Below are 288,358 nucleotides of genomic sequence, written 5' to 3' on the forward strand. Positions count from 1 at the left end.
TCCAAAAAGCTGTAGCACACACAGTAGTCACACCCTAGTAAACTGTCTCAGCAGTTGGGCTAAACCAGGTTGAGGGCAACCAACAGGCCTCAGGCCTGTTGGAGAATTAGGGGGATGTCTACCCCGGGCATATGAAGACTCCCCAGCAGAAAGGGTGGATGAGAACAATTTGTTCCAGTGACCATGAGGCTGAAGTAGGCATTGTGGAGAGCTTAGAGCTTGGTCGGACATTGAAGATGCCAAGGTCATCCACGGCATCCTAGGAAATTGCTAGTTGTCTTGACTTTCATCCTGTCACTGGACTTCAATGACTCAGAAGGGAGAGGCTGACAACTCTGTGCAACTCTGTTTTATTTAAACCCAATTGATGCTAAAGTCAAGATATCACCCATCATGCACTGTTTCATCCCAACATCATCGTATCATTGGTCCTCTTTGAAAATGAAGGACAAATAACAACCTGGCATATGATAAGCACTTACTAAATATTCATTTAATGATTAATTGTTAGATTCTGTCAAATTTAGATCTGACTAAAAAAATAAATGAGGGGGAGGGAGGTGAGTGTCATACTCAAAAATGTAATCCTAATTCTCTTGTTTTACCTGAACAATTAATGTAACAATATTAATTAAAAATGGATAATTAATACAATAATTTCATTAAATCAAGCAAACCAGGACAAACTGATTTCTCCAAGCAATATCTGACTCTAGTTGGATGCTACATGTAGTTTGTTGTGGCTGGCTTTAATTACAATACATTATAAACCAAATAGAATCTGGAGACAGAGTACAATCAGCTTGCCTAATTCCACCATTCTAGGAATCTCTCTTTTGCCACCCTTAGTCCAATTATGACATCAGCAAAGAGATGTGATGCTCACATTGAGGAACTAACCACCAATAAGCCCCTCACTAGACATGTGAAGAAAGGATTTCCTAAGGTCCTTCCTCATTTTGGTTTCCTACCAGGGTTCCCCAAGTTTGTCATGTAAGGCTTAGGAAATAAACAAGGACAGTGCTTTAGGGCTATACTTCCTCCAACCAAAAAATCTGTTATTGGATATGCTTTATAGGAAGTGAGAGTGCTAAACAAAACCAATGCAATTAGAAGGAAAGCAGAAAGTTGGGAAACAATTTTTACAGCAAGTGTCTCTGATATAGGCTTCATTTCTCAAATATATAGAGAACTGAGTAAGCTAATAAGAATTTAAGTCATTCTCCAACTGATAAATGGTCAAAGGATATGAATAGGCAGTTTTTTAAGAAATTAAAACTATCTATAGTCATATGAAAAAATGCTCTAGTCAATCATATTGGCTAATATGGCAGAAAAGGAATATGCTAAATATTAGAAGAGATGTGGGGAAATTGGGGCACTAATGCACTGTTGGTGGAGTTGTGAACTGAAACAGCCATTCTAGAGAGAGATTTGGATCTATGCCCAAAGGGCTATTAGTTTGTGTTCGTTCACCCTTTGATCCAGCAATACCATTACTAGGTCTGTATCCCAAAGAGATTAAAAGAAAAAAAGATAAAAGACCTATTTGTACAAAAATATTTTTGTGGTGGTAAACAATTGGAAATTGAGGGGGTGTCCAGCAATTGGGGGATGGTTGAACAAGTTGTGGTAAATGATTGTAATAAGATACTATTGTGCTATAAGAAATGATGAGCAGGATGTGCTCAGAAAAACCTGGAAAGACTTACATGAACTGATGCTGAGTAAAGTGAGCAGAAATAGGAGAACATTACACACAGTAACAGCAACATTATGTGATGATCAACTATGATAGACTTAGCTCTTCTTAGCAATACATTAATCCAAGACAATCCCAAAGGATTCATGATGAAAAATGCTATCCACTTCCAGAGAAAAAACTGATGGAGTCTGGATGCAGATCGAAGCATAGTATTTTTCACTTTATTTTTTGTGGGGTTTTTTTTTTTTGGTCTGCGTTTTCTTTTACAACATGATTAATAGGGAAATATGTTTTGCATGATTGTATACGTATAACCTATATCAAATTGCTTGTCTTCTCAATGATGGGGCAGGGGTGGGAGGAAGGGAGAAAATTTGAAACTCAAAATTTTGAAAAATGAATGCTAAAAATTTTTTTTACATGTAATTGGGGGAAATATTATTTAAAAAAGGAAGTGAGAGTGGTTCTTATCCATCCTAATCTAATTTACAATAAATAGGGCTTCTGGAGTGAAAGCATGCCCATGTATTTTTTGATTTGATCTGAAGATTCATAGGAAGCAAGAGTTAATACTCAAAGACCACAAGGGCCAGTGTGGCCTGTTTCATCTTCCCTGTTGGGCAATAGCATGTCCTAAAGGCAAAAGTCCATATTACAGAGAGACTACAGCCTCTTTTAGCTTAGGAGACTTAGGAGCCAGCTGCTGGATCTCCTACAAAGCATTTGTTGTGTGTGTGTCCTGGCTGGACCACACAGCTTGCTGTGTGTTAATGCTTTCCAGTCTCATGCAAATATAGGGAGTGCTCTCTTATTTTTATGCCTTTATTTTTACCCACTGTTCTTTCCTAATATTTAGCTCAAACTTACCCAACTCTAATGGCTCAAAAATGCCCATCATCATGATTAGGACTATACACAAGTGTTTATCAAGTTCAGAATTCCTGGGTTGTTCTTGGAGCTATTTACCAAGCCAAACTGTTGCTTATTTTAACTGGAGAGGAGATGGGAAAAGGGGAAGAGGGGAAGAAAGGGTAAAAGGAAGAGGAAATGGAGAAGGAAGGAGAATGGGGGAAAGGGAAGAGGAGTGGGGACAGAGAAGTATGCAAGGAAAAGGAAAGGGGAAGGGGGAGGAGAGGGGAGAGAAAGAAGTGAGGAAGAAAGAACGAACGGGGAGGGGAAAAGGAAAAAAGGAGAGGAAGAGAGGAGAAAGAGAAATAGAGAGCACAGGGGGAGGAGGAAAGAGGAAAGAGGGAGAAGGAGGAGAGGAAAGAGAAAGGAAGAGCAAGAAGAAGGAAGAAAGAAAGGAAGAGAGAGGGAAAGGGGAGATGGGGAACAGAATAGGTAAGGGGGTAGGAACAAGAAAAGGGAAAGGAAGGGAGAGAAGGGGAAGGTAGACAGGAAGAAAGGGAGGGTGGAAGGCAGGCGAAAGGGTGAGAAAAGAAGGGAGGAGGATGGGAAAAAGAGAGAAAGGGTAAAAAAGGATAAAAGAAGACAAGAGACCAAATTTCTCAAAGACAGTCTGGTTTTCAGGACAAACATTTTAGTCACCCTGACACCTGCCTCTCCCTGTGCTTTCACTGTCTGGGGGTGGCATCCCTGCTGTGCTATAGTGACTTTGAGAGGTATTAAAACTTCAATTTGCCCACAGTGTGGGGGTTTCTGGGAAAGATAGAAAGGTCAAGGAAAAATAACAATGAGAAGCATCTTTGGAGCATAGTAAAGTTTCCTTCAAAACTAGAGAAACAGTAGAGACACTTTGATATTCTGGTAGCTGGGAGCCCAGTCTTCGGTCGTTGCCTAGCAACATAAAGGCAAAGTGTTAATAAAGAACCATGAAGGCGAAAACTTACAATAAAAAGGCGGGCAGCGCTTCTAGACAGAGTGAGCAGATACCTCTATATCTCTGTTCATCAGTGCAGGGGGGCTCAGCGGAGAGGGGAGTATTTGGGGTTTCAAACACTTTGCAACCAACCCAGACTGTGCCCTGGGGAATGCAAATGGAGAAGCTGGTACATTAAGAAGATTTTGATTCTGTTATTAGTTCATTTGTTGGGCTGGGATAAAATAGTCAGCAGAACAAAGAGCGCTGCGAATTCCTTTGTTAGTTCTGCCTGATGAAGAAAGTGCACTAATATACATATATACATATGGATACAACACACACAAATACACACCCACAGGGCCATGGGTTTTAATTTAATCCATTCAGTGAACATTTCTTGAATGCTAATTATATGCCACAATGTGCTAGGTGCCGGTTCTCTTTTTTTCCCTATACACTATAAACTCAACTGAAAAATTAAGATTAATCTTCTCAGAGATAGTTTTTCTTTTAGAATTATATTTTAGAATTATATCTGTATGGACCTCATTCTGTAATCTCTCAAAGCTAACCACCATTTCCTTCCTCCCATTTTATGGAGGAGGAAACTAAGGCTTAGAGAGGCAACGTGCTCAAGGTAAGGGGCAGGACGATCTGATACTTTTTGCTCTTTCCATGACACCATGTTGCTTCTGATTTAAGTCACTTCTCACAGTGGGATACTTGAGTTCATTGTATTTAGAACTGGACAGGCCCTGAGAAGTCATCTGGTCCAATAATCTCCTTTTACAGAGCAGAAAACTGAGATCCAGAAGGGACCTGACTTGCCTGAGGCCACCCAGGGCGTAAGAAACAAAGCCTAGATTTGAAGGTAGGTGCTACAGTGTTAAATCCAATTTTCTTTCCAAGAAAAAAAGGATGAAGAAATAGCAGGAGGAAATAATTAACAGGAAAAGCCTCATATGGGATCTTATGCCTGATGACTTTTGGAAACTCCTAAACATGGAAACATTAAAAGGGATGAGTCAGTGGCATTTTAGACCCCTAACTAAAATTTTAGAAGTTTTATAACCCACCTAAAAATCTCAGATGAGCACCATAAAGCAAACCTTGGGGGACTCCCTGCCTTTCATGGGCTCCCAAGGACTATAGAAGATGCTTGGGTACTAGATAAGGTTACAGGTTGAATTATTATAGCCATGCAAGGGCCCACAGGATAGAAGGGAATCATACTGAGCTATAAAGCATATAATGACTCATGAAACAGTTTTTTAAAATTAAAAATATAACTAGAAAATATGATTCATTAGGATAATAAAGCTCATTGTGTTTAGCTGCAGCATCACTAAGGCAATGGCAAATGGGGAGGGGTTGACAAATGTTATGAGACTGGTAAAAATGTTTGAAGGCAGATTTTTAAAAACCCACTCAGAAGCTGCTATGTGCAAAGCTACATAATCGTGTGTCTAGACTATAGCTAGAAAGAAGGATTTATTGTAAACGTTAAAGTGTAATAAAAATGTAGGCTATTGTTTTTGAATGAGACTGAGATCTTGCAAAATTAGTTAATTAGCCATTCTCTAAATAATTCTTATGAGCAAACACTTGGCTTATGCTGTCCTGTGCCTGGATCTTTTGAGATCCGCTTAAATACGTAGGGTAATGTAATGCGAGATGATGGTCAGCAGGGGGCTCCAAAGCTTGCGTTGCAACCTGTGATGGCCCTGACCCTCATTTCTTTTCCAAGTTCTCTGCTTGCCAGGCTTCCAACCCATCAGTTCAATAGAGTACTTTTGAGGACCCTCTCTGACCCCAAATGCCATGAGAATGGTTAAACACTGCCCACAAATGTCAATGATAGAAGTAGGCAACGGAGTAGGGGAAAAAGGGAAGAAATAAAGAGTTGGTAGTGGGTAGGAGTTAAGTAGTCGGCCATTACCAGCCCCTGACTCAAGTATCCCACTGTGAGAAGTGACTTAAATCAGAAGCAACATGGTGTCATGGAAAGAGCAAAAAGTATCAGATCGTCCTGCCCCTTACCTTGAGCACGTTGCCTCTCTAAGCCTTAGTTTCCTCCTCCTTAAAAGGGGTCAATAATACCTACTCCACTCATCTCATGGGGTTCTTTTGAGGATCAAATGAAATTGTGTATGGGAAAGCACTTTGTAAGGTGCCATATAAATTAGGGCTTCATTATTATTATCCCTGTGATAAAGCAATAAAGCATTATTCCCAGAAAGGTGATCAAGAGAATTACTGAGAATCACTGAGTCACGTGCCTATTTTTACAACTATAAAAAATTTTCATGAGAATAGCTTACACATGCATCAAGAGCATCCGTGATGAAGATATGAGAAAAGAATGGAGGCTTTTCACAAATTATATTCTATAACAACTCAAATAGTTACAGTCATGCAATCAAAGTGTAGAGAATGCAAGATACCACTGTGCTTTTCGTTCATTGACTATTAAAAAAAACCAAACATTTGATTTGGTAGAGCCAAATTCCACCCTTTCTCTGTGGGGAGTCTTACCATTCCCACAGGGTCCTATTCAGTCCCTCATACTCACAATACTGTTTTGTGGTTTGGATTCCCTTCTGAAATGAAACACATTTGGAGTTACTAGCCAGGCAACCCCCAGATGTTCTAATGAGTCTCAGTTTCACCTGATATTTTTATACAGGCATACAGGCTTCAGGTCCTACCCTAAGGGCTTGGACTGCCTCAGGAGGAAACACACTGGGGATTGCTAAACAGACAAACTCTCTTATCTTTGGACCTGCACTATCTGATTAAGTCATGGTAATCACGAAAGACCAAGTTCCAGGTCTCTTGGTCTTCCATGTTACTGCTTAGCTTCTTGCTGCTCTTCCAGTTTGGGGAATCATTTGCATGGTTTTCTCTTTTTTGTTTGTTTGTTTGTTCTTTTTGGTTGGGCAATGGGGTTAAGTGACTTGCCCAGGGTCACGCAGCTAGTAAGCGTTTGTGTCTGAAGCCGGATTTGAACTCAGGACCTCCTGAATCCAGGGCCGGTGCTCTATCTACTGCACCACCTCGCTGCCCCTTGCATGGTTTTCTCTTTAAGGAGGACGCGCCTTCTCTCTTTAGAATGCTTCTTGTTGTTTGTGTCTGACTCTTTGTGACTCCACTTGGGATCATCTTGGCAAAGATGCTGGAGTGGTTTGCCATTTCCTTCTCCTGCTCATTGTACAGATGAGGAAACTGAAGCAAACAGGGTTAAATGACTTGCCCAGGGTAACACAGCTAGTAAGTGTCTGAGGTCACATTTGAACTCAGGTCCTCCTGACTCAAGGGCTGGCATTCTATCTACTTCACTACCTAGCTGCCCCTTTAGAAATCTAGGATTCTAGAACCCTTTCTACTTAGCCGTATGATTTTCTCCTCCTGGAGCTATGTGTTTAAGACTCTATACCTTTCCCAGCAATGTTATTGGTCAAGTGCAGAATAACAAAATCTATTGATAGACTTAACCCTTCTCAGCAATGCAAGGACTTAAGACATTTCCAAAGGCCTCGTGATGGAAAATGCTATCCACATCCAAAGAAAGAACTATGGAGTTTGAATGCAGATAGAAGCATACTATTTGCTACTTTTTTTTTTCTTCTGTGGTGTTTTGTTTCTTCTTTCTGGTGGTTTCTCCTATTAGTTCTAATTCTTACTTACAACATCACTAATATGAAAATATGTTTAATAGAAATGTATATGTATAGCCTAAAACAGATTGTGAGCCGTCTTGGGGAGGGAGGGGGAGAAAAATTTTAAGCTCAAAAGCATATGTAAGTGATGGCTGATAAATCAAAATAAATTAATTTTTAAAAATTGAGGACCACCCCCCAAAAAGAATAACAAAATCTAAAATTAGAATCTTGAGGAAGAAAGAATATATGCTTCTGTCACTGGGCTTTTTTTATGTAATAGTTTATTATTTGCCATTTTAAAAAAACCTTCAGTCCATTAAACTATATAAAATTAAATATGCAAAACTCAGAAAAACCAAAATATTTTAAAATGTTTTAAATGAGCAAATTATCTAAAATTTAATTATTCACCTCTTTGAATATTATATATGACAGCCAAACAATACTTAACTTTGTTAGTTTGGTGTAAACCTCCTAAAGCTTGATTCATTTTCATATACCAACTTTTATGTTACTTTCTGTTATTTACCTTTCAAAACTTTCCTCTTTATATAATTCCTCTCCATTACTGTAGCTTTCCAAGCAAAGTAAGCTGATCCAGATGGATCAGACTGAAATAAATAAGATTGTCCACCATTCCGAACAGAAATGAACAATGGTACTCTAAACTGCACCAACTGACTCTTTGCACTCCTGTGTGATCGAAGCTAAGCTCTGCTTCCATAGTGGGGAATGGGTTTATTCTATGACAAGCAGTGTTGATCATTTGGTTTCTGAGCTCTCTGAAAGAGCACTCTGCAGTCTGGGCCCATGTCCCTACGTACCATGCCTATGTGTTTGGTCTTTGGCTCCATCTTGTGTATTCCCAATTGATCATAAACAGAGTTCTATATGAATTTCTGTTTCTCTATCACCAGCACTGCACCATATCATTTGAAGTTCTGATTCCAATAGAAAGGATTCTTCCAAACATAGCAGCCAATTCACAAGTTTACCAGAAGGATTGAAGGTGGTTAACAAGAAAATACAGCCATGTTCTACCATCTTACCCCACTGTCTACCATTGCTTTTCTAAAACTGGGTCCAGGTTCTCCGAGTCTGGGAATTCACAGTCCAGGAACTCTCAATACTCCACCATTGTCTCTGATGTTGGCATCACTTAGGCTGACAGCAGGGATTTACAAGAGCCTGATTGTTATGTTTTCAGTATGAGCATTTACCCCTTTGAAACTAGCAAACTAAGGCTTGATTTATTGTTTTGTGATTGTCTAGACTTAAGAAAGTGATGGGGGGAAATATTAATAATGCAGATTAAACGGAAAAATGTGTCTCCCAGAAAGTAGGTGGTTAAAACACTGAACAGCACACTCCTGTTGGACAGGGTGGTGGTTGGTTAGTTCTTGGGGAGTTATACCAATTCACAGCAACCAAGTTCATTCACTTCTCTAGTCTCTGATCTGTGCTCAGAAAAAAAAGGGGGGAGGGCAAAAGGATGAATTTTCAATAAAGACTCCCTTTTATAGGTTCATCAAAAAGGGGCGGCTCATCTCAGAATGGTCTGAGTCAGCCAATTCATCCCTACCTGATGACATACTTCAAAGTTCCAAACCAAAGATCATTATCCAAAAGCTCACCAAACTGATTATAGAGCTCCCCTGGTCAACTCTCTATTCTTGTAAGGAAGAAAAATAGTTAAAACCAATGGAAAAAGACTTTATCTGGTAGCACATGCAACATTTCGTACCTGTAGTCACCTGTCTCTACTGAGAGGAAGGAGGCATGTTCCATCTTCTTTTGTCTAGAGCTAAGATTGATCATTACAATTTATCTGCCTTTGAGTGGACTTTGTATTTACATTACTGTGTTCGTTGTGTAACATATTATCCTAGTTTTGCCTCCTTTGCTGTACCTTAGCATAGAGGAAACTTTAAAATTTTTTAAATTAATTTTTTTTTTGTTTTGGGGGTTTTTTTTTGAGGCAATTGGGGTTAAGTGACTTGCCCAGGGTCATACAGCTAGTGAGTGTTATGTGTCAGAGGCCGGATTTGAAGTGAGGTCCTCCTGACTTCAGGTCTGGTGCTCTATCCACAGTGCCACCTAGCTGCCCCTAATTAAAATTTTTTAAAAAAATATTTTATTTCCCCTTCAGTTACATGTAAAGATAACTCTAAACATTTATTTGAAAAATTTTTTGAGTTCCAAATTTCCTTTCTCCCTCCCTCACTTCTTCTCTCCCCTGAGACAGTAAGCAATTTGATATGTTATACATGTTCAATCATACAAAATATATTACATTAGTCATGTTGTGAAATCAGAGATATATTTGAAAGGGTTACTTCTTCCTAGAAATACCACAGAAACACCCTATTGATTGAATTGAGGTGCCAAATATTTCCAATAGACATTTGCAAAGTTTTTGGGTCTTTTGGCATAAACTGCAGGGATGGGATTGAGTAGGAGAGATTTCATCAGAGAGAATGTAGGGATGTATGTCTTATTTCTGTCTTTGTATTCCAGATCACAAAAAAAAAACCAAACCCAAACCAACCCACACACTCCTGATGTTAAATCTCAAATATTTTATATGCTATTTCATACTGGTCAATAAAAGGCAATTTTTCTCTCGTTGTCCCTTGAAACTGGCTCAGGTATGATTGCAGGCTTAGACTAGAGCAGAGCTTTAGCCATTTGTGACTCTAAAGGGGCATTCATGGTGCCAGAAATGGCAGATGTAGCTTCCACAGTGTCCTTAGTCAAAGCCTCCAACTTATGTAGCTGCTCCTTGCCCCACCTCATACAGGAAGAGGGAGAATGGGGTGCTGTCCCTGGTACCTGTTTGTTATGCCTAGTTCTCAACATAACCTGAGGCTGCAGTCTCTGTTGTTGTTGCCCTTTTCACAGGTGTGACTTGATATGTCTCTGGAAGGTTTTGTTATTACAGGCTCACCTGTACTAGAAGACTGACCTACAGCAGCAACTGGGCAAGTGACAAGCATAGTCAGAACACACATTGATTCTGAGGGGAGGGGAAGCAAAGACCCAACACAAATTTCCCTGACTGCCTTCCTATCAATCAGTGTATGAAGAGAAACACAAAGAAACCTACCTATATCAGGGAACTTTTTTTGGAAACCCAAGCAATACAGCCATACCTTTACCATGTCCTTGAATCCTACTGAGGCCAAATCACTGTACCAAAATCATACCTGCCAAAACACTCCATTGTAGCAGTCAACCTAATAGCTAGAGGGAGCAGGCACCCCTTTCCCTCTTCCTTAAGCATCTCTAGTACATATCTTGCATCTTTACGCATAATGACTATATAATGTGACCTCGCTTTCCTAGGAAGGTACTCAGTAAGCTAGCTAGAGGTAGCCTTGAAATGATCTCTGATCTTGGTGTGGGCATTCCTCTTGCTACATTCTGTCAGAGACCTTACCCACATTCAATGGTTTCAACTACCATTTCTGTGATGATGATTATAAAGTCCACACTTCTAGGCCTGCTCAAATTCCCTTCTATTTCAAGATTTCAGTTTTACATTTTCATTGGCTTATAGAACACTTCTAGCTAATATCATGCCCTCACCTTAAGTTCAACATGTCTAAAACTGAAATCATTTCTGCCCCTAACTTTCAGCTATAAAATGAGAGAGATTAAGTGACCCTTAAAGTCTCTCACAGTAGAACTATATCTGTGATTTCCCTCCAAGAAAAAGGCTTTCCTTTCCACCTTTGCCATTTCTGTCCCTGGGGCTATTATTTTTCCTGTCTCTCAGAAACATTGGCATTGACATTGACTCTTCCTATTCCATTGTCCCACAAATACAAGGTGTTATCAAGTCCTGTCATTTACTCCTTCAAAATGTCTCTTAATTCTCCCCTTCTTCTCAAGTTGCCAACACCCTAGACTTGACCTTTATCACATCATTCCTGGGCTATCTCTAGCCTCTACCTTCTCCAATTCATTCTTTCTTGGTAGGAATGGACTTGATTTTTTTTTCCACTTTATTTACTTCAGTCAGATCTTTTGAAAAAAAAAAGTATTACTGACACTATTTTAAAAATTGGTCACTTCCCAGTGATTCCTTTCCCACCTCCTACCTCCAATAAAATCATCCCTCCTAACAAAAAAATGCAGTTAAGTAAAACAAGTGAATACATTGGCAATGCCTGAAAATGTATGCTTCATTCTGTGCCTATAGTCCACCACCTTTCTGCTGAGAGTTGGAATACATATTTCATTGCCAATCCTTTGAAGTCATTACTATTCACTGCATTGGCTGATCCATAATATAGTACTGACGGATGAATCTTCCTAAAACATCACTTTCAACGTTCCATTACCCTCAATGGGCACAGGAAGGACCAGATCACTTCTAAGGTCCTTTTAAGTTCTAAATCTATGATACTGCCAAATACTCAAATAGATCTTTGATTTCATTCTCTCCAGCAATGTAGATGACAATCTATCCATGTTTGCCTATGCTGTGAGACACTCCTCCATAAACTCCCAAAAGTTTGTCAGTGGGGGTTACCCCAATGTGATGAAGGCCTTCTTTAATTTCTTCCTACATTGCAAGAGTACCAACAAAAATCGGGTCATCCACTTGTCATCCCCTGCTCTTGCCACATGGCTTGCCTATATTCTTTTTCTGCTGCATAATTCTTTGATGACATCCTTTACCCTTGTTCCTGTTTGGAGTTCTTTGTTGGTCATACGTTGCAGCCTGCTCATATCCACCATGCACCATTCTTTGTCCTTTGTATGATGCTCATCTTTAACTTTTTGGAGGTAGTGCTATTCCCAATCTGGCTGCTTTTTAACAATAGCAATAAAGCTCTAATTTCCATCCTTATTGCTTCTATTAATTTTTTAATGAACTTTACCACTATATAGGTTCTTGCTCTTGTTCTGCTGCGGGACTGAGAACAGAGTCCTAGGTCCTCAGACATTTACTAGCTGTGTGACGTTGGACAAGTTACTTAACCACTGTTTGCCTCTGTTTCCTCAATTGTAAAATGAGTGTAATAATTTAACTCCCAGGGTTGTTGTGAAAATAAAATGAGATAATATTTGTAAAGTGCATAACACAGAGCCTGGAACATAGTAGGAACTTTCCAAAAGCTAGCTATTATTTCTGTGAGTTGCTACACTACCCTTCTCTTTTTACTCCACTTTCATTCAATATAGCCCACACCCTCCGTCACCTTCTGATGGCTACTCCTAGGTTCATGGCACTCAAGGAGTATCATCTATTTTAGTTCACATTTCATTTTCACATACTATCCCCAACCAAATCAGAATAAAGCATGTGACATCATAGTAAAATGAAAAATATTTACTTCAATCGGGATCCAAGATAAATAACAAGGAATTAAATCAGACAGCAAGTGCTTTCATTACCCATTTCCCAAATCTATCACCTCTTCTGCCTCCAGGGACTAGAGGCTATAAGTTCCTCCCCCTTCTATTCTTCCCATCTCCTCAGTGAAAAAGGAGAAAGACAAGTTTCATTAACGCACAGGTCTGCTACAGAGGTTAGTATCCACAGGTGACCTCATTTGGCCAATTCTTCTCTCTTGTCTCTGCTCCCTGTGCTGTGTTCACAGCATGTCACTGAAAGCTAGAAAATGAAAGGATAGTAGAGACTTGCTGATCAATCGAGTGCTTGATGTCTAGAAGGCACTGTTTCTGAACAGGAAGAAGTGGGGAGCATTGTTAAGGTCCTTGTTGCTATCTCTCAGGAACCAGAGGAGGGAAAGCCTCCTGCTGCCACTTTTACCAGGTACCCCAATCCCAGTATCATCTTGACACTCTGTTTTTAATCCTCTTTCCACCTCCAACCTCTAGCTCATGTATTTCCTATCTTTTGAGACACTCCTCCCTTGAGAAGCCTTCATGGAATTTTTAAAGACCAGGCACATTGAATTCATGCCTGTCCCATTAGAAACCATGTGAGGTTAATTAACCCTGTCACCTTCTGAGTTCACAGGCAGTCTTATGAGGGATCTAGCTCTTGAAGAGAACAGATCACTTATGACCCCCAGACACCCTTTTTATTTGTAACTCATTAGGGGTCCTTTGTACGAGAAGCCTTCCCCAACCCCTGTTAATTCAGGTGTCTCCTTCTATTATTTCCTATTTATTTTGTATATAGCTTACTTTGTATTAGTTTACATGTTGTCTCCTCCCTTGGATTATTGTAAGCTCCTTGAGGGTAGAGACTGTCTACCTGTTTTTGTATCCCCACTTAGCATAATGCCTGGCATATAGTAGATAGCTACTAAATGTTTATTGATTAATCAATTGATTTTGTTCTTCAATTACTTTTCAGTTCTTATTTGGTTTTTTTTTATGCAATTTTTTTCATGATGAGTTATTTCCTTTTCTTTTTCTTTTTTTCCTTTTTTTGTTGTTGCTGCTGTTCTTTTAAAATATCGTGGGGAACTTGACTTGGGTGCAACTTCACGCTCAGTCATTTTGCCAAATGCCCACATTACCTCCCCACCCCTATCTTACACTAAACTACTCATTATATATTTTTCATTACATTCAATCCAGTTTCCTCACTATCCTCTTCCCCAGTCTGCAGTCCCATTCTTGTCTCTATACTTTTGATGATTCTGTTTCCTTATTTGGGTACATTCTCACCACTAAATCCTATCCATACTTTCAAGCCTACCTACCTTCCTTAGGAAGTCTTCTTTGAACACTGCAGCATGAGATTCCACGATCCATCTAAAAGCTTAAGAATTTTGTTATCTTTGCTTGTCTTCTGCCTAAAACTATGGAGCTTCATCACCGTAGAACACAATAAGGTAGCCTCATCTTTGAAAGGAAAGGATTAAAAAATTCAATCTATTATACCCAAAAGAGATCAGAGAAAGAGGAAAAGAACCCACTTGTATATAAATGTGAATAGTAGTCCTTCTCTCAATGGCAGAGAATTAGAATAAATCAGTTGGAGGATGGATCAATGCAGTGGCCACCCCCTGATCAGAGTACTAATGTTAAAGAATGTACTCACTCCCTGACTGAGAGGTAATGGATTTGGGATAGAGAAAGAGAAATACATTTTTGGACATGGCCAATGCATGAGATTGTTTTGCTTGAATAAACATTTGTTATAATTTGTTTCCCCTTAATTTTTCAATTAGGTAGGGGGAGGTAGGATGGAAAGAAAATAAATACTTAATTGGAAAATAAGTAAATTAGCCACAGCCTGAAGAATTCTTATTGCATAGGGCATAGCTTGACTCTAGATACTTGAATCCTGAGAAGGAGGGTAGAGTCAAGGAAATCAGATTAGTATAACTGACAATTATATATTGAAAATGTGAATTAAAATTCTTATTCATCACTTCTTTTCATTTGGTTGAATTTCATTCCAGACCTTGTAATTTGTAAATTACCAGGACTAATTTATAAATTGTATTTTACCCCCATTACTTTGCTCCAGTCTTCACTTTACAGAAGGAACAGAGATGTTGTGGGTCTTTTATAATCACTCAGGGCCGATTCCAACACAGCACCAGAAGAAAGAGAGATGCTTCCCTGTCCGTTACCCATTTCCTCTGTAGCCAAGCAAGGGTATCTAAGCAACTGGAAGTTGTGATGGGTGCCAGCAGAAGGGATGAAGCATCTGCAGATTGGACTGAGGTACAGTCTAATTTCCCCTGTCAGATCATTGATAGAGACATTCAGAAAGACTGATCTGAACACTGACCCTTGTTGCTCCCTCCGAATTGGAGCTAACACTCTCATCACCCCCAACTCGTGGTCGGTCAGCAGGCTTTAAGCCCACATGACTGTGTTGTTGTTCAACTCAATTTAAAATAATTTGGCAAGTCAGATTTCATAAGCTGTGGTGATAACCACCCTTTTGTGTCCAAAAGCGGCTCCTGTGTAGGTGTAGCCCCCACTTTGAAAAATTACACAGTTGAACTCTTGTTCCCGCAGAGGATGGAAGGTCCACAAGAATTTGTGTTAGAAAACCAAAGTTGTTTCTTTTTTTAAAACCTAGAATGAGTTTTCAGAACAAAGTAAATCTGTTAAATGGAAGAGAAGCAACCTTCTACATCAAGTCTAAAAGGTGGACAAGCTCCAGTTTAGCTCTGCTGCTTCCTTTCTGGGTAAACTTGGGTAATAAGCTTTTCTCTCTGGTCCTGTTTCCTCATATGCAAAGCACAATTACATTAGGTGATCTTGAAGGTCCTTTCTATTCCAGCCCTCTATGGGTCTGATTTACTCCTCTATTTTATTCTTCTCTGGTTCCCCACAATCCCTTGCAAATATCAATATCAACAATAATGTTGTTTATAAGAATAATGTATATTTATGCAGTGCTTTTAAGGAGTAGCTGTTCAATGAATATTTGTTGACTGACTGACTGAATGATTATCCGGTACCGGGGTAAAGTAGTCCTTCCAGAATGAGTCACCTCTAGGTTTTCATCTGGATTATGTCAAATAAATTAAAGCCTCCTAATGAGTACACAGATTCATGCTAGCCTCAGAGAGCCCTCCTTCATGTTCTCCTTGTCATTTTTGTTTGCTTGCTTTCACATATGTGCTTTCACTAAGATCTGTCTTTTCTCCATAGGCAGCTTCTGCCCACCCATGGATTTATCCTTGCTCCAGGTCACTCCCTTTCAGCCACTGTACACAGAGGGTGGGGGGAATATATGAAATGCAGACCAGTGAGTGGGCTTTACTATCGTATTGCTGGTTGGTGTGATGTTTCTCAAAGTTAGAAAACTTAAATGAATGAATCTGACTCTGGATTTGGATTTTATGTGTTGGGTGAGATTCCCCAGTCTTTTAGCAGACAGGAAAAGACTTGTTTCCTTGGTGCAATGGATAGAACACTAGATTTGGGAGTCAGGAAGACCTGAATTCAAATCCTCCCTGAAATGCTTATTAGCTGTATGATTCTGGGCAAGTCACTTAATCAGTTTTCCCAATTGTAAAATGGGGATAATAATAGCACCTATCTCCCAGGGTTATTGTGAGGATGAAGTGAGATAATATTTGTGAGCCTTAATGTGCTACACAAATGCTAGCTCTTGCTATTTTTTTCCTAACTTGAAAAGGGGTATAAATGTATGACCTGAGTTCAACTGTGTTATTTATGGTAACAGCACTGGATTGGGAATCAGGAGACCTGAGTTCTCATTCTAGCATCTCCATTATCTAGCCATGTGACCTGGGACATATCATTTAACCTCAATTTCCTCATTTGTCCAATGGATTTATGAAATACCTGCTCATTCCCTCTCTTGTGATTGTTGTGAGAGTCAAATAAAATGATTTAAAAGTGCTTTGAGTAATTCTCTGATTCTGAGAATACTTAAAATCTCTTGGCTTTCTTTTGGCTGCTCACTTTAAGTACTGTTACATCTGTCTCCCATTAGCAAGGACAACTGAAATATTTGCTCCAAATGACTAATAATAAGAGAAATGCAATTCAAAACCACTATGAAGCTTTAGCTACTGCCCTGAATATTGGCAAAGATGAGAATAGCCAATGCTAGCAGGATTGTTGAAAGACAAGAACACTGTTGATGGAACTATGAATTATTCTGGGTTTTTTTTTGTTTGTTTTTGGCAAGGCAATCGGGGTTAAGTGACTTGCCCAGGGTCACACAGCTAGTAAGTGTCATGTGTCTGAGGCCGGATTTGAACTCAGGTCCTCCTGACTCCAAAGCTGGAGCTCTATCTACTGCACCACCTAGCTGCCCCACTATGCATTATTCTGGAAAGTATTTTGAAACTATGCTAAGAAATTGACTAAAAAATGTCCAAATCCTTGGACCCAGAAATTCCATTGCTAGGCATGTACCCCAAGGAGGTCAATGATTAAAAAAAAAGTTGACCCCATAACGACCAAAATGGTTATAGCAGCACTTTTGTAGTAGCAAAGAACCAGAAATAAAATAGAAGCCCATCAACTGGCAAAGAGGTAAATACATTGCAGTCCATGCAATTAATGGCATATTACTTCTCTGTAAGATTCGAAGAATACAAAGATGCATGGGAAGACATATAAATGCAAATTGAAGTAAGCAGAATCAAGAAAACAACATACATGTTAACTACAACAATGTAAATGGAAAGGACAGAAAACGAATTGAAACCCAATTCAGTGTAGTTATAATGACCAGCCTTGACCTCCAAAGAACAGATATGTGTGCACCACCCTCTTTCTTTTGCAGAGGTGAAGGATTATGGGTATAGATCATTGCACATGCTATTATGATTAGTTGATAAGTTGATTAATTTTGTCAAACTTTCCCCCCTTTTTTATTCTTTTTTTTTTTAAACTAGGGAGGACTCTCTGGAAGAGGGAGGGAAGAGGTATCTATTGGAAAACAGAAAAATAAAATATATCAATATAATATTTTTGAAAGTAAAAAACATCAAGAATTTAATTAATTTTGATGATACTTCCTAACTATGATTGTAGCCTGGGGGTATTTTAATCACAAAAGGTAAAAATTCTATAAATTATAATTTCATGAATTTCGTAACTTGGAGAAGTTATTGAGATATGGTCTACTATATTAACTCTACCCTGTAGGCAAGATCATACTTACGCCATCCCAATGGTAAAGAACAAAACTATTTATTTTAGATCAAGGAATCTGAAGGAAATGCCATAGCTATCCTTAGTAATTAATCTATAACAGCATTTAGCTACCCTCACTATCAGAAAATCCTTCTTTATTACTCCCCTGGAAAGCTGTGTTTCCTCCTGCCTTGTGCTCAATGAAGATGGCCACTTTCTTCTTTATTAAAGCTCTTTATATAACACTATAGCACTTCACAGTTTAAACATGTTCTCACACCCCATTATCTTATTTGAGTTTTGGAACAACCCTGTGAATACATAGGACAGAGGGTTTTTTTGTTTTGTTTTGTTTTTTTTAATTGGACCTGTGATTACCTATAGGGAACTTCCAGTAAGGACTTTTCTACCAAAGCAGATTAGAACCTCCTGTACAATTTATAGTATTAAAGATTTGCCTGGGGCACTTGTAAGTTGAGTGACTCAACCAAGTGACTCAGTAAGAATCAAAGGTAGGTTTTGAATCCAGGTCCTCCAGATTTTGAGGCTGGCTCTTTATATCTTGCTGTCTTTTTAGACAGACATTATTATGGTCAATTTATATACCAGGAGAAGCAAGTAGGTGGCACAATGCATAGAGTACTGGACTTGGAGTCAGGGAGACCTGAGTTTAAATCCATCCTCAAGTATTTATTAGCTGTGTGACCCTGGGCAAGTCACTTAACCCTGTTTGCCATGTGTAAAATGAGCCAGAGGAGGAAATGGTAAACTACTCCAGCAACTTTGCTAAGAAAATCCCGGCGGGGAGTGGGGGGGGGAGGGGGGAGGGCGGGTCACGAAAAATTGGACATGACTGAAATGACTGAACAACATGAGGAGAAATAGAGGTTTAGATAGGTTGACTGACTGAATTGGGAGGGTGTGTGTGTGTGTGTGTGTGTGTGTGTGTGTGTGTGTGTGTGTATAGCTTATTAGTTTATCCTACCATTTAGTAGCAAATGCTTCATAAAGGGGTGATTTTCGTGCCAAGTTAGAGACTGAACTAGAAAAATGAAAGGTAACACACACAAAAACCTTATGTATCTGGATGCAGGTTTATTGAGATGGAATTTTTGAGGTACAATTAGCTGACCCTTTGTCTCATTTCCAAAGTACAGCAAAGAAGGCTAAAGAAATGGGCTGGCATGCACTTCTAAGATGGGACAGGTTTTTCCAGGTCTGCACAGGTTTCTGGCTTTGGGCCAGATTGATTCTACCAGTGAAGGTGACAATAGCACTATGACAAAAGCAGTAGTCCAAAGCAGTAGCTCTGGACAAGCCCTGGCATGCTTTTATATAGAAAAGTTCCATTTACCCACATGGGCCATGATATTCCTATCAGTTATCCTACTTCTCTATCTTGTTTGAACTTTCTAGCACTTTAATTGATAGACAAGGTGTTAAAAATCTGGAAAATCCTCTGGTTTTTCTTAGTCTAAAATCTTGGCTATGTTCTTGTGATAATCTCTTTTCTGATCTGTGTAATATCCCCTTCTAGTCCCACTCTTCCAACTTGTATTCACATTTGTGAGTCCTCAGAGGGGTGACATAGTACTCCTACTCTCAGGATTGTAGGCAGGTAATCCTGAGAGGCTGGGTCTTCTAGTACTGTCTCTCAGGAGCTCTCAGAGGTGTTTCCCCATAAATAATTGATCAGTCAGACTTCATTAATTTCTAGAAGAGGGATTCTCTGAAAAGTATCCCTTTACATGGTGAAATTCAACAAAGGTAGACTGAGGCACATTCTATTCAAGCAAGATAACGGTTTATTAACAGGCTATGAAGCTATTAATAAAGGAGTCAATGGATTGCCTCAAACTCAGCCAAAAACCTTAAGATGAACACTTAACTCATTTTTATAAAGTTAGAACAAAAAACAGAACAGGGTAAATGACATCATGGGATTGAAGACTACATGATTAGTTACAAAGCTGAGGTGTGGGGGGCCAATATGATTGATTGGAAGTTGGGAGTAAGGGCTAGCAACAACCTCTTCCTTCCTCGTGACTAAGAAACATTGATTGTTTGAATCTACCTGCAAGGCCAAAGATATTGGGTCAGACCTCTTCGGATAGAAAACTAGACATCCTTGAAGGATAGCTTGGTGGTGTACAGATACTAGACCAGACTCCCCGGTGTCTACACACATCCCCCAAGGACAGCAGATTTTCTTCAGGCAAGAATAGAACAGCAATTAGCAAGAGAGCTGGATTTCCAAACTTAATTCATTACAGACCAGCTGAATTTCTGAGCTAAGTTCAGAGGCAAAGAACCATGACTCAGGCAGTTACAAAACAAAATCAATTACAGAGGAAAATCAAATACAAAATCAATGCTTCAAATACAAAAATCAATCCTTGCTTTTCTCAATACTAAAATCTATGTGGAGAGTGGATTTTATGTACAAAGTACAAAATAGTTTTTATGTACATTTTATGTACAAAGGTAGTGAGGCACAGAATAAGGAATATGTATGGCAAAGGGCTGCCTTACATTTGCTAGCAGAAGGGGGTCTTTTTACCCTCATCAGTCCTCATCAAAATCTCCTTAGGTATAGTTTCCTGCTGGATGGGCTTCAAGGATCCATGTCTCTACTGAGTTTATTAAGCCCACTTTCTTCCCTTAGGTGGTTATCAGTATGCATCTGTTTATCCTCACTATATCCTCACTGTGGCTCCTGATGCAGCCACTGGCAGCCAGCTTGCAGGTATCCTCAAACTTCTGGACTTTTTGAAGATCAGGAGGTACCCAGAGTACCCTTGGTCTAAAATCAGGAAAGAACAAGTCTACATGGCTATGCGCTCACAGCTTGCAGCAGGGTGGGAAGAAGAACATCAAGAACATCGCTATCCTCCATTTGACCCTAGTACACCTCAGGACTTCTTCACACTTTGGACCAAAAGCAAGTAGTGAAGGGCTAGGTTGCTTCTTTAGTTTACCCATAGAGTCCTAGCTCTGCAGCCAATCAGGGGACTTAATCCAGTGATGAATCCTACGTTTCTGGAAGCCAAGGCATTCCCCCATCCCCCACCCCCAGCTCCCATCTGGTCTACTGTAAGCAAGAAAATATTTACACAAGGAGCCAGAGGAGAGAGAGAAGATGGAAACAGGGTCCGTTACCCCCACTAACTCTTCCCTTCTATCTTGTCTCTTTTCTGGACTTTCCTTCCTCATATCTGGAAACTGTGAAGCTTGGAATCAATCAATAAACGTTCTTTAAATGCTTACTATGTGAGAGATTCTATGCTAAGCACTAGGAATACAAAAGAAAGGCAAAAATATGGCCCCTGCCCTCAAAAACCTTACATTCTAATGGTGAGAGACAGCATTCAAACAACTATTGTGCATACTATACATACAAGACATATAGAGTATAAATGGAAGGCAATTTCAGAGGGAAGAAGGTATAGGGGAAAGTTGGGGGCAGGTCAGAAAAGGCTTCTTGCAAAAGGTAGGATTTGAGCTGATTTCTGAAAGAAGCCAGGGAAGCTAAGATGCAGAGGGGAGGAGGCTTGGAAGATACCAATGCAAAGGTATGGAGAGAGAGCGAGGAACCCCAGCAAAGCCTGCATAGCCTGCATAGCCAGATCAGAGAGTGTACAGAAGGGGGCAAAGTGTAAAGATTACAAAAGTAGGATGGGGCTAGGTCATGAAGGACTTTATTTTTAAACTTCCAGAGCTAGTCTCACCCTTCTGCCAAATAGATTACTATCTATACGACTATAGCTCCTTATGAATTTAGATAAATGGCTTCATGGTATAGGAGTACAAGAGCCTAGATCCTCTTTAAATCAGCCCAGGGACTCCGCTTAGGAAAATTACAAAAGACGTAAGTGGAAACAAGGTGAGAAAAGTATTTTCAACTTCCATAGTACTCCTGATTGACAAGCATACCAACCTGGAAGCAAAGAAGAAAAGGGGTTGGATAATAATAATGATAATAATAATAGCATGCATTTATATATCACTTTAAGGTTTCCAAAGCACTTTACATACATCATCTTACTTGATCATTGTCATTATGTCAGATGGGGCTAGTGAAACTAGAGACCTAAGCCCTACTTCCCTCCCACCAGTAAACAAAATTACTGGATTCCCTATACTTATATTCCCATATATGCCTTCTAGTAGTATATTTTTGGCCACTTAACAGAAGAAAAAGTAGACCATTCATTCACAGCCAAAGGGATAGTAAGGAATAGCTGCTATGAACCAGGGCTTTGCAGTGAGCCAAGACTGTGTAAAAGCAGGTGGTTTCAGGATAGTTGGCTGACTCTGTCGATATCCCGTGCTGTGAGAAGCCTCTTCCCACCCCTCTACCCACTGGAAAGTAGCCCAGACAGGCCTGTCTTTTGTTCTGCCATCCTGTCCACAGCAGGATGCAGATGTATAACACACAGCATGTGCTATGGCTGTTGGACCTTTCTTGTATAGATCCTCTCAATAAGATTAACAGGAAACCTAACTAATTCCATTCTAGGGGCTGGCCAAGCCAATGGGGAAACCCATTCAATCCTTTTCACTATTTGAAACAAAATATCTTGGTTTAGAACAGATCATAGAAGTCTTCTGCTGTGAAGCCTACTCAACTCAGGAATTCAATTCAATTGAAAAATTCCACACACATACAGTGGATAGAGTGTGGGATTTGGGTCATTCCACTGATCAAAAAGCATTTATTAAGAGCTTTATTATGTGCCAGGCAATGTGCTAAGTGCTGGGGATGCAAAGAAAGACAAGCAAAAAATAATCCCTGACTTCAAGGAATACAATACCAATGGGGACATAATATGTGAATACTTCTTATGTGAGTATTTCACTTGCTGAAAAGACTGAGAAAAGGACATTTTATGTGAAATGCAGAGAAAAGCATCCCCTCTGGCAAAAATCCTCAGAGGACTTGAAAGAGTACAGTCCCTTAGATGGCAAAGGTACTACTAATAGTAGACATGGTGGCAGCACATGGTTTAATGAATTTAATGACAGAAGTGAAGATTTGGGGGTTTTCAACCTAAATTAGAAATAACTGTACTCATCAGGAGGCTCTGATTTGAGACAGAAGCCTAGATATCAGAAGCCAAAAGCTAGAAGGAAGTGCAGGAACCGAGAGGCAGATAGAAGCCAAGACTAAAGCTGACTAAAGGCTTTCATACAGGGAGTTGGTCTGATTGAAAGAAAGCTCAACTGTCTGAAAGAGGAAAGGAGAAGAGCTAGATGGTTCCAAAGGTTATCTTGCTCTTAGGCACCATCTACAGCTTGTGGGAGCTCTCTATGGTTTGAGAGGGTAAAACTTTTTTTTTTTGCTTTTTGGTGAATCAATCAGGGTTAAGTGATTTGCCCAGGGTCACACAGCTATTAAATCGGATTTGAACTCAGGTCCTCCTGACTCCAAGGCCAGAGCTCTATCCATTATGCAACCCAGCCACCCCAGTAAAACCTTTTAAAACCCAGAGAGAGAATTTAAATGGCTTTGCATATCTCAGAATGAAAGGGAATTGCTTATCTTTTCTTTACTTCTTTTCTTTATTTATTTATATTTTTTGGTGAGGCAATCAAAGTTAAGTGACTTTCCCAGGGTCACACAGCTAGTAAGTGTCAAGTGTGAGAATTGCTTTTCACTGAAAGAATGTCGTATTTCCTCAGGACCTAGCCAAGGGACTCAAAGGGAACTAGGCAGTTCTTCAGACTGGCAAGAAAGGAGGGAGGCTCATAAGATGAGCAAGTGATACTTGGTACAGAGTATTTCCTAAAGAGACCACTGATATCCAGGTTGCAGTGCAGAGTTGTGAGTTGCTCTCTGAGCTCATGGGTTTCCCTACCCATGTACTTCACTGCTAGGTTTCTGTAAGTGTGTGTCCACTCTCTCCCCACACCACTCTTCATAGATATTGCACAGTGCATAGACAAATGCACACTGCACAGATGGGAGAGCATGGCCTAGAGTGTGACTATTGCAATTTATTGGGGGTCTTTTTGTGCCTTCTGCTTTGGCAAATATTTCTTGTGTGCAGTTAACAGTATCACTGTGACTGGTTTGTGTAAATGAGAAGCATACTGGTTGGGGCTCAAGAGTTATAGTTGTGAATATAGACGTGTATTTCCCTTACACCAGGATTACCCTTAGAATTTAGGACAATGTGCCGCCACCAAGTCTGCTATTAGTACCTTTCCCATCTAAGGAACTGTTCTCTTTCAAGTCCTCTGAGAATTTTGCCTGAGGGGATGCTTTTCTCTGCATTTCACATAAGATATCCTTTCTTGGTCTTTTCAGCAAGTGAAATACCCACATAAGAAGTGGACTATAAATATTCACATATTATGTCCCCATTAGTATTTATATTCCTTGAAGTCAAAGATTATTTTTGCTTGTCTTTCTTTATATCCCCAGCACTTAGCACATTGCTTGGCACATAACTACACAATTGTGTAGTTGTAGAACAACTACAACTGTTGTAGTTGTATGGCTACCAGCAGTGATCTATGTTCCTATGTGCCAGTCAGTGTCAGGTTCTTAGTACATAAAGATAAAAAATAGCACAATCTCTGCTTCCAAGGAACAGTCTAATGGGGGGAGTGAGATACATGCTCAATAACTCTCACAGAAGTGAAAGAAGGATCGAGTAGATGTTCATCGGCTGGGGAATGGCTAGATGAATTTTGTAGATACATATAATGAGATACTATTGTGCTTTAAGAAACAATGAATGTGATGACTATGGACATAAGTGATGCAAAGTGAAAAAAGAATGAGTATAACAATATGCACTAGAACTATGGCCATTGAGTCATGTTTCTCTGTTAGATTCTTCCCCATTAGATTGTAAGCTCCTTGAGCGCCTAGGACAGCTCCTTTTATCTCCCTTTGGGTTTTCCTCAGTCTCAAGTGAGACCCACTTTCTTCGCTGAGGAACTTTGACAAACAGAATCTAGCAGCCATCTGGCACAGAGTCAGTACCTTCATAAACAGGCTTCAATTGTTTCAATTGTCATTCAAAAGCATCAATCCTTTGTTCTTTCCGGTCCTTTCTCAGTTGACATCATGAGTCTTTGGTCGCAAATAGCATCAGTAGCAATGTGGAAGGAAAAAAAACTACAAAGAAAGGTATTTCCAACTCACTTTCTTAAGGTTAAGGTTTTCTTAAGCTTCAGGTTTCTAGGATTCTAATTATGGGACTCGATGTAGGTGTTAGCAGTTGTGATATGAGTGGTAACTATTTGCTGTTACCAGGGTTTCTCTTCCTCATACTGCCTGGATTTCATGCTATTAGCAGAAATGAAGCTTTGATTTTGAATGGGGCTTCAAGACTTCTTAAAGCACCAGCTAAGCAAAGGAGGGCTTCTTTGAAGGTTTAGCATCATGTGATAGAAAAACATCCATCAGCTCTGGGTTGGCCTACTTATTAGACAATGGAACAAACATTGTGGAGAAAGCATTGAATTACTCTATTCTAGCTCTTCAATTGGGTTGGGTCTGGAGTGAGAACTGCCTGAGAGGTAACTCCTTAGTTTTAGGGCATTGCATATATCAGGGCAGGAGAAGTTTTGAGCCAAGGAGATTCTACAAAGCTTAGACTCAAGGGGATTTGCATCCTGTGCCTTAGTTTCTCATAGCTGGGACAGTTAATAGTTAGTGGTGTTGTTGAGTCGTTTCCATCGTGTCTGACTCTTTGAGACCCTGTTTGAGGTTTTCTTGGCAGAGATACTGGAGCATTTTGCGATTTCTTTCTCCAGCTCATTTTACAGATGAGGAAACTGAGGGCAACAGGGTTAAGTGATTTGCCCAGGGTCACATAGTAAGTGCCTGAGACTAGATTTGAACTCAAGAAGATGAGTCTTCCTGACTCCAGGCCCAGTACTCTATATGCTGCACAGCCTAGTTAGATTAATAGTCAATATACATTTATTAAATGCTACTATGTGCCAGGTACTGTGCTAAGTGCTTGGGATACAAATATGAAAAAAGAAAGATAATCTTTGTCCTCAAGGAGCTTATAATCTAATGGGGGAAGACAATGCACAGAAGGAAGCTGACAAGTTGGTGGAGGAGAAGGAGAAGGTACTTGACACAGGGGCAAGGTGGAGAAGTCAGTCAGAGAAATTCCAAGGTAGTGCAGCCAGGTGAGAGATGAGATGTCTGAGCTGAGCTTCTTCCTTAAATACAGGTTTGGAATGGATGGTTCCACCCTCCAATCAGAGAAGCCAAGGGTAGGGGTGAGATAGAATACCAAGACTGATGAGACATGTTCTGCTTAAAAACTTACAGTATTTCAGAAAAACCTGGATTTACGTGAACTGATGCTAAGTGAAGTGAGCAGAACCAAGAGAACATTGCACATAGTAACATCAACATGATGTTAGTCTATCAATTGTGATAGACTTAGCTCTTCTCAACAATGCAATGATCCAAGACAATTCCAAGGGACTTGTGATGGAAAATGCTAACCACATCCAGAGAAAGAACTATGGAGTCTGAATGCTGATTGAAGCATCCGATTTTCACTTTTTTGGTTTTTTCTTTCTTTCTTGTGGTTTTCCCTTTTGTTCTGAGTATTCTTTCACAAAATGACTAATGTGGAAATATATTTTTAACATGATTGTACATGTATAACCTATATCAGATTGCTTGCTGTCTTGCAGAGGGGGGAGGGAAGGGAGGGAGGCAGAAAAAAATTGGAGCTCAAAATCTTACAAAGATGAATGTTGAAAACTATCTTTACATGTAATTGGAAAAAATAAAATATTATTAAGTAAAAAAAAAAAGAATGTGATCTCCTTGAAAAAAAAAAGTAAATAAAAAACTTCCAGTGGAAGGAGATCTCCTGCCTCCCTAGTATTCCCTCATTAGATTGTAAGCTCCCTGACGACAAGGTCTTTTTTTTTTTGTATTTGTAACTTTTAGCACAGTGCCTGGCACATAGTACACACAACTGTCTAGACAGCATCTTTCTTTTTTGGACAGTTTTAAGTGTTAGGAAGATTCTCCTTCTATTGAATCAATTCAATTGAATTTGAAAAGCATTTTTCAAGTGCCTGTTATGTACCAAGTGCTGTGTTATGCACTAGAGATACAATGGTAAAAAATAAAAAATAAAAAAATTTTTTAAAGCTCCCAAATCTGCCTCTGTGCAAAAGCATCAAAATAGTCATGTTTCTTCTTCCTTTTTCCTTAGTAGTATGCACATTTTATTTTGTTTTTAAAATTAAATTAATTTTTGTCAACTATCAAAAATTTGCCTCTTTCTACCACCACTCCCCATTGAAAAAAGAAAAAAAAACCCTTTGTTAATGTATACTTAAGCAAAACACATTTTTGCCTTAGTTATGAAATTCAAAAAATATGTCTCAACCTGGCCTTGAGCTAAAAATCTTCATTGCATATTCTTTTGCTTTTGTTGGCCTTTGGGATTCACTGATTAATTTCTGTTAGACTAAGTTCATGCCTTCATTACTATGTTAACCAGATACTCTTTCCTTTTTTTTTTTTTTTTTATCAGACTGCTCTCGTAGTCAGCCCATGAGTTACAAACTTCAAATAGGGTCTACAGCAGGTGTGCTCTGGGGAAAGTACTCACGACACACTTTAAAATTTTTTTAAATTAATTAATTGATTTTTACTTTTCAACATTCACTTCCATAAGATTTTGAGTTCTTAATTTTCACCCCTCCCTTCCTTTCCCCCTCCCCAAGGTGGCATGTAATCTGATATAGGCTCTGCACATACATTCATATTAAACATATTTTCACCTTAGTCATGTTGTAAAGAAGAATTAGACCAATGACAGGAACCATGAGAAAGAAGAAACAAAAAAGAAGAGAGCAAATAGTATGCTTTGTTCTACATTCAGACTCGATAATTGTTTTTCTAGATGTGGATAGCATTTTCCATCATGAGTCTTTTGGAGTTTCTTAGATACTTGCATTGCTGAAAAGAACTAAATCTATCAAAGTTGGTCATTGCACAACATTGTGTTACTGTGTACAATGTTCTCCTGGTTCTACTTGCTTCATTCAGCATTAGTTCATATAAGTCTTTCCAGGTTTTTCTGAAGTTCACCTGCTCATTATTTCTTATACCACAATAGTATTCCAGTACGTTCATATACCACAACTTCTTCGGCCATTCCCCAATTGATGGGATCCCCTCAATTTCCAATTCTTGGCCACCACAAAAAGAGCTGCTATGAATATTTTTGCACATGTGGGTCCTTTTCCCATTTGGGATATAGACCTAGAAGTGGTATTGCTGGGTCAAAGGATATGCACATTTTAATAGCTCTTTGGGCATAGTTCCAAATTGGTCTCCAGAATGGTTGGATCAGTTCACAACTCCACCAACAGTGTATTAGTGTTCCAATTTTCCCACAGTTTCTCTAACATTTATGATTTTCCTGTTTTGTCATGTTAACCAATCTGATGGGTCTCACAACACACTTTTAAGTTAAATTGAATTGTTAACATTTTGTCCATTACTTTCTTAAGCCTAGACAATCTACAAAGCACTAAAATAAGCCCTGATGTGTAGCTTTGGCTGATTTCTGAGGTGTAAATGTTCACACTGAAGATTTAACAAACAGGCTGCAGGCCTCCAGCACATCCTTGGTCTAAGGCCAGAATTTGGAGACAGGGTTAGAAAATGGCCCAAGACACAACAATGAACATAAAATGGCCCTTTTAGGATTTAGCAGTTTACAGAAAGAACACACCCTAAGGGTCCAAATTGGTGGTGAGAGGACAGTGTCTCCCAAATCATTAAGGAACCAGGATGTGATACATATACAACACGTACATGCATACATACATGCATACATACATACATGGGCATAAACCTATATATCTGTGTATGTGTGTGTGCACGTACGTATACTTCATCAAGAACTATAATTTCATTGTGTAGAGAACTCCACATATTGGTAACTCCCTCCACCAATGCTGATCAGCTACCATTTTGTAACTTAGTTTTAGAGAGTTGCCTGAGCCTATGAGAGGTTAAGAGACTTGGCTAGGACCACACTGCTATTAGACGTCAGAGGCTAGAGCAGGGGTGGGGAACTTGTGGCCTCCAGGCCACACGTGGCTTTGTAGGTCTACAAGTGTGGCCCTTTGACTAAATCCAAATGTTCTGTGAAGTTATTTTCAGTTTTCTTTCGAAGCATGTTTCCATTTTAAGTTAAGCTGCCTTCTGGTCTGTAAATCATTACGGTATCTTATGAGTTTGGTTGGGTGTATTGGCCTCCAAAGCCCTACCACCTCTAGATGTTCTGAGATCAAGTCTCCAGATCTTTGAAGCTAAGGACCAGAACCTGACCCCAAGGGCGAAGTCAATTAGATTCAGACACTTTGTGAGTCTCAGCTTGAACAGTAGTGACAATTCCTCCTCTTTTAACATAATCTTTTTAGAAATTATTGTAAAAGATAAAAATGAACAATTTTGATGACATAGAATTGAAATTATTTGCCATAAATGGACTGGTGGTCTGGTGCATGCATTGAGTGCCTCAAACAGTGTCTCTCTATATGAAAGAGGCTTCCAGGAATGGAAGTGACTTGGAGAGACTTTTGCACACAGGATTGGCATTCTCTAACAATAACAATACGTTAAGGAGGAGGTTCATTGGCTAACTGTAGAGGCATTCAAAAAGGCATGCCAACTTTGGCCACTTCCTCTTGGCCTTACTTGGTGACTCCTTTGCTTGCAGAGTTCAACAACAATGCTGGGAGGTATTATTATCTCCATTTTACAGATGAGGAAACTGAGGCAAATAGTGGTTAAATGACTTGTCCAGGGTCCTAAATCTAGTAAGTGTCAGGATTTGAACCTGACTCCAGGTCCAGCACACATTCTCTCTCTCTCTCTCTCTCTCTCTCTCTCTCTGGAAATATTCATATCTGTTGTCTATCAAGTTCATAATTAAAAGAAAATTTGGGGAAAATTGGAAGAGCTGCAAACTATTTAAAAAAAAGTGTGTGTGGGGAAATGTCACATTTTAAATAGTCAGCCCATCTCCTAAGCAGTTTTTAACACAAAAGATTTCCTCTCTTCTCAGGATGACTTAATGCTAGACAGATTCGTCAAGTAATTCAGAAGTCCTTCAGCACCACTCACATAGGCAGATGCATCTTTCCTTACTGGCAGGAGTGTGCTGGGAAATGTTTGACTGGCTCTCCAAAGATAATTGATTCACTTTCAAGTTTCATCTGCCTTATCAACATTTTCTTTATCACTTTCTTAAGTCTAGACAAGAGATCCAGTAAGGTAGGACTTATGAGCTAAATCCGCCTGGTCCTATTTTTGTACGGCCCTATGAGCTAAAAATGGTTTTTACATTTTAAAATAAAGTTTTATTATATTTAAAAACATAAAAGCCATGCTTACATGGTGGCGGTCAAGCAGCAGTCCTGGTTTGTGAATCCTTGGCTTAGACAATCAACCAAACAAGAAATCAATCCCTGATTTGTAGCCCGATTTCCAAGGTGTAAATACTCACACAGGAAACTTAATATTCCGGTCCTTGCTTTTTGAGGCCATTTTCCATGATGACTTCCTCTTCTGCGAGCTTGTCTCTTTCAGTCCTTTAGAGCGGTCCTATTCTTCTCCCTGTGAGGCCAGAAAAGCATACTTTAATGTCTTTGATCTTGACTGGTTGAAGTATTGAATGTCCATCGGCCCAGGGATGAAACATTCCTCTTCCATCTCTTAAGGTTTCACTTTGTTCCCCATGGTGGAGCCTGGGATACACACAAGATAATGAAGGCTCTTTATTTGGAGAGCAACCATGTGTTTCTTTTTCTTTTTACATGTTTTCTTAATGCTTAAAAAAATCACTGTTTAAAAAAAATCACTGTTACTTTCCAGTCACTCCACAGAACCATCCCCTTAAGACCTCCCTTATAGTGAATAAATACAGTCATTCAAAACAAATCAACACATTGGCCACATCTGAAAACACAGACCTCAGTCCCATACTCCTTGTCTACCCCTTCTCTGCTAATTTTACTATTAGTTGTTCCCTGAAGTCATTACTGTCTAAGGACCATTTAACTCCCCCTCAGAATTCTCTGGTAGCCTGAGGGGATTATGGAGTCATTTTTCTGTGATCTACTTGAGCCCCTACTGATTAGGTTACTTCAATTTTTTAGGGGACTAGTGACTAGCATCCTATTCCATTTAACCACTCAACATTAGATTAGCTTTTATAAAGATGCATTTGCTTCAAAGATATTGCAAGAACAAATGAACAAATGCTGTCTCCTAACTTTGGGGACATAGGTTTTCCCTACACCATTCTGATCTTTGGGGAAGGAAGGAGGATTAGGCTCTGAGTTTAGCTCAGTCCCTACATAGCATTAGTCTCACCAAGTTTAAAATCAAAGCCCTACTAGGTTAATGGTCTCCTGCCCTTTGCTCTCTAGGTTTCACTGCTGGACTTGATGCAGCCCTTGGGCTGGATTCCCGAATTCCCAGATTCCTGTGGCTGGGTGAGAGATTCCCTCCCCACACCTAGAACAGAGAAGGATGAAGGAAAAGGTAAAAAATCCTAGGTCTATTTCTTGAGGCCACATTATTTAAAGGGATGGGATGGAGATAGGATGCCCTATTTACTTTGAAGATGCCCCTTCACTGCATCATGTCACTGGCTGGGAATGAAGGAGTCCTTCATCCTCAGACTCAAATACAAGAAAAGATTACATTACAATTATGTTCAACACAGTTTAGTGTTAAAGAAATTTAATATTTCCATGCTTTTTTGAGAGTTGGTAATCTATGCAGTCTCAATAGCAAGTTGTCAACTCTTTGGTATTATTATCATTAATAGCTAGCATTTATATAGAACTTTAAGATGTGCAAGTACTTTATAAGTATCTCCATTGGTCCTCACGTTCACTCTGGGAAGCAGGGACTATAATCCCCATTTTACAGATGAAGAAACTGAGGCAAATAGAAATTAAATGACTTACTCATGGTCACATAGCTAATGAGGGCAGATTTGAGCTCAGGTCTTCCTGATTTCATGTCCAATGCATTATCTATTGTACTACCTAGCTGCTTATATTAACCAGAATATTTCACTAAACAAAATATCTTGTTTTGTGATCACGCTTATAATCAAGTATTTAACAAAGTGCAATATGGGATTTTTCTTTTAAAATATTTATCTTACTTTTATTGATATCCTTTGTTTTTACACCACATTTATTTCTGAATATATCTCTGCTCTCCCTCTTTCAGAGAGCCATCCTTTGTTAACAAAGAAAAAAAAGGGTGAAAAAAAGCAATGTAGGAAAATGAAACTAACACATTGACCATGACAAATGGATTTTTACTTAGGCTTCCAATTAAACAAAAAAAGCTTAAGTCCTCCTTCAGGACTGTTCTCATTACAACAGAACATTTTGATGTTTAGGAAATTCCTTTTGAAAAGTCCTAAATTTTCAGAGTGAATGACTTGACAGAACCCACTTTAAATAAGAAAATAGAAACATTTTAAAAATCTAGATCTTTCCAACAAAGTTACAAGATAACACCTGCTGATTCTCTTCTAATTGGCTCTTAAAGACTTGTGTGGCTTGCTTATCTGTTGGAGATCTCATCTGTCTGCTATTGTGTTACTACTGGTGGGATCTGCCCCTGGGATAGAGATAAGAAGAAAAGAGGATGCCATTTATATTAAGAAAAGTAATGTAGAGGGGGAAAAAAGTGTCTTCTGTTTCCACCCCCGCTCCCCCGGAAATAATGAATAATATATCAATAAGGTTCAGACATCTGCTGAGGATTCATTTACAGAATCAAAACTTAATCATAGTGTCTTTCTCAAAGTCAGAGCATTCATTCCTAAAGAGAAGGATGTTGACTTTTGCAATAATCATCACTTCTGTTCTATGGATCTTGAAGGTTTACAAACCATTTTCATTATAATAACTCTGTGGTGGGTAGCAATGGGTATTCCCATTGCACAGATGAGGAAAGTGAGACTCAGAGCTAGAGAAGCCTGAATACCTCACTTTCTAGGGAGAGAACTCCCTTGCAAGTCATTAAATATTTGAAGGATTGCCAGAAGGGAAGAGGAATTAGCTTTGTTCTACCTTTTTTTTTTTTTAAACATTTAGAGGGATTTGCCTAGCTTGGGACCAGAGGGGAAAGGTGGGGAGGGCCTAAAACAGTGACATCATCTGAGGAAGCAGCAGCAGAGTTTATTCTCGATCTGGAGAGAGGCTTGAATTGATACTCCCAAAGAGTGGGAGGAGGGGGGTGGTGCTGAAGCTGGGGTAAGGGCAACGAGCCCAGGGGCCACTGACTCCCCTCTAGAGTTCACTCTTCCCCTGAGTTGATCAGAACCATCTCGACCTTATTTTTTTTTTTAATTTGAGGAAAGGAAGGGGAAAATGCTCTGATGTGGGTTTCCTCTCCCATTCTTTCTTTCCCTTTAAAAGTGTTTTTGAATTTATTAACTTTTTAAAAAAATTCCACAAAGTTGCAATAAGAACGGGATATACCCCTAAGAAGTGGTCAATCAGAACCTGGTATAAATACCCACACCTAGTACCTTCCTACTAGCCCCTCTTCTCTGGTACAGTATTCTCCTCCTATCCCCTTCCCCAGACATTAGTAATCTCTTTTAAATAAAGTCTTGATACAATCAGATATAAACGTTGTGCCTTTGAGGCACAGACACAGTGGGGAATGGGAAAGACCGACTTTCCTTATGTAGTGATGGCCTGTCCAGGCTGCAGAGAGGTCCGACTCGTAAGGTGGAGCTTTGTTCCACTTTGCAATTTGCCATCTCTCTTGGTGATGATGCTTCCCTCCAGTAGGAACAGCAGCCCTCCTTCTGAGCTGGACTTCCGAGCAACCCCTCTGCCTCCAAACCTTAGTTGGTTCATTTAGTTTTAGATTTCACAATGGTACAGAGCTGCCCAGATTGGCAAGTCAATCCTCACCTCCATTCTCTATGTGTAGCTGTTCTCAGACCCCTTAATTATGCTTCTCCTTAATGAATCATCCACCTGTACTGGCCAGTGTGGGCATCTTGCCATCTGTCTTGCTCAGAGTGCAAACCTTTTCACACTCTGTCCACTTCTTAGGAAATGAAAATCAAATCAATATTGCCTCTTTACTGGAAATGGTATGACAATTAGCCTTACCCACAATCCCTGTGACTGCCTAGAGACTAGTGGTCTCTGATATGGGCTGCCTACACCCTGGAGTATGTAAGTCAACCCATTTGGGTATTGAAAAGAAAACATTAAAACTTCTTTTTTAATAAAAAAAATTAAGCTTACTAATATTTATTATACAGATCTACAGTAAGGCCCTCATTCAGTCCAATCAAACCGTCTTTGTTGTTGTTTGTCCTTCATTCTTGAAAATGACCACAACATCAGGAAGGTGATGCCATGACTTGAAAGTGAATTGGATTTAAGTGAGGGAGGACTGAATAAAGCCACCAGCCTCACTTTCTCCTCTGCAGCCATCTAGGTCCAGTGGCAAGATATCAATCAGGATGACTGGAGATGGCCTCAGATGCAGTGGGAGACCTTGGCCTTTTTAAGTTAAGGTGTTTCCTAGGTCTCAGTTTGACTGAGGCAACACCCATTCAGACTGTCATTTGTTATCCTGTTATACTGAGAAATTAGTGAGTTAGACCCAGACTAATTTAAATTGTGGACTTTATTAGCACGGCTGCCAGGGTATTCACATCCAAATCAAGCAGCCCCCATCAGGGGTCGAGCTAGGGTTTACATAGGGAGTATACAGGACAGGTAGGGGGATGGATCGTTGAAGTCTGGCAAGAGAATGAGTTTTTTTGGTCTGGTCAAGGACACCCCTCTCCCTCTGTCTAGACATGATAATGCTCTGCAACAAAGGAAAAACTTTCTCACAATGGAGGCTTCCAGAGATATGATCTGAGGGCTGGGGCCTGAGCAGCCAGATAAGGGTCATGCTGAGGCCCATGCATGAATACTACTAGGCACAGTGTCCTTGGGCTGGGGAGTGGTTGTCAGAGATAGTGTTTCTGAGACTAGGGAGGCATTTTTGGGGCACCCCATCATTACAGGTCAGGGATCACACAAACCAGACCAGGTGTCCTGGTTTCTGGTATAAACATAATTATCTAAAGCCATTATATGGAAAGTTTTCTTATCCATTTGCATTGGAGGTATGGGCTGTGCTTAAGCTATGCAAGAGTTCATTTCACTATTGTTTAGATTTAGGAGGAAAGAGGTCTAGGGCAAGATTAAGCAGCAACTTCTGCTTTCCATGGCCTAAAGGGTCCTACTACCTAAATGGTAAAATAATGTTCTGTATTACAATCCTTGGGGAAGTCTGAGGGAAGAAGGGGAGGTCCATAATTTGAAGGGGCTGGCTCTTTTATTTGCTTTTGTGCATTGTGAGATATTGCAGTTTGTATCTGCCCAGCTGAGCAGATTTACAGATTATATCTAATTTTACCTTAATGAGCCCTCACAAAATGAACATGTGGCTTAAAAAGATTTCTGTGAAGAAATCACAGATTGGACATAATGCTAATAATTCAAGTACAGTAGAACAGGAAAATGGTGGAGCTGACTTTATCACCTACATTAAGAAGTTATAAAAAAAAAAGTGATGTTCTAAGCATATCTGATAGGAAGTCAGCCAAAAAATTCAAAATTATCTAGGAGGTTATGAAAATGTTCACTGTTAACAAAAGTGGATCTCAATCCACATTTATACCCATTCTTGTTAATAACGAATATCTGGGGGTTTTTTAGTTGCTTAAGTAATCTGTCTCCTGGAAGATTATGATAGGAGTTACCAGTTATGAGTTGCTGTGTCATACTTCACATCTTGGGTGTTTCTGAGTATTTCTCTCATAGCTTCTGGCGAGAGGTCATGAGGTAAGGGGTTCTAGGCATCCTTTCCCATCTCTGAGGTCAAGAAATGGGCCTGAAGCCTTGTTATTGTTCTTTTTTGTTCACTCTTTTCTTTTATAAGTGTAGGGAGGACAGTCTCCAATCATGAGAATCTGACAATTGGAATGAAGGCTGGGTTTTGCAGCATTGATATCCTGAGAGCAAGGAGGTATTTTTAGGAGTGACCTTTGAGACTCTGGCCCAGTGGAAGAAACCCTGAATTCACACTACAGATGGATGGGAACTTGGTGGGACCAATGCTATGTAGGAGCTGAAGTCATCTTCTACCTAAGAAAGTGAGGTGGTGAAAGGGAGAGTATGCCCCAGAGGGATTGGAGAAGATGTTTGTATGTTCATTCTTGCTTTATCTTTGAAGTATATCTTCCTTTAGAAAAGCTAATTGCTGCAGCTAAGTGGTTAAATGGAACTTGGTCAAAGGTGGTCAACAAATGGAGAACAGACACAGCCTCCAGCCTGTGTAGTCTCTGGCCAATGACAAAGAGGAGAAACGTACAAACTCCTCAGGGTACCCTGGAGCTCTGAGGGGAGAAGTAGCTTGCTTGGTTCTGGGAGAGAGATTTTGTTTAATTGTCAGGTTGTAAAGTTTGTTTTCGGGCAGTCAGTTCCCTGGGACAATAGAGACTTTGGAGGACTGAAGGTCAATGAAACTTGCATGTATCTTGGTGAGATGCATTACCCAGAGTTCCCCAGGTTTCTGGGCTTTTGGCATTGAGAAGCAGCCACATGGAAAGATAGGGAGGTAGAAGGAAATTGGGCCATATTCAGTTCATGATTCTCTCGCCAAACTTGGCAGGGAGCTGGGGGACTGGTGGACTGCCCTCCTAAAACTGAAGATAGGCAAAACAGGGGAGCTGAGTGAGGTCTTGGGACAGAGTGGGCATGAGATGAAGGTGCAGACAGCATGAGTTGAGTGGCCACAAAGCAGAGGTGCCAAGGGGCCAGCAGAGGAGCAGAGAACAGGGTAGGCAGAATGCACAGTCCTTTCTGACCCTCAGCTTATATGGGGAGCTGCCTGGTGAAGTTCCTACTACCTTACTGTTCCCTACTTTGACCGGTAGGGAAAAAAGGAAAAAATCTGTCACCCAAGCTACAGTTCAGCTTTAACATCTATCCATTTTTTTTTCCTGTGTTACTTGACACTCTTATTAAATGGCATGGCTTTTAACAGTGATTTTTCTAAGTTCCTGGTTTGAGTTAGCGAGAGAAAGGAAGCCAGACCACTTCTCCCCAGGGAGCAGAGATTTCTCTGGTGTTAATCTTCTCCCTGGTGTTAGTCCAGGTTGGAAATGGACTGATTGGAAAGAAGATTTCTGCATTGTGGCAATTTACCAGTTAGACTTTGAACATGGAGAGAAAGTTACTAAGGAGATTACCTCACCAAAAAAAAAAAGTCTATCAAGTCTGTTTGAATCTTGATTCTATCACTTTGCTTCTCTCCACAGCTATTTCCTGACATACAGTAAATGCCTAAGAAGTGCTTGCTGACTGATAATATAAATGTAAGCTTAAACAATGAACTGTGAGGTGTTAAATGCCGGTCCTTAAGTAACTAGAAATTGTTTTTAACACATTGCTCTAGCCAGTGGAGAGTAACAGATGATTCCAGGGACTCCTTGCCTTGAGGGAGTTACATTTGTTCAAGGAAGGCAAACTCAATTCCTGTCTGGTCTTGTTCTCCAAATGCTTGATGTAGAGGATCCAGTCTGGTGCCTTGGATCCTGTTGAACACCTGTCCTCCATGAAGGCAGCAGCTCCTCGCCGGATTGGTCCAGAGAACCTTGCTCTCTATTCTGTTCGTTTTGAAACTCCTGTTTGCTCCCAGCCCACATTAAGCCCCAGTCCTTCTTGGTTCCTGAGTCTGCTTGGCTACCTGAGTTCAGAGATCTGTCACTCCAGATGCCCTGATTATCTTTCCCCCATCTTCTGCGGCTACCACCACAACTGGAGCCCAGTCCTGCCACCTGATTCCTCTTTTTTTTTCTTAGCCTGCCCATTCACTATACACTCTAAAGGCATTTTCTGCAGATAATCCACAAAAGGCATTTGGTCTAATTAGATTAGTCCTGGATTAGATAAACTATCCGGGATGTGATAAAGTAGTAAAAACACTGCATTTGGAGAGGGAAGATACAGGACAGAATCCCAGTTCCTGCACTTATTACCTGAGAGGCCTTGGGCAAGTCATTTTCCCCATTTGCAAAAAGTAGGAGTGGGACTGGATGACCTCTTAGGTCTCTTCTGTCTCTTAAGTTTTGTGATCCTAAATAACAAGTAATAAAAATTGCAGATAAAACATTTTTTTGCACCATTATAGTACGTAGACTCAATCTTTACTCCTCTGCCCCTTTCTAAGCCTGGAGCCCATATGTCCTTCCTTTGCTTCTTTACAGCCTCTCACAGAGAGAATCCAAATCTCATTGCAGAGATCTGTCCCCTATCTTAGAGTATAATCCGTATGAGGATACCCTAAAGTAGGGCTTGAAGGTTGGTTTACAATCCTAGCTTTCTCTCTCAGCCAATGGAAAAGCTTCCTGACTTCAATGGGCTTTATCAACATTCAGAGGGTATTACTACACAACTAACATCTTCCTGACCCCCAAGCAAGGCAAAGATGAGGACCTACAAATTGGTAAAAGGTGTGTTCTCAGGGTCTCAGAAAGGTAAGGCAGCACCCCTGTGAAAGTCCCAAAGCCAAGACTGTATCATGTGAGGCTCCCTCCTACCACATACAGGCTGAATGGGCAACAGCCCCACACCCTATTAATTTTTAACAATGCCTTTGGGGGCTTACATTTCCCTTAAATATAGCTCAAGAAGGTGCTCTATAATTTATCGTTTTTAGCTCTGAGTTTATGGTATTGTCTCAGTGCTGTGAAAATCTAAATTGATCTTCATTCCTTCCTAGGAAGAAGCAGCCGAATTTATATCTCCCCACCTGACTGGTGCCACCTGAGTTCCAAACAGGTGCTTTTAATTAGCCACCCAAGGAAACAATGGTTACCGAGGCAACTCCAGCGTCGTCCTTGACTTCCAACAGAGATGCAGGCTCCCCCACCTCCTCTCTCCATACATAGTCTGAAGGAGCAGGAAGATGAGAAGAGGGGGGAAATACCCAAGTGCAACATTTTAATCGCCTTAACTACGTTGGCTCTGCTCTGAGTCAGTTGTGTTCCCAGAATCCTGGGCTTAGGGGAAACCATCTGCAGCCCCCGCCGTTGCTAGGCTGACTATTCAGGCTGTCCCACCTGTTCCCCGGCTCTGCATCCCTGGGGCTTGAATTGGTCCTGTTCTTCCCATACACCAGTCGCACATGGTCCTGCTGTCAGTCAGGAAAGAATGTGGACTCCTCGTGTCTGTGGGGTCCCTCCTTCCCAAGTGCCTCTGCAGCTACAGCCGCCACAATACCCCAGCCTCTTGAGTCATTGCCTGAGTTTCTTCCAACTCTCCTGGCTCTGACTTTACGTGGGGATCACGATTTAGCCTTTTGGACTCACTAAGATTTAGGGAAAACACAGAGTGCCGATTATTTAATGAGCATTTGTTAAACACCTTCTAAGTACTAGGTGGAGTGCTCTGGGGATACAATGTCAAAAATGGACAATCTCTGCCTTCAACTAGTTTACATATTCTTTAATCCAGAATTTCCGAGTTAGAAGGAATCTCTGTGTCCATTTGGTTCACTCAAAACCTGAACATAAATCCCAATATACTTGACAATCTTGACAAGTTGTCTCACTTTTGCTTGAAGACCTCCAGTGAAGGAGCCAGCCCTGGACCGCTGACCATGTTAGCATCCTAAGACATCAAGGACAAGCTCAGGGACCTCATCTCTTAGCCTCAGGACTTTGTCTCTTGTTAACTTCCAAATCTTAGATTGATCACTGAACAAAACAGATTCTTCTTCACCTTCTAGGTCTCCTTAGCTGGCTTGGTTCCCTGGGTTTAGAGTTCTGCCATCTTGTTCCTTAATTACCTTTCCCCTTTCTGCTGGATGCATCGTAACTGCACGGCCCCCAAAGTGAAAGCCTTTTCATCTCTGATGCCACACCCCTCACACTCCAAGAGAGCATTTAAAAACAACTTATTTCTTTTCATTTATTCCACTTTTCTTTTGCATGGCATTCCTCAAAACCTTTCTTCCTTACACTACTAAAGAAAATATTTGTTGATTGATTATTCAATGACATTGCATCCATTGTCTTGACCACACAGTTCAGTCCTTAATATGACTTGTCTTCTGATTTCTTCAAGGGTGTAAACCGAGTTGGAGAGGTGCTTACCCCAGCACCTAAATACAGTGCTAAGGCAACTAGAATAATAGACTTTTAGAACTGATGACGGGACTCATCAATAAATCCTTGTTGACTTGTTCTGATATTTTCATCATCAGCATGTTCCTTTCCACTTTTATACATACACAGTTTCTAGTAAAATCACACAGTGAGTCAGTTACTGAGCTAGGGGGTATGGGAATGTGAGTGGTCTAGAAGGAAATGATGCTGGCTTGAAAGGCTGGAGCAATACTGTGCCCTATTCAGAGTTGGCCTGGGAAAGCTACCTGGTAATTGGATGGCTATGGAGATAACCCCCTGTATAGGTTCTTCGAGGTAAAAGTTGGAGTAACATAATCCAACTAAGATCCCTTCCAGCTTTAAACCTATGATCCTATGATTTGATGGTGTCAGAGAGATTAGTATCCAGCTAGGGCATGCAGCAAGATAGGAATATGTTTTCTCCTTGAGCTATGAAGTCCTCACCTCAATTACTTTCCTACCTCATTAAGGATACCAAAGACAATATTTTAGCCTGCTTCCTTTTTCCATTTGCAATCCATAAAGGAGAAAAAGGCTTAAAGGCAATTTGTTTACAGACCATTAAAAACAGTTATTATGACTTTGCTGAGCTTCAGAGATCACCAATACAAAAGAACAAAATTGGTTTTCTTTTTCTTCTATTTATTTTCATTTTTATTGAATATAATTTTAGGGAATGACAGTTACTTTGTCAACACTGAACTTTCAAATTTCTCTCATGCCCAATGCTGATAGCAACCTCTGTATTTTGGTATTTTTTGCTAGGTAAAAGATCCTTTTAAAAGGATTAAATATAAAGGGACTAGTTTCTCTTCAGCAGTCCCACTGATTTCCTCTACTCTGATGTGACAGGTGATGCTAAGAAATCTTTACATTTCCCTTTATGAGAAATGAGATTACTCCCTTAGTCCTCCCCCATCTCATAGTAATTTCTAGAAATCTAGACTCCCACTTTTTGATCTCCAGCAGTCAGGGAAATATAAGCAGGGTAAAAGGGTTCTGGAACAGATAAGTGAGTCCCAGTGGAAGACAGCCTCAGCTTCATTGACAATACCTCTTAGTCACTCTTGTAATCCAGAAAACAGAATTATTTTTTTCCCCATTCACTGGATGGCTATTCTCTAGCCACACTCATTCCTCCTGACTGGTATTCCTTCCTTTCTTCTCTGCCTTTTCTTTGGAACTCCTTCTACAGGCTCCCCATATGTGGGATCACATATGGCTTCAAACCAGAAGTTTCCAGTTTCTAGCTAATTGGTTCCTCTCTGCCTGTGATCTCAAAGATATGAAACCAACTAGACTCACTTGGGCAGCACCTTACTCCTCCCTCCTGCCTATAAAATACCTGGCCCTCTTCAGCTTCCTGACCACTGAATGGAGTCCCAGGGAGAGCTGAGTGTAATGCCGGACAAGTCCTGGAGTTGATTGATTATTCAATGATGTTGTCTTGACCACACAGTTTAGTCCTTAATATGACTTGTCTTAGATAGTCTTCTGATTTCTTTAAGTGTGTAAACCAAGTTGGAGAGGTGCTTACTCCAGCAACTAAACACACTGCTAGGCAACTGGAATCATAGGGCTGAAAGACCATATTGGATTCTCCCCAACTTCTACAGCCTGAATGACATTGCTTCTGAGGCTTTGAGGACTCCCTGATTTTACTTCTTTCCTCTTCTTCCCTGGATTGTTGTGGTGACATCAACACTGACTCCAGTGTGACGAGAAGATAGGCTGGCCCCCCTAGGAGTATTTTCAGTTAAGTCCAGTGGCCTTCTTTTATAAGAGCAAATAAAAAAGCCCACTGCCTTCACCATTAAATGGCCATGAAAGTCTCCTATGAGGCCCCTTCCCTTTAATAATAATGTGCTACAGAGAGACTTCAGTAGAACTCAAATACAAGAGGTACAAAAAGATAGAGACATTAACATGGAAAAAGAAAGGCCTTCAGATGCAAAATGAATATTCCATAAATTAGAAAGGGTCAGTTGCCTTTGAACAGGCCAGAGATAATGAGCTTGCTTCTAGGTCAGAGGTTGTATTCCTACCTTCGTCCCTAGAACATCATTTACACAAGACCGTGACAGAGTCTGGGAAGTGGAACTTGCTGAATTGGGATAGATCATCATAAGCCAAGGAAGAATCCTTAGTTGTAGGAACTGACTGCAAAGTGGGAAGGATTGTCCAATCTCTCCAACTCCTGTCTGAAGGTGATAAATTTCATCAAGGCTCTGAGGAAATCAAAGAGGAGAGACTTCTGCCAGGGTCATTAAGCTAAGGATCTGAGCCTAGCTGAAAGAGGGATGGTAGCACTCCAGAACAGAAGAGCACCATAACCCTCCAAGTGAAGAGAGCCCAGTGGAGCCAATGGATAAAGGTGGTGAGAGCCTGTAACTGCCCCTCATGGATCTACCTATTTAATAGAGATGCTGCTTCCTGAGAAGAGCCCATGATTGAGCCGTCTGCCCAGACTAACCCAGCAACAACTGCCATGTTGTCACGCTCCAGCACCTTGTTTGTTCCTTTCTGAAAGCAGCTTCTCAGTGGCAAGTAGTCTAGCAACTGAGTGACTTGTCTAGCTCAGTCCAGCAATATCTGTGTCTAGTGGCCAAGCAAACTATTCAGTCTAGTTAGTCTAGCACCAGCTAAGCCTAGTGAGAAAGCAGGTCAGAAACTGATGAACCTACTTGACCCAGCCCAGGAGCAGATTCAACCATTCAGCCAAGATGCCATGCCCCTTGAGGACCAAGCATAGCTGAGCTACCCATCCATTGAAGATGTCAGCTGAATGGTGAAGCAACTCATCCCTTACTGACACTATGCCCCATAGAAAACTTGGAGAGGATCCTCCAAAAAGAAAATACATTAAAGCCCTGAAATTCCAAAGTAATGAGATGCCTTGGCCACATGTGTACCCAGTGGGTGCCTCGCTATTATTGTTCTTTTAAGTTTGTACCACACTCTTCCTCACTATTCCTACGTACTCAGTATATGTTTGTGGGTGACTGCACTCCTAGTTTTTTTGGGAAACACTTTGTAACTAGTGTTTTTTATTATTCTATTTGAGTAAATGCCTTTGTTAAAGAATTAATTGAGTCTACTGGCTGATTCTTAAAGGAAGTACCCCAATGGAAACTCAAGGGCTAGTCAGTGTTAATAGGTCAGCTACCCACACAGTTACCCTTAGAGCTGCCCTTCTGGGACTCAAATTGCCATTACCAGTCTGGGAGAGTGACCCTAGGGGGAGTATTTTGCCAGCAATACCATAAGAGTCATATTTCACCATTAAATAAGGCCATTTAAAATATCAAAGGCCAAGAACATGGCCAATCTACCATCACTGAAATAAGGGTGGCTGCCATACAATTCTTATGGGCTGGACTTATGTGTAGAATAGATATGTTTAGATACCTAAACAGACACTTTGTGATGTGTTGAAGGAAGGGGAACTATGAGCTGGTTGGATTGATGAGTGGCAGAGGCCATCCCAAATAATGGTGAAGGCTTTAAATGGCTTTATGGTGGGCAGTTCAATGTCTAAGAAATCTTAAGTTATAGAGAGGCATTTCTGCTACTGATGCAGTCAGATGACAGCATCTCTGGTAAGGAAGGAAGAGGAGATACATGTAGAGAGGTTAATTGATCACGTGTCAATTGGCAAAAATAGGTTGAGAATAGTCCATCAGGGTAAGGAGAACCTGATGCTCTTGCCTGCCCATGCCATCACCATAATGGTAGCTAAGGAGCCCAGGAGAGAAAACATGCAAAAAGCAGATTAACTGCACCACAAACACAATAGTCTAGAGTCTCATACAGGTGCAACAGGTATCATGGTGTACTGGAGAGAAGGCGGCTTTTGGAGTCAGGGAGAGGAGTTAAAATTCTGCCTCTGCCATATACTTGGGCAAATCTTAACCTCCCAGTGACTCAGGTAACTTTCCTTTTTTTGTGTATATGCTTTTTTTGGAGAGTATTTGATTTTTTTTCCAATTACATGTAAAGAGAATTTTTGAGATTCATTAAAAATTTCTTTGAGTTCCAAACTATCTTTCCCCTTCCCTCACCACCCTCTCTGTAGAATGGTAAGCAATTTAATATAGGTTATATATGTGCTATCATGTAAAACATATTTCCATATTAGTCATGTTGTGAAAGAGGAAACAGGCCAAAGGAAAAGAACCATTAAAAAAAATGAAGAAAGTAAAAATAGTATGCTTTGATTTGCATTCAGATTCCATCAGTTCTTTTTCTGGAGGTGGACAGCATTTTCTATCATGAGTCCTTTGGAATTGTCTTAGATTTTTGTATTGTTGAGAATAGCTAAGTCGTTCACACTTGATCATTGTATAGTATTATGGTTACTGTGTATAATATTCTCCTGGTTCTTCTCACTTCACTTTGCATCAGTTCATATAAGCCTTCTCAGGTTTTTCTGGAACCATCTTGTTCATCATTTCTTATAGCGTGATCGTATTCTATTACAATCATTCTACTATACACTTAAAAATGCTTTATTGATGCTTGTATTTTCATTTTTTCTGCCTCACTATCCTTAGGTCCCTTACTCCCCCCCCCCACTCTCTTGCTATCAATATAGTCAAGCAAAACAAACCCACACATTGGACATGTCTGAAAATGTGTATGCTATTCTTCACTTCTAGTCCAACTTCTTGTTAAGAAGTGGGAAGCATGTTTCATATTGGTCCTCTGAAGCAGGAGTGTCAAATCCAAATAGAATCAAACATAAGGATCCCGGTGGGCACACATTGACTTAGAAAACCATATATTAACATTATTTATGTTTTATTGTATTTTATTTTGTTGAACATTTCTTTTTAAAAAAAATTTATTAATTTATTTTGATTTATCAATAATCACTTCCATATGCTTTTGAGTTGAAAATTTTTCTCCCCCTTCCTCTCCCCCACCCTCCCCAAGACAGTGCACAATCTGATATAGGCTTTACATTTACACACCCATTAAACATATTTTCACATTAGTGAAGTTGTAAGTAAAAATTAAAACCAATAGAAGGAACCATCAGAAAGATGAAACAAAACTCAATAGAAGGTAAAAATAAGTGATAGAGATTCGATTTCCATAGTTCTTTCTTTGGATGTGGACAGCATTTTCCATCCCGAGGCCTCTGGAGATGTGTTAGATCCTCATAATGCTGAGAAAGGTTCAGTTTAACAATCTTAGTCATTCCATAACGTGGCTGTTATTGTGTACAAAGTCCTCTTGGTTCTGCTCACTTCACTTAGCATCAGACCATATAAGTCTTTCCTTTTCTGAAGTCGGCCTGTTCATTTCTTATAGCACAATAGTATTCCATTACATTCTTATACCACAAGTTGCTCAGCCATTCCCCAATTGATGGGCATCCTCTCAATTTCCAATTCTTTGCCACCACAAAAAGAGCTGCTATGAATGTTTTTGTACATGTGGGTCCTTTTCCCATTTGTTTGATCTCTTTGGGATATAGCCCTAGAAATGCTATTGCTGGATCAAAGGGTATGCACATTTTTGTAGCCCTTTGGGCATAGTTCCAAATTGTTCTCCAAAATGTTGGATCATTTCACAACTCCACCATTTGTTGAATATTTCCCAGTTACATTTTAATCTGGATTGTCTTACTCCGGAGTTCTGTGGTCTGTATGTGGCATGTTTGATACCTCTGCTTTGGAGTAACTGCTGGTTACTACATTGAAAACAGTCCTTAAGTTTTCCAGTTATTTTTCTTTACGCTGTTTTAGTCATATAAATTATTCTCCTGGCTTTGCTTACTTCACTCTAGGTCAGCTTGTATAATTTCTTCCAGGTTTTAAAAAAAAACCATCCCTTTTGTCATTTCTTATGATGCAATGATTCCCTTATATTTATACACCATAAATTGTTCAGCCATTTACCTAATTGACAGGCACCCCATTAGTTTCCAATTCTTTGCTACAAAAAAAATGCTATCTGTATTTTTTTACATATACTACTTTCCCCCCTACTTCTTTTAACTCTTTGGGGTGTGATTTTTTTGGGGAGGTGTCATTTTAAATTACTTTCCAAAATGGCCTTGTCAATTTATGATTTCATCAACAATGCCTGTACTCTCACATATCCTCCAACAACTGTTATTTTCATTTTTTGACATCCTTGCCAATCTGATGGGTATGACATGGAACTTTAAAATTATTTTAATTTTATTAAATACTTAATTATTTGTAGTTTTTTTCCCTCCTGGTTGTTAACTTGCTTTTCTTTTCTTTTTGAGAATTGCCTGTCTCTTCATATTCTTTGATCATTTATCTACTGGGGAAGTGACCCTGAGTTCTTGAAAGGGTATGCCAGTGAAGCATAGGGTCTAGTAGTCTTAACAAGCCAGAAAGCTTCTAGTGCAGACCTGGTAATAGACCAGGTTGTTCTTAACCTTTTTTTACATTCATGGATCCCTTTGGCAGCCTTGTAGAGCCTACGGACCCTTTCTCAGAATAATATTTTTCAAATATACAGAATAATATCATTTCAAAGAAAATCAACTACATTGAAAATATCAAAATAGCAAACAAACTCAAAAAACAAGTTCATGCACCTCAGGTTAAAAATTTCTGCAACAGACTGTATATTTGTCATCTGAGAACTAGCTTATCTCAAGTTCAGAGAGGTTCTTCAGAGGGTTAGCCTCTGTATTGTATCTCACGGGTTTATTTTCTGAGATTAGAAAGTTGATTCAGTTCTCTCACTATCCAGTAGCAAATGCCTTCTAAATGGATAACTACATATACATCAGAGAAACTGAGAACAATTCATAAATAAAGCTTATGTATCCTAGTGAGGTTTATGTTTCAAAAAAATATTCTGCCATTAAAAAGGTCTTTCTTAAGTTTAATAAGGCTTTGTAAAAAATAATTACAAGAAAAATGATCTATTAGCACACACACTGATTCCTTCCATGTTATCTTAAAATTTACTTTTAGATATGAATTCTCTGTAATCCCCCCCCCCCATTGAGAAAGCAAGAAAAACAAAACCTTTGGTGTAAACATTTATGGTCAAGCAAAAATTTCCACATTGGTCCTTATCAAAAAAAGAAAAATCATGCTTCAGCCTGCATTCAGAGTCCATCAGCTCTATATCAGGAGTTGGGTTCATCATGAGTCCTTTGGATTTGTTATGGATCATTAAATTGATCAGAATAGCTAAATCTGTCACAAATTGATTACTGTTACAATATTGCTGTCACTGTGTTCTGTTCACTTCACTTTGCATCAGTTCATACGACTTCCCTGGTTTCTCTGAAACTATCCCCTTTATCATTTCTTACAGTAGAATAGTATTACAACACATTCATATACCATAACTTGCTCAGCCATTCCCCAGCTGATGGGAATACCCTCAGTTTCTAATTCTTTGCCACCACAAAAAGAGCAGTTATAAATATTTTTGTACATATGGGCTATTTTCCTCTTTCTTTGATCTCTTTGCAGTACGGACCTACTAAGCCATCCCTAGTACACGTTGGTTATACTTCATCAGTTTTCTCCCTTCTTAGAGGTTCCAGGGCAATAATCAGGGGGAGATAATGTGTTATCTATTGTTTCCACTACGAAATCTCTGAGAATGCTACGGTGGTAGGAGAAAAAGAAAGGGCAGGAGAAAAATCTGGTTCACTACATGGCTAATTTTGCTAATTTATTATGCACTACATAGAAATGAGAGCTGAAATCCGTGAAACATTTTATCTCTGCATTTCCCAGAGTGCAGGGGCCTCATGCCTTATCTATATAATCATAGCTCACTGGGATTTTGATTAGTGGCTTTTTGGCTCAGGTAACATAAGAAAGTCATTGTCTGTCACCTGAATTTTTGAAAACACAGTTCTCCTAAGTCAGTCTGCAAACTTTAAGAACCGCCATATGAGTCCAGTAATCAGATTAAAACTGAGGCCTTTTGTTAGTGCAACTAAGGAGTGCGGTAGGTAGAGCGCTGTATCTGGATTCAGGAAGATCTGAGTTCAAACGCGATCTCAGACACTTGATAGCTGTATGAGCTGAGCAAGTCACTTAACCTTGTTTGTTTCAGCTGCTTCATCTGTAAGCTGAGCTGGAGAAGGAAATGGCAAACCACTGTAGTATCTTCGCCAAGAAAACCTCAAATGGGTTCATAAAAAACAGCAGGAGCAGCAGGAGTGACAATCACAAACAACTACAAGAGGCACAAGTCTTTTGTTCCACACTTCATATACTGGTGTACCTTGATTCAACTGGAAGGTCAGCAGGCACAGGAAGTCAGGAAAATGCTTCCATTAGAGTTACTATGTGCTGAGATATTTTCGGTCATAACAAGTTGTTATAAAAATGTCTAAAGCATTGAGGGCTTGCTTGACTAATGGAATCGGTGATATCTGAACTGGTGAAATCACAGGTCTTTTGAAACTGAGTAATATTTGTATATACAAAACCTTATAGAGTGTACACAACTCCCAGGCAATCAGAACATTTAGTAACTATCATATGGAACAGATTAAAACCAATGTTGAAGGGAAATATGGCTGTTGTCCCTTTTCTAGTCATTTTGATACTAAAATAGATTATTCCTTAAGGCTGTTTCTCTTGAGAGTGAAGATTACTGAGTAGCTCTGAAGCTCAGCAAATTATTTTTGGAGATTTATAAGTTATCTTGTTTGTAATTATATTTGTTAAATGCTTTAAAGTTTGCAAAACACCTTGCAAAGCATCTCATTTGAATGTTCTAACACTCCTGGGACAGGTTTCTAAGGATGAGGTAGGCACATAGATTATCATCCTCATTTTAAAGATGAAGAAACTGAGGTTAAGCTATTTGTCCACTGTCACATAGCCAGGTCTTCCTGACTCCAACACTCCATGCACTAAACATGGGCATCAAACATGGAAGCCCCTGGGCTACATGTGGCCCACAGCACTCGAGTGTGGCCTGAACCAGATTAAAAAGTAGTTCTTACCCAATTTTAATGTGCTGCTGTATTAATAAAAAAAGAAATGCATAAACATACGTCATAAACATATGACAATATGTGATCTGGAGGGATCCCTCTGTATCCCATTTCTATTTGAGGTTGACACTTCTACCCTACACTAAATGCTACTTTCTGAACCCTTTGCTTATGTATAGAGACTTGGGCAACCAGGGATAGGAGAGAAAGTGGAGATGGTTCTGTTTCATTCAAGAGTAGACACCATGGGAGGAAAAAAAGGGGAAAACACTGCTGTCTTGTTCTGAGGACCTTGTTTTGGTGTTTTTTAATGTGTTTTCTTTTACATTACTGTAGTCACTGTGTTAATTGTGTTTTCCTTTTTTTTTTTTTGCTTTTAGGCAATTGGGGGTAAGTGACTTGCCCAAGGTCACACAGCCAGTAAGTGTCAAGTGTTTGGTCTGAGGCCAGATTTGAACTCAGGTCCTCCTGACTTCGGGGCCGGTGCTCTATCCACTGCGCCACCTAGCTGCCCCCTTCCTTTCTTTTTTAAAATAAATTCCACTGATGCATTTTGTTCTTACATTATACTTATTTTTGGATATAACTCCCACCCTGATCTTGCAATCAAATCTTCCCTTTGAGTCCCATCTCTCTGGTAAGAGAAGGGAGGTATATTTCATTATGGTGCTTGGAGATCATTACTGGATTTTTCAATTACTCAGAATTTGCCTCTTTAAGAATTATTTTTTCATTTATGTTACTGTAGCCATTACATATATTGCTAGCTCACTTGGCATGTATTCATACAAATTTTCCATGTTTCTTCGAATTCATCATATGTCATTTCTTACTGCACAAGAATATTCCATTAGTCATATGCCATAACCACTCCCTACTTGAAGATAACCACTGTATTTCCAGACCTCTGTTATCACAAAAGGTTCTGCATTGTATTTTCTTAGGGTAAACCGTCAGGTTACATTTTTTTAAAGTATTTTTTTAAAAAAATGGAGTTACTACAGCTCTACAGCATTCCGTAATGATGGGATTTTACAAATTCTCCCCCATCTTTTACATTTCCTGCCTTCTTCCTCACCATAGTCCTCTTTTTATGAGACACGAGTCAACAAACCTTTTAAATGACTTTTTGTTCAGTCATTCAGTCCAACTCTTTGTGACCCTATTTAACCATAGCATGCTGCTACTATCCATGGGTTTTTCTTGAAAAAGATACTAGAGTGGGGTTTGCCATTTCCTCCTCCAGTGGATTAAGGCAAACAGTTGTGACGTGACCTGCCCAGGGTCACAAAGCTAGTATCTGAGGCTGGATTTAAACTCAGATCTTCCTGATTCCAGGCCCAGAGCTCTATCCACTGAGCTACCTGTGAGAACTTTATACCATATGCTTTTTTAAAACATGCTTCAGTTTTGGTAAAGTATTCTGATTTTATTTCTATTGAGTTAAAGAGAAACAATAGATAAGCAGTTCTTCATTTTTCTACTACTCAAAATAGAATGACCAGTACCCAAAAGGCAGTAATGTGAAATACTCTGGTACAAATTAAAATGACCTCTTTTATTGATAAATTTAAACCTAAAACATGATCACATTAAAAAACTTTAACAGATAACTTTGTTCTTCAGCATGTTTTAGAATAGAGAAATCTTGCTTTTTTGATTCAGGAGACTGTGGCTGCCTCCCTTTCCCGTGGTTATGCCCGTCACTTTGAATCAACTGTCCACTGTGGGCAGGTAAAAGCAAAGCTTTGTTCAACATGACATTTGCTATTAATTCAAGTCTTTCTATGGTATTAGAAAACCTTTCCTTATTTTACATTTTAAAGTCAATACTTGAAAATAAAACCAATTTTAAAGCAAAACAATCCCTTGCATTGGTTTATTACGAATTTCTTTTATAAATAACTTCCCTCCCCCAAACTTTAGAAACTTTATTCAAAAAACAAACAAAAAAGTGAAGCTGGAGGAATTAAAAAATGCCCGTCACTCTACTCTCTTAAGAGACTGTTCCAAGTTTTGAGGATAAATGTAGGGCTTGCTCAGGACAGTCACAAGCCCTACCCCCACCGGCTCCTTGCGGGCAGACAGACCAGGTCTTCCTAATCACTCTTATCCTCTCCTTGGTAATGTCTGTACTCTGGCTTCAGTTCCCAGGTGTTTTTGTGGGTCCCCTTAACATTGTAAATGCCTATTTCTCTCAAGATTTCCTTCAGGTATATCTAAAGAAGAAGAAGAAGAAAAAAAGAAACCACAACAGATTAGATTATAAAAGCAATCACTATACTTTGCTTAAAACACAATTATTTGTTTGCCAAAGCAGACTTCTGTGAAACAAAAATTACGACCTGACAAATGTCACACTCTCAGTGGGATTTCTTGACTACAGTTAAAGAATTCTGCTATGTTGGCTTCTGACACTATACTATTAGTCATATCACACATACAATTACCATGTATTTGAATTCACAAGAGGCTGGAAATCTATGCATGCCACCAAATTTAAAGCAGAGGTGATTTTTCTAGATGAAAATACAGGAATACCTAGCAAATTACTGGTGTTCAATGTTTATTATTATTATGATACCTCATTAATAACAGTAGTAGTAGTAATAATTCATCTCTGCCAACCCTGGGAGTAAATCATGGAGTTCTGCATGAAGTTACAATGCTGGAGGCTGTAGACTGGCCTCAACGGTCCAGGAGAGGGTGAGAAAGGATCATTACTATGGAGTAACCAGTTAGTACAGTGGTTATAGGTGCTGAGGAGGAAAAAATGCCAGAATCAGGAAATCTGGACCTCTAAGCTTGCCAGGCACAGGGGACTGCGTGGCTAGCTAATCACGTTCTCCATTACCCCTGGGTGATGGAAGAGACACTGGACAAGACTGCGAGGACATCAGGGAAAATTCAGTAGTGACAGTAAAGTGCTTCAAAACACACTGTAGTCTGCTCTGCATGGTCTGAAGGAGTTAATGTGTCAAGGGGGCATGCAGTGCTGTACAAATTCTTCCTCACCAACAGAAAAGTAAATGAGGTTACCTAAAAGGAGAAAAAAAGGACCCAAAGCCCTGGGATTATTCTACTATAGTGCACAACTCAATATTATGCTGCTCCAGTGTGTAAATAATTGCATCCCTGCCAACAGACTAGGAAAGGAGCCGCATGTTATAAGTTGACCAATGTTAATTTAATCACTTCCCCTTTAGGGGAAAATCAGTCATAATTTCTAGTTATTACTCCAAAATTCCACTGACCAGTTAGAAAGAGGAGCTCTGGCTTCTGGGGCCCTTGAGTGCTGTCTTTTTCTGACTTTTGGGACATCAAGGGAAAATACCAGGAACATCAACAAACCTCCCCTGCTGCTTTCTAAATGTTAATTTTTTGGGGGGTGAGATAGAGATGAGAGATAGAAAAATTCTTTTAGAAAACTGACCTTATTCTGATAGGAGAAGACTGAGCTTTTGAGAAAAATCACAGAAATTTTATAACTGGCTTTGCACTAATTGTGTGATGGATGAGTCAGCTGGTTTTGTGGAAGCTCAGTTCCGTCTTGGTTAAAGCAAAGCCTTTGGTCTAGATCAAGATTTTATAACCTGGGACCTGCAAACTTGGATAAAAAAACTGGTTTCCTTTGTAATTCTTTGCATTGTGTCTTATGCATTTAAAAACATTATTCTGAGAAGGGGCTGAGAAGGAAAAAGTTCTGACTCTCTGGGCTGAGGGATCTTCACAGACAGCCTCTTCTATCTCTGAAGCCCTAGGATTCTGAGTTCCCCGAGTCATTGCTTAGCTCACTGAGATACACAATCAAGGTATGAGACTCCACATTTAATGGGGAACGCTTTTAACTTGTCCTTCCCATAATTTGCAGCATCCCCATCAAAGGCTAACTGTTTTTTGAAAGCAAAACAAAACTGGTGGTTTAAAAGGCTCTTGGTCCTGTAAAGCACTCCCAGTCCAAGCCCAGCAGGTGGCAGCAGGGGATCAAATGAGCACTGGGGCTGTGGTCTCCCAGTGACCCCGCAACGCCCTCCCCAAACATCTGCTGGAGGGTCAACAAGGGACCTTTCTGAACGTGCACACATGCATGCTTCTCAACTGCTCCGATGACAAACATGTCAACTGCCTATTACTTCAACAAATTACATTTTTTAAAAGGCGTACACATCAAGAACTAATGGAAAAGGAATCATAAACACAAAAACTATGAGTTAGGCACAAATTATTTGCAGTCTAGGTATAAAATGACCAATATAGTGATTTATTGGGTCAGTTTCAGTGAGTTAACTAAATCCATGAAAAGTACCTGTAAAATAGTGGTTTGCCTCTTAGAAGCTGAAGGTCAAAAAAAAAGGGGGACTGAAAGAAGGTAAACTGAAAAGACCTCCCAGCATGGGGCTTCACTTCCAGCCCAAGGCTTCTTTGCTTAATAGCAGCAAATATAGTTCTGAGACACAAACTTGTTATAGAAAACACAAAGCTGGTGTGAGATATTAGCTGGTGAGAAATAGGCAAACACACACACACACACACACACACACACACACACACACACACACACACTAAGCCCCTTATACATCTGATATTCTGGGGGGAGGGGTTGTTTTTCTGTTATCTCTTCTCCCTCCCCCTTCTGCTTTGTTGGCTAGGTATAAGGATATAAGCAGCCCATGTTTCTTTCACATGAAGACAAGAGCAATGACAGCAAGTCAGTATAGCATGAACTTTGAATTCTTTCCCCTTTAATGGAGATTTGGAGGTTGCAATGAACCATTTATAAATTCTCTCACACTGACTCAACCTTTATTAAGCACCTACTAAGTGCTGAGCACTGTTAGATGCTGGGTGAGGTACAAAGTTCAGATAAACCAAGTCCCTAATATAAAACAAAACACAATGAGTGTGTAAGAAAGGTAAAAAGTGTTATAGGAAGTAACCTAACTGGAAGGCTGGGGAGAGTTGGGCTTTAAAGGACAGGTGGAGGGAAGTGAGAAAAGTTGAAGGGGAGGGCATTTCAGGCACTGGGAGACAATGTGAGGTACAGAGGTGGAAAAGCATAAGGTGTAGGGAAGGAGAAGTGCACAGAGCACAGTGTATGTAGAGAGGAATAATAATGAAGCAAGACAGGAAAGAGAGAGCAGCACCATGTTGGGGAAGACCTTGTAGGCTAAGAAGCTTGAATTTCACTTGCTAAGTAATGGGGAACTGCTAAAAGGCTCTGAGTAAGACTGACATACCCTGATTTGTGGGTAGGGAAGATAGGTCTGTCAGCACAGTGTAATATAGGTCATAAAGGGGGAAAAAATGGAGGTATGGAGAAATATTAGAAGGCTAATAAAATAATGTAAGCATAACAAAGTGCCACTTTTAGAGGACATCTCCTAGGAGTTCAGAAGTCAATGTCTGGACATGACAAACTGATTTCTATGCAAGGCTTATCTGTTTGTTCTCAAATCTATTAGCTGATGGGGAGCAGCTCTGCTCGACCCAAGTCAGTTAATCTGTCCATGGTTCCCCATTCAACATTTGTTAAAATGATGGGCCTAAATGATCTCTAAGGTCACTTCTAGCCCTAATATTCTATGACCTTGACCAGGTAATATAAACACTGAGGAAACAGGCAGAAGATGGGTTGAGGAAAAAAGTCATGTCTGGAGGCAGTACCCTAGGAACTCAAAGCACTCAAAGAAAGAGCCCCAGGCAGAGTTCATGTGCATGCAGTGATAAAGGAGACTGGGGGAAGGCTGGTTAGGCACAGCAGTTAAGAAGAGAATATTACAGTAATAGGACTGAGACCAGGTATGAGGAGAAGGAGCCAATGCTACCACCTCCTAGCTACTGGCTACGCAGAGCTCCCCAACACATTACTGATACCCTTGTAAGGCTGTGGTCCATAGGGTGAGGAATATACTGTGGTATTAATTCAGTTAATTCAGTCTTCCTGTATGTGACTAGGTTACTTTGGTACTAAGTCTGTAAATTATTCAGGTAGAAACTGCAGGCAACAGAAAAGGATATGAAGGAGACTTATAAAGCTCTAATAGGATCACAAACAAAAGTCTCTCTTTTTTTTTGTTACTGAGTCAAGCCAGTTCTTAAGGGATAACGATGCTGGATAAATGCCACTTAATTTTGGAGAGTGACCCTCCGACTGCATAAGGGCATGGTGATTATGTGTAGAGAGAACATTCAGGGTATTTAGTATAGGGAGTGAGGGCTCTTCCAAATTCTGAGTTCTGGAATCTATTTCTTCTGTTTTTCTGCCTTCTATTATATTTTTAAGAAAGAAATCTGCCCCTAAGTCAATCAACTTTATATCACAAAAGACTGGGGAGATTTCTCACTACAGACTGTGCTGCTCTGCAGTACAAGATCTGAAGCAATCACCTGGCTCAGGTCCAGCAACTCTTCCCCAAAGAGCTGTGTGGGAGTGTTTACAGCTAGACTGAATTCGGGAAAGAAAGCCCTACAGGTTCGTGGGAGAGAAAAGCAAGTCATGTGTGTGACCCCGATAGGCTAAAGGACTAGGAAACCACTGGCATTTGTGCAAGGAAAAAAAATTGTGGTTTCAAGGTAAAAATTTAGAGGTCCTCTACCCCAGCCATGACTCTCCATCCTACCTTTTCCCAAGCTTGAGCCAAGAGATGTAGAATCACACGGCAGAGCAGCCTACTGTTTCTGATTCTTCCTGTCCCTCCCCCACTGCTGCCATTTCTTGCAACCTTTCAACCATCCTTTTCTGTATGGATGTTCCAAACCAAATGATGGACTGATGTCTGGAAAGGATCTAGCCATATCTGTGGGAGGCTTTGCATAAGGAATATATTTGAGTTTGAAGAGGGTAATTAATATACCCCAGAGAATGAATTTACCTTTAAGTTGAAACCTAAGCTCTCATACTTCTTACATAAAGTAAAAATGCTATTCAACTTGGTTTTTATTCATAGATCTTACACCAATGTTTTTGCAAAGGTTACAGTTATATTAAAAAACATTTTTTGAATGATGTAGCCACCAATGAAAAGCAATCTATATTTTCTTTTTTTTCCTCTCAGGAAGCGAACTGTTAATAGCCAGAAAGCATGGATGTTTAGCTTGTTTCAATTCTGTTGCCCACACACAGTTAGCCCGGGCTGATGAATTCCAAAATAACACTTATCTTCCCAAACTGCATTTCCTGTACTGAGCTGAGGTCTCTGTTCCAACACAGGTGGCTGCTGCCTGGTTGTGGTTTTCATTTCCACAGTTACTTGTGGAAGAGATGAAGGATGATGACTGAGTTTGGTACTAAAGAACACGCAGCTACACATTCAATTCAATGTATGGGCCGCTTTGCAGATGTCCAATAAAATGGCAGCTGATAAGAATTCCAAATCGATGTAGCCTTCTTTATCGGATAGACCTGTGCTTCATAAAGCTAGACGAAGATTTAATAGTAAGAAAGGAAAATTTTAATGGTCAAAGTTCTTATAACTTTGAAAAAACTGTCAGGAGCATGATAATTTTTATTAACCATGTGAAACAAGGCAATAGGTATTATGTAAAAAGGAAGGGAGAATGGAGGTCACAGTGTCCTGTACCCAAACCACTCTAAATCTTTGACAAGCGGTCATCTAATCTCTACTGGAGACCGGAGTTAGTCTCACCACCTCCTGATACATCTCATTTTACTTTTGAACAGTTCTAATTATGCCCAACTAGCTCTCTTCTATAAAACCCAATATAACAGATAGGTGTATGAATGAATCATCAAGCCTAGGAAACACTTTTCCTTGTGTTCCCCCTGGGCCAGGTATAAAGTAATGAAATGAAGATGATTCTTGGGAAAAAGTAACAAGTACCAACCCCAATAGTTATATATGTGTAAACGATCCCCAAACCGTGTCACCCCATTTGTCCACTACCTTCAAGGAATGAGGTGTCGCATCTGTAAGCAGATTTTTCATATCCCAAATAACCGAAAATACGAACTTTAAAATTATTCCTTATTTTTGCATTTTTAAAACGTATCTGATATATATTACATCAATGCCTTGTTGGAGTACACTGAAAAGAAAGTCTATATGGTACAGGGGAAAGAGTGCTGGCCTCAGAGCTAAGGGGCCAAGGCTTCCATTCTGCTTCTGAAACCAACTGGCCATACAGAGCTCTACAAAATGTCAGGGACGATGATGACGCCGATTTCCCTTTTCTAACTTCAATCATCCCTTCTTTGATAATGCCCTTTTCTTTTTGAAGGCTGGATGCTAAAGTCTCAAGATTCTGTCCAGCTCTACAAGTCTATGACTGCTGTGACCGTATCAAAGTAAAGCTTCTTGCCAAAGTTCCACAACAAATTATAAGAAAGTCAAGAGTCCTCAGATTTCCTTATTCCCAGTGTGGAAACAGGTTTACCTGCCAAGGTCAAGTGCATTGGTTACTTTAAGCAAGATGAACTTTGACTTCTGTCTGACTCTGATGGACACCACATGCCATTTAATCTGCTCAATTCCTTTTCATGTTCTGAACTGTAGGCTTTAAGCTCTATCTCAAGGGGCAGCATCTCCTCTGTTCCAATCCAATTACCTAGCACAAAGCAGTATGTGCTGGGCACTGAGGACACAAAGATGAGATGAAAGGAACTCCCTGGAGTGATAAACATAGAAAGCAGTAGAGGAAAGCTGATTGGGGAAGAGATGGTACACATGCATAGGGGGTGGGAAATCATCTCCTCCAGCACTCATGACTTCAGGCTCCTGCTCCAGTCTTCCTCACATTGTGGACATTGTTAACTTCCATCCCAGTAGCTCCTCAAGATCCGAAATATGACCCACTTTAGTATGAATGTGTGTTTTGCACACAACTGTATTTACCCTCTGCTTAGCTGAGAATTCTGTTCAGTACTTTCTCAGTTTCTGCTGGGCCTTTTTCAGAGATTCATAGGAAATTATTTCACTCTCATCCCTTTCCCACTCCTGACTTCTAATTTCATACACTTTTGCCATAAATGATTTAGACTCATAACTTCACCATCTGAAAGCCTCCTTCCTTAGCTCGTTTTCAGGTTCAATCACACTTCAGAATTTGATAACCAAAGAAAATTCTAAATGACTGCTAGTCAGGATAGTGATCCTTTCACCCAATCAATAATCCAGACCCTGTATTCAGGATGCTCTTCATATAATTTTTATTCCAAAAACTTTTGCTACCTTGATTTGCTACTGAATATAAATGAGCTTTCTGTGATCTGGAGGTGAGTAGATTAAGTTACTCTAATCTGATTAACCTGGTACTTAAATACCTATGTACAAAACTGACCAGCGTGCTATAGATGTGGTTACGGGAAAGACACATCTGTATCATCTTCCCCTGCATAGGGGGAGCACCATTCTCATGGCATAACAACTTATTATAATAAAGAAACTAAAGAGGGTATTATCATCCCCATTCTTTTCGAATAATGCAAAATTAGAGAGATTAAGTGAAGTGTTCTAGGTCACACAGCTGATATTTTGCAGAGAGTGCCAGGCCTTGAGCCTGATTCTTCTGATCCCAAATCCACGGGTCTTTCTGGTCTATTTTACTGCTTAGGTGGCTTTGACAGTATCATATGGAGAATGCTTTAAATTTGGCTTAATGCAAATGATGGCTACAAACCAATAAGATGGGCCACAATTAAATAAATTCTGAATGTGTTACCTAGGAATAAATATATGAAGAATCAAAGGCAATGACGACAACAGATAAAGATTAAGATGACACAATTTTCTTTTTGAAAGCTGTGAAATGAATCCCAGCACCTCAGCACTCTGACAATCACATTAATGAAATAAAAAAAAAATCTTCCTTGCTCTTAGTTGAAGAAAATATATTGACATCACTGAAGCTGAAATTAAAAGGCAAGCTTAGAATCTCTGTAGGTGTATTTTGTATCAACAGACAAATTCACAACGAATTATGCAGCTTTTTCAATGAACGGAGAACTGTTCATATTAAAAAAGTCTGGGTTGAGGGAAGGGTTTAGTTTTGAGCACCTGTCAATGATAAGATTAATTCTTAGGCATCATTCTACTTAATCACTAAAACTAGTTGTATTTATTCATTTTTTAGTCAAAAGGAGACCTCCTTTCAAATCTAGCTTCCAATAACAAAATACTTAGCTTTGTTTTTCTAGTTAATTATTATTCATTGGGAAGGTCACTTTTAAAAAATATTTTATTCTTTCCCAATTATATGTAAAGGCAATTTTAAACACTAAAAAAATTTTTTTAGCTCCAAATTTTCTCTCTCCCTCCCTCAACACTTTTCTCTAAGACAATAAGCGATTTGATTTAGGTTATATATCTATCTATCTCCTTGTGTGTGCGCTCGTGTGTGTGTGTGTGTGTGTGTGTGTGTGTGTATATGTAGTATGTAATCATATAAAAGAGATTTCCATATTAGTCATGTTAGTAAAGAAACAGACCAAAAGAAACACACACACACGCACGCACGCACGCACGTACAATTGAAGGATAGCATTCTTCAAATTGCATTCAGGAAAGTTACACTTTTAAATAAAAAGCAGACTGCATTTATCCACGTACATAGGAAGCAGTGAGAGAAATAAAATTTCAGTCTTAGGAAGTCTGAGAAGGAAGGGCTATCAACTTATCAAAATCATCATATTACTTCCCTTCTCTGCACCCCCTTCCCCCACTTTTTACCTTTTAAGTTAAGCAAGAACGCCAGAATTGGCAAAATAAAATTTTGGCAAAAGGCAGGTTTTAAAAGGCTGAAGCTATTCCTTCCAATTGATTTAATTTTAGGAATTAAGCGTAAGATGGTGAGCTAGAAGATTAAAGTTATAACACTTACTAAGATCTGCAAAACCATGATATTGATTTTTCTGTAAAGCCTACTGAAAGGAAACATGCTCTTAAAGAGATGGAGTAGAATTTCAACTCACTTTGTCAAACACATGGGACACTTATTTCTGATACTATCTCCACGCCCCCAGTGGGATTATATTCAGTTTTGCTAGATAACTTTTTCTTAGCTGCAAACCTGGATCCTTTGTGCTCTGGAATACTGCATTCCAAGTTCTCTGCTCCTGTATAGTGGTGGCTGCTAAATTCTGTGTGATCTTGACTGTAGCTCCTCAGGATTTGAATTTTATTTCTTGCTGCTTGCAATATTTTTAATTTGATCTGGAAGCTATGGATTTTGGGTTTCTTTCAGGAGACGACCAATGGATTCTGTTTTCATTTTACCATCTAGTTCTAAGTGATCTGGACAGTATCAAGATTTTTTGAAATAGGATGTCTAGGCTGTTTTTTTGCTGATGGTATTCAGATAGTCTAATGATTCTTAATTTTTTTTCCTCTTCAACCTGTTTTCCAAGTCACTTGTTTTTACTATGAGATACCTCACATTTTTCCTCTATTTTTTCATTTTATTTTTAATATTTCTTGTTGCCTCAGGGAGTTACTGGCTTTTATTTGGTCATTTGAATTTTCAGGGAGCTTGTTGCTTGGGTAAGGTTTTGTATCTCTTATGCCAAGCTGCTAATACCCTTTCCAATTTTTCATTTCTTTTCCATTTTTTCTTCAAGTGCTCTCATTCTATTTACAAAAACATTAAAAAAAAACACCCAACAAAATTCTTGTTTTTTTTCTTCTAAGAGTTCCGGTTGAGTTCATGCCCAAGCTGTGTTTTTCTCTGAGGTATCACTTGCAGATGTTTTGGAGTCATTCTCTTCTGTGTTTGTGTCTTCAGAGTCCCTGCCATCACAACAGCTTGTTATGGTGGGCCTCTTTTCTGTCTGACCCGTCTGTCAGCCTACTACCTGACTCCAGACTTGATGCTAGGGCTCGGCTCTGCAGCACTTCTGGAGGGAAGGTCTGTACTGATCTTACTGCTGCTTTCTTGGGGCAATGAGTGTTGTATTATTCCAGGATCTCAGGGATAAGTTGGGGGCCTGCAAGCTTTCAGTGCTTCCAAAGCAGTCTGATCCAGGGAAAAATCTGACTGCTGCTCTCCTTGTCTGAGCTCTGCAAATTCCTGACCTGGGTTTGGGTCTAAGCAAGAAGGGGCTTCTGCTGGCCTTTGCCCCTCTCATCTAGCTGGAAAGCTCTGTTGGCTCAGAGCAGTAGAACTGTAGGATCCCTTTGGTCTGGGATTCCTGCCCTGGCTATTCCTCTGCAGGCCGGACTAGATGTCGGAAGTGAGACCCTGCTTTGGGCCTTAAGTCTGAGCCATACCACTGCTTCTCCATACACTACCCAGGGCCTCCCTCCTCAGGAAAGCTACTGCTGTGAGAGGGCCCCTTCTCACTCTGCCCCGGATCTGTGACCCAGGACTGGGCTGTAGGAAACAAAGCTGCCAGTTGGCACCTATCTCTGTTGCAGTGCCCTGGTGAGGTCTGTGGGTACTCCATATGGGTCTGAGACACCCTCTTGCCCCAGCACATGGCCTCTCCCTGGTTGCTAGGGTTCCACAACCTGCTTCTGGCCCTATGCTGTCTCCAGTGTCCAAAGACTGTCTCCTTATGCCTACACAAAGGATTCATTGTGATTTTTCTGACTTCCCCATTAGGATTTGGTCTGGTACATTTTATGTATTGTTAGGAAGAATCTGGAGAGAGCGCAGTATAATGCTTCCTATTTCTCTGCCATTTGGCTCTGCTCTTCACCTGGCAGTGTTACAAATGTAAAACTAATTTCAAATTTCACTTTATTCTGTGAATACTAAACTCTGTGCCAGTGGAAATTCTTCATTCCTCTTTTGCTCAGATCATCCTGGAAGATCCCTCCACCCTGTGGTCTCTTCTGTGATTAGTGAATTGCTCTCAGAGCCATCATTTTCAAAGGGTCCAGGCCAGTTATGTTCACTCCTTCATTTTTTCCCTCTGGACTTCAGTCTTGATTCTCCAGACTTTTTTCTCTACCATACCCCCATTGAAATAACTTTTCTCCCTATCCCTGCCTTTAGCTTTTATGCTTCCTTTTATTGCATTGTCCTCCCAATTCGAATATAAGCTTCTTGAGGATAAGGAATGTCTTTCTACTTGTATTTGTATTCCCAGTGCTTAGCACAGAACCTGACACAAAGCAAGTGCTTAACAAATGCTTGTTGACTTAAAAAAATAAGATAAGAAAATATAAGATCAAATAAGTTAAAGACAAAAATATCATCTTAATCAAAGCTGCCTGAGGAAGTTAGTAATCTACATATTTTTCTGGTTCTTCTGTCAAGCAGTAAATTTGATTTCCATAAGTTTTCACTAAACACTTATTAAGTAAGTGCTGAAGGGCACAAAATAAGAGTGACAACACACTGTACGCACTTAATAAAAAAAAGAAGTAAATACCAAGAGTGGTAACTGCTTTAAAAAAAAAAAGTCATGTGCACTGAAATGTTCAATAAATAGTTTAACACATCAGAAGAATATTTATTTCTATTTTAATTTTAATAGCTGGAATTTAAAAAGAACCAAGGTCCACAAGAACAGTTGAACCTCCACTATAAATCATTTCTCAGAAGTTTTAATTACTGCCTTATTTCTACTTTTACAATAAAAATCTAATAATTATCAATTAAGCATCATTAAGCATTTGTTTTCATGACAAGCTTCTCTGTATATCACTATCACCCATGCTTTCTCTCAGTTAACATTTTCTCTGAATTTCATATGTATGTTTACATTTCCTCCACTAAATTCTTATGTTCTACTGTGCTATGCAAGGGGCTCTGGGCATGCTTTGACAGGCCTCAGAAATCCTTTAAGGATGGTCCAGGATGGGCTAGGTATGCCTGCTCTCCAAAGAACAGCCAAAGTTAATTCAGAGATGCTCATCACCAGACTGGATAGAGGGATGACTGTCAGCTACAGAAATTTTTTTTTAAATTTCAAAAAACATTTATTAAATACCCACCATGTTTAGAGTATTTTGCTGAGCAACAGGGAAAATGCAAAGTTTAGATAAGATAGTCCTTGCTCTCATAAAGCTTACAGTTTAGCAGGGGATTAAAACATATATAACTACAAAAAACATTATGGGATACGTACATCAGAGAAGTAAAACTTAACGTGATATGAGGTCTTGCTTTGGTGTTTCTATGTGGTGGGAGAGTCATTATATTAACTAATGTTTAGGCAGGTGACAGCACATTTAAAGGAAAAACAATTTGATGGCCATGAAAATGCATTTTTGTGCTTGATATCTTTGTCTATCTTAGTTGTGTGAATCCTGCGTGCGACTGGATACAACAGTACCAGTGTGCACAACTGTAAAATTTCAGAATTGGAAGAGATGCCTGCAAGTCCAACCAATACTGGAAGGGAAGAGCATGCTTTCTGCAACATAACCAATAAATGGTCATCAAAACTTGGCTAGGGCTACAAATGCAAAAGCAAGATAGACCCTACTTCTAAAAACTGTGCACTTTACAAGGAGGATGCAACACCGTTTTTTTTTTAACTAAATAAAGGATAGTGGCCAAATAAATACACAGTAACTGGGCCATTAACAACGGGGGGGGGGGGGGGGCGGTGGATCAGGAGAGGCCTCTCTGAGGAGGTGGCACTTGAGCTGAGCCCTGAACGGTGGAGAGCTCAGGAAGACGAGCACCACAGACTCGGGGGATAGCCAGGGCAAAGGCACAGAAACGGAGCATTCTTCAGGGAACAACCAGCTGATCATTTTGGCTGGAGTGCAGAAGTCTAGTTAATTGCTGACTTTGCTTGCTTAGCAATAACACATGCAAGCACAGCCCACTGATTCAGAATTTTCCATTCAAGAGACATTTAGTAATGAATTGCCTCCTATGTGCTGGTTGTTTGGGATACAACGACATAAAGAAAATAGCACCTACCCTAAAGGAGTTTACATTTTTGGGGGATGGGTTCAGGGAGGGGGAAGCACGTAGGAAACAACATTTATGGAGAAAGGTAAATACAAGTTAATTTGAGGGGAGAAGGAGCCCTAACAACTAGAAGGATCAGAAAAGCTTCTTGAAGAACACAGCAGGTGGCCTGTGCCATAACTAGCAACAATGATTCTGAAAGACTGGAGGGGAGTAGGGAGTGCTTTACTAGCATGCATGAAGGAGGAACCGTGTGAAAGCAAGTCAAGGAATTCTTTATTATGTCATATAGTCATTCCTTTTCTTACTTTAGATGGAAATTCTTTTTTTTAACATGTGTTTTTAAAACTTCAGGTTCCAAATTTTCTCCCTTTCTCCCTCCTCGCCCACCCTCATTGACAAGGCAAGCAACTCAATACAGGTTAATGTGTAATTATGCAAAACACTTGTGAAAAACTAACTATATTTCCCTTCATCCTATCCTGTCCCCCATTTATTCTATTCTCTCTTTTGACCCTGTCCTTCCTTAGAAGTGTTTGCTTCTGCTTATTTCCTCCCCCAATCTATCCTCCCCTCTATCATATCCCTGCTCTCTTGTCCTCTTCCTCCTCTATTTTCCTGTAGAGTAAGACAGATTTTCATACCCAATTGAGGGTGTATGTTATTCCCTCCTTTAGCCAAATCCTATGAGAATAAGATTCACTCATTTCCTCTCACCTTCCCATGTTTCCCCTCCATTGTAAGAGCCTTTTCTTGTCTGTTTTATGTGAGATAATGTACCCCATTCTACCTCTACCTTTCTCCTTCTCCCAGTATAATACTCTCTCAACCCTCACTTTTATTCTCCAGATATGACCCCTTCATCTTCAACTCACCCTGTGCCCTCTATCTATCTATCTACTATCTATCTGTATAAATTTTCCCCTCCAACTACCCTAATACTGACAAAGGTCTCATGAGTTACAAATATCATCTTTCCATGCAGGAATGTAAACAGTCCAACCTTAATAAGTCTCTTATGATTTCTCTTTCCTGTTTACCTCTTCATGTTCCACCTGAGTCTTATATCTGAAAGTCAAATTTTCTATTCAGCTCTGGTCTTTTCATCAAGAATGCTTGAAAGTCCTCTATTTCACTGAACGACCATTTTTCCCCCTGAAGGATTATACTCAGTTTTGCTGGGTAGGTGATTCTTGGTTGTAATCCTATCTCCTTTGCCCTCCAAATATTATATCCCATGCCCTGTGGTCCCTTAATGTAGAAGCTGCTAAATCTTGTGTTATCCTGATAGTGTTTCCATAATACTTGAATTGTTTCTGGCTGCTCGCAATATTTTCTTCTTGACCTGGGAACTCTGGAATTTGGCTATCATATTCCTAGGAGTTTTCCTTTGGGGATCTCTTTCAGGAGGAGATCTGTGGATTCTTTCAATTTCTATTTTGCCCTCTGGTTCTAAAATATCAGTGCAGTTTTCCTTAATAATTTCTTGAAAGATGATGTCTATACTCTTTTTTTGATCATGGCTTTCAGATAGTCCAATCATTTTTAAGTTATCTCTCCTGGATCTATTTTCCAAGTCAGCTGTTTTTCCAATGAGATATTTCACATTGTTTTCTATTTTTTCATTCTTTTGGATTTGTTTTACAGTGTCTTTGATTTCTCATAAAGTCACCAGCTTCCCATTGCTCTATTCTAATTTTTAAGGAAGTATTTTCTTCAGTAATCTTTTGGACTTCCTTTTCTATTTGGCCAATTTTTCTTTCTAAGGCATTCTTCTCCTCATTGGCTTTTTGGACCTCTTTTACCATTTGAGTTAGGCTATTTTTTACAGTGTTATTTTCTTCAGTATTTTTTTGGGTCTCTTTAGCAAGCTGTTGACTTGTTTTTCATGATTTTCTTGTAGCATTCTCATTTCTCTTCCCAGTTTTTCCTCTACTTCTGTTACTTGTTTCTCAAAATCCTTTCTGAGCTCTTCCAAGGCCAGGGACTGATTCATATTTTTCTTGGAGGCTTTGGATGTGAGAGCTTTGGCTTTGTTGTCTTCTTCTGTTGATCTTCTTTGTTACCAAAAAGAGATTCTATTGTCTGACTTTTTTGCACTTTTGTTTGCTCATAATCCTAGCCAATTACTTCAGTTTTAAATTCTTTGTTAATGCAGGGGTCTGCTTCCAGTATGGAGAATGTACTGTCCCAAGCTTTGGGGGTTTTATACAGCTGTTTTCAGAGATACTTCTAGGGACCTGTAAATTTTCAGTTATTCCAAGGTGGTATGATAAGGGGCGAGGTGTTTACTCCTTTCCTGGCCTGTGCTCTGGTCTATGAGTGACCACAAGCATTCTTTCTGCCTTGGAACTGTGTGGAGGATTTTCTCTTCACCACCACTAGAAGCTTCACCACGCCAGCACTCCTCCTCGCCCCAGAATTGTAACCCAGATGCAAGCACAGGCAAAGCAAGAGATTCCTGCCTCAGCACTGGCAAAGAGATCCCTGCAATCCCCCTCTGATCAGCCACTGGATTCCCCCTCAGTCTGTGGGCCAGAAGCTGGGCTGCACTTGGGGACTGGGGCTGGGACTGAGCTTCTCTCTCGCTTACCACAGTCACAGACTTTTCCCACTGACCTAATCTGTCTTTGGCATTTGTGGGTTGAGAAGTCTAGAAATTGCCATAGCTGCCTGTGATTCAGTCCTCTGAGGCCTGCTCCAGGTTCACTGAAGCTTGTTTTGCCTCATGCCTATGCTGAACTGTGCTCCTCTCCCAGTCCAGTGCGATATACCTTTCCAATCAACCATCCAGGCTGTCTTGGGCTGGAAATTTATTTCACTCTGTCTTTTTGTGGGTTCTGCTGCTTCAGAATTTGTTTAGAGCCATTTTTTACAGGTATTTGGAGGGGTTTGGGGGAGAGCTCAAGCAAGTCACTGCTTTTACTCTTCTATCTTGGCTCTGTCTCAGCCAAAGAAATTCTTAAAGACTTTCCTCTAAGTCCTAGAAAAACCAAGCTCTATGCTAGTGGAAAAATCATCAGTTTTGATGAAATGGCAGACAACTGAAGTGCTAAAGCTTAGATTTCATCCATTTGTCAGAGACATCCCACATATTTTATTATCATTAATGTTTCTTCAGTCTGACACTTGTAATCAAGTCATGAATCTTGAGTTAACAAGGGAAGGGCACAAGATTTGGAGTCAGAGGACCTGAGCTTGAAGCTTTGCTCTGACATTACTTATGTCACTTTTGCAAAATTACTCTCCTTCTTTGTTCAGCCTCAGTTTCTCCAGCTATAAAATGAAAAGATGGACTAGATGACCTCTAAGGTGGCCCCTTGCTCTAAATCCTACGATCATCTGTCATAATACAAACAGGACCCTAATAAATAGATATGCTAGTTACACCTACAGAATAAAGACTAGTGATACTTCTTGGAAAGGCAATTTATCCTGTCCTTGCTATAGAAATGTCACATACAAAAATGAAATTATTCAAGTAAATCCTGGGTCATTGGATTTACCAAATCTTTAAATCTCTGCATGAGTGGTTTCTGAAAAACCAAAAAATTCACATTAGACGTTTGTTCCCAATACACAAATACTGAAGAAAATACAGGACTTCTTTTACCCACAGAATTTGTTTTAATTTATCTGGTACCATTTTTATGTTGCTGAATATAATTTTGGTGCTAGAAACCAATGGACTGGTTTTGTACTCTCTGGCAAAAGGAGAACAAAAAGTAAGAGGCAGATACTCTAGCAGTGAAAATGGGAAAGAGAAACTACAAGTCATATAGATTAAAGGAAGAAAAAAAGAGGGAACAAGAGAAAAGAAAGTGAAAATTGGGGGAGGAAAGCCTCAGAGTAAGTTTTAGAGAGTCAGACTATCCACTCTTTTAGAGCATAAGCTGAATGGACCAAGATAATGCTTAAATTAATGTTCAGGCACTGATGATAGTATTTAATGATAAATATAGTAATTAGAATAGCTTGCCTTAGCAAGAAATTTGTTATTCTTTCTGGGTCCCCAAACGCTATAACTCAAATGCTACAAATATTTAGTAAGCCTCTAGAGATATAGATATGTTTGCATTTGGATACATGCTGTCACCTCTGTCTCATGAACAAAAAGTGTTTATTATAGACTTCTCTGGAGAACAGTTTTGCTTTTAACCTTACTTTCATTTCTAAATATATTCCTTTCTCCTTCCCTACCTAGCGAGCCATGCCTAACAATGGATTTTTAAAAAAGAGGAAAAAAAGTCTTTCAGGAGAACTAACCAACACATAAAGCATGTCACTTAAAATGTAGTGTTATTTAAATTTATACTTCACCTAACTACACTTTCCATCAATCTGCCAGAAAGAGACTTCACTTTGGAGGTGAGAGTTACAAATATTGCCATATCTTACATCTTACTTTCCCCTCACAGGAAGTTACTCTTCTGCTTCAGTCTCACCCCCTTTCATCTGGACAACTGTAGTAGACTCCCAGCTGACAGGCTCTCTTATCTCAAACCATGTAGCTGCTAAATTAATTTTCCTAAGGCACAGATATGACAAATAATTCCCTGGTTCAAAAACTTTTGAGGGGAGTACCCCATTGCCGAAGATAAAATACAAATTCTATACTCTGTCATTTTCCCCTAGTCCCCCTTCGTGTTTTTTATGGTAGATACAAGCACGCCTGTTAGATGATCCCTAATTTTATGACATTCAATCCTGGTTCTGTATATCTGAACAGGCCCCCAAATGAACTCTCTGCCTGGAATGCATTTCCTTTTTAACTCTGCCTGTTGAAATATCCTTTTCTTCTTTGAAGTATCAGCTCAGGTGTCACCTTTTCCTTGAAACATTCCCTGATTCTCTCCTTCCTCCTCCCCAATAAAAGCAACCTCTCTTTTACCCTGTAACACTGCACCTTATAAAACATTTATTTATGTCTTTAAATATATAAAATTTATGTGAGTGTGAGCATATACATAGATGTCTCATCCACACCATGAATTATAACCTTCTTCAGGCCAGGAAACATTATTTTTCATCATTGTATTGTCAGTGCCTAGCACCACGACTTGTACCCATGATGCACAAAATTAAAATTACAACAACTGAGAAAAGGATAGCCAATTAGGGAAAATTCCCCCAATTTCTCTGTTGTGGTGGTGGCTGAAGGACAGATGGCATAGGCTTGACAAACTGAAAGACAACTAATTTCTGACAAGGTCATTAAGCACTGATAACAATAACAGCAGATAACCTTTATGCTTTGTGTGGAGTCAAAATAATCTCTATTGTGAAAATAGATGAACAGGGAAAGGATGCTGCCGGGGTTGTTTTTCAGTGACACCATTAATGATTTATCCTAGAAATGGGTGGTTCAAAGAACACTGGCAAATGACATAGTCATGTGGTAGAATTTTTCTTTTAGGTGGGGAGGGAGAGGGGCTTAAAATGGGCTTGCCTAGTCATTATTTAACAAGGAGCAACTAGCCACCTCTCCACATGGTTTAGATTCCCTGAGGATATGCTATATATTTTTCTACTTTGTAGATATAAAAAAAAGTAAGGAAAGAAAAGAAATAAGTTCAAGGCTGAAGATCAAAGTTGAAATGATGCCAAGGGATAAATATGGCTTCACTAGCATCCTGTCTGTGTAAGAGAATCTAAAGTTAAGAATTAAAAAAAGACTATTTCTCTTGTTTTTTTCCCCCCACTTAATAATACTTAATTTTTTTCCAATTACATGTAAAGATAATTTTCAACATTCACTTTCATAAGATTTGTGAATTAAAAGACTCTTAAAATGGTTTCTGTTGCATATGGAACACTGGACTCTGGTCATGTGCTAACTGCTTTATTAGCTCTGAATAACCCACTCAATATCCTCTGCCTAATAATTAAGTCATATATATCTGGACCCAAGGGAAAGAGACCTTATGTGAAGCTGGCTCTGGTGATGGTTTCTCAAATAAGACTTTCAGAACCAAAAAGGATATCTAAAATAGTGAAACTGAAAAGCAGATGGCAATACAAGAACACAGTTAGTAAAAAAAAAAAAGAATTGTTGATATCATACACCTTTTAGTGTGAAACATTACCAGAGGCAGAAATAACATAGGAGGCATGGAGATGCATGTTCAGGATGTCAGAAAATGCAACTTGTTGTAATCTAAGGCAAAGCTTTCCACAATGGGAGCAATATTTTACTTTTCCTGTAGGATTTACCTCAATAATTTGTAAAGTGAGTGGCTCTGTAGGATTAGATTATGGATGAATGATCAATCTTGCAGTCTACTCTAGACTTCAAACTTTCTCCTGTCTACTGATTCCTAATAGGGCAAGATCTCTAATAACGTGCTAAATCCAGATGTACAAATGCTGTGATTCAGTGATCAGAAAGCTAGACCCAGAAACAGGCTTGGGTTGAAATCTCTCCCCCAACCTCTGATGCATACTAGCTGTACAAGTAATCTCACATCTCAAAGCTCTAGATAATTATCTAAGACTCTAATCTGCAGAAAAGTGATGATGAGCATTGCTAGAGGGTTCTCTGTACCACTAAAATCACAGGCTAGGCCCCTATCTCCTATAAATGCTGGGATTTATTTTTTCAGGAAGTGGTAAACGGTCAGCATCCTTTGGACTCTAAGGGGGAAATCACTTCATGTTAGAAAGAAGCGCTGATACAGTTGGCTTTCTCAAATGAAGGTAACCATATGGCTCTCTAGCTCAGACAGGAAAGGGATGAATATGGGAGAATAAGTGAGAAAAATGTAGCAGACGAAGACAAAGCTTTAGAGAAAAGAGGGTGAGGGATGAAGAAAGGGAGGAAAAAAAAGAAGTGGAATAGTAAGGCAAAGATAGAAGGATGAGAAAGGAGACAGATGAATAACTTCCTCTCTTTCAGGTGGATTGTTCCCCACTTTCCTGGGACACCACTGTTAGCAGTACCAGAGCCACCATCAACATTCTCCGTATACCCATAATGTCCAGCTCGGGGGAACTGTGACCTAAAAATATAACTAAGTGTTTATAAGAAGCCTTGTTTCTTGAGGATTAGCAATTCAGGCATCACTACTACATTGTAAGGGTTCTTAACCTGGGGTCTAGAAATTTGTTTTTTAAAAATGTTTTGATAACTCTATGTCAATATAAATGATGTTTTTTTGTAATTCTGTACAGTTTATTTTACACATTTGAAACATTATTTTGAGAAGGGGTCCACAGGCTTCACTAGACTAGACAGCTAATTGGCTCCATGACACAAAAAGAGGTTAAGAATCCCTGATCTAAACATAGAGAATTGAAAGAAATGTTGGAAGTTCCTTTTCTACTTTTCTATGGAAAAGCTGTTTGCTATGTGTAACACCGCCTGAAGGTCTCACTGCTCATTCTTTAGTAATTCATTTTTTTAAACATTCCATGAGAACTTTTTTTGCCCAAATGCATAGCTTCATTTATTTATTTATTTATTTTTGGGTGAGGCAATTGAGGTTAAGTGACTTGCCCAGGGTCACACAGCTAGTAAGTGTCTGAGGTCACATTTGAACTCAGGTCCTCCTGACTCCTGGGTCAATGCTCTATCTACTGTGCCACCTAGCTACCCCCATCAAATGCATAGTTTTTGAAGTAGACTTTTTAATCTTACTACAAAGATTCAGTAACTTATAAGAAAAAAAGATCTTCTAATCAGTTATTCTATTTCAAATTCTCTTGCTCATTTAAGAAATGCTTCTTTAAGACTTTTTTTCTTTTTTATTCAAAAGTGTCTCAGAGGTCCCTTAGAATACCCTGTATTAAGGACAAGGTACACACACACTCAGGGAAACGCTGTCTGCAACCACTGCACACCAGCTCCACACAGACAGAATTGGGTTGGTGTGCGTAATTGGCTGCGGATTCCTTAAGACTTTGATGGGGAAAGGACTGCAAGCTATCAAGGTGCTTGGCATTACTGTAATGAATGGTTTTCTCTTTTCTTTGTATTTAAACACGAGAGATATTTAGGATCATTTTGGAACTCACTTATTTAAGGGCAACATGGTAAGGCGAAAAGAACACTAGACTTGGAATCACTGGAGTTGGCTTAAAGCCTGACTTTGGCACTAGATTCTATGTGACCTTGGGCAAGTCACAGAAGTGCTTTATCGGAGATTCACTGGAGGTGGAAGGGGCTTCAAGGCCATCCAGTCCAACTGTACCCAACAAAAATTCTCTCTACAACATGCCCAACAAGTGGTCCTCCAGCCTCTACTTGGAGACCTCTAGGGAAGGAGGTCAATCACAGAATCAGAGCTGGAAAGAATCTTGAGGGCTATCTGCTAATCTACTTGACAACTGTCATCTTGTCCCATCTCTAACTAAAGACCTCTAGTGAGGTGGAATCCACCATCTCTCAAGGCAGTCATTCTTCCTTCTGATAACTCTTCAGTAAGTTTTTCTGATATCTAACCTGTATTTGTCTCTTTGTAGCTGCCATTTATTGGCCAAACAGAACAAGTTTATTAGCCCCTCCTTCCTACGAGTGCCTGTCAAACACCTGAAGGCAGCTGTCATGTTCCACTTCTCTTTTCCAGGCTAAATACGCCCAGTTTCTCAACTTGATAAACTGACAGGAAGCCTACTATTTCTCCTGACGTCATTCATTCCATTTTTTTGGGTAGCCCTAATATTAGGAAGTTTTTCTTCACAGTAGTCTAAATTGCTTCCTCTTGAATTTCTACACACTGCTTCTACCTCTGTCCAAGCAGAAGAAATCTAATCCTTCCATATGACAATCCTTCAAATAATTAAAGAGTTTTTCACGCTTATTTCAAGATGTTGTCCTCCATTTCGACTTCTCTTTTCCAAACTAAAATACTTAGTTCCTTCAATAAGAATCTGAATAGGACATGATTTCAAAGTCCTTCTTGAGCTCAATCAACTTAAATAAGTTTTGTTTCCTCATCTTACAAATGAGGGCAATACCCATAGCACCTTCATGACCTACACATAAGGCGAATGTGATAATCAAATGAAACAGTGTACATAAAAAGTACTGCAAGTACTCATGTATCACAATTGTGACCCTTCTAGGCAAGTGAGATGCTCTGGAGACAGCTCTGAAAAAGCTTAGGAATGTGGTTTGAAAACAAAACATTACAAAACCCCACAACAACTTCACAAAGAAGATGTGGAAATTCAAATAAACAAACAAATAAATAAATAAAGTATAGGAATTTTAGTTATCTTATTAAATGTTCCCATAAAAAGCTTTCAGAATTTAAATTTTCTGTTATATAGTGGAGAAATTCATTATTCAGGAAATTGAAACGCTGAAATAATTAGCCAAAATGACAGGAAATAAAAAGCACATACAAAACAATTCTTTCCATGGTTAGGGAATCACCTTGAATGTAAATGCAAATCCATGCAGCATTGGTTACAAAAAAGAGCTACAGTATTGCACTTTAGAGAAAATGTAAGAGCTTTGTGCCTTTTAAAGAATGTAACCACAGCTCTAAATACACTACTCAAAAAGAGCAACAAGGTGAGGTACCTTTTGTTTGGAGGAGAACTCTGGAAGAGAGCAACAGGAAGAGAAAAAGACTGTGATGAACAGATACTGACAATGAAGGACTTATTACAAGTTAAACAGGGTTATTTTGGTTGGTTTGTTAATTTTGGGTGCTCACTAGAGTAAAGATAGAGAGAAAAACATCACTCACTTATGAGGAATTGATGATATTAAATATACTGGGGTTTAAAAAATGCTATTGATTTCATCTATAAAAGGACAACCGAATTGCTCTCCAAGCATTAGATGAATTCCTTTACAAATTTCTCTGAGTATTAAATGTAACAATAGATATGAGTGAGATTATTTGGTAACATCCAAAGATGCCAAGTTCTCCCATAATTATTACTTATAAAATGCTTAGCACAGTGCCTGGCACATAATAAGTGCTATATAAATGTTAGCTATTATTATTGCTTGCCCACATGAAAATAATACCAAATAGCTAGTGATTTAAAGTTTGGAAAGTAGTTTACAACCCTGTAAAGTAAGAGTTCTTACTATGCTCATTTTACAGATGAAGAAATTAATGCCAAGAGGAGAAGAAATTAATGCCAAGAAGAGATTAAGTGACTTGCTTGGGGTCCCACAACTAGGACGTGTCTGAGGCTAGATTTGAATTCAGGTCTTCCTGCCTCCAGTTCCAGTGTTCTCTCTCCCTTGTGCCACACTTAAATGCTTGATAATGTTTCGGAATAGGTCCCAGGAAGAAGATCAAGGGGAAAATACACATACCACAGGCTGCTTGGTGATGTCCACTAAGTCCTTAATGTTGTAATACTGGTGTTTTTCAAAAGCTGAAAACAGCATGTCCAAAACCTGTTGCTTATCTGCTCTAGCTCGCTTCCCATCTTCTTTCTTTTTCTTCTCATATTCAATCTGTTTAGAAAATGACACAAGTGAACACATACATTTGAGATACTATCTAAAAATACAAACAGTCATTTCAATTTTGTTGCTCATGAACGAGTTCTAGTGTCAGTAAAGAGCTGGCACATAGTAAAGGCCATTGAAAGGAAGAACTGGTAATAAGACGGCCTACAGAACACGAAAAGGATCCCTGGCCTTTCCACACTTTGAACTATACAGTTCCTCTACATGTATGATCACTTCCCCAGAGGTACCACTTTGGTTTGTCAGAAGGGAAGCAGAATGATTAAAATAGTTTCTTTTGATAGTGAAAAACTTAGATATGTCTTACAATTAGGGATTTCAAATTAGTGATAAAAATTTAACTTAAACCACTCCCTGAAGGATCTCACTTAAAACATTAATTAAATAAACATTTAAAATTCCCTTGACATAAGTTACAAAAAAATAATATAGGCATATATCAGGTAATGCTACCCTGACCAATGCTGTCTCAATAACATTATTAATACATAACCAAATTCTAATGTAAGAGATGAATCCCTGTTAATTGCAAAGTCATGGCTGTGTATCTTATGATGATGAGCCCCACAGATGTTAGTTCCTTTGAACCTCGGTCTATTCACTGTCACCATCTTTCTTACTGGATATGTATTGTTCCTACTGAAAAAATTTAGCTCCAACACAGGCCCTATCTTTTTGTAGTACCAAAGAATCCAAGTAGACCATGCCAGTATTTTTCTGCATTTATTTTTTCAACTAACAAAAATCTATCTAATTTTATTCAACTAACAAAAATTTATTTTCTTTACCTTCTACTCCCCCTTCTCCCCAAAGAAAAACATAATTTTTGCAACAATCAGTATTAATCCTGTTTGCTTGAAATGAGAGTTAAGTGACTTGACGGATAACTTTAACCAGAGAAATGAATTTGGATTTCTTAATATGAAGACTTGCTGACTTAGGGGAGCTTTAAACTGAAAACTAGGAAGAAAAAAATGTTCAATTAAAACTCATAGTTTTCAAAAGAAGAAATATTAGTGATAGAAATTGGCTTCATTTGTTTATACACCAATACACAAAGTACAGGTAATAATGTAAATGACACTTAGTAGCAGAGAATAAATAATACAACTACTAAAATGGAAGTGTATGACTTGCTCAAAAGAAATGGTTTTTAAAGAAGATGTGGGAGAATAGTGTAGGTTTTGTCTAAAAAGATACATTTGCATAAGGATCCATAAAAGCCATGAAGAGAATACTTGGGACAGGATAAAAAGAGAGAAAAAAGAAATGACACTGTTTGGTGAGCATAAAGCACACTACACTGTCAAATAGAAAACATGGAGGCATTGCGATAGAGGAGGGCAGAGTGCCAGCCTGCACCTGGGTTCGACAGCTAGATCTGATACTTTGTTGCTGACTGTGTGACCCAATTTCTTCATTTATAAAATAAAGTTAATATTTGTGTTACTACCCACCTCATGTAGTCTGTATAATTTTAAAGAAGTGAGCATACAGATGTGAATTTCTAATAAAATTCTGAAGACACTAATATGATCCCAATAAGAAAGAAAAGAAGGTGGATGTGTCTAAAGAGATCGATGTAGAAGCAAAGGAAAGGCAAATTAAGCAATCCAGATTTTAAACGCAGATTTGTAGAAGACAGAAGCAAAAAGAGAGAAAAGAGCATCAGGAGAGATTAGAGGTCGACAACAAACCCCAAAGACCAACAAGGGGACGTTTGTATGTGAGAGAGAGCTCTTACTAAGCATTTGGGGTATACGGGACAAAGAAAACAAATGACAGAGATAAAGAATTACTCGTCAACTCTCGGTACACTTTTGTTTTCTCCGACAAGGAGATGTGGATATACAGAACAAAAATGGTTAACAGGGAGCTGAAACCTGAGTTCAAGACACGGGGCCAGATGAACTATATCCTAAAGGCAAAATCCTGGCTTCTGTGACTGCTAAGCCCAACTGGTGACCTGACTTATAAAGACTGAAAGAGAGAGGTATTGTAAGCCTGATGTCCTATTTTCAAAAAGGGAAAGGGGTGGAGTCTGAAAACTATCGGCCAACAAGCTTGACTTTAATTGCTGGATTTCACAGAAAATCAGTGACAAAAAGGGACAGTTTATGAGTATTTAGAACAGAAAAGTAGTGATCACTAAAACAAATCATGCTACAATAATCTCATTTCTTTTTCTGACACCATTACTAAGCTTGCAGATTGGAGGAATGCTATAGCTAGAACTATACACCTAGGTTTCAACAAAACATTACACATTCTCTCTCCTGACAGTTTTGTGGAAAGGATAGATTATTGTAGGACTGTCGATTTAGAACTGGAAGGAACCTTGGAGCTACCAAGGCCAATATGGGGTCACAGACCTAGGAAATGTCTAAGGAAGGATTCAAACTCAGGCCACTCTTCCTGACTCCAAGCCCAGCCCTCTACCCACTGTACCACTTAGGTGGTGCTGCTGGTAGTAATTTAAGTGTGTCTGGAGCTAAAAAGCAATCATAAATATTCCTTGTAAACTTTGAGGGCATTCTTTAGAGTCCAAGGATTTCCTCTTGGTCCACTGGTATTTAACAGTTTTAGCACATGACTTGGTTGAGGGCATAGAAGAAATGCACAGAAGGAATGCTTGTCAAATTTACAGCTGATGTAAATTTCTCCTCATTGTGGCTCAAATTTCTGACCATCTCCACCTCAGCAGAAACTTGGACTCTACACCTATTCCCTGTGCTCTGATATGTCAGCTTTTTTGTCTTATCTTGCGTGGAAACTAGGTCACCATACAACTTCCTACAGTCTCTTCATCATGCTCCCAAGTGGGTACCCTCCGTGCTCTCTCAGCACCCTTTTCCATGTGGTCTTCCCAGAAAAGAGTGCTCGTGGTCACTCATAGACCAGAAAAGGAGTAAACACCTCACCCTTTATCATATCACCTTGGAAAAACTGAAAATCTAAGGCCCCTAGAAGTATTTCTGAAAACAGCTGCACAAAACCCCTGAAGCTTGGGACAGTACACTCTCCACACTGGAAGCAGATCCCTACCTTAACAAAGAGTTTAAAACTCAAGTAATTGGCTGGGATCATGAATAAACAAAGGTCTAAAAAAAGTCAGACCAAACAAAGAAAATCAAAACATACAACCAGAAGAAGACCACAAAGTCAAAGCTCCTATATCCATGTGGTCTTCCCCTATCAGAATGCAAAGTCTTTGAGGGTAATGACTGACTAATCTTGTTTGTATTTTTTTAAGTGAAGGCTGAGGTCACCTGAAGGAGGTTGTGTTAGAAAGAATTCTTATACTGGTATGTTGATGGTCTAGGTGTCCACTGAAGTGTCCTCTCATTCTGAGTGTGAATGTGTGTTTTACAGCCAAAGAAGGCACCCCCAGGCATGTATCCTAGAATTGATTTTTAAAAGTTTAGATAAGCATGACTAGAACCTTTAAGAAGGAAACTTGCTTGAAAAGGATGTACAATTCTTAAAACTTAAAAAAAATTATCTTAATACAGAAGAAAAGTGTGTGTGTGGGAGAAACTCAAGGATCTCTGACCTCAGATTTCAAAAGGTCATGTATAAAAGACAGCACATGTAGTAATAATATTGTTGAAGTGAAAATTCTAAATTTGAAAAAAAAAGATTTTTAAAAATGCTAATGACAATAAGAACGCATTTAAAGGTTTGTTTGGAATAAGAAGAGGAAGAAATAAATCCACTACTTGAGGTACTTAGTGCAATGTTCACATGTCCTAGAGAAAGAAGAACTATTAACTCCTACTTTGTTTCTGTCTCCTTAAGGAAAATAATCCTTATCTTAAAGTGGAAAGGGCAAACAAATTTGATTGGGGGTGTGAGGGGTTTGGAATTAAAGGCCATGGACAGCTAAGGAGATAAGAAGAATGAATTTAACTCCTTTAAATGAGTTCAAGCCTAAAGGTCCAGATGAATTACATGCCAGAGTACTGAAGGAAGATGCAAATATAATTTACTGACCTGCTTACCATCTGTAATCTGAGAAAATGAAGAGAACAGGAGATATAGTGGATAATTAGAGATGGAAATGTTCTTGGCAAGGTTTTGTTAAATTCAGGATTTGTAAAAATTTAAGTTCTTCTATTCAGCTGAAATTTGCCTCCTTATAACTTCCACTAATTAGTCTTAGGTCTACCCTGTGGAACTAGGTGAAATTAAGTCTTATTATTGTTCCACATAATAGTCTTTTCAATATTTTTGCCAAGGGGGGAAAAGGAAAGAATTAAAAAAAGGACAGGAATGTTATAAGGCGGCAGATGGGATAATAGTTGACAGAAAGAAAGCAGATCTGCTCAACTCTGATTTTTGCTTCTGTTTTCTCTGCCAAGGACAATCTTTATCTTTGGACTGAGGAGAGTAAGAAATAGTTAAGGGGACTAATAATTGATGCCCAAGACAAATAAAGAGAAAGTAAGAGAGAACTTATTGGTTCTGGAGGAGTCAAAGTTCTCAGGTTCAGCTCAAATATGTCAGGCACTGAAAGAGCTATCAAATATGATTGATGAAATACTATGAGTGATCACTGAAAAATAAATGGGAGCCCAGAAAAAAGAATGTGAGGCCAAGAAAAGAGAAAAAGCACAGCTCCAAGTATGAAAAGATAGGAGAGGAGTCAATGAACTGTAAGTGAAGTAGGGACAAAGCACACACAACAATAAATATGACACAGGATATGAGAAGCAAAAGAGAATGAAGTACTCAAGGAAAACTTCAGGAGGGAAGCAATATTTTCAGCTGGGAAGAACAGTGAAGGCTTTGGGGAGAGAAAGACAGACTCAAGAAAGTAAACAGACTCAAGAGGATAAGTCTGGAAAGGACTCTTGGAGCCAGTTCCCCCTTTATAGATTTGGGGGAACAAAGAAGATGACATCATGGAATTGAGGGCAACATGACTGGTTACACAGCTGAGGTGCAGAGAACAACAGGATTGGTTAGAAGTTTGGTAATAGGGGCTAGCAACCACCTCTCTTTTGTCATGAGACTAAGACGTTTTCTTGGTTTAAGTCCAGGTGTGAGATAGTGGTCCAGACTTTTGGACAGCAAACCAGATATCCTTGAATGACAGCTTGGTGGAGTAAAGGTAATGCCCTTTCTGTTCCAACATGTTCCCCAAGGTTAGCAAAATTCCTTGAGGCAAGAAAGATGGATTTTAAAACCTAACCCATTATAGGCTAGCTGAATTCTGAGCTAAGTTCAGAGACAAAGAACCAATTACCTAACAAAATCAATTACTTGTAAATAAGATCAGTTCATAAATGATACAGGATAAATTTTAATTTTCTCAAGCAGAAGGGGAAGCCTAATATGAGAAAGGGGCCTGCAGTAAATTGATGATGTGAGGGCAATGTAAGTTTGGAACAGCTCAATAAATAATATGATAGTGGGTTAGCAATGAATAAAAGGATGCTGTGCATCAGGGGGAACTCAGGTAAAGTTAGATAACATGGTTTGTAGTAAACACAGTCTGAATGGTTTATTAATAACCTTCAGCAGCATTCAATGCCTTGGAAGTAGTAGTAGTAGTAAGTAGTAGTAGTAGTAGTAGTAGTAGTAGTAGTAGTAGTAGCAACTAGCACTTAGCAGCACTTTAAGGCTTGCAAAAACATTTTAAATATATTAATTCACCAAGAAGCCTAACAGCCTTATGAATTAGCAGCACAGAATGCTAATAGTTAATGCACTCTCTCAGTACCCTCTTCTCTCCTCTCAGATTGCGCTTTGGGCACTCAGCAATTCCCTGTTGTAGACTCTGTTAGCACACCCTGCCCTCACCCCTCTATTCACTGGCAACAAACAACAGAATTCTACTTGGTACACCCACTTGTGGAGAAGGGAAAGGTGAAGGATGCCACGAGCACGCTTGGGGTGGCAGGGCTCAGTCATAGACATAAAGAACAGAAAGAACTGAAAAGATGCCAGCATGTGTGTGGGGCTGCACCATGCTGAAAGGAAAAGGGATTGATATCCAGTGGGGACCAGTCCTGTCTCCATACAGCAAGGACTAAGGCTAGTAAAAAGGGAATTCTTCAATGTGGGAGGAGGCTGAGACTGTTTTCATGTATAGTTCCTAAAAGACATGCCATCAACATGGGATGGAGTCAGAAACTGAGCAATGGGGGAACATAAAGAAAAGAAAACAGAAGGGGAAGGAAGGGGAGGGAAGTAAGTATCTACTGTGCTAAGTGTTTTACATTTACCTCATTTGAACCACCAAAGATCTCAGGAGGAAGAAAACTTAAAAATTCAGAGCACAAGCAGCTAAGTCAATAGAAGATATTAAAACAGAGAGGAAGATGACTAATAAGACATCTAAATGACAAGTGTCAGTAAATAAATACTGCAAAACAAAAGGAAACAATTAAACCATACGTAATAAAATAGACAATTCTCTCATTTCCCAACAGAACATGGAACCATAGCACGATATCTCTGAACGGTTCCAGAGAGAAATAAGAATCTTGAAAGAAGTTAAAAGGGAACAAACGGCAGAACTCATTGCTCGTTCAACAGAAACGAGTAGAACAGAAAAATTTTAATCCATGATGGTGAATCTATACAAAGAAGCAACAGAGATAATGAATGACTAGGATTAGAAATATGCCAAAATGACAGTTTAGAAGAGAAGCCAAAAGCAGTAAAATTTTTAAAAATCATGACTGCCACATAAGAATTACATCAATCTCAAAGACAGGATATGTAAAGACAACTTAAGCATCATAGATCTCCAGTATAACATTATAAACCAACAAACCTGAGCACCATAATGCAGGAACAAAAAAAGAGCTCAGAACCTGTGAGCACAGAAGACAAGGCACTAACTGAAAGAACCCACAGACTGGCTCTAGGAATGGAATGGGCAAGGTGGAAGGTCAAAAGACTGACCAGAGAGAGGAATTTTCTATTTTAAGACCTCAGAGGTAGAAAAACTTCGGGTGGTGTTTTACTCTTAACTTGTGACAACCCCTCTTAGTAGCTGAATGTAAAAACACAGTCACAAGTTATAGGGTTGTACTGATCACCTTTTTTAGCACCCTAGGGAACATGAGGCAGCAGGAATCAGTAGTGGGAAGCAAAGTGCCTCAATACTGGGGATTGGACGTATGAGAGAAGAAACAACCATGGAGAGGGCAGCAAAGGATACTGTAGCTTCAAGAGAAAGCCAGTCAGAGTCAGAAGATGTAAGGAATATAACAGAGTGAGAAAGAAAGTATAAGAGTGAGTTAAAAACAGAGCAGGATAGAGCTCCCGCCTTGGAGTCAGGAGGACCTGAGTTCAAATACATCCTCAGACACTTGACACTTACTAGCTGTTTGACCCTGGGCAAGTCACTTAACCCTGACTACTTCACCAAAAATAAAAATAAACAACAACAACAAACCACACACAAAACAAAACAAAAACAAAACAAACAAAACCAGAGAAGGAGATCCAGAAGTCATAGTGGAAGGAAGGGGAAGGATTAGAAATAGGCAGAAACATACATGTGGGGAAAGAGATTTTTGCTTAGGCAAATCAGAAGAACAAGAGGGATTTGGTAGCCATACGATAGGGTAAGTAATAAGCAAGAAAATGCAGGGTGAATAAATCAGTAAATAATGTTGATATGATGGTGCCTAGAGAGATTTTTATTAATGTCTGGGTGTAATGTACCTTTCATTATAAAACTGATTAAGTACATTTCTTTTAAAAAGCAATGAACTTATTTAGAAAATGCAAGTTAAAACATCTCTGTGGTTCTACCTCACAGCTATCAGACTGACAAAAATGACTGGAAAAAAACCAAACCCAAAAACTTTTTGGAGTGACTATGGGGAGACAGGCAGAGTGGTGCACTGCTGATGGAGTTGTTAACTGGTACAATCATTCTAGAAAGCAATTTGGAACTATTTCCCAAAAGACGTTGAATTTAGTGGTGCTGGTATTAGATCTTCACCCTAAAGAAATCAAAGAAAGAGCTCTTTTCTTGTTGTAGCCAAGGACCTAGAAACAAAGCTGGTGTCCATCAACTGGGGAATGGTTGAACAAAGGACGGTATGTGAATATAATGGAATATTATTGTGCTTTTATAAACACTGATGAAAAAGATGATTTCAGAGAAACCTGGGAAAACCTGCATGATTTACTGAAGAGTGAAGTGAGCAGAACTAGAACAATTTATAGAGTAACAACAATATTGTGAAGAAAAACAACACTGAAAGACTTAAGAACTCTGATCAATGCAATAAGCCAGGACTACCAGAGAATCAAAGATGAAACAATCCTTCCTGACAGAGGAGTGAGATGGACTCAAAGAGTCTGATGAGACATAAGTTTCTGGATATGGCCAAAGGGTAAATTTGTTTTGCTTGACTATGGATCATTTGTTACAAAGGTTGTATTTTTCTTTTTTCATTTGTAGAGGACAGTGGAATTAGTAATCATGTCACAAAAATATAGAAGAAAAAGAAAAATAGTTATTAAAGAATTTAAAAAGATACACAGAAGGGAACAGAAGTAAGTTCAGAAGGAAACATAAACAGGAGAACTTTGAATTTGTTGAATTTATTATGTACTTAAAAAAATAAACTGTATGTAATAGACATTTGTGATTTCACACCTAATTCTTTTTTTTCTTCTGTTTCCTATGTGGAGATGCTACTTCTTGGAGTGCTTAAGTTCAGGATAAATTTATAAATAAGTTTATAAAGATTTTAGAACTTTAAAAAAGCTATAAGGTTTCCCCCTCTGTATCAAAATCAATGCTGCCTATCTATGAACACCAGCTTAAGAAAGTTAAGCTACACCAGATTTCTAGTTATCATAAGGCATAAGAGACAAAAACAGGCTGGAATACAGAAAGAAATTCATAGAACTTACATTGTATTGATGATTAGCCACTGGTTTAAAATTGGTTGTAACAGCTTTCTCCAGCTGTTGGGATAATCTTACAGGTTTTGAAGATTCTTCTATCTGTAACCTGAAAAACGGAGGCACCATTGTATTAATGGCAAAATGCTGCCAGTTTATAAAATTACATCCATAATTCAGCTGATAACAATGACACCTTAATATCACAAGACAAACTCAAAGGTATGCCAGCTTCAAAACAAAATGTAATTTAGTACCTATGTGATGTAAGTCTAAAGTGATATTTGATTTTCATTTGTGGATAATGGAATTTCTCTCATTACTTCATGTAATTATATCTTGTAACTGTTGTTTAAGACTTAGAATGCAACAATTTTCAAAATCTTGACATTAAAAATTACCTTGATCAACAGACTCAAATCAATACATTTTTCTAAATATATTAGGCATAGTAGTATTTAATGGATACTCACTGAAGCTCTATATTTAAATTACTGAAGTTAGGAAGAGGGTAAGGTTTGGGGAGAAAGATAAGTTCAGTTTTGGACACGAGGAGTTAACATATGTGAGACATCCACTTTGAGATGTCCAACAGGTAACTGGTAATGTTTGACTGGAGATCAGGAGTCAGGTTAAGATGGACAAACGGATCTGAGAATCATCTGCATAGAGATGGTAACTGGATCTATGGCAGCTGATGAGAACACCAAGTGACACAGTAAAGAGGGCCCAGGACAGAATCCTCAGAGACACCCATGGCTAGAGGGCACGACTTGGATTCAGCAAAGGAGTCTGAGAAGGAGGAGTGAGACAGACAGGAGACCCAGAAGAGAGCAGAGAGTGTCAACAAGAGTAAACAACAGTGTCAAAGGCTGCAGAGCAATCAAGAAAGATGAATATTGATAAAAGACCATTAGATCTGGCAATTAAGAGACTATTGATAACTTTGGAGAAAGTAGTTTCAGTTGAATGATGAAGGTGGAAGTAGGATTATAGAGAGTCCAGAAAAGAGAGTAATAGACGCACTGATTACAGACAAATTTCTCAGAGAGTTTAGAAACAAAAGGGAGGAGAGGTACAGGACAACAGCTATTCAGGATGGGCTGAGCTAGTGAGGATTTAACTGAGGATGGGGGGAGACGTGGGCACATTTGTAGGAAGTCGTGAAGTTGCTAGTAGGCAGGGAGAGACTGAAGATGAGTAAGAGGGTACAGATGATAGAGGTGGTGACCTGCTGGAGGAAAGAGATACAATTACCAAGAATAAAACAATTCCTACTTGGAAGGAACTTGCATCCCATGGGAGTACATATAAAAATATAAACAACATAAATATAAAGTAAATAAATACAAATATGTACAAAGTAGTAAAATACGAGGAAGATGTGGAGGAGGGAACTAGTGTTTCGGATGATTAGGAAATGCTTCATGCGTAAGATGGTACTTGAATTCCCAGTGTCTTAAAGGAAGAAAGGAACTCTGAGGAGGAGGAAGATAGGAGAGTATTCTAAGCATTTGTGATGGCCAGAGCAAAAGCACAGTGACAGGAAATTTGAGTGTTGTGCATATGGAAAAGAGAGAAAACCAGTGTGGTTGGTTATGAGTCTGGAGGCATTGCAAAACTGAATCCGTGGCCCAAAAGCAAAAATTACGCATCTACAACACAAAAACAGTAAGATGAGATTCAGAGTGATGCAAATTATTCTAAAGTTATATGATCAAGATTGGAATCCAATCCATCCATATTTATTTGAGCACCTACTCTTGTGTAATACACAAGATGGTATTGTTGGGGGTACAAAATATAAGAGAGATCCTGTATTCAAGGAAAATAGGGCAGTATTAAGGAAAAGATTAGAAGTCAGAAGACCTGGGTTCAAGTCCTGCCTGCACTACTAAGTTGCTATATGACCTGGTAAAGTCAGCTTTTCTCTCTGGATTTCACTTAGTTTCCTCATCTGAATAAGAGATGATCTCGAGAGTCCCTTTTATCTCCAACAATCTATGAGTTTACAATCTAGAGAAATAAAACAAAAGAAAGAATTTGACTAATGGGTCATTAGAAAAGATATCACAAGGCAGTATTCGACAAAAGAACTATGTGGACAACTGATGTTAATTAAGTTCAGAGGACAGAGAGAAAGACTGGGGTGACCAAGAACTGGGATCTGGAATGAATCTGGAAGGATAGGTAAGATAGAGATAGGACAAGAAGAAGGGCAATGAGAAAGTCAGTCCAGTCAGAAGGAACGATAAGGAAAAAAAAATCCAGAATCAGGAAAGCACAAAGCATGTTTAGTAGGTAGTGAATAAATTTGTTTGGTTGGAGCAAGAAAAGATTTTTGTGTGGTTAAAACAGAATGAGTCCCCCAATTTTCCATTATAACTAAGTGCAAGAACACCCCAATTAATGGGAACTTTCAAGCAACTAGCATCATGAGAAACTTAGAAGTCCAAGTTCCAGAAGAATGTAATTAAGTAACAAATTTCTATGACATTTAATACTTATTAAAGTTTATTTTCAATCTTATAATTTTCATCATTAGGGATGGTTTTTAGAAAGCAAGTATACAAATATTTGAATGTTACCTATATATTAGTAAAGTGCTAAGTACTGCTAGGGAATATATGAAAGTACTCTATCGTCGACAAGACGACAATCTTTTGGGGAAACAAGTTATATACCGGAAATAATAATAAGATAATAGAATATACATATTGAAGGCTAAATCCTAGGGTACTGCTGTTTGGTAAACACAATAAGGAACACATTGGACTTGACAAATGATTGAATTTGGGAGAATATAAAGGGTGTCTGGTGCAATATAAATCACCTCCAAGGTTTTAAGACTGAGAGGAGGTAGAGGAGTACAGCTACCTATAGTCATGGGAAGTTAATGAATAGGAGATAAGGAAATATCTTTTGCTTATCAATAAACAAAAGATTTACTGAATACTGTGTGTGCTAGAAGTCAAAGCTGACACTACACAGCACAGTGTCTGACACATTAGGAAGTGCCTTGTTCACTGTTGACTGACAGGTTGTAAACTTGGGTGACTAAAAGTACCCTTGACAGAATATAGGTGTTCAGAAGATGGATGGGATTTAGAGGAACGATGATGAGTTTTGTTTTGGATATGTTAGGCTTTAGATGTTTAATAAACATTCAGTTCAAAAGTTCAGTGGGTAGTTGATGGTATGAGACTAGAGCTAAGAAGAACAAAATACCCCCCACACTCCCACATCTCCCTGTGAGTTATCTCTAGGCAGATGACAGATAATGACCCCTATAGTTCCCAAAGGTTTAATTAAGTGAGAAAGCGAAGAGAAAAAATGGAAGGGCGCCCAGGACATGGCCTGGGGGTATATTCACAGTTAGGGAGTGTGACACAAATGATGACTTGTGAAAGAAGATTGAGAAGGAATGGTCAGACAAGGTAGAGGAGTCAAGCATCCTGAAGGAAAGCAACTGTATCAAATAATACAGAGAAGTCAAAAAGTTTGAGGACTGAGAGAAGTTAATTAGATTTGGCAATTAAGGTATAATTAAAACTTGAGAGAGGGGGAAAGAGTTAAAAGATCAATGGAAGAATCATTTTCCAAATCATATCTACTGAACTGAGTCATCATGTAATCAAAAGAATCCTGAGAGGAGATGGTCCACTCAAGAACATACATGTTTTGAACTATGACTACTTTGGTAGCATGTTCTGACAACACATTTCTCAAAGTTCTTTCCCTAGGGACACTGTGACTCACTCTCTTCCCAATTCATCTTTCTCTTGAAGCCCCCTTCCCCTGATCTATCTTCTACTGTATCACAAAATCATCTTTCATGTTTCAAACAGCTCACTTTGCCATTCCTATCTTTGGGCCATCCAGTAGAGCCACATAGTTCCCTTTTCTCATAAGAAACTTTCTTTCAGATTTATTATGCAGTTTGGGCACTCTCTTTTGGGTTTCAGTATGTTTGGGTGTTTCATTACAAACATTAGCTTTATGTTTATCTTTCTTTGTATTTGCATTTATTATAGGTCGCTGCATTTTGATTTGTCTTTGGATTTTTTGATTCAGGTTTCTTTTAAAAATCTTAAACGCTGAAACAATTTTTGTCAGCAACTGCGGATATCTGTAATTTCTAATGCCATACAAAGTATGGTATCTTTTAAAATATATTATTGGCACAGTCTCCTGTCTCCAATTCTCTATTTGGGAAGGAAAGCCTAAAGAGAAACTTGGTCTTCCAATTATCCACTGAAAAAGTCAACTACTATTTCTCATGCTCCTTCCAAAAAGAGTATTCAATGGTTCAAAATTCAAAAGGTTAACTTGCAGAACTAAAACAGATTTTTTTTTAAAAGAAGAAAACCTTAAAATACTTTAACTTTGAATAATTTAACTTAAAAAGGGTTTTATTTAACACTACATAATTCATTCATTTAGCATTATCTCATGAAGTGTCAGAGCACATTTTCACAATTTTTTCTGTGGAACAACTACGCACTAATAATTAATGATAACTGACCTCCACATTTGGTCAAGGACAAATTAAAGTTTCTTTAGCACTATGCAAAGCAGCCTCATTTGGTAAACAGGACATAAATAAAATAATCCAAATGTACTAGGAAAGTTTGGCAACATGTATTGACTAAGAATTGCTTTGGGAGGGAATAACATACACATTCAATTGGGTATGGAAATCTGTCTTACCCTACAGGAAAATAGGGGGAGAAGGGGAGAAGAGAGCAGGGGGATGATAGAGAGGAGGGCAGATTGGGAAAGGGGGGTAATCAGAAGTAAATACTTCTGAGGAGGGACAGGGTCAAAAGAAAGAATAGAATAAATGGGAGGGCAGGATAGGATTAAGGGAAATAGAGTTAGTTTTTCACAACATGTCTACTATAGACGTGTTTTGCACAACTGCAACGTATACAACCTATATGGAGTTGCTTGCCTTTTCAATGAGGGTGGGTGGGGAGGGAGGAAGAGAGAAAATTTGAAACCTAAAGTTTTAAAAACATATGTTTAAAACAAATGTTTTCACACACTACTGGGAAATAAGAAATACAGGAAATGGGGTACAGAAGTCTATCCTGACCTACAGGAAAATAGAAGGGGAAGGGGATAAGAGAAGGGGAGAGAGATAGAAGAGAGGACAGACTAGGGGAAGGGATATTCAGAATGCATGCCATCTTAGGGTAGGGGGAGGGGGGAGATGGGGTGAAAATTTGGAATTCAAAAACTTGTGGAAGTGAATGTTGAAAGCTAAAAATAAATAAATTTATATTAAAAAAAATACAAAATACAAAAAAAAACCCCAAGAATTGTTTTGGGGGCAAGGAAAAATTAGACTACTTATAAAGATATGATGAACTCATCTAGCTTAAGTAAAAGGAGCTTGTCTCTGTGAGGAGGTACCCTGAATCATGAATTTTCTGAGTATAACCACTTAATCTAAACTCTATAAAAGTATGTAAATGGAAACATTTACTTAAACCTATAAGAAACACACTTAGAAGTGTTCATGTATGATGTCTTAATCACACCAGAGGGAGAGCTGAATTTATTTTATAACTCTGGATGGTACCCAGACTTAAAGGTCTATTAAGGAAGGTAGTGAAGACTAATTTTGTTGCCTGGTGCAGAGGTTTGAAGTTGAGTTAGGTCAGTCAAAAAGCAATTATGAAATCCTTACTATGTGAATGTCTTTGTGCTAAACTCTGGGAAACATGATCCCAAGGAGCTCATATTTTAATGGGGGAGACAACACGCAAACGTAAAATAATAGAAGAGCGGATCAGAGGTAATCTTAAGAGAGAAGGAAGTAGGAATGAGGAGGATGAGGAAAAGCCTTCTATAGAAGGTAGGATTTGAGCTGAATCTTCAAGAAGTCAGAAGGCAAAGCATGGGGGACAGTTAGTGAAAAGTCACAGAGAGTAAAGGTGGAATATAATGTGACAGAAAGAAGGCAGGTATTGAGATCAAGGAATTGGGCAACTAAAAAAAAATCTTGGAAAAACAACAAATTTTAAAATCTCATAAAAAAAAGGAATCCTGAAAATCAAAGAAGAAATTAACAAAATGAAAAAAAAAAAACAAAAAACCAAAAAAACCCACTGATATAATAAAACTTGAAGTGGATTTCCTGAGAAAAAATTGACCATTATTTAAAAAGAGGAAAACCAAACAGTATCAAAAATGAAAAAAGAGAATTCACAACAAATGCAGAAGTAAATGATATTATTAGACACTATTTTTGTCCAACTATATGCCAATAAAACTAAAACAAGGGAGGGGCGGGAGCCGCACAGCAGCTAGGTGGCTACAGTAGATACAGCAGGAGGACCTGAGTTCAAATATGGCCTCAGAGACATAACACTTACTAGCTGTGTGACCCTGGGCAAGTCACTTAACCCCACTGCCTAACCGATGCCCCCCCCAAAAGAACCCCCACACCGGGACTAGACGAAATTATAAGAGAATTTTATCACTCAAAGAATAATTAATTTCAAATTTATGCAAAATGTTTGTAAAAAACATGAAGTATCATTTTTAACTTGGAAACCTCTCTTGTACATACTCCCTCCTGCTTTCTCTCGCTGCCACTGTCCTGGTGCAAGTCCTTATTACCTCATGCCTGGACAATTACAATAGCTTGCTGGTAAGGCCTCCTTAACTCAACTCTCTCCCCACTCCCATCCATGCTCCACTCAGTTGTCAAATTCACATTCCTAAAGCATAGGTCTGAACAAGTCATCTCCCTGTATTCAATAAACTCCAGTAGCCCTCTATTTCTTCTTGGTTTAAATATGAAATCCTCTGTTTGGCTTTTAAAGTCCTTTATAACTTCGGCTCCTTTCTACCTTTTTTTTTCCTTTTTAAAAAAGTCTATTTTATTTTTAGATTCATTCTCTCTCACTTTCCCTTTCTCCCTACTAAGAAAACAAGAAAAATAAAACCCATTGTGATCAGGTATAGTAAATTTTTTTTTTCTGCATTGGCTATGATTTCCCCTAAAATGCCTCATTCTGCACTCTGAATACATCACCTCTCTATTTGGAAATGAGCAGCATATTTATAATTCTGTTGGATGGTAGTTGGTCATTGTGTTGAACAGAGTTTCTAAGTCTTAAGGTTTTCAAAGTTAATTGCCTTTACAATACTGTTGCTATTTTAAAAATTGTTTTCCTAGTTCTACTCACTTCACTTCATCAGTTTATACAAATGTTCCCAGGTTTCTCTGAAACCACTCCCTTCATTATTTTTTTAATTTAACTTTAAAAAATATTTTAACAAGAGAATACTATTCCATTATTTTCATAAACCATAACTTAATTCAACAATTTCCCAATTGATGGGCACCCCCTGCCTCAGTTTCCAATTCTGTGACACCACAAAAAGAGTTACTTTAAGTTAATTTTGTATATGGGTCGTTTTCCTTTTCCTTTGACTGCTTGGATATACATCTAGTACTGCCGAGTTAAAGAGTATACACTATTTAATACCTTTTTAGGCATAGTTCAAAATTTCTTTCCAAAATGGCTGGACCAGTTTATAGGTCTGAATTAGTGTATCTTGTTTTCCCAGAGCCTCTCCATCACTTGTCATTTTCCTTTTTCTTTTTTAAAGCAACTTTGCCAATCTGATAGCTGTGGGACAGCACCTTAGAGATGTTTTAATTTGTATTTCTCTAATTATTAGTGATTTAGAGCATTTTTTTATATGACTATTGATAGCTTGGATTTCTTCCTTTGAAAATTATCTGCTCATATCCTTTTGATGACTTATAATTTGGAGATCTTTATCAGAAGTTTGCTGAAAAGATTCTCTCTCAAATTCCCATTTCTCTTCTAATTTTTGTGGAATTTGTTTTGCTTATCAAACTTTTAAATTTTATGTGGTCCAAACTGCCCATTTTATTTCCTGTATCTCTTATTTGGTCATGAACTCTTCTCTCATCCACAGATACGAGAGGTAATTTTTTCTATTCTCCTCTAATTTGTTTATAGCACCCTTTGTGTCTTAATCATGTACCCATTTGGTACTTTTTTGGGTATACAGTAGGAAGTGTTGATCTATATCTAGTTTTAACCAGGCCACTTTCCCCAATACTTTTTGTCATATAGTGAGTTTTTGTCCCACTAGATGGGATCTTTGGGCTTATCAAATACTAAGCTACTATGCTCGTTTGCTTTGATATATTATATATCTAGTTTATTCCACTGGTCAACCTCTATGTCTTAGATAGTAACAAACTGTTTGGATGATTATGGTTTTGTAGTATAGCTTGAGATATGGTACTGCTATGCCTTCTCCCAACTTTGTTTTTTCATTAATTCCTTTGACATTCTTGACTTTTTTGTTCCTCCAGATGAATTTTGCTATTTTTCCCCTAGTTCTATAAAGTAATCCTTTGGTAGTTTGATTGATATGGCACTGAATAAGTAAATTAATTTAGACAGCATTGTCCCTTCTTGCCTTTGCAGTCTTCATATGCCTTAATCCTCTCCAGTCCTTTTCAGTCTAGTAACACACTGGTCTCCTTTCTGTGCCTTGCAAGACAATCAAACTTCTGACTCTGGGTATTTTCAATGGCTGATCCCCATGCCTGGAATTCTCTCCCATCCCCCCCCCCTTTCAAATCTCAGCAAAAGAACTACTTTCTGCAAGAAGTCTTCCCTAGTCTTTTTTGATATTAATGCCTTCCCCTGAGATCATCTCCAATTCATCCTGTATATGTCTTGTTTGTATGTTGTCCCTTCTTCCACATTAGACTGTGCTCTCCTTGAGAGCAGGACTGTTCTTTGCCTTTATTTATATCCTTAGTGCTTTCAGCACAGTGCCTGGCACATAACATGTACTTTGTAAGTGCTTGTTGACTTGACTTGCTAGCAATGTTAGTTATAGCAATAAGAAGAAGAAATTGAGGAAACAAGTATGGCAAAGAAGAAACAAAATTTTTGCTTTATGGAGAGGAAATGATGTGCTTAGGTAACTCTAGAAAGTCAATTAAAACAACTGAAACAATAACTTGGGTGAAGTTGTAGAATATAAAACAAATCTGCACATATCAGTTTTACCAACAACTCAGCAGGAAGAGAGAGAAATTCCATTTAAAATAACTACAGAATGTATAAAATACTTGGAAGTCTACCTACTAAGCCACACACAGAAACTATATGAATACATTATAAACTAATCTTTATGGTAATAAAGGAAGACAAATAATTGGAGAAATATTAATTGCTTGTGGATGGGTGGAAACAATATGATAAAAAGGACATTACCTAAGTTACTTTACTTATTCAGTATCAACCAATCAAACTATCAAGGGATTATTCCATAGCACTAGAAACAGTAACAAAATTCATCCATAAGAACAGAGTCAAGATTCTTAAAGGAAATAATGAAAAAAAGAGAGAAGGAAGGAAGTCTAGAAGTATCAAATCTCAAACTTTACTACAAGGCAGTAATGATCAAAGTATGGTTACTAGTTAAAAAGAAAGAGGCTGATCAGTGGGAAGATTACGTACACAACATACAGAAGCAAATGAACCTCAGAACTCAGTGTTCAATAAACTCAAAGACTTCAGCTACTGGGATAAGAACTCATTATTTTTAGTGACAAATAGTTTTTGTCCCTATCTGATAAAAACTGCTGGGAAAACTGGGCAGCAGTCTGTTAGAAATTAGATTCAGACCAACACCTCACACCTTATACCAATGTTAGATCTAGACGGATCCATGACCTAGATTTTTTTTAAAAAAAGGATAATATTATATGTAAAGAAATTATAAGGACAAGGCAGAAATTATATTTCATATTTACAGATAACAGAAGAGATTATGAACAAATTAAAGACCACAGAAGATAAAGACAAAATTTAAAAGTTTAGCACAAATAAATCCAGTACAGCTAAAATTAGAAGGGAAATAGTTAACTAGGCAAAAAAAACCAAACCTCTTTGCAGTAAGTTTCTCTGATGAAGTTTCACGTCCAAGAAACTGATTCAAATTTATAAGAATAAGAGCCATTTCCTAACTGTTAAATGGCCAAAGGATACAATACAGGCAGTTCTCAAAGGAAGAAATCTAAGCTATCTACAGCTATATTAAAAATGATAAAACCAAACCAAAAAACCAAACCTCTGAGTAGCTTTTTTTTTTTTTAAAAGAAAAATGAAAATTAAAGCAACCCTGAGGTTGCTTACACCTTATATTATAGACTGGCAAAGGCGACTAAAAAGGAAAATGAAAACTGTTGAGAGCAGCTGTGGAAAAATTGCACATCGATGCACTGCTAGTGGAGTCAAGACCTGGTCTAGCCATTCTGCAAAAGCAATGTGCAATTATGCCCCCAAAGTTACTAAACTGTGACCAGCAATTGATCCACCAATACCACTAATAGAACTATACCCTAAAGAGATCAAAGAAAGAGGAAATGACCCTATATGTACAAAAATATTTATAGGGGCTCTTTTTGTAGTGACAAAGAAGTGAAAACCATTGGAAATGGCTGAAAAAATTATGCTATATCCAAGTAATAGAATACTATTGTACCATATGAAATAATGAAAGAGATGATTTCAGAGAAACCTGTAAAGACTTGAATGATCTAATGCAGAGTAAAAAGACCAGAAACAAAACAGTTTATACTGTAACAACAATATTGTAAAAACAATTATGAAAGGCTTCAAAACTCTGATCAATGGAATGATCAACCATCGTTCAAGAGGCCTGATGATGAAGAATACTATTCATCTCCTAAGGTGAGGTGACGGACCGATATGCAGAATGAGATAACATGTTTTTGGACAGGGCCAATAGAGGAATTTATTTTGGATTACTATGTAATTTGTCAAAAGAGTTTTCTTTTTCTTTTTTCCTCCTACTTAGGAGGGAGGAAAAAAATGTTTAATAGTTGAGAAAAATAAATTAAAAGAAAAAAGGCAGAAGCTGCTATAAGTATATACAGGGAAATAAAATGTAAAAAGATGGACAATTTGGTTTTTTATTGCATTTTAATACTAGTAATAACTTACATTTAGATACTAATTTAAAGTCTGCACTGTGCTTTTCTCTCCATGCCATCCTGACAATTCTCCTATGCTCCAGCCTCCACCTCCCACCTAGAGTCCCAAGCTCCTGCTCTAGGACCCTGAATTTCAGATTCCCACACATTGACCATTATCCTGCCATCCTCATGCCACGTTCCTTGTGTATACTCTCTTGTCCTGTCCACCACTTTCCCAACATGTGCTATAAGGTGAGGCCCGTTAGACTAGGGGCTGTTTTGTTTACTTGTATTCAAAATCCTAATGTTTAGCACAGTGCCTGGAACGTGGTTAAGTGCTTAATAAATGCTTCTCCTTTTCTCATAACTCTGCCAGGGTATGCTTATTCCCATTTCACCGATGAAGAAACTGAACCTCAGAGTTAAGCAACTTGGTATGAGGTCACATTTCTGAATGATCTAATATACATTATATGCTTAAATGATAATTTGTTTTAAAGCTTTTTTGGTAGTATCAGCAGAACAATAACAGTCCATAACAGCTTCTATCAAGGATTCTGCCAATCTGGCAGAAATAGGGTAGCATAATAACACAACTACAGGAATAATCCATAAAGGCACTAAAAGAAATTACACTTTTCTGAGTCAAGTGCTAATGGCTTTGTAAGCATTATTTGTATATATTGCTAAGTCTGTTTGGCTAGAATCAGGAGTAAGCAGCACTCAGAAATGTAGGCATTGCTAATACTTGTTAAAAAAAAAATTATCACATCAGAACACCAAGACCTAGCCAGCTCAGGCATACATATCTAGGCATCTTGTCATCTACTCTTCCATCTCTCCTCCCCAAAGCACTTATTAATTTTACATGTTGTCTTCTCCCATTTAAATATAAACTCCTTGGGGGCAGGGATTATCTTACTTTTTGCTTGTACTTGTATTCCCAGCACTTAGAACAACTTTACAAGGAAAAAATAAAATAATCCCTGTCCAAAGGAGTTTATATTCAAATGGGGGAAGACAAAATTTAAAAGGGAGCTGAAAAGTGGTTAGGGGCACAAGGGAAGAAGGTGGCAATAAGGTGGAGACATTTTCTTGGGAGTCATGGTTTGGGCTGGATTTGAAATTAACATGGTTGGTGGGGGTACTTCCTCAAATAAAGGTTGCAAAAGAGGAACTAACCAACTGGAACAAGAAGCCATTGCTAAACGCCAAATCACAACAGCAGAGTAGAGTATAGAACCCAAGACCTTTGGCTTCAAACACAAGGACCCTTCCCGTTGGAGGCTGGATCTTCAGTCTCTTCCACGACAGGCAAACACAACCCAGCAGTTGTTCCACCCGGAGGGAGAGGCGTGTCACCAGCCGCAATCCTCAAATCAATATTACTGTGGCAACACAAAGGGCATAACTCATTGTGTGAGGACTCAGCTCAGAATCCCAGAGGTCCTAAGTCAAAGCTCCCTTTCCGGGTCACAGCTCCACACTCCCTCACACACAGTCCCTGTTTAACTCTACCCTTTCCTCCACCGTGTCTGGTGGAGCTGTGGCACTGTTTTTTTTTTAACAAAAAGTCCTTGAACAAGCCCTTCCACCTTCTTGAAATCTCAGAAATCTTAGTCCCCCGGAAGACACTGCATTCTCAGCCACCTTCTCCTGGACTGAATGGCACTTCTCATGCTTCTTCATACAAGCTGGGACAAGAGAGGGAGTAGACATGCCTCTTGCTCCTTGCTCCCATTTCAAGGTCACTTTCCTACCACCTCTGTGACCTCACCTCCTTTAAAGTCACTCGACCCACAAAATGAGTACATGATTTAGACATAAAGGGGGATACCATAAGCGAATTAGGAGGCCTGTCAGACCCTTGGAGAAGGGAAGAATTTGTGGCCAAACAATAGATAAGAGAACATTATGGAATGTAAAATGGATAATTTTGATTACATTAAATTGAATTACAGTAAATTAAAAAGGTTTTGCATAAGCAAAGCCAGTTCAACCAAGATTAGAGGTGTGAGAGATGGCCTAAAGTGCGGTTTCCTCAGGCCCAAGCCCTGAGCTGAGTTTCACCTTTCTCAAAAATCCACATCAGCAAGGCAGTTCCTGGTCACTCCCACTTCCTTGTACATGCATACATGTAGTTCCCAAACATGGTATGTTTGCTTCTTTTGGGTATTAGTTGCTGCGTTTAGATTGTACACCTTGAGTACCCAGCCAATGGGGGAAAGAGGCAAGAAAGTGGGAGGGGGCATGCATTCGGGCTATAAAACTTTGCTTCTCACAGTGAGCTGCTCACTCCCTGGCTGCCATTGCTTGAGCAGCCAGAAGGGCTGTGCGCTTTCTCATGAGAAAGAATAAAGACCTTTTCTGATCTCTGATTCAGACTCCAACTCTCGATTTCGGTGGTCACTGTTCCACAGAGAGGGGAAGCAGAAAGCTGGGAAACAATTTTTATAGCCAGCATCTCTGATAAAAATCTCATTTCTAAAATATATAGAAAATTAAGTTGAATATACAAGAATACAAGTCATTCCCCAACTGATAAATAGTCAAAATATGCAGTTTTCAGATGAAGAAATTACAGTGATCTATAGTCATGTAAAAATACTCTAGCACAGTGGATACAGCACTGTCCCTGGAGTCAGAACAACCTGAGTTCAAATCCGGCCTCAGACACTTGACAATTCCTAGCTGTGTGACCCTGGGCAAGTCACTTAACCTCAATTGCCTCACCAAAACAACAACAAAACAAAAAATACTCTAAATCACTACTGATTATAGAAATGCAAATTAAAACAACTCTGAGGCACTACCTCACACCTATCAGATTGGCTAACATGACAAAAAGGAAAAATGATGTGTTGGAGAAGATGTGGGAAAATCGGAACACTAAAGCATTGTTGGTGGAGTTGTGAACTGATCCAACCATTCTGGAGAGCAATTTGGAACTATGCCCAGAGGGCCACAAAACTATGCTTATACCTTTTGATCCAGCAACAGCACTACTAGGTCTGTATCCTAAAGAGATCATAAAAAATGGAAAAGGACCTGTTGTGGTCTGAGAGGTCAAGCACAAGCACCCAACCACCCCATCAGACCCACATGTACAAAGATATTTATAGCAGGTCTTTCTGTGATGGCCAAGAATTAGAAATTGAGGGGGATGCGGATCATTTGGGAAATGGTCGAACATGTGGTGGCATATGAATGTAATAGAATGCTACTGCTCTATAAGAAATGTTGAATGGGAGGATTTCAGAAAAACCTGGAAAGATTTAGATAAACTGATGCTGAATAAAGTGAGCAGAACCAAGAGAACACTGTACATAATAAAAGCAACACTGTGTGATGACCAATTTTGATAGACTTAGCTCTTCTCAGCAATACAATGATTTAAGACAATTCCAAAGACTCAGGATGGAAAATCCTTTCTACATCCAGAGAAAGAACTATGAAGTCTGAATGAAGATCAAAGTGTATTATTTTCTCTCTTTTTTTTCCTTTCTCATGTTTCTTTTCCTTTTGTTCTGATTCTTCCTTCACAACATGACTAATGTGGAAATATGTCTAACAGGACTGTACGTCTATAGCTCCTATATCAGACTGCATGCTATCTTGGGGAGAGAAGAAGAAAGGGGAGTAGAAAAAATTTGGAACTCAAAATTTTATAAAAATGAATGTTGAAAACTATCTTTACATGTAATTGGAAAAAATAAAATACTATTTAGTGGAGAAAAAAACAAAGAACAAAAAAAGACAAACAAAAAAAGGTCACTCAACCCAGAAGGATCGTACTGCCTAGATCTTGATGAATTCTACAGAACAGCTCCCGGATCATTCATTTTTCCATTTTCTCAATGTCTTCAGACCTGGTTCACGGTGTTTCTCTATAGCAATCTACCTTCATATTCAGAGATTTCAATTTACATGCTGATGTCCTCACAAATGGACTGGGAAGCAGTCCACAAAGCAACTCAATTTCTGTTATCTGCTCCATCCCTCCATCTCAGCCAAGGACGATCTCTTGATCTCATCATTATCCAAAGTGTTCACCCTCCCCTATCCATAACACTGACCTTTCCAGCCAGGACTTCTCTCTATTCTTATTCTTTTTGAAATCTCCTGTCACTCCTCAGCCCACCACTTCCCTACATCATCACTTCTGCTCTGCTGTTTCTTCCCTCCAACATCTCAACTTTTAAACCAGTCCAGTTTTCTAATGTTGTTGGCCCTTAAATCCCTTGCTCTAGTATTCTGTTGCCAACTCCAATTCTCTTTCCAACTCCTCAACCATTCCCTGTTATTTTTCTCATCTTCAATCTCTCTTTATACAATGGATTCTTCCTTGCGCCAATAAATATGTCCAAGTTTCCCTCAGATAAACCTTTGCTTCAACTTGCCATTCTCAAGATAAGTTTGTATATCTCTTCTTCCTTTCTTAGGCGTACTCTGAGAAAAGACCAATCTACACTCCATTTCCTCACATTCCACTTACATTTTTTAAAAAAAGTCTTTAAAATAAACATTTTACTGATGGTTTTAAAAAAAATTGCTCAATTATATCCTTCCCTAACAGAACATTCCCTGTAAGACTAACGCACATTGTAAGAAAGTATTAACTAAGGAAAACAAATTGGCCACGTTTAACAAAAGTAGGCCCCATTCCTTGCCTAGAGTCTATCAATGCTCTGCTGTCCCATCCACTTCTTAATTCCTTGCAGTCCTCTTCAGACCCAGCACTGAATGAAAACTTATCTCTGAGATTATCAATAACCTCCTACCTCATAACTCCTAATCTAAGGTCCTTTCCACAGTCTTTATTCTACTTTGGCTTCTCTGCAATTTCTGTTAGTGTTGAACATGTCTAGTTTTGGTGATGGTTTCTTTAGATTGTTCTATTCTTTTCTTTAGATTCTTTAGGATCTGTTCCTTTTCAGTCTCGGATGCTAGATCATAGGATTATGGGTTTAAAGCTGGAGGAGAACTTGGAGTTTATCTGCTCTACTTCACTCATTTTACAAATGAGAATCCTGAGGATCATAAGGAAGCAGGACTGGAAACCAGATTCCATATTCAGTGCTCTTTCCACTCTATCTGCTATCTTTATCATTCTTCTTCCAGCCACTAAGAAGAAACATCCCTCAATGCTATGTCCTGGGTTCACTCTGTCTTCTCTACACTCTACTGATCACATCAATTCCCACGGGTTCAATTAGTAATCTCTATTCAAGTGATTCCCAAATCTATATATATACAGTCCAAATCCCTATCTTAATCTCTAGATCCACCTTATCAATTGTCTATAAGACTTCTCCACCTAGACGTCCCATAAGCATTTCAAAATTAAAATACACAAATCAGAGTTCAAACATCCCTTCTCCACACTTGGTTTCCATCGAAGGCACTATTATCCTTTTGGTCACCTTGATTCACAACCCTGAAGTGATCCTTGATTACTTCCTCTACTTTAACCCCCATATAAAATTAGTTGCCAAATCTTGTCACTCTCATCTCTTTTAGTATCTTTAGCATCTTCCACCCATATGGCATCTAACTTAGCTCGGCATCTGGCTCCCACCTACCTTTCTAGTCTTATTTTGTATATTGTCCTTCCAGTCATACTGGACTGCTAACTGCTCCCAAAGAGAGCTCTCCATTTTTAGCACTGTGCCTTTGCACAAATGGCTCCTCATGTGTAGGTTGATTTCATCCTTGCCTCTGCCTCTTAAGATTCTTAGCTTCCCTCCAACTATGGCTCCAGTGTCAACTCCTAGGGGAGCTCACCGTGGACTGCTCCCAGTTATGAGTAAATCTTTGCTCTAGCATCCCCTCCCCCTCCCCACCTTTCACATCACAGTCTCCCTGACAGCAGAGACTTGTTCATTTTTATTTTTCTATTCCCCAGTAGCCTAGCCTTATACACAGCAGAACCTTAATAAATATGTGTTAGAACCTAATCGAGTTGCAGTATGGACAATAGTAATTAGCAAAATATAAGAGGGAAGATTATGAAAATGTGAGATGAAAATGGTCAGGAGCTCCTGGTTCTCTTAGGAAGAATAAACAAAGACCAAGTACTTAAGCCTTTATAAAAATACATGATTTACACTCACAATTCAAACACTGAAACACAGCCAAGCAATTCTGGTGCCTCTTAAAGTTCATTAGCTGGAATTCAAACTGTATTTTAAACCTCTAAATTCTTTTGAGAAAATATATTAAACCTATATTATTATTATTACATTGATTAGCATAGTATAAAGGAAGGGGCTTTATTAGCTCTATAAGAACATACAAAGTGAGAGTGAAATCACTGGACTTTGTTTTCTTCTAGGCCTTTGTTGGAAACAACAGACACCCACACATTTGTGATAATTGTTAAGCAAACAGTAATTCAACAGAGACAAAATAGATGGCAATTAAAAATAAGCTAGCCTTCTTTCTGCAAGTGTCTTAATTTACTTCAAATTATTCTCTACCTCTTTCCTCATTTTCAGTTAAGCTTATGAAATCTATGGAACAAATATTTCCAAAGTAAGAAGCATAAATAAAAGTATAAAATAGTGTTGCAATTCAGCTTTCAAAAGTGAGTATTAATCCCTATCCTCTAATGAGTATTTTCCTAAAAATTTAATATCACTATGATATTTAATGTCACTTTATGAAGTTTGGATTTATAAGTCTAATGTGTAGAAAACTCTCTGAATTTCTTCCCATGTAGAATGTCTGCAATTTGTCTAAGCACCCACCAGGCAGAGGATAGTACCAGAGCTATGTGTAACTATGTGGTTATCCAAATCACAGCTTAACATACCTATTCAATGAATGATGCCTTGTCTGCAGACACAGTGTTATTGAAAGAGCTGAGCACATGAACCTAGGACTAGCACAAATATTTAAAAGAATGCTTAATAATTTCTTCCACTAACGCCCTATTCCAAAACCTCACCTTGGTACACAGGTGACCACAGGTTTTTGAAGCCAGTGGAGCAAAAACCTTGGCAGGTCCTACCAAGGTGGAATGGCTTCAAGTACAGGCCTATCTAAACAGTTAATCTCAGAGAGGGTCATCACCTGAAGCCTGGTTATCAAGGGATTTATTTTTAAAACCACAGCAACCTGAAGATTTTTTTTTTTTACTAATGAATTAGTGGGTTTCAATTTGTATTGGTAAAGGAAGTAAGTACATACACCAGTGAGATCACAAATCCCTGAAGTACTGAAATAGACTTAAAGAAATATCACACCCAAGGCAGAAGTAAGTGTCATGCTTTCTAACTGTTTAACTGCTCTCACCGCTTTGTTTCACCCTGGCTCTATTTCAGGACTGAATAAAACACTGACATCTTAGTCTCCCAAGCCCTTGTCCACTGTATGTCAAGTACTTTCAACCTTTTATCAGGTGTCAGAAGCTGTGCAGACTTTGTTTACTGCCATAACTGCTCTAACAGAACTGGCTCATTTATTGTTTTCTGCTTTTCCCAGGAAATATCCTGCACCTCAATCTCTTTCAGTGCTCAAGATACTCTGTATTTCCCATTTGGCAATCACTGAAAGTCACGTCAATGGAATGCCCTGTTTGCCACCATGACTTCTGTTATTTTTTCCCAACCAACACAAGGCTTTTCTTCCAACTTTTACTCTTTTAAATCTTTCTTCAGAGAAGTCAAAAGTGGTGTAATTCTAATGGCATAAAATATTTAAATTTACTCATCAAACACTTTTTCCTAGCAACGTTGAAACTGTTACACCCATGTTCTGACTCAGGTTGCTGGTTTCTGAAGAGAGTGTGTGCCCTTTTTCTAGAACATAGCACTTAAATATGATTAAACAGGCTATTACATAGCCTTTAAACAAGGTAACTTCAGCACAGTTACACAGACAACGGCATTGCCCTACAGACCCAGATGAATATTAATGAGGTTATCTGGTCCCAGCAGCCTAACTAGTAAGTCAGAGAGTGACACATTAAACTATCCTACTTTGCACACTGCTACCCCAAATTCTACCTGCCTCTTCCACCAAATTTCTGGTCACTGGTAATTTTAATGAAGGGGGCAGCCAAGGATAATCAGTTCAATTTTAGACACTGTGAATTAGAGTCAGGTTGGCCTAGTGGACATAGGACTGGGCTCAGAGAATCAGAACACTTGAGTTTAAATTCTGCCTTTGATACTTTCTAGCTGTGTGACTTTGGGAAGGTTACTGTGACTTTCCTGTGTCCTAGGCAACTCCCTAGGAATAATTTTTAGTGGAGACATTTCCTTTGTATCTACAATGAGAAAATCACTTATCCTTTGAGTATTCATGTACTTGAGTTTGAGGTAGTAACCCCAGGACAGCCTGGGTGACTTAGGAGAGAGCTGGTGACACATATTTGAGGGTAAGTAGTTTAGGGGTAATAGTGGAAGCCATGACAGGAGATAAGTTCTCTGAAGACAGACTGCTTAGTGTTGGGGGAGAAGTAAAGACTGAGTTAGGGAAGTAGAAGGAAAAGTGAGATGAGACTGCTACAGAAACAGACAAAACAGACTGCCCTCCAAAGGTTGTCCCTGGGTAACACTAGACTTAAAGTATTTTTGCCTCTTTGTCACTCAGTGTGCTCACCACTACTAAATAGTAAAGAACACAAATGACAAGAATTATATCTCCTAACCAGGAAGCTGTTTCTAATGCCTAGCCTAGTTTTTTCATTTTTCCTAATATCTTCCTCCCTAACTTCTTATCTCATTCTATGGCTGCTGACATAAATCCTTCCTCACATCTTCTTTTCATGATTAAATCTCAATTCTTATAACCTCTGTTATAATAACCTTTCCCAAATCTTAATGATGCCCAATAGATAATTCTTCCACTTAACTTACATATCAATTTAGGTCTGCAAAGTTACTACAAATGGCCAAATTAGATGGATTAATCTGGGCAGCATAAATAAATGGTAAAAAAGATACACAAGGTATTAACAATGATGTAAAGGATGCCTCAAACCACTAATAAGAGAAATATAAATTAAAACACCTCTGAGGTCCCATCTGATTGGTTGTGAGGACTGTGGGAGGTCAAGCACTCTAACATACCATTGGTGGGGTTGTGAATTTTCCAGAAGTTGAAAATATACGCTAAAAAGCCACGAGATTGCACATCCTGGTTCCAGTGATACCTCTATTAGGCATATACTCGAAAGAGGTCAAAGATGGCAGAAAGAGACAAACATATTTAAAGCAACATTTTGTTGCTGTTGTTGTAGCAAAGAATCGGAAACAAAGTAGGTACTCATCAGTTGAGGAATACTTGGACAAATTGTGGTATAGGAAAATGGAATTATTGTGTCATAAGAGATGACAAATATTAAGAATTTAAAGAAACTGGACACAGACCTGTATGAACTGATGCCGAGTGAAATATACTTATAGAGTTTAACTGTCCTCCTTCCCAGGGACACATAACTAATAAATGCCTATAGAAGGATATGAACTCAGGTCTTGATTCCAAGTCCAATGATCAATTCACGAGAGTTACAGAATGAGCGATACAATTCCAGACACAGTCAATGTATAGACTTGTTTTACTCGATTATACTTGTTATTTTTTTAAAAGGAGATTCTTTTGGGGGAATGGGATGTTACTTAGTGATGGAGATAAAAAAGTAATAAAAATATATATAGAAGAAAAAAGTTCATTTTTGTCACAAATGGCAAATTTGCTACTACTCTGCTAAATTTTTCAGCTTTAAACACACTATAAAGAAGCTCATTGTTACACAGTCTTTTTTGTTTCTTTGTATATTGAAATGTTTGTTTTTTCTGTTTTAACAGTTTACTATTTAGTTTTACATTATTACAATGGTTAGTTACCAGAAACTAATCCAATGCATTGTCTTATATATATATTTTTTGTTCTGTACATGAAACACATCAAATACAAGCATTTCAATAAACACAGAACAGGAAATGAATATAGTACAAGAAACTATGACTCTTATGCAGAGCTTGTAATTAAAAAAAATACTATAATTCATTCAACATATTAGTTGCAAAGCTGTCCTGCTGGTCAGTGACTCCAGAATCTTCTGTTCTTTGAATTTAAAAAATAAAATGCTACAATGGTCCTCTTTCGTTTCTTGGAATCTCTGTTGCTAGTCCACCTCTTCCCCTAATGTCACCCCTTCTCTCATGTACCAAATAAGTATAATGAAGCAAAATAATCCAAATATTGGCCATGTTTGAAAATATGTAGCTCAACATTCCCCTTGAGCCCCCCAATTTTTTTGTCAGTTGATAGGTAACATGCTTCAATTATCAGTCCTTTGGAGGTATGGTCATTATAACAATCAGAGTTCTAACGTCTTTGAAAGTTGTTTTTCTTTGCAAAGTGGTGGGTTTTGTATAATTGTTTTCTAGGTTCTGCTCATTTTAATCTGAATTATTATAACAGTTGGGTCACACTCAGCTGATTCGATGCACTGATTTTTGTCTTTAGTTCATGTCAGATATAATTTCTCATAGCACCTCAGCAAATGCAACATACGAAGTGATGGCTTCTCATTCCAGAGATCAGACTTTAACTTATTCTAAGGAGTTCATAGGCTTTACCAGATTGTCAAAAGGGTCTATGACACAAAAAGGTTTAACCATTAAAGAAAACCCCCTCATCTTAACCTTCGATGAATAGTAAAAGGAATCTGAAAAGCCCAAACAATTTGGTATAACTCCTAGGAAAGGGACTGAAAATTAAAAATCTCTTAAAAAAAAAAGGCCAATCTGAAGAACAATTTAGTATTTACATAGACAAAGGAGAAACACTTTCTCGTCCTTCCTATCTAATCAGAATAATTTGGCTCCACTTCAATGTCTCATTGATGTGGGCACTCCCCTTGACACTGAAGATTGCAATCATTGGATTAATTTCACAACTAAGTTAAAACAGAATTTGAAGGATCCTTTATAAAAACAGCCCTTTGACTGCCATACAAAGCGACTTCTTATAACTAAGTCTAGAAAGAACAGACTCAGTCTGTTAAATTACTGAAATGCCCACATTTGAACTGGGAATGGGAATATTTAAACAAGTACAGCTTTTGATAATTATTTAGTAGATGATTCAAATTTTAGAGCCAATTTTTTGAGTTGTGTTCATTCTTTGCTTATTTTGATCAAGGAATTTGGTTGATTTAAAATGCAATTCAGGCACCATCTTCTGGATGAAACCATTCTTGATCTCTCTAACTGCTACTGTCCTCCAACCCAAACTACCTTGTATTTAACTACTTTGCTTCTATTTATACTTACTATTCAGTTTATATTTATCCTGTATATATTTTTGTATGTATTTGTCTCTGCCATTAAGCTTCTTGGCAGTAGAAATTTCAGTCTCTGTACATGTATACCCAGCATTTCTTACAGTGTCTGACAGGAGACACTTAATAAATACTTGTATATTAATTAAAAAATGGAAGCCTTTCTTTGACAAAGCAAGAATTTCTTTTCTAAGTACCATTCATCTTCAGGTAAAACATATGAATGCCAATTATATTAGAATTATAAAACAGAAAAATATGCTCCCTTACATTTTGGGGTGATTAGTTCACATCTCTGATTCAGGAAATTTACTAGGTTTTTTAAAAATATGGGTGAAAATGATTCCAGATTTATGAAAAGACATTACCCAAATCAATTCTTCAAATATGATTTTTTCACCTACTTACAGGGGGCATGTGCACTTAATCTTTTAAAATTTTATTTATTTTATTATGAACGTAAGAAATAAAACAAGCATTTCTATAACAGAATAGGAAAAAATGATATTTACATTAAACTGTAAATCTATTAAGTACAATTTACTATTCCTTTAAAATATATAATAAAATTATGTAACTTTTTTCCTCCCCCCCTCTCCTCACTGCCACCCTAGAAATAGCTGCCATTGGACACAGATATGTATTTATATGTAAAGCCATCATATATATACTTCTATATATCAGTTCCTTTTCTGGATGTAAACAGTGTCTTCCTTCATATGTCCTTTGTAGTTAATTTGGGTATTTTTAATAGTCAAAATATCTTAGTTACTCAAAGTTGTTCCTAAAACAATATTGCTGTTACTATATAAAATGTTTTCTTGGTTCTGCTCATTTTGCTCTTCATTGTTTGGTGCAAGTCTGTCCGTGCTTTTCTAAGATGATTAAGCTCATCATATCTTATTACATATAATTTTTAAGAAGCGGATGAGTTAGTTCAGAACCTCTTCTTACACTGCAGAGTCACAGAACTGCCAGTGGTCTTAGGGCCATCTAGTCCAATCTGAGTCTCTAATGAGCTGTCATGGTAACATACCCTCCAATGGGTCACTGAGCCTTGGCCTCTTCAGTGTCTAGGAAGCCAACACTTTCCACTCACCCTATTCCCATTTAAGGTGAACTCCCATAGCTCAAGTCTTAACTGTTCTTTGCAATTGGCTGCTATTGTTTTTGCTCCAGTCCTCAGGAGCAACACCTCTTTTCTCCAAGACATGCCTTTAAATGCTCAAAGATATCTATCATGCCACTCCACTCCATCTTTTCTTCTTCAGGCACAGAATCAGTGACATGAAATCATTTTTCAGGCTGGGACATCACTGGTAAAACTGAAGTTAATCTCCCTCCATGGCTACTTTTACCTCTTTGCTCAGAATGGTGGGCTGGCGCTCGCCTTCCTCAGCATGGTGTCTTTTTATTTTCACGTTTCCTTAGTCACTGGAGTCACCTTTTTTTAAAATTCTCCAGTTCCACCATACCGTTGTTTTTGTATGACAGCCACTGTAGGTATGGCCCAGACCATAGTTCTGCACAAGAGGATTGTGTTTATTTTTGGTTTCCACTACTCTTACAACAACACCCAATGCTACTGTAACAGTATACTGTGCTGATAAAAACAACATCAGGAAAGAGTCTCCATCACCACTTTGGTGCCTCTTCTGTGGTGTGAAAGCTCAAAACTCAGTCTACAGTAAGGAGAACTACATTATGTTTCTGTAAATAGTATACCACAACAGTTCTAGGGAGGTATTTTTAAGTTCTTTGACAACGAGTGACAACAGAACTCTGCAATGGTTTAAGTGAAGTCTAGACACAGGCATTAAGGACAGAGGTCCCCCTTCTGTCCTACCATTCTGTGGTTTGGTAATCTTTAGTTGTTTGTACTTCTGGAAGTATGACAGAAATGTGATAGGCAGCAGTACGATATTCATGAACAAAGTTAGTATTTGTGGACATACAATGTAGTTTACACACCAATGCCACCATCATAGAGAACACCTAGAACACCTTTATACAGTTGTAAAGGAACTTATCAGAAATCACAAATTTAGAATGAGGAAGTCACGCACAGATCATCTGTCTTGTCCAAGTCCCTCATTATAAAGAGGAGAAAAATGTAGACCTGAGAGGGCCAGTGTAACCTGTCCAAGGGTGAATCTGAACCGCCAGCACTCTTCCTATACTACTGTCAAGTGTCAGAGGCAGAATCTGAACGCAGAGCATTCTACCTCCAAGTTCAGCACTTTACTATGCCATGTAACTATTGGGTAGTATAAATAAAGTATAATATAACAATTATATTAAATAGGCATTTTCTTTCAATTTGGCCAAAACTAAAATTGTTAATTAGCCATTAGCAAAGGAAGAGATTTTTTTTGGTTATCTCTAAATTTTCCTCAAAATGCTGAGGTAAAAAAATGCATTCATAGGTGCATGTCTAGTAGATACAATTAGAGTAAGGCCTTTCATCATTATGCCCTAAGCAAAGAAATACAATGATCCATGTGAGATAAACAATGAAAGAGGTTTGCCTAAGTAAAATGAAAAGTACCAGTCAACTGCTTTTTTCATTAAGGATTTTGTCTGTGTTAACAAAAACAAGGTTGAGTTTTGGTTTTGGTAGTTTGCAGCATGACACAGGTTTTACCTATGTGGATAAAATTCTAAACACTTTATTTTATAAAATGCCAGTAATTACCAAGAACACACGTTAATTTATTTTCATAAACAGCAAAAAATATAACCTTAGTAGCTGTGGTGATTGGGATAATGAGAACACTAATTATTTTCATTTTCAAAATTCCACCAGGTTACTTTGTACTATTTAGCACTTAGAATTTTGTCAATCACTGGACATTCATTAAGTACTGTATTATTTAAACATAAAATCTGCCCATAATGAAACTTCTGGTCAAATCTAATTTTTCAAAGTATTATACAATTGCTGGATTAATTCACGTAAACAACATGCTAGTTTTCCTTTTACGTAGTCCCTAAGGGTTATCTATTACAGAACGAATGTGATTCCATAAAACTAATGTAATTCCATAGACATTTCAAGTTTACAAGGTGGCTATTTTCCTCTTAAATGAGAGAAAGAAATCTGTTGGTACCAGGAGATTGAAACACATGATGAAAATGTTTTACTCTAGCTTTTGTACATGCCTCAAATATTCTCTATTGCATTACAAAATACAAGGAACAATGAAATAAAATCTGATTATGGAATTTTATAATATAAAGAAAATTCTGAAACATGGTTTACTTGCCATAAAGAAAACCTTTAAATTTTAGTCTGTATCTAAGATATGGGTGAAGAGAGGTTTCATTCTTCATAGATTAAGATTCTTAGTGTGCTATATTTTATTTGATTTTGTAGTTCTATTTATACTTATGTTTCATTTTACAAAGTCTTTACATTTTAGTATGTTGAATACATTTAATATCCTTGCACTACAGAATTATTTAAATTATTTGAACATTCATCAATCACCTACTATATCAGGAGTTCTTAACCTTTCTATGTCAAAGACCCGTTGGCAGTTTGGTGAAGCTTATGACCCCTTCTCAGAATAAAGTTTTTAAATGACCAAAATAAAATATATAGGTTTACAAAGGAAAACAAATTTTTACTGAAATACAGTTATCAAAATATTTTTAAAAACACATTCACAGATTCCAGGTGAAGATACACTGTACTATCTATAAGGCACTGAAGCAGCCTGTCTTTGCCCTCAAGGAGATTACAATCTAGCAGAAGAGGATAAGACATGTATACAAACGAAAATACTGAACTTAAGAATTTATGAATTTTAGATGAAGAAATTAAAGCCATCTATAGTCATATGAAAAAATGTTCTAAATCACTATTGATTAGAGAAATGCAAATCAAAACAATTCTGAGGTACCCATGTCATACTTATCAGGCTGGCCAACATGACAAAACAGGAAAGCGATAAATGTTGGAGAAGATGTAGGAAAGTTGGAACACTAATGCATTGTTGGTGGAGTTGTGAAATGATCCAATCATTCTGGTGTGCAATTTAGAACTATGCCCAAAGGGCTATAAAAATGTGCTTACCCTTTGACACAGCAATACTACTTCTAGGGCTATATTCCAAAGAGATCATAAAATGGGAAAAGGTCCCACATGTACAAAAATATTTATGGCAGCTCTTTTTGTGATGGCAAAGAATTGGAAATTGAGAGGATGCCCATCAACTGGGGAATGGCTGAACAAGTTGTGGCATATGAATGTAAGGGAATACTACTGTGCTATAAGAACTTCAGAAAAACCTAGAAAGACTTTCATGGATTGATGCTGAGTGAAGTGAGCAGAACCAGGAGAATGTTGTGCGATGACTAATGTTGATAGACATAGCCCTTCTCAGCAATGCAAGAATCTAAGGCATCTCTCCAAAGGTCTCATGATGGAAAATTCTATCCACATCCAAAGAAAGAACTATGGAGTTTGAATGCAGATCGAAGCATACTATTTGCTATTTTTTTCCTTCTGTTTTGTTTTGTTTTCTCTTTCTTGTGGTTCCTCCTATTGGTTATAATTCTTCCTTACAACATCACTAATGTGAAAATATGTTTAATAGGAATGTATATGTATAGCCTATATCAGATTGCGTGCCGTCTTGGGGAGGGAGGCAGGCAAGGAGGGAAGTGATTGTTGATAAATCAAAAGAAATTGAAAAAGAATTTATGAATTTTATTATAAATGCTGTTTTATAGGTTTTTAAAAAAATGATTAGCAAAAACAGATTTCATTCTGTTAGCATGGTTCATCCACACAAGTTCATAGGAATATGGGGGGCATGTTTCCCTCCAGCTCTATAAAGCAGAAATAAGGAGGACTTCAGCTTCTGACACACACTGCATATGATGGACTTGGACCAGTCAATTAAACTCTCACTGCTCTAGGCTATGAATTTTTTTTTTCTATTTCATTTAATTTTTTATTAACATTTTATTTTTTTTCCCTTCCAACTCCTTAGTTTAAAAGAAAAAAAGAAAAATAGAATTTAAATATTCAGAGTTAACAAATTTCTACCTTGTCCATACGAATGAAGTGAATTAGCATTTTTAACCAATTCTTATGTGCCAGGTTCTGTGCTAAGCACTGGGAATACAAAGAAACTTATGTCTCATCCTGCATCCTGAATCTATCCCCTCTGCCAGAAGTTGTTTTTCTTTATAATTACTGTGCATATTCTATAAAGTGTTTTTCTGGTTCTGCTCATTTTATTCTGTATAAGTTCATATAAGCATTCCCAGGCTTCTCTGAACCCATTCCTCTTGTCATTTCTTTGAAACAACAGCATCCCATTACATTCCCAAACCATACCTGGTTCAGTCTGGGCTCTGTGACTCTTAGTTGCCTAGTTGTATTGTTAGAGGGAATTTTCTCACCAAGAGGTTCCCCATATTAATAAAATTACAGGTCTAGTCCCTAACTCTATAATATGATAATCTTATATGTATTAATTACGGTAGGGGAAAGAATGTTTTTTAGTGCCAAGAACTGCACTAAGTGCTTTTTACAAATATCTCATTTGATCTTCACAAAGCCCTGTGAGGTACATGCAATTATTATCCCCATTTCACACTTGAGGAAACTGAGGTAGACAGAGGTTTAAGTGACTTGCCCAGGGTCACACAGCTATTAAGTGTTTAAGGCTGGATATAAACTCAGATCTTCCCGACTCCAGGCCCAGCACTCTATCCACTGTGCCCATCACTAGCCTGTTCCCTCAATACTGCAAATAAATGTTTAATAAATTAAAGAAAATACAGTCTTATTATACAAATCAATATAACCATTCACAATTCTTGAGGATAAGATTTGGGTCACTCCTTCATAAATGAATGTTGTTTTGAATTATCTACATATTGTCACTTGTATATGATGATTATGGAGATACTACTAGCTCAAAATCAGTAGGTCCTGTAGTTAGAGCCGCTTTTAATGACTGCAGGGATGACTTTTCTACCAAAATTTATTCAGCCTCTCTTACCATGTGTCTCCCCCAAACACCACCCCACCCCGTAGGTTGGCATCTCAAGACCAGCTGACTGGAGCTAGTGAAGTCCAGCCACAGAATCAAACAAAACCAACTCGATCCATATAGGAAATGAACACATAATCTTGGTCTCATTCACATGGCACTTTAGCCAACTGAGGCCACTTATCAGAGACTAAGTTATATAAATTATATGACATCAAAAACTGACACGATATCAATCAGAAATTCAGCTTCCATGAATATCCAGTCACTTATTTTTTCCAGTCATTACAAATCATTACAATGAATCACTGCATTTTTATATACAATACACTGACAGAATACAGATTACCAAGTAGAATTGGACTTCTTTGAATTTAAGTCTTACACTTAATGTGTTATAGAGAGGGGGTGTTGATTTCTACCAAATGAATATTATTTGGGTGTGATATGAAATGTGGCATCTTAATGTGAACCTTCATAGTTTCATAACAGATGGTACAGAAGCAACTTTTGTTACAATCTAGATTAGATCACATTTCTGAAATTATGTGTGCTACTGACATACACAGACTATACCATCTGCTTCTACTAATGCATGTAAGAGAATGCGTATTTTCTATAAATACATATTTATACTTTGTGCAATTAAAACTGTTTTAAGATGAAAACAGCTAAACATACAATTGGTTTAAATTACAACTAAGGAAACACAAAAGTGGGATGGGAAAGAAGGAAACAAAAAATAAGCATCTAAATAAGAGTAATTCAGTTGAAAATGACTGACTTAACAGTGATGAGATGATGATTAAAAACCAAGAAAGTTGCTAGGCTAAGAGGAAGTATTTTTACTTTTACCTCTTATTGGTCTGGACTGGTAAAAGGCAAGTGGACGAATGGCTGGAAGGAAATCTTCACAGTCAACATGACCAGGGTCGGTGAGCCCGGGCAAAGTCATGTGACCTCTTGGTGCCAAGCAACTCTCTAAGAAAGAATACACGCTGCAGAAGTGTGCTGGTCTGTACAAGTACAGAGAACTTCTTCACCGAAAATTCTCTATACCAAATGAAATCCCAGATCAAAACTATATTATTTACATTATTAACAAAAAGCACAAAATCATGAGGTGTATCAGTGAAGCTATTTTCAGAGTGAACAGGCTCAGGATCTAAGAAAAGCAAACACCAACAACCAAATTTCTTTGCCTATTAGAAATGTTTAAGCAAGGGAATTAGCTATATTCCCCGGTGACACATAGGAAGAAAGGAAGTTCAGCAGAGCTCCTGACTTGGAATTAGGAAGACCTGGACTGAAGTCATAGCTCTGACAGAGGCTAGTCGTGTGACCTCTCAGTTTGAAATCTGCTGATCTGAATCAATGGAGGGAGTTTCCACATTGGAGATTCCTGTACTGATGGGACTCACTGACCGTAAACAAAGACACAATAAACAATTCTCTACCCATAGGTTAGAAGACATAATTAAGCAGTAATACTCTACATAAAAGATTACACAAACATACAAATTATTTCTCCAAATTAAACCCTCCAATTATAGGACTGCTATTCTAACCTCCTGTAAAAGAACACAAAGTGGGCTAAACAATTTTTATGCAGCAAACATCATGCACTGCTTTATGAAGTGCATTTTGTCCTAATCCAAAACACTTGGTATAAATCAGAATCATTAGCTGCATAACATGTCAAACTGTAGGGAGCTGCAGAGACACACACTAATAACTAAGATGGTGTTACTATGGTGACTAAATAGATAGAGCAAATGGCTACTTCATTAGCGAGTCTATGAAACCTCAAATGGGGGGAGGAGTGGCAAAATCTACCAATGTGAAGTCACTGGCTACAGCTGGATATCTAGAGAATATCTGAACACAACAGTACAAGTGTTTTTAAAAAAAGTCTCTTGGAAATCTCTAAAAACTTCAAGGAGGTTCCATCTTTGGCTACTCCAAAGAAATCTCAGCAAGCTGGGGAAGAAGTTGGTAGGTTTGTGGAAGCCAGATAGCATTTAGGTAGCACTTTAAGGTCTGCAAAGTACTTTATAAACATTATTTCACTTTGTTCTCACAAAAACTCTGTCCATCATACAGATGAAGAAACCAAGGCAGACAGGGACTAAGCAACTTGACCAAGGTTGCATAGCTAGCATACAAGTTATTATTCCCACAATACAGTACAAATCCAGTATTTCAGTAAAAAAACATGAGCAACTGAACATTTTGTCTTGAGTAAATATGTTTTTCCTCCCCCACCCCAAAAGTAGGTACTAAACCCTCGTCTCCAAGCTCATAATGTTATATAATTAGAATACAAATGTAATGATAATTTCTCCTAAATTTTATGAGGTTAGAAAACAATGTAAATCATCCCTTTAAAAAATCTAGAAGAAAATGAAGCTCTGGCAAAATGTTACATACTGTGAGACACAATTAAAAGCTGTTCTAATCTAACTGTCCAACTTCCTCATGCAAAAATTAAGAAAAGGATGTGATAAAAAGGGAAAGTTTTTCCTCTCTTACTTCAAATCTTTATTCTCTGCAGGGGTGTATGGGCATTCAGGGAATACTAGTACCTCTGGGGTGATGGCTCCTGAGCCCTTTTCTGGGTTGTTTTCCACCTTTAGTATGTCAATCTGCCACCCAACTCTCACCTATAGTGGTTTCAAGAAATTATAGCATGCAGACTGGCCACGCCCTAATAAACCATCTTTGGCAGACAGGCTAACCCACATCGAGGGTAACTGACAGGCCTCAAACCCACTGGTGAGTTAGGGGGTGTGTACCCCAAGCATGTGAAGACTTGCCCTGGCAGAATGAGAAGATGGGAACAATTTGTTCCAATGCATCATGAAGACAGCAGAAGCAGGTGCTGTATCCCAGGTCATTACCAGTCATCTTGATTTCTGTCTTGCCACTGGACCCCAAAGACTCTAGAAGAATGAGGCCAATGACTTCACACAACTCTGCCTCACTTAAGTCCAAAAAGACATCAAAAGACATCACTTATGATGAAATCTTAATACGATGGTTAGGCACCAAATTTTTCAAAGAAATAATTAGCCAAAAAGGGGGTTGGTACAGAATACCTTATACTGAAGGGGGCTTAATAAAGATTTGTTTAATTGACTGATGTTTGGCATAAAGATCTGACAGCTAGGATTTACCTCAAGGAGTTCAGAGATGGAAAGAAAGGTCCAATATATACTATTTGTAGCTTCATTTTTTTTTAATAGTAGCGAAGAACAGCAAACAGATACCCAATGACTGGGAAATGGCTAAACAAACTGGGATATATGGATGTCATGGATTATTATAGTTCAAATCTCACCTCTGATGAAACTTCCTACTTTAAGCCAGACATGTCATCTCGGTGGGCCTCAGTTTTTTTATTTGTAAAATGAGTGAACTAAATTACATGGCTTCTGAAGTTCTTTCCAATTCTAGATATGTGATCCCATGCATATGAAGAATATATAGAGGCATGGGAAGATTTATATGGTCTGATGAAAAACGAAGTAAGTAGCATCAGAAAAACAACACACACAACAACCACCACAATGCAGACAGAAAGACAAACATTTACGAAAAACCCAAAACTTAATGCTCTATTATTATAATGACTATGCTTGACCCTGAAAAAGGGAAAGGTGGGAGATTATGGATATAGAACGTGGAAACTATGTAGGACTTGATTCATGTGTTAGCTGCTTCTGATGAGCTGCTTTTTTACTGTCTGTTATGGGGAATGTTATGTTTTACTGTCTGGATGGGAAAAAATGGGAGACACATTAAGAAATGATGATATAAAAACAAAAATAGCAATAAAAGGGGCAGCTAGGTGGCGTAGTGGATAGAGTACCGGCCCTGAAGTCAGGAGGACCTGAGTTCAAATCCAACCTCAGACCAAACACTTGACACTTACTAGCTGTGTGACCCTGGGCAAGTCACTTAACCCCAACTCTCTAAAAATTAAAAAAAAAAGATGGAACAAAAATAGCAATAAAAATGTATAAAATGTTGAACTGAGTAGAAAAACTTAGGACTGCAAAACAATACTTCTGAAATTTGCAATCAGTGAAATTTTGTACCCATTTTGAATTGTTTTGAAACCGGTTAACATTGGGGAATAAGTCACTAGCATTTGGGGTTTTTTGGGTCCTTTAAAAAATATAAAAATCTATTTCCACCTGTGAGTCTTATGCTTGATTCTTTATTTTGCTCTGGAACTTGAAATCTTCTCACAGAGCCAAACCAGTTACACATATTGAAGATAATTACCTTCTCTTCGATGAGAGGAGCTTAGGCATCCACAGAGATAAGTTATCACACTGACCTACGAGGGAGATTCTTATTCCTGTTTCCTAAGCACTGAGCACAGTCTTGTTTACTGACTTTACACAAATGTTATTAGTCCTACACCCCAAAGAGATCAAAGAATTGGAAACTGAGCAGAGCCCCATCAACAGACCCCAATCAAATGGTTGAACAAGTTATAGTATATGATTGTGATGGAATCCTATTGTGCTGAAGGACTGATGATGGGGACAGTTTCAGAAAAACCTGAGATCTATATAAACTGATGTAAAATAAAGTGAGCAGAACCAGGAGAACACTGTACAAAGTAACAGCAATATTGCAATAAGTAACTCTGAAAGACTTGGTAACTCTGATAACACAATGACCCATCCAACATATGATGAAACATGCTATTCATCCCCAGACAGGGTTACAGAATGAAGCATATTTTTCTCTATTTTTAATTTTTTTCTTGCTTTAAAAAAATATGACTAGTGCAGAAATTTTATTTTTGTACAACTATACACATTTGTGATGGGTTTTATTCTTCTTGCCTTCTCAACAGGTAAAGGAGAAGGAAGCAAAGTAGTAGAGAGAAAACTTAGAATTACAAATAGAATAAACTGAATTTTAAAAAGAATAATTCAATAAAAGGTGATAAAATTGGGCATTTGCCTTATGTGAGAATTATAGTATCCATTCAATTTATGAATTGGCAGAGGCAGGTAGGTGGCACAGTATACAGTGTATTTGGCCTGGAATTAGGAAGATATGAACTCAAATGTGGCCTTAGACACTTAATAGCTATGTGACCCTGGGCAAGTCACTGAACCTCTGCTTTGGATATCCCCAACTGTAAAATGGGGATAATAATAGCACCTGGCTCCCCTGATTGTTGAAGATACAATACTTGTAATATGATTAGCACAGTCCCTAGCACATAGCAGATGCTTAAGAAATGAATCCTTACTTCCTTCCTGACACAGACAACATCCAGCCCAATACATTCAGTCTTGCCTTAAGAGTTTACTATCCTAACTACATTACCAGCTTGAAAAACAGAATGAAGAAATGATAATCTAGTCTAACATATTACTTTATTACTGTGGTCTATATATTACTTTATAAGATTACAGGAGTGAGTTGGATTAGGAACTTAAAGAATTAATTCCTAGAACTCATTTTTTTCAGATAAAGATATTAAGGCCTAGAAAATTTAAGTGATTTATCTGAAGTAACAAATACATAGTTAACGCAAGAATTAGGATGTTAACCCTGGTCCTCTGAATCCAAATCCAGTTATCTTTCCACTACAAGATTACTTCTTTGAAAGGCATACTTTTGTCATACTCATGTTCACAATTTAATTACCTAATATGGCAAACATGGTTTTGGCAATTACTGTGTACCAGGAAGGTACTGTAGTAGCTTCTGGTAGAAGTACAATGAGGAAAAAGGAGACGGCTAAAAGATAAAAAAGACAGGATCCTTGCTTTCAAGGAGTATATAACCTAGTAGAAGGGCATCTTGGAATAGTAAAAGGAGCACAGGACTTGGAGGTAGAAAAATGACCATGGACAACTCACACGTTCCGAACCTCAGTTTCCACATCTATAAAATGGGAATGACAGTACTTGCACTACTTACCTTACAAGACTGTTGTCAGGAAAGCATTTTGTAATTTATAAGGCATTATTTAAATACATGTTATCATCAGGGAGAAACTAATCAAGTACACAAGTAACTATTACAAAGACAAAAATGAAGTACTATAAGGAAGGTATAAATTGACAGTAATGGGGATCCTTAGATACAGCTTATGAAAGACAAACTGATTTCAATGAATTAAGATAAAATAAAATGCGGATATAGTAAATGTCAAAATCATTTTGACAAGCTCTGGATTTGCATATACAATTTTAAAAAATTCATTTATTTTTGTTCCATGTGGAAATACTGTGAAAAGAACATTCCTCTGCACTGATATTTATTAACTATACATGGTTTGTAATCTCTTTTCCAGAACACAAAGTATAAAATGAAAAGAAAAAACACAGAACATAACATTCAGATTATCTACACACCTGAGCTCATATCCAAGGTAGATACTAACAACAGATCTCCAATTTTTCTACCAATCTCTATGTAATATTTTAGTATGTAGACTTCTTTTTCCATATCTGAATGTAATCATCATATTTTAAAAACACCTTTCTAGGTTTTTTTTTTCAGAATTCTGTCAAAGTAAACAATTAAGCAAATTCACTAGAAAACCTCTGTCATTTCTCTGTGCCACGTAGTGTGCAAAAACAGCCCCTGCTGCCAAGCAGCTCCTTTTCTAGTAAATAACTAGGTACATATGAAATGCATAGAGTGGTTAATCTGGTTTGACTCTGTGATGAAGACATGCTAGCTTTTGGTGATCACTATTTCCTATCTTAGAAAATCCCCATATAACCCATTTAATAATATACTCTAGAATTTTGCCAGGAATGGAAATCAAGTTCCCTAAAGTCTGCAGTGTAGACTCCCTTTCCTTTGTGAAAATCAGGATATCTGCCATTTCCGCCTTGAAGCATCTCTTTCACGGCCTAAGATATTTTGAACGTCACTTAGAGTGGCTCAGCAATCTTATCTGGCAGTTCCTAACAACCCTGGTATGCACTTTATGTGGGCCTAATTTCTTTCACAATCCTGGTATGTACTTCATAAGGCCCTAGTGGACTGGAACTTATTAAGGGTGACTAGGTTTGCTCCTATGATCTCTCTACTCACCTTGGGGTTCAACTCCCTAGAAGTCATATTTGTTTTGTTTTTTCCAGTGCAAAGATAATTGTCCTTGACAGAGAAAACAAGTAAAATAAAATGTAAGTTGAGCAGTTCTGCCTTCTCTCTATCATTCTATATCATCACTCATCCAACCCAAGCAATGAACTTATCACTTCTTTGATTTTCTTTTCCCCAGTACAAGCTAAAACAAAAAACACCCTTCTAAACATTCTGATTAATACATTAGCAAGAATCAGAAAATTTTTACTTTTATCCCTGATTCAACCTGAATTAAAGGCAGAGTGTTAAACTGTGGCAATCAACAATTTAGTAGAGATTACTAGGTATATATGACTTTCAGAGCACTTGAAAAATGAATCCTCAGGGAATTTAATTAATAATACTTTATTGCAAATTACATTTTTAGAAAGATGCTAAAACACATCCTACTTAGAACAAAAGAGATCAAATAACAGCCAGTTCTGAAGTGAGATTTGTTGTACATTGTCTACCATGTGACTTATTAATAAACACAGTGCTAATCTACTCACTAAGACATCAGAGCTAAGAACTAGAAAGTAAGCCTCCAAGAAGCCAAAAGAGATGCCAAAGTCCATGCCTAAAGGAAAGGAAACCCTGTGGGTCCTTAATGAGGGCCTAATTTTTAGGCATAATTCTAAGAAGTCTGATAACAAGCTTGGTGCTTTAGCTTACAAGCTAAGGACAGATTAGTAGAACAACAAAAGGGGGGTGAGAGGCTGCTACAGACAAGACAAACTGATTACCGTGAGAAGTAACAGGTGACAGTCACAGAAGACTCAGAAAAATTATGAAAACCAGATGGAAATCCAAAGTCAAAAGACCAATCATTAAATGTAAGAACAAACAGAACCCTGTATGGCTCTTCCATCTAGCCCAAAGTCCTCTGGAGCCTAAAGCTCAGAAGGGCTCACTTCCCACGGACAGCACTCAAAGCAGCAGCTACGGCTTCCTCCTCTATGGTCAGTGGTTTCCCACCATCCCAGGCTGACACAGTGATAGTTTTTGAGGGCATCAAGACTATGTTTTATTAAAGTACAAAAAGCAGTGAAGGATGACCTCAAGCCAAGACATAAACAGCTAGACTACATTCAGTTTTTATAAAATGAGAAGGAGGTATATAGAATACATTTTAGAAGGACTTCTAATTAGTTATGGTATTTAAAGGAGAAGGGAGGGGAGGAGCAAATCCTTGGCTCCTACAAAACCCAGCTATCTAAGCATGATTCACTCTCCAAGCGTTTTTCTTCAAAGTCACAATTCCATTATGTTATGCTCTGAAGCTTACTATGTGTTAAGATACTGAGCTAGGAACTGGGAATTCAGAAAAGGAAACAAAACAGGGCCTGGCCCAAGGCAGCTTACTGGGACAGTAAGTAAGGTCATACACAGAACTAGAGTGATAGTGGACTCAGAGGATTCAAAATCTTTCCTCTGATACCTACTACTTATGTGACCTAGGATAATTCATTTACCCTGGAACTCAGTTTTCTCATCTGGAAGAAAAAAAGGGCTGGACCAAATGATCTCTACTGTCCCTTCTAGTTCAAAGTCAGTGATCCAGTGATTATTTTTACAACATACCTCGCCTCCTACAAGCAAACTAGAGATTCGTCTGCTGATAGGACTATCCATTTTTTCACTCTGTATGTTTCTAAGGGAAAAAGTATACATTTACATATATCATATGCATAAGTCACTTGTGCTTTATGTAGAGGTTATTTTTAGAAATGACAAAGATTCTATTGATTTAAATATTACAGAGCTGGTATTCTATCAGTTTCAACTTAAAGGTCAATCTCTCTACAAAACAGAAGTATCTAAAGTTTATTTTACACAAAAGTACTCCTGAAATGCGCTAAAATGAGAATAAAAATAGAAGTACAAACTGTTAGTAATTTAATGAGCTACAATAAAATACCATATGGCTTTCATATTAATTATGCAAATTGAAAATTTTGTAGCTAAGATATTTTGCCATTTTTCCCCAAAAGAGAACTTATGGCACTGACATCATAGCTAGCAGTCACATATAGATTGAACTAGTAATTATTTCAACATACCTATACTCATTTTGATGGATAAGTAAAGAGTATATTTCATTAATGTAGCCATATTATTTTAGACTGTAAAATAAAAGAACCTTGCATAAGCTGGAAAAACTTGGTCTCTTCAGGCATTTTATGAAGCAGTGTCAGTAACTATCTGGCTTCACATTTTTAAAAGCTTTTTAAAGGCTCTAAGTCTTTCCTGGAGTAAGTCAAGAAACTGCGCACATTTTGAGCACTACAGATTCACTGTGCATAACTTCAGATATGTTCTGCTCAACCTATTTTCTTCTTTACTTTAATCAATTAATTTGACTCCTCAACTCCTTAGCGAGAGTTAACTCATCAACACCTTAACTTACAGCAACAACAACAACAACAAATCAATAAGGAAGACTTGCAAGACAATCAATTTACCGACAAAGAAAGAAACCATGGAAACTGCTAAATGATCAGCTAGAAGTCTAGTGGCCACTGCAGCAGGGGAAGAGAAGAGATTCTCTACTGCTGTCTTAAAGAACAGCCTCCCCTGCTCAGGTATCTTAGATGATTGATTTCCTTCACTTACAGGACAGGGTCTAACTGCTCTGTCATGTCCCTTCCACAAACCCTCTATTCCAAGCAGGCTTGCTTCCATATTTTTACTCATGTTATATTCTTCTCTTGAAACGTCATCCTTCATCTTTACATTCTATCCAAGTGCTATCATTCCCTTAAGGCTTACCCCAAGTCTTACATTTCAGCCTACACTGAGCTTTTCCTTCACTAATTTTTATAGAATTAAATGTCCGGACCACTTATTGGCACTAAATCATATTCTACTTTGTCATTTAACTTTTCCCATGAATGTGCTATATATTTCTAATTGTATGATAAGCTTCTTAAAGCCAGAGCCTGTATTATATACTTCTTATACAACAATATAAGCACTCAGTAAATAGTTGTTGAGTGAAAGAATTAAGGAAGATGCTTCAAAGCTATGGAATACTAGGAATCAACAAAACAGCAGACACATCACCTTGGCACGCAGCAGTGGGAAAAAGAAATGACTCATCTTAAGCCTCAGACAGCCTTCAGGGTGAAGCACAGGCACAAAATGAAGCTAATATCAAAATCCAAAAGACCATCCTGTACCATTGTCTGGCAGGGAAAGAAAGAAAGAAGTCTGGAATTTCTATTGGTTAAAGTCAATTAAGCCCTACTCACTTCGACCCTTTTCCACATTCCTACTATTTTTTCAGGTTGAAAATTTTTACCATGACATTTAAAGCTCTTGTTTAGGTAAATAAAAATAAGCAATTAAGTACAAAGTACAAACATGTTCCCCAGGCATTTGGGGGCCTTTGAAGGTACCAGAAAATCCAAATGCCATTACACATGGTAATTGTATTATTATTTGGGACATGCTGAAGATAAACGTATCTTAGTCATTAAAAATGAGACACTACTAGTAACCAAAAATAATTTATGTATGACTCAAATACCATTCCAAAGCAAGTTAAAATGGCAAACTCCATTTTAGACTGTCACCTCTCTTCTAGACTAAAATCTACAGTTTGCATCTTATACAGAGGTAGCATTCCAAGTATCTGTTTATAAGGCAGCATTCCAAGTATCTGTTTATAAGGCAGATGTTTAGAAGCAAAATATATGTTCCCATAGAAACAATGGTATAAATGGTGGTTACGTTTCATAAGCTAGACCTCCTAAAGCCAATTAAATCCAGAAAGTAATGTAAGGAAAAAAGAGAGAAGGCCTCTTACAATTTCTGAGTTAGGGATAAGCTCCAGGCAATATTCAAACAGCGAAGCTTCTTTCTAGAAGCCTTGGGTCTCCCTTTTCTAGCTCCACAGAAAGTCCCTCAATACCTCTGCCCTGTAGACTCCTAATACCTCTGGTTGCCCCAGGATATCTTAATATCCTAGCCAAAAATATGCTAACACCTCTAGGCCTTCTATTTTTAATATTATCTATTTCACTCTAATTAAACTTCCAATTTCTCAGCTAAGTTGGCGTCAGCTAAGCAATGAGGTAATCAAATAACTGAATTTATACTTATCAGTGAATTACTGATGTTCCTATAAGCTACCCAGAGGTATTTAAATTTTTTTTTTGCTTAGGCAATTGGGGTTAAGTGACTTGCCTAGAGTCACACAGCTAGTGAGTATCGTGTGTCTGAGGCCTGGATTTGAACTCAGGTCCTCAAGACTCCAAGGTTGGCGCACTATCCACTGTGCCACCTAGCTGCCCCCAGTATTCAAATTTTTTTAAGAGAACGTTTCACTCAAATGATTCTAATGCTGCTTATAAAGACCTATGTGAAGTAATAATAACTAACATTTATGCAGTGCTTTACAGTCTTACAAAGAGATCTCCATATATGATCTCATTTAATCCTTACAACAATCCTATCAGCTTAGGGCTGTTATGATTCCAGTTTCACAGAGAAGGAACCTGGCTCAGCGAGGTCAGATGTCTTATCCTGGCTTATACAGCAAGTATGTATCTAATTCAGAATCTAAACCTAGGTCTTCCTGATTCCAAGTCCAATGTTTTATCTACCAGACTAGGCTACAAGAATTATAAAATTTCCATTCCACAGATTAGGAAACAAAGGTTCATGGAGAATAATATGAGTTGACAATGATCACATGGCAAATATGTTTACCTTCCAGGACTTGCATCCAGGGTATTCTGACTCAAAATCCACTGTTCTTTCTAGTACAGTTTTAACAAAGGGAAAATGAAGCAGTATAATAAAGAAAGAAAAAAGAAAAAAAAAGCAGGGGAAGAAAGGAGACTGGGTCATCCTATGGCTACAGACAGGCCAGCTTTGCCTGAGAGTCTGCTCCCACAATGCTTCCCCTTCTAATGATCTGGAATGGAGATTTTCTGCAAGACCTCAGCTTGTATTCCCAAGGCTTCTGTGGCTGTAGGAATGAAAGTGGTGAAGGGGCAATTCTGTGGGGAGGGATCAGTAGGATGAATTTTACATTTATTCATTCGACAAATATTTACTGACTACCTATTATGTATAACACAGTGTATGAAAGGAGATAACAAAGAAATGATAAATACATTGGTACTGCCACTGCCTTTGTGAGGGAGAGAGATATGCATACAGAAAAAACCCCAAGACACGTTAGCTTATTAGAAGTCCATGAGGAAAACAGTGTGTCATGGAATCAGATGAGGGAAAAATCACTTCCAGTTAGGAAGATCAGGGATCAGGTGCAAGAATTATGGAGCTGTGTAAGTTAAGGATTACGTGTATTTTGTATTACAAAACTGGAATGAAAAATTATTCATAAATACACAAAACTTAGAATACAAAAATTCTTTTCTGGGAGTAAATCACGGACTTTCATCAACAGAATTAAACTCTAACAGGTCATTTATTAGTAATTGCTTTGGTGTTTCAATTACAATGTTAGTTGGTTTTCTTTTTTTTGGATTGTTTTTTAGGCAATTGGGGTTAAGCGACTTGCCCAGGGTTGCACAGCTAGTTAAGTGTTAAGTTTTTGGTCTGAGGCTGGATTTGAACTCAGGTCCTCCTGACTTCAGGGCCGGTGCACCACCTAGCTGCCCCAAGTTGTTAAAAATCATTTAGAAAAGTTTGGTTACTAGTTGGTTATCAGCTCATAGGTCTGGCCCTACAGTGAATGGTTTAACTTTAATTCGTTCCATAGTGACAGATTTCAGCAACACTGTTGTTAATAATGATGAGTTCCAAAGATAACGTATTCATCAGAGCCTTTAATATTAGAGATAGACTAAGAAGTCATAAGGAAGCATTCTGTACAATAAAGGTCTGTGATATGAAAATATCAAACAACAAATAAAACAATGTCAAAAGTACTGGAAATACATGGGAGTCTTGGAGAAATGTATGTCTTCAGAAGAACTAGAGATAAATACTATTCCTATGCCAGCAAGGATAACCAGGCTATCTCCTACTCAACCTATCCATGGAAACAGTGAGAGAGATTTTCTTTTTTGGTCATTCTCCAGTCATCCTTTAAAAGACAATAAGAATCATCTTCAGGGCTTGCTGACATGCAGTATGATTTTAGCTCCCCTATGCCCTCGTTCTTGGGGGGCTGGAAATTCCTTTAACTCAGCCTATTAATCATAGGAGCAAATTTTTGCTAAAAGAAGCAAAAAGCAAATCTCTGCTTCAGGCAGATTGAGATGCATTAATTTATACTGAAATGTATGCAGTCAACAAATAAGCATCAATAAATGATATCAGAATCTTTCCTGTTAGTTTAGAGGAAGTGAGAGAGTAAGAGGGCTCTGGGTTCCCAATGGGAGTAGTTGGGGAAGGAGGATGGAGGAGAGATGGAGATACCAAATGCAAATCTTCTTGACATTACAATTTTTGCCAAATGTCCTGATTACCAGCAACTATTCGTGGATAAATAAAATCTGGGAGGGAGGGTTTTTGTCCTGTACAGCTGGAAGTTTAACATGAACGAGGCTACTGAGTTTCCATAAGCCACACTGTTTTATGTGATTTTTTTTAGTCATAGTCAACTCTGACATACAGGTGCCTAGATAATTAATTCAAATCTAACTGTATGCTTAATATGAGGCGGCTGTCTTCTAAATGCTTGCCTTTTACTCAGTTCCTCTTATGAGAGTATACAGATGGATCAACATAAATCTATCACTATTAGGAAAAATCCTATAACTAAATAATGATCCGATAATACCTACTACATGTGAAAGGTGTTCAAGATAGCCTATATGAATGAGATTATTTCTTAAAGGGAATTTTTTTTGCGGGGAGAGGCCCTCATTATTTATCTGCTTCAAAATTACATCAGTTAACTGATCTCCAAGTTTTGACAACAATTCACAGCAATAATATTTGAATAATCTTACTTCCATAAGCATTTCCAGGGATCTCTTCTTAAATTATTCCTGTCCTCCTCAATCTAAAATGAACCAAACACTCCCTCTCCCGCTTAAATCTATAGCCTAATTTAGGTTGTTAAAACACTGAAGGAAAAAGAAGACATTAAGAAAATAAACACAAATACCTTTGGGATACCAGATCACAGAGCATGAATGAAAAGAAAATAAGTTCATAGAGTAAGTTTACACAGGCTAGTAAAGCTTCAACTACAGGTATTGTCCTCAGTTTTGAGAATCCTATCAAAGAAGAAATATTGGCAAAATGTGAAAGAAACAGGAAAGCTGCAACAAGTTTAGCAAGAATGGTTTCATATTTAGTAAAAGGATATTCACTAAAGGCACATAAAGCAAAAGAAGGCCAGAAACTTTCCTGCAGCTTATAAACTTTAAAGTAAATAGTCTGAAATCAAGATCTGTTTGTGAGCTATTTCTTTACGAAATGAGCAAGAGCCAGGAAAGGAAAAGAAACAGAAATCTAAAAACTATTTTAGCTGCTTGTTGATCTCTTTCCACTCATTTTTCTACCTTTTTGACACAGACACAAACTTTAAAAATGTAAAAACAATCTCAGGCTCTTGAAGAGGCAGCTAGGCACCCAGTCCAAACAAAAGGAGCGGACCTTGAATTCAAATTATGCCGCAGATATCTCCTAGCTGGGAGCCACAGTCACGTCACTTAAACTCCCCTGAGGCCTCTTGGGCACCAACGTCTAGTCTTCCGGCTCTAAAGCTAGGATCCCAAGAGCTTATGCATAAATGGGCCAAGATCTAGCCAGCCTCACCAACCAGCTGGCATTTACCAGGGATCTCCTCTCCTTTTGTGACTGCTTCACTCTTCACAAATCCTGTCTCTTCACTCCAAGGGATCCCTATATCCATTTCCACTTATCTATGTAAATTCTTTACTTCCTTCAGGGCTAAACTCTAAATCCATTTTCTCCCCCAAATTCCTCCTTGACTTATGTTCTACTAACAAAACTTACCCTCTTTCTTAACTCCTCTAATATTTAATGTATTGTACATTTATCTGGTATACCTACAGATAGAAGGCTGGCTCTCAAGTCAGAGGACCTGGGTTCACAATCCCACCTCTGATCCTTCACTAACTGTGGGGCCTTGGACAAATCACTTAATTGCCCTAAATCTCAGTTTTCTCATATATAAATGGAGAGGGATGTACTAAATGTTCCCTGAAGTCTCTCTGAGCTCCTAAATTATAAGACTATAAGCCTAGGTAACAGGGGACACACAAAGTTTCTGGAATACATACGAATACTTTCATAAACCGTAGAGAGCCATGGGAAAAATCATTACCCAGATACATGAATAATTCTCATTCCTTCTATTTTAAAATAAAAATATCACAGATAAAAAAAAGAAAATTATCTAACTAAAACTCCACTTTATTAGTCATTGCCATATGGGATAAAATGAAATATTACCAATTTGTTAAAATTCTTTTGAGGCTCAATAATGTTAAGAGATCTAGATTTAGGATGGGCAGAGCTCCTCTGGAGTACCGTGGAGGTATATGGACAAGAGTTATACAGTATGAGAAGGCATGGGTGGAATATATCTACCATGAAAACCCAATGGGATTACAGATCAGAACCTATAAATCCAAATATGTTAAGAAAAATCCCATGATTTACATGGTTAATATGGAAATGTTTTACATGACTTCACATGTATAATCGATATCAAATTGCTTGTCTTCTCAAGGAATGGGGAGGGGAGGGAGGGTAGTAGAGAATCTGTAACTCAAAATGTTAAAAAAAAAGGCTTATAAAAATTTTTTTTACACATAAATGGGAAATATTTAATGAAATAAATAAAAATAATTTTAAAAAATCTCATGTTTTAAAAAAGGACAATTACATTCCTTATACTTCCTGGGTTAAAAGCAAATTTTTTCCTTTGGTTTGGATATATGATTTCCTCAGTACAAGAAGCTTCAAAAGAGGAAACACACCTCATCAGTACCCTTTGCCCCTCTAACTGGAGCACTAGAGGGCACAGCAAAGAACTTCTAAACTCCTCATTCGAAGATGGCTCCCAGACCAACAACTCTTCATTTTCTACCAACCATACTCTCCTTGGATTAGGCTCCAACATGCCCCCTTGCCTCGTGCCTTCTTCTCCAGTCTCTCCACTCTTCCCTTCCTTTTGCATTCCTGTCTTTCCCTATTAGACTGTAAATTTCAAAGGCTGGGACTGTCTTTTTCATTACTTGTATCCCCAGTGCTTAGCATAGTACCTGCCACATCATAGACACACAGTAAGTGTTTAATGACTGTCCAACTACTTAGACTAGCAACTAGTCTTATTAAGTTGCCTGGGGCAATTAGAATTCAAGTGACTTGCCTAGAGTCACACAACTAGCAGGTAGCAGAAGGGGGATACCATCAGAATTATGAGAACTAAACATCTTTACATACTATTATTATAGATGAAGAAAAGAAAACATCTATGTGTTGTCAGCATTCAAAAAAGACAAAAGTTTTTATTTCAGAATCTTTGTTTAAAGCTATGATGATCAATTTTGCCAAAAATGAAACCAAGGTGTTTTTTTCCTTTCTTCAAGCCAGGTTCTCCTAAAGATATCTCCAAAGACACAATAAAATGCTAAGAAACTAAAAGTGTTACAGGTTGACCTTTCCCAAGAAAATAAACGCTCTATCACAATCTGTTTCTTACCGATCGATCTGTCTCATATGGGAAAAATAGCTTGATTTTTTTTTTGCTCCCTTCATGCTCTGTACCTATGGAAAAAGTCCTTCAACAGGATATTAAGGAATATAAGAAAAACAAAAACAATGGTTTTAAAAATTGTCTAGAAAAAATTAAGTGCAGAGGAATAAAACAAAATACATTTTTGAATCAACCTTTTATTTTTTTCCCTAACACTGTGATTTTCATAAAGGAAAATCAACAAAATCAGTTTATTCCATCAGCTTAACTAAGAAGGAAGGTGGGAGAGGGAATCCACAGAAAGAAAGGGTATTATTTACCTTATTGGTCTAAATATAGAACTTGTTTCTAAAATGAGAGGTATTTGAAAGAAAAAAAAATGAAAAAGTAAGTTGCATTTAGACAAATTTTGCCAGCCAAATTTTGGGAAACGTACGGTCTATAGTCAGACTATTATGGGAGATATATGGGAGATACAAAGAAATTTCTAGTTAGATCAATTTTCAGACCATCATCATTTGATATTTCACATAATTTTAATTTATAGCAATTCAAAACAAATTTCCATATAACAAGAAAAATCTTAATCAACAAGTATTTGTAAGTGCTTACCATGTGCCAGGCACTATACTGGGTTCTAAGGATACAAATTCAATCAATCAATAATCTTTATTAAGTGCCTACTATGTATCAATCACTGTGCTAAGGGCTGAGGATACAAAAAGTGGCAAAAGACAGTCCCTGTCTTCAAGGAGCTTACAGTCCAGTGGAGAGACAACATGCAAATAAACACATGTAAAACAAGCTATATCCAGGATAAACAGGAAATACTTAACAGAGAAGGAAGGCACTGGAATTAAGAGTGATTGGGAAAGCCTTCTGTAAAAAATGGGACTTCAGTTGAGACTTACAGGAAACCTGGGAGATCAGCAGGCATAGCAAAGAAGAGAGAGCATTCCAGGTATTGGGGAAATGCCCAAAGCAGAGAGATGAAGTATCTTGTTCATGGCATCCCTGGAAGGCTGATGTTGCCAGACCAAAGAGTATATATCAGAAAGCAAGGTGTAAGAAGACTAGAAAGGTAGAAGGGGGCTAGGTTATGAAGTGCTTGGTATTCCGAATGGAGGATTTTGTGTTTGCTCCTGGAGGTGATCGGGAGCCAGTGTAGTTTACTGAGTAGAAGAGAGTGACATGGTTGAACCTGTGCTTTAGGAATATCACTTTAGTGGCTGAATGGAGGACCGAATGAAGTCAGGAGAGACTTGAGGCAGGCAGACCTACCAGCAAGCTAAAGCAATAATCTAGGTATGAAATGATGAGGATCTGTACCAGGGTGGTGGCAGAGCTGGAGAAGAGAAGGAAACATAGGCCTTGGCAATAGTTTGGATATGGGTGGGTGGGGGCTGGGGTTGGGGAGCTTGAGGGACTAGGAGAATGGTGTTACCTTCTACCAGAATAAGGAAGTTGAGGAGAATCTAGGGGAAAAGATAATGACTTTTGTTTTGGACACATTGAGTTTAAGATGTCTACTGGAATCCAGTTCAAGATGTCTGAAAAGCAGTTGTTGATGAGAGACTTGTGGTCAGCAGGAAGGCTAGGGCAGGAAAGCTAGATTTGAGAATCACTGGCATAGAGAATGAAACAATTCCTAACCCTCTAGATGCTTACATTCTAATGGGGAAGACAAGCTCATACAAAAATATATAAAGAAAAAGTATCAAGTGAACAAACATATACAAAGCAATTGAGGAAGGAAGACACTAGCAGGAAAAGCTAATGGTGTTCGAGTTTAATCTTAAAGGAAAAGAGGGTTTTACAAGGCAGAGGCTAGGAAGGAGAACGTTCCAGGTATGGGGGTCAGCAAGGGAAAGGGGATGTAGATGTGGAAAGGAGTGCTGTATATTAAGAAGACAGAGAGCCAGTTTGGCAGAATTAGGGAAGCAGGGAGCCATGGCTAATGAGGCTGGAAAGTTAGGCTGGGGCAAAGTTGTGCTGGATTTTAAAACCAAGAAGAATTTGTATTTTATTCTAGAAGCAGGGGTTTTTACCTTTCTTTATGTCATGGCCCCTTCTCGGAAAAATGGTTTTAAATTAACAAAATACATAGGATTACAAAGGAAACCAAAGATTAGTAAAAGTAAAGATAAAAATTTTTCTGACAACCATGTTCACATGCCCTCTGAAATTTAGCCATGGACTTCAGATTAAGAACCCTTATGCTCAAGGTTATAGAAAGCCAATGGAATTGGCTGAGTAGGGACCACAGCTATTCCCTCTGTTCACGAAGGAAAGCATACCATTACCTGCGGGTACTCTGCCCAAAAGAATATAAATTTTGATTGCTGAAACATCACTAGGTATCTTGGGGTTTGCAGGCTACATTTCTTTTTTAAGGACCATGTCTTAAACTCCAATCACTTTGGTTCTCATTGAGTGGCCAACAACATGTGCCAGCCCAAACCTCATTCGGTCATTATCTGGCTTCCGATAGTTCAGAGTGAATGTAAACAGCAATTATTTTTGTTTTGGCCAGAAATCCTGAAGGTCTTCCCCTCCTGATGGGGTATACTTTGTGAAAACGACAAGGTCCTGGTCTCCTACAGTTTTCACTTTTCTTAAGAATGACGCGTTCACATCTGAACTTAGAACTTGAGAGATGGCCTGACCGAGGCAGAACGTAGACCTTTTTGCCGCTATCGCTCTGGATCCTTCTGTCTCCTAAGGAAGGCTAGAATGGCATTCTCTTTTTGGCGGCCACGTCACATGCTTAGTTCTATTCAAGTCTTCCTCTCAAGGGTCCAGGTCCTATAACCCCATCACTCCCAGACTGATTTTATTTTTTTGCCTAGGTAAAAGAGACCATTCTTTTTTTTTTTTGCCTCATTCTTATCTACCCTTAATCACTGAATGGGTACTGTCTCAGACAAACTGAGATGTGGGAAAGACCTTAGCTTAAAAAGGCCTGCATCTCCCACATATGGGCCATCTCCAGTCGTCCTGATCTATATCTCGCCACTGGACTCAGAGGGCTGTGGAAGAGAGAGATAGGCTGGTGACTTTGCACAGCCCTGCCTCACTTAAATCCAATCCACTTGCAAGTCACGACATCAACTTCCTGATGTCATGGTCCGCTTTGAGACTGAAGGACAAACAACAAACAACAATCATCCTCTCCTAGACATGTTCAAGCCGCGCAATGCTCTCCTTAAAATATGGCCTTCACAACTAAAATCAATATTTTTAAAATAGGGAAACTGAAGGCCAGAGTGATTCAATGCTTTAACCCAAGGTTACATCAAGCTCAGGTGTAACTTGGTCTAAAGACAGGTTTCTTGACTCCCAGACAAGTACTTGGTTGATGACTAGGCCATGATTCTTCCTCCAGGAAGTGCCTGGGGATTGTGTTACTGTCCCTATCTACAGAGACAGAGCGGGGCTGGACGTGAAAGGAGAAATCTGGGATTGAGTCCCACCCTTTATACTTCTGAGCTGTGTGTGATCATGACCAAATCACTTAACCTCCATATCAGTAAAACAAAGAGAGAGAGGGAGCTTGGTATAATGGATAGAAGGCTAGTCTTGGGGTACGGAAAACCAGAGTTCAGGTCCTGCCTCTGACACATGCTAGTGAGGTGGATCTGAGAAAGCCAATTAATCTCTTAGTGTCCCTCCCAGGAAACACTCTACAACACAGAAGAGTTGTCAGTTGGCATTAATGGACAGAGTTTCCACATTGGGAGTTTTCCACATGGTTGAAATTAAAAGTCCAGACCAATCACACAATGTTTTACAAACTTTAAAGCATTATATAAAAGTTACCTATTACTGGGATTGATACATGCCTTTGTGATTTTATGTCTGAAATTACTATAGGCTGGTCTCCCTGTTGGTAGGTAATCTTTCTCATACTACATAAAAGCTCCAAGAATAATTTTTCTAAAACAACTGCCTTATCTAGAAAATAGGGACCCGTCTACAGACTAGACAACTTACAGAAGTGTATTCTTGATGTAAGACCTATGAATAAAGTATGACAAAGTAATAAAATGAGAGCTAGAGACATATGCCTGAGAGAGCAGGGCCCATGGTTTAATCTGTCTTGGTTTCTCCCAACTCTCCACTACAGAGTTTAAACAGGTTGGACTCTAATTTCTGGCATTTGTAAGAATGTTTTCAAGTTTGCAAGACGCTTTACACAGCTTAGCTCACTGGACTCCAGCCTGACTCTTAATCCAGCAATTTTAATGTTACACCGAGTTGCCCCCAAACTACTGAATAATGGGTTGTTCGAGGTGGTATTTTTTAACAACACAATAGACTGCAAGCTACTGACAACTCTGGAGGGCATAATGTATTATAAATAATGAAAAATTAGTATAAGATGTTAGCATACTAATGCTATCTAATCACATAAGTACTTGCCACTGTTTTACTCTGAATCATGCTTATACACAGTTTCCCACAATTTGACTGTTGTTTTTAGCAGACCCATTTGAAAGGACTTCACATTTAAAACAATAAAAAATGCTCTAAAGAAAACTACTTCATACTAAAAATTAAAATGTTTCAAAATAAAATGAGCACATAAATGATTTCCAGTGTGCCAAAAACTTTGTTAATTTGCAAGAGCAACTGAATCTCACTGCTGTATCACCATCATGACACTTAGGCATTTCAGCTTTCTCTCAACACCAGACCAAGAAGTCACTTGATAGTCCTAGATACATAACTGATAATTAGAAGTCAGGAATTATAAACGAGACCAAGAACTTCCTTTCATTATTTGGTTATTTCCCACAGTCTCTTACTTCTTTTACTCCCCTCCCACTCAAATCATCTTTCATAGCCAGACGGCTTCAAAGTAGTTTGGAAAAACAAAATGAATGCTTCAGGTCACTTCATCTATCTGGAGAGTGCTAATAATTACTGCATAAAAAACATGCCTGAATAGTCAGAAGAATATATTCACAAAAACAGGCAGTTTTTGGGGGAGATTTCACAAAACCCTTAATACTTTTCTAGGAAAATAAGTAACAACTTTAAATATTCCATCCCTGGTGCTCTGAAATATTCAAGAAAGAGGTTAGTTTCTAGTCTTTAAAAAAAAAAAAAGGCTAACTCATTTCCGACAGTGACCATGAAACCAATTATTTCCTTATTATCGGAAGGACCTACTGTAAAGTATGCGGTAATGTGCAGTCAAACTGCATAAAATCCTCCTAATTGAGGAGTCTTCACTTTACTACAGTAAATATAAAAACCAGCAGTTTTTACACCAAATTTTTTTAAAGAGACAAAAGTTTAGAATTAACCCTTTGGTTCCAAGATGAGAATTTTCATGATACACAGTGCATTTTGCATTTACATAATTTTTTAAAAAATAATTGAAAAAAAAAACCCAACATGAAAGGCCTTCTTGGTTCCAGTGGGTTAAAAAGCTCTAGAAACAATGAGTCATGAAATTAAATGAAGTAGAATTACAGACTTAATGTTAAGACACTCTGGAAAGGTTGCTTAATAAGAATATTATATATAAGCTCTGTAGCAATGTGATTTCTTGTTTTTTTCCTTTTTTTTGATTTTTCTTTTGGTTTCTGTTCTTTTGCTGGAGCACTTCATCTACTGCTTTATTCTGTACCTATAAAGTAACATATAATCTCCACTGTTTATCTTAAATTTGTTATGAAATTGCCAATAATCGGATACATAATTTGTATCTGTATTTTATTTTATTGCTTCATGTCCTTGTAAGTCATTCATAATTGACAGATGATTGTGGCCCTTACCTAAGTATTTTTTCTAATAAAACAAAGCAAATTTAAAAAAAAGCCCTAAACTTTCCCTAGCAATATCCACACAACTTTTTCAAAAGAAAATTTTATTGCTATGTTTTGTTTTTACATCACCAGATTTACCCTTGTCTCTCTCTCTGCTCTTTGGCACAAAGCCATACCTCAAAATTGTAAAAGTGCTACCACAACTATTCTGGTGTAGCTGGAGTCTCTCTTCTTTTTCAGCAACTTCCATGGGGTAAAATCCCTACAGATGAGCCAAAGGTTACAGACATTTTCCACATTTTATTTGCGTAACTTCACACTGGCTTCCAGAATGGTTCTACTAATTTCTAGATCCACTAACAATTCATTAGTGTGTCTGTGCTTCCATGACTTCACCAACATTGCCTAGTCCTGTTTTTTGTCACTTTGCCAATTTCCTGGATGTGAGGATCTTCACAAGGACTTTTTATGTTTAATGTAAATTATTTCCTTTATTATTGTGAGTTACAGAAACCTGGCTATCAGCCACAGCTTCATATCACTTAAGAAAGGCTCAATAACGTTTGGTTTGGTTTTGTTCTCTAAAGACTAAAAGATGTTGAATTTTTTTTGAATGAGAAAGAAGGCATCCCAGAGATGGCAAAAGGCCCTACGGATGAATAGAAGACAATGAATTTCCTGTTACTGGTCAGCCAACTAGCCTTTATTAAATACCTACCACGTGCCAGACGTGAATCTTTAGAGAACCCCCAAATAAAATGAAGATGCTAGTACTTGGCCTATGCAAACAGTATAGTTCCAATTTCAATATTGCTTGCAAAAGGTAAGTCTTGAATCAATCAAATCCAAAAGCATTTACTAAGTGCCTTATATGTGCCAGACACTATGTAGGGAGTAGGGACCAAAAAACAAACAAACAAACAAAAAGGCAAACAGTCTCTGACCTCAAGAAACTGATTTTTATCCAGGGAAACAACATATACATAGGTAAGTAATAAAATATAAAAGCAAATTGCAAGAGATTAGGAACTTTAAATTGAGTTGGGATAAATCTCATTTCAGTAAAGTACATGCTCTGTAGATGTTTTTTATTTATATATGTTTATTGTGGTTTTAACTAGCATTTTTATTTATATTTGGAGTTAAGGGGGGAAATTACTGTCTATTGTAAAATCCAGTTTTTTCTCTTTCTTATAAAAGAATATTTAAGATAATTTCCCAGTAAAGAAAACGAGAGAAACTAAAAAAAAAATTATCGTACTCTCCCCTTGTAATTATGGAATTTCAGAGCTAAAAGAGACCCAAAAGATCATCTGGTTTAACTCCCACATTTTATGGCTAAAGTAGCTAGGGTTAAAAAACCCACAACAACATGACTTGCCTAAAGACACGTAACTCAAGTCAGTGGCAGAGACCTGGGAGCAGAACTCAAACCTTCTTTCTACTACCTGGCATGCACTCTAAAAACTATGACTCTAAATTATACAAAATTAAAATATACAGGTTTTTACATAAGCAGTAATAGACTTAAAAACGATGATCTACAATATGGCACAAGTCTTACTAAATACTTCTAGGGAACCAAGATACATATGGGTCACTTGGAAAAAAACGTGTCCAAACAAGTATAATCCTCGGATGTTCGGGCAGGACAGCAGTTCTGCAATGCCAAAGAAACTCTCATTTGCTTTTTAAAAAACAAATAAAGGCTTCAGGAAAAACAAATTCAAATAATTGTCAGCAAAGTTTTCATGGTTAAGTAGTACCTGGAATTCTAACATACATAAACACACACACGGATGTACATATACACATACCTGCCATATACAGAAAAATGTGCCAACATCTCAAAAAGTAAACATCATAGATTCATTTCAAAGGTAAAACTACTAACCTCTTCAATCTCATATAGTTTTCACTGGCAGCAGGTCTGCATTCAGCACGCTGTACCACTATTCCTTCCAATGAAAGTTTATCTTGAATGGAAAGAAAAATATGTTAAATCAATATATTTGAAGACATAATATTTACTATTTCCAGTGCTATCTTTTGAAATACTATGCAAGATTATACAATACAGCTAAAACTGGAAATGGAGTAGTGGAAACCAATTAATCTGCAAGTATTTATTAAGCACTTAGTACATGCTGGCCCCAATTCTAGGCACTGGGGAAAGACAAAACGAAGTAGTCACTGATCTCAAGGAGCTTAAATTGTATGGAGGCTACAGTATTACCTCTGCCACAAAGACTTTGGGCAGATAATGTAATTTTTTCTATGACTCAGTTTCCTCATCTATGAAATTAGGTGACTGGATTAAATGATCTCTAATGACTTTTCTAATTCTAATATTCTAGAAGTCTAAATCAATTTCTCTGTTCCTTACCTTTTCTGTATAATGTAGGCAGATGAAATTTAGCAAAACAGAAAAAACACTTTTAGGTTTAGAATCATAAGCCCTGGGTTCAAATCTTGTCTGGGCTTTTCTTACAGAGACTTTGTATGTAACCTTCTTTCTCAGTATCAGAGTCCTTGGCTTTAGAATAAGAGGGGTGGACAACATGATTTCTCAGATCCAAAAACCATGCCCAACATCGCTCTGGCAGTATAAAAGAAAAAATCCAAGGACTTTTACAACTTCCTTACAAAAATAAATAAGCAATTTTCTTATAAAAGAATACTGTAAAAGAAAGATCCCAAGAATCACGTATATGGCAGGTTTCTGTCATTAACTAGTCATGTTACTTTGGAAAAGTTAGTTCTCTTGGCCTCACAGCCATGATCATCTATCTATATAATTTAGAGGGTTCAAACAGATAAACCTTTACCTAGCATCTGAATCTTCCAGCCACAAGATATTGTGATTTTATATATTCCTTTTCACTTAACCACACTGGTCTTCCTCTAAAATTAAAGTTTTGCTGTTATTATTTGATTTTTTTGTTCGCATTTTCTCCCTCAGGCTCTTTACGGGCACAAGTCTATTACTATATTGTCTTTGTATAGTAACTTTAAAGGAAAGATTTGGAAAGATCACAAAACCCGATTTTGACTCTTGTTCTCCTTCCTCCCATCTGAGAGGTACTGTGCAAAAGACATTCACCACCTTCTCAGGAGTTAAATACTTTCCTGAATAGATAGAAAGATAGGAATGGATCCCCTTCCTTTTATCATAGCAGATTAAGTGGATTTCAATCTGGACCAAGGCAGCTAAAAACTACCCTACCAGGAAACCCACAACAAAATTCTTTTAAGAAGCTATGTGGAGCAACAGAATGGCCAAGGGCCGAGCTAAAGGACTGGACAACAGTTCTTGTGAAAAAGAACAGGGACTAGAGCTAAGCAGCCAAAAAGGTCTACCTTCTGCCTTGGTCTCTCAAGTTCTATGTTCAGATGTGAACACACCATTTTTAAGATGAAAACTGAAAGGGGCCAGGACTGACAATATCCTATGATAGTTCTGTTTGGTTATTTCGCTCTGTTGGTTGTTTGGCTACATCTAATGTTGTTGTTATTCTTCCTATAGGGCTAATTCTACTTCTCAGACTCTCCACTGATTTACTGAAATTTTCTACTTGCTTTTCTAAGCCATTGATTCTCATGTGTTTTCTTGTAGTTTTTCTTCAAGACACATTTCTGTTTGTAGGTGCCAAATTCTCCTTTTCATCTTTTGTTGATTTTCTCCACTATTCCAGAGGCTCTTACAACTGGACAATTATTTCTCCTGGGATCCTGTGTACGATTTCAGTCTTCTCTTTTTGTTTCCTCATTCCTTCAGCCACTTATTTTCCCTGGAGGGTTTTCCTGTGAGCCATTCTTTCTTTTCCTCTTTTTGTAGTGTCTTTTTACTTATTTGAAGGGTCGGAGCAAGTCTATTTTCTAGCAGTACTGGGGAGCTGGGTGCCAAAACTTCTTTGGAGCCCTAATCCACAGGAAGGATTCTGTGCCAGGTAGGGAGTGGGAGGGAGAACTGTTAAGGTCCTTTCCAGCTGTTAATATTTTTTGATTCAGTGACACTGAGTAGTAAGCACTGGAGCACGGGTTATAGAGTTTAGTGAATCTTGTACAATGCAAAGTGATTCAAATGGAGCACAGCTCAAGTAACACCTAGAAAGGTATTCATCTTCCTTGGCATGTAAGGAATGAGATCAAGTATGTTTGGAAGCTATAAGGCATCAGGAAGATGTAAAGCATGCTTCTTTATATAATCCTTTTGGATACAGGACATTTAGAGAACTGGCATTAGAACTTCAACTCAGTTCTACAGAACAGTAATTTGGATTACTGACTCTCCTGAGATGGGAAGCCACTACCTTCCTAACTGCCTGTTCCAAGTCACACCTTAACCTACCTTGCCTGGAAAAGAAGAAAGGGAATAAAACTTCCCCTCCCAGCAAGTGACATAAGGTAACTAAAACATTTATAGATTTTAAGTATTTGAAGATTTCTCCTCTATCTTAACCATCTTTCTGGCAATCTGCTTATTGTTCTGAAAGCAAGGTTTTTCATTATAATCCACTTGGCATCTGATCTTAAACAGATCACTCAAACTAGTAATGTATTTTTAAGAAACAGATTATCTCAACTAATATTTGTGAATAAACTTGTCTGTCTTCTACTTGATCTTTCCTTAATCTTCAACAGTTTATGGAATGATATAGCACATCAAGACTTTATTCACTCTAGCTCAGTGTTTGATTTGAGCTACATTTATCTCCTATGATAGACAGTCAACTCAATTATTTGTTCTAATGAAAGGGAGCACTGGCAAAAACAGAGCCCAAACTATGGTATATTTGGCACTGGAACATATTTTCTAATATGCACAAGCCAAACGTGTGTTTGTGTCTAAATCCTGAGAATTCACAACAATCAAATAAGGAAGCCATGCTCAGATTCAGGAGGTCTTAGAAAACTGACCATCTTCCTCAACTACTACCCACAGTGCAATTTCAGTGAACGGCAAAATAGACTTAAAAGGTATAAAATAGGCCATCTGGAAAAAGGTTAATGGAATTGGGGATTGTTTAGCCTAGAGGATACAATTCAGTTTTTAAAATTTGCTGAGTGTCTCTACTGTGCCCAATTCCCACAAAAAGGACAGGACACTAAAGAATTACAGGAGGGATCATGTACCACAACATAGTTGAAAAAAAAAAGACCAACACATTAATTAAAACAATTCTATACAGTGCATAGGTAAGTATTAAAATGTAAGATACAATCAAATGTGCCAAGGGTGTTAGGAAGAATGTAAATTTATTACTGCCCAAGTACATGATAGTTTTTATTAAGATGATGCTAACTGGTAGTTCTCTTATCAAGTTAAAATAAGCTTAAATTAAAAACTGGAGAGAAAACGCTGGAATGAGCTACCCAGGGAGCTAATGTAGTCTATCCTTAAGATTCTGTAAGAAAAGAAGCCATCAATCTTGGATGATTGAAAAAGGCGGTATCCCAAAGGATGAAACTGGATATACTCTCTGATTCTAAAAAATGAATTTTACAGACTATATTGAAAGGCTGTTAAAACAGGAGAAATTCTGGATACTTTTAACAAGTCATTTTTTTCCTTTCCCATTTTTAAAAACTGCTATAATTAAAATAGGTTAACTGCCCTTAATAATTAAATTAATACTTGCACTTTCAAATCAAATGGTTTACTTTTAAATACATAAATTTTTTTTTCTGATTCAGACCAATGACATCATAAGTTCTTCGATGGGCTTGAACTAGGAAGGAAACTCTATTTTGATAAGACCTGTCAGTGCTAGTACTCTGTTGGCAGACAAACTGACAACCCAGATTGCAGGGATTCTTTAAATTTAAAATATGATTCTCTGTCTCTCTCTTTCATTTTCTCTCCTCCTCCTTCCATCTCACTCATTCTTCCCCTCTTTCTCCCTTCCATTGTCTCCCTCCCTCTCTCCCTCCGCTAATCCCCTTTCTCTTGCACACACACATATCCAGAGTGGACAAAAATGTAGAATAAAATCTTTCCTATGCTAGGAACTTTTCTAGGCTAATAGTTTTGAGTGCTTTTCCCACATACTGAACTCCTTCTGTCACATTTTCTGTTGAATTTCTTAAAATGTTCCCCAGAGTAAAATTTTAGAAGACTTAGTTCAATCCTACACATTTAAATGTGTATTTATTCCTATTCTTATTCCTATTTAAAAGGAAGGCAATGTGACACAGTGAATGGAATCATTTGCTTGGAATCAGGGAGACCTGCATTCAAATCCTGCTTCAGAACTTAGTAGTTGAATGATCATAGGAAAGTCATTTAACCTCTCAAGGGCTTCTTCAGTTTCCTCATCTGTAAAATAAGGAAACCACTATTTATACTAACTATTGACTAGAGCTGTTGTGAGGTGACTTTGCAAACCTTAAAAGATTATTTAAATAGGAGTTTCTTTTATTACTATTATGAATATTATTCATCTAACTAGAATCATTCATGAATATGATAACTTCCTCTCCAGATTACTAGTGTTCCTTAGAAAGAATGAAGTTCTGTATATAGTTTCTGTAATAACTGGAATGTCTATATCAACTCAGAAAATTGGCATATATAGTTAGCTGGCATATTCTTTGTGAACTATAACAATATGATAAAACACCTAATACCTACAACACTTCTACTTTGTCATGGTTGGCATGCAGGTTATTCAAAGTTTATTTCTCAAAGCTGGGCAGCCGGATGATTGACTCTCTTCATATCAATGGATCCCAAAGTGTCAGTGAATACAATGGCTTTTTTATTTTGGTTATATACATAAAGAAGCCGAATCTGGGACAGAATCAAGTGCACTCTAATAGGAAGGAGTGGAGAAGGGCTTTAGAACATGTTTGGTGTTCATCTCAGTGTCCACAATCCTATGAACTGGAATTAAGCAGAAGTTTCACCAGTATTAGACAACTTAAATACCTGAATGAGAAAGAGAACTTGTAAGAAGACTTCTTGAAAGGGGGCAAATTGAGGGTGAGGGAAACATTTAATCACATCTGAAAGACAAAGCCCCAAATCTTGAAAAGTGACATGTATCATGTATAATTGATATCATATCACTTGCTTTCTCAATGGGCAGGGGATGGGCCAGAAGGAAGGAGATAATTTGGAACTCAGAATGCTAAAAATTAATTAATAAAAGTAAATTTTTTAAAATAAAGAAAGGTGACATGTATGAGAACCCAAGGAACAGACAAAAAGTAGCCTTGGATATCTGAGAAAATGAATTCTGTAAGTTTTTACAAGTTTATACTCAACAACAGATTTTCCAGATATAACAGGTCAAATGGGCCCTTCCTGTTTCTAATTAAGGAAAACATTTTTTGCACATTAAGTTAGACTCTGGTCAGCATAGTGAACATAAATCAATACAAGCTGGTAAGTTATATTTTAGGTACAGTCAAAGAATTATTTTTTCACCACACAGTTAAAAAACAATTGTAACAACTTACATTTATAAAACATCTAACAGTTTTACAAAACAGTTTCCTCACAACCACTCTCTGTGGTAAGAGACACAAATATTCTCATATCCATTTAAAGATGAGGAAACTGAGGTTCAAACAACTTAATCTGCCAAAGGTAACTCAGATGCTTTCTGAGGTGGAAAATGAATTAATCTCTTCTAAAGCCAAGTCAGATGCTTCTATCTCACTAACGGGGGAGGGAGGGAGTAGTTTCCAGGATACCAACTATATCTAGCACACCAACTATACAGCCGGTACTGTGTGAGATACTAAGGATACAAAGACCAAAAAACCAATTCGTGCTATCGAGGCATTGATGTGCTATTATGGGAGTCAACAGGTACGCAAATGTATCTATAAAATAAATGCAAAGGGGTGGAGGCAAGATGATGGGGTTAAAGTCACAACTGCTAAACCTCTCCCAAAACCTCTTCTACAAAATGAACAGAGAAAACACCAAGCCAAATTCTGAACAGGAAAACTAACAAAAAGTCACAGTAAGTCATTTTTCTAGCCCAGGGCAACTTTGGAAGACAAAGGGAGGTTTGTGTAGGCTGGGGTTGGGGTTGGCCAAGAGCCCTGTGCAGAGGAAGCTGCACCAGCTGTGCACTATGGTGGCGGAGCAGTGCCTGGGCCCATAAGGGGACAGAACATGTGGTCAACAAGAGACCCCAGGGGACCTCTGTGCTGTCTCTGGGCTTGGGATTGGATGCATTTCACAGCTCCTTCTCCCATTACCCAGTTCTGGATCACAGTTCCAGGATGAAGAGGAGTACAGGAGCCCTACCTGGGTAAGGACCAAAGCACAGACCAGGAGGGTAGAGATCATTCCTCTTCCCAGACCACACCACTCCGGAAGCACCAAAAACCTACAGGCCCCTGGGCCAAGCTGTGAAAGCAGAAGGATATAAAAGACAGAAGCTCCCTCCAGCCCTCAGAGGTGAGTAGAGCCCAACTCTAACATAAAGTCCAAAGTCAAGAAATGGGCTGGAAAATGAGCAAACAACAAAAATAGAATCTGACCATTAAATGGTTCTATGGTGACAGGGAAGCTCAAGGCACAAACTCAGAAGAGGACAATGACTTGAAAACATCTATGAGCAAAAGCTGGGAGATAAGGAAAGTATTAAGTAGCAGGGCATAACTGAGCTAAATACTAAAGGAAGCAAGGAATTCTCAAAAGCAGAGGTGAAGGGGTGCCTTCCAGGAATGGGGGAACAGCCTGGGAAAAGGCACAGAGGCAGGAGATGGAGCAGCCAAAAAGCTAGTTTGTTGGAAATGCAGAATGCAGGAAAGGGAGTAAAATATAATAAAGCTGAAAAGGTAGGTGGACTTTAAATAACAAACCAAGGAGTTTTTATTTATTGTAGAAGCAACAGGGAAGCACTAGAGTTTACCATCTAGAAGAGTGGCACAGTCAGGTTTATCCATTAGGCAACTACATGGAGAACACACTGCAGGGAAAGATAAAAGGCAAGATGAAGGGGAGGCTACTGCAATAGTGTGGGTGAGGAGGGCCTGAGGTAGGGTGGTGGCCACACGAAGAGACAGAGAAGGGAATGGATGTGAAAGACATGGAGGAGTGGAAATGACAAGATTAGGCAACTGAGTGGCCACATATGGTGATAGAGAGTGAGGAGGTAAGGCTAAGAGTGAAGTTACTGGAAGGACGATGGTGTTACCCTATAGGAATGGGGGGAAGAGCAGCGAATTTTGGGAAAAAGGTACTGAGTTCTGCTTTGGATGGTAAGAAAGAGATACCTAAGGGATATCCAATTTGAAATATCCAGCAGGCGGATAGAAATGTACAATGAGCTCAGAAAAGAGACCAGGGCTGCATATATTGATCTTGGAGACATTAAAAGAAAGGATAATTTAACTCATCGGAACTGATAAGACTGCCAGGTGGAGAGAGTGTGGAGAGTAAAGAGGAGAGGGCCTAGGACAAAGCCCTGGGGTATATCCACCTTTGGAGATATGACACAAATGCTGAAAGAGCACAAGAAACTGAGGAGTAGAGAAGCAAGAGACAAGTGTCACGAAAACCCAGAGAAAAGACAGCAAGCATCCAGTACGGAAGAGGAGGATAGTCAAGCAGGGTAGGGGAACCTGAGGCCTTGAGGCCATATATGGCCCTCTAGGTCTTCAAATGCAGCCTTCTGGCTGAATCCAAACTTCACAGAACAAATCCCCTTAATAAAAGAATTTGTTGTGTAAAACTTGGACTCAGTCAAAAGGCTGCACTCAAGGACCTAGAAGGCCACAGGCTCCTCTGAAAGAGTCTTAAATGCTGAAGAAGTAAAGGATGAGAATTTAGAAAAGGCCACCAGATTTGGCAATTAAGAAGTCACTGGTAACTTTGGAGAGAGCTATCTCAATTGAATGTTCAAATAAGAAGCCAAAATGCAAAGGAACTAAGAAGTGAGGAGAGGAAGAGAGGCAAGAAATGGTAGAGTTTTTCCCCCTAGGATTTTGGCTGTGAAAAGGAAGAGAGAGATATAAGGTGATAGCTTGAGGCTTGAGGAAATGGTAGGGTCTAAGTAGGAATTTTGCCAGGATGGTGAAAACTTTTTTGTTTGTAGGCAGAATGGAAACAGAGCATTCATGAGAATGAAAATCAGAGAGAGAGAGTGGGAAGTTGAGTATAAGGTTAGGTGCTAGAAAAGATGGGAAGGGATGGGCCCAAAGGTACATGCAGAGGGACTGATTGTGATTCAATGATCACCTCTTCCTCAGGGACTGGAGTACAGGCAGTGATGATAGAGGATTATATCTGAAGGTTCTGAAAAGCAGAGGAGAGAAGAGGGAGATCATGGAAAATGTAAAGTAGGAGTTAAGGTCATCAGCTGAAAGAGAGGGGGAAAGAGTGGTATGGGAGATCTGAAGAGAAAAAAAGGGTGTTTTAAAAACACGCTAAACATACTGAAATTGTTTTATATTGCAATCAAATTCAGTGATATAGGTGGAGATAAATACGGGCTCAACAGTACTTATTCTTTAAGTTCTACTATTTCTATAATGACCACTAGTCATTCCGTAAAACATTTTCTTTACATAAGTCCTTAATCTTCTTATTTGTTGTCGTTGAGTTGTTTCAGTCACGACCAACTCTTTGTGACCCCATTTGGGGTTTTCTTGGCAAACATACTAGAATGGTTTGCTATTTCCTTCTCCAGCTCATTTTACAGTTGAGGAAACAGAACCAGTAAGTGTCTGAGGTTGGGTACGAACTCAGGAAGATGTCTTCCTGACTCCAGGCCTGGCACTCTATACACTGTAACACCTTGCTGTCCCTTAATCTGAATATTTCCCTTACTGCAAACAGCAAACCCTAATAAATGTCTTTCCAAGTGAATTTGTTACCATCTCTGCTATATGTTTGGGTAGCTAGGTAGTACAGTGGATAAAGTGCAGGGCCTGGAGTCCGGAAGACTCATTTTCTTGAGTTCAAATCTGGCCTCAGATACTTAGTAGATGTGTAACACCTTGGGCAAGTCATTTAACTCCATTTGCTTCAGTTTCCTTACCTATAAAATAATCTAGAGAAGGAAATGGCAAAGTACTCCTTGCCAAGAAAACCCCAAATGGAGTCACAAAGGGACGGACATGACTGAAAACAACAACAAAAATCTCTCTATATGCTACAGAAAGGATCTTTTTATTGTATGATATTTGATGTCGCCACAAAGCTAAAATAGATCTGTTGAGTGCAATTAGTATCACTTAGCTTTTGGATGGTATGGATAGCTATTACGCATTTGTGCCTATTTTTCTGGCTGATACACCAAGCCTTCAAAAAGAATTTACTAAATGGCTACCAAGCATTCACAAGTACTTTTCAAATATTTTAAAAAACACATCCACAAAAGAAAAAATTATTATTCTACTTCAAAAAAATAAAACAAATAATAAGACTTCTAGAATAGAATGCCAGATTATGACTGCAATGTACCCCACCACTGCAAGCTAATTGCTTCAGTCAGGGGCTGAAGAGGAATACCTTCTGCAACAAATCAAAAAGAAGTTTTTGAGAAGGCAAAATTACTTATTAGAATTTAGCCCGTGACATTGAAACAAATAAAGAGAAGGGAAAAAATTAAGTAGCTCTATAAGTTTAGAAAACTGCTTTCATAAACAGCATTTATGAATCCTTCTTCCGACTAACTTCGGGATGTAGGCCATTTTTACAAATGAAGAAGCAAAGAGAAACTGACTTTAGTGCCCTCCAAATACCAAAGTCGTGGTTCTAACATCTTCAGGCCATCATATCATGTTGCTCATAAGATACCTCTGTCAGGGTATCTTTTTGTTTCTGTTTAGAAAAGAATACAGCATACCACAGGAATATCAAAGAGCAGGGCTTACACAAAAATAATGGGAAAAGTAGGCAGTACAAGGAGTTGGTCTACTTTGTTATGCAAACTAGTCTGAAGACAGGGATGTCAGAACACAGTGAGGAGGACGTCACAGCACCCACAGCACCAACTACTCTTATTCTGAAGTGGCTGAGCAACCCAGGCCTGGAGTTACGGTCTGTTCTCATCTATGCCCTCAACCTCTCTACTGCAAAGAAAGTTTCCACATCAGAAAAGGCGAGGAGAAAATGAAACACAAAGAAGCAAAAGGGGAATTCAACAGGAAGTGTTGAGATATACGTGTGTCTACACACATATAACACATATATGCATACATGCATGCATACATACATACATACAAGCAAAGCCTACTTCGTGTCAACCACCATACCCTCTAAGACTGTTATGGGACAAGGGCTGATGGCCACTGCAGAGGGAGCACTACTTTAGGTGAATGTTCAACAGTGCCTAGGCTTTTTCCTAAGAGCTACTTTTATTTTGTTCTTTTAAACAGACAATATAACTTTTGAAACACAAGGCAAATAAATCAATCTTTACAAAAAGTAGATGAGTTTATGTTGCTTAGTTTGGGGAACTGCTTTTCCCTCTTTTTAAAAATTGGACAGCTTGAGGGGGCAGGGATTACTGGGAAATAAAGATGATGCTAAAAGAAAAGAGAGCAACAAAAATTTAAGTTAAGAAAGTGAATGAGTTACAGTGACAATGACTAACATGGAGGGTAAAAGACTAGGAAAGCCATCTGAACATACACAGGACTTGAAGTGAACTTCGAATATGTACTTGTCATCTGTCATTTTATTTTTGTGAAATAAGTTTTCCACAACATAGTAATTAAGGGTTTATTTAAATTGTGCTGAAATTTTATCCCTGAAATAATTTCTCTTACTAATCCTTTCCTCATAATTTCTGTGAAACTGATCTCAAAATATTGATATAACAAATTCTTTAAGATCTTTCTAAGCAAAATACTCTTTTAATCCTCCTTCATAACAAGAAAACAATACATTTACAGACACTTTACAATTATTACAAAATAATTTTTTTCCTATTTTATCAGTATTAATTACTAATGATAAAATGGTATTAGACGAATCTTTCACAGGAAAAGTATTCAAACATTTACATCAGATTGGTTGAATGATATACAGAAGATATTTCATGTTGCTAGAGAAACAAATTATAAAATAAAGGTTATTGCATTAAGAGCTACCTAGTTCATTTTTTCAAATTATGCAAATATGTCAAATAAATGATTGCAAATAACCAAACTTGAAATCTTGGGCATAAAAACCCAAGAAAATACTCCTCCTTAGGTAAAAAGCTCAGCTTACTACACTACCCTGGAAAGCAAATTATATTTACTGTGACCCCAGAAAGAAAAAAAAAAGTTCATCTTTTCCCCCCAAGGGACTCAAACAGGTATTCATTCTCTGAAAGGGGAAAAAACAGGGGTTAGAGGTGCTTTCAATTTTTCCTGCTCTGCTAATATTTACTTTATGGAGAAAAAACTAGTTTATCATGTACCCTATCATTGTCTCATGCCAAGCTATTTCAACTTGCCACTCCTTGCTGTCACCTTGCTTTCTTCCCTTCCCCCTCCTCCACACTATCATCACTCTGGGTATATACAGCATGATGTTATATTCAAGCTACAGCACTCTGTGTCTTTGTCCAGTAAATGTTTATCCTTACTATTATACAGAATCCATAGGCAGGTTAAACAGAATCAAGGATAAATGATTATTGAATCTCTCTTCCCTTTCTGATTTTTATCTTAAAAATTTTTTAAAGTCCTTTACATCCAAAGATACTAAGAAATCATCTCTCTTGTCGAAGATACTGGAATCAGAATGTCACATCAAAACAAACTGAGCACTACACAATAAACAACAGGCGTAGCGCTCCTAATTTTCTTTAAGAAAAAAAAAAGACTGACACTATGCAGTATGTCATGTATAAAGCTTATAGATTACAAAGCTATCCACATATTTTTATTTCCATTTTCTTATTTATACATCCCTAAAATCTAAAAACTAAAACCAAAAATAACATTAATTTAATACCTATTTTCCAAAAGTGATAGTATATTAAACATTCTGAATGATTCAATGAGTTATGAAGATGAAACACTACTGGTTTGGTAACTTAAAAGGTATTTAGATACAAAAAGCAAATCTCATGTTTACTTGTATCATTAAAAAGAAAACGTGACCTGTTTGGTAGTAAGCACATAAAATATTCAGAATGATCTAACTTTCATCCCTGCAAAGAAAATGCTTTTGTAACCAATCTCTGCCCTATACAGTTAAATGCAAATTGTCTTTTTCAGTCTTACTCCTGAAACCTCCTGCATACATAGCTGATACGCCACCTACTGCAAAACGGAGCTGACAGCTCATGTGAGGTTGCCAGCATTTCCATTCCATCACCGAGCTGGAGCTGAATAAAGGCGTGTTTGTGTGGTGGTGGTGCTTTTTAAAAAGCTCTCTCTAAGCCAAGAACAAGAAGCTGCAGCGATTTTGAAAATGGAACGTAAAATAAACAGGAGAGAAAAAGAAAAAGACTATGAGGGGAAACACAACAGCCCTGAAGGTCCTGATCAAGGAAAGAGCTGCAAAACGCTGATGACTCTCAATGTTGGTGGCTATTTGTATATTACTCAAAAACAAACACTGGCCAAGTATCCAGATACTTTCCTTGAAGGTATAGTCAATGGAAAAATCCTTTGCCCCCTCGATGCTGATGGTCATTACTTCATAGACAGGGATGGACTCCTTTTTAGACATGTTCTGAACTTCTTACGGAATGGAGAACTTCTACTACCAGAAGGATTTCGAGAAAATCAACTCCTGGCCCAGGAGGCAGAATTCTTTCAGCTTAAAGGGCTGGCTGAAGAAGTGAAATCCAGGTGGGAGAAAGAACAGCTAACAGCCAGAGAGACTACTTTCTTAGAAATCACTGATAACCACGATCGCTCCCAAGGTTTGAGAATCTTTTGTAATGCTCCTGATTTCATAACAAAAATAAAATCTCGCATTGTATTGGTGTCTAAGAGCCGGCTGGATGGATTTCCAGAGGAGTTTTCTATATCTTCAAACATTATTCAATTTAAATACTTCATAAAGTCTGAAAATGGTACACGGCTTGTGCTAAAGGAAGACAATACCTTTGTCTGCACCCTGGAAACTCTGAAGTTTGAAGCTATCATGATGGCTTTAAAATGTGGCTTTAGACTGCTGACCAGTCTGGATTGCTCCAAAGGGTCAATTGTTCACAGTGATGCACTTCATTTTATCAAGTAATTACTTCTGCCACTAGACAAAGGCTACAAGCATGAAGCCAGTAAACCTTGTTAAAATACAGCATCCAGACATCACAAATAACATGCCTAACTAGCTCTGTACCCCAGAGCTCTGCTGCTAATGAATTACTGTGAGCTAATGGTATGTAAATTCTATCTATGACATCCATCTCTGGGTTATTTGTGCTGGACAGAATCCTGCACCTGAAACAGAAACAAACTATCTTCTAAATACTGTAAATAAATATTGATGTTTTTGTTATTTGTTTATTTTTTCCTTCAGGTGGTTTTCAACTGGAATCACAATATAAAAAAATGTCTTGGGCACTTGCACGATTAACATGCATGTACATTATTGCACTTTTATGATGATAAAAATATTTTAACAGAATACAAGACTTAAACTGCTTACAGAAAAATTACAAAGCAGCTGAACTGGAAAACATAAGCACTCAGCACAAAACAGACTTACAGATCAACTAAAACAGATTTCTAGTGCAACAAAATGAGACTGCAAGAGGGCATTAAAGATACTGATTTAAATTTTAATGGCAGGCAACAAAGAACATTTCACAGCTTCTTGTGAAACAAAACTGGAATTACAGCTGAATTGATAATTTGCTGAAAATTCCTAGAATACTGTGTTTGGTAACAATAAAAATATAAAAACAATGCTAGCTTCTTTTCTTGTATGCATGACTATAAGTAATAGCAGTAAAATGCCAAAATACCGATATTTAGTCACACTTAATGATTTCATGTAAAAATCTGTAACACGAAATAGCCAACTACCATGCCATAACAACACTGGATAGTCATGTAAGTTGCAAAATTAGCAAATTTGTTTTTTACAGATTGAAGTCCTACAGGTATGGAGAGCTTAAGTATTGATAGAGCTCTTATCATTAAAATCTTAAACAGCAGTTGTTTCAGATCCCTATTACCACAAAGAAAACAAAAAACCTGGACATTTTTGGAGATCAAAACACTAAATCATCATCATCATCATCATTTCTTCTTCTTGCAATGTAATTCAGTTACAAACACATGTGATATAGTTTTGACCCTAAAAAAATTTATGAGCTCTTAAGATTCACTGGGTTTTATTAAAATGGTAGGTTTTTTAAAATCTTTGTTAACGAATAAGACAAATGATTTCCAAGAAATCAAGAGTAACAGAAATAATTTAAAATTTTTTTCAAGTTTATGTCTAAATGAAATCCTGCATCTAAAAAATTAAAAAACGCTTTTCAAATGTATGTTTATTTCTTGTACAGGAGAGCTGAGTCACTTTTCTGATACTTTCACCACGAAAAATACTAATCTGCTAGAATTGCTCTTTTAATCTAAAAAAATTAAAAAGATTAAACATAAGTTTTAGTAATAATACATATGTACACAATATCCCTCAAGAAAATGTCTCAGATTATATTTTTAAATTTATATTTGTAAATTTTAGTTTCATATGCACAAAACTCATTAAATAGTAAATTTACTTTCAAAGGTACATATTTAATTGTCATAAACATCACACTCAATGCTGGGTACAGATTTAAGTTAAATGTGAGTATTGAAAGAAACCTTTCTTTATGTACCCCCTGAAAAAGCATTCTTTACAAAAGAAAAAAAATGAAACACCACAATTAGGGCAAAGTAATTTTAATAATCCACATTTTTAAATCCTCATGCTTATACTATCACATTATTTATTTAAAGCACATGGAAAAGGAAGGGAATATGCCATTCCCATTTCTCATAAAACATCAGGCAATCTTTAACATATTTTAATAATGTATGTTAAAAGTAAATATTATTTGACTTTTATATACTTGCCTGCTCTATGGGTTTATTTTTCCTTGAAATTTGGCCTTTGGTAATGCAAGAAATCTTAGTTATTTAATGTCACAGAAAAAATGGACCTTTAAAAGCAAAATTTCAGGTCAAATGATGAAAAATATTTTTGACATCTCTGTTTTTAAATGTGTTCACAAATCTTGGTATTGCTACAAACAGGCCATCCACAAACTTGATATTTTCCATGGGCATGGTAAAAGCTACATTTTCCTTGCTAAAGGAAATCGCAATCTTGGGAAACAGGACCATTTTAAAAGGAGGAAGACATCGGTCGAGGTGCCAGCTAGGGATGCCAACTGTCCTTTGAAAAGTTTGTGCCGGTCTCACAGATTTAGAACGGAAATGACATTTGAGACTGTCGAATCCAACCATCTCATTTACAGATGAGGAAACTGAGCTCAGAAAGATCACGCAACTTGCCCCAAATCAGAGAGGCCACAAATGGTAGAGGTGGGATTAGAAGCCAGGACAGCCGACTCCACATTTCATGTCCTTAAATAAAGACATTTTAAAAGCTAATCAAGTTTACTTTTTAAAATTATTAAATATTCCTTAAGTTTGGCTTAACACATATAGTTAAGTGTTTAAATATTGTGCTATGTAATACCTGAAAAAAAAAGACTACATTTTTCAACTTTATTATTACTTTCCACTAAAAAAATTCAAGAGGCTTTACAGAACACCAATTATGAGGCAGAATACCATAAAGCAGAGAATTTTTAAAATCTTTTTAATGTCATGGACTGCTTTGAAATCTGGTAAAGCCTATGGATTCCTTTTAAAAATGTTTTTAAGTACATAAAATAAAATTATAAAGTAAACCAACTATATTAAAATAGTCATCAAAACATTAAAAAAAATTCATAGACACCAGGTTAGAAATCCCTGCCATACAGCCACGGTATTTTTACCAGTGGTCACTCAGAAATCTCTTTCTCAATCTCCTACCTTCAAAAGAAGGAATCACTAGATGGAAATTAATGACACCATTAAAATGTTAACTCTTAATAAAGTTGCCCATTTTCAGTAACTGATCACCTCTTTAAAATCTAAATAAAATATGACTAATGTCACAACTCAGGCCAGGAAAGGAGAAAAGTACCATATTCCAAAGCCCTTAAACCAACTGTTACGCTGTTATTTCAATACTAAATTTATTACAGTCTCAATGAAATGACAGAATCCTTTAACAATGTTTAAGCTAAACACTAAAATGGAAGAAATAATGAAAACTTTTAAATTTGGTCTATCCCTATGATTACAACACAGGGAACTCCCTGATGCAGAAATTTCATCCACCCATCTAGATTTGGCAACCCAATCTTATGGAGTTGCCACGTATACAGTAGATGTAGGATTTGAACTTGGATCTTTCCATTTCCTTCTTCATATCCTACACCATGTTGCCTCTGACACTGAGAATAATGAAGTGAAATTTCTATTGCTGGTTATTTCTAAATGCTTCTTCCATTGAAAATATTACTTGATTTTAGAGATAGATGGAATCACACTGAATGGGGCATCCATTAGTCTCAATCAGATTCTCTCTTTTATATACTGCCCCTTCTCTTTCTCTTTTAGTTTTTATGTGCCTCATAACTACTTTGGGGTCTTTTTTTGCTACATTTCTTTATATAGACTCTTAAAAAATATAAGATATTTTCAATACATTCTTTTGTATCTAAGAGTAGGGCACGTACAGAAGAGAGGGTGGAGAATGGAACTGTCCACACTAGTGCCAAATCTAAAGAAATAAGAGATGAATACAGACAATAACCCTGAAGGACTAACTAAATGTGTTCTACTACCCAGATTCAGTCCCAAGTCACCAATCTGATCCACATGGATGAGCGGCATACTCATGAATGCTGGCTGAATAGGCACAGGGTATAGACTGTTAAAAAAAAAAAAGAAAGAGAAGGGAAAGGCAGCGTTGTTCGGTGGGGAGGGTGGTATGGGCAAGTCCTCTCTGGTTTTTACTCTAACATGTTTCCTTAACTGTCACATTTCTTACTGAAATATACTAACAAATATTTCCAGACTGTGCTAGAATAAATACGCGGGATATTTTCAATCTTTATACAACAAAGATAACTCACAGTTTAAAGAGCACTTCATATATTATAAAGTATTCTCACATTCTTGTCGTTGATCCTTATAATAATCTTATTAGGAAGCAAGGTAAGTAGTGTTATCTCCGTTTTACAAAAGAGGGGAACCAAGTTGTAGAGAGATGGAGTGACATTGCATGGTCACAAAGTAATCAATGACAGAATCCAGGGCTAGAACTCAGGCCTCCTGATGACCTTTGTGAAATGGAACTAAAGTTGTACTGTGTGTACTCTACAGCAACATTCCAAAGAGCAACGGAAAAAAGTGCTAACTACAGCTTTCAAAACACAAGGATGGATTCTACTGTACATGATTGGAATGGTAAGGATGATGGTATTATGTACAAGGTTGGGTCTTTTTTAGGGAGAGGAACACAATACAGTTACTAAAAACACATATTCAGTTCAATTCAACATTCAACAAGAAGGACCCCACGGAAAAGTTATCTGTTTTGTTACCCTAAAGCACAGCTGTGGTGTCTCACAAGCAAATGCATGTTCAAATGTGGCATCACATAAATTTGGAAAAAAATATATACACCAGGTTCTGAAAAATATTTTGTCCTTTGACTTCTGGGCATCATACTAAATCGATTGAGTAAGCATGCAATTTAGCTGTGCTAATTACTGAGAAGTCTCCTAATATTTGAGGCTATGGGTACCTGTGTATACTTGCGTATATGTATGTGATACATATGTACGTATATACCTTTTATACACATATGTAATACACTGTCAAGAGTGGCACATTAACTAAAATATGAAAACTGAGATAGCTATCTGTGAGATGCATTAGGATGCTAGATTGACATAAAAAATGTATTCTGGAAAAACTCCACATGTATAAGAATATGACGTATACTATTCAATATAATGTAGTAAATGTTCTTTTTAAAACAAGTCATAACTACTCTTTATCAGTAAAAGAACGATTGAAAAGCAGTCTTTGTTTCTCTGAAGATATCCACTCAAACACTACTATAATACTCTATTCAAATGTTAAGAACACATAAACACAAGTTGAGCTTGCTTCCTAGCATTGATGTATTCCTGAAAAGGTGTGGGCAAATAGAATTTTGGCAAATCAAATTACATTTTTAATACTGTAAGGGAATCTGGTCCCCCAACTTTTTTGGTATATTCATATTTTTATAAGTCAGGTTTGCTGTAAATGACACACACCTTTATATTCATGTGTATTCATATAGGATTTTCATTTACATAACCCTCTAGGCTGGACTGACACATCCTACTTGGCTCCTTACTTTATATACTGCTTATATATTTGATCTCTAGCCCATCAACCTAATTAATAAAAACAAAAACATATGTAATAATACATACATCTCTTAAGGCTTTCTACTTGGAAACTTATTATTATTATTATTACTAGTATTAATAATAATATTAGCATAATGGGCAGCTAGGTGGCACAGTGGATAGAGTGCTGGGCCTAAGGTCATGAAGACTCACTTTCCTGAGTTCAAATCTGGCCTCAGACATTTAGCTGTGTGACCCTAGGCAAATCACTTAACTCTATTAGCCTCAGCTCATCTGTAAAATGAGCTGGAGAAAGAAATGGCAAACCACTCCAGTATCTTTGCCAAGAAAATTTCAAATGGGAGTCATGAAGAGTCAAAATGACTGAAGAACAAATTATCATCATCATTATAGTAATATTAATTACTCACATTTAGAAAACAAATTGATGTTTACAAAGCACTTTCTTCACAACAACCATTTGAGTACAAATGTCAGCTTTATTTGTACAGATGAGAGGACAGAATTTCAAGCTAACTTCTTTGACCCAAAGTCATTGCAATAGTTGGGTAAGACATAGGTCTTCTGACTCTAATGCTCTTTCTACTATACTCCAATACTTTTCTACTATGACAAAATGCTGACGGACAAAAAGTGGATTTGAGAAAGACAAGTTAAACACACACATGTGCACACACACATTTTTCATTTATTTCAGTTACAAAATATCTAACATGAGCGTATTATTATCTTATTTTCTAGTTTCATATACATGAGATAAAAACCAAACAAAACAAACTGAAGCCCAGAGAAATTAACACATTTACTCAAGGTCACAAGTAAAAAAAGTAGTAAAATTAGAATTTGAACATAGCTCCTTCTGACTTCTCATTAGCACAGTAAAATCAGTGAATTGTGTTGTAAGGTTCTTAAGCATACTTTAGGAATGGACAACCATACCAGGATTTCAATGTCTTATTTAAATAGTTTAGAATTTAGCCATTCTTGCTAATGAAAAACAGAAATTTATAAAAGCAAAAAGAATTAGTTACATGGCTAAAAGATTCATGGTAGGAAAACATTATAAATCAAAGAATCTAAAGGTTATGAGCAGTAGACCTGGAGAAGGGGTAGGAAATCTGTGGCCATCTAGATCGTTGGATGCAGCCTTCTGAGTTCAAGTTTTACAGAACAAATGCTCTTATTAAGGGGATTTATTCTGTGAAGTTTGGATTCAGTCTAAGGGCCATACTGGAGGGCCTAGAGGGCCACATGTGGCCTTGAGGCCACAGGTTCTCCATCCCTGACCTGGAGGATGGAAGTACTGGACATTTTTACTATATCTCTAGTAATCATAACATTATATAACCAGGAAATAACACACAAAGGAACCTTGGATACCCAGATTTTTTTAAGAGTTGAAGCACCTGAATATATGAACATCCAGAATGTCGCAACAAAGCTGGGCTATCATTTTGGACCTAGGCTGCCTGGACCTTTTCTTCCCATCTTGTCTCATTCCCAATAAAATAGCTCATGTCATACAGAAAATTGGACCCAGGAAAATCTCAGATCAAGAGGGCCAGTGGGATGAGGTTCTCCAATGACTGTAAGCAAAGATATACAATTACAGTATTAAACAGAATTGTATTTGTAAAAGTCAGTTGATAATGGGCATGTAGAAGAAAATAATTAGCATGTCTAACAAGTTCATGTACATTTAGCAAATTAGTGGCTATAAGTAAACCCTGTTGGAGGGAAAGGAGTCATTACTATGAACTGATAATATAGGGATTCTCAACCTTGGTTTTGTCAAACTGCAAGATTTCTCTAATTATCTAAGAAGCATGTTTCAAAACAACATTCATTTTCATTCTTTAAATAATAAGAAGAGCAATGATGATAAACAAATACCTAATAACTTTATTTTTTTAACTGAAGGAGGTTGGGGGAGGAGGGGGAGGAATATTGGTTGGAGAACATGCGCATGAGGGTTCTCAACAAAGACTGAGAATCAATGATGACCTAAAGGTGTTCAATATTTTTTATAGACAGCTAATTAACCCCTAAAATGCCCTCATGAGATAGGTAAATGGCAAGGATTATTATTAACCCACTTCCCACAAGTTAATAATAACTTGTGGTTAACACAGGAAGCAAGTTTTGTTCAAATCCATATGATAGCAGCAGCATCATGACAGACTGTTACGTGGTGCAGTGGATAGAGCCCTGAGGCTGAAGTCAGGAAGACATGAGTTCAAATCCTTAGACGCTTATGTGCCACTTAACTTTTGTTTGCCTTATTTTTTCTCTACTACAAAATGGGAATAATAACAATACCTACTTTATTGCAGGGTTGTTGCGAGGATCAAATGAGGTAATATTTATGAAGTGCTTAGCACCTTGTCTGGCACAAATTCCCTTCCCATCTCCCCATTAGGCAAAACCAGTGTTAAAAGAACACAGCTCCTCTCATGTCCAGGTTTTCCTACACAGTCCCCTGCCTAACTTTTGCCAGCTAACTAATCACATCACGTAGGGGTTGACTGATAATATTTCAATAACACACAGCTTTAACAACATAAACTACAGCCACTGCTAATTTTTTTTTTAAGGCAGGCAAACTATCTCTAAATCATTAAATCATCTGGACACAAAAGAAACAAATGCTATTGGAAACAAAAGGTCTTTAAAACTATTAGTTGAGAAATGTTGACTATCCTTCATACAGTAAAATAATTACCTTGGTATCTTGCATGTTACCTTAGAAACCAGAAATCTCTTTGCTTCTAGGGTCAGCTACAAAGTATCACACAGCCCCACAGGTTTGACAGAGCAAGTTAAAGGCAATCTAAGGCACTCAGGTCCCATTAATTTTTTCCATCAAATATTTATTAAGCACTTACCAATTACCTAGCACCCTGCTTGGCATTACATGGGAGACATAAAGGTAGACATATCTACACATTCTGAATGAAGAAATACAGAATGATATGAAAATTATAGATGAATTTTTAATTAGGAAATTATTAAAAAGTTTACAAAGTAGAACATAAGAAAAATATCACATTAAAAAGTGATATCACAAGACACAAAACAACTGTTTACTTACAGGACTCCTAAGAGATTATAATAGTGTTACTTAATAATGGAAGAGAACTGTGAAAGAAGTATAAAAAGACTCATTTGCTCAAAAGTATGAAGATTGACTAAACAGCAATTTCTAGCATATAACCTGCTTGAAAAATACAGTAACGCCTACAAAACAAATATCTGTGGTTGGGCAGGGAAGTGGCTTTTCCAACAACTAATCCTCAAATATGATTTTCCATGCAGGTTTCACAGTACTGTACAGAAAGGCTAAGAATAAAGAGCACTTTGAAAGGAAGGGTTTCTTAACAGTTTATGCCTACTACATGCATAATTAGATCTAAGAACAGCCAGACTTTTTTGTGTTTTATTAAATATCATTATACTCAAGTAATATTTTACAGTAACCAAAGCAATAAAAAAGCTAAAAATAACTTTAACAAGTAAGATACAGTATAATGTTCTGAGCAGAATATCACTACTAAAACCAATAACAAATAATCCCTACTTTAAGGTTACAAAATGCTTTCTTCATAACAATCCTGTGGCAGGTAGGTAGTGAAACTATTAGCGAATTCATTTACAGATGGGGAAACTCAAACTCTGCAAGGTTAACAGATCTGCCCAGTCACAGAAGCAGTGACCACAGTGGTATAGAATAAAGGTCTTCATTAGTTCTAGTCCAGCAGCGATTCTATTTACTGAAGAATAACTGAATGAAACAATATGCACTAATTACTCAATTCTCCATGAAAGTATTGAACAGCAAAATAAATTCTAAAATGACAAACATTTAAAACTAAGATGTCAGCAGCAGCAGCAGTAGTAGTGCAATTATCTGAATAAAATTAATGGAAGATACACTGGGGAAAAGGCTATGAATCAGAGACTTAGAAGGAATAAATACAGAAGCCAAGAAAAGTGATTTTAAAAAGTTGTATAATTTTAACCACTAAATTTCAAGAATTTGCAATTCTTGAATGCAAGAATGAGCAATATTAATATAGATTGCTTAGCAGATATATGCAATTTCTTTCCTCCAATCTCTTTCCCCAAATGTGCTTTAAAATCAGGCATAAGCTACCTATTTAAAAAAAACACAGTAGGCTCTTACAAGGGTGGTTTACCAGAAGGAATACTAGACTCATACTCAGAAGAGCTGATTTTGAGGTCCACCTCTAACCCTTATGAGCTTTGGTGACTTTGGGCAAGTCATTTCCTTATCCATAAAATAAGAGGGTAAGACAACCCACCTATGGTACCGTAGAAAGAACAATTAATTTGAGTGCAAATCCCAGCCACAAGATATATTAGTTCATGTGACCACAGGTAAGACACTTAAGCTCTCTGAGCTATGGTTTCCTCATCAACAGTAAAATGGGGTAGATAATCCTTACCATGCCTCCCTCCCAGAGTACTGGGGAGGAAAACTTAAACACGCTATACTAACCTGAGCTAGTACTGATAACAGATGATCTGTTAAAATGTATGCTTTTGCAGGTAGGAATGGTTTCATTTCCTTATATTTGCATCCCCAGAGCATAGCACATAGTAAGACCTTAATAAATACTTGTTAGATCTCTACAGTTGTTTCTAGACCTAACATTCTATGATACTGAGGATAACTTGTAAGAAGACAATGAAGTCACACTGTGAGGTCAACTTGTAGGTATGAATTGCTTTAGATGTTCTGCCTACTACCTCTGAGAGAAGAAAGGAGAAAGAACACTTTTTCTTCTTCCTCAGTAGGAACTGGTGGCTCAGAGTGAGTGTAAATAGCAATTGTTTCTGTTCTGGCCAGAAACTCTGAGGGTCTTCCCCTCCCGGATTGATCCTTTTTGTGAAGGGAAACTAGGCCATCTTTTGCCTCAATTCTTACCCAGCCTTTAATCACTGAAAGGGTGTTGCCTCAGACAAACTGAGACCTGGGAAAAGACCTCAGCTTAAAAGGGCCAAGGTCTCCCACTGCAGCTGGGGCCATCACCAGTCATCCTAACCTATGTATGTCTTGCTACTGGACTCTGATGACTCTGGAGGAGAGAGTGAAGCTGATGAAGCTTTTACACAGCTCTGTTTCTCTTAAATCCAATTCACTTGCAAGTCAAGACATCGTCCCCCTGATGTCACTGTTCTTCTTTGAGAATGATGAACAAACAACAACGAACAACAAGATGAGACATTCAAAGAGAGGGCATGTTGACTATAAGATACATTTGCTGGTTCCAAAATTTTGGCATCACCTCAAAATGAATACACAATTCACTGATTCTAGCTACTACTGATTCATATTCACTTCTCAATCTCAACTGGAGACAATTAGTGGTTTTTCTAGAAGTTTATTCAAGTCGAAATAAGATTTTATAAAAATCTAATAGCTATACAATGATACTGAGTAACAAAAATAAGTTTAAGTAAGTCTCCCACTTCTAAATCTTTATGCTGGGAACCACTCTTCCTAGTAAGCCTGAGCCATCTTTAGCAACAGTGACTTTAAGAACCACAGGGATAGCAAAATGAGTATGATCCACATGCTGTTGCTGTCAAACACTGCCTGGTCACCTCCCACCAACACTGACAAACCTTTCTGAGTTAACTACTTCCCATCATAAAAGTGGGAAAGATCATGAATACAGTCATCCTCACAGCTGGATCCATCTCCAAAATCAGATTCAATTTCTACCCCCTTGAAATTACTCTCTCACACAGGTAGCAAGTGACAACTGAAATCTCTTAAAAGGAAAATGAAAGAGTCAGCACTGGTATACTAGACTACATTCTATAATAGTGGCAGTAATGAATGTTGCTTTGTGATCCTCTTAAGGCAAGAGATGCTAATGTATCAGCTCCTGACTTCTGAACTTTTCACTTTAGTAAAGTGAATAATCAACCAGTTAATTATAGCCACCTTCTGAAAGCTATAACATACAGTTTTCTCTCCTAAAAGAAGGATCTTTGAAATCTATCCTGCCCTACAGGAAAATAGAAGGGGAAGGGGATAAGAGAAGGAGGGTGAGATGGAAGGGAGGGCAGATTAGGTGAAGCAGTATACAGAATGCATGCCATCTTGGGATGGGGGAAGGATAAGATGGGGAGAAAATTTGTAACTCAAAATCTTGTGGAAGTGAATGTTGAAAACTAAAAATAAATTAAAAAAAAGAAAGGAAAATTAAAAAAAAAAGAATCTTTGGATTAGGAAGGGTAGAGCAAAAATGGTTAAAAGGGAATGGAAAGTGAGGACGAAGGCAAGCGTCATCTAGCTTCACTCAGTGATTTCAGGTCTCCAGGCCCAGATGAACTATACCTAGAATTTTAAAGAACTTACAAGTGTGACTACTGAACCACTGTCACTAATTTCTGAACAATCCTAGCCAGTGGGACAGGTACCTCAAGTCTGAAAAGGACAAATGTAACAATTTTTTAGCTTTTTAAAATTAAATTTTATCAATAAGAAAAAATTAGCCATCTCTCTCATACATACCCTTCCCCCTTCCTTGATAAAGAAAAACAAAACCTGTTACAAACATGAATAATCAAACAAAACAAATTTTTGCATTTGCCATGTCAAAAAAAAAATATCCCATTCTGTACTCTCTTTCACCCCTCTACCAGGAAGTGGATAGCACTGGTCCTCTGGAAGAGTTGGCTGGCCAGAGTTCTTATGTCTTTCAAAGTTGTTTGACTTTACAATATTGTTTTCTCTCTATAAACTGATCTCCTGGTTCACTTCATTCCTCTTCAGTTCATACAAGTCTTACTAAGTGCCTCTGGAAATTCATTTTTACAGCACAACAGTATTCCATCACATCTATATCATAACCTGTTTAGTCACTCCTTGATTAGTCAGTACCCTGTTTCTGATTCTTTGCCACTACAAAAAAAGTAACAATTTTTTAAAAGGTAAGAGGATGCAGTCTGCATCCTATATAATAAAGTCTTTAATTTCTATTCTTGATAAAAGTCTAGAGCAAATTAATAAGGGGATGGTTTGTGAACACTTCAAAGGCGAAGCAGTGATTATGAGAAGTTATCATGGCTTAACCTTGCCCAAGAACACTAATGAATTTTTGGTGGAGCTGTTAATTGGTCCAACCATTCTGGAAATCAATTTGGATTTATGTGAAGAGAGTAACTAAAATGTCCATACTATTTGACCTAGAGATTCCTCTGTTAGGTATATAGCCTAAGGAGGTAAATGACCAAAAACAACGACCCCACACATGCCAAAATATTTACAGCAGCCAAGAACTGGAAACAAAAATAGATGCCTTTTGATTGGGAAATTTCTAAATGAACTGTGATTCATAAATGTAATGGGATATTACTTGGTTATAAAATGACAGGATTTTAGGATGACTGCTCTACACCTGAATGACATCTAGTCAAATTCCCTCCTTGAGTTCAAATGACCTGCCCCAAATCACAGAGGTTAATGAATGATGAAAACAGAGAAGCGTGGGAATACCCATGAACTGATTCAAAGTGAAGGAAGCAGAATCAGGAAAACAATAAACACAAAACAACAACAATATAAATGAAAAGAACAGTAAGAACAACTGGAACTGAATTTTGAAATTATTATAACCAAGTCTGGCCTCAAAGACAAGCTATGGGAAGGTACCACCTCACACGTCTTGGGGGGGAATACTGTTATGGAACACTGGATATCATGTCAGACCTTCTCAATATATTTTAATTAGCTTTCCTCAACTTTTTCCCTCCTCTTTTTAAATTCTTTATTATAAGAATGTCTCTCTGGAAGAGGAAAAGGAATGCAATACACTGGGATAAGTAGATGATATAAAAACAAAAGCTATCAATAGCATTTTTTTAAAGGTCTAACCTAATATATTTTTTTTGATAGGGTAATAAGATAGGAAGTTCTCTCAAAAGCTATTAACAGAGTACACATTGATTTCAGTAAAACAAAGGAGTAGCCTGTCTCTTATATTATGGCTGCTTTAACATGGAAAGATAGATGCTCAGTGACAGTCAAGTCTGATGCAATCAGAACTAACTGCATGACCAGACAGAGAGTTGTATCCATGACTTCCTGTTTAGTGATATGTTCCCTGGGCCTCTGGTATTAACATTTTTATCAAGAATATTAGTAGATAATAGCAATAATAGCTAACATTTATATATTGCCCACAATGTGCCAGGCACTGTGCTAAGCACTTTACAAATATTATCTTATTTGATCCTCACAAAAAGCCTGCAAGATAGGTCACTGTTATTATCCCCATTTCACAGTTGAAGAATCAGGCAAACAGAGGTTAAGTGACTTCACCTGATCATCATAACTCTGTGAGACAGCTACCATTATTATCACCATTTTATAGATGAGGAAATTGAGGCTCACAGATATCTGTGATTTCTACAGAGTCACACAGCTAGTAAGTATCTGGGGCAGGATTTGTGCTAAAGTATTCCTTACTCCAAGTCCAGGTTCCACCTACTATTACACACTCCCTGTCTAATAACTGGCTTGAATGAAGGCATAGATGACATGTTCACCAAATCTGCAAATAACATCAAGTTAGGAGGGACAACTACCAGGCTGTATGACACAGCCTAGATCCAAAAATGTCTAAACAGTCAAATCAAACCATGTCAAATTTAACAGTGATATAAATGCAAGGTTCCCAAAATGAGTCTTGCCAATACAAGATGGGAAAGGTGTAGCTGAACAAGGGCATGTGTGGAGTTGTGGCTCCTAGTGGAATGTAGCTCCACGAGTCAACAGTGTGACAGGGAAGCCACCAAAAGGTGCTGTTATCTGTGGGGACAGTGAGAGACACAGTGTCTAAGAAAGAGCTAACAGTTCTGAGGCATTCTTTCCGAATCTGGTAAACACACTATAGGTGGGCTTTCTTCTCAATGTTATCTGTGGTACCTCTATTTTCACATTCCTCGACTCATCATTTATTTACCATTTCTTTTCATTCTTCTTGCTCTCACTTTTTCAAAAGTGAAAAAAAACCCCAAAATACTTATACCCACTTCCAAGAATTCTAACCATACTCTAGCCAAATAGGAAGCAAACTACTTTGTTCTAAGTAATTTTGTATGTGCATATATAAATGTGTACATGGTGAAAAGTAGAAAGCATTCTGGCTGTGTGACCATTGGAAAGATACTCAAATTCTCACCTTACCCATCCCACATGGAATACTCTCAGGCCATAAACTGCACAGCAGGTGTGTCATTCTGTAATGCCAGAGGGAGTTCTTCCCAACACTAATGAAAAGATACGTCTATAAATATTTTTTTAATTCAAAAATTACATATAAGCTTTCCCTGGCATTTCTAGATAGTGCTTTAGAGATTTCTAGGAAAAGGAAAATGCTCAAGAGACTTCTGGTTAAAATGATGATGTGAAACGTCATACTGGGTACCAGAAAGAATGATTAAAATAAAAATCACAAGATAAGTATATCTTGTGTAAGGTCTTTTGTCCAGTTCAGGACTGTACAGAAAGATAGCCAAACCAATAGTATCAGATCTCAATCTATCCTACAAATCAATCACCATCAAGAACAATGTGATACTGGTTAAAAAATAGAGGTTAATTAGTGAAACAAATTAAGTATACAACATATAGGAGCAAATAAATCTAGGAACCTAGCATTGATACGTCCTAAGACCCTAAGACTCTAATTACAGAGGTATGGACTCACTATTTAACAAAAACTTTTCGGGAAACTGGGCAGCAATATGGCAGAAATTAGGTTTAGGCCAACAGCTCATACCATATAGCTAATTTAGCTCCAAATGGATACATGACCTACATATAAAAGGTCATATTCTAACAAAGGAAGAAATTCCCTTTCAAACTGCCAGATAGGGCAAGCTTTCATGACGAAACAAAGGACAGAGAGGATCACAAAAGGTAAAAATGGGACAATTTTTGATTACATAAAATTTACAAGTTTTTGCATGAACAAAATCAATGTAGTTAAGATAAGGGAGCCAATTAATTGGGGAAAAAATCTTTGCAGCAAATTTCTCTGATAAAAGTCTCATTTTTGAGATATATAGAGAAAGGATATGAACAGACAGTTCTCAAAAAAAGTTATCCAAGCCAGTGTTGTCAAAGCCAAACAGAAATACCCACTGGCCACATACTGACTTAGAAAACCTCAAATTGAGCCTAGCTGTGTTTATTTTTATTTATATTTAAAAACATTTCCCAATTATATTTGAATCTGATTCAGGCTATAATCTAAACTATCAACAGCTATATTTTTTTAAATGCATCAAATCACTAATAATTGGACAATTGTAAATTAAAGTAACTCTGAGATTTCAACTCACACCCATAACACTGGTAAAGTTAACAAAAAGGGAAAGTGACAAATGTTGGAGGGAATATAGAAAACAGGCACATTAACACACTGCTGATAGAGCTAAATTGGGCTAGCCATTTTAGAAAGCAGTTTGGGACTATACTCCCAAAATTATCAAGCAATATCTCTGCTTGGCCTATACTCCAATGATAATAAAGGAAGAAGAAAAAGATAGTAGGCCTTTTTCTAGTGGAAAAGAACTGGAAACTAAGTGGTTGCTCTCAGTTGGGGAAGGGCTGAACAAATTAAGAGACATAAAGGTAACGAATACTACTGTCCTTTAAGAGATGACAACAGGGGTGGGTTCTGAGCACCCTGGAAAGATCAGCATGAACTGTTACCAAGTGAAGTCAGGAAAAAAACTCTTGCAATAATGACAACTTTGTAAAAACGAACAACTCTGAAAGACTTCAGGTCTCTGATCAGTGTAAACACATACTGCGATGTCATGGCTTACGCTCCCCCATCTCTTGACAGAGAGGCAATGGAACCAATGCAGAACGAAACATACACTTTGGAACAGGGAAAATCATTTTGCTTGATGATGCATATTTGTTACAAGGACTTTGTCTTTCTTTTTTTCTTTACAAGTGCGGATAGGAAGGAGGAGGGGGAAAGAGAGAAAACAAATGCTTGTTAATTAACAATAAATAATAACAACAAAATAAAATAAATAATAAATGAAATAAAAATAAAGTTTAAAACCCCCCAAATTAGTCCTGTTATTTTCACTTAGGCACCAGCAACTAAGGCACGTAGACAAAGGCTTCCCGGGAGGTGATTCCTAGTTGTAGACTGGCATTTGTATTTTTAAGGGAAGTTAAGACAATTTTTTTTAAACAAATAAGGGGCTTGGCTTTGCCCTTACTAACATACAATATCCGATTTGCTCAGTAGTATTTAGTCATACACCATCCAACTACCATTCTGCTGCAGAAGCTGAATATTCCACAGAGTACTGCACTACAGAAATACAACAAAAAATCAAAAGAGACTATCTGCCAAGAAGGGGGTAGCCTAAATTTCCAGATTATGTTCATGATGAGGAAAAACAACAATAACCACATACTAGGGAATATAAGTATAACTTTTACCTTAGTCAACCACAGAAGAAAAATGTAATGAAAATATGTTCTAAGCCAGTTATTACAACGAAATTGAGATACAACACGGTGGGAGGAAACCCCGGACAGATCCGCTGTGAGGATGGTGCACTTTCTCTCTTGTACTGTTCTTCTAATCTCCTGACTTTGCAAAAGTGTAACAATGATACACTGATACAGGGGTAGCTGCAGCAATAGTTGGTTATTGCCTTGGTGCCAGATGACCATAAGCCTGCTACGCTAACGAAGCAGGAGAGCTGAAGCATGTCTAACAGGCAAGAAAGCAAAGAGGGGAACTAGGAGGACCTCTTCTATGACACTGGCAAATTTCCCTCACGTTCTGGTACACGCAGAACTAGAGCAAGAGCCCAGGTGGAGCTCATTTACAATACGAAGATGAGGTGGATAATACAATACAACCTCTTCTATTCCCTTTTGGCTCTACTCCATCAGGACTTCACTACACTCAGAGCTAACACCGAGGCCACAAATAAACCAAGGAAAGCTGACTTTTAGGCTTGGCCTCTGCACCGAACATGCAATCACAAGATTTGTCTTTGCGCTCTAATTTTCCCACATTAAACTTAATAATAGTGTAGGGATAGGGATGAGAACTGCGATTTCACTGGTATAAGGAACTTCTTGATGAACAAACTTCCTCCACCAATGAAAGTCAGCACCTCTCTGAGAGCTGCTTACCCCACAGAGAAGTTCAGGGTCTTGCTCAGGCTCTCACAGCCAGGACGTGTCAGAAGCAGGACTAGAACATACACCTTCTGGTTCTGAGGCCAGCACTCTACAATATGCCTCTCCTAACTCAATGAAGATGATGATGATACTGAACATCTATATGGCACTGTACGGTCTGCAAATGTTTTACATATATTATCTCATTTGATCCTCAAAACAATCCTGAGAGGAAGGTTCTATTATTATTCTGATTTTACAGATGAGGAAACAAAGGCTGAGAGAAGTTACATGTCTTGGCTAGGTCACACAGTTGCTAAGTGTCTGAGGCTGGATTTGAACTCAGGCCTTCCTGATTCTAAGTCCTGCACTCTATCCCTTATACTAAAAAGCCACCCTCAACAAAAACTATCTCATTCTGTTTTGTACTTCACAGCCTCTCATACTAGAAAGGAAAACATTTTCCCCTCCCTCCCTTCCCCCCACAAGCACATCTATGGAAACTCTTTTCAGTTAGGTACCATCTCCTCAAGGAAGCCTTCCCCATTCTCCTTAGCAGGAAGTGATCCCTTCTTGCTCACTCTGTTTAAATTCTCTGATGCAACTATCAAATCCGAAGCTGCACTACAGCTATTGGCATATGTCTCCCTGTCTCCTTGAGGGCAGGCTGAGTTGGTTTTTCGTTTTTCTACCCTTGAGGTCTTGTCTGTAACAGAGATTTAACAGAATGTTTTTCTTTCCCCCATTAACTTGCTGCCCATTCTGTCCTAAAGCCTTAGCAGTACAAAGAGCAGGAGCAAGAGGCCAGCATTCTGGCTCCAGTTCTGCCACTTAACTTTGCCCAAAGTGTTGAGCCTCCTTGGGCTTGCTCTCTCACCTGTGAAATGAGTAGGAACATTTTATGACCAGGGCTTGCTGTCCTTCTAAGCACATGTTTGACGTCAATATCAACTGATCCCTAAGCTCTTCATACTAAGTACCTTATATGCTCATTAGCCTGTTGTTCTCCTTAAATCTACTACTTCCAGGGGCAGCTAGGTAGTGCAGTGGATAGAGCACTGGCCCTGGATTCAGGAGGACCCTGAGTTCAAATCGGCCTCAGACACATAACACTTAATAGCTGTGTGACCCTGGGCAAGTCACTTAACCCCACTGCCTAGCCCCCCCCAAAACCAAAAAACAAATAAATCTATTACTTCCAATCCTCCTCAATCTATCATTCCTAGTAGTCTGATTTCCCTTCCAGATACCTACAATTGTACAATAAAGCTACTCCCTCTGCACTTGCTATTTCCTTTATTACTGAAAAGCCTTCCCCTCCAACCTTTACCTAGTAACCATCAACAAACACACCCAATTCCTTCCCTGTAGGACTAAGCAACAATAGTTGAGAGTAACTCTCTTCTCTACTGATACTAGGCAACAAATTATTACGTTTTAAACAGCTGTTTCCAGCCACGATAAAAATTAGTGATTGTTAGTGATTCACTAACTTAGTGATTCATACCGGCAGCTAGGTGGCACAGTGGATAGAGTGCCAGGCCTGGAGTCAGGAAGACTCATCTTCCCGAGTTCAAATCTGACTTCAGACATGTATTAGATGTGTGACCCTGGGCAAGTCACTTCACCCTGTTTGCCTCAGTTTCCTCATCTGCAAAATGAGCTGGAGAAGGAAATGGCAAACCACTCCAGTATCTTGCCAAGAAAACCCCAATGGGGTCACAGACAGTCGGACGTGACTGAAATGACTCAATAACAATAAATTAATTCACACAGTGGCTGTGATTACCTCACTCATCAAAGAAGTACCCAAAGACAAGATGCAGCAGTCACACTCTTACACTGCTGGGCCTACACAGCAATGTTCTCTCCCCAGTCAAAATCTACAATTCTGTAGTAAGCCCCAGTGGGTTATCTTTTTACTACTTGACAGCAGTCAAAGGCGACGAGTTGAAATTGTTTGGAAAGCCTACCATAACCCGTTAATCAGATGCTTTGCGTATCACGAGCCTAAAATTTCTATTTAATTATGTGATTCAGAATACTAAGTATCTATTAGGAGGAATAGCACTCTGGGCATTTCTATACTGCCTTATTTAGTACAATACTACTTATTTCATATGGAGAGGGCTAAATGCTAGGTGATTCAATCTTTTTAAAAGGCAAATGGAGGTCATAAATGGATTTTACATTTGCAGTTCAACTCCAGAGAAAATAATGACCACATCCTAGAAAATCAACCTGCTGTAAAGAGTGGTTCCCCCAGAAATGGGGAGGGAGAGGGAAGAACAAGACAGAGGGAGAGAGGTGCGCCACAGGCTGGAAACTGACCACCTCCCAAGAACAACATACTATGGCACTGAGGGAAATCATTCTTTCTCAATAAAAGAGAGCTCAGAGTGAATGGCGCCTGCTGGCTTCCTTCTGTGCTGAAGGGCTTCACTCACCAGACTTGTAATCAGGTGTCAAACTTCCCAAACTTGCAAAGCAACAGAGAGGGAGAGAGAGAGAGAGGGAAGACTGAATGATGAGAGGGGTCTGGATCCCTGCCAACACCTGCCAATCTGTTAACCACAGAGGATTTGTATGCCTCGACACCAATAATGCCAAAATGAAGTCATAGGTCATGAAGAACTTCAGAGTGAACACATGTTGGTTCAACCACCTCTATCAAAATAAATATTTGATGAATACCCAGATAAACTAACATCCCAATTATATTACCACTCACCTATCATCCTAACCCTTAAGAATATTGGAATTACTGTAACTAAGCAAAAACAATGAATATTAAACTGGTCATCCTCAAAATGCTCCCTAATGATACATCAAAAATATGAGCTATATAGGAGATATTTTTCTGAAAATAAGACCATGTTAATTTATAACTAATGGCTAATTAAGACCAGGGAAAACTGGGGGTAGGAACCTGAGCATAGATTTAGAGCTGAAAGAGACCTTAGAATTAATCTATTACTGGTATTTAAAACTTTTGTGTCACGGACTCCTTTGGCAGTCTGGTGAAGCCTATGGACCCTTTGTTAGAATGTTTTTATATGCATAAGTTACAAAGGAAACTAACTATGCAGCTATCTAAATATTATTTTAAAAATTCACAGACCCCAAGTTAAGAATCCGTGATTTCTATATAAAATGATTCTTTATTTTATGCACGTATACTGAGACACAAAGAGGACAAGGCTAACACTTAATGCCTTTGGGCCCTCATTTCTTCATCTGTAAAATAAGGGCATTAGATTACATGACCCCTAAGGTCTCTTTCACCTCTAAATCTAGTATCCTGTTACAAGAGACAATAACCCTATTTCATATAGTTTAGTGGGTTTACAAGGCCAAAAAATCCTTCTCAGGTGGCCAAAACAGTAATAACAAGCCTCTACATATTTGGCTAGGTTAGTCCTCTGACAAGAGACAACTGGCCACATTACCAATTATCATACTTGAAGCCTTTTCAGCTAGGTAGAGCCTAACAGAAGACACAAATACTGCCAGCCTGGATGAAGCCTATTAATTATTGACATTTTACTGTGGCATTTTATTTTAATCAGCTTGTTCAATACACCTACATAAGTTATGTTCAAATGGTAGTTCTAGATCAAGAGGGTAAGAGGGAAAAGTAATTTGGAGCTCAAAATTCCTTATAAAGGATGATGAGGAATAATAACAACTGCCATGTCCATAGTAATTTAATGTAAACAAAGCATTTTCACAATCCTTTGAGGTAACAGAAGTATCATTTTCTCTGTTTCAAGAAAAAGAATCTAAGGTTAGTCACACAGTTGAGTGCTGGACTTGCATGCAGGCCCAGTGTTCTTTGCACTGCACTAAATGACCAGTGACTTCACTGTAAGTGGAGATGGCATGCTAAAGACTAACACTTTAGGGATCTCCTAAAGATATCCCTCTGCACTACAGAGGAGGTTCTAAGCAGTGCTAGATACTTGTCAAGATGAATGTCAATGGGGGAAAATCAGTGCTGCCCCAAGAGCCATTAAGAATAGTGATGAGGTTTTGTTTTGTTTCTTCTTTCTTGTGGTTCCTCCTATTGGTTCTAATTGTTCCTTACATCATGACTAACGTGAAAATATTTAATAGGAATGTTTATGTAGGAACTATGTCAGACTGCACACCATCTTGGGGAGGAAGTGTATGAAAAAAGCATGTGGAAGTGACTGTTGAAAGCCAAAAATAAATTAATAATTATAAAAATTTTAAAAAGAGAAGAATACTGTTGGGCCAACACACGCGAGGCATTTACTACCCCTTGGCTGCCTGATCTAAGCCTCAGGATCCACTGGCATGTCTGCAGCAATTTATAAGGAGGGACTAAAAAACTTGTTTGGAAATCTGCTTAGTCTCCTCTCCCCACTCCTGTCTCCCTCCAAAGGCAAATGGCCTGAATTTTCAAGACGCCACCATCAACAACATTCCCAAGAGTGAAAGAGCTGAAAGACAGTAACAAATGGGATAATATCTTGTTACTTTCTACCAAAGGAAAAGAACTTCATCAAATGTCTTTTGACCTACTTAATATGCACTTTCAATCTAGAATTCAGAATTTCCCTGAGGCTTTAAGTAGCAACACAATAAATTAAATATCATTCTTTGTTGTACAAATCTGACCACTCTGAGAAATTGTACTAAATCTGCTATTTAGTCAGTTATAGGTCAGCAATTTCTAAGTTTTATTCTATCAAACTCATTCCCTCTGGCCAGTAGGGTAAAAGAGATCCACAAAGGAAGAAGTCCAGTTTTATTTGATCTGTTTTACAAAGTTATACACAAGGACAAATAAGAAATCTCTAACAAGTTAATGTATAACTTCACTTACAAATTCCTACTAAGTTCTTCCAGATATACACTTATAGGCCCTAGCATATCTAAAGATGTACACAAAGAATTAAGGGCCTACATTTTGAGGTAATAAAGTTCTAGAATTAAAGCAACCAACATGAACCAGAGCCCCTACATCGAAACTATCATTGGCAATGTAAAGTTAAAGTCTACAGATAACAGAACTTTTTGAATAGTTTCATTAATATCTCCTACAAAACATAAAAAGAATTCAATGGTAAATAAGATAAGGTCCTCAAACATATTCTACTAGCATTAAAACTTATTCTAAGGGAGCCTCAAGGGGCTAAACTCAGATGAGGATGATATGGCAGCTGGAGATTGAAGAAGTTAGGGAGAAACAAAGGTACTAAAAGCAAAAGATAAGATTATATGGAATCAAAACATGCTTTCCAGTTTTATGGAATGCTAGTAGATATCTAAGGTCATCAAATAAACAAACCTGTAAAATGAAGAGGCAGGGGAACATGTAGCTAAAGATAATATAAACAGAATAGATTACATCTAAAAAGCTAACAAAAAGTATCTACGGTACAGTAAAAGATCAAGAATCTTTATCTTCTGGGGCCAATCAATTTATAAACTTTTGTCAATTCTGTAATGTACCACAGACTAGTTTATATACACTTAATTTCTTCTTATGTCTCTTCCTATCTGCACTGGTTTCCCTCTCTTCTCAAACTGGTCTCTGCCTCAATCATTGCTTCCCATCTCTCCCAGTCTCCTGCCCAAATAGCTCTGCCACCCTCCCAATCTAACCTATTACTATCCCTGTCTGACTTTCTATTCTACTACTCAATTAAACTGACTAGATTCACTTCCCTCCCCCTAACTACTAATGTCACTTAGCACCCTTGGTAGTTACTTCAGCTATTACCCATAGGATGTTTCTCTAACTTCTGTCCTTGGGTCTTTCAAGTATACAGATTTTGTGCTGAGAAAATAAGACTGTCTTTGTTTCCTGAAATAACTACTTCAAAGGCACAGAAGCTTTGTATTAGAATACTATTTACCCAGTAGGACAATGGTAAGAAAAATGTAATTCTCTGTGCACACAGCACTTTATTAGTTGGAAAAATGTCATTTATTGGGACCTTTATTTCATTTAAGATTAAAAAATTCTGAGGAAGGCAATTCAAATAAATTAAGTACTGCTTCATTGATTCCACTGACATTCACTTTCCACAAAACGTTTTGCTTTTTTCTAAATCTTTTTAGAAAAAGTGTTGAGATATGTAGAAGAAATTTAATTGGTGCCTAAATAAAAGCCTACTTGATGATGTCTCAGAAGGTAACCAAACTCCCCTACACACACACACACACACACACACCACCCCTGCCCAATCATGTGAATGGTACAAAAAGCATCAGAAAATAACATTTTATGATGTCCCATTTCCTGCGGCATATTTACCCAATAGGTAAATTTTCAGTGCCCTCCCTAGAAATAAGACATTAAGCATTTATGGTTGTTAACAAATCTAACTCATATACATTCAGCAAGCTGAAAAAAATCTGTCAGTTTCACTGCATATAACTGGAGCACTATAGACAATCCAATTTTTGAATCACTAATTTCACACACAAAACAATGGGAAAAACGAAACGCCTGAAAAGTCATCAACATAACTGATGGCAGCTTGGGGAAGAGTGTGTAGAAGGTGGGGGAGGAAGGGCAGTAAATCAGATAACAGTTCATGATTTATTCTAAATACACAAAAGCTTCTACAACAAGAATTTGGGTCTATGAATATCTTTACTGTGAAACAGGCCCAGGAGAACTCAACTTCTCTGATACAGAAAATGAGCTATTCGGAATCTATTCAATGAATGTTTATCAAGTGTCCAATATGTGTAAGAACCTGCGCTGTATGAACTGAGTAATATACAAATATGAATCAAACATAATCCCAGACCTCAGTGGAGGTCTCAGTGAAGTATATGATCTTTCAGGAAGGAATATATAACAAAAGATGTGAACAAAATTAAAAGCAGGGTATGCTTAACTTTAATAGCTTAAGTATTAATGTTAAGCTTTAATAGCTTAAAACTGTACTCAGTCTTTTGGAACACCTTTTGATGTGTAAAGAAAGACCCAAGAAAAATTATCTTCAAAGTATATGTGATTCCTTACTGTTAAGACACTAAAACATTCAGTAGCATAACATCCTTTTCCTCCCTATCCATTCAGTCCTCAAATCTTTGCAGTGTGGGCTGCTTGCCACACCACCAGTTTTTGAAACTGTTCTCTTTAACATTCATCCTTATATCTCAATCCAAGTAGATTTGTTCAGTTGTCATCCTCCTAGATCCCTGTGCTGCACAGGATGGAAATCCCAGGTCTACTATCTATGACCTTGGGCACATTTAACATCTTTGGGCCTGTTTCCTTGCATATAAAATGAGGAGGCTGGAAGAGATGAAATTTAAAACTCTAACTATTATGGTCTATCTGCCTACTCTTTCCTCTTGGTACTTGTAACCCTCTCTATCTTTGTGGTCCTCCCCCTTACTTGCAGACTATTCCTTCTAGGTCCTCTTAACTCTATCCATCCACCAAATGTGAGGATTTACCCAAAGATATATTCAAGGCTCTTTTCCCTCCACCATTCTCTCCTTGTTCACTATATATAATCCATTTTCATGGCTTTGAGTTATTACTCATCCTGGCAATTCCTAAGTCTTTATCTCTAGTCTGGACCTCTTCCCTGAGTTGCAAACCTGCATTTAGCCAAGCTAGATGTTTCCACTGGATGTGGCACATTAACACCCCAAACTCACAATAGCCAAAACCAAACTCATTCCTACCCCCCCCACTTCCTAATTCTCATTAACTGAGCCAGTTTCACAGCCATCCATGCTCAAAACCTTGTAGCTGTCTTTGATTCATTGTTTTAGGATATTTTCTTTCACTAAGTCTTCACTGACTTTAGTTTTAGGGCTGATTCAAAAATCACACTTCCTATTTGATGAATGTCTTGTCTTAGTCAAAGCACTCATACCCTTAAGTAACCCATTATTGGTGCTCTGTAGCAAAACTTAATATCATCTTAGTAATTTTGCACAGATTCCTAGTCATTTATTAAGCATTTATTAGGTGCCAAGCACCGTGTTTGGTTTTGCAGAACTGATTTTTTCCCTTTTTCTTTTCTATTCTTTTGTTTCAAGGGATGGCTTCTGGGGAAGAATAGATTTGGAATCAAAAGTGATGTGAAAACAAATGATATAATCTTTTAATTCTAACAGGAATTGTTTCACATAAAAAGAACCACATTCTCAATAGTGGTCTCCAATGATGCTGATCACAACCACTACTTTCTTGCCCAATATAATCCTTGTCCACATGGTCACATAATCCTCACTAATGGATCTAACAGATTTCTAGTCAGTTCCCTATAATGGATTTATATAGTTAGGCATACTCTAGATTTAGTTCTTTATTTTTTTAATAGATGTTACATTGTTGGATGCTCCCATATATTTTTCTTTTCTTTTTTTTTTAAAGGCAATTGGGGTTAAGTGACTTGCCCAGGGTCACACAGCTAGTAAGTGTCAAGTGTTTGGTCTGAGGACAGATTTGAACTCAGGTCCCCTGACTTCAGGGCTGGTGCTCTATCCACTGCGCCACCTAGCTGCCCCTCCCATATATTTTTAACATACATTTATGCCTCTCGGTATAATCTCTGATAATTATTATGTTTATTAAAAAAAAGTTTTCATTTCTTATTCAGTCCTATCCTTAGAAATGCTTTACTACAGACAGGGCAAGGTGACAGCCTCCTTTTGCAGATGAAACTGGGAAACAAGTGGCAATTAAAGAGGGATTTAATTTACCCAAGATTACAAAGTTAATGTTAGAACCGTATTAAAACTTAGTTTTTTCTTTTAAATTTAGTTTTTTCAATGAACAAAAATTTATTCTTTCCCAACCAGTTCCCCATAAAAAAGAACTTAGTTTTCTTAACTCTTAGCAGAAACGAGACCATACAGCAGACATGTATCCCTTGACCCTGACAATAATACTCTAAATCTGTATAGCACTTTACCGTGTACAAAGAGCTTGCAAATACATTACCACATCTGATTCCCACAACAACCCTGTGAAGTAGTTATTACTTTATGTAATAGATGTGTCCCTGGAAAACTGTATGTAAACCAAATTTTGTGAAATGAGTAATTTTTATGCACACGAAGAACTCCCTATTTCATGGAACTTTGATGACACCATTTGTAAAGTAAAGAGGCCTTTTGTAAAACAGATAATTCTTCGTTTGTTTTATAAAATTTGGCAAACTTTAAAGTGCCATATTAATGTCAACGTTTATTATTAAGTCTAGATATGGGGGTTTTCTTAGAAGTAGGTCACACCTATAACTTAAAACTAGACTAATTCTGACTAACTGGAACTTGCCCACTACAGCAAAGTAATGATAAACTTTAATCACAATATACAGTTTTAAAGAAATACAGCCAGCCATTACTTTCAAACATGTTCAAATATGAAACTAACAGGCTTAGCAAGTAGGAGATCAGTCTATTTAATGAATACAATCTATATTAATGAATACAAAACGTATCTGAAAGCCAGCCTAGCCTAGTGCATAGAGGACTGTTCTCAATCAGGATGCCTGAGGTTCAGGTCCTGCCCCTGACACATACTGGCTGTGTGATTACAGTTAAGCCAAGGCACTACACCTCTCAATGGCACAAGTAAGACTTTAAGTCGCAAAATAACTGCTGATCTGAATTTGTAGAGGGAGTCTCTTTATCAGATGTTCCCAATAAATTAATGAAATCACAGGTCTGAACCAAAAGAAAAAAGTCTTAGTTATTATTACACCCACTGTATATTCTGTCAGACTTCACTGATGTGTTTGGTTTCACAGAACTGATTTTTTCCCTTTTTCTTTTTTATTCTTTTGTTTCAAGGGATGGCTCTCTGGGTAAGGAATTGGGGAAGAATATATTTGGAAACAAAAGTGATATCAAAACAAATGATATAATCTTTTAATTCTAACAAGAATTTTTTCACATAAAAAGAACCACATTTTCAATAGTGATCTCCAATGATGCTGATCACAACCTCCACTTTCTTAGTCAATGTAATCCTTGTCCATACAGTCACATAATCCTCTTCAATGGAGCTAACCAATGTGCTGGAGACCTTCCTTTAGCTATTTTAGCATTCCATGAGTCCCAGTTCGATATGTGGATTGTCTATCTATTATTCCTCACTCTTGTGTATGACCAGTCCGCCTCCTTTTATGGTAAAACATGTTCTTGATAATCTTTTTATGCCACCTCTTTTACTCGAATCATTATTGGAAACATGACCTATGCTGTTCAGAGATCAGCAGTCACATATACAAACACTAGAAGAATATTAACAAGATGGCCTTTTTGTGCGACAGTGTAATTTCCCAAACACAACCAAGCAAACTCTCTCCTCCTCACATACAAGTCTAGACACTGCTTGCTGGCTATCTGTAGTGGACAAGCTCTATGTACTGATGTATTTACCTTAATGGACTACCTATTCATAGAGGTTAAGTGACTTACTCAAGGTCACACAGAGGGTAAATGTCTGAGGCCATATTTGAACTCAGGTCTTCCCAATTCCAGGACCAGTACTCTGTGCACTATGGTGCCACCTAGCAGCCTTGAACACAGGCCTTACACATACAAAGCATTTAGTAAATTTTTGTTAAACTGAATACAGTCTTTTGCTATGTTAAATGTGGATTAGTCTGGCTATTTCTCATTAGCAGTAAATTCAATGCAATATGCACAATTTTACAAAGCTTACAAAGCAGAGGAGGAATGGGCTCGATGTCACTGCCTTTGCATTTTGAACATTTAAATGCAAGAATCAGAAGCAGCATCCATTACCTTGGCATGTTGTCTCTTTTAACAGAGGAGGGGAAAATGGGTAAAGTACAAAGAAGACAGCGTCCAGGAGAAAGGGGGAAGAAGAGCAGAGGGCTCATCAAGGTCTCGGCGCTGCTGGTTTTGCGAAGTCAAAAAGCATCGCAATGAGAGCAGGCCTCCGAGGGATAACACAGGCTTTCCAACAAAGAGAGAAGATTTTGCTCGAATTTTTGCATGCAAGTCATCTCAAGCACTCTGGCTCATTATTAGGGCTTTGTGTCACTTCTGGCTATGCACCAGCTGCATCTGCCCTCATTTTTTGTGGGAAATTGTAAGTTATAATTTTGCTTGGGAAGCTAAAATTGTTCATTTTTCATTTTTTTTCCCCTCAATGATCCAATACGGGAGAAGGTTTTATTAACTTAAGAGGTACAATGACACACAATACTGTACCTTTTACTACTCATCATATTCTTAAGTGTGATTTAATTCAATGGTGGAGCCAATTTATTTTATGCAGCAATAGATTTCCAATTTTCTAAATCAAAACATGATTTTGTGGCTAAATTTTACTTTACCCACACACATACCTAATCAATATAGTTTACTTAGTACCAAATGTCATTTTAAGAATTCCATTGCCCTACAAATTAGCATTCACATATTTCTTAGAATACTCAATAGCTATTTAGTTTGAAAGGCACTCTATTCCTTCAAAGCACAGACATTATATATCTTGAATTTATTAATGTTTATTCATTCTGATTAAGCTGATTTTTACTCCTTACTTTCAGATTTTTTTTAAAGTAACCCTAAACTTTGCCACATTTCAAATCATCTATCATAAAAGAGCCAACCATAAAATGACTCCCTTTCAACAAGCACTGAATGAACCAAGTTTCAGTTGAATGCCTCAGTGCTGTTCCAGAAGTGATTTTCTAAACTTTCACTTTTCTTCCCATGACGAAATTTCTCAAAACATTTCAGCATAAAGATTATAATTACTTTGTGCTTTCCTGATAATACTAATGCCTTGATTAATGCTGCTCTTTTTCCCTTCATTCACTTATAACTTGTTTTTCACAGCCTGGAGGTTTAAAATGAAGCGGATTTCAAAATCAGAAGACCAAACACTTCAAATAGAAAACTAAAAACCAAGCCACTGTAAAAAAATGTTTCCAAATAACAAAGGATGTCCAGGGAAGAGAACAAGTTGTCTGTCCTGGCAAGCTTGCCTTTATGATTTTTTTAAAATTATGAATAACTTATCTATGCTATTACATCAGTGTGAATCAACCATCCTTCAATTTTATGTCGCACTATGCTGTGGACACTATAAATGAACCTTAAAGCAATTGGCAGATGAAACTTAAATAAAGGAGGTGGTAAAGGTAGAAAGAATGAAGACATTTTAGTCTAAACACAAGTCATTTTTCAAGTGCAGTAAAGCAGTCATGTTCAAAACACTTACCATTATTACTGCTCTCAGAATTTTCTTCAGGCTGGCCTTCTGTAGAACAAGAAAAATGTGCTTTTGTGATCGTGGTGAACAACAAAAATTATTTTAAAACTATAATATGACAAACAATGGCTACTGAAAAAAAAAGAAGGCATTAACTTAAAAGGGGATAAAACCTACATAGGTACACAACTTCAAAAGCCATCTTTCTAAAAGCTTCTATTTCTTCAGCCCTTAGCAGAACACAAAAAGAATAACTATGGGGAACAAAAAGTAGTGAGGCAAAGTACTGTGTGTGTGTGTGTGTGTGTGTGTCTTATTCCCTCTCTTCTTCCTCTTTCCTTCCTTCCTTCCCTCCCTCTTCCTCTATCCTTATCTCTTTCTTCCTCCCTCTTTTCCCTGCCCCCTTCTGTCTCTCTCTTCCCTAATTTTTATTAGGCTATTGTAGGAAACCAAATACTTTGTAATTAAAAAAAAAGGTTATAGTGCCCATAAAAGACATGATTTACAGAGAATAAAGTTTATACTGGACTGGGTTAATTCCAAGCTGGTTTCTTAAACTATAGTAGGAGATGAAGATTAGCAAAAACTGGGGGTGGGGGTGGGGGAGGAATGCCAGGAGAGACTGGGTACTCATGATTCACCCCTCATTGCTCAGCTTGGAATACTGTGAAAAATCAAAGAGTACATTTTGTAAAATTAATAACACAACAGTAATCAAGAGTGCCATATTTGAATGTAAAGAAGATCCTAGGATCACCTTCATGATAAGCTGAGGCACTATCATAAGACTTTAAATGCATATGTATTCACGATTTAAACAAAGGGTAGTTCTCTGTATTTTAACAAATTATTTTTATTGCACCTTCTTTTTCTTGGTAAAGGTTGATAGATGATATTAAAGGCTCTTGGTCTATTTGACAGAGAACTGAGCTTGCTTGGAAGTTGGGGTGAAACTGAGATTTCGTCTAAGCCCTTGCAATATGGTTTCAATGCGGATGATAAAGTGCTTAGTTCAGTTACATTGTCAACACTTACCTTTGGGAAGTGAAGGGACAGAATGTGACAGGGGAAAAGACCACTAATCAGTCATCACTTCCACTTCCCACCCACCCCAGTCGTGTCAAGTTCTGATGCTGTCAGGACACCAAAAGAGGGGAAATAAAAGCTAGCTATTATAAGACCTAATGAAATATCAATAGAGCCTCTTATGACTCCCTCAAAAAGAGAGTAATGTAATTCTGGTCCTTGAATTCAGCTTATTAAACCTTTTTTATTCTGCTGAGATACTAAAAGTTCCACTTTTACAAAGAGCGAATAAAATAATTCAGGGTTGTCCCTAAATAAAAGCCATCAGAGCATACAAGAGAAAGGTAAATTGCAAAGAACACTGGTTCCGGACTCAATTTGACTAATGGCTAGCCACTAGCTGCATCACTTCAGACAAATCCCTCACCCTCTCTGAGCCTTGGGTTCTTTATCCGTAAAACAGGCAAAAATTTTGCACTGCACACCTCATGGGATGGTTGTAAAGAAAATTATTCCTAAAGACTATAATATAAATATTTCATTTTTCTTAAATTGTGTAAAAGAGACATCAATTAAACTGTTCATTTTCTTTTCAAAATATGAAGTTCTATAGAAATAAAAAAGAGAAGAAATACTAAAATAAGCAAAACACTAGAGTTAGAGCTCAAATAGAATGCAAATGTCCAAACTCTGAACATCCTACTAAAAAGTAGACTAGATCCACACCATCTCTCACACTGTTCCCCTTTTTCTCACTCCTGAAACCCTGACTCTGGCTCAGGCCCTCACCCTCTCTTATCTGAACCAATGCAAAAGTCTCCTAAATGATCTCTCCCTCTATTCTCTTCCCTCTCTAATTCCTCTTCCACCTAGTCGCCAAGCAGATATTCCAAACCATATCTGAGCCACATTGTTATTCTCTCACCCTAATACAGCTTCAGTAGGCCTCTAGTGTCTATGGGATAAAATACAAATTCAAGCCTTAGCTGCCATTCAAAACTTGTCCCTAGACATGATGGAACAGGATATGATATGATATACCTGGGGGGGGGAGTGGCCCAAGGGTTCCCTCATGTCTGGAATGTCCTCCCTCCTCACAGAATCGTTGGTTTTCTTCAAAGCACAGCTCAGGTGACACCCCTTACTTGAATGAAGCCTGCCATGTTCTCTTCAGTTATTAGGAATCTCTCTCTCTTGAAATGACTTTGTATATAACTTGTATTTACTTACTTGTGCACATGCTGCATTCCCTCAGTAGAATGTAAACTCCTTGAGGGCAGTTATTATTTTGATATCGCCTTTGCATCCCCAGAGCCTAGCACAGTGCTGTGCACATAATAAACACTCTAAGTGTTTGCTGAATTAAACTGAATCATGTAGAATTTATAACTAGAAAAAGACTAAAGGGCAAAATATTACTAGTTAAATATTCAATAATAATAATTCAGGCTAATCATATACTTTAAGTCAAAGTCTATTCTATAAATTATTTTTAAAGAACATAAACTTTGGCTTATTTTCCTAAAAAGCTGAACTATTCAGGTGAAGGCATATTCTACTCAAAATTCCAAAGCATAGATTCGTAAACTTGGTTAATAGATTTGATAACTAAAATCCTAGAAAGACATCTACGACAGGCTACATAAATATATCTGTAAATGCCTTTTTTTACTTTCTGCAGTTACCAGGCAATAAAATTTTCACAGCAGAAAAATCACAGGCTAGACTCAAATGAATTCAGCATGGGATTCCAAATCTTATCTTAACAGTGTACCCTTATACTCCAATTTTTCTCCTGGACTACCGCATCTAGACTTATGTATGGAAAAATACAAACTACAGATACCCCTTCTGCAATATTTTCAGTTATGAAAAGGAGAAAAAAAATTCTACAGTTATTTCCCCCAGTTTGGGACTTGTTTTCTTGAGAGGTGAAAGGGTTTGTGGGCTGGCTGGTCAAAGAAGCAAACAGCCTGATGAATTCTGCCCTGAGAACTTGCCCGTAATCACAACATGATACGGCTCAGTTTGCTCTTCCCCAGATACACAAGATTATCATCACCTGCGGTGATTCAAGATGTTCACTGGTATGAACAGCAAAAGCCAAACCTTTCATTATTTCACATGTGTGCATACAGAGGCATTACAATATGCTGAGCATTTATGAAGGTGGGAGTTGGGGGATTAAAGGAGATAGCCACCAGAAGGAGGTGAATCAGGTCAAATGGGGAATTTCACTAAGCTGAAAAACTGGCAGGTGAATGATAGCTAGCAACTCTGGTTATTACCAACCCATGTTAACAATGAAGACTTATTTCCTTGTAAAATTAGTAACAATATTACTAAAGCTTCCAGTAAATAAAATGGTTAAAAGAAAATGTATGACTTGCTTATAGTAAAAAATGACAACCCACTGAAACAGACACAGAATAGAGTCTTGTCAGCAATGAAGTCAGTATAGTGTTAACAGGTTCAGAATTTCAGGAACACCTTTTTCATCAGCCATAGCCAAAGGAAAGGCATTCAAAGCATTAACAGCTTCTCTGGAAAGGCATAATGGATAGAGAGCTAGCCTTGAAGCAACAAAGACCTGGGTTCAAGTCCTGTCTCAGACACATACTGGCTGTGTAACCCTGGGTAAGTCACCTTTCAGTGCCCCAGGCAACATTCTGAGACCTTCAAATAGAGACAACTTGTCTCGCTACCTTTGGTAAAGAGAGTTTCCTCCTTCAGAGTTACATATAACACAGTCAACAAAAGCATTAAATTCTGATTTATGAGAATTTATACTGAAAATCAAAAATTACATTTTTCTCTGTATAGTATTAAAACTACTTATAAAACAGTAATAATTAAAAGATAAATTGGCTAAAATTTCAAATAACATAGCTGCATTGCAATTACTGAGGAAGCATGGCATAGTGGAGAGAGAACCAAAGCAGGAAAAGTTGGATTGTGTTCTCACTCATGACCTCTGCTGGGTGGGTGACTCTGCACAAGTCATGGAGCCATTCAGAACTCTAGGAAACCCTAAGATGCATCGCTATTGGCCAGCACTGACTGAGGTAGCTTCCTCATCTGGAAATTCCATGGACTAAGAATGTAACAGATCTAGTCCTTATCTCTTAGAGAACAAAGGTAATTAATATTTACAAGCAAAGATGGAGAGGAATAACAACTAAGTAGCAAACAGATGAGAGCTTAATTGTAAGAAGACAAGAGCTTAATGCTTCTCACTGAGACATGCCTCAACATAAATAACGTGCCAGAACTAAATACCACCCCCTCATTAAAAAGACATTTGCTTAAAATAACTAAGATTACTGTGAGAAACAGACATCCTTTTTCAATACATACCAATATTTTAAATGGAATGTTTTATTAGAGAATGATTAACACTGGAATATTATGGGTGATTGGACCTAGAATACTGAACTCTCAATCTTCAGAGAAACTACTGATAATTAATTTTGATTTTCAAAGAGTATTTCCATAGAAATAGAATTCAAACACAACTTACATCTACATATTTCTCAATAAATCTATAAATATACCAGTTTATGTATTAACACATAGACTATGTAGAAAGGTTTACTAAGCAACCATTAAAATAAAATTCTCATACATTTTGGCTTTAAAATGGCAGCTCTCTTTACACAGAGATTATGTTTTGCTGATATCTATGCAGTGACTAACAGAGTCTGATGGGAAATACTACTGAAGAGTTATTCTTATTATTTAAAACCAGAACAAAAAACATGTTTTATATATAGGGATTTAGCAAACTGTGCACTAAAATAAGAGGCCAAAAATGTAAAACTCAGCTTTGATTCTCACATGCATTTAATAACTCACATTCGTGTATTGATTTAAAGTTTACAAAGCACTTTATATACGTCTTCATTTAATCCTCATAACAACCCTGTGAGGGAGGTGCTCTTATCTCCATTTTAAAGATAAGGAAACAGAGGTTTGGAGACTGACCTACCCAGGGTCACAAAGTGTCTGAGGAAGTATGGCACAATCAAAGAACACTGGCATCAGAGTCAGAAATCCTGGGTTCAAATCCTGTCTCTATTTCTTCCCAGTGTCTGTAACCTTAGTCCAGTCACTTAACCTCCCTGGGTCTCGGCATCAACCTCTATAGAAGGAGGGCACTGGTCTCACTGGCCCCCAGGGCTGGTCAGTGCTCTATCACTAAGCTTAACTTAAATGTATGCTTCTGAGTGACTCAGAATCTCACCCAATGAAACTAATATTCAGAAATAATTTTGTCCAGCCTCATGTCCTGGAACATGGGTTAGATGGAGTGTGCTGTCTCAGAGGACTAAAAATCATTAGAAGAAAACAGTCAATTTCATTCAACACATACTTATTAACCACCTATTATCTATCCAGCTTTGTTCTAGGTACTATAATCAAATATAAGATACCTAATAAAAGATACAAGATGAAATATTAGATGCGCCTGAGTCCTGTCAAGAAGACAGGGCATACACTCAGGAAACAGGTAAAAATAAAAGGTAACAGATGATTAAGTAACCAAGTGAATAGGAGAGACATGAAAAGCTGTAAGGAATTCAGGAGAGATTTACATGGGTTCAAACCCCTGAGGAAGACTGTAAGGAGGATGTGGAATCTGAGCTTGACCTTGCTCCTACATCAACTTGGTTTCAATACGGAAAGTCTGGGCAGAAGGGGCAAGCCATGCTTGGCAAAATAAACAGTATAAGCCAAAAAGCAGATATTGTGGAATAAGTAGAATTGATAACAGGTGTCAGATAACATAGAGGACCCTAAAGGCCAGGCTGAGTAGTTAGAACTTCATCCTTGAAAAAAATGAGATCAAAGTGATGTTTTAAGAAGATCAACCTGCTGACAGCATCCAAATACAAAATATATTTCAAAAGTAAAAAATGACAGGATTTGGTAAACGACTAGATATAATGGCCAATGAAAAGAATCAAAGATGACTCCAAAGTTTCATGAGCAACTGAGAGGAGAAAGTGCCACTGACAGAAAGAGGGATGTTAGGGAGTGCACCATAATGGGTTCAGTTACAGAGGAATGAAAATTGAGGCGGACTGTAAGATACCAAATGGAAAACGTTCACTAGGGTGGTTAAGGATGAGGCTGTGAGAGCAAGGTTCCAGCTCTAGTCTGGTCTTGCACGTTAATAATCACCTCACATTTACACAGCACTTCAAGGTTTATAAACGGTATCCTATGAGCACTGTATGAAGATCTATACCGCTATCTTACAGATGAGGAAACATCATGTCTGTGTGCATGATTACACAACTCATAAGTGCCTAAAGCAGGATTAAACACTGGGCTGAACTCTCTCACTCGCGCTCTCTCTCTCTCTCAGAGAGAGAGAGAGAGAGAGAGAGAGAGAGAGAGAGAGAGAGATATAGATAACTAGATATAGATAGATACAGATATATACACATACATACACGTACACATAAGATATATGTATCCAAAGCTAAACTCAATACTTTTCCCCAGAGACAACCCCAAACTTCTCTGCTATGGTCAAGTGCACTGATCATCACCTTGGTAGGATGCTCAACTCACTTTTCACTCTTAGTTGCTGCACATATGTAAGCAGGTGCCAAATCTGATCATTTCTATCTCTATAACATCTCTTACATCTGTCTCCTCTCCACTTACACAATCACTCATACCCCCAATTCATGCCCTCATCAGCTCTCATCGAAACTACTGCAACAGCCTCCTAACAGTCTCCCTGCCTCAAGTCTCTCTCCTTGCTAATTCATCCATCAGAAAGAGGCCAAAGTGATTGTCCTGAAGTACAAACATGGCCTTGCCAATAGAATCTTCAGGAGCAAATATAAACTCTTCTTTCAGCATTTAAAGCCCTTATTAATCAGGCTTCAGCCTACCTTTCAAGCTTTACCCTTATGTTGCTCCCCTGCATGTACATGCAGGCCACCCAAAACCGGCCTTCTTGCCATCCCTATCTCCTATCGCTGTGCCTTTGTACTAGCTGTCCCTCATGCCTGGAATACACTCCTTACCTGCATCTCATATAATCTCTCTTTTACTTAAAGACACTGCTCAAGCCCCCACCTTCTACATGAAGTCTTTCCTGATTCCCTCAGCTAGTAGGGCCTTGCCCACTAAAATAATTTTGTATCTATTTTGTAAAAACCAAAATAGTATACACTGTCTTCCATATCTAGACTGTAAGTTCCTTGAGGGAAGAGACTATTTTCACTTTTGTGTACTGGTACCCCAAATACAGTTTCTGGCACAGAGCAGAGATGCTTAATTGTTGACTGACTGATTCAAGATCAAAGGAACAACCAAAGACAAAGGCAGAGTACCTGGGACATCATAAAGTTGAAAGAGGTCAATGAGAATGAGTACTGAGAAGGAGACACTGAATGGCCAGAAATATCCACTTCTAGAAAAAAACGCAGTGTAATACAGGCAGAAAACAGACTGCCAAGGATTAAAGAGAGGGGGTACAGATCACTCATTCTGCAAGTCTGGCAAGGAAAGGAGAGACAAAACCAGATGGTAAAGCTAGAAGAACTAATACAGTCAAGAGAAAGTTTTGCAAGAGTCTTGGGGAAGGGGGCAGTTAGGAGGTGCCATGAGGAAAGAGCCAATGGAGAAAGAGAAGCTCAAGTTGTCAAAGAGGGGAGAAGTTGCACACTGGAACAAGACCCCTCAGGAGATAAAAAGGGATAAAAATCTAGAGCATAAGACACAAACAAAAATATATGAAAAAAGTTACAGAACAATCAGTCTTTCTTGATTATATAATTCAGAAATAGCAATAAAATGAAAGGAAGAGAAACTGTAATTTGTTGTTGCAGAAAAAAACAAAACGCCAACCAGCCAGTGTTGATGATAGCCTAAGGTTCCTGCTGCTCCCTCAGTGCTCCAGTTCACCCCAACACATGTGGAGGAAACATTCCAATGCCTTACACTAATCTTCGCTCTATAACAATTTGATCTTTGGCCTAGTTGCTGAATCTGTCAACAAGGACATCACTAGTCTTGAGTTACACATTCTGTATCAGTAACAGTCTGTTCTAGGACAACTGGACAAAGATTTCCAAGCATTTGAAGAAGCTAGCAAAGGAACCATTAGATAACTGATGATGTGTTACATACAGGCAACTCAGATCTAGAAAGGTAATGCTCTTAGCCAAAGGGAACTAACCTTATAATACATGAAAAGATGTTCTTTCTCAACATTCCATAGCAGTCAACCACAGTAACCTATTCCAGACCTCAAATGGAACCTCTGAAGGGGTAAAGAAGTCCTTAAACATGAAGCATATGTGAAATGGGGATTCAATTTCAAAATTCTATTATGAAAAACACAATACCCTAGAAGTAGGATGATCCCCAGGAAAGAAAGTAAGCTCTGAAGTGGAAAGGATGTTATATTTCAAAAATTATCATCAGTGTTTTTAATAAGGCCTAGCACACAGTGGGTACTTAATGTTTTGCTGAATTTTGGTATGATAAAAAGTAGTCATATTTAAGTCATCTACTTGGTGAGGAAAGCATTTAGTAAAACAGTAGAATACTGAGTAAATTAGTTATTATCAGAAAGATGAAGCACAAAAAATGGTTACTGCACTTTCTGATAGGGGAAGCAGTACGATACAGTGCAAGGAGCTCTAGTATGAAAGGACCAGAGTTCAAATCTCACTTCTGGCACTTACTACTTGTGTGATCTTGGGCAAGTAAACAATGTCCCTCTGAAGCTCAGTTTCTTTACCTGTAAAATATGGAGATTCGACTAGATGGGCTGCTCTAGCATCCTATAACTTTCTTTATCCACTCAGAAAAGGTATGATTATAGAAGGAACTTAATGACTGCCCAAGGAATGAAATGGCAGGTACTCAACAATGTGAATGAAGTAATATCTAAAGACAAAGAAAAGATTAAAGACTTTCATTTCTGAATTGAGTGTATTAGAAGGAGCTGAACATATTAAAATTTAAGAACAATAACAGAGAAATAAGATCCAATAATCTAGGATCATAAGATGTAGAGTTAGAAGGTACTGGAGAAATTATCTAGTGAGATACCCTTATTTTTACTGATCAGGAAACTAAGGCCAGGAGGGATTGAGAATTTTGTCCAAAGTCACGCAAGTAAGTAGCATAGCTAGAATTCAAATCCTGGCCCTCTGATTCCATATCTTTCTATTTTATGCTAATTCTATATTAATGTTCCCACAGATCACCAAATTAAAAGCACTATAAGAACACGGCTGGCCACCTCCCAAACCAAAAATAGTCGCTGGGTCTCTTATGCCTACTATTCCTCTTCTTCTCATTTGCTAAAAGGGATGGTAGAAAGTGGAGAGAACTATAAAAGATTAGAAGTTCCAGCAAATATCAACATATATACAACCAGGATATATGCTTGTAAGAAGGATGAATTAAAGATATGCTACAGTCTATTCTATGTTAAAAGAAAATAACCAAATGGAAATCAGTCATGAGGTTAGTTGTTAAACCTTTACTCTTTGGGTTCCATGGTTACTCATGGTTACCTCTAGGTTTTGGGGAGGATGGGACTGAAGTAGGGAGAGATTAAGGTGGGGGAGAGGTGGTATGTAGGTTTTATTTTAAGTTGGAATAATAGGTTTTACATCTATTATTTTGGGTTTGGGATAAGAAAACTTAAGAAAATAAGTTTTTACAAAAGGGAAGTGCCAGAGATGAAAAGAAACAGATGGTAATCATCCACCATTATCCAGAAGCCGCTGAAACCATGAAAAATAAAAAGGATTCCCAAGGAAATACACAATACTAAAATAAAGAACAAAACCAAAATTCAGTCATTTCTTCATGGAAGAATGAAGCATAACCTCTATGAAAATGTTTCTAAAAATAAAGAAAAGGGTTATTTTGCTAATTCCATGGGAGGGAACATACAGGTAGAAGAAATAATGATAACTTGAAACAATAACTGAAAATAGAACTAGCCAAAAGTTTTCAGAAACTAAGAGCTAGAAATAATCAAAATGAATTCATAAAGTACTAATGAAAAGCATATGGATTTTTTAATTAAGGAGAATGAGATGCAAAAATTCAAGTCCACAGTAAGTATAGCTCTAAAAGGAAACCCAAAATAACAAAATTAGTTAATTAGAAAAATAAGTTAAATTTTTCCAAGTACAAATGCAAAAGAGAAGAGAAGGCACTATTAAATCAAGATGGAAAATATCAAACTCATTTAAGGTGTGTATTTTTCCTAGAATTTTTCATTTTGTAAAATGTGAATAGTTAAGGAGAAATCAATAAATGAATACAGTATTATACTTCAAAAAAAAAGGACAAATACACAAAATCATATCCATTTCACATGCATCTTAATTTTAAATCTCTTGTCCTTTTTGAAGTACAGGCAGAACTAAAGTAACACGGGCAGCTGAAAACAACATAAATGGCACGGAGACTCAGAAAATAAAGTCTTGTAACTATAAATGACAATTCCGGAATTTTTCTTTTTTCTCAAGAATTACAGACTTTAAAGTTTGAAGGAACTTTGAAATCATCTAATCTAATACTCTTATTTTATAAACTAGAAACCAGGGCACAGGAAGTAAATAAGAGGCAAACAAATTCAAAGCCAGACCCTCAGGCTCCAAATCCAATGCTCTGGTCATCATACCATGAAACCTTCAGTCAAGTCACTCAATATGCTCTTAAAGGAAAATAAAGTCTTTGGATTTTAAGGCATATGCACATGAAGAGGCATGCAGACATTATGTAATTTCATAAAATGAAATTTGCAGATTCAGATATATTTGACTCAAGCAACAAAAAAAATTATTAAAATAATTAAGAAAAATGGGAAATGATCAGGGGGCATTGTCCAACATTAATTTCGATTATAATACCTGTATTAGTAATTTGGAAGAGTGACTTGATAACTAATTAATGCAACAGAGGAATGGCAAATATTATTAAGGGAAGACATACCAGAAAACTTAGCTGGGTTAATTAAAAATAACTGAAATCCAATTTGGAAATATCAGAATAATAATCTAGAAGAGAAGTGATCATTTGGGCAAGGAAAACCAAGAACGCAGAAATATGAACAAAAGTGAGTGGGAAGAAAATTAGCACTGAGTCTGTATAATCACATCACCAAAAGCCAAGAACATATTGCTCATACTCCAGAACATAAATGACAGTTTGGATCTTTTTCTATCTCTCTGCCAAGACGATGCTGGGAACACCACACCCAATGCAAGGTACTGCAGGACCAAAAACATGAACACAAAATGTTCAGGACAGCAACAACAACTGAAAGGCAAGATGGAAGACTTCTTCTGAGAACAATACATGGTTTAACTTTCCATAATTCTTTTCTTATTTTATATAAACAGAACTAGACAGAACTGGAACTGACTGATGGCTGCAGGTTTTCTGTTTACATAAGTTGTTACAGACTCCTATCAGTTTCAACTCATGTATGAAACTTTTCATTATTAGGCCCCAGTATCCTACAGTCAACCTAATAATATATAAGGTATGAAGATTTAAAGAATCTTTTTCCAAACTCTCCACTGTCTCTCATCTTATGGTTTTCCCTTTTACATACCAAGACTCGACTACCTTTGCCCATTCATATCATAAATTTTTTCAAACCAATTATTTACCAGTCAACAAACATTTAAGTGCCTGCTATATACCAGGTACTGTTAGTTGCTAGGGGATACAAAGACAAAACTGAAACAGCCCTTGCCCTCATGGGGATTGTACTCTATAAAGAGAGACCACGTGTACGTATGTAAGTATATGCCAAATATGTAAAAGGTGAATACAAGATAAATTTAAGGGAAAAAATGTCAACAGCAAGATCTATCAGGTAAGGCCTGATATAGAAGGTGATGCTTGAGCTGAGCTCTAAGGGAAGTCAATAATCAAGAAACTTTTATTAAGAGCTTACTATGTGTCAGGCACTGTGCCAAGTGCTGGGTATACAAATTCAAAAAAAACACATCCCTGCCCCCAAGGAGCTTACAGTCTAATGAGGGAAGACAAAACACAAAAAGAAGTTGAAAGGGGTTGCAAGGTAGGTAAAGGCATTGTGGAGAAATCAGAGAAGTCTCAAGGTAGGACAGCCAGGTGAGAAATGAGCTATCTGAGCTGATCTCTCTCCTTAAATGGAAGTATGCAGTTCATGGCTCCACCCTCCAATGGGAGAGGAAGAGGGCAGGGCTGAGGGGGAGCACCAAGGCAGAAGGGATGAGGAGGATATCCCAATAATGGACTTCCTGGGGGGCAGGGTGGAGAAGCCAGACAGAGAAGTCCCCTAGTAGGGTAGCCAGGTAAGAAATCAGGAGAGGATTCTAAATGAGAAAGTTAGGGATTCAGAGACATAGAGTGGAGAAGAGACTGTATTCTAGGCATAGGAGACAGCCAGTATAGACACTGACAAGGGGATAGAATGTTGTGTGTGATCAAGAGCAAGAAAGCCATTTGGTTTGACCAAAGAGTATATGAAGCACAAACATACGCAATAAGCCTGGAAATACATGTTGAGACCAGGGTGAAGGGCTTTCAATGTCAAATAGAAGAACGTATATCTGATTTTGGAGGGAACACGAATTCCCTGGAGCTTACTGAGCAGAGACAAGACATGGTCAATCTTTTGCTTATGGAATACCACTTTGGCAACCGTGGACTGATAAAGGGGAGCCTCTTGAGCCATCTGCTCCATCTATTTCAAGTAAATTTCAAGCTGCGTCTCTGTAACTATGGCATAATCCCATGTACAATATGAAATGTTCACTTTTACACTTTCTGTCTGCTAAGAAATGGTACTATGAACACTTATATCACAACAATAAATAAGGCATTAAAGCTAATCATTACTTAGCACTACAACTCAGAAAAACTTACAACTTACCACACTGGTAAAAGTTATATCTCCCTCCCAAAAAATGACAATTTACTGAACTGATTTTAAACAGCTCATAGTAATTTATAGGCTATTAATTACTATAAGGATATGATTTTTTAAAGATGAAATTCTTTATGTCATATAAGAATTCATCACAACTCCCCACTATCTTGAAATTTTTGATAATGGGATGAAATCACAGATTTCACTTTTGGAAGATAAACAGATCACTTTTTCTAATTTATTATATGAAAGTGTGTTATGTTGTACTAGGTAGCACACACTCTACTTTCGCAGTAATGGTTTAAATTCATCATAGACAAGAAAGGTAGAAGACACTGAAAATGAACTTAAATTTATAGCAATAGCAGAAGATCTCCCTTTAACGCTTAGTATTCCAAAAACTCATGTATCTGAATCATAAAAGTAGCTATGTGGTTAATACATCATGTAACAAAGACTTCCTTTTCCCAGACAGCTTGGTCTTTCTTTGACAGGACTGGTTAAGATGGATTAGTACATAATAACAAAAATGTAACACTAGAACACTCCTTAAGTTTTAGCAATAATTGTTAACATTTAGCACTCTGTTGCTAAAAGAAAAACCAAAAAAACCCATCTATTCCTGATAAGAAAACACAAGGGATATGCTTTATATGTAGGCTGACCCTATTATAGCAGAATCCAAAGCACAAAGGTTTTTCTCAATCACCTTAGAAGATGCATTTTGTAGTTATGCTACTCTGTTTGTTCCATGTTTATGTCCAGAATACTAAAATATAAACCCCAATTCTTTCATGAATTTCTCTATACTCATTAGATTGTAAACTCCTCATTAGTTCAACATACTGAGCTCCTTGCAGGCAGGAGCTGTCATTGCCTCTTTTTGTCTCCCCAGCCCTTAGCACAGTGCCTGGATCACAGTAAGCACTTAATAAATGTTTACTGTTTGATGACAGATTCTATTATAACAAGAAAAGGCCAAACAAAGAATGGCATGAAAAAAATTGGTTGGTTGAATGTTAGGCCTTGATAATGTCCTTTTTAACAGATCACAGTGCCAAACTTATAAAGTTAACATTTTTAAGAGTAGCATTAATTTCAGTCTACCTTACCTGATGAGCTCTCTGTAAAGACTGTTAATGTCTGTCCTCCCACGCTTTGCAAGAGAAATGGATGTTCTCTGGGAGCACTGACAGAAGCAGGTTTTCCACCAATATCACGGATATTTGCAAGCTCCTCATTCAAAGTAAAAGATACCTAGCAGATAATTAACCAAAGTCTATTAATAACTTAACTTTTTACTATGAACTATCTATACTTAAATTTTAATTACATATTTCATTTTCCAAATTAGTGATCTTTTTAGAATTATATTGAAAACTCTCCAACAAACACATTATAAAACCAACTACAGTAAGAAGCTATCCTAATATGCAAAAATGATACAGCTAACCTATTAAGAAAAGGCTGAATTTCCAATATTTGTTGTTTTTGGTTTTTTTCCCCAGCCAAAGACAAGGTTTATTAAAGAGCCGCCATATTGGCCAGACTCTTAAGAAATCTGAATATTTGTGAGCTATTGGCTAGATTGTAAGAATCTGAACACCTTAATGGAGGCAAGATGAATCTTATATTCAGAAAGACTGTGGCAGGGATCCAGGAATGGTCAAGTAGTCTGGGGTGACTGGAGGAGGGGTCTAAGGATGATCTGGATGGGAGTAGCCAGTGAACAGAATGCCAGGGATCTGGACCATGTGGCCAAGGGACAATGGAGTTTAGATAGGATTAAGGTATACCCTCAATGTTAACAAAACATATGCTGACACTAAGAGTTTTTGATCCATATTAAATGTTCTGGACATAACTATATTTTAAGTTTTATTCAACCCCCACTAATAATTACTAAATAGATGGAATTCCCCTAAATATTTCTGTAAATATCAAATACTTGCCACAGGACTATAGGTTAGAACCGGGAGACTATTTTCTTTCAGAAGAATTCTCTCCTAGACTCTTCACCCAAATGAACATCACATTTTATATCAAAAGGATTTATAAATACTGGCTTTCTGATCTTCACTACACCCATGCTATCTGGAAGACTAGTATGAAATACTTACTGAGTACCTATGTGCTATACCATCATAGTGTTTAATATTACGGACAACAATTAAAGTCTGAAAAAACTAAACCAAATATTCTCTTCACTCTGACTTTAATACTACACAATCCACAGTGTCCAACCCAGAGAAGACAAATACAATACTAATAAAAAGAATGGACAACCAGGCAGTTGATCGAGCACAAAGTCAGGGAACATCATTGATGCTGACGACTTCTCCAGAATGAAAACCTTTCTTTACCCTATAATTACTACCATATAAGATAAATATTTTTTCATGTATTAAAAAGAATTAAAATTGCAAATATAAATCAACTTACCTCAGTCCTTCCTTGATTCCTGGAGAAGGGGAAAAAGAAGACATGTTTTAAAATAGGAAAAGTCTAAATTTTCTGGAACAATCTTCTACAAATTATGATAGTTTACATTTGAATAGCACTTTTCAATTCATTCTCCTACTCTGAAAAAAAATATACAAAAGCAACCCTACGTTCCTTTCCTTACCATACCAATAATATTATATTTGCTTGTTAGCCAAAGTCCAAAAACTCTTCAACATGTTTACATATAAGATGGAAATTATAGCCAGGTTTATTAGAAAGTAGGATGAGTAACCTCACACCCTATATCTTGTCAGGAGGTAATTTCTGCCTTGCCATTTCCTTCTCCAGCTCACTTTACAGATGAGGAATTGAGGCCAACAGGGTTAAGTGACTTGCCCAGGATCCCACAGCTAGTAAGTATCTGAGGCTAGATTCCAAGATTCCTGATTCCAAGCCCTGTGTTCTATCCACTGTGCCACATAGCTGCCCCAAAGCTGGATAGCATAAGGTTGGATAACAAATTTGTAATGTAGCTTGCTAATATAATTATGAGACTTCCTTCAATTTCACTGACTCAGGGAGGTAGGAGCTATTCACTTGTCAATGGTGCAGGCAATCTGTTCCTAATAGAATCTGACTACAAATCCTATCATTAAGATTTTAAATATCATATAGAGGCACTGAAGAACAAGTTAATGACTTTCTGGACTCTAGTTTAAAACTGTCCAACAACTTTTGGAACACCCTGTACAGTTAAGAGAAAGGCCATGAGATACAGAAAACAAAAATGAGGACTTAGGGACCTCCCAGATATGAGGAAGGGCAGGGACTATTGTGAAACTGAAATTTGTATGAATTTGTGATGCAGCCAAGATGATGGAAATTTTCTTTAACTTTCTCCAGTTCTGGCAACCCAGAAATAAGAGCAGAAACAGTTAATGACAGAGCTTACACAGGGTTGAGAATCAGTAAAAAATGATTAGCAGAAGGAAAAGAGCATGACATTTAAGGTGTTAAGGGGAACATTACAGGAATTACATACTGGGAGATCCAGGCAGTGTAGGGAGGAAATAGATAAAGAAATAGATAGCAATCTGTGGGAATTCATAGATGTGTAGTGGGCCTAGAAATCAAGATAAAGGCAAAGATGAATAGTAGGAGAATGAATGGGCCAGATGGAAAGATAAGCTGCTGTGGTCAAAGATGACATACAAAATGTTAAAAAGACACACAAAAGGGAATTATAAACATACCACCATTTGGCCAAAACTATATTAGAATTAGATTGAACTGGTGTCAAATGTAGTGATTTCCAAGCAGCTATGCCTGTTGAATATATGACTTCTACAATTTTGAGGCAAACAGCATGTTTTAAATAAAATAGAGCTTTATCTTCCTAAGAGAACAAGTCAAAATAATGAATAAAAATGAGCTATAAAACTTATATATAATCAAAGTTCGTTAATTCAATCTTATTTTTCCCCTAAGGAAATTTGGCATTTTTTTTTAATGGGGGACTCTTAGGCACACTCTTTTCTAAGGCTCATTATGGTAGAAAAGAGATCACTCAAACTGACTGAGCAATTGAGAAAGCAGCCTGTGGAATGAAGAAAAACCTTGTGAATTTAGATGTCACTGAATCTGTCCGAGTCCTTAGTGTGATCACCTGTAAATTAGGGGAATTGGGCTACATGATCGCTTCAGCACAAAAGTTCTATGAGTCTGTAATTTTATGATAACTTAGGTAAGGCCAGTTGGGGCAGCGAGGTGGTGCACTGGATAGAACACTGGGCATTGAGTCAGGAAGGCTGATCTCCTTGAGTTCAGACCTGGCCTCAGACACTTACTAGCTGTGTGACTGTGGGCAAATCACTCCAGTATCTTTGCCAAGAAAACCCCAAATTGGGTCACAAAGAGTCAGACATGAATGAAAACAACTGAACAAGTGAAGCCAAGATGATTTACCCTTCATATTATCTACAAATCAACATACAACATTTGTTAAGGGTATATTACGTACATGGCACTGTAAGAGAAGACAGGAATACAAAGAAACAAACCAGTTCCTTTCCCAAAGGAGTTTATATTCTATTAGGACGGCCAACAAAGTAGATCATACCTATAAAACAGTGCAGTGGAGAGAGTGCTGGGCCTAGAGTCCAAAAGACCTGAGGTTCAAATACAACCTCAGACACTTATTAGCTGTGTGACCCTGGGCAAGTCTCTCAACCTCTGTCTGCCTCAGCTTCCTCATCTATGAAATGTGGATAACAATAATACCTATTTCCTAGTTATGAGTATAGAATGATACAATATTTGTAAAGCAGTTTGCAAACCCTTAAAGTACTATTTAAATGTTAGCTATTATTCATGAAGAATGTGTTAGGAGCTCAATTTTTAAGGAAACTAGGTATTCTAAGAGATGGAAGCCAGAAGAGAGCACATCGTGGGCAAGGACAGCCTGTGAAAAAGCAGGGAGACAGGACATGGAGGGTTAATATGAGGAACAAGAAGGTCAGGATAGCTGAACCAAAAACTGCATGGAGGAGACATAAGGCTGGCAAGGTAAGCTGCAGTCAGGATATGAAGGACTTTAAATACCAAACAGAAGAGTTTGTATTTGAGTCCTTAAGGTAACAGGGAGCCACTAGAATTTACTGAAAATGGGAATAAAGAAAATGAATTAACAACAATTTAGTGGTTGCATACACTATAGCTATCTAACAATAAAATACTTTAAAACCCTTTATCAATCTTCTTAAGATGCTAGTTACAAGATTGGGGTTTTTTTTTGTTGTTTTTTTAAAGACAATTGGGATTAAGTGACTTAAGGGTCATACAGCTAGTAAGTGACAAGTGTTTGGTCTGAGGTCATATTTTAACTCAGATCCTCCCGACTTCAGGGCCGTTGCTCTGGCTACTGCACCACCTAGCTGCCCCCCAAGATTGGGTTTTTTGAAGGGAGATTATGGGACGAGAAGAGATTGGGTCCAACTCTATTCTTCCCTTTGCTCCCAATGGAAAATCTCCCTCTCCCAATGCAGACTGACACCTAATCTTCAATTCAGTCTTCAGAGTTGCTGAGGACACAGAGGAATAGAAGTGACTTTACCCAGGATCACAAAGAAGCGTGTTCAGGAGCAGGAAACCAAGCCCAGCCGTACTGCCTCTGAGGCAGGCTCACTGTCCACTAGGCTATGCAAACACTTTTTATCTTAAAGAGGTTCATCTTCTATTTGACAAGACTCTTAGTTTCAATGCCGTACATATTTTAAAATAATGGCTGGCTACAGTTCTTTAAAACTATATGGTGGTTAAAGCTTGTCACTATGCTAGTCTAGTAGGCTAGCTCCAGTTAGGGGAAGGGAACAAGCATTCATTCAACACCTACTGTACGCAAGGGACTGCGCTAAGTGCTTTATAAATATTATCTCATTTGTGCCTCATAATGACCCCTGGAGGTTAAGTGCTATTATTATCTCCATTTTAAAATTGAGGAAACTGAGGCAGACACAGGTTAAGCAATTTGTCCAGGGTCACACACCTAGTAAGTGTCTGAGGCCAAAGCTGAACTCAGGTCTTCCTGATTCAGGCCTAGCACTCTATCCACCGTGCCATCTTATAGGTATAACCCACTTCTAAGAAAACCAATACATGAAAAATCTGAGCTCGATAATAAACACTGATATTTACATAGCCCTTTAAAGTTTGCAAAAACTTTACGAAACAAAGGGAATCATTACCTACTTTACAAAAGCCCTCTTCACTTTATAAAAGGTAGCATAAGGGTGCTTTGAAATAAGGAGTGCTTCATGCGCATTAAAAGTATTCAGTTCACAACATTAGATTTACATACAGTTTTCCTGGGACACATCTATTACATAAAGTAATAACTATTACACAGGGCTGTTGTAGGAATAAAATGAGCTGAAATACTTGAAAGCTCTTTGGAATGGTAAAGTGCTATACAAATTTAATGTATTACTGTTGGTATAAAGTGAGGTGCAGTCTGCTGCGGGGCCTAGTTTGTGCTAGAGTTATGAAAACCAAGTTCTAATACAGTGCTATTATCACCGGGGCAAGTCATAAATTTTGTTTCCCAGTTTTATGTGCAAAAATAGCTGTTACCTCCCCTCATTTTCCTTAAAGGATTTCTAGGGAAAGGTCTAATAAAAGGAGAAATGAAAATGTTTTTGAAATAAACACAACTACTATCAAATGTTACCATCAGGCACATTAATGATCTCATTTGTTTACTATTAAACAGCCTTGTTAAAACGTCACTAAGAAATTATAGAATCTATTTAGAATCAAAACAAACAAAAGAAAGATCACACTATCAGGAGGCATAAATGTAGGTTTAAAATGCAAAAGAACATCCAACCATCAAAAAACCAACATAAGATATGTCAAGAACTAAACAGAGGATATGCCTAACCTATAAATCCGATACAAGGAACTGACCCATGTTAAAAAAATATCTCTGCAAAAGAACAAAGATGACCCCAAGCTTAGCAAATGAGCACCGAGTAATGGTGGGTGACTTAAGACAGCAAAGTATTTCTCAGACAACAAAGGTGATTTTGAATCACCACCAAAACTGAAAATAATGAAGACTTTATGAAAGAAATTATGCCACAATAACACAGATACCTTTCAATATCTGAGATTATTTACTCCCCTTCGATATGCTTTAATATTTGTTGCTGTTAGCCACAGGGTAGAAATGTCTTAGCAGCCTCTTGCACAGCCTTATTGCACAGAATCAAATGATCTCAGAGTTGGAAAAGCCTGACTCACAGGTAATCTAGTCCAATTTTTCATGGCTTTCCATTTATATTTCAATCTTGCAACAGTGTTTGCTGTATTACTGTGCTGTGCATTATTTATAAATGTATTTAAAATATGATTATAAATTCTTTTGTTTGTTTGTTTGTTTGTTTTTGGCTAGGCAATGGGGTTAAGTGACTTGCCCAGGGTCACACAGCTAGTAAGTGCTATGAGTCTGAGGCCACATTTGAACTCAGGTCCTCCTGAATCCAGGGCTGGTGCTCTATCCACTGCCCCACCTAGCTGCCCCATTATACATTTTTTTCAAACAATACCAAAATCCCATGTGAATCCACTTACTTTGCAATTCTCAGCTTTCCTACTTCTCCTCTTCCTGAAGCTTTGGCCCACTGCTGAGACAAGTACTTAGGAACCTAAAACAAAATATGAAACATACAAGCAATCAATAAAACTTATGATGTTAATTAAAGAAAAGATATTTGCATTTAAATTTCTTAGTACACAATTGCTGTTTATTGTCAATCATCAAGTATTTATCAAGGCTCTACTATATGCTCAACAATGTGGGGGGATGGATGCAATGATGACTATATTGGAATGAACAGATTTTCCCCAAAACTGAGACACACTACTTCACCAGGGAAACTTCTCTTTGAAAGCCTTGCCAAATGTACATGTTCTTTTTTTGAAATCTGTAATGTCCCAGATTGTACAGTCACCACATATATAAAAGTGTCCCTGACCTCAAAGACTAATACAACAGAACAATTTAATGCAAAACTATGTAGTTCTAATTATAAATGTAAAAGGAGTTTAGAGGAGGTTTCAGAAAGGAAGCAAAACTTGAGCTAGGCTTTAAAGGACGACACTTGAAAGAAGCCAGACTTGACTACTCAAATTCAAAAAGATTTTCCACAGATTGAGAGTAGCCCATCAATTACTGGCAAGTATGTCTTAATAAGTTACTTGGGGACAGGGAGCTTGTCTTTTCATTAGTACATATCTGAAGTCCCTAGCACAGGCAGTCCCCTCTTTAAAAAATATGTTCCTAGAGACCATCTCTGAAAAGTAGAAAACCACAAGGCAAAATCCTAACAGTGCATCTGCTGGAACAGTGAATGAGTGGGCAAAATTGGTGGGAAGAGTATTATAGGCTTTGAATGGGTAGCAGCAAACCTAGAAGCAATAAAAAGTGTTAACTACTTATATTCTGTCTTGTGCCCCAAAGTGCTCAATAAATACTCGGTCTGATTGCTCATGAAGGAGAAGGGATATGTTTAGTCTGTTTACTTAATCCCTGAACTCCAGCAAGCAAACCAAGAGCATTTATTTTGGGTTAACAAGATTCTAGCTGTTTTAAAGAACCTAATTTGACATTGTAAGCCTTCTGGTTAGAAATCAAGTTTAAAAAGGACAAAATAATGAAAGATAATGAACAGTAAACATTTCAGGACTGAGTTAAATTGCTAATGTTCATTTCCTAGGTACATCTATCTTCCCAGAAATCACCACCCCTTCACATGTGCATATGGTTTTGAGGTTTACCAAAGGTTCCCCTAGATGGAAACTACTGTTTAGGTTTAAGGTCTTTCCAATGTCTATGAGGAGACATTGCTTTTTTAATTTTCCTAACGTCTTGAGAAAAGCAGAATGGGGAGGTGTTGATGGCGGAATCCTAGCGTCAGAGAAGAAGCTTCCCATCACATTACCCTACACAGCTCGCCCCTTGAAATGCAAGAGTTGCACGGAGAGAGAGCTATAGCAACAATTGGCACTCATGACTTTGACTAACATTTTAGGGACCCTTGGTTTGAGATTTCATGGATTTAACTTCATAGCTCATGTATTGAAGGCAAGATTCACAAGCAAATTCAATGCAGTAGCAATAGAAATACAGATGATTTCCTCAACTGTGATAAGTGTTCTAAAAGTTCATTTATAAATTGGTTGTCTGGAATATGGAACCTGTTTTTGAAGAGAAACTATTTTATAAATAATGATTCCCAGGCTAGCTTACAAATGTCTGTTTAATACACAGTATGGTGGAAATTTCATCTGAAAGGTTTGCTTGCAATGAAAAACCATAGGAAAAAATGCTGTTTTAAATATATAGATATTTCAGCTACATTGTGCCCCTAAAGGGCTCTTGGAAATAGGACTCCAGCCTACCAGTGCACTCACAATAAGGTATAAAACATATCAGATCAGTCTTTGATTGGATAGGAGTCATACGGCTGCCTAAAAACGGACTAAGATGAAGTGGTATATAAGTAACTTATGATTCTAAATGGTGGTTCCTTCCAACACCCTCCTACCACCACCATCAACTATCTTCTCACAGTCGTATACTTTTTGTTTCCAGAGTTAGCTCCTCAAGATTGGAAGTGAAATGTAGCAAGAAGCAGATTAAGATGAGGAATACATGGAAAAAAGAATTCTCTAGGCTTCTCCAAGCCCAAGATGACACTCAGACTTCATCAATTCTCTCTCTTGAGGTAGACAGCATTTTTCATCATAAGTCTTTTGGAACTGTCTTGGATCACTATATTGATCAGAATAGCTAAGTTATTCACAGCTGATCATCATATTGTACAATATTCTCCTGGTTCTGCTCACTATACTTTGCATCAGTTCATATGTCTTCCCAGGTTTTCTGAAACCATCCAGTTCATCATTCTTTTATAGCACAATAGTATTCCATCACAATCCAGTAATCCATCACAATCATATACCACAATTTGTTCAGCCATTCCCTCAATTTCCAATTCTTTGCCACCACAAAAAGAGCTGCTATAAATCTTGCTGTTCATATAGGTACAATAAAATTTTCCAACTAGCTTTAAAAAAGGGGCAAGACATTAGCTTGTCTGATTAAAAAAAAACAACAGGAAATACTTCAATTTGTATAAAGCAAGCATGTTTGCTCTCAAACAAAAACAGGACCCTTTTAAAAGTCTGTGAATGTCATAATTGAAAGACACAGCATTTAAGTGTAGGAAAGGCTTCAGGTATGCTCCCGAATGATCTTTTGAAATTAAGCAATATACTTCATAAGCCATTTGAAACATGTTTATTAAGCTATTAACCTGTGCTGCAACAGAAAGGAAACCAGTGTACTCTAAGGACAGGAAAGTACCCAACATATTTCTTTTGCAACATCGCTAACATGGAAATGTTTTGCATGACTTCACATGTACAATCGAAATCAAATTGCGTGTCTTCTTAAGGAGAAGGCACAGGAAGAAAGGACAGAATTTGGAACTAAAATTTTAAAAAATGATTGTTAATTTTTTTTTTAAGTGTAACAGGACGAACACTAACTAACTCTTTTCTCTCTCCCTGGACCTCTCCTCTACGGTCCTATCCTATTCCCCAAATGCCTGCTAAACATTTCTACTTGGTTGTCCCCATCATCATCCCAAATTATGTATTTAAAAGAGTATTCATCTCCACTCCATTCCACCCCCACTTTGTGTATTATTTACTTGCCTATGAACAGTAGGGAGGAAGATGCAGAGTCCAATCCATGCCTGGTGAATTACAAATGTAGGCACAGAGAAGTGAGAGGGCAGAGCACTAACAGAGGAGGGAGAATTAGACAGTTTGACTGAAATGTAGAACACAGGAAAGGTCTATTATGATATTTATCTTACCTCCAGGCAGGTTGCTTGGAGCCAGATTTCAGAGTCTGAACCACAGACTTTATTTCCTTTCTTCCTTTATTATTTAACATTATTGTCTTCTTTTTAAATTCTGAGTTCCAAATTCTCCCCCTCTCTCATGCCTCTCATGCCTCCTTGACCCACTGAGAAAGCAAGCAGAATGCTATCAACTATACATCTGAAATCACACAAAACATATTTCCATAATAGCCATAGTTTAAAAAAAAAGCAAGAAAGTTATGCTTTAATTTGTACTCGGGGTTCATCAGTTCTCTTTCTGGAGGTGGATAATATTTTTTATCATGAATCCCTTGGAACTGTCTTGGATCACTGTACTGATCAAAGTAGCTAAGTCTCTTACAGTTAATCATCATTACAATATTGCTGTTACTGTGCACAATGACCTCCCTTGCCATGATAATCATATACCGCATCCCCTAATTTCCAATTTTTCACCACCACAAAAAGAGCTGCTATAAATATTTTTGTTCGTATAGGTTCTTTTCCTGCTCCTTTGATTTTTTTTGGAGTACAGACCTAGTAATGGTAATGCTGGGTCAAAGGGTATGCACAGTTTATAGCCTTTTGGGCAGAGTTCCAACTTGTTCTCCAGAATGATTAGACTAGTTCAGGAGTGAAGAATCTGCGTGACCTCAATGCTGCAGACTTCCCACCCCTGGACTAGTTCATAACTCTACCAGTAGTGTATTAATGTGCCTGTTTTCCTCAGATAGCTAGATTGTACAATGAGTCAGGAAGACCTGAGTTCAAATCAGGCCTCAGACACTAGCTGTGTGACCCAGGGAAAGTCACTTCACCTGTTTGCCTCAGTTTCCTCATCTGTAAAATGAGCTGGAGAAGGAAATGGCAAAGCACTTCATTATCTTTGCAAGAAAACCCCAAACTGGGTCACAAAGAGTTGGACATACCTGAAATGACTGAACGACAGCAACAAAACTTCCAACCCCTCCAGCATTTGTCATTTCTGCTAGGTGCGAGGCAGGAGCCCAGAGTTGTTTTAATTTCCATTTCTCCAAGCAATAGTGATTTAGAGTATTTTCTCATGACTATAGATAGCTTTAATTTCTTCATCTGAAAACTGCCTGTTCATATCCTTTGACTAAATGGTTATTTTTGTAAATCTGATTCAGTTCCCTATATATTTGAGAAATGAGGCCTTTATCAGAGAAATTTGATGTAAATTTTTTGTTACTTCACGATCTATGGCATCTTTTAGTTCCCCCGATTCTCTCTTTTAATTAGGTCTACTTTTGCTTTTGCTTTGTCTGAGATCAGGAATGCTACTCTGTCTTTTTTACTTCAGGTGAAGGATAATAGATTCTGCTCCAGCCCTTTATTTTAACTGTGTGTGTCCTGTTTCAAGGTCGTCTCTTATAAACAACACTGTTGAATTCTGGTTTCTAATCCATTCTGCTATCCACTTCTGTTTTATGAGTGCATTTACCCTGGTGTCAAAGACCTCTCCTGCCAACCTACTAAGTTGTCTTGGCTAGAAAGATATCTCACCCTGACCTTTTGTTGGCTCTGCCACCCCAAATTTTATCTGAGGCACTATTTTAAAATTCTTTGGAGGGGAATTTTGGGAAAGTTTATCTGGGTTGCTGCTTGTACTCCGCCATCTAGGCATTGCTCCCAACCCACAGACTTTGTCTCTTAGACAGTTTTTGGCAGATATAATAGGCCAACTCCTTAGGTTACTCTTCCTTTTTTCCTCGGCACCTGGCTCATCATCTTTCTTCCCCAACCCCTTCCCTTATACAAGGAATAGCTTCATTATTTATTATTTGTTAAGGCCATTTATTCTACTAGAATGGTGTCTAGCATATAATAAGCACTTAGGAAATTTTTGTGTGCATTTTTCTTATTATTTTGTCCCAAAGAAGTGATTTGAGGTTAGAGAATTTGCCCAAGGTATAAAGGTCTTGAACATTTTATCTTCAGCTCTTCTATATTTGACATACAGCTCTCTGAGCTATTACAATAAATGTTATTATACCCTCAAATTTCTACTATAATTCCTTTTTATTACCCCACAGTTCAGTTTTGCTCAGGGATCATACTTGAAGCTAGAAAGATTGTACAACACAAGGTAGCACTTCAGAGAGTATGAAATCAAAGCCATTAACAGTCATATGAAAAATACTCTAAATCACTAATAATTAGCAAAATGCAAATTAAAATAACTCTGAGATACTACCTCATACCCATCAGATTGGCTAAGATGACAGAAAAGGAAAACGACAAATGCTGGAGAAGATAGGAAAAATAAGGATACTAATACACTATTGGTGGAGTTGTGAACTGGTCCAACCATTCTGGAGAACAATCTGGAACTACGTCCAAAGACTATGAAACTGTGAATACTCTTTGACTTGGCAATACTGGCACTAAGTCTATACCAGAGATAAAAGAAAGAGGAAAAAGATCCACACGTACAAAAATATTTATAGCAGCTCTTCCTATGGTGGCAAAGAATTGGAAATTGAGGGGATGCCCATAAATTGGGAAATGGCTGAACAAGTTGTGGTATATGATTGTGACGTATGAAATGTTAAAGAGGTTGACTTCAAGAAAAACTTAGGAAGACTTGTATGAATTGAAGTGAAATAAGCAGAACCAGGAGAACAAGGTATACAGTAACAGCAATACTGTAATAATGTTTAACTGTGAAAGACTTAGCAACTTTTTTTTAGGCAGTTGGGGTTAAGTGACTTGCCCAGGGTCACACAGCTAGTAAGTGTCAAGTGTTCGGTCTGAGGCCACATTTGAACTCAGGTCCTTCTGACCTTCAGGGCAGGTGCTCTATCCATCGGGCCACCTAGCTGCCCCAAGACTTAGCACCTTTGATCAATACAATGATCCACAACAATTCCAAAGGATTCATGATGGAAAAATGCTATCTACCTTGAGAGACAGCTGATGAAGTGAGTGCATACTGCAACATTTTTTCCTCTTTATTTTTCTTGCTTCTCTTTATTCACAATATGGCTAATGTAGAAATATATTTTGCATGACTTTCTATGTGTAATGAGTATTGTATTTTTTGCCTTCTTGTAGGTGGGGGAGAAGGTGGAGGGAGGAAAAAATTTGGAACCTAAAAATTAAAAATTAAGTAAAAAAACCCCAACTTCATGGACTCCCTGAAATCTATCAATAGGCTCTGAGGTCTGTAAAAGAGTTTAAAAAAACATAATAGACACACAGACATGTCTTATTATTAGCATTTATTATCTTTCAATTTAAAACCATGCTCATTTTAACCTATGCAAATTCATCTATATCTCAGTTGGGTCAAAAGGGATCCGTACCAATGCAAAATCTGAAAAGGGACCATCACAGAGTTAAACTAAGTATTCACAAATTGAGGATACCCAGAAATCAGCATCTGAGTGTAAACTAGTAAAGCTGCAAAAGAAAACGCAGAGATGAGAAATAAAGTTTATAGATGAGACTGAAGTTTGACAGACATCCTAAAAAAAAAAACCCAAAACAGTCAAATCACAAACCTCCTGTTCTACCACATTCTCTCTCCTTCTGCTAAACTCAAGGCACTCATCACCCAAAATCAGAGGTTCTTGTGAGCTTGTTTTGTTAATATTGTAATAACTATATTTCAACATAATTGACCATTTGCAGTCCTACGTAGTTTATTTCACATATTGAAAAACATTATTCTCAAAACGAGACTGCCAGAGCGCGGAGAGTGGAAGGGATCCTATAATCCAAAAAAGCTGAGAACGCTTACCCTAGATAACAAACTTAACACTTCTTGCTTGGGCTACTTCAATAAGCTCCCATGTCCTGGCTTCGGGAACAAGAGACAACAACAATAGTGTTGTCCAAGAAAAAAAGCATTAATGAGACATAAAATATCAAGAGAGCAAAGGAAGATTCAGAGACACAAACACAAGGGCACCATGTTAAATGTACTGTATGCTTAGGGAAAAACCAAGCTATATATAATTTCCTTTTTCTGTTCTTTAACTATAGAAATTATGTTTGTTGATGGCTGTACAAGTTTATAATAAAACAATTAAATTAGAAAAATCAGACAATTGTGATCTTTACGGCAGATTAAAAAAAAGGAAGAAGTCAGCTGCTCCAATGTTCCCATTTTACAGATGAGGGAACTGAGGGTCAGAAAAGTTAAAATTCTTGGCCAAGATCACACCAGGACCACACACATCACTGATCTGGTTACAAATCTAAATCCAATACTCCTTTTACTGTACCACACTGTCCCTTGGGAATCCAGCACAAATGCAAAGTTCATTTGGCACTGAGGGCTCTTCACCATCAGGCTCCAGCTTGTCTATCCAAGTTTACAGCATCCCTCCTTCATGAACTCTCTGGCCTCTGGCTGTGCCTCACACAGGATACTCCATGTCCAGTCCCCTCTCCCTGCCTTTGCACAAGCTGCTCTCCTCTCTCTTTCCCTATTAGTTTCCTGAGAAGCTCATCCCAAGCTCCACCACCTCAACTGCTGCTGTCTCCCTGACCCAAACCAAAGCAAAACAGACCTCCGAACCCTCATTCACTTTGTATATATTTATATGCGCACATGCTACCTCCTCCAATAGTTACTGGCTCCTCGAAGGTAGGAGTTTCTTAGCAGACCCAGTACCGAGCAAGTAGTAGGCCTCACACAGTAGGTGCTTAATAAATGCTTGTTGGCTGAGTGCCTCATAAATGAAATGACTTGCATTTAGGAGCCCTGGGATCACTTCTGTGCTCTTACACAGACCAGTTGTGTAGCCCTCAATCAAATCACTTAACCTCTCTGGGCCTTAGTTTCCTCATCTGTAAAAAGGGAACAATGAGACTTCCACTATCTACTTAAACCGGTTGCAGCAGGGAAAGGGCTTTTTGAACTTTAAAGCACTATGTAAATTATTATCTTTACCTGGCAACCAAGCTCTTCTATTATTGTCTTTATTGCTATTTAGTTTTATTCAGTTTTTCATGTGTTGACTTGCCTCCCCAACCATACCACAAGCTTGTTACAGACAGGGAATGTAGCTTCTTTGTATCACTCAGTGCTTTGCATAGCAGGTATTCAATAATTATTTCAGATTTGATTCAATAGCTTTATGAAGTTGTCTTTAAACATGACCAGATCTGGCAAGATGAATTAGAGCAGGACATGCCATTATTGAGAATTTGATTAAATTCACAGAAAACTAATTATTACAAGTGGAATACAATATGAACAAATTAATAAATACACACCTCCTCCTTTGCCCAATGGCCTCTTATGTCCACCAGACCACTCACAGGGTCCATTTGAAATGTGACAATAAGAATGACACTCTGCCGCAAGAGGCCTAGAAATAAGTGGCTTGGCACTTAAGAGTGTTCAAAGTGTGCCTCCGATACATACTTTATGGATTAGGAAGTATCTTCTATGAAGTCTATTGGGGAAAATCAGCTGCTAGGGATTACCCTTCCACAATCACATCTATCAAAATCTGTCACCCATCCAAAGTAACGATCTCCCACCACTTTACCTAAGCCTGAAATGCTGTCCCTCCCTCTCTAAAGCTCAATTCCAACATCACCTCTTCCATGAAACTCACCCTGATCAATGTTTATCTTCTTCCCCTCCAACTTTAACCACTATTCTGTTCTGTCTCTCTACAACATGCTTACCTAATCTTTCCAGGAAGCTTAATTACCTTCTTCCCTTCTATCCTTAACCAATATTTTGTTGTTCAAGTCATTTCAGTCGTATCCAACTCTTTGTGACTCCATTTGGGGTTTTCTTGGCAAAGATACTGGAGCAGTTTGTATTTCCTTCTCCAGCTTATTTTATAGATGAGGAAACTGAGGCAAACAGGGTGAAGTGACTGCCCAGGGTCACATAGCTAAGTAAGTATCTGAGGCAGAATTTGAACTCCAGTCCTCCTGACTTCAGGCCCAGCGCTCTATCCATTGGCCACCTACCTGTCCCTCTGCCTCTCAACAATACATTTAACTAACCTTTCCATAAAGCTTAACCACTACCGTTCTGCCTCTCTCTCTAACTCTCTATTAACTTTTTGGCAGCTAGGTGGTGCAGTAGACAGAGTGCTAGGCCTGAAGCCAGAAAGACCTGAGTTCAAATGTGACCTCACACACTGGCTATGTGACTCTGAGCAAGTCACTTAACTCTGTTTCAGTTTCTTCATCTGTAAAATGAGCTGGAGGAGAAAATGGCAAAGCACTTTTCTTGGCCAAGAAAATGCCAAACAGGGTCACAAAGAGTTGGACATGACTGCAAAAGGTCTGAACAACTGAACCTCTAATTTTAACCAGTATTCTGTTCTGCCTCTCAACAATACACTTTTCTATGAAGTTTAATTATCTTCTTCCTTTTTATTCTTAACCAATATTTTGTTCCTGCATCTCAGTTATCTGTCCCTCTACCTGACTACGAACTCCAAGAAAGCAAAAGCGTTATCTTATCTAAACTGTACCCATGAGTACTTTAAAGATATATGCAGGATAAATACTGCTGTTGATCACCCTCTAAGTAGACGTGGGGATAACTTGGGGAAACTCAGAAAACCTGGGAGGCCCTGGACCAGAAGCACCAACCACCCGATGTCGGGAAGCCAGGGGCTCCCCGGGCCTTCTGCTCACCTCTGCTCCTGGGGGTTCCCTTAGCTCCCCAAGTGCTCAGGCTGCGGACCCTCCTACCTCTTTCCTCATCCTGAACGACTTGATGCTACGTCCTAGTTGGGGAACTGGATTTAAGTCATAAGCCTGGGCTCCAATACTGACTCGGACACTTGGCGTCTGTTGGATACCACCCCCACGCCTTGTCACTTTACCGCTCTGTGCCTCAGTTTCCTCCTCTGTAAAATGAAGGAGTCGCACTTCCACCTCTAAACGTATAAACCTTACAATCTGCACTTCTCTGGGGATGTGTTATATTTCCCCAAGGTACAGCGAGGGCAGGGAGGGTTGCCCCGTCTTCGTATTCCCACCCCGACAACCCCCCACCCCACCAAGTGCCCAGCGGGGAGTCTGGTATACAGTAAGTGTCTAATAAATGCTGTTAGAATAACCGTCTCGCCGTCCACGCGGGGCTAACTCCCTGCGGCTTGAGGGGCAAAGGCTGGATCACCGGGGATGGGGGACGACGGGACCCCCGGGGGGGGACTCGGAGGGGGCTGAGGGAGGGGCTCGCTCGGCCTTTACCTTCACAAGCCACACTCCCGTGTTTTGTTTGGCGCCGGTCAAGTCGAGCTCCCCGCGCTCGGCCATGGTGGAGAAGAGGGAGGTCCGGAGGTCGCGGCTCCGGCACCACCCGCGTCGCTCCAAGCCGGGAAGCCCCAAGCTTGGGGGTGGGGAACACGCCGCTCCCAGAGACCAGGAAGCCGCGCCTGCGCACTACATCTGTGCCCTACGGTGCCTCGTGGAGGACACATTTCCTTCGCTTACCTCCGGGAAGTGGGCGTGGTTTCTGAAGCACATGGCCTGGGGTGGGGCGGCGGGATAGGAAAGGATGCAGGCTCTTGCCTAGTTAGGCGTTTGAGAAGCACAAACCGGCCTGTTTAAAGAAGATGCGCGGGATGTAGATCCCTATGGTGCGGGCCAGGGTGGAGAGGTAGCTGTGGAAGACCTTGGAGAGAATGTTCTCCAACTCCCAGATGAGGAAACTGAGAACTCAGGTGACTTCGCCAAGGTCATGCGAAGCTGGGACTTGTATCCTGACTCCCAGTTCAGTAGATTTCCAATCAGACCACCCTTCCTTCTAGGAAATACAGAGCAGCCACAAATTCAGTCCTTTGACAGGCATTTTTTAGGCACCTACTGTGTGGTAAGCATTGGAAATAGACATACAAAAGCAATTTTAAAAATAAAACTAAAACAATAGTTCTTGCCTCAGATTGAAGGTCAGCTAGGAATTTGATTTGAACTAACATTCCTTTTCCTTCTTTTTTTGCATTCATTGTCATGGCATTAAGTTCTCAATTGCAAGTGACTTCAGAATCCAGACTGATGCCATTTCCCACACCCTGTCCTCAAACTTCTCACATTCTGTGACTATTATCTCCAACTTTAGCCACCCACTAATGGGTGATAAGCATCTATTATCACTCAAAACTGCTCCATCTCCAAGAATTAGAGCTCTGAAATTTTCCTCTCTATGAATGAATAAGTGAATGAAGGAATAAAAGAAAATGCATTTATTAAGCACTTACTGTATGCTAAGTTCTGGGGATACAAAAACAGGGAGACATTTCCTGCCCCCAAGGAGCTTATATTCTCATAGAAGGAAGTTATTTATATAGAGCTGAGTGGCCCTGAAAGGATGCTTTGATTTGGAAAGTTACTGGGATTGTGAGTGTTTAGCACATAGCAAGCACTTAATAAATGTTAATTGATGATTGACACTCCTTTTCCAGTAACAATTGATTTAATTATGGTTCCAGCTAAGTTAGGGAGGAGCCATTATGCAGCAGGGCATCTGGCAAGGCCCACTGATCTGGAGAGTACAGCAATAGGCAGGGTAGATGGTGGAAAATAGGCATGCTGGAATGTGAAATATCACTAAGTAGGGCTTGATAAAATGGGCCAGATGATACACTCAGTATGTGTGTGCTACATGTATTCAGAGCAGAGAGAATTATTCTTATTTTGATAAGTTTTGCAACCCATCCTAGGTTCGTACTTCTCATACTCCCTACATTTGTCATGATTCCCAACGTTTTTAGCACACACACACACACACACACACACACACACACCCTTCCCAGAGTACTTTGTATAGATCTTGTACTCACCTATCTGTGTATGTATTGTCTCCTTCAGTAGAATATAAGTCTTTGAGAACAGAGAAGGTTTCCATTTTTTTGTTTCCCCAATATTCAGCACAATAAATGGCACATAAGATCATGGAGAGAACACCAGAAGGGACCTCAGAAGCCATCTAAGCAAGCCCCCTTATTTTACATTTCAGGAAAATGAATCCTAGGAAGATTAAGTAACTTGCCTAAGGTTGTGCAGGTACTAAGCACAAGAGGTGAGATTTGAACCCAGATCCTCAGACACCAAAGCCAGTTCTCTTTGTGTTATATTACATTGCACTTAAGAAAACTTGCTGAATTGAATTAAAATAAACCAAATTAAATAGAAGGGACCTGAAATGAATTGACTGATGTTTTTAGGTCCTCTACCCTTTCCTCTTCTTCCAGTCCTTCATTCCTTCATTCCCTTTCTGACTTAATGTGTGTCTTGGGCCCCATGGTCCAAAGTTGCAATGATACTCATAGAGTCCTTTGCTCCCTTGTCTGTTTGATGCAACCACCTTACCAATTCTGGGAATACCCTACCATACACTTTCTCTGTTACTGTTTCTGCTCTGATGCTTGCTACTGTTAAACTTGGATCAATCCCTTAGCCATCTTGAACTTCACTTCCCTAATCTGTGAAATGAGAATTTTGGACTGGTTAGCCTTTGAAGTCTCTTTTGTGCATTATTTTGTCCAGATTTATAATACTATATTATCCCTGGAGAAAATCACAAATCCAGAACCACTGGCTGCAGTACAAATTGACATTATCTCACCTTAGGTGGGCCCGCTGAATGCTGGGCCCATAGCATTCCAACATATGCTGGATTCAAAGCATCATAGATATGGAGCTGGGAAGGACCGTAAAGGTCATTTAGTACAAACCCATAGAGGAGGAAAAAGGCCCAGAGAGGGGGCCTGATTTGCCCATAGTGACACAGGTAGTAGAGCCTACCTGCTTTGACTCCAAACTCAGTCATCTTTCTGGAGTCAAGCAACAGTATTTTTTTGAAGTGCTTAGTATGTGCTGGCACTTTGCTAAGTGATAGGGATACAAAGAAAAGCAAAAATAGTCCTATATCCTCTACCTACTTCATTCTGTGTTAATGACCTTAATTTCTACATTAAGATGATACTTAAAGCCGGGTACTACAGATTGTTGCTGTGTATATACATATATATATATATATATATATATATATATATATATATATATATATATATATGCAATACTAACAGAATTTTAGAACCAAAGATTTAGGTTAATAAGTCAAATATCAATGAACAATCTCAACGTAAGTGTTTCTTTATTCTTTTGTCTTTCTCTCATTCATTTTTAAGGAAGATGAAAATGAAAAATTGAGAAGAGGGATAGGAGATAGATATGTATATATGTAAAATCATTCTACATATGCTTCTGTTTATTTATTCTTTCTCTGGATGCAGATAACGTCTTTCTTCATATGTCCTTTGTAGTTAATGTGGGTATTTATAATAGTCAAAAGGACTGATTCGCTCAAAGTTATTCTTAAAACATTATTGCTGTCACTGTATACAACATTCTCTTGGTTCTGTCCATTTTGCTCTTCATGATTTTGTCCAAGTCTACCCATGTTTTTCTAAGATCATCGAGCTCATCACTTCTTATGCACAACAGTATTCTATCACAATCGCATACCACAACTTGTTCAGCCATTCGCCAATTGATGGGGATCCCCACAATTTCCATTTCTTTGCCACCATAAAGAGAGTTGCTATATTTTAGAACTTACAAGTTCTATTCCTTTTTCCCCTATCATCCTGGGAAACAGACCCAATAATAGTATTGCTGGGTCAAGGGGTATACACAGTTTTATAACTCTTTGGGCATAAATACAGATTGCTCTCCAAAATGGTTAAATTAGTTCACAGTTCCACCAACAGTGTATTAGTATCCCAATTTTTCCATATCCCCTCCAACATTTGTCATTTTCCCTTTCGATCATTTTAGCTAGTCTGATAGGTGTGAAATATCTTAAAGTTGTTTTAATTTGCATTTCTCTAATCAATAATGATTTAGAGCCTTTTTTCATATGGCTATATGTAGCTTTCTTTGTTGAAAAACTGACTGTTCATTTCCTTTGACTGCTTATCAGTTGGAATGACTCATATTCTTATAAATTTGATAAAGTTCTCTATATTTTTTGAGATACGTGACCTTTATCTGAGAAACTGTTTATAGATAATTTCCCCTAAATTTTCTGCTTTCTTTCCAATCTTGACTACATTGGTTTTATTTGTGCAAAACTTTTTTGATTAAATGTAATAAAAATTATCTATTTTACCTCTCACAATGCTCTCTATCTCTTGTTTACTCACAAATTCTCCTATCCATAAGTCTGATAGGTAATATGTTCCATGTTCTAATTTTTTAAAATAATATTTCTCTTTATATCTAGGTCATGTATCCATTTTGACCTTATCTTGGTAAATAGTATAAGATATTGGGTACATTTCCTTCGCTTAGCTTTTTAGTTTTCCCACCAATTTTTTTTTAACCAAATACTGGTTTTTTTTTTAATAACATGTAGCTTTGCAAATAAATATTTGGAAAATTCAACTAATATGGATTTGGCTTGTGGAAAACCTTCAATTTAAGAATAAACTTGAACTTGATTCTGTTGGTAGTGAGGAAGAAGTCATTGTGGTATAATGGAAAAAATGTTGGCTTTTGAGTCAAAGAACCTGAGTTCAAATTCTACCTCCTATCACTTACCACCTCAGGAAAGTCACTTAACCCCTCTGGGTCTCAATTTCCCCATCTGTACAATGAGAAGGATGGACTAGATGACCTTGAAGGAGCCCTTCCATCTATGACCCTATGAATCAAAAGTGACATAATCAAGAGCAAGCATTTATTAAACCTTTACTAGACCCCAGGCGCTGTGCTAAAGTGGGGATAAAATACAAACAAAAAGAAAGATAGCCCCTGTCCTCAAGGAGTTTATTGTGGTTGTTGCTGCTTTATGATGGGGAAAGAAAACATGTAAAAGGGAGATGAAAAGGGGAGGAGAAGGAAGGTATGAGAGGGCGTGGTGGCGAAAATGAAGGCTGGCTGGTCATGAGGAAAGCCCCTTTATAAACTGCAGTATATTCTAAAACAGGAGTTATATTTTAATGTTTTCTTGCCTTTCTTCTCATTTATTTTCAAGGGAAATTAAAAGAAAAAGATGAGGAAAAGAGAGTGAGATGGGGCTTATATTCAGGCAGTCATTAACATTTTGTTGAAAGGGCAACCCCTAAAACTAAGTCTCCACTTTCCATCTGTGGTTCTGCTTTGCTTGAGCTCCAGTAAACTTCCTTTTGTGTGTTGTCTTCCCCAGTTAGATTGTAAGCTCCTTGAGGGCAGGGACTGTCTTTTTCTTTTTTCTCATTTGTATCCCCAAGGCTTAGCATGGTTTCTGGCACATAGTAGATGCTTAATAGATGTTTATTGAATTGAATTGATTCATATAGTGCTTTGAAGTGTATAAAGTGCTTTCCCCTATCCAGAAATAGTTAGGTTGGACTATATCAAGCTGTGCTGGGCAACCTGAGACAGCGTGGTATAGTGGATAGAGTGTTGAACTTGAAGTCAGGAAGACCTGGATTCAAATCCTGCCTCTGACTCCTACTAGCTGAGTGATACTGGGCAAGTCACACAATCTGTCTGAGCCTCAGTTTCCTCAGCTGAAAAATAAAGGGGCAGGAACTTGTTGACCTCTATAGTCCCTGCTAGCTCTAAATTAGGGTATTATGATTTCCTTAGCTCTTGCTGAGCATGTTGGAAAGCAGCCAGAGAGTGAGAATTCTGTGTGTTAATCAAATGAGAAATGCTCACGTAGGGCATGGTACTATGTAATGCCTTGAAGACACAGCTGTTGGTGTGGGAAAGAATGAGAAAGCCCACAGCAAGAGCTTTCCAGCTGAATTTCCCCAGGTGCTTCTGGGGAAACTGGAGGATATAGCTAGCCACTCATAGCTAGGCATAAATTAATGTAGCCTGAATGCCAGGTCTTGCTTCTGACAGAAATGTTTATTTTTTTCCTATATTAATAAGTAATTATTTAATTACGACCAAAGCTTTTCCCTTTTTCTACTTCTTCATTCAGAAATCAACCAGTAAGGGAAATCTTGGGCAAGTTCAAAAAAATCCAGACCAAGAACTAATCAAAGACACTAAAGAAATTCTAAGTTTAGGCACATGGGTAGATTCTTTCTCACTGTGTTTCACTCAAACAGGTCCGAGAAAAAGTGGATTCTCTCTTTTGTCAGATGGTGATATGGAAACTAGTAAGTCTTTTAGTCTAAGACTTGGGTGATCCAAGTCATGTATTCCCAAGACCCTCATTAGAATGAGCCCATATCTCATTATAATATTCATTTACTCATTAATTGTTAACCAATCAGAGTTGACTGCTGCCTTCAGGAACACCCACTCTTCCAAGGGCATATAAACTCTGTACCCACCACCATGAGGGGTCTTTGGTATTCGAGAGTGCCACTGACCTCTTTTATCAAGAAAATGCTGACATTATTAATAAAATGATTGATTACCCAGAAAGTACGTCACTTGAATTTTTTAAACATCACACCTCCACATAACTCCCTCTTGGACCTTGTTGTGTTCTCTACTTCCTTCTGCTTCAGACACTGCCTCCTCCCTTTGGCCCTTTTATCTCCATCGCTTATCTACTAGAATCTTGATCTTGGGTTCCTTACACTGTCATTCTCAGGTACACCTGAACAGGAACTTCTCCCTTCTCATTCTGACAAAGCAGAAAACGTTGCGTTTTCCAGCTTACTCACAGCCCTAGACAAGGGCCTTGACGTCTGCTCCACCCAAGGGCTGGGTCAAGAGGAATATTATAATTGCTAGCACTTCTTCCCCAGCAAGTATCTGGGGCTCCATCCAGCTTGTACTTACATGTGCCTCCCTCTGAGTCAATCAGTACCTCAATCAGTACCTTGAGCCCTACTCCAAAGGTTTGGAGGTTTTGTATCTTGGTTTTTTGTTTTTTGGGTTTTTTTTTTTTTGCTTCTGTAAGAAGTAAGGCTTCAATAATTTGGTACTGGTAGATTAATGGGGTATCTTCTATATAACACATCATTTCAATTTTCTACATTTTGGCTTATGAGCCTATGTTTTTATGCCTTGTCATGTATGACTGGCTCAGGCTTCCAGTTTCCTATAAGGAAACCAGGAAGCTTTTGTCATAGCGGCTGTCAGCATTTTCTGCAGCAAGAGCCGAGCCCACAAGTCGGCATGTGATTTCGTATATCATAAGAAAGTCTGATAAAATGTTATAAACCGTTCAGATTGTTTAGGGCAGTGGCCACTTACTAGATCTGACCTCAGACTAGTCAAACTACAGTCATGTTAGAGCAGGGCTCTGAGGCAATTCCCATTCCCCCTTCATCTTCAAGACTAAGGGAGGAAAGCATATGGAAAAGATATGGTACTTTTTCATTGGATAAGATGGAGGAGTGACAATATAAACTAATATAAACATGCATAGCCACAAATGGGTTGGTAGATGGGAGGGAACCCTGACAGTATTAAAATAAAAAGAAAGAAGGATCCACATGTACAAAAATATTCATAGCAGCTCTTTTTGTGGTGGCAAAGAACTGGAAATTGAGAGGATGCCTATCAATTGGGGAATGGCTGAGCAAGTTGTGGTATATGAATGTAATGGAATAATATTGTGCTATAAGAAAGGATGAACAGGCTCACTTCAGAAAAACCTGGAAAGACTTGTATGGTCTGATGCTGAGTGAAGTGAGCAGAACCAAGAGAACATTGTACACAATAACAGCCACATTGTTCTATAACTAATATTGATAGAGTTAACCCTTCTCAGCAATACGAGGATCTAAGACATCTCCAAAGGCCTAATGATAGAAAATGCTATCCACATCCAAAGAAAGAACTATAGAATTTGAATGCAGATCAAAGCATACTATTTGCTATTTTTTTTCTCTTCTGTTGAGTTTTGTTTCCTTTTTCTGGTGGTTCCTCCTATTGGTCTAATTCTTACTTACAACATCGCTAAGGTGAAAATATGTTTAATAGGAATGTATATGTATAGGCTATATCAGATTGTGTGCCGTCTTGGGGAGGGTGGTGGGGAGGAAGGGAGAGAAAAGTTTTGTACTCAAAAGCATATGGAAGTGATTGTTGATAAAATAAATTAATAAAAAAAATTAAAGAAGGACTTTAAAAACAAAAAAATAAAAAGAAGGGAAATAAAGAGAAAGGAAGGAAGAAAGGAAGAAAGAAAGAAAGAAAGAAAGAAAGAAAGAAAGAAAGAAAGAAAGAAAGAAAGAAAAAGAAGAAAGAAAGAAAGGCATGTAAGGATGTAATCTCCAAAGAGATAGGACTATATATGGCATCTCAGTGTTCAAAAGAGTCCTGAATGCAGGACTAACTCACAAATATTCTTTGTTCCTTATTTTAAAATGGTGTTATTCTGAGCTTGACAAAAACCAAGGAACATATCCAAAAAAGATCAAAAAAGGGGTGATGATGTGTGTGTGAGGTGGATGGCAGTAGGGAGAAGGGGTGAAATTGTACATGAATCTGGTAATCCCAATATATATCGCTTTAAAAAAACACCTCGGTTCAGTAGCTTAATTCTGAAGATGTAGCATGTCTGTGCTACTCTCTGAACCTCTTTCTGATCTCTTCTATGTATTCTGTTTAAATTCCTCATAGATGGATGCTGCATCTTTCTTATTTCTTTGGCAGAGACATTGCTCTCATTAGCCCACTTCTTCCTTTAAATCTCTAACTTCCTCTCCAAATGAAAAATGCTCTTTTTTTTTTAAAAACAAAGTAGCATTGTCAAGCAAACAAATCCACACATTGACCATATATGAAAATGTATTTTCCATTCTGCACTTCTTAAGAGGTTGGAAGCATGCTTCATCATTGGTCATTGTAGTTCATCCTTTACATTGTCTTTCAAAGTTGTTTTTCTTTACAATGTTGTTATACATACACACCACATATATATACATATACATATACATATATACACATATGTATATGTGCATATATATGTATACATGTTTGTATATACACACATAATATAATACATATACATATATGCATATCTGTATCTATGTATCTATACTGTTTTCCTGTTTCTGCTTAATGCATTCTGCATCAGTTCAAACAACCATTCTTAAATTTCTCTGAATCCACCCCTTGCATCATTTATAATGCAATAATATCCCCTTACATTCATATACTCATGTTTTAGTCATTCCATGATTGGTAGGTACCCTCTTAGTTTCCAGTTCTTTGCTATAGCAAAAAAAAAGTGCTTCTCTCAATATTTTTGTGTAATGAAGAAACTAGCCAATTACTCTGCCAAGAACTCCATTTGCTGTACCTACAGTGGATAGATATTTTGACTTTTTGCAGGCCGCAAGGTCTTAATTTGGTCCATTTAATCTCTGATATTCACTCATTCACCTAAGATCAATAAAGAATAAACACAAAACCGGTCTCAGACCAGACTCTTGACACTTACTAGCTGTGTGACCCTGTGCAAGTCACTTAACCCCAATTGCCTCAACAACAAAACAAAACAAAACCCACAAAAGAGACAGAAGACACAAAAGTGCCATGTATTTGTTGTCACATGCTAATCAGGTGGGAGAGGAAATCTAGCAATCCTACAGTATTCTTACAGCTTAAAACATCTTTCTCCTTTAGAAGAAACCAGGAAGAAAGATTGACTGTCTGTTCATGTCTTTTTATGTGCGTAGTCAGTTCTGTCTCAGCAGCCGATTAAAAGATTTTTCCTCACTATGAAGTAACCTGACATGAAATAGTCATTAAATATCAATGTATTCTTTGAAGTGAGGACGTAAAGGAACACCCTCCTCCCATCACACACTTCTAGAAGTACATTCACCAAGCCTCTTCATGGGCTGATGATAACAAATAGAACATGAATATTTTAAAAACCAGATACCTATTGGTCAGTCCCTGCACTACACTTATACGTATAAGTTCTTTCCTTTCCTTTGATCTCTTCGGGGTATATCCTTAGTAGTGATATAGCTGTATCAAAGGTTATCAACACTGTCATGACCAGAGATAGTTCCAACTTGCTTTCTAGAATGGCTAAACCAATGTACAATGTGCCTGTGCTCCTATGTTCTCTCTAACAATCATGATTTCCCCTTTTTGTCAACTTTGCCATTCTGAGAGTGTAAGCTGAAATCTCAGTTGTTTAAATTTGCATTTTACTTATATTTAGTGAGTTGGAGCACTTTTACCCCCATATGATTGTTGTCTTGTTTTTCCTCCTTTTAATTACCAATCATTCATGTTCTTGGACCATTTAATGAAGAATGGATCTTGTTATTATAGTTAAAACCATTCCATGAATATTTTGGACATTAGACTTTAATCAAGGAAACATTGCAGATATTTTTCCAAGTCGAAGGTTTTCCTTCTAAGTTAAACTGTATTGATTTTGTTTGTGCAAAAACTATTCAATTTCAGGTAATTAAAATTATCTATTCTATCCACTGTGATTCTCTCTATCCTTTGTTTTGTCAGTAACTTTTTCCTTCTCAATAATTGTGAAAGGTTCTTTTCTATTCCTCTAATTTATCTCCACTCTCTCCCCATCTGCTGACTCCTTCCCTGCTGCCTATAACCATGCTCATGTATCTCCCACATTAAAAAAAATCCTCACACTAGCTGTTAACCACGCTTGATGGGCATGAACTAGCCATGTCTCCTAAAGAAAGCCATATACAATCAGAGCTTTTATTTCATGGCCAAACTTCTCAAAAAAGCACTCTACAGTCAGTGCCTCCACTTCTTTCCTCTCCTTTCATTCCCTGCTAAACCATCTGCAATTTGGCTTCTGACCTTATCAATCAACTAAAACTATCCTCTTCAAAGTTATCAATGATCTCTTAATTGACAAATTTAATGGCGTTTTCTCAATCTCGATTCTCTTTGACTTCTCTGCAGTATTCAATGCCATTTATCAACTTTTCCTAGATGATAGAGAAAGGGAAGAAAGGAGTTTAAGAGAAAGGATAAAATCATAGCGGGAACAGTCACATACCTGTTTCCCTACTGAGTTTAATCTTACTATACTAAACTTTCTGTTCACGCATGTGTGTTTTTAATCCTCTTTTGAATGGTTCAGATAAGAGTGGGTTTCATGTGGTATCTATTATTACCCCATCCTTTCCTCTATGTTTGTTTGCTTTTCTTTTCAGGAACTCAGATATGAGAAGGGCAGGTAGGTGGTGCAGTGGATAGAGCTGTGGCCTTGGAGTCAGGAGGACCTGAGTTCAAATCCAGCCTCAAGCACTTGACACTAGTTGTGTGACCCTGGGCAAGTCACTTAACCCTGATTGCCTCACCCTCCCCCCCCAAAAAAAATAACTGAAATATGAGAAATAATAAGTTCTACCCCTTTTTTCCTCATTTCTTCCCTGGTATATTCTTTTCACCTTTCTTTTTCTTTCCTCTCATAAGATCATGAAAACAATACAAAATTACCCCAAGTCCTTCTGCTTGTTTTATTTAATTCCTTCTCTAACACTTGAAGACGTTAGGAGTATGAAGGGACACTTGTTTCTTCTCTGCCTATGAGAATGTAAGCATTTCATCAGTATTTAGTCCTTTCCAATTGCTTAAATGTATTTACCCTAATCAGATTCCCTTGACTCCTGTATTTACAATTCAATGTTGCTCCTCAGCTCTGAATTTTTTTTCCTTAGGAATGCTTGAAAGCCCTCTCTTCCATTAATGATTCATTTTTTCCCCCTGGTAGATTTATATTTAGTGCTGCAGAGTAAGTTATTTTTTGTTATGTCTTTATCTTTTGCCTTTTGGAATACTGTACTCCAAGATTTTCTCTCTGATGACAGACCTTTTGTGAACCAGATTGAGGTTCCTTGATACCTGAATTTTTTTCTTTATTGTTACTTACAGTATTTTTTTCTTCAACCTGAAATTTGTGGATTTTTGGCTTTGACATACCTGGGAGATTTATTTGGGGGGTTTCTTTCCAGAGTGACCAGTAGATTTTATTTTCACTTTCCTCTATGGATTTAATAAATCTGGGCAGTTTTCATTTATGATTTCTTGACATAGGATATTCTTCTGACTCTTAGTTTGTTTTTACCTGTTTTCCAAGTCAGTTTTTTTTAATAACAAAGATGCATTATACTTTTTTCTATTTTTTCCTTCTTTTGATGTTATTCTATTTCTTTTGTTTTGGGGAATCATTGAGTTCTGCTTAGCCTATTCCAATTTTTTAGGGAGTCTGTTATTTATATGTTTTTTTTAATCTCTTCTTGTTTAAGCTATTAGTTCTCCAATCAGTTCTTTCCTTCAGAGCTCTTATTAAACTTATAATTCCATTTTTATCTCTTGTTTCATTTCCTTCAGGTACGCTTGTAGTTACTGTGTCCAAGCCACCTCCCACCCCCACCCCGAAGCTCTATGTGTACTTACAGAGTTCCTCTCTTGTGTTGAGTTACGTACCTCTTGGGCATCTCTCAACCTACAATGTATCTTCACTATTCAGTGTCTGCTTTTGTTCACTCATATATCCAACCTCAATTCCTGATTTGGGTTTTTATTCCAGGGACAGAGATTGCTCTTTCACTTTCAGATGAAGCGGACTGGCTCTGTTTGATCCTGATATGAATTTTCTCTGCTCTTGCCACTGGCTTCTACTTTCTCTGGTGCATTCAAACTCAAGAGTTCTAGCAGGCTTCAGAGTTCTTTGTTGGAGCTCACCAGTTAACTATCCATGGTCAGGGTGTAGCTGTGGGCTTATAGTCTTCCTGGTACCTCCCTGATCCAGGTGCTTCCATATGATTCTGTCCCTTGGTAGCCTTCCTGTTTCAGGCTGGCTTTTAGCTTGTTCACTGAACTTCTGGCTTTCTTGCTAAGATGCCTCAAGTGCTCAAAGCTTTCAGCTCTCTTTTTGTATAGTCTTCCTGCTGAAGGAGAGTACTAGTGTTTCTTTTTTAATTTCTTGATTGTTATTCAGCTTAATGCATTTAAAAAATCTTTGCTGAAGTATATGTGGGAGAGCTGGGCTCCTCTGTAGCCTTTTAAGACACCATCTTAACCAGAAGTTTCACTCTTTTTTACTATCTCAGTAGGCTCTAGACTGGTCAAGTCCTAGACAGTATATGTTGAGATCTAGAAAAGTACAAGGATCTATTCTAGCTTGGAGAGTTCATTAGAAATAACTTTTCATCTGGGAGTCTATGTTCCTTGAGGGTACAAAGCATTTCTCAGAGGAAGCTAAAACTCCATTTCTACTCTAGGGTGAACCTGGTTCTCTGGGAAATCCTGGATTTACTTCAAAGTAAACTCAAGCCCTTTATTAGACAGAGCGCATTTTACCCTTAGTGGTCTCCTGTATTAGAAGTAGACCATGGCAGGCCTCAATTGATACCAGAATCTAGCTCCATACCCACAGAAGTCATCTAGAACTGGTCCAGACAGCAAGATTAAGATGTGAAGTTTGCTGGGGCACACCCTTCATTGCATTTTCTCTATAATTGGACATCTCTAGGTCATTTAAATCCAGAAATGAATAATTTGAACACATTAATTAGAGAAACTATATGTGGGAATTGCTAGTTCATTACATTTGCATTTTTATAGCATATCCATTAGAGGAGACATTGTAAAATAACTTTAGGGAATTAGAAGAAAGTTGGCAGATGCCTTAGCTTTATCTTTGGTTTCTGTGCTCTGGATTTCCAGGCTGCAAGAAACAGACCTAGGAGATCTCCAGAGCAGATGGTGTCAGAATTTCTGTGTTCACCTTACTCAACAGCTGTTTGGCACAGTCAGGCCTGTTGCCTTCCGGTGGCAAATCATATTGGCAAAAGGCAAAAGGTCCCAACATGTCACTTTTAATAAGGCAACCTTATTATCTACAGAATAAAATACACAGCATTTTTATTTTTCTTAAATTCAAGAAATTTCTAAACAAGTATTGTTTTCCTAGAAGAAATTTTTTTTGAAAAACCTATCACGATGCAGAATTGGAACACTTAAGTTGTCCCGTTTAGTGCTGTGATACAAAATTTATTGCCATCCAAGCCATTGCCCCTTGGGGCCATATGCTATCTGGTCTACCACTGTCCTGCTCTTCCCACCTGGAAAGACACCTTCCAGACTGGATCTTCAGAAATCATTCCCTTTAATGCCTTGCACATGGCAACTCCCAGTCTGAGACTAAGTTGTCTTTATTAGTGAGGGAGTGCTTCTGTTAAGGGTGCATAAATTGACTATCCTATCAGTTTATCTGATTTGGTCTGATATTGATCAGACCAAAACTTCACTGGCCGTGGTTATCCAACATATACTGATTCCTAGGTCATCTAGCTCCTCGAGGGCAGGGATTTTAATTTTTGTATTTGTATTTCCAGAGCTTAGCATGGTACCTGGTACATGATAAGCACTTGATAAATGCTTTTGCATTTATTCAGTTATGATCCTTTTGCATTATCTCAAATTTGTAAAATTCTGACAGCCAATTTTCCTTGTTCTGTCCCTCTCCCCCCACCATTAAGTATAAGTTCCTTAACCTCAATTTAATAGTTCTATCTTTGCACAATGGCATTGTTTCCATAGAAGACTCTGTACCTCTAACCATTGAAGAAAATAAATCAAAATCCTCTGGGCTGAAATAATTCCCACTTCTGGCTAGCCCTCTCAAAGATCCTAACTGGTGCCTAAGTAAAATAGAGGTAACATCCTAAGGTTGACTCCACAAGAAGCAGAATCTTGTACCTTGCAGGCATCAGATAAGACTCTCAGCTTATTTTGATTCACACACAGTATGATTCATTTGTGGAGATTCTGTGAAGTACTGATAGGAAGGATATAACATATGGTTGCCATGACCTAGGAAAAACCTTTAGCTCACAGTAAGTCAATTTAATTGTCCATTAGAGATTGTTGCAGGGAGAAAGTATTAAATAAAGAATGAGAAAATTTCTATTTTTCACCATTATAATACAATGCAATTTATTTTTATATATAATTTATGCCAACATTTATATCACATTTTGTACATTAAATAGAATTACAGTTAGAATGCAGGCCTGGAACACTAGATCAAAATGACAAGATAAAAACCACCAAATAACGAGAAGTGCTGTAAAACTATATTAAACAGATGTGTCTTGACTTGTGTTTAGATTTCAAAGGCTGGTAAACTACTTGTGTTGAATATCAATGAGAGGCATAGTCATATCCCTCTGAATAGCATACCACACATTTACATTTTTGTGAGATCTAAATTTCCACCTCCAAATGCAGAAGCAGTATTATAAGGAAGGCTGGATAATTATTAAATTTTTAAAAAGTTAAAATGATCCATGAACCCCAAAGGTATACTTGCCTTTTTTTTCAGCTCATGGGAAGGGAAGAACAGGGAAGACAGTAAAGGAAGGGGTAGACTTCCTCAGTATCAGATTCTCTTTGTTTGCTAGCAGGGTTCTTCCTACTACTACTACTACTTCTAGCTAATATCTGCCTCCCTAAAGCTTTCACCCACTGGTCTTAGGCTCTGCCATAAAAAACTCTATAAGGCAATCCATTCATTCTTCCACATGAAAGTCCTTCAAATTATTAAAATAACTACCCCTCCTTGGTTTTTTTGTTTCCTGAATTAAATATCTCTTATCCTTCAATCATTCCAGCTATAAGGTAGTTTCCAGGCTCCTTGCCATCCAAGGTTCATTGTCTCTAGCAGACGGGGAGTCAATGCTGGTTGTTCCCTGCTAGTTTTAGGCAGGTGCTGCTCAGTATTGCTCCCCTGGTCTTTCAGTTACTGTTGGTACCCACAAACAACAAATTCTTTGGGCATGTGGTAGTAGAACTTTTCTGCTTCCAGGTATTGTCTTCAGCTGGAGTCCTTAGCAGGGTACTATTTCTTCCTCATAGTGGGATGAGTGGGTTCTGCTATGCTCCATTAGTTTAAAGCCCTGCAGCTTCCCCTACTATTTGCTCTTAAAAATCAGAAACCCTTAAAATACTTAGTTACTAGACTAAGGGAGAAAAAAAAACTCCCTAAGGGGGAAAAATATCCTTCCTAGAAATTTTTCTTAAAGAATGACTTTTTTCCCCCCACAGCCTTAGCTTGAATGGCCTTTCCTCCTCTCTGGAAGGAGACACTCTGTTCTAGGTGCCAAGATCTTTGGAACAGATAGTAGAGCCGAAGTTAATTAGTGATTCAGGTTTAATTCTGTTTCTCTCTCTCTCTCTCTCTCTCTCTCTCTCTCTCTCTCTCTCTCTCTCTCTCTCTCTCTCCTCTCTCTCTCTCTCTCTCTCTCTCTCTCTCTCTCTCTCTCTCTCTCTCTCTCTCCAATCAATGCAAAGATTTTTTTTCCCTCCTAAACAACACCTTGTAATTATATTTTTTGGACAATATTTCCATTTTCTACCAGAGAATTCTTCCTAGCTTGGAGACAGAAGAATCTATGTAACTCCCTTTTAAATTCCCAACTGGAGATCTGGGTTCTCAAACTCATTTCTGGGAAGCTCTGCCTTATAAATGAGACAGAACTGCATAGTTCTGACTCCTTTTCCTATGGTTTGGGAAACCACCATGCTTTGTGTCTACTGTTTGAATGAATCTAAACAAGGTCAAAAGTGAAGCCCAGGGGGCCAGCATCATTGTCTACCTCCTACTTAACCACATTTCTGGTCTTTCATTGCAGAGCGCAGAGACTTTGACCTTCCCTTAAAAGCTATGGGAGCTAGCAAGGAAGAAAACACTGAGGACATTCCAGATCAGGGAGGCACAGAAAAGAATAAAAATGACTCAGGAGCTGCTCAGTCCTGCTCATGTCTACTCAAACTTGTAGCTCAGGGAGTAGAGTGCCTTTAGTGGTTCACCAGACTGAGTGGGGTATATGGGATGTTCAGGAGGACTAGCACCTCTGGTTTGAGGGATTGCCAAGCCCTTTTCAGGGCTGCTCATCCACCTTTGTTATCCACCTAATTTAACCTACTCTTGTCTGTGGCTCCAAGAGGCTGTAGTGTATCCAGCGGCCACATCCCAGTAACCTGTCTCAGCAGATGGGCTAAACCAGATTGAGGGTAACTGATAGGCCTCAAATCTATTGGTAAGTTAGGGGGATGTCTGCCCCAAGTGGGTTAAGACTTTCCCTGGCAGATGAGAACAATTTGTTCCAATGGCCATGAAGGCAGCTGAAGCAGGCACTACGGAATGCTTAAAGCTTGGTCATACATCTAAGATGCCAAAGTCATCCACTGCATCCCAGGCCATCACCAGTTGTCTTGACTTTTATCCTGCCATTGGACTTTGATGACTCAGGCAGAGAGAGGGAAGCTGGCTACTCTGTGCAGCTCTGATACACTTAAATCTATTTCACATACAAATCAAGACATTATCCATAATGTCACTGGTCCTCTTCAAAAATGAAGGCCACATTGAGAGGATGCCCATCAATTGGGGAATGGCTGAGCAAGTTGTGGTATATGAATATTATTGTGCTATAAGAAATGATGAACAGGCTGACTTCAGAAAAACCTGGAAAGACTTGTGTGGTCTGATGCTGAGTGAAGTGAGCAAAACCAAGAGAATGTTGCACATAGTAACAGCGATGATTAATATTGATAAATTTAACCCTTCCCAGCAATATAAGGACCTAAGGCATCTCCAGAGGCCTCATGATGGAAAATACTATCCACATCCAAAGAAAGAACTGTGGAGTTTGGATGTAAATTGAAGCATACTATTTGCTATTTTTTTCTTCTGTTGTGTTTTGTTTCCTCTTTCTGGTGGTTCCTCCTATTGCTTTTAATTTTTACTTACAACATCACTAATGTGAAAATATGTTTAAAAGGAATGTAAATGTATAGCCTAAATCACATTGTGCACTGTCTTGGGGAGGGTGGTGGGGAGGAAGGGGGAGAAAAATTTGAAGCTCAAAAGTATATGGAAGTGATTACTGATAAATCAAAATAAATTAATTTTAAAAAAGAAGAAAAAGAAAATGAAAGATGAACAACAACAAAAAAAAATGAAGCATTTTTTCAGCATCCTGAGTAACTCTTACAGTAAAAATCCACTAGTGCCCACGTAAAGGCTCCTATGAGCCAGGGCACATATCTTTTCTATATTCATATACCACAATTAGCGAGTCATACCCCCATCTATGGGCCCTTACTTTGTTTCCAGTTTCTTTCTACATCAAAATGTTCTGCTATTGGTATTTTTATCTGTCTAAAGCCTCTTTTTTATCTACTTGGGTATATAAGGGGCAGTGATTTTCTTGTGCTTTATTCAAACTTCTCTCTCTGATAAATGTGTTCTAAGGAGCCTATAAAACCTGGCAGGCCCTGATATTGACTTCATTAAGTCTTTTCTCTCCTTTTATGCAAATATTGGTATCTGCCTGCCCAGCCCCATCATTTTTATCCCCCGATATATTGACCTGTAGTTAGTAGGTACTCAATGAATGTATTTGATATTATTGACAGGGCAATTTAGAAAGGGGGGAGAAGCAAAAGAAGAAAAAAAGATGAAATTGATCATGATAACCTCTAGACTTTTGCTTCTTAATTACTGCTCAACTGATGATCGTAGATGCAAAGCTGGAAGAGATTTGAGAAATCAGCTAGTATACCCCACTGATTTTACAGACTACAGAGGCTCAGAGAACTTAAGTGATTTGTTCAAGGTCACATAGGTAGTATAAATGGCAGAGTCAGGGTTCAAACTCAGGTGCCCTGACTCCAAATTCAGTATTCTAAGCTCAGTGATCTTTCCGACGCATTTTCTACTTGCCTCCTTGCTATGTGATTTGGGGGGGGGGATTGAGCTCCAAAATTCAACCTCAGCAGTGTCTGGGAAAAAGACCCAAACAACTGTCTAATTGTATACATATATTATATGGAGAGCAGTGAGGGGGAGGGGGAGAGAAAGAGAGAGAAAAAGAAAGAGAAAGAAAGAGAAGGGAGGGAGAGAGGGAGAGAAGAGAGAGAGAGAGAGAGAGAGAGAAAGAGAGAGAGAGATAGTTACGTGGTTCACGTGCTTCTTTACATTAACCAGGACAATTAGAATTCTCCCATTGTATGAATCCAAAAAGCACATTATAAAATAAAATTTTCATCTTTTAGGTTTATCCCCTTAACCCTTTCACAGTTTTCTTGGGTCTGTGCCAGGCCCATTTGAATATTGGCATGATGTAGGATGGTTGTTAATGGCTTGGTGTAAAGGTCAAATTTCTTCCCTAAGTCATAGACTGAGTAGCCACTAATGTCTCAGAGGAAACAATGAACATGAGTTTTATGAATAGTACAATGAAGAATTAACCATTTTTGGCTTAGTTACAGTGTAAATCTATTTTCAGAAGATTTCTATCCTCTGCTAACATCTTTTAAATGAAATCTCTGGATTGAAATCAGAATTTGGATTAAATCAGACTCTCTGGACTCAGCTCACTTATCTTGGTAAATTGCATGAGGCTTCTTCCTAAGAATCTCTTTTTTCAGTAACTGATAATAGCATTATGCTTTTATCTACCTTCATTGAAGATGAATTAAGTTTTGCTCTTATTGATCATGGGAAAGAGGTCACTAGGAGATTTACTTTATTTTTGATCTTGACCTGTGATTTAATTCCTTTCAATGATCCAGATAGTAAATTTTCCACTAGAGAGATGCTGAGGGCGCTAAGAGGTTTGTTCATAGTCACACAGCTACTCAGTGTCAAAGGCAAGACTTGACCCAGGTCTTTATGACTCTCAGACTAGATATTTATGTACTATTTTATCACTGCCTTTTGGGGAATTTCTTAAGCTGTATTAATGGTTCTGATTTTACTTTTTATACTGAGTGGAAGACAATACTGGCAAAAAATATTATGAGCTATAAAAAACAAAACAAAACAAAACAAGCATCTCTTCTATACCCATCACAGCTAGGTATCAGTTAAGAATGGGTCAGGACAGCCCGTGAATGGCAAGCAACTGGAAAAAAATAAATGGGATGATTTGAGAAGGCAGCAAGCAATACAGGGGAGTCCAGGCAGATAGACAATTTGTTAGCATCACAGGGATTCACTGGGGGATAATAACAAAATGTTCAGGCCAGAGGGCAGAAGGTAGTATCACGGTAATATGGAAACTAGAAATAGGCAAAATTTTTAGTTAAGAAGAAAGGGTGGTAGCAGTAGTTAGCAAAGACCCACACGTAGGGACTAGGGTACAAGGGCAGGACTGAAGTCCCTAGAAAAATTTGAGGGGAAGAGGTAAGACCAAACCCTAACCTAAGAAGATCTAGGATTCTAGTAAGTCAAGAACAGTAGAGAGTCAGACACGGTAGATAACATTTCAGCACAGTTTTTAAAACTTCAGTACAAGACAATTGCCAGTTTTTGGAGCTGGGAAACAAGGTCAGAATAGGACTACCAGCAAGCATCCTTGTATTTCCTATTCTTTGGTGCTGATCCTTGAAACTAGGGTGTGGCTGAACTTGAAGGTGGAGGCTTAGTGGCTTCCAGTTTAGAACCTCTGGCTAGGATTTATGGGAAAGCAGGAATCCAAGCAGGTGCCTAAAATACCCAGATAGAATATCAAATGTGCTCCTATGTGGCGAGGAAAGAATGGAGACAGATATGTACTCCCAAATGTAGCATGGGTCCCATAATTCTGAAGATAACTCTGGAATCCCTATGTACTCCAGATTCAGTGTGGTGTATTTTAAGCAACATTAAGAAAATATGCAAATAATACATTGTATTATTATGATGTTATCATTACAATGTAAGTTTTATATACATGTGTGTACATATACATACTGTTTATAAACATATGGCACATATACTCTGGGGGTCATTATTCCAACTACCATTCACATTGGCACCCCACAAGTTGGGTTCCTCCACCTAGCTATGTCTTCCACTTAAGGTTCTAGGATTAACCTTGAAGGATCTGAGGTATCTTTCTAATGCTATTTCCTTGAACCCCCATTCTGATGTATTCTTCCCAGTAACATCAGTGATTTCTGCCCTAATATCATCTAGCCAATTAATATTAATTAGCTTTTACAAAAGAGACACTGAGAAGATATACAAAAGTAGAAACATTACCCCAAACAGCCACTCTTCCACCACCTCAGTCCTTGGGGAAAGTCAAGTACAACCTTAAAGTGGTCACCATAAAGCATCTGCCCCACCATTTGGAGGGTCACTTCTAAATATTGCATAGGTGATGGAAAGGTTGCTCTCTTGCTTGAAGAACACATGGTATCTTGGCATCAATCCACTTCTGTATTAGGTCAAGCAAGAAATTTCTTAGGGCTGCATGGGTGTGTTGATTTCAGCTGTTGCTCGAATAGTCCAGAGGAGTCCCACTCTGGTATGGACTACATTCCTGGACCTCAAGCAGTTTGCTTTTCAACATAAGGTTGTAGCCACCTCCACTACTCCTTCAACCTAGAGTAGGAAAGAATAGATGAATAGAGGCAGGAAAAAAACATAACGTCATGGGCTCATAGCTTGCTGGTAACTAGGCTTGAGAAGGTGAATGGCCCTTCACCTACCCAGAGGCCTGCGGTAGTTCATACTCTTCACTAGAACACAGCCAGAGAGAGATTGTTTTGGCTGGTTAATAACTTGTGCATGCACACCCATTTCTGGTTTGGAATCCAGTCAACTGGCTTTTCTTTCTCCCACAGCAAGCTGACAGGAAACAGTTAACGAATACCTGCACATGCTCTGAAACGGAGAACTGAGACTCTCCATTCTACATCTTCCAACTTCCAGAAACAAGCTCACTAAACACAAATGCTCCCGAGACCAGTCCTTCATTGCCTACTCCCCCATTACATATAGAAATATGTATGTATTCTATTACAACACATTATATTTCATTATGTAAATGCATCTCAAGCCCCCATCAAGTACATTCCTTATGAACAGACCAAATAAGGAATATAAATCAAATATCAAAACTTTTAGTAAGTATATGTAACCCCAGTTCAAATCCCATTTATACAAGACTCTCCTCATTGGTGGAGGTTGATCAATGCTTCATGCCTGTGTGAGAGGTGGAGTTGGTGAGAGCTTGAAAGAAGAGAGATCTTGGCCTTTTGGCTTCTAGCTTAGAGATAGAAGAACTTGGGTTATAGATTCTTTTCAGAAAGAGGTCCCTAAAGGGAAAGAAAGACTGGGAAGAAATCTTCTTTTCTGGAAATGTCTGGAACTACTGAAGACAGCTTTACCCTCAAAGTTGGAAGCCAGAAATCCAAGATCTCTTCTCTCTCAAACTTGGAGCATTGAGTAATCAATCTCCACCAATGAGGAGAGTCTTACATGAATGGACTTTGAACCATGGGTTTCATATAGAACAACAAAAATAATAATAGTAAGGGAAAAGTAAGTGGTAGAATCATTCTCCTCTTCCCTCCCCCCCAAAAGAAAAACCTGCCAGGCATAGAGGACTATAATCTCCTACAAATTGTCATGACAACAGGAGAGGGGCTATTCTCCAGACAGTTCATACTTCTGGAGTTGCATCATGACTGGAATGTTGGATCGGTCTCTCACCAACTCTGTGTCTAACTCCTGTCCCACACTGCCTACCCAGCTGCCTTCCATCTCTGCCTCTGAAGATGACATTTGCTGCTTCTGACTGTGGCTAGAACTCTTTTTCCCTTAAAGGGACCTTTTGTGAAACTGCCCCCTGCAAACAATCTTGGAACTTCATCAACACATTTGCAGTTCATTTGTTTATCAGGCCAAGAGGACACAAAAGGGCCCCTGGCTAGATAGTAAGACTTTTTTTGGGGGGGTTTCAATATCTCCCACACCCCCTAAAACAGACTATTCTTCATACTTAGTTAGGGCAAATGAATTCCTTTAACCTTTAGTCATGTTTCTGGCAGATAGACCCAGGACCATGAAAACTTTCTTGAAGGTTTCTATAAGCCTCAAGGAGCACTCAGTGGTGCCAACAGTGGATGCCAACAATAGGATACTGTTATGTAGCATTCCTGCTTTTAAGACAACATCCCTGTCCAATTTACACTACTGGAGTCCTACCTGAATGTGGATTAAGTATTTGAAAAGTTTAAGGTTATAGTAATAATTAGAAGTATCCAAGAGTGGAATTGGTTTCTTTGGAGATAATGGGTCCCTCCTCATTGAAGGCCTTTGTAGGGTCCAGAATTCCCTTGGCTGGGGAACTCTGTACCTTTCCTCCCAAAACAGTGGGGCAAGTTCGATACCAAAGAAAGAGGCCAAAGAACTCCAGATTGATTATAGGTAGTATTTAATTAATCGGGTTACTTACATTGGGGCAATATGATGGATCCTTGCCAAGAGCTTGATGGTCATCAGTCTAGGGCAGCAGTCAGACCACAGGTTGGACCCCTGCAAAAAAACTCCCCAAATCCCTGTAGTAATTATAGAAATCAAACAAAGGTAGAAGGAGCCATAGGGTGTTCCACTGTGGATTGGTGGACATTTTGGATTTTTTCTGCTTAGTTAATGTTTCGGCTAATATTTTAATTTATACTTAGTACTGAACCTGGTTCCCAGACATCCAAACATTTACCCAGCACTGTTGGGTTAATGCCCAGGCACTCAAGGTTGGGTACTGGTCTTGTACTGGTCACAGTATCTAAGTTATGACTCAGTATCTGAATTATGATTTTTTAACAGGTCACCATGTCCACGCTTCCACCTTAAAGAGAATTTAAGTTAATGGCTTTCACTTTTTTTTTCTTTTTGATGAGGCAATCGGGATTCAGTGACTTGCCCAGGGTCACGCAGCTAGTAAGTGTTATGTGTCTGAGACCAGATTTGAACTCAGGTCCTTCTGACTCCAAGGCCAGAGCTCTATTTACTGTGCCACCTAGCTGCCCTGGCTTTCACTTCTTACTGAGCATTATGGCATTTTCCCAATAGGAACCCCATAGCCTTCAAGCTAGACCTGGATGACCACCTGGTCATCACATTACATCACATCACATGACCACCAGGTTAACTTATTAAATTAAGGCTTATTTGGAAGGTAGGAAACAAGAATTTATTAAGCACTTCTTAGTGCTTAGTGCTTAATAAATATTATCTCATTGATTCTCACAACAGCCTTGCTAGGTTGGGGGCTATTATTATTCCCATTTTATAGCTGAGGAAGTGGAGGCAAACAGAAGTTAGGTAGTAAGTGTCTAAGGCTGCACTTGAACTCAGTTCTTCTTGACTGCAGACCTGTTCACCGAACCACCTAGCTATCAGTTATGTGATAGACCAGATAGCCACTGAGCTTTCTTCCAACTCTGAAATTCTATGATTCAGTTCCTGTCCTTTATAGAGAAGCAACAACAAATACACACATAAATATATGCACATACGTATGTATATGCATGTATACAAGGGATACATGTATACTTTGTATGCATATACACATATACTGATATTTATTAAGTTACGTGTGTATACACATACACACACACACAAAGCATTTTAGGAGAGTAGAGGAAATACTAAAACATTGGAAAGGGTGGAGGATCAGGAACAGCCTCCTGTAGGAGGTGGTAATTGAGTTGAATAGTAAAGAGAGCTAGGAATTCCAAGAGGCAGAGATGGGTAAGGAGAGGATTCCAGACATGGAGGGGGTGGGTGGGGACAAGGAGTAAAAAACTTTGGCAAATAGGAACACAATAATGTTCCCCCACCCCTTGTATTATGTAAACAATGGGAGCTGGGTGCATCAGATCCTTATTTTGGACCTGAGCGAAAGGTTTGATAATTCCATAATAGGAAGCAAATTGAGAAGCCTTCTCTTAGCTCTGCCTCTCACTACCCTTAGCTCTGACAGTTTATTTAGCACATAGTCCCCCAGTACTCATCAGTAACATAACAATGGACCATCATCATATAATTCAATTTTAAAATTTCTACTTCAGTGACAAACACAGTGGTTGCTACAGTAGGAAAATTCATTATTGAATGTTTTGAGCTTTGATTATCTAATTCTAGAAGAGATGATCTCCAAGGTCCCTTCCAATGCTAATTTCCTAGGATTCCTAGTCTGTGATGTTGCACTAATCTTGTCCCCAACTCCCTTAAGAAATATCAGTTGATTGGACCTCAGTGACATTTAGTCTAGAAAGATGGCAGTAACAGTATCATATGACTCAACACAGGAAAAAAAACTTAGTGCTGGAGGAGGAAAAGAAAAAAATTTCCTCTAGATCAGACACGTACTTAAGTGACACATAAGTCTGTGAATGGTGGCACATGCATTAGAACACCCACTGTAGCTGCTGACAGCTTAGTACAAATTACCTCCAAGAAGGACTCTGAGGTATGCTTGGCTTGGCTTCCAGAATTGCTCCACATATCATCAGGAAATTTTATATTGTTTTGGAAACGTGATGAGATTCTGTCAACCAGCTAAAGCACAGACAGCCCATCAAGCATTAGATGCCATGTCGGTGATCAGCCATGGGAGACATCTTCCAGGAAAAGCTCCATTCATTACTTAGAAAGATCTAGATTGATAACATTTGGTCCCATTCTTGGGGTCAGCCACCTTCTTTTGGAGTGTTGTGTGCCATCAACAGGGTAAAGGGGAAAATAAGAAAAGGATAGAATAAGGAGAGTAAAGAAAATAAGTGAAGAATGAGCTAGAAACAAAAGAGGAAGCTACCATATGTCACCAGCTGCCACTTAGGGGCACCAAGTACCACTGGTTGCCTTCTGTTATTGCCCTACTGCATTTAGCAGTTATTGGAAGAGGGTCTTAGACCATTACCTTAAACTACTACTTCTTTACTTTTTTTTGGCAAGGCAATCAGGGTTAAGTGACTTGCCCAGGGTCACACAGCTAGTAAGTGTCAAGTATCTGAGCCCAAATTTGAACTCAGATCCTCCTGGCTCCAGGGTCAGTGCTCTATCCACTGTGCCACCTAGCTGCCCCTATTTCTTTACTTTTTGATGGCAAAATTTCAAAGTAACGACCATCTAAAGTGAGAAGGATATGTTTATAACTGGCCACAGAAACCTGTGCAAGCCTTCTCAAACTGCTCATCTATTAATACCTGCAAAGAACAATGGTACTTGTAATGCATTTATTTGAGAGAAACGGTTACAGAGGTGATGAGCTAGCAGTCATACAGTGTTTTGATGTTTGCAAAACCCTTCACATTCATTATCTTGTTTGATCCTTACAACAACCCTGAAAGATAGGTTTGACATATTTGACATATAGGGAAACAGAGGCTGAGAGATTGACTTGCCTAGGGTTTCACAGGCAGTATCTAGGGCAGCATTTGAACACATTTGATTCTATCCAGCACCCTGTTCTACCTAACTGCCTCTACTAATACACATTCAATATCAAGTTTATTCAGTGGACCAGCTCATCTGTATGGTTTTGATAAAACATTGGGGTCACATATAAAGTCTGTACAGTTGAATGAGAGAACTATTTTTCATCTATGACTCCATTTCTTTCTTGCCCTATACACAGAAGATCAGCATTTGCAGTTTATCCAGTGCCTAACACTGTACTTTGTGCAGAGTCATTATTGTTCAGTCATTTCTGACTGTTTGTGACAGGGTTTTCTTAGCAAAGATACTGGAATGGTTTGCCCTTTCAGGCTCCAACTCATTTTACAGATAAGGAAACTGAGGCAAATAGGGTTAAATGACTTGCTCAGGGTCACACAACTAGAAAGTGTCTAAGGACAAATTTGAACTCAGGTCTTCCTGACTTCAACCTGGGCCCTCTATCCACTGCTCCACCTAGTTGTCTTTGTATGGAGTTGTAACTTAGTAAGTGTTTTCTGAATGATTGAATAGATGGATGGATGAATGAATGAAATAAAAAGTTCCACCTAATTTCAGAAAAATAAAACAAGCGAAGTTATCATACAAAGTTCTTTTACAGAGAGCTCAACATTCAGGTGCCTGACCAACCATATGCTTACTCACTGGTTTTAAAGAAATGTAGTGAAATTGATTTATGTTTCAGAACCCAATCTAGACTTATGGGGGCTCCAAATGAAGGATTTGGGGCAGGTAAAAATTCTAAGGATAACACTATGTGAGGGGGCTGTGTCTTCATCGAATAACTGTGTTTGACAGATCTTTTAGGAACATGCATTCAAAGAACAAACTGTGAGCATAGAATAAAATGAATAGGAGTTTTGTCTGAAGCTTGTAGAGGGTTTTTTTGTTTTGTTTTGGTTTTTGTTAGTGTTTCTGTGTTGGCTTCTCTCTGTCCCTTGGAAGGGATGGCATCTGAAGCTTGCTCTGCAACAATACCAGGCTTCAAAGAAGTAGGCTGAATGTTTAATGTTCACTCTATGCTCATTAGTGACAACTGTAACCTCTCATGTTTTCTTCTCTCATGTGGGTCTTCAGGATGCAATTAAAATCCCAGTGACTTTTGTGATTTCTGCTGGGGAGATAAACAGTGTCTGACCCCATGTGACCCACTGCATGAATAGTGATCTCAATTTCATCTTATAGCAACAGGGATTTTGGATGGTTGCTAAGGAGACTGTTGGTATCTGTATGGCTTAGATACCACATTGCCTGAAATGAACTGAGATGGTCATTGTCTCCCTTTACCTTTCCAAGAGAGATCACACACACACACACAAACCCCCAACTCATTAATGCAGCCAACATTTTAAGATTCCTCTGGTTTCTGCAATGTTTTCAGGGCTCCTGGCCTTGGAAACACAGTTTATGAATGTATTGCAATCTAAAGTGATAATGCAGTTTCCTTATAAAGACAGTAGCATGAAATGATCAGACTCCAGTTCTCTAAGAACTCTGCCCCGGCATTGAAATCTCCTTGGGTTTTTTCATCCGAGGGGTGGGAGAGGATTTCTCTCCCTGTCTCATGAATAGGCCCAGGATTGTTATATAATTTTATATTTGACTTTTTTAGAGTTACCAAATGCCTAAAGTCAATAAATCCTGGGGGAATACTAGCAAGTGATCTATCTAGTGAGTATATACATCAGGCAAAATATGTGTTCCTCCTATATCCCCAGTAAAGCTATAACTTTAGGCTGGTGTAACTGGGGCTTTGCTTCAGAGCACAGAATTCAGAGGGTGCCAGATTTATAAAGCACTGATTCTATCTGCAGCCTGGTAGCCTAGAAATAACTCAGCACCAGTAATCAAAAATAATTAGTTAAAATAGGAAACTACCTGAGGTGAGCTCCTTCCCTATCCTACTCTTCCCCCTCCCCCAGGTTAGCATGTGCATGATGCAATTTGCCCCAGGTTCAAAAATTCCTGCTTACAGATCTGCTTTCCAACCTGAACCTTTCTTTTGTATCAGGCTTTCACACTATTACATAGACATGCTGTGATTCTTCATAGAATCATAGACCCCTAGACCTTGGAGAGATCTAAGAGGGCATCTCATTTACCCCCCTTTTTACAATGCCCCCGACAAGTAATTGCCTCATCTCTGCTTGAACACCCATCTTCATGCCTTCACCCATGTTATTTCCTCCACCTGGAATAGTTTTACATGCCCTCTATCATCCTCCAAATATTTATCCACATTTCAAGGTCCCCTTCAAATAGCACATCTTTCATGAAGCCTTCCCTAGCGACTCTGACCCACATATACCTTTCACTTCAGAACACTTATATAACTGAGAGTAGGTATCACCTAGTTTAGTGCTTAACTATGCCCTGTCTGACGTTGTTTCCTAATTATTTTATGTGTTATTTTGCTCCTCCCCCAGCCTAAGACACTGTAAGTTTCTTACATTTTAAGTTTCTTGAATCAGGTCTTATATTTATTTGTATTCCTTCATTCCCTACTGTGGTCTACATTAAATATTTTGTTGACCAAACAATTCTAGTCCATAGTATCAACACTCATTGAAATATGATATCTAAAATTATGAAGTTAGAATGATCATTACTATGAAGATTATTTTAAAAGTATCTACTTGTCAGGTATGGTAGCACATGCCTGTAATCTCTTCTGGTAGGGATGTGAGGCAGGAGGATCTCTTGAGATTGGGAATTCCGAGCTGTAGTAGGCAAGGTACTAAGTCTGGCACCAATATGGTGATGCCCTGGGGGCAAGGGACCACCAAGCTGCAAGCAAAGAGATGAACTGGTCCAGGTGAGCTCCATGGAGGAATGAATAAACCAGAAAGACATACATCAACAAAGAGGTATGACTACACATGGGAAAGGTAATGATACGTGTCGCCTGTGGTCAAGCCAGCCCTCGCCCTTCATGTACTTGGGTTCATGTGGGTGGGCAATATTTTCTGATGTTTATCCGATACATCTTAGCTACTTCATTCCAGTGAGAAAAACTGGGTCTAAGTACTCCATTATTATCATGCTCATAAAAGCTTAGGCAAACAATAGCATGGAATCAATAAAAAATATTGAATTGGAAAAGTTAGCAAATGGAATTAGGGCTCCACTGGTGAGTTCCTAGGGTTAAAAGTGATCAGTTTCCCTCTCTCCATTTCAAATCCTACATTTAGAAGAAAACAATTCTCCAAATCAGTGCTTATGTGTCTGAACCAGAGAGGGAAAAGAAAAACCCATGTACCAGACACATGTCCAAAAGAGATTTATCACAGAATATTCTTTATAGCCTATCAGTGCCGAGCACAGAGTACGTGCTTAATAAATATTCATAGATAATAGTGAGCTGAGAGGGGAGTGCTTTGGTCCTCTAAATTTGTGTCAAGATTGGGGGAATTTGAGGATATGGTTACTTATTTAAGATGGTTTATCGAAGTATTATAGCTCTAGAGTTGGAAAAGATCATAGAGGCCATCTAGTCCTTTATTTTACAGGTGATGAAATTGAGGTTGAGGTATGTCAAGTGCTTGGCCTAAGGTCACACAAGTAGTAATTATCAGAGGTGGGATTTGAACTAAAGCATTTTCACTCCCGAGCCAGTAGTAGTCATCTCACTGTACTCTACATATTTTTTTTTTTGTATTTAATCAGTCAACGAACATCTATTAATCACTTACTATGTGCCAGGCACTGTGTTAAGTGCAGGGGTTAAATGAAGTAACGCCTATTCACAAGTAGTTTACATTCTTACAGAGAGACTACCAGGACATATACAAGTATAAACAAGAATAAATATAAAGAGGATAAATGCAAACACATACAAAATCATTAAACACAAGACAGTTTGGGAGAGAAGGGTTGTGCTTTTGCTGTATCTTGGAGGAACAGAGGGATTTGATAAGTTGGAGGGGAGGAGGGAGGATGGCCAATCAAGAGAAGAGGCATAGATATGAATATCATGTGTGAGAAACAGAGAGAAGGCATAGAATATAGCATGCAGGAGAGAGAGTGATGTCCATTGAGTCGAGAAAGATGGTTTAAGGAGAAGTTGTAAAAAAAGCTTTAAGAGGTAAACAGAGGACTTTAGAGGCAATAGGAAGGTACTGGGGTTGTTTGAGTAGAGGAGTCAGATGGTCAGATCCGAATTTAAGGAAAATTGCTTAGCCAGCAGTGTCGAGGAAGGACTATCACAGGGAGAGACTTCAGGCAAAGAAACCAATTCGAATGCTGTTGAAATAATTTAGGATAGAGCCAGTGAGAGCCTGAATAAAGGTGGTAGCAGTGTTAGTAGAGAGAAGGGGTTGAATGTGAGAGATGTTGTAAAGGAAGAAATGGCAACATTTGGGGGCTGTGGTAACCAATTGTATAGGTGGGGTGAGGAAGAGTGAGGAGTTCTCTATAATGTCATGGTTATGGAGCCTGAGAGATTGGGAAGATGGTAGAGTCTCTGACAGCAAAAGGGAAATTTTGAAGAGGTCCTGGCTGCCTTGTTGGGGAAAGATAATAAGTTCTGCTTGTTAACACTTTGAATTTGAGATGTCTCCTGAACATTGAGTTTGAAATGCCCAATAGGTAATTAGTGATGCCAGACTGAAACTCTGGGGAGAGTGAGACTTGTTATTTAGGTCTGTGAATCATGTACGTAGAAATGATAATTAAACCCATGGAAACTGATGAAGTCACTGAGAGAGTACAGAGGCAAGAATAAGGGGACTAGGACAGAACCTTGGAGAGCACCCATAGCTAAAGGGTATGAAATGGATGTTAACCATGAAAAGAGACTGAAAAGAAGTTTGTAACAACACAAGTGTTTGTCATCACTATAGTGGAATTTATTCCAAACTCACCTTGTGTGGGAGTCTCACCCAGGCTGGTCAAAACCCAGTACTCTCTGGGCAGCTAGCTTGCTTCAACCTATTCTCACACTAGCAGGTCTAGTTTCCTAGAGATACATCACTACGATACTGTTACATTCCAGCTTTCTTAGAGTCCCAAGGGAAACCCTGTTGAGTGGAAATGCATCACCACTCCTTACAATTCTGGTGCCTGAGCCCTCATTTCACACAAGTTAATGCACCCACACAGTACATGATATTTACATAAGCAGCCACTTACAATAATGACACTTTTAGCTTTTAAATATAATCATTTACTTAACAAAAAGGCAAAAGACATAATAATAATACCATAGATACTCATATTAAAATCAATGCATAAAATTAAATACATTAACATTTTCATTAAAATGTGAATAATATTCTTCCATAAATACATTCAACTTCTATGTTAATGAGCGGGCACACACCTATAGGAACCTAGCAGAGAAGTACGTAAATTGGAAAACCCATGTGACCTCACAACTCTGGACTGTATGATTTGATGGTACTGGTCTATTTGGACCATCTGCACCATATGAAACTTCTTTTCAACTCTGGCTGACTATTAGTTCTCACCATTTTTCTGCTGGAAAAATCCTCTTTTTTTCTCTACTACCAGGTAACATTTACAAGCTCTTTCAATTTACTATCATCCTTAAGAGGGTATTTAGAAAGTGTTGTCTCTATGTAAACAGCAGTTCACTCTAAGTCAGAGAAATGTCAAGCTCACCAAATTAGCTATTTTGGGGCTGTATCTGAATTTTTGCATTGTCCAATCAGAATGGAGCTGTAGCAGTGACACCTGGGTTGACTCTTTAAGCCAGGGAATCAAATCTAGCTATGCTCACTAGGCTATAACTGCAAGGGGGGAGAGGGGGTTAGGGGGTGTGGGTAGAGTAGGAAAGGAGGTTCAAAAGCCAGACGAGTCTGCAGAGAACAATAGTCTCAGGAGAAGTTTCACCTCTCTTGAGTTCTAGATTGCTCTGAAGGGCTATCACTGAAATTCTTGTTCAATGAAGTCAATTATCTTTCCCACTGGTTAGGAATCATTCAGCTGAATCCTTCTGTCAGCTGACTTCTAACTGCCTCTGCTTCAACAGAGCAGCTTTTGAGCCCCCGTTTTCTATATTGTCAGTTCTTCTCAGTTTCCTTTGTCGGGTTCTTATACTCAGTCCCTCTGCTTTTCATTGGCTTAAATGAGAGCCTCCTGACTTCCAGTGGCTCACTTAAAAAGTCACAACTCCCCAAATTTCCTTTATCAAATCATATATCCTTTATCAAATCAAATCATATATAAATCTCTAAATCTTTGCATGATTTCTCATTGTTTTATTCTATCCTTTTTGGTGATAAAGCATGTATAGAAGCCAAAAAACTGAGATACCATAATGCTCTGCATTAGGAAGGTTTTGACATTGACATCTCTTCAGTGTCCTTGAAACTGTTTCTTCACTCATAATTTTGGAGTTTTCAATAAATAAAAGAACTTTCCCTGCCTCTTTATAATATCAAACTGTTCTCACACAAGAGAGGCATGGTTTTACATTGTTCACAAAGGGAGTTGAAGTCTTGTATTTTACAACTTTCTGTCTAAAACTATTCAAATACCATCTGAATGCTGCATTTCTTCATATACATACTAACAATTTTTATTGAAAACAAAGTTCTTTCCCTACGTTTTTAGGTATCAATATGTTCATTGATAGCAGTAACAAAAGGTAAGAGAAGAATCAAGGGAAAGGAGTGAAATGAAACCCCAGAGAAGAGAGAGTATCTGAGGAAAAAAGTATGATTAACACTGTCATATGTAGCAGGATTTTGGACTGAGAAAAGACCATTATATTTGGTAATTAAGAAATCATTGGTTGACAAAGAATTGGAAACTGAGAGGGTGCCCATCAACTGGGAAATGGATGAACAAGTTATGGGTGTGTGTGTGTGTGTGTGTGTGTGTGTGTGTGTGTGCATGTGCGGTATTGTGCGGTCAGAAATGATGAAGGGGATAGTTTTAGAAAAACCTGGGAAGACTAGTGTGAACTGATACAAAATAGATTGATCAGAACCAAGAGAACAATTTATACAATAACAACAATACTGTAAATACAAACAACTTTGAAAGACTTAGGAACTCTAATCAACACAATGATACTAACCACAATTCCAGAGGACCAGTGATGTCACAGCAGTAACCTGCTGACACCTGCTGAAAATAAAGTGATGGACTCAGAGCGCAGGTTGAATTTTTTTTAACATGGCCAACCTGGGAATATGTTTTGCTTGACAACCTCTATTTATAACAGGTTTTGTTTTTCTTGCTTTATTAACAGGTGGGAAAGGGGATGGAAGGGAGAAAATTCAGAACTGAAAAGAAAATTGAATGAAAAAGATAAGAGGTCATTGGTAACATTAGAGAGAGCAGTTTCACTTTCAGAATTTGATGAGATTAGAAGCCAGATTATGAAGGGCTGAGGAATGAGTGACAGAAGAGAAAGTAGAGACACTGTGTTTAGGCAGCTTTTTCAAGGAGTTTGAGAAAGGATGGGAAAAAAATTGAAATTACATGTTGAGGAAATGCTTGGGTATAGTAAAGACTTCTTAAAGATGGGGAACACTGAAGAATGTTTGAATGCAGTAGAGAAGGAGCAAGCTAACAGGGAGAGGTTGAAGATTAGAGAGAGGAGGGATGATTGAGGTTTCAATCTGCCAAAGAAGGTGGGAGAAGATGGATCAGATCAAGGACATATTTAGAGGGGTTGGATTTAGAAAGGAGATGAACCATCTCATTGTTGGAGACTGGAGAAAAGCCTGGAGAGAAAGGGTGGGGGGAGATGATGTCATCTCCGAGAGGTATTAGAGATGCTTCCTCCTTTTGAAGAATTCTAGGTGTTGTTGAGTAGTGTTGTGTATTACCTCTGTTTCTAGATCTTTGGGATCTTCTGAGTGCAATAATTGGTTGAGGGTCAAAAGAACATGAGATTGAGGGCTTCCCAATTTACTCATATTTGGTTAACAAGGGAGATGTAAAGGATCTTGAAAAGATTACAGATGTGATAAGACTGTGTCAAGACGGACACGTCTCTGAAGTTATAATTAGGAGAGGAGGGAGAGACATAGATTGCTTTTAGGAGTAAAAGCAGAAAGCAATAAGAAATTTAAACTACATAGGGATATAGGCTCATAGCTGAGTAATATGGACATGAGTCTTCCTAGGGAGTTCTGATTCTAAACTTGCCTAAGTAGTGATAGGAGAATGGCCTTGGGTTGTTTCCTCAGAGAAGATCAAAGATGCTTAGAACCTGTTCTCTTGGGAAAGATACATCTGAACATTTACTCAGTTTCTATAGGGGAGAGGGGAATACACTTCCAATTCCCTGAAGGGGAATAAAGCCCTGATTATGTATTATGTATTATAGATGTGTATATGCATGCATATATTTTCTAGTAAGCAATTAAATTCACTTATATTTACCAGAGTGAGTAAGGATAATATTTGCAGTTGCAGAATTCTAAGAAACAAACATATCTTCAAACACATGATAAGAAAAAGTAATAGAAACAACAAACCAGATACTAGGACATGAATAAAGGTAGTCATAGTTTAACCCCAGATAACAAAAAAGAAAGAGACCCCAAAACATTAGAAACATTGTCAGCAACCACTTCCCAGTTCAGTATATTCCCAATCTCCTCTTCCCTAATATAGTCTGAGAAGAAAGCTCCCAGCTCCCAGCCTCCAGGGTCTCCCTTGTGAATTGGAGGGAAATATACCCAAATGCTTGGCAGCCCAAAGCAACCACCATGCCCCTAGCTCTTGATGTTCATTTCCCACCTGTTTGCTCTCTTGGATGTCATCATCTCCAGAAATTCATCATCCTTCAAGTTATCTACTCCAAAACTCACATTTCCTCAATACTTTCTGTACCTGGGACCTCTCTCTCCTGATTAGAGAGGGTAGAGGGTGGCCATCAGAGAGCTCCTCCCAGATCCTCCATTTAAGGATGGTGCCCAGGACAGCTATCTCATCATTTCCCACCTACGCTACAGTATTTCATCATGTACCTGAATGCAGTCCCCTTCTCCCTCCTCTTTTCAGCTTCTTTTTCTGTGGCTTCCATTACATTGTGAGCCCCTTGAGGGCAGGGACTGTCTTTTTGCCTTTTTTTGTGTCTCCAATGCTTAGCACAGTGCCGGCAAGTAGCAGGAGCTTAATAAATGTTTGACTGAGGATGCAGAGATTGGTGGCAGTGTCTGTGTTATAAGCCAAAGACATTAGACTCATGGCTCATTAAGTACTCCAGCAAAAAAACAAAACAAAACAAAACAAACAACCCCCCCCCCCCGCCCAAAACACTAGATAATGCCTAAGAGGAATTCCTTAACCACCCTTACGAATGGGAGGAAAAGACTTCTAGCAACCAAAGCTACCTCTTTGCCACATGTGCTTTCTAAGCTTGATCCCACTTTCCTCTAGAATCTGGAGATACTTGTGGGAATGTTTGGGGGGAATGTTTTATACCGCTGTTTTTATTGCAACCACTTTAGCCAACACCCTTTGCTAAAAGCTACTTAAGGCTGGCTGATTAAATAATTCTCAACTGATAATCTTGGAGGGAAGCACAGTACTGGGAGTATGAGCTATTGACATTACAGAATCACATCAGACCTTTATTGTGGTACACCTAGAATCCTGAGGAGGAGATGTATCCAAGCTCTAGAAACCTAAGACTCATCTGTGAGAATAGGATGTGGGATAAGGGTGACCTAAATATTATATGGCTACAGGGGCTGTACAGCCGGGTGGTGCAGTGGATAGAGGAGCAGTCCTAGAGCCAGGAGGACCTGAGTTCAAATTTGCTTCAGATACTTATGAGCTTTGTGACCCTGGGCAAGTCACTTAATCCCAATTGCCTCAAAAAATATTATGTGGCTACAGAGGGGAGAAAAAGCTTGGAAAAACTGAACAATGCATCAAAAAACTCTGACATTAATTGAAGTATTCCATAGTCATAGTTCCCCATTTCTGCAAAGAAGGGACTAGGTACCTTTGCACATCTCTTCTTTGAGGCCAAGCTGGGTCAATCTCATTTCACAACATCAAGTTTTGATTGTTATGTTGTCCATATATAGTACTGCATTGAAATGAAACATTAGAAGTAGCCCTTTTTGCTGGTAGCAGGAGACATGGCTTTTGTAGCCTAAGAAGCTATTTGGTCTAGAAGTCTGGCTCTGTCACTAAAACATTTTGTGATTCAGAAGGACCTTATTCTTATCCTAATTCTGCAGCTGCTGCCTCATCCTATGACTTTTGCTCATATCTCTTCAGTTCTCTATGCCTCAGTTTTCTTCTTTGTCAAATGTAAATGATGATGTTGATTTATCTGCCGAGGTTCTTATAATAAAGAATTCATCACTGCTCAACTGTAAAATGTTAACTCTAAATGCTTTGACATTAATGACTAAATCTGAAGAAAATAAGAGGAATACTTTTGGCCAGAAGAGATCAGCTAATGAATACCCTACTTTCATAAAAGAGGAAAAGATGGCAGTCTGAACACATGTCAGCTTCAATTTTTTTCCTCAGGGAAAACTTTCCCTATGAATATTCTTTTTCCTGGCAGCTCAACACAGCAGTTCATAGTTATGAAGCACATTATGAAGTACTGTCTTCACAACAACCTTGTGACAGAGGTAGCAAAAATATTATTATATATATTCTACTTGATTATAGTTTAAATTATTTGCCTAAAATCATGTAACTATTAAAGGTAGAACTTGAACCCAGGTCTTTAAACTATCATTCCCCTATTCCTTCCACTAGAGCATTGCTAGAAATGGAAAAGTTTGGAGGAGAAAAGGAGTTGAGACAGAGGGTGATAGACCTGTCAAATTTTAGGTGCTGTGGGATATCCAGGGAGAGATGTCCATTAGGCAGTTGGAGATGTGGGACTGCAACTCAGGAGTGAGATTAATTCTGATAAATGGTTTGGGTAGTCATCTACAGAGATGATAATCAAGTCCATAGTAGCTTGATGAAGTCAAGAAGGTAGAGAGTATAAAGGGAGAAGAAATGAAGGTCAAAGTCAGCACTTTGGGGGGCACCTACATTTAGATGTAGATGTTTCACAATCGATGTGGATGGCTGCTAAAGTGATGAGTGAGATACACCATGCACCATCATGGAGATTGAGGAACACTTAGATTGGTAGTAGCAGTAAAACCAGAGGAGAGCCTGTTCAGGAGGACGAGGTGGTCATCAAGTTGCCCAGAGGGCTGGAGGATGAGGACTCAATAAAAGCCATACGATCTGGAAAATACTGAAATTTTGGTAGGGTGGTGGAGTTGGAAGCCACTTTACAAAGGGTTGAAAAGGGAAGAGGCAGAGAATCAGAGAAGGCAACAAGTATAATGACTCTAGGAGTCTGGCAATGAAAGGAAAGAGATATAAAGGATGACAATGATAAAGAAGGATGAATGAAAAAGACAGAATGACAAATTATTGTATCAGACTAGTGTCACATTCTCTTGTGGGGGATAGAAATTTTGAAAGAGATTAGCCCTAAGCTTTGTGTCTCTCTAAGCAGGACAAGTTTCAGAGACTACCCATCTTCATTTTTTACTACACTTCTGGCCATCTCTAATTTGTATGATATTTTCCTCCAGAACATTCAGATAACTATCCTGTTTTACAGACAGTGTGTGTGTGTGTGTGTGTGTGTGTATTTGTGTGTGAGAGCTCACACAAGAATGTGTGTGTATTTGTGCATAAAGAGAGGATGTGGAAGAATAACTTAATAATATCTTCCATACAAATAATATTTTATAGTTTACAAAGTCCTTTATACACATTGTTTTATTTGATCCTCATGACAACCCTGTGAGGTAGATATTAAGACTCTCATTATCCCAATGAGGAAAGCTCATCCTTGGCTAAGAGATCATCTAGAAAGCCATTTTTTGAAACATGGAGGCAGAGGTAGGGCAGTTAGGTGGTGCCATGGATAGAATGGTAGACCTGGAGTCAGGAAAATTCATCTTACTGAGTTCAAATCTGTCCTCAGACTCTTATTAGCTATGTGACCCTGGACAAGACATTAATCTTGTTTGCCTCAGTTCCTCACCTGTAAAATGAGTTGAAGAAGGAAATGGCAAACCACTCCCACATGTGTGCCAAGGAAACCCCACCTAGGGTTATGAAGAGTCAGACATGACTGAAACAATTGAACAACAACAAAAGGTAGAGATTTGTCTATTTAGGCTCAGTCAGGAGCTAAGTAAGGATAAAACTAAGGTTGAGACTGGTCATTCAGGGATGTGGTTGTGTTTATGGTTTGTCCTTCCTTCTTAAAGAGAATTATGACATCAGGGTGATGATGACATGACTTTTAATTGAATTGGTTTTGAGTGAGGGAGGGCTGTGCAAAGTTACCAACCTTATTTTCTCCTCCAGAGCCATCTGGGTCCAGTGGCCAGATAGCGATCAGGACAACTGCAGATGGCCCAGGGTCAGGGATGTGAATTTCTCCAGAGCTGAATGAATTACTCCAGAAGCTGAGATTGAATGAGAAGAGGAACAAAAGTTTTTAATCTAGAGAGGTCAGTCTGGGATCAGGATCTTTATGAAGGGCCATCAAAGTGACTATTCTAGAGTTAGGAGAAATCTTAGATATCATTAAGTCCAATACTGTTATTTTGCAGATAAGGAAAGTGAGGTCCAGAGAATGATTACCCAAAATTAGATAGCTAACAATTTGATTTGAACCCACATATTCCCGACTCCCAGGCACCCACTATAGCACATTAACTCAAATTGATCTGTTTTCCCAGAACTTTGGACTCTAATGCCATTACCATACATTCTTGCTTCCTCACTGCCTGATATGTCAGGATAGTCATAGGCCAGATCACAGGGTCACAGATTTAGAGCTGGAAGGTACCTTAGAATTTGTCAAGTCCAATCTTCTTATTGTGCAGATGAATAAACCTAGGTCGAGAGAGATTAGCCAGGTGAACTAGAGAGATTAGCTAGGATCACACAACTAGTAAGTATCAAAGGCAAGATTTGAAACCAGGGTTTCTTAATTTCAAGTCCAGTCCCATTTTCACCATACTATGCTATCTTTCTACAACAAGCTCTCTCCTCACTTAGTCATACTGGTGGCTTCATATAGAATCTCTTTCCTTGCACTGCCTTCTTGGACTTGAGCTTTGATGGAAGGCCTCTACCAACTCTAAGACAAGCTTATTTTGTGCTGACTTCTATATTCTCTTCTCAGGCTCATTCTCTTGCCCTGCCACCATACATACATATCATTGGATTCTCATAATAATCCTATGGTTCTTCAACTAGTAGTAGTAGCAATGGAATAATCCTTCAACTATTATTATAGTTGAACTATTATATATATTTTACAGATGAGAGAACTTGGGGTCAGAAATATTAAGAGATTTGTTTATGGTCATACAGCTAATAAGTGTCAGAGATGGGGTTTGAACCTGCCTATTGCTTACTCTAAGTCCAGAAGTCTATTGTCCATGCCATGCTACCTTTTAGAAGCAAAACCCTCCTGAGGGGGGCAGGATTGGGATCTGAGTGATTATAAGCCAAAGGTCAGGATACATAAAGAACCTGGTGCTCTCCAGAATACGGAAATCCCAGGGGCTGAGTCCAAGTGATGAATTGGTTAAAGGAGGGATAATTTCAAGCCGGGGAGTTTGGCACAGGACATGTAGACAGGAACTGTCAGTAACCTACCTATTTGACTAAATCAACTTGCCTAGATGAATAGTTAGTGTGAAATGACCTAGGAGTTCTGGTAGACTGTATGTTCAACGTGAGCCAACAACAATATGGTTGCCAAGAGCTAATATAATCCTAGGCTACATTAACACATTTCCAGACCATGGAAATCCTCCTGTCCTTCACAAAAGACCAGAACATACCTAACTGAAAGTATTATGTCTAATTCTGGGTTCCTCATTTCAGAAGAGACAATGAAAAGTGATAAAATAAAAATTATTGTGCTTGTACTATTTATGCACAAGATTCTTGTGAGGAAAATGTTTTGTAAAATCTTTAGGTCTATACAACTGTGAATTATGTTATTACCTCTTTCCAGTTTCAGTCCTCCTAGTTCTGGCATTATAGGATTTGGCAAATATGCTTCTGTTCATCCTATCTGTTCCCTTCATTCCAATTTGAAAAAAAAATTATTTATTTTGCTTTGTCCTCATTCAGAAACTCTCCCTTTGGCTTGAATATTGACGTTTTCTTGTCTAGACAATTTAATGCTCCATTAAGAGGCAGCAAGATGTAGTGAATAGGGCACTAGATTGGGAGGCAAGAAGCCCTGGGTGGATAGAGCACTGGCCCTGGAGTCAGGAGGACCTGAGTTCAAATGTGACCTCAGATAATTAGTACCTGTGTGACCCTGGGCAGATCTATGCTTCTGTTTCCCCATCTATGAAACGAGAGAGATGGAATTGATAGCCTCTAAAGTACCTTCATGTTCTAAATATATAATCCAATTACATCTTGATTGGAATTGAATTTCTTAAGACCATCATAGCTTAGTTAAAGGTGAATACTCCACAATTTTGTTGAAAGATAAGGTAATGTTTTCTGTTTTGCTTCCAGAATGGCCCTTCCACTTGTATCAGGCCATTTTAATAGCACCCAGGATATGGCGATCTTTTTTACTCAATGAAATGCATTCCTTGTTGTATTCAGGGAACAATCTGTCATGATGCCTAGATACCTTTCTGTGGATATAACTGAAAGCCTGGAGCTCATCATCTTGTAAGTATGCCATTTTCTCTTTTGGTTACTCACATGGGGTTTACAATGGAAGTTAAAATGGATTTAGATTGAGTGATCAAAATAGGCCATCCAAATCAATCCCCCAAATATGATTTTTATTTGCTAGTGTCCTAAATTCATGCTGGCATCAAAACAGGGAGGTGATTATTCCCACAATGCTTCTTAACATGGTACCATGAAATCACTGCTATGAAACTACTGGCATTACATTATTTTTCTTTTCATGTCCCCCTTGTATTGAAACATTAATCACTGATGGAGGTTGTACAATCTCCTTCTAGAAGAACAGACCAGCCAGAGGGAAAACTGTGAAACAGGTGATAGTCTTTACTCCCCCTTTCCCTATCCTGTGTACCCCCAGCATGAATGTCTGCCTTTTCCAATTGATATTCTAATGCTTCACCTCCTGGGTGTTTCAGCGGCTTTTCTCAGGAAACTCTCCAGATTCATTATGCTTTCCTTGAGGCACAGCAAAAAGACCTGAACAGGGTTTGGATTTTGTACAAAAAAATAGATCATATTTTCTCTTTGGTCTTTCTTTATTATGCCTACCATTTTACTAGCATGGTGCCTAGAATATAGTAGATATGTTGTAGGAACAACATCTACCCAAAAACTTTTTCTTAAAGGTAATGAAACTATCCTTGAGGCTTGATTGGTTGACCTGCTTATATAGTTTTGTGGTCAGCTAAGTAGAGAAGTACGGAGGAAGATTAGCTTGTTGCTCTGACTTGGTAGATAATTCTGATGTCCCAGCATGGTAAATGAGAAGTCAGGGAAGATACGTCTATAGAAATCAATGTTGTAACCTTGATGGATATCCTTTCTATTCCGTGGTTAATTTGCCTTTTGGCAAATGTTGGCTAAATGGCGCTCAAGTTTCTCATTTCGTTCCAATTCTGGACCTGAACCACAGGATTTGCTTGAGTTAGGCCTGGTCTATAAGGTGTTGAATAAATGCTTTATTACTGATTGGTTGGTTACCAGGCTTCGTGATTGCCACAGCAATCTGGCTCCCAAGTCAGATATCTAACCACTGCTTCATCTTGCCCCTCTACCTTCTGAGTCTTTCTTTAAAAAATAATAAAATAATATTGCTTTTAGCATTCATCGGCTCATCTAATTCTTCTACATTTAGAGGTATGCCTAGCAGGCTAAAGGTGGCCCAAAACACTCACCACTGTGGTTAAACCAGATTAAAACGTAATTAGAAAGGTTTAACAAAATAAATGAAAATATAATAAAGCATAGATATATTACATTTTAAAACCAAGTCAATACGTGGCCCAAAAGGAGGGGTTTTCCGACACAACAAACCAACAACAAATCTTGTTTGTACATAATTTTTTACATGTTTTCTCCTCTGTAAGACTGTGAGCTCCTTGAGGCCAGGGGCTGTCTTTCACCTTTCTTTGTATCCCTAAAGTTTAGTGGAGAGCCTAGCACACAGTAGGCACTTAATGAAGACTTAGCCACTGATTGTGCTGCAAGGTACAGTCTGAGAGAGTTGCCAGAGTCACTAAGAAGTTAAGTGACCTTCTGAGGGTCCGCATGTGTCTCAAATGTGGGACAGGAACCTGTCTTTCTGACTCCCATACTAGCTCCCTCTCCATAACATCTCCAAGCATAGTGATTAGGAAGCCAAAACCAAAGGAGTTCTAGGAAATTGACCTATTTTCTACTTCCACTTGATTCTCCAAACCTTGGACCTTTCACAGCAGCTGCACTTATTCAAATGTGCTGGTAAGGCCAGCCAGGTCTCCCCTGACTCTGCCACCCCAGGCGGCCTATGCAGCAGTGAGATATATATGTTGACCTAGTAATCTCCCTTTACCCTATTTTTACTGCCTCATCCAAGCAGTCTCTGTAACTGAAAACCTTGCATAAAATGTGGGAAATTAATATTTATGAGGTACAACTGAAATTTGATTTCAGGCTTATGCATGAACAGCTGTTTTGAAAACATGTTCACCTCGGAGTAAACCAGAAGATTGCCCGCATGCAAATAAATATCCCGAAGCTTTATTTTGCGCAGCGTCTCGGGAGGAGTAACTGGAACGAAACGAGTTAGATGCTCATTTGAGTGATTTGCTGTGTTTTGGAGAGGCAGCTGAAAAGAAGGGTTTGCATCTCAAAGGGAATAAACAATGTGGCATCAATAGCAAAGATGCCAAACTTCATCCCAAGATAAATGTGTTCATAACTTGTGATGTCAAGATATCTATAGTATAATCACCACAAAAGGATTACAAATTTAAATTTGGGAGGGGCTTTGGAAATCTTCTGGCCCAGTCTTTTAATTTTGCAGATGAGGAAACTGAGACTTCAAGGAGGATAAGTAGCCCAAGGTCAAACAAAGAGTAGCAAAGCAAGGCTTTGCAGCTGCTATGAAAGATAACAAGGTTTGGAGAATCAAGTGGAAGTAGAAAATAGGTCAATTTCCTAGAACTCCTTTGGTTTTGGCTTCCTAATCAATAGTTGTTTTTTTTTTTAATTCCAAATCAAACTCACTTTCTGCTAGACTAGAACCGCCTTTCATTAGTTATTAATCCATCAAAAATTAATGGACTGTGAGATATTATTGAATCTAGATATTGAGAGGTGGGAAGAGATGGGGTTAGCATCAATGATGTCAATAACAAGAGAGCCATTGAAACATTTTTAAAAAATGGACAAAAGAGAGCAGAAAGAAGTAGACAACCGGGACAGTTTTGAAAGTAACGAGTGGAATGATATACTTAAAAAAAAACCGCATGTGATATGAAATGGAGATTTGTGATTTCATATACAATCCTCTTTTTGTGTCATGCCATTTATAAAAATTCCCTTATGTATTTAAATTCAGAATGAAAAAAAAACAAAATAAAGAAGAAACTACATGTTGGTTGATTAAAAAGAAAAGCAGCATATAGTGGACATATTACCTTAATTATATTATTATTATTATTATTATTATTATTATTATTATTATTATTATTATAATTATTATTCTCTCCTCCCTCCCATTCCCCATAGTTATTCAAGATTTAAATCCAGGTCCTCTGACTCAAGTGTTTTTTTTTTTGTCTCCCTTAGTGGTTGAGGATTTCAACCACCTCAACCAATATTCAATGAATTCATTTCAGATGAACTGATTGTTTGCTAATTCCTCCTAGGAGACATACTAAGCCTTTTCCATGCACACATTATTTGTAATGTCCTCCAACTCTCTGTGGGTGAAGGTGCAGTGTTTTGCCTTCTGTTCCACAGGTGGTGAGGAGGAGGATTCTGTGAATAAACTGCCTTTTATATTGGCCCTGGGCAATGATTGCTTAACAACTTCTATGATTTATTCAAAAGCTGTTTGCTAATAATGCAAATTTGAGAGTAAGAACAAAACAATCCTTCTTGTCAATCACTATTATTACTATCATTTAACACTGGTGGCTCCTTAGCGCTTGATTCTTTATATTAGCTAATTTTTACAATACCCCTATAGGTAAATAAGTCTGACTCTAACAGAGACAAGTGTATTCCAAGATGTTTTCCCCCCTCACTTTCTTTTCATTATCTACTTGGACTATAATGAATCTTAATAGAGAGTAAACAATATTTTGTTTGAGTGGCTTCTTTAACAATGTTCCTTTTTAGTTGGAGTTTACCGAACTGAGGGCCATGCTCACCAGGGTGGGAATCAGTGGGAATCAGACCCACTTAGAGGGCCCATGAAGCAATGGCTACAAGTATTTTCAAATACAATTTCTACATAAACACCTACTTTTTTTCCCAGTGAAAACAAAGCTCAAATCAGCCAACAAAAAGCAAAAAGATTAACATAGTGACTTTATTCCATAGTGACTTTATTCCAGCTGACATGAAGCATGGCTATTATTTAATTTAGATGTTCTAAAGAGTGGGTCAGTCAGTAAGCATTTATTAATTTGCACTAGGCACTGTGGTAAGCACTAGGGATACAAAGAAAGACAAAAAACAAACAAACAAACAAACAAAAACCCAATCCTTGCTCTTAAGGAGCTCACAGTCTAATGGAGGAGACAACATGCAAACAAATATGTACATATATGTGTGTGTTTATATGTGTGTATTTATATATCTACATTTATGTATATCCATATCTATCATCTGTCTATCTATCTATATGTCTGTCTGTCTATATGGAGAAGGAAGGCACCATGATTAAGGAGGACTTGGATAGGCTCCTTTCAGAAGATTGTAATTTAGCTGAGATTTGAAAGAATTCAGAGAAACTAGGAGGTAGAGAAGAAGAAAGAGAGTTTCAGGAATAGGGGACAACTAGTGAAAATGCTCACTCAGGAGACAGAATGTCCTGTGTGAGGAACAGCAAGGAGGTCAGTATCATTGGATCGTAGAGGTGAGTAAGGAACAAGAAGCCTGAAAAGATAGGAAAGGAGCAGGTTATGGGGGACATTAAAGCCAAATTTTATATTGAATCCTGGGGGTGATGGGGAGTCACTGCAGTTTACTGAGTAGGGATTAGTGTCAGTGTTACCATTAAAAGGCATAAGCTCATGCTATAGCTGTGTTGAGTCATTATGCTACTATATTTTAATCTGAAATGTGTCCATTCAAAATTAAGCAATCTTTATGTGGAAGTTAATATATCTTATATTTGTCAATATAATTCATTTTAGTAAGTAATGTAATAAATAGGTTTCTAAAAAAAACTTCAATTTTTAAAAAAATATAACTCAAGAATGATTAATCACGACCTTTTCAACAATTTAGTGTTTTCAATTTTACATTGTCTACTTTTTAAAAGTGAAATAATGTCTCATAGTCATGGATAAATGCATAACAGTTTCGAACAGAAAAATCACTAGAGCAACTGAAGCTAATACAAACAAAGATAATAGAGACCATTTAAGGAGCAGAAATATGAAAACACAAAGTAAAATGCCCAAATCCAGAATACATAATCCACTATAAAATGACCACCTTTTGCTTTATACAAAAGGTTTTGCTGCAAAAAATATGAAATATAACAAATTAAAGTATCATCTTAAAAATATACATGCAGAATAATTGGTAAGAAGAGAATTTCCCCCAAGAAAATTAGAGACTCTTAATAAGCAAAAACAAATTTCTTCAAAAATAATGTCCATGTAGCTGTGTGACCCTCAGCAAGTCACTTAACCCTAATTGCTTCAAAAAAAAAGGAATAAAATGGACTATTCAAAAAACAAATTAAAAAAATAAATGATGTCCATGATATTGAAAGAATTGCTCGCATTGTATGAGGTTGCTTATAAAATTGCTACACATAAAAAGCCTTATCTAATAGGAGAAATGTTGTTGCGACATATAACTATTGACATGGTTTAAATGATACTTGGTGACTCATGTGCAAAACCTTTCAAATGGTTCCATTTGCAGATATATGGTAAGAGGGAGAACTGCCCACATATTTGAAGACCTTTGAAATCAATTAATTGAGAAATGCAGACCTTGATGCTTTGCATTGTAGGTGGATGAATAATAATAGCAGCAACAGATGTAGGAAATGTTACTCAGTAAATTACATATACATGCTATGCTTTTGAATTTGGCATGAGGAACATTTTTTTACTTTGCAAAGCAAAGGAGGGCAATGCCACATCAAGAGAAAATTTCACAATAACTGATACTTTTAATGAAAATGTTATATGACATGACAACATTGTATTGGACTCTGCAATATTTGACTTGATATCAAGGTGAAGAAAGTTCATAATTTTGATAGGTTTGGCAATTTTAAAACACCAGCCTTGTAAATGAAATAGAGGAAAAAGGGCGAATTTATTAATCAGTTGATTGGTTTATAGAAGTAATTCTTATTATAGATGGAAAAACCAAATATTTTAAAGTATGAATGGATAAGTTCCATTTGCCTTGAACAAATATGTCTCTTACTCAATCTGAAAAAAATGGGTAATAGACTTGTCTTATATATAACATCAAAATAAACATTTGAACTAGAAAGTCTTGTTATCTTTTAACTCTGGGTAAATAAGGAGTTCTTTGGTTATTACACAAAATGATACGCATTTTGCAATTACTCATCACCTATCATTTATGTGAAATGGGCTTTTCTGCTATACCTGTTATATCAAACTATCAGTAGTGGTCAGTAAGAGATAAAGAATTATGATTAGAAATATCATCAGTGCCATTGCTTTTTGAGAAATATTGCACTGGAGAACCAAATCACTCATAATAATACTATTATACTTATTTTCACGCACTAAAAATATGAAAAAAATTTTTCATGTGAAACATATTTTCACATTAGTCATGTTGTAAAGAAGTATTAGAACCAGTGGGAGGAACCACAAGAAAGAAAAAACAAAACAAAGCAACAAAAGAAAAAAAAAGAGATCAAATAATATGCTTTGATCTTCATTCAGACTCCATAGCTCTTTTTCTGGGTGTGGACATTTTCCATCATGAGTCTTTTGGAGTTGTCTTAGATGATTGCATTGCTGAGAAGGGCCAACTCTATGAATATTAGTCACTGCACAATGTGGCCATTACTATGTACATTGTTCTTCGGGTTCTGCCCTCTTAACTGAGCATCAGTTCATACAAGTCTTTCCAGGTTTTTCTGAAGTCTGCCTGTTCATCATTTCTTATAGCACGATAGTATTCCATTACATTCATATACCACAACTTGTTCACCCATTCCCCAATTGATGGGCATCCCATCAATTTCCAATTCTTGGCCACCACAAAAAGAGTTGATATAAATATAAAAATATGAAACTTCAAAAGAATTTTATCAACATATGAGTTGCATGTGATGTTGTTTTACTGTGTATTTAATATTTCTTTTTTTAAAATTAATTTATTTTGATTTATCAACAATCACTTCCATATGCTTTTGAGTTTAAAATTTTTCTCTCCCTTCCTCCCCACCATCCTCCCCAAGACAGTGCACAATCTGATATAGGCTATACATATACATTCCTATCAAACATATTTTCACATTAGTGATGTTGTAAGTAAGAATTAAAACCAATAAGAGGAACCACCAGAAAGACGAAACAAAACTCAATAGAAGAAAAAAAATAGCAAATAGCATGCTTCGATCTGCATTCAAACTCCATAGTTCTTTCTTTGGATGTGGATGGCATTTTCCGTCATGAGGCCTTTGGAGATGCCTTAGATCCTTGTATTGCTGGGAAGGGTTAAGTTTATCAATATTAGTCATTGCACAACGTGACTGTTATTGTGTACAATGTTCTTTGATTCTGCTCACTTCACTCAGCATCAGACCATACAAGTCTTTCCAGGTTTTTCTGAAGTCAGCCTGTTCATCATTTCTTATAGCACATTAGTATTCCATTATATTCATATACCACAACTTATTCAGCCGTTCCACAATTGATAGGTATCCTCTCAATTTCCAATTCTTTGCCACCACAAAAAGAGCTGCTATGAATATTTTTGTGCATGTGGATCCTTTTCCCATTTGTATGATCTCTTTGGGATGTAGCCCTAGAAGTGCTATTGCTGGGTCAAAGTGTATGCACATTTTTAAGCCCTTTGGGCATAGTTCCAAATTGTCTCCAAAATGGTTGGATCATTTCACAACTCCACCAACAATGCATTAGTGTTCCAATTTTCCCACATCTTCTCCAACATTTATCATTTTCCTGTTTTGTCATGTTGGCCAATCTGATAGGTGTGATGTGGTACCTCAGAGTTGTTTTGATTTGCATTTCTCTAATCAATAGGGATTTAGAGCATTTTTTCATATGACTATAGATGGCTTTAATTTCTTCATCTGAGAACTGTCTGTTCATATCCTTTGACCATTTATCAATTGGGGAATGACTTGTATTCTTATAAATTTGACTTAATTCTCTATATATTTTAGAAATGAGGCCCTTATCAGAGAGACTGGTTGTAAAAATTCTTTCCCAATTTTCTACCTTCCTTCTAATCTTAGTTGCATTGGCTTTATTTGTGCAAAAACTTTTTAGTTTGATGTAATCAAAGTTATCCATTTTGTTTTTTGTAATTATCTCCTGTTTGGTCATGAATTCTTGTGTTTTCCATAAATCTGATAGATAAACTATTCCTTGCTCTCCCAGTTTGCTTACAGTATCAGCCTTTATATCTAAATCATGAACCCATTTTGACTTTATTTTGGTATATGGTGTGAGATTTGATCTATGCCTAGTTTCTGCCATACTCTTTTCCAGTTTTCCCAGCAGTTTTTTCCAAGAGTCGTAGAAGCTGGGGTCTTTGGGTTTATCAAATAATAGATTACTATAGTCATTGACTACTGTGTCTTGCATACTTAACCTATTCCACTGATCCACTCTATTTCTTAGCCAGTACCAAGCAGTTTTGATGATTGCTGCTTTATAATACAATTTAAGATCTGGAATGCTAGGCCACCTTCCCTGCATTTCTTTTCATTAGTTCCGATATTCTGGACCTTTTGTTCTTCCAAATGAATCTTGTTATTATTTTTTCTAACTCTATAAAATAATTTTTGGTAGTTTGATTGGTATGGCACTGAATAAGTAAATTAGCTTAGGTAGAATTGTCATTTTTATTATATTAGCTCGGCCTACCCATGAGCAACTGATGTTTTTCCAATTATTTAGATCTGACTTTATTTGTGTGAAAAGTGTTTTGTAATTGTGTTCATAGAGTTCCTGGGTTTGTTTGGGAGGGAGACCTCTAAATAATTTTATAATGTCTACAGTAAGTTTAAATGGAATTTCTCTTTCTATCTCTTGCTGTTGGGCTTTGTTGGTAATATATAGAAATGCTGATGATTTATGTGGATTTATTTTATAGCCTGCAACGTTGCTAAAGTTGTTTATTATTTCAAGTAGTTTTTCACTTGATTTTCTAGGATTCTCTAAATATATCATCATGTCATCTGCAAAGAGTGATAGCTTTGTTTCTTCTTTGCCTATTCTATGTATTTAATATTTCTTTGTGTATTTTTAGAACAACTATTAAATTCTTTTATTTGCATAAAATGACAATAACTTGTAATGATTATTTTATGGATGGTATGGAGAGGAAGGATAGCATTTTTTTGTTGTTGTTAAAAAAGAAGAATCTTTATACATAAAGTATCATAATCTAAAAAAAACCACTTCCATGCATAATTTCTATTTGCCAGTGGGTTGGCCTTAATTTAGGGAGTGGGGAACAGTTGGATATACTGCTTAAAGCTTCTCAGGTATAGGAAATTTTGGGTTTAAGGGTGAAGAGTACATGAAGTTTCAGAACTAGGGCATGGGAACAGATTGGGAGAGAAAGAGCCAAGGATACAAGGTACCCTATCTGTTAAGTAGTCAGATCCTGGATTTTTTGTTTGTTTGTTTTTATGCGATTGGGGTTAAGTGACTTGCCCAGGATCACACAGCTAGTAAGTGTCAAGTGTTTGGTCTGAGGCCGGATTTGAACTCAGGTCCTCCTGACTTCAGGGTCAGTGCTCTATCCACTGCTCCACCTAGCTGCCCCGCTCCTGGATTTTTTTTTTAAAAGTATATTCTTTTGACTATTTAGATGATGAAGATGATGGCATCAGGTAAATTTAGAATATTGTTCTTTATTGATACTTGCTTGTCCTTCATTCTCTAAGAAGACCGTGACATCAGGAAGGTAATGCCATGACTTGCAAGTGAATTGGATTTAAGTGAGGGAGAGCTGTGCAAAGTCACCAGCCAATACTTTATCCTCCAGAGCCATCTGGGTCCAATAGCAAGACATAGGTCAGGACAACTGGAGAAGGCCCCAAATGCAGTGGGAGATCTTGGCCTTTTTAAGCTAAGGTCTTTCTCAGGTCTCAGTTTGACTGAGTCAATGCCTATTCAGTGATTAAGGCTAGGTAAGAAATGAGGCAAAGAATGGCCTCTTTTACCTAGTCAAGCAAAAAATCAATTTGGTTGGGGAAGACCGTCCAAGCTTCTGGTCAAAATAGAAACAATTGCTATTTACATTCACCCGAGCCATCAAAACTCAAACAATGACCAAGTAAGGCTTGGGCTGGGACCTATCCTTGGTCAGCCAATGAGAGCCAAATACCACAATATCTTGCACAGCATATGGATGAGCAGTTTTTAAAGGAAGAAATCCAAGTTATCAATGACCATGTAAAGACTGTTTTAAATTAATCAGAGAAATTAACATTAAAGTAACTCTGAAGTTCCACTTCACAACTGATCAGATTGGAAAAACCAACAAAAATGTCAAAGGACAAATGTTGGAAAGGCTTCAGGAAAATAGGCATATTATTACACTGTTGTTGGAACTGTGAACTGGCTCAGCCATTCTGGAAAACAATTTTGAACTATGTTCAAAAAGTCATTAAACAGCATATCCTTCAAACCCATGATAACACTACTCGATTTATACGGCAAAGGGAAGAAAGAGGAAAGGAACCCACATGTACAAAAATATGTATAGCATCTCTTTTTGTAGTGGCAAATCACTGGAAACTAAGCAGCACATCACGGAGGAATGGTTGAACAAATGATGGCATATAAATGTAATGGAATATTGTTGTGACAAAAGAAATGACAGAAAATTTGGAAAAACTTCAGAACTCTGATCAATGCAAGGACTGATTATGATTAAAGGGGACCAACAATGAAGCATGCTAATTCCCTTACTTTCCAACAAAAAACCCAACAACACATATATCTCATATATATATCATTCTGTACCTTGCATCCATCACCTTAAGGTGCGGAATGAGATACCTATTTTGGGGCATGGCCACTGTTGGAATTTGTTTTACATAATTATGCACATTTGTTATAAAGGTTTTTTGTTTTCTTTTTTTTTCAGTGAGTGAGGGGGAAGTGAGAAAGAGAAAATAAATGCTTATTAATTTAAAAAATTAAATTAATGAAAAAGACATAAAAGAAATATATGATCAGAAAAGGAGATGGGTCGATTTTATAGCAAGAATAAGGGATGATAGATAGACTACCTACGTGATACACTGATACCTGAGAATTGTTAAAAGACCTAGGACTAATTAATCCTTCAGACATTCTATCCAGTGTACTGATCACTATTGAAAAATGTCTATGGAGGATCAATGCAAAAATGTGGACAAGCACTACACAGAAAAAGGACAGGTAGATAATGTATACTGGCATAGAAATGCTTAAGACTCAGTGAGATCATTGATCCATTGAAGTACAAAAGTAACCTATAAGATGGGAAAAATTAATATTTGTACAGCCTACCTTATAGAATTGCTGTATATTAAGATAATATGTACAAAAGTTTGTGGTCAACTCTTAGTTGCTATATACACAGAGTATAATCATTACAAAATTCTCAAGCTACAAAGTATCTTAGACATTATTTTGCTCAACTGTCTTCACGTTAACAGGTAAGTAAAATGAAATTAGGAGAGGTTAAACAACTTGTACCGTGTCAAATAATTAGCTCACCTAGCAGGTAATAGGGCTAGAACTAGCACACATGGCCATGATTCAAATGATTCTTTGTAAAATGCATATAATAATTTATTCATACTACCCCCTTGCTGAAAAAATTTCAGGGGCTCTCTATTACCCATATGATCTACCACAAATTCATAGGGTTTGGCATTTAAAGCCTTTACAAAAGCACTCATATACACCAAAATATTTATAGTAATACTTCTAGTGGTAAGAATGAATTGGAAACAAAATAGATGCCCATCGATTGGGGAATGACTAAAAAAAGTGTGGCACATGAACGTAATGCAATGTTATTCTGTTGTAAGAGGTAATGTATGTGATAAATGCAGAGTAGCATAGAAAGATCTACATGAACTGATTCAGAGTGAAGTAAGTAGAACCAAGAAAATAATATAATATAATAATATAAATGGAAAGAACAACCATCACACACATAAAAGTGAATATAACAAAATTTTAAAGATCAATCAGGACTTGAATGAAAGGATGGGAGAGTTTACCCCCAAACTATCCCTTTGTGGAGGTGAGAGGTCCGTAGGTATTACATGTTATACATGTTTTTGGACTTTGGGGGCAGCTAGGTGGCACAGTAGGTAAAACACTGGGTTTGGAATCAGGAAGACTCATCTTTATGAGTTCAAATCTGACCTCAGACACTTATTAGATGTGTAGTCACTTAATCCAGTTTGCCTTAGTTTTCTCAACTGTAAAATGATTTGGAGAAGAAAATGGCAAACCACTCCAGTATCATTGCCAAGAAAACCCCCTAACTGGGCCATGGAGAGTTAGACATGACTGAAACAACTCAACAACAAAACTGAGGTTTTTCCTCTTCTTTTTCTTTTTTGTCTTCACATGGGATGGCTCTCTGGGATGGGGGAGAGGGAAGGATATTGAGGATAACTATGATAATATAAAAAACAGAAAATATCAATAAAAACTTATTTTAAAAAACCCTTCACAATCTGAATCCGTCCTGTTCCTCTATCAATATAATATACTACTCTCTCCTTCACACACATTATGGTCCAGCCACATTGACAGATAGATTTTCACATGCAATATTCCATCTCTTAACCTTGTACCTATGCTTAGGCTGTCCCCAATATCTAAAATGCATTCTGTTCTACCTTCAGGTTCTTAGCATTGTTAGTTTCCTTCAAACTTCAGATTAGGTTCCACCTTTGACACGAGGCCTTTCCTGACCCTGATCTTTCCAGCTGCTAGTACCCTGACCCAAGAAATAGTACTTATTTTGTATAACTTTATATAATTGCAAATCTTTGCTGCTGGGCCAAGAGAACTAGAGTAGAATTAATAAGAATAAGAATAATAAGTATTTATATAGTACTTGTGGGGTCCTGACTGGGGAAAAACCATAAAATACAGTAATAAATTAAAAGCCATACAAACTTAAACTCTGTGAAAGGTAGAAGCTCGAATATAGTGATCTGTTGGAAATCATAACTTAGATAATAAATCATAATATAGAAACTAAGTCATGACTTAAGATACTATGACTTATGCAAGCCATAACAAGAATATCGTGATCCATATGTGACCAGTACATGATCAATACACAAACTTATGTTAGGGCATAATATTGGCTTAATGACCAAGCTCATTACTAAGCAGAAAACCAAAATATCCACAAATCAGTAGTGATTAACTCTCTAGCTCCTCTTCCCTCTGTCTGTTTTCTATAATTACCATGGGGATTTTGGGGGTTCTTGGATGGCAATCCACTGAACTGACTAGCTGCCTCCCCAGATCAAAGATTGCCCATTTTGTAAGTATTCATAATGATTGATTAAACTGCTGCCTATAATCAATCTGGAGATCCTTGACCTTTTCCTTTGGGATTCCCAGACAGGTGAATTCTGGACCTTACAGTGCTTTACGAATATTTTCTGATTTGATTGCACAACAACCCGGGAGGTAGGTGCTCTTGTTATACCCATTTTATAGTTGAAGAACTGAGGCAAAGTTTAAGTGACTTAGGGTCATAAACTAGTAAGTATCTGAGACTGGATTTAAACTTGGTCTTCCTGACTCCAGGTCTAGCACTCTGTGCAGTATGGTATGCCCTAGTATCCTAGCTAGGAACTAGGTCTGTGCAAATGTATCCAGAGCGGAGAGAGGCCTCTGTGGAAAGTGAAAAGGTGAGCCTCCCAGCCAAATATCACTTATTCTTCAACTACCACCTCTTGCTCAAAGTTTCCCTAGCTATTCTAACCAGAATCCTGTTCTTCTTCCTCTTCTTTTTTATGTTAGTTCTATTCTCTAAAATTAATTAGGTTCTTACATTGCTTTCTCTCCATCTCTGCCTATGTATATACATAAACATACATACATACATGTGCACAAAGACATGCATATATGCACATGTGCGTATACACATGTTCAAGTGTTTCAGTTGTATCTGACTCTTTGTGATTCCATTTGATGTTTTCTTCTCTAGCTCATTTTAGAGACGAAGGAACTGAGGCAAACAGGGTTAAGGGACTTGCTCAGGGTCACCTAGCTGGTAAGTATGTAAGGTCAGATTTGAACTCGGGAAAATGAATCTTCCTGATTCCAGTCCTGGAACTCTATCACTGTGCCGCCTGGCTGCCCCCATATATAAACTATGTGTATATAAATTATAAGTATGTTTAATGTATGTGTGTATAAATATGTATAGCTACATATATATTATACAAATAAACTCTTCAATCCTTCAACTGTATTGAAATTCCATGAGGGAAGGAATATATATTAGAAATCTTTATAATGTCCATAATACTTGTTTCACGAATTGATAATGGATTGTGAAAAGTGAATACTTCTTTTAAAAAAATATTCAAGATAGAGCCAGGAAGACAATTTCTATAATTAACAACAACATTGTAAAGAAAAACAACTCTGAAAGACTTGAAAACTATGATCAATGCAATGCCCAACCATGATTCTGGAGGGCTGATGGTAAAGCCCCCAACCACTTCTTGATAGAAAGGTGAAAAATTCAAGATGAAAAATAAGACATACATATTTGGACAGCCAAAGTGGGAATTTGCTTTTCTTGAGTATAACTAAGTGTAACACACTTGATTATGCTGGGTATAGTCAAGAAAAACAAGAAAGCTAGGTGGTGCATTGGATAGTGTTAGATTTGGAGTGAGGATGACCTGAGTTGGAATCCTGCCTGGAGATTTACTACCTAAGTAAGCTGGGGCAAGTCACTTAATCTTTCTCAGCCTCTGGTTTCCTCATTTGTAAGATGGTGATTATACTTCCCAGGTTGTTGTGAGGGAAATGAAGTAACATGTAATGTGCTTTGCAAACTTTAGAGAATTATATAAATGTTGTTAGTTATTATCTTTATTTGCATGGGCTTTGTTGTTGGGTTTTTTTTCCACTGGAGGGAGATGGAAGGGTGAGGAGGGGTAGAGATAGGGTAGCAAAGAAAGAAAAGTAAAGAAATAGGGCTATTAAAGCATCTTTTTTTTTTTAATAGAGACACAGGAACAGAAGGAAGGGCAGAAAGAAAGCCAGGTAGACAAGACAATGTTGAAACTCTAAGTTGATTTTATTATATGCTTAAGAAAAGCAAGATGTGCAGGATATATACAAGTCTCTATTTCTGTTCTACTATGCATATGCAGATACCATTTTATTAGGTGTTTATTTAGAATAAAAATAAATAACAACACTTTCCTCCCTCTACTTCTGCACTGTGTCACATGTTTGATGAGACTCTTTAGTATAAGGCATAGGGCATGGGGGGCACTTGAAAGGACAATGCTTGAGCCTCTTCAGAACTCCAAAGAACATCGTAAAATTGAGGTTATGGACAAACGGACCAGCTGCATCCATTTATTTACCAAAGCAGCACAAAGGAGGAAGAATGTATTGTGGGATAGGCTCCATGGAATGCGAAGCTTATGTCCTGGCCAATTGTGTGACAGAGTCAAGCCTACAGGTGGAAGCATGGGTTGTCTTCCTCCTTCGTGTATCAACCAGGAAAGATGGCAGCTTTTGAACTTACAAATCATCCCCTAGAAGATGTATTTAGAGGGCCAAATAGGTATAATTCTATACTCTGTATAGCATACTCCATACAATACTGCGCCCCTGCATTTAATAAATTTTTGACCTATTGATTCTAAATATTATTGCAAAATAAAAAGCCTGAGTATTAGCAGATAGATGCCAGATTATCATTACAATGCTAAACTGTGTTCTTATAAACATACTTTTGTGCCCTAGGCCTGTAGGGTTGGGGGGAGACTAAGGAAAGAAGAGAAGCATGTATATTCTGAGCACAATGCCTCCCTGCCAGAAGCTAACAGCTCACAGAATGACCTGTCCCAAGATCCCATTCTGCATAGAACCGTGTCAAGAAGAAATGAAGAAGGAAAGAGCAGTGTGCTTTGAATGACAACAATCGGCTTCCCACAAAATTCAATCTATGGCAGCAGCATTTTACTGTGACTAGTCACCCTTCCCTCCCTCCACCCGAAGGCAATGAAATCAGCAGAGAACCTGGAAACAAGTCAATTTTCTTAGTTTGTTGCTCACTCAGTATGACAATCTTTTCACCATTTAAAAAATACAAGCAGACATTGCTTGGCTGAAACTTTAGGTGAATACATTTCAGATGAATAAGGAGAATTTTTTTCCTAGGTGGGAGAGAGAATTAGGAGAATAAGAATAAATAGAGATATAGATGAAGAGATCCTGGACCAAGTACAGGGATTATACTTTTAAAAATGGTGACAAAAAGCAGGGCGAGTAAGTCTGATTCATGTTGGTGATGCATCTCCTCCCTTCTTGATTTTTTAATGTACTTCATTCTGGCTTAGTTACCATTCTCAACCACCCATGTTGTGGTCTCTTTCCTTTCTTAGCTTCCATGGAGGACTAAAACCAGAAGAAATGAGATGATCATGCCCAGTGCCCATAGGTTGCAAATTAGAAGCATTGGCAGATTACTCTTTTTAGATTTTTTTTGAAATAAAAAAATCAGACATCATTTTCACCTGCAATCAAGTTATCACTTGTTCCAATATTCCCATTCCCAGTGGAGAGGCACTAGCAAGCACTGATGGTCCTGCATGATCATTCAAAACAAAAGCCCCATGGCATCATCATCACTGTCTATTCTCCTCATCCAGAAAAATGCCACTCAAAAGAGATGTTACAGGAATGACCTGATTGCAGCAGCACCAACATCTGTAAAGCAGCATGTGACAGGTTTTTTTTCACTTAGATAGAATACAAAGACGGCAGCACGTAGTCACTAACACCATATACTAGGCAACCTGGCTCCAACCTAAGCAGTGTGAGGAAAGGGCAGCCCTGTGCTACTTACTATGTCTGGAGAGAGAAGTGACTCCTGATTGGTAGAGAGAATACAGAGCCACACTTCATACCTGAGTAAGGGATGGAGTTGTGCCAGAGAGTCCTTGGAGAGAAAAAATGTGTGGTCCCAGAGACGTTCTTTAGGAGAGAGAACCATATGGCTCCACACACATTTTTTAGGAGAGAGAAACCGTAAGACATGTCAAGAAAGCCAGCTCTTCAACATGTCCCTGAATTTTAGCTTGTCTCCCTAGACACTGCTAGAATGGCCTTCTCTGAGCGAGCAGGCCCTCTTTCTTGATTTGAGCTGAGATTTCATCTTGTTCTGAGTTAAAGATCTCATTCACTCATATACATTTTTGGTATGTGTCAATCTACATAAATAATTTCTTTTAGCTGTTTGTTTGAATAAACGGGTTTACTCACCACTTACTATTTGTGATGGTCTTTTGTGTAACCAGAGTTTACTGGGAAGGAGCTAAGCTGGAGGGTGTAAGCTAAGGACTTCTTGTTGTTTAGTTGTTTTTTCAGTTGTGTCCAACTCTCCATGGCACCATTTGGGGTTTCTTGGCAAAAATACTGGAGTAGTTTGCCATTTCCTTCTCTGGCTCATTTTACAGAAGAGGAAACTGAGTCAAACAGGATCAAGTGACTTGGCCAGGGGCTATAGCTAGTAAGTTTCTGAGGCCAGATTTGAACTCAGGAATATGAGTCTTCATCTTCACACAGCTGATACCTACCAGCTGTGTGACTCTGAACAAATCACTTAATCTCTCTCTGCCTCAGTTTCCTCATCTGTAAAATGGGAATAATAATAGCACCTAACTCCCTGGGTTATTGTGAAGATCAAATGAAATAATATTCGTAAAATGCTTTGCAAACTTTAAAAATCTATATAAATTTTAACTATAATAATAGTAACATTCATCATCATCATTATTTTTACCTCTAAACATGACAGAAAATGTGCACAGTGCTTGGTACATAGTAAGTACTTAATAAATGCTTTTTCATTCAATCATTCATTTAGTCAGTCATATAGTAGTCAGAATTTGTCAACATATCTGTCAGAGAGAGAAAAAAAGATGAGATGCAGAATGATTGCAAGGATGATGCTTATGTAACACCCCACCCTGGAGCTCACTTAGCAACCATATGGTTGTTTGTTACTACTTCCCAGGTCGTAGCGGTAACATTGTGGTGATCATCCTCTTACATACAGACTTATGAGTCCCCGCGGGTGTGCTTCCTTTTAACAATCATCCAGGAGACTCAGAGCTTCAACAAGGTATTTGCTCAAAAGACATAGCAAGAATAGAAGTTACAAATTATTTTCCTCAAACCCAGGGCCCACTTTCACGCAAATATACCCACAGTCTAGGAGGGGGAAAGAACCATTAGGAACCCAAAATACAGTAAAAGTGATGCACACATGTAGGAGACACACACGACCAGGGAAACTCACATATGTCACATCTCTGGAACCGAAGGGTTCTCTCCTGAGGGTCTTCACAAAGTTCCCGATGAGTTGCTCCACTTTTTAGTGGGGGGTGTTTCTTTGTAGGCTGTGTTGTCTCTGATTGTTCAGCTGGGTTTATTCATCTCGGGGCGTGATGTCTTGGCTGGATGGGCCAGCCTGCAGCTGGACTAGACCAGGCATGTGGCTATGCTATACAGGCTCTTCACCAGGCTCTGCGACTCCTACACTGGGCTGGACAGGCCCGTTTTCTGCTGGATGGTGCTCTGCCAGTGGTCTAGTTGACCCCTTGCTCCTTCTCAAGGTGTAGTACCTGTTAGACAGGTCAATCTGCCAGTCTCCAGGGCTTGCTCTTCAATGAGCAGTTACAACCTTTTTCTATCTTCAGCCACTGGTTGGGCTGAGGGGTCATGCACTCTCTTCCGTTGGAGTGCTATAAAAGCTTTTTTAGTCTAATGCAATGAGTAAGCCTTAGCTTAGGATCAACAGCTTTTCCCCTTTGACTCTCTTGCAACCCTAACTCTGGGGTTGTTTGTCACCTTCAGGCTGGAGATGGAAGACTTGCTTCTCCTTTTCCCACAAATTTGTCCTCACCCCAAGGTCTCTTCCTTTTTCCTTAGGGTGATCATTGAGTTTCATCTCTAGTCTTACTTTGGGAATATTACATTGATGAATTTCTAGGGACAGCTATATGAATACAGTCTATGCCTCAGGCATATCAATTGGCTTGCTGACCTCTTTATTTGAAATTAAAGTATTCAAACCTCTCCCTCTTTTTTCTTTTTTTAAAAAATTAAACAATTTATTAATTTTTAGTTTTCAACATTCACTTCCATAAGATTTTGAGTTTCAAATTTTCTCCCTCTCTCTCCTCCCCCTCCCCAAGACAGCATGCAATCTGATGTAGGCTCTCCTTACATGTTCACATTAAGCATATTTTCACATTAGTCATGATGTAAAGAAGAATTAGAATCAATTTTTCTTCTTTCTACGTTAGGGAATATCTATTTTGTATTTGAAGGATTTCTATTTTACCTTTTAATATCTCTGTTTTTCAGCCTTAGTCTCACCCTCCTTCCACTTGTGTTTGGGATTCCCTTTCAGATGTCTTTGGTTTGGTTCAAGGAGAGAAGGACTAGTCAGGTGCTATAACCCTCTGTCTCCTTGTCTGTCTCTCTAGTGTCTCGCAGCAGGGCTAATGGTAGACTAGTACCTTAAACAAATGCCCTTATCTTTTTTTTTAAGGCAATTGAGGTTAAGTGACTTGCCCAGGGTCACACAGCTAGTAAGTGTCAAGTGTTTGGTCTGAGGCTGGATTTGAACTTGGGTCCTCCTGACTCCACCCTTATCTTTCTGAATGAGCCTATTCAGTTACTACAGTTTACTACTATGTCTTGGCATGATAGCTCTGAAGTACCATCCCAAAGGAGATAGGATAATAAGGGTAGAAAAGAGGAATTAATGCAGAGCCTGTCCTGTTTCTTTTATACAAATTTGTGGAAAATGGCTGATGATGATTTCATTCTTTTTCATCTCTGGAAAGAAGAAACCACATGCTTTGGATTGATTTCCTTGAAGCCCCCTGAGAAACTTCTGCTGGCTGCCATGGTAACTATTTCAAAACAGAAAAAAAAAAGGGAGTGTGGGGGTGGGGTAGGGAAGTTGTGGTGGTTGTGGTAATTATGTTAGGAAGACATTTAAATTTTTTTTTTATTTTAAAATGGCTTGTGTATATGTGTGGGAAAGATGTGAGATAACATGGTGTGGTATGTCACTGTTTGTTGTATATGAAGAATGTTGAGATTATTTTCAGTTATGCAAGGAGCTAATTGCTTATCTGGTGTGTCTTAACTAACAGAATATGCTCTGCCCAATATGGTGGCATCTAGAGCAGTTAGCTGACTGCCAATCTGAAATGCCTAGAAAATGATGATTTTTTAAAGGAGCTTAGGAAAGCGTCTTAGCCTCCTTTTTTTAACCCACCCCCAAGCACATTTTTTTGATACATCCATACAGGCATCAGTGTTACAGAAACCGTATAGTGAGATACGCTTGATCTCTTTCTTTCTCATAACCTCCCTGCTATATTTATATTTACCTATATCTATTTATCTATTTATATATGTGTGTGTGTGTGTGTGTGTGTGTGTGTGTGTACTCTAGTTTATAAACTGTGAAACTACAGCCCTTCATTTCATCATGTTTGGCTTTCTTTGTAATCCTATGTATTTTATTTTATGCATTTAAAAACATAATTCTAAGGAGTCCATAGACTTTACCAGCCTGCTAAAGGGGACCATGAGACAGAAAGGTTAAGAATGTCTGCCTTAGGATATTGAATGATTTATTACCCAAATAGCCCCTGCACTTTCGTGACATCCATGAAAGATGTTCCCTGGCAGTTTAACTCCTGATTAATCAAAGTCAAGAGGGGAAAGGGTTGAGAATAAATAATGATGTTACTATTGTAGCTAATGTTAATGCTTTTGTAATTCGGTTGCCATGATGCCTGGGAGTTTGGGAAAATATAAAAAAGAAAAATCTAGCTAGCTTCTTGTTTACTTTAGCAACTTTTATTTACTTTAGCTTTTACTTTAGTCTATTATATAGACTTCTTTCCTTTAGAGACTTAGGAAGTAATGGAAGCTTACTTATTGTATCTATAATTTACTGGGGGTTTTTTTTGTAGGACTATATAAATAACTTATGTCTTGGCCATTAATGTCTAAAATGGCTATTTTTCAAACTTTTTAATATTGAAAAATAGGAGGGAAGGTGGAAGTGGCAGGTAAGGAATCATAGGATCATTAATCTAGAGCAAGGGACCTTAGAGGCCAAAATGTGAAGTGGGAACAGACAATGAGGGGCCAGTCGTAGAAGCAGGCATGGGAGAGCCACGGGGGAGTTAGGTAAGTCTATTTCTGGAACCACATGATGACATGGAATGGAGGTGGGTGGCTCTCTCCTCTTGAAAGCATGAGCAGGCATTATTTGACTTTTTTTCTGTATACTTACTGAGTGGTGAAGAACAGCTTTTTGGTTGGCTGTTAAAGCAGAGCTGAGAGTGTGTATAAAAAGCTCTAATGGAGAAACTCTCTCTTTCCTTCACATTGGCCAGAAGGTGACAATTCTTCGAGGACTGCTTGGGGGGAGACATTGTTGCTCTTTTTCTCTACCAGACCAGGGTCATGACTTCCGTGACCTTTTATTGGGATGGGGCTACCTCCTGTTTTTCTCTTCTTTGTTACCAGACCTTGTGAGATCTCAAAACATTGGAAAAACTGCTAGATATCCAATAGTTAAGCCTGTAAAGGAATCAGCTTTGAGGAACAACCTTCTTGATCCAGTTGCTAGCAGTAAACTGACCTGGAAGTAAAATGCCATGCTCTACAAGGAAGAGAGTGATGCCATCCATTGGCTATGCCACATTTGGAAGTGAACTTTATGGAGCTAATGTTTTATAGCAACCATTTTAAGTTTGATCCCTTTTTGCCCAGAGACAAGGTGGTAGAAGGGAGAGTATACATCTAGTTTGAGGGGAAGTGTTTGTACTTCTTGCTATATTGTTTCATTAAATACTCTGTGCAAAAGCTAATGGATGTTAATTGGCCTATCACTACTATCAAGGAGAAAACAAATGACCAGATTGATATTGGGATTCTAACCTCTGGGTAAATAAATTAGTATGGGAGAATACAAACTCTATCTGGTGATTGATATGGGGAGAATACACTGGAATGAAAGTTTAAGCTGATAGCATAGGAAGAACCATATTGACCCTCAAATCCCAACATGGAGATATTATTCCCCCTTGAGAACCTGATTTTCCATTGTCAATGGGAATTGGAATAAAGAATCCCAAGGTCTTGTTACTTAAGCGTGTGGAAATTAAAGTCCAGGAAACTACTTGCCCAAGGAAATATAGATGGTAGCCATTAAAGGCAAAATTTGAACCCAGGTCTTTTGACTTCAGAGCAGGTACTTTTTCTACTGTATCATGCAAGAGTAGGATAGCACAGCATGACAGAAATGGGAATGGAATGAAATGCAGGCAACTTTAGTGTAAAGCAGTAAGAATCAAAACACTGCCATATTTCTTTCTTCTGATCCCATTATCTGGGGAGTCTTATTTTGTATGTTAATGGAACAATATGTTTTGGTCCATTAAATTCTCTTTTAATAGACAACAAACAATGAGCACAGTGGGATTTTGTATGCTCTACGTGTTTCAATCAATTCTTTGATGGTAAAGACGTGGTTGATGTGGAATATCACTTGTGAAAACCTGTCCCATTCAGCGATAATCTTGATGCGTGTATATATTAATGTCGTAAAAATTTTAGATGGAAAAGTAGGCATATTGGTCAATAGCTGTTGATTTTCTCTCAGTTGCCTTTTTGAGTAGTAATAACATCTTTTTTTCTTTTTCTGTTGTTTTTTTATGCATTAATGATTTTTTTTTGTGATTCTGACCTTGACAAACACTAACAAGCACAAACATTTTCAAATACAAAAGAACGGGAAAAAAGGATTGTTTAGGAAACCATGAATTTTTGTTATATGCAGCTTGCTTTTTAAAGTACATAATAAATTCAGCACACTGGTTTCTAAACAGTTGGGAATGTTTGTGTCTCCCTCTGACCACACTTCTATCCTCCTCTGCACATTAAACAAATATTTCAGTGACCCTCTTTTAATGTCTTTTCGTCTTTTGGAATATTGTGCTTCAAGATCTATTCTCGGTTTTAGTAGAAAATGGTAAGTTTTGTGTGGTCTTGATTATGGTTCCTTGGTACTTTCTGAATGTTGACAGCATTTTTTCATGGACAAGGGAGATCCGGATTTTGACTATGACATTCTTGGGACTTTTCCTTTTTGGGTCTCTTTCAGGAGATTTTTGGTGGATTTGTTCTAGCTTCATGTTACCATCTGGTTTTAATAGGGTCTGGGCAGTTTTCATTTATAATTCCTTGAAAAAAGATGTTCAGGCTTTTTAAAATCATGGTTTTCAGGGAGTCCTGCAATTTTTAAATTATCTCATCTCAACCTAATTTGCAGGTCAGTTGTTTTTAATATTATATTTTCTTTTGATTTAGTTCTGATAGTTGTTGCTGTGTCATGGAGTTGTTAATTACTATTCTGTCTATTCTAGTTTTGGGGAGTTCAATAGTTGGGTAAGAATTGCCATTTTCTTTCCCAAGCTATTTGGTCTACTTCCAATTCTTTCCTCAAGAATTTTTATTCATTTTTAATCTCTTATTTAATTTTTTCTAGGTATTCATATATAACCCTAACCCTAACCCAACTCTACTATGACCCTAACCCTAAAAACCCATTTTTCCCTTTAAATCTCTGCTTTCAGTCATTATAATGTTTCTCCCTCCATGGGGGAAGGGCGTAATCTCTAGATTTGCAATAAGTCTCGGTACTGGTCAATACCTTCTTTCATTTACCCATCTCTCCAGCTTTAGCTTCTCAACTCAACCCTGATACACTGGCTGGTCCTGCTGGAGTAGATGTTGGGGAGCTTGGCAGCCTGCCTTAGTTCAGGAAGCCATCTTGGTTGAGAGTCCCTCATGCAAGACCTTTCCAGCCTAATTGTACATTACTCTCTTTTATCTACTCTGGGCCATCCAATCTGACTCTTTTAGTGCTCCTCACACAAGACATTATACCTTCATTTCCCATCTCTGAGCCTTTGCATAGGTAGTTTTCCATGCTTAGGATGCTCTCCTTGCCTTTGCCATTTAGAATCCCTAGCTTCCTTCAAATCTTAGTTCAAATGTCAGCTCGTATATCATGCTTTTCTGATTACTTCAGCTGCTAATGATTCTTCTCCCAAATTAACTTGTACTTATCACACACATCTTGTACTTATCACACACATATGTATACATACTTATCTTATATGTACTTTTCTCTGGGTATTCTATCTTCCCTTATAGAATTTAAATTCCTTGAAGCAAATGAGTATTTTATTTATTATGTCATGTGTCTGAGGCTGGATTTGAACTCATGTCTTCCTGACTCCAAGGCCAGAGCTCTATCTACTGTGCCACCTAGCTGCCCCGAAACCAATTATATTGAAATACAGTTATCAAAGTATTTTTATAAGTGCATAGACCCTATAGCAATTGGAGCTCATCTAGTTCGGCCACCATATTTCACACATATGTGACCAAAAGAAAGAGTTAAGGCTAGTTACATGTCAAGAATAGGAAGATAAGCAACCTGAGTGGTACAATAGTATGCTTGTGAAACAAAAAGATGCCAGTCCCCAGACTGCTAGGTAGACGCCTAGGAAGACTTTATAATGAAAAATATGGACAAGAGAGGCACATAATGAAGTGTAGAGCATTTCCAATCTGCACCAGTGAAAATCACAGACCTCTCAGTCTCAAAATAGGAATCCTTTGGAGAACTGGCAAGACCTAGAGATTTCTCAATCCATCTGCAAAGTCCTGCCCTTAAACACTCCTTGATTTAGGAAAACTAGTTAGCCGGGCTGCTTGTTCTTTTAACAGCTGAACCCCATGCCTGCTTATATAGGTGGTGATGGCACAGCTGGTTTAAATGAATCTCCATGGTGACAGTTATAGTCTAGTCTCCATGGTAACAGTGGCAGACTTCCACATGGATTAGATTTATATTTGAAATTTTGAAAGGTTTCGTTTTCTTGCCTACATCGAAGCCTACAATTCAAGAGTCTGAGATGAAAGTTTTAGTGGCCTCTTGGGAGAGAGGGGGAAAGGTAATAATGCTTGATGGCAGTTGTCATGTAGGATTGAATGAGAAAGACATACATGAGTCAGTGAGGAAATATAGTACCATGGAGAGTGAAGGATGCTCTCATTGCACATGAGGGAGGATTGTTTAGTTCAGGAAGAACAGAACATAAAAGCTGTCAGCCCTGTAAGGGGGAAAGGACTTAGGAGCTGGGGTACCTGTTAAGTCATCTGTAATTTGGAGAGAGGATGACTTGGACTCAGTGAGCTTTAAGGTCCTTCTAACTCTAAATCTATAAACCTATAATCCCATACTGGAAGCCTGCCTAACACTCTTGAGAGCCATCTCCAGTCATCCTAATCTATACCTTGCCACTAGACTCAGATGGCTCCAGAGGAGAGAGACTGAGGCTGGTGACTTTGCACAGCCCTCCCTCATTTATATCCGATTCACTTTCAAGTCATGGCATCACCTTCCCGAGGCCATGGTCCTCTTTGAGAACAAAGGACCATCGCCAACAACAACACTCTCAAACACATGAAGCTCCGAAGTAATTAGAGAAGTCTTTACGCATGAAAACTGATGAAAATAGAAGGTAAGAGACAGACACAAAGATAGCAGAAGGTCCAAGGTGACTGGGCAGTGGAATAGTAAGGAGACAAGACCTCAGTGGTTGGCTGTGGGTGGCTATCATCATACTAAGTCCCTCAGGCCCCACAGCACAGAAACCTCAAGGAGCAGACAGAAAAAGGAAAGGTAGTAGTGGAGAACATAGCCAGCAAAGAGCAGAAGGGATAAGGGTATCTAGCAATAGCTTCACTGAGTATGCTGAGAAGAACCAACAATCACCACAAGGGGGCACCTGACAAAGAGACAAGACCTTGCACTGGGAATGTAGAAATAGCACCATAGAGCCCACTGGATCTAACCTGTCGCTGGACAGAGGAGGAAACTGAGGCTGCAAAAGGCTAAGTGACTTGCCCAAGCTCACACAGCTAGTGTTTAAGGTAGGATTTGAACTCAGATCTTTCTGACTCACAGCCCAGTATGCTATTCACTGCATCACCAAAGCTGCTGATACCACAAAGTCTGTTTCTAATGATGATGAATAAAAAGAATTTTTTTTCGCTTAAGAAACACTTTTGAGAGAAGATTACATTAGCCTTCGATTCAATAATTAAAAAATTGTTATGTTTACTATCATGTGGCGTTGTTTTTCTATACTCACTTGCTTATTGCCATAGGTTCATTATTCTTTCATAATTGTATCTACTTCTGCATTTTATTCATCACAGTTACTGAGTGCACAGTGTGTGCATACTACTCTGGGGAATAGGAAGGAGAGTAACAGATGGTCCCTGCTCATGCAGAGATTGTAATCTAGTGAGAGAACCAAGAGAGGCATACATTAAAAAATTAAATGTAATTGCAATAGTTAAATTCTGATTTTTTTTGTTGGGGTCTGGACCTGTGATTTCATTAGCAGAAGGGGAGAGAGAGGATACCGCCACTACCAATTGAGTTATTATCAGTCATAATCATGATTATTAGTGATCATAATGGATGTTGTTATTATTGACAATAATGGATATTATTATTGATAATAATAATTAACATGATGTAAAGCTTCGAAGTTTGCAAAACTTTTACATATGTCAGCTCGTTTGATTAGCAACTTCTAGTATACCTTCTAGCCAGGGAGTTGCGCAGGACACTGAGAGATTAGATGATTTCCCTAAGGTCACATGGCCAGTGTGTGTCAGAAGCACGATCTGAAACCAGGTCTTCCTCATTCCTGGGCTAACTCTATCTGAGGTGCTCTGGGAACAATGAGAGGTTGAGTTTGGCTGAAATCTTGGGTTTGTACGGAAATGGTAAATCAAGGTAAAAATCAACCTTTTTTTCCTTCAGTTTTCTTATCTGTCAAATGAGCTGGAGAAGGAAATGGCAAACCAATCCACTATCTTTGCCAAGAAAACCCCAAATGGGGTCATGAAGAATTGGAAACAGCTGAACAACAGCATCTGTGTCTCATCTTCCTACTAAACTATAAGTTCTATGAAGCCAGGGTCTTTGTCTTTTGTAAACTTGGTATGATGACAGCTGAGTGATGCAGTGGATGGAGCTCTGGGCTTGGAGACAGGAAGATCTGAGTTCAAATCTGGCCTCCGACACTTACCAGCTAGGTGTCTTGGGCAAGTCACTCTGTCTGTTTCCCTATCTGTGAAATGGGGATAATAATAGCACCTACCTCCCAGGATGGTTGTGAGGAGCAAATGAATCATATTTGTAAAATGCTTAGTGTAGTGCCTGGAACATAGTAAGTGTTTAATAAATGCTTGTTCCCTTCCCCTCCTGGCCCTTTGCTCACACTAGGCATTTGATATGTGTTTGTTGAATGAATGTTTGTAAAACATAATGTTGGCATGGTGAAGCAAGAAAACTTTGAGACATTTTCAATTAACTGTACATTTAGAGTGGAATCTTTGGTATTTGTTCTTAGACTTTTTGTTTGTTTTTTAGGCAATTGGAGTTAAGTGACTTGCCCAGGGTCACACAGCTAGTAAGTGTCAAGTGTTTGGTCTGAGGCTGGATTTGAACTCAGGTCCTCCTGACTTCAGGGCCAAGTGCTCTATCCACTGCTCTACCCAGCTGCCCCATAGTTCTCAGACTTTTTCATAGAATGTCCTTCAGGTTAAGTAATACCCATGGGCCACATGCTCCACTCAATATAATCAAAATAATGGGGAAAATGGTTTGACTAGATGGAGGGGCTAACGATAAATCTCAGTGTTGACTGTATATAACTCTCTTCCTGACCTTGGTGAGGGGAGCTTTGGGAATCCTAATGGTTTTAAGGAAATGAAGATAATTTTTGGACTTTTTCAGATTCTCTCTATACTAGGTCTTATGAGTTGAGTGTGTGTATATGTGAGGGGGCGGGGTGGAGGAGAGGGGGTCTCAGGACCCTAAATTTAGCCATAAAAACTTCGAATCTCCAGTCATTTGGCACTCTGCACTCCCAGAGTCAGGATTAATTGGCAAAGTCAGGCAACTATTTACTCGGTTGGAGATGGAAGCACTCCACAGTTTTCATTTCTCCTTTCATTTTCTTGGATGTGTTTGGATGGGTCTAATAAATCACTTGAAAGAACATTGTTGGGGCATCTAGGTGGCACAGTGGATAGAGCACTGGCTCTGAAGTCAGAAGGACCTGAGTTCAAATCCAGCCTCAGACCAAACACTTGACACTTACTAGCTGTGTGACCTTGGGCAAGTCACTTAACCCCAACTGACTAAAAAAAAAAAGAAAAAGAAAAAGAGAAAAGCATTGCTATTTATAAATTTCGCTAGGATGTATGAGTTGAAGCTGCCTTATTCTTCACCTACCCCTGTCTTGATCTTAGTTGTGCTTGACTGACCTTCTTCTGTGAGAAGGCGTAGAAGGCACACAGCATGGGGAAGGGAAGAAACGCCTCACTTCAGCCTATTCCTCTGCCTCTGAGATGAGGTGATCCCTCCAGTTGTGGACACTCTCAATCCCCATCAATCCTTAATGACCTCCTATTCTGGGGTGGGGAACCTGAATATATTATGTATTTATCCACCTACATCTTGTTTCTTCTCAATAGGAGGCAAGGGATTGTTTGCTTTTGTCTTTGTACCCCCAATTCCTAGCTTAGGGTCTAGCACATAGTAGGTCCTTAATAAATGTCTGTTGAACTCGATTGAAGAAAGCTTTTCTGAGGGTTCCTGAGGGAAGAGGGGCTCTGTTCAAAGATGATTTCATTGGATCTAACCCTGTCACATGCGAGTCATGCATCCATCATTTAAAAAGTCTCTTCTACCCACATCGAGTTGCTTGCTCTATCTAAAGTTGTGCATTGCCTCAAGGAAAGGAACAAAATGATCGAAGAATCACAGATGCTGACCTAAAAAGGGTCACCTAGTCCAACCTCATCATTATATAGATGAGGGCAATGAGGCCCCAGAGATTGAGTGAGCCCATTCAAAGTCCTAAGGTAGGTAGTAATAGAATCATGACACAAACCCAGATCTTTAGACTCTTCGAGGTTTTCCTTTTCCCTAATGTCATAGTGTCCCATATTGCCTCCCAGCAGTGGTCTTTCCAGATGTTCTATTATCATCTCTTCAGTGATGCCCTTCTTGAAGGCAAGAACTCTTTCTAGACTTCCAACAGTTCCTCGAAGAGTGCAATGTTAAAAGTGGTACTTAACATTAGTGGAATGGAATACCTAGGAAAGTAATCACAAGTGTAGAGACCAGGAAAAGTGGGCATAACAAGAGTAATTCCTGTCTATCAATCACAGAAAATATGTGTTTCAATTGTGCTAGAAATTTTTTTTAAAAATTCAATTCATCTAGTGTGTATCTGAGCAACTGATATGTGCCTAGCACTGCATTTTGAGTGTAGAGAATTTTTTTAAAAGATGGGATGTAATATCTGTTTTCAGGGAAATTAGGGTCTCATTGTGACACTAAAGTGTGGTAAGCATCACTATCTAGGACTTTATGAGGTTCACTGGTCACTAGGTGAGTGCTGCAGCTGTGTGAAATCTGGTTTCAGTATTAGAGCTCTTAATATTTCTTACTCGGATAAATTAATCTCTTTTCTTCATCTGTTCCCCCACGAGGAGTTTGCTTTCATGCATGCCCGATTCTAAGAAATAATGAACTTAAGGAATAGCTTGAATTGCTGGGGCTCTTCCATCTTTCAAAGATTTCTTTCATACTCAAGTCCTCAAATGGAAATGAGAAATTGTTTTACACAATTAGCTCTATTTAGCTGTCTAATTTGGTACTAAACGTTCTAAACTCATTTTTTTCCCATTCATATTTCTAGAATACGTATGATTCAATGGGCAAGTAAAAGATTATCAGTTAGTCAATTAAGACACATCCTAAAAGGCAGCAAAGCTTAATGGATAGAGAACTGGCCAGGAGCCAGGAAGATGTGGGTTCAGGTCAAGTAATCAATCTATCAATTGACAAGCATTTATTAAGTACCTACTACGTCTAGATGCTAGGCCCTGTGACAAAAGTACAAAGAATGAAATGATCCTTAATTGCAAGCTTACATTCTACTAAAGAAGACAACAAATATACTTGGGCAACTGGGTGGCCCAGTGGATAGAGGGCTGGACCTGGAGTCAGGAAGAGTTGAGTTGAAATCCAGCCTCAGATACTTACTAGCTTTGCAAACAAGTCTTTTAACCTCTATTTGCCTCAGTTTCCTTGACTGTAAAATGGGGATAATAATACCACCTACCTCCCAGGGTGGTCATGCACATCAAATGAGATATTTGTGAAGTGCTTTTCAAAACTTAATTTGCTACATAAATGTTAGCTACTAAGAAAAACAAACATGTATGTATACACACGTATATATATGTGTGTGTATACTGCATAAAGTGAATACTTGCAAATGTCTATCAAATAGTGAAAAATATGGTGATTTGGGAGGGAGGGCACTAGCAGCTGAGGGGATCAGAAAAGTCTTTATGCAGAAGATGGTGCTTGAGCTGCATCTTAAAGGAAGAGACAGATTATGAAATGCAGGTAGGAGGTTTGTATTCCAGGCTTATGGGGATAGCCAGTGTAAAAACAAGGAGACAGGAAATCGAGTTTTGTGTGAGAGGCACAGAGAGAAGACCAGTTTATTTGGATGGCAGAATGGAGGAAAGGGAGTAATGTTAAATGGGGATGGGAAAATAGGTTGTGAAGGCTTTAAAATCTAAACAGATGAGTTCATAATTTATTCTGGAAGCAATAGGAAGCTCCTGAAGCTGACTGAGTAATGAAGCCAGATGGGGAGATCTATGTTTAAAGAAAATTGCTTTGGAAGCAATGAATAAGATAGACTGGAACATGGATAAATGGGGCAGGGAAACCAGTTAGGAGGTTGTTGTAATAATCTAGAATAAAGGTGATGAGGCCCTGAATTAAAGTGGTAGATGCATAAGCAGAGAGCACCTGATGGATACAAGAGTTAATGCAGAGTAGAAAAGGCAAGATTGGGCAATTGGTTGAATATGTGTGGTGAGGAAGAGTGAGGAGTTGAAGATAATGTCGAGGTTACCAACCCAGGAGATTGGAAGGAGGATAGGTGCCTTTGAGAGAAGTAGAAAAGCTTGGAAGAGGGAAGCATTTGGAGAGGAAGATAAATGAAATAAGTTTTGGACATGCCAAGTATAAGATGTCTATAGGACATCCGATTTGAGATTTCTAGAAGGTAGCTGGTGATGCATGGCTAAAACTTGGGAGACAGACTAGGGCTGGGAAGAAGAAGAAAGAAGAAGAAGAAGAAGAAGAAGAAGAAGAACAACAACAACAACAACAACAACAACAACAACAATGAAGAGGAGGAGGAGAAAAGAGGAGAAGGAGCAGGAAGGGAAGGATAAATTTATCCAAGTAATAAATATTAAGAAAGATTATAAATTCTAATCCTATTTTCATTACCATTCCATCTGACTTTGCTCACCCATTTAACCTTTATGAGCTTTAGTTTTCCAATAAGCAAAATAGAAACAACCATCAGTATTCCAATTTAAGAAAAAAGACCATAAAATGTCTACACTTGTTAATGAGGCTCATTGGTCACCTATCAATAAAACCTGCATGAAATCTGATTGGTTTTAATATTAGAAATCTTAATATTCCTTATTTGGTGGTTTCCAGTGGTTAGACTAACTAGTTTCTTTATCTAGTGGAACAGCCTTCAGAAGACTTTTTTTTGGTAGTGGTAGTGAGAATGGATAGAAGTGGTATTTGTCACAGAACATTTATTATATCATCAGTGTATGGAATTTCCAATGTGGAAACTTTATCCTTCAATGAAGATCATAGAATTTCTGAATTGGAATGGACCTCAGGGACTTCTAGTCCAAACCTTTGCTGAAAAAAAGATAACATACCTGTAACATACTGGATGACTGGCCGTCTAGCCTTTGCTTAAAACTCTCTGGTTGGGGGAACCCAGCTTTTCCAAAGGCAGCCTATCCCACTTTTGGACAGGTTACACTCAGAAGGTTACACTTGAGCTTTAGGAATTTTTTCTCTCTCTCAAGCCTAAAATTGTTTCTTTGTGACTTCTACCTATTGTTCCTAGCTGGGTCTTCCCTCTGGGATCAGGTAAGGAAAGTTGCATCCTTCTATGTGACAACCCTCCAAATACTTAAAGAGAGTTACCATATACACTCTATTTTCTCTTCTCGGTCAAATGGGTAAATGACTGTGTTGTTGTTATTCAGTCATTTCAGTCATGTCCATCTCTTTGTGATACCATTTGGGGGTTTCTTAGGAAAGATACTGGGGTGTTTAACCATTTCCTTCTCCAGCTTATTTTACAGATGAAGAAACTGGGGCAAATAGGGTTAAGTGATTTGCTCAGGGTCACACAGCTAGTAAGTGTCTAAGGCCATATTTGAACTCAGGAAGATGAGTCTTTATGCTTTATGCTTTATGCTGGTCTTGTCTCTGTGCCTCTCACACAAAACTTTATGCACTCCATCCATTGCGCCATCTAGTCGCCAAAATGACTGTGTTAGTAGAGAGAAAAAAAAACATCTGTGAGAGAAAATGTGGAGGTCAAAATGACAAGATTCTCCAGGTTAAATTTCCTTCAAATGATCCTTATATGGCATAGACTCAGAGCTCCTGTTGAATTCCTCTCTTGTGGACACTTTCAGGATGATTAGTCTTCTTTCTAATATATTCTAAATTCAACACAATTCTCCAGATTTCATCTGACCAGGGCAAAGTAGATTTTTTTTAAAAAAAGCTATTCTGATCATTTTAAATCTAGTTATTGAAACTGTTCCAGATCTTAAGAACTCATGTACCAGTAAAGCCTACTTAATGTTATAAAGTTGTTTCACTAATACATAAGGTTAGTGGGAATAATAGCCTAAGTGTGGCACTTAGTTTCCTAGGAACAATGTTATAATTTGGGAAATATTTTCCTGAGTGGCCAAAATTTGGACTATAAACATTTAAATCTTTTGGAAAGCTGAGATGATATTATATTTATGACGGTGTTACTGATCTTCTGTGCTGCATAACCTGTCTATTTCTTCCTGTAGAGACTCTGGGGTTTTACTTGGCAGAAAAGGAAACGAGAGAGCATCCTTTCAGTCTCCATCGTTGCCCCAGAGATTTGTGCAGAGAACAGAGGCTTGGCATATTCTCTGGCCCCCACCTCTTGTCAGAGTTACCAGGAGTCAGTGTGGTGGGGAGAGATTCATAAAATCTAAACTTGTTCTCGGCCAACAGGAGATCTTTGGGGGACAGAGGTTACGATGCTATTGAGAGATTGTTGCCAGGCGAGCGCCTCCTGTGATTCATTGGCCCATTTTCTGATTGGCGTAAGTATTAAGAATTCCGGATGGCTTACATTCCAATCAGCAATAACAAAATGGAGGTGATCCAGGTATTTTTATGTTACAAAGGGATTTTAGTTGGTTAGAATATATTTCACAACATTATTGTAAAACTAATTCTTCCTGTAAGTATGAATATATTATTAATTTGTGCCAATGTCTCAACCATCATATTTTTCTTTTTTCTATTAACAAATACAGAAATAACAAACAATATCAACTACTTTGCCTCTAATGCCCTTCAGTGAAAATTATACCCTATACTGCTATTTTCTAAGATCTTATTTTATCAGAATTAATTATAATTATTATAATAACAGAATAGAATAATTATTATAACAATGTAATAATAATTATTATATATCATCATTATAATATAATCGTTATTACTATAATAGAATAGTTATTATAACAAAGTAATAATTATTATAACAACATAATCACCATTGTAATACAATCAATGACACAATAGAATAATTATTATAATAATGAAATAATTATTATAATAGTATAATCACCATGACAATATAATCATTATAATAACATAATAATTTCGACAATATAACAATTATAATATGGTATAATAAAACACTTACCATAATAATACAATAGAATAATTATAATGACACAGTGAAATAATCATAATTAATATATTATCATTGCAATAATTCACATTTACATAGCATTTTAAAGTTTACCATGTAGCTTCCTCACAAAAACCTGTGAGGTTGAAAACTGCAAGTATCTTCCTTCTCCATTTTACAAATATGAAAAATAAGGCCACGAGAAATTAAGGGCCGAGTTCAAGGTCATAGAGTATGTAACAGAGCCACTCCTCTAATCCAAGAACTTCTGAAGACAAATGGAGCATTCTTCTTACTGTTCCTTGCTTGCTTCCCATACTACCTACATCTGATGTAGCACTTTATTGCTTACGATCTTCGTTACTTTTATCATCTCATTCAATACTTACAACTCTATGAAGCAGGCAAAGTATTATATCCCCATTTTAGAGATAAAGAAACCGAGCCCAGAAATGTGGAATGTTTATCCAAGGTCACACAGCTAGTAAGTGGCAGATCCTGGATTGCTATTCCTTTCCACCATATCACAGTGCTTCTCTCTCAAATTCTTCAAGGAAGGTAAGCAGGAAATATACAGAAGTCATTTCTTATGGCATGTTAATAAAGTCAACAAGCATTTATGCTAAACACTGGGGGTACAAAGAAAGGCAAAAAAAAAAGTCGCTGCCTCAAGGTGCTGACGGTCTAATGGGGGATACAAATGCAAAAAACTACGTACAAACAAGATATATACAAGATACGCAGGTAATCTCAGAGGCAAGGCACAAGCATTAAGGTAGATTGGGAACGTCTTCTTGCAAAAGATGGTTGTAAAATCTGGAATTCTCCCACCTACGGAACTCTGTACCTCTCTCCCAAAACCATGGGACAAGTTCGATACCGAAGGAAGAGGCCAAGGGGCTCCAGACTGATTATCGGAGTTTAATCAATCATTATAATTACTTACAAACAGGAGCAATCTGGAATGGCTGCCAGACGATACAGTGGATCCCTGTGAAGACCCCCTAAAATCCTGTTGGTAATTATAGAAATCAGACAAAGTAAGGAGGAGCCATAGGGTGCTTCACTGAGATTGGTGGATATTTGGGGTTTTTCTGCTTAGGTAATGTACTGGCTAATATTTTAGTTTATACTTAGTGTTGAACCGGGTTCCCAGATATCCAGGGGTTTATCTAGAGCTGTTGGGTTAATGCCTAGGTACTCAAGTTTGGGTACTAGTCAGGTAGTGGTCATGTACCAGTAATGTACCGATCATAGCATCTAAGTTATGATTCAGTATCTGAGCTATGATTCAGTATCTAAGTTATGATTTTTTTTTCTAATAGGTCACCATGTCCGGGCTTCCACCACTCACAGAGTTTAAATTAATGGCTTTTCACTTCTTACTGTGTATTATGGCTTTTTCTCAGTAGGGACACCATAGTGGTATCTTAGCTAAGAAAATTTTATATGCCATAATTTGTTCAACCACTCCCCAGTTGATGGATCTACCTTTAGTTTCCAGGTTTTTTCATCACAGAAAGAGCTGCACTAAATATCTTGTACATATAGGTCTTTTTCTTCTTTCTTTTGAGTTTATGTATACACACACTCTCTCTCTATAGTTGTTGTTGTTGAGCTGTCTCAGTTGTGTCCAACTCTTTGTGACCCCATTTGGTGTGTGTGTGTGTGTGTGTGTGTGTGTGTGTGTGTGTGTGTGTGTGGCAGATACTGGAATGGTTTGGCATTTTCTTCTCCAGCTCATTTTACAGATGAGGAAACTGAGGCAAACAGGGTTAAGTGACTTGCCCAAGGTCACATAACTAGTAAGCGTCTGAAGCTGGATTTGAACTCTGGTCTTCCTGACTCTAAGCTCAGAGCTCCATCCATTGCTCCACCTAGCTTCTCCCAGACATATTCTTTTTTCATAAAAATACGTATAACCAAGGCAACATTCTTCCTAGGCAGCTCAAATTATCAGGATTTTCTTGTATCTTAATTAGCTTGATGAGTGGGAAGATATGCATGAACAATGATTTTCAACAACATGAAGTTTGGGTGGGCAGGATTAAGACAAGCCAGTTTCTCTGTAAAGATTATAAGCCCATTGGGAAACTGCGTGGTTAACAGTAGCGCCCAGCATATTTTTTAGGCCTGACACATACTTAGAGAGGAGGCAGGAAAAAGAAAATAAATTGAATTTTCTAATTACTTTTAGTAATCAACAACTATTTATTTTTATGTTTATCCACTGTCTCTACAATTAGATTATAAACCCATTAAGGGAAGGAATTCTATCTTATAATTTTCTCTAAACCAGGGGTTCTTAACCTGGAGTACATGAACTTTTAAAAAAAAATATTTTGATAATTGTATTGCAATATAATTGATTTCTTTTGTAATCCTATGGATTTTATTTTATACATTTAAAAATATTATTCAGCGAAGGAGCCCATATCAGACTGCCAAAAGGTCCATGATACACAAAAAAAGTCAAAACCCTCTGCTCCGAACTGAACATTCAGTATCGTGACTTGCATCTAGCAAATGGCTCAATAAACGTTTGTCAGTGATTATGAGCTACTGGATTGTGTGATCATCTAGTTTGGTCTCTTCTGCAAGAGGATGTGTGAGTGTTGAATTTGCCACTATATGTATGAGTGTATGCATGTCAGTCAGTAAGCATTTATGAAGTGCCTACTATGTGCCAGGTGCTGTGCTAAGTGCTGGGAATAAAGAAAGGCAAAAGACAGTCTGCTTTTCAGGCACAATCTAGGAGAGGAAAGGATGTGCAAAAAGCTATGTTCAAACAAGCTGTATACTGGATAACTAGGAAATAATGAACAGAAGGGAGGCAATAGAATTAGAAGGAACCAGGGAAGGCTTCCTGTAGAAGGTAGGATTTTACTGTATTTATTTATTGGTGAGACAATTGGGATTAAGTGACTTATCCAGAGTCACACAGCTAGCAAGTGTTATGTATCTGAGATTGGATTTGAACTCAGGTCCTTCTGACTCCAGGGCCAGTGCTCTATCCAGTGCACCACCTAGCTGCCCCGGAAGGTAGGATTTTAGCTTGGACTTGGAGGACCCAGGAGGCAGAAATGAGGAGGAGAAGCATTCCAGGCATAAGGGGATTGCCAGACAAAATATGTGGAGTAGAGAAATGAGGCATCTTGACTGAACAGCAAGGAGGTGAGTGTCACTAGATTAGAGAGGCATGGGGAGCTGTGAGGTGCAAGAAGGCTAGACAGGGAGTGGGTTAGGAAAAGCTTTGAACACCAAAACAGAGGATTTTAGATTTGATCCTGGAGGTAATACGGAGCCTCTAGATTTAATGAGTTGAGGGGGAAGGGTATTATGTCAGACCTGCACTTTAGGAAAATCACTTTGGCTAAATGGAGGAGAGATTGGAGTAGCAAGAGACTTGAAGCAGGCAGATCCACCAGCAGGCTATTGCAATAATCCAGGTGTGAGGTGGTGAAGTCCTGCACCAGAGTGGTGACATTATCAGAGGAGAAAAGGGGGCGGTGGAATTGACAGGCCTTGGCAACAGGTTGGGTGAGAGCGAGTGAGGAGTCCGGGATGATTCCTGGGTTTCAAGCCTCAGGGACTGGGAGGATGGTGTTGCCCTCTACAGGAATAGGGAAGATAGGAGGGGGAAGGGTTTAGGGGGAAAGATAATGAGTTCCATTTTGGACATAATTGAGTTTAAGATGTTTACTGGACATCTAGTTGGAGATGTTTGAAAGGCAGTTGGAAATGCAAGTCTGGAGGTCAGCAGAGAGGTTGGGACAGAATAGGCAGATTTGAGAATCGTCATCATAGAAATGATAATTAGATTTATGGGAGCTGATGAGAT

The 288,358-nt window shown here is 38.2% G+C and overlaps 2 protein-coding genes and 1 non-coding gene across 5 annotated transcripts; 1 reads left to right on the forward strand and 2 right to left on the reverse strand.

Moving 5' to 3' along the window:
• Window positions 1-50,522: 50,522 nt before the first annotated feature.
• On the reverse strand, window positions 50,523-210,054 carry GTF2F2 (general transcription factor IIF subunit 2). Of its 3 annotated transcripts, none has more exons than XM_020971455.2 (9): window positions 209,861-210,049; window positions 199,335-199,408; window positions 194,202-194,220; window positions 192,872-193,016; window positions 178,823-178,861; window positions 135,896-135,977; window positions 83,139-83,238; window positions 74,091-74,234; window positions 50,523-51,204 (listed from the first exon to the last, which is right to left on the reverse strand). In XM_020971455.2, exons 1-9 carry the CDS (start codon window positions 209,924-209,926, stop codon window positions 51,085-51,087), a joined length of 789 nt encoding a protein of 262 aa, XP_020827114.1. In that variant the 5' UTR covers window positions 209,927-210,049; the 3' UTR covers window positions 50,523-51,084. The 3 variants fall into 3 exon arrangements, with proteins under 3 accessions (XP_020827114.1, XP_020827130.1, XP_020827123.1); XM_020971464.2 differs by lacking the exon at window positions 50,523-51,204 and adding an exon at window positions 51,211-56,402 and having other exon boundaries at window positions 209,861-210,054; XM_020971471.2 differs by lacking the exon at window positions 178,823-178,861.
• Window positions 71,563-71,697, reverse strand: LOC144454936 (small nucleolar RNA SNORA70). Its single transcript, XR_013483481.1, has one exon. It is a non-coding gene; the product is annotated as a small nucleolar RNA SNORA70 (small nucleolar RNA).
• On the forward strand, window positions 148,181-149,829 carry KCTD4 (potassium channel tetramerization domain containing 4). Its single transcript, XM_020971490.2, has one exon. The coding sequence runs from the start codon at window positions 148,382-148,384 to the stop codon at window positions 149,156-149,158; it is 777 nt and encodes a 258-aa protein (XP_020827149.1). The 5' UTR covers window positions 148,181-148,381; the 3' UTR covers window positions 149,159-149,829.
• Window positions 210,055-288,358: the final 78,304 nt, after the last annotated feature.

Source organism: Phascolarctos cinereus, unplaced genomic scaffold, assembly GCF_003287225.1.
Source record: "Phascolarctos cinereus isolate Bilbo 61053 unplaced genomic scaffold, phaCin_HiC Scaffold_7;HRSCAF=346, whole genome shotgun sequence".
Lineage (NCBI taxonomy): Eukaryota > Metazoa > Chordata > Mammalia > Diprotodontia > Phascolarctidae > Phascolarctos > Phascolarctos cinereus.

Bases quoted from the DNA above. Each gene is read 5' to 3' on its own strand.
- KCTD4 (XM_020971490.2), top strand. From the start codon at position 148,382: ATGGAACGTAAAATAAACAGGAGAGAAAAAGAAAAAGACTATGAGGGG.
- GTF2F2 (XM_020971455.2), bottom strand. From the start codon at position 209,926: ATGGCCGAGCGCGGGGAGCTCGACTTGACCGGCGCCAAACAAAACACG. The intron at 83,239-135,895 runs GTTAGTAGTTTT...TCCGTTTTTCAG, and splicing joins AACTATATGAGATTGAAGAG to GTTACAGATAGAAGAATCTT. The intron at 51,205-74,090 runs GTATGTGTATTT...CTTCTTCTTTAG, and splicing joins ACATCACCAAGCAGCCTGTG to ATATACCTGAAGGAAATCTT.